The sequence below is a fragment of the Chiloscyllium plagiosum genome, unplaced genomic scaffold, assembly GCF_037043375.1.
Source record: "Chiloscyllium plagiosum isolate Xiang-an unplaced genomic scaffold, Cpla_swu_hap1 HiC_scaffold_13, whole genome shotgun sequence".
Lineage (NCBI taxonomy): Eukaryota > Metazoa > Chordata > Chondrichthyes > Orectolobiformes > Hemiscylliidae > Chiloscyllium > Chiloscyllium plagiosum.
Window position 1 is genome coordinate 69,595,967 of NW_028270151.1, and position 267,833 is coordinate 69,863,799.

General features: G+C 41.9%; 3 protein-coding genes across 11 annotated transcripts; 1 reads left to right on the plus strand and 2 right to left on the minus strand.

The window, feature by feature from the left end:
• Positions 1-26,194: 26,194 nt before the first annotated feature.
• Positions 26,195-174,020, minus strand: LOC122555809 (beta-galactoside alpha-2,6-sialyltransferase 1-like). 6 transcript variants are annotated; one of them, XM_087993724.1, is made up of 8 exons: positions 173,899-174,020; positions 156,391-156,532; positions 78,258-78,390; positions 58,662-59,544; positions 45,711-45,808; positions 41,394-41,495; positions 35,717-35,891; positions 26,195-30,884 (listed from the first exon to the last, which is right to left on the minus strand). In XM_087993724.1, exons 4-8 carry the CDS (start codon positions 59,491-59,493, stop codon positions 30,640-30,642), a joined length of 1,452 nt encoding a protein of 483 aa, XP_087849850.1. In that variant the 5' UTR covers positions 59,494-59,544; positions 78,258-78,390; positions 156,391-156,532; positions 173,899-174,020; the 3' UTR covers positions 26,195-30,639. The 6 variants fall into 6 exon arrangements, with proteins under 6 accessions (XP_087849850.1, XP_087849851.1, XP_087849852.1 ...); XM_087993725.1 differs by lacking the exon at positions 173,899-174,020 and adding an exon at positions 160,738-160,754; XM_087993726.1 differs by lacking the exon at positions 156,391-156,532 and having other exon boundaries at positions 173,899-173,989.
• Positions 174,021-174,281: 261 nt separating this feature from the next.
• On the plus strand, positions 174,282-201,588 carry LOC122555807 (adiponectin-like). Of its 4 annotated transcripts, XM_087993731.1 has the most exons (4): positions 177,002-179,959; positions 185,804-185,807; positions 190,080-190,416; positions 200,468-201,588. In XM_087993731.1, the coding sequence occupies exons 1-4, from the start codon at positions 179,865-179,867 to the stop codon at positions 200,986-200,988; spliced, it is 957 nt and encodes a 318-aa protein (XP_087849857.1). In that variant the 5' UTR covers positions 177,002-179,864; the 3' UTR covers positions 200,989-201,588. The 4 variants fall into 4 exon arrangements, with proteins under 4 accessions (XP_087849855.1, XP_087849857.1, XP_043557904.1 ...); XM_087993729.1 differs by lacking the exons at positions 177,002-179,959; positions 185,804-185,807 and adding an exon at positions 174,282-174,302; XM_043701969.2 differs by lacking the exon at positions 185,804-185,807 and having other exon boundaries at positions 178,048-179,971.
• An 18,818-nt stretch (positions 201,589-220,406) lies between these two features.
• LOC122556288 (uncharacterized) lies at positions 220,407-238,432 on the minus strand. The gene is given in 5 exon segments (XM_087993258.1): positions 220,407-223,380; positions 223,465-224,315; positions 229,790-229,941; positions 234,039-234,083; positions 238,360-238,432. Coding segments are annotated over 5 exon segments (4,095 nt in total).
• Between the last annotated feature and the right edge of the window lie 29,401 nt (positions 238,433-267,833).

Sequence of the window (267,833 nt, forward strand, 5' to 3'; positions counted from 1 at the left end):
AAACAGACCAAATACTTAACTTCAGAAGCAATCATCCCAACACCCACAAACGGAGCTGCATTAAGATAGTATTTCAATGAGCTACATTGCACTGCAGCACCTAAGAACTACAAAAAGCAGAAGAAAAATATCTATCCATCGTTTTCAAGATAAACAGGTACCCAATAAACACAGGAGAAAGTGAGGACTGCAGATGCTGGAGATCAGAGCTGAAAAATGTGTTGCTGGAAAAGCGCAGCCGGTCGGACAGCATCAAAGGAGCAGGAGAATCGACGTTTCGGGAATAAGCCCTTCTTCAGGAATGAGGAGGGTGTGCCAAGCGGACTGAGATAAAAGGTAGGGAGGAGAGACTTGGGGGAGGGGTGTTGGGAATACGATAGGTGGAAGGAGGTTAAGGTGAGGGTGATAGGCCGGAGAGGGGGTGGGGGCGGAGAGGTCGGGAAGAAGATTGCAGGTCAAGAAGGCGGTGCTGAGTCCGAGGGTTGGGACTGAGATGAGGTGGGGGGAGGAGGGGTAATGAAAAAGCTGGAGAAATCTGCATTCATCCCTTGTAGTTGGAGGATTCCTAGGCGGAAGATGAGGCGCTCTTCCTCCAGGCATCATGTTGCCATGGTCTGGCGATGGAGGAGGGCATGGACCTGCATGTCCTTGGCGGAGTGGGAGGGGGAGCCATGTTTGTGGATTTTGGGCAGGAGGTAGAAACGGGCTGTGCGAGGTTGTGGGACTATGAGGTTGGAGGCGGTGGTTGGGAGATCCCCTGCCCCAACTGCCCCGGCCGACCTATTGTCTCAGCCTGCTCCTGCCCCACCGAACTCATCTCTGCATACCTCGACACGGTCCTGTCCCCCTTAGTCCAAGAACTCCCCACCTACGTTCGGGACACCACCCACGCCCTCCACCTCCTCCATGATTTTCGCTTCCCCGGCCCCCAATGCCTTACCTTCACCTTGAACATTCAGTCCCTATATACTTCCATCCCCCATCACGAAGGCCTCCAAGCCCTCCGCTTCTTCCTCTCCCGCCAACCCAACCAGTACCCTTCCACTGACACCCTCCTTCGACTGACTGAACTGGTCCTCACTCTTAACAACTTCTCCTTCCAATCCTCCCACTTCCTCCAAACCAAAGGAGTCGCAATGGACACCCGCATGGGCCCCAGCTATGCCTGCCTCTTCATCGGATATGTGGGACAGTCCATCTTCCGCAGCTACACTGGCACCACCCTCCATCTTTTCCTCCGCTACATCGATGATTGTATCAGCGCTACCTCGTGCTCCCACAAGGAGGTTCAACAGTTCATCCACTTTACTAACACCTTCCACCCCGACCTCAAATTTACCTGGACCATCTCAGACTCCTCCCTCCCCTTCCTAGACCTCTCCATTTCTATCTCGGACAACCGACTCAACACAGACATTTACTATAAACCGACTGACTCGCACAGCCACCTAGATTACACCTCCTCCCACCCTGCCCCCTGTAAAAACGCCATCCAATATTTCTAATTCCTTCACCTCACTGCATCTGCTCCCAGGAGGACCAATTCCAATACCAAACAACCCAGATGGCCTCCTTCTTCAAAGACCGCAATTTCCCCTCAGACGTGGTTGATGATGCTCTCCACCGCATCTCCTCCACTTCCCACTCCTCCCCACTTGAACCCCGCCCCTCTAATCACCACAGGACAGAACTCCACTGATCCTTACCTACCACCCCACCAACTTCCAGATACAACGTATCATCGTCCGTCATTTCCGCCACCTCCAAACAGACCCTACCACCAAGGATATATTTCCCTCCTCTCCCCTATTAGCGTTCCGGAATGACCACACCCTCCGCGACTCCCTCGTTAGGTCCACACCCCCCACCAACCCAACCTCCACTCCCGGCACCTTCCCCTGCAACCGCAAGAAATGCAAAACTTGCGCCAACACCTCCCCCCTCACTTCCGTCCAAGGCCCCAAGGGATCCTTCCATATCCATCACAAATTCACCTGCACCTCCACACACATCATTTACTGCATCCGCTGCATCCGATGTGGCCTCCTATACATTGGGGAGACAGGCCACCTACTTGCGGAACGTTTCAGAGAACACCTCTGGGACACCCGCACCAACCAACCCAACCGCCCCGTGGCTGAACACTTTAACTCCCCCTCCCACTCCGCCAAGGACATGCAGGTCCTTGCCCTCCTCCATCGCCAGACCATGGCAACATGACGCCTGGAGGAAGAGTACCTCATTCTCCGCCTAAGAACCCTCCAACTACAAGGGATGAATGCAGATTTCTCCAGCTTTCTCATTTCCCCCCCTCCCCCCACCTCATCTCAGTCCCAACCCTCGAACTCAGCACCGCCTTCTTGACCTGCAATCTTCTTCCCGACCTCTCCCCCCCCCCACCCCCTCTCCGGCCTATCACCCTCACCTTAACCTCCTTCCACCTATCGCATTCCCAATGCCCCTCCCCCAAGTCCCTCCTCCCTACCTTTTATCTTAGCCTGCTTGGCACTCCCTCCTCATTCCTGAAGAAGGGCTTATTCCCGAAACGTCGATTCTCCTGCTCCTTGGATGCTGTCACACCTTCTGCGCTTTTCCAGTAACACATTTTTCAACCTAATAAACACAATCCGCCGATTCCTCAGAAACAAACCCAAACAAGCAGACACAATGCACCCAAAAATTATAGCCACATTACCTTACATCAAAGACATATCAGAAATGACTTCTCGACTACTCAGACCTCTTAGCATCATGGTAGCCTACAAATTTACCAACACACTCAAACAGTGACTAATCAGCCTAAAGGATCCATTAGATACCACCAGCAAAACTAAAGTCATTCACAAAATATCATGCAAGAACTTTAAAAAACACTACCATCAGACAAGCTAGCAAGAAACTTACCACCAGAATAAATGAACACCAACATGACCCACTATCACTAATTTCTATACATACAGACAAAGAAGGACACCACTTTAACTGGGACAACACACACACCCTAGGACAGGTGATACAAAGACATGCATGAGAATTCTTAGAGACATGGCATTCTAACCAGAACTCCATCAATAAACACATCAATTAAGATTCTATCTGCTTTCCCTTGAGAAAAAGAACTGGAAATGACATCACCCACCTTAAGAAACCAAGACCTATAGATAGAGAGGCGGGTCATACCACCAGTGCTTCACCAGAGACCCTCACTGATGATGTTACCTTGTCATCGTGATGAAATGTCTGAAAACAAACCTTCAAGCTCAGCAAGATAACTTCCATATGTAGAAGCACAAAGCTGTAATGCAGTTCTCACTCAGGACATTGCAGTATTAAAGAGGCAAATTTGAGATGTTGTCTATTTAGATGCATCTTATAAGTTACTTCTGACATGTGATTTCATAATAGTGAATAGAGTTCTGTGACCTTTCAATTCTTGATGAAGACAGGCAGAGAGTTTAGGCCATATGATCCACACCAGAAATAAGGTTTATGGTTTTATGGCTCAAGCTAATGTCAAGTTTCAACAGGCCCATATACAGTATGTTTATTTCAAACGTTAACGTTTCAGGAATTAACAGTTATTGTGGAGACTCTCGTGGCTCCTTTAGTTAAAGAATGTTGACAAGCTTTGGAATTTGAGAATACTTAGCTGGATCAGATGGGACATCTGGAACTATATTAAATCACTGGAAGTTAACATTATCTAGGTTTCATTGATGCCAAATCATCAGTAAAAACGTATACTGTTGATAGATTGATACAAGAGAAAAGAAATCGTACAATGATTGGCAGGTCAAAAATGACATAACTTTCTGATTAAAATTAATGCTCACCTTAATTAAACCAATTAGATATTGGACACACAGATATTAGCCAATCTGAGATTGATCATGTGCTGTGCATGTATTGGCAAGTCAATTAGTGTTCAGGATGTTGCCCATTGTGCGCAGGGAGTAGCTGCTAGCAAGGATTTACAAATGATGGTACTCAGTGATTTGGTGCACGATGAAGAGGGACTGAAGACATCAAGAGAACCCCAATGAGCAGAACAGAGCAAGAGATGTGTATGCAGTGAACCAGTGGCACAATCTAGTGTCCTGATGTTAACTGACTGAAAAACCAATGTTTTAATTGTCTATCTGTTTGTTACGATGAACTTAATAAATTCTGTGAAAATATACCTTTACCTGGAATGGGTTTTTAATTAATCAGGATTAATTTGGATTGGCTGTCTCATTCTGTGTCTATAATTGTAATTGACTTGGGTCTTACAATTAAAGTGACCCAAAATTCCTACATTTAGCCATAACATCCAACTTTGATTTGATCGAACTGAACAATGTTTTTTGGTTTTACCCAATTTCTCTCTTTTACACATTGACAGATCCTGGACATGTCATTCTTCATGGAAGTTCACCGCCACATATGTGTAACATTGCTCCAATTGAAAATGATCCCATGGACCAGTGTCACTGAATTGTGAGCCTAACTGAAATGAGTCATAAATCAAGTGAAGGAAGATAAGCAGAAGTTTTGTAAATTTGATTCTGCAAATGCTGCTAAATCTATTCAAATGTGGCATAAGAACATTTGTGGGAATGAGAGAGACTCACGTTTGGTATGTTGCCTCCCAGGTACAAGGGTACGTGATGTCTCTGATTGTGTTTTCCGGGTCCTGGAGGGGGAGGGGGAGCAGCCCGAAGTCGTGGTCCATATTGGCACCAACGACATAGGTAGGAGGAGTGCCGAGGATGTTAGACAGGCTTTCAGGGAGCTAGGTTGGAAGCTCAGAGTTAGAACAAACAGAGTTGTTGTCTCTGGTTTGTTACCCGTGCCACGTGATAGAGATTCGAGGAATAGGGAAAGAGAACACTTAAATGCGTGGCTACAGGGATGGTGCAGGAGGGAGGGATTCCGGTTTTTGGATAACTGGGGTTCTTTCTGGGGACGGTGGGACCTCTATAAACAGGATGGTCTACACCTGAACCTGAGGGGCACCAGTATCCTTGGGGGGAGGTTTGCTAGTGCTCTTGGGGGGGGTTTAAACTAACTCTGCAGGGGCATGGGAACCCAGATTGTAGCTTCAGGGTGCAGGGCCTGGAGTGTAGGGAGGTTAGGAACATGGCATCAATTTCCAAGGAGGGTGCCTGTAAACAGGAAAGTGGCTTGAAGTGTGTATACTTCAATGCAAGAAGTATACGAAATAAGGTAGGTGAACTTGCAGCGTGGGTTGGTACCTGGGACTTCAATGTTGTGGCTATTACGGAGACATGGCTAGAACAGGGACAGGATTGGCTGTTGCAGGTTCCAGGATTTAAATGTTTTAGTAGGGTCAGAGGTGGGGGTAAAAGAGGGGGAGGTGTGGCATTGCTTGTCAAAGATAGTATTACAGTGGTGGAAAGGACGATGGATGAGGACTTGCCATCTGAGGTAGTTTGGGCTGAGGTTAGGAATAGGAAAGGTGAGGTCACCCTGTTAGGAGTCTTTTACAGGCCTCCTAATAGTCCTAGAATCATTGAAGAAAGGATAGGGAAGGTGATTCAGGAGATGAGTGACAGTAATAGGGTGGTTGTTATGGGGGACTTTAACTTTCCTGATATTGATTGGGAAAGCTATAGCTCAAGTTCGTTAGATGGGACAGTGTTTGTTCAATGTGTGCAGGAGAGTTTCCTGACACAATATGTAGACAGGCCAACAAGAGGTGAGGCCATACTGGATTTGGTTCTGGGTAACGAACCAGGCCAGGTGTTAGAATTAGAGGTAGGTGAGCACTTTGGGGATAGTGACCATAATTCGGTGATTTTTACTCTCGTGATGGAGAGGGATAAGTGTGTACTACAGGGCAAGAGTTATAGCTGGGGTCAGGGAAATTATGATGCGGTGAGGCATGACTTAGGATGTGTGGCTTGGAAAAGTAGACTCCAAGGCAAGAGTGTAAATGATATGTGGAGCTTGTTCAAGGAGCAACTATTGAGTGTCCTTGATAATTATGTACCTGTCAGGCAGGGAGGAAAGGGTCGTGCGAGGGAGCCGTGGTTTAATAAGGAATTGGAATCCCTTGTTAAATGGAAGCGGGCAGCCTATCTCAAGATGAGACGTGAAGGTTCAATTGGGGCGATTGAGAGTTATAGGGTAGCCAGGAAGGACCTGAAGAGAGAGCTAAGAGCAGCAAGGAGGGGACATGAAAGGTCCTTAGTCGGTAGGATTAGGGAAAACCCTAAGGCTTTCTATAGGTATGTTAGGAATAAAAGAATGACTAGGGTAGGAATAGGTCCAGTCAAGGATAGTAGTGGGAAATTGCGTGTGGAGGCGGAAGAGATTGGGGAGACACTGAATGATTACTTTTCTTCAGTATTTACTCAGGAACAGGGCATTGTCGTCGATGTGAATACTGAGTCACAAATAAGTAGAATGGATGGCTTTGAGGTATGTAGAGAAGAGGTGTTGGAAATCCTGGAAAAGGTGAAAATAGATAAGTCCCCTGGGCCTGATGGCATTTATCCTAGGATTCTCTGGGAAGCAAGGGAGGAGATTGCAGAGCCATTGGCCTTGATTTTTATGTCCTCTTTGTCTACTGGAGTAGTGCCAGAAGACTGGAGGATAGCAAATATGGTTCCCTTGTTCAAAAAGGGGAGTAGGGATAACCCTAGTAACTATAGGCCGGTGAGTCTCACTTCTGTTGTGGGCAAAGTCTTAGAGAGAATTGTAAGGGATAGGATTTATGCACATCTGGATAGGAATAATGTGATCAAGGATAGTCAGCATGGTTTTGTGAAGGGCAGGTCATGCCCCACAAACCTTATTGAATTCTTTGAAAAGGTGACGAAGGAGGTTGATGAGGGGAAAGCGGTAGATGTGGTATATATGGATTTTAGTAAGGTGTTTGATAAGGTTCCCCATGGTAGGCTACTGCAGAAAATACGGAGATATGGCATTGAGGGTGAGTTGGAGGTTTGGATTAGGAATTGGCTGGATGGAAGAAGACAGAGGGTAGTAGTTGATGGCAAAGTTTCTTCATGGAGTGCCGTCACTAGCGGTGTTCCGCAAGGATCTGTTTTGGGACCAATGCTGTTTGTCATTTTTATAAATGACCTGGAAGAGGGGTTAGAAGGTTGGGTGAGCAAGTTTGCGGATGATACGAAAGTCGGAGGAGTTGTTGACAGTGAGGAAGGATGTGGCAGGTTACAGCAGGATATAGAGAAGCTGCAGAGCTGGGCAGAAAGGTGGCAAATGGAATTCAATGTAGCTAAGTGTGAGGTGATTCACTTTGGGAAGAATAACAAAAAGATGGGGTACTGGGCTAATGGTCGGATACTTGGTAGTGTGGATGAGCAGAGGGATCTTGGTGTCCATGTACACAGATCTCTGAAAGTTGCCACCCAGGTAAATAGTGCGGTGAGGAAGGCATATGGCGTACTGGCTTTTATTGGTAGAGGAATTGAGTTCCGGAGTCCTGAGGTCATGATGCAGTTGTATAAGACTCTGGTGCGGCCGCATCTGGAATATTGTGTGCAGTTTTGGTCGCCATACTATAGGAAGGATGTGGAGGCACTGGAACGGGTGCAGAGGAGGTTTACCAGGATGTTGCCTGGTATGGAAGGAAGATCGTATGAGGAAAGACTGAGACACTTGGGGCTGTTTTCATTAGAGAAAAGAAGGTTTAGGGGTGACTTGATTGAGGTGTACAAGATGATTAGGGGGTTAGATAGGGTTGACAGTGTGAACCTTTTCCCGCGTATGGAGTCGGGTATTACAAGGGGGCATAGCTTTAAATTAAGGGGGGGTAGATATAGGACTGAAGTTAGGGGTAGGTTCTTCACTCAGCGAGTCGTAAGTTCATGGAATGCCCTGCCAGTAGCAGTGGTGGACTCTCCCTCTTTATGGGCATTTAAGCGGGCATTGGATAGGTATATGGAGGATAGTGGGTTAGTATAGGTTAGGTGGGCTTGGATCAGCGCAACATCGAGGGCCAAAGGGCCTGTACTGCGCTGTATTCTTCTATGTTCTAAGAACATCATCTGTACTTTAGTCTCAGTGAGCCAGAGCTTTAAGTGTTTTATCTTTAGGCTGCCAAAGTGAGAGATGCCTGGAATTTTTTATTTTGAAAAGGAGTTTCTTAAAGGGCACTTGGAATTTAAGAAAATACTCAGTGTAGGAAACAATTAGGACAAGCAAACAGCAGAGCCTCAACCTAAGAAATTGCTTGCACTTATTTACAAAGAAGTCACATGTCTGGTTTATAACTGTCAGCAGCTTTGGGTTGCTGAAAAATGTCAAGTAGGGTGTAGACTGCTAACAGAGAAACCACACAATTTGTCTTTTCCCACTTTTTAAGAATCTAGTAAGAGTTGAAAATTTGATATGGTAATTTTTCGGAAACCACTAGAAAAACCCTTCTCAATATCTCCTCAATATACTGCTTCTAAAAAGCTGCAGTGATAACAGCTTATGTGTCTAGCGATCTATCTGTATCAAACCGAAAGCCAGCTTTATTAACTTCTCTTTTCCTTCAAGAATGAACAACTATTTGACCATTCTTAAGTTGGTTGCTGCAGAGAGTTTTATTTTCTTTAACCATTATGTGTGCAAGTATTAGATTTAGAATGTTTAGTATTTATAGTCTGGTTTTAATCAGCCTCGCATATTTGTTAAATAAATTGTTTTTAAATCACTAATTTTATTGTTTAAGAAAGGAACCTAGTTCATGGTTTTTTTCTATTTTGAAGGTGAGAATAAGAAGTAGATAAAGCATATAATAGGCCATATCTGTAACTGGATAAAACATTTAAATCAACGTTGTGATCAGTGATGTAGTGAAACTAGGGGAAGACAATGCGCTCCTTCAATCTCTGTTGTAACATATCATTTGAGGTTTGAGTGGGATAATCCAAAACCAGAAACATGTAATTAAAGGTAACACAATTATAATTAAAGAACAAAACGAAAGATACCAGATTTCTTGATCGTTAGAGCAAGGCTTAGAGTGCTGAAATAGCTACTTCTTGATGCGAGTGAGTTTGGGCAGCAGCTTGATATAGATGATAACTCTTTGAAGGAATTATCCACTGCACAGCTGTTGACTATGGCAGAGCACTTGTAGTTAGACATTAGGCCTAAAGCTAGGAAGCCTGTAATTGGAGACAAGAGCCCAGAAAATTGAAGACTGAAGTGAGAGAGCCAAAAGGAAGAGTAGAATCAGAAGATAATCTTACACAGTCACTAATTCACTAGTTGTGGGTGGCACGGTGGCACAGTGGTTAGCACTGATACCTCACAGCACCAGAGACCCGGGTTCAATTCCTCCCTCAGGCAACTGTCTGTGCGGAGTTTGCACATTCTCCCCATGTCTGCGTGGGCTTCCTCTGGGTTTCCTCCCACAGTCCAAAAAAATGTGCAGATTAGGTGAATTGGCCAGACTAACTTGCCCAGAGTGTTCAGAGATGTGTAACCTAGGGCATTAATTGGGGTAAATATAGAGCAATAGGGTAGTGGAATGGGTCTGGATGGGTTACTCTTCGGAGGGTTGGTGTGGACATGTTGGGCCGAAGGGCATGTTTCCACACTGCAAGTAATCTAATCTAAAAAAAAAATTCAGTCGGAAAGGAAGCAGTTCAAGCTTAACTTTCCGATGAAAAACGCGAGAGCTAGAGAAAGCCTTGGAGAAAAGGGAAAGAAGTTTTTTCAGACAGAGAGGAAAAGGGATAAGAGAAGAGCTGGGAGGAGAATTGCAAAAGGAAGGAGGCAGGAGATACAAAAGTAATACTGGTCTTTAAAAAAAGACTGTGATGAAAATTCAAATAAGGGAAGATTTGAATTCAACCCAGTAACCAATGGGAAGATGTTTCATCCTTTGCAAGCCCTCCAGCAGCTTGAAGAAAGGATGTAGAAACAGTTTTCATTAAAACAAAATCATTGCTCAACAGATAAGGAAAACAAAATAAAAACTGGACACTGCACATGTAATGCAGGCTGATTGGCAGGACTCACAAAGTTTATGGCAAGCTTTCTGTGGAGGCTTTAATAGATACTGCAAAAGAAAGTTTTCTTGATGCTTACAAATTGATCCAAGAAGCTTTTAGGGAATATTTTTAGAACTTTTGGAAATGACCTGAGCAGACTTGTGTAGATTTTGGGAGGTTAAATAAATTAACTATGTCGGATGCAGACACCGGAGGCAGAGGCTGGTTATGAGACCTTTAGGAAATTAATTCTATGAGAGGAATTTAAAAATGAACTTCCTCCATTACTAAGAACATATACAGAGAACCAAAATGGTTTCAACAGTGAGTCAGGCAGCTGACATTGCTGATTATGAACTTGCTTACAAATCCAATTTCTCTATCAGCCCCAGAAAAAAAAACAAGAACGATAATAATTTGGGGGGGGTACAAGAAAGGCAAATGGACAGGAATAAGAAGGGGGAAAACTGATAATACCCATGGAGTTCCAGAAAAGAAGGGGCAGAGGTTGGCACAAAGTTTAACTGTGTCACTTTGCACCAACATTGTTTTATTACCTTTCTCACTCTTGGTAAATAGACATACGTGACGCTCAATAAATGGTTGCATTCATTTATGCTACAACATATTAAAAAGTAACAAGAACTTTTCGTTTCAACATTATTGCTGATGAACATAAAAGATCTCAGCCTTCATGTTGAAAAACAAAATTATTAAGAACTTTAAATCTAGTACACATCCATTACACATCTCTCTTTCACAGAGATCACACAGTTGGAAATATTGAGCCTCATTATACACATGGACGTGTTGCCTTATGAAAACATATTATCAGAATTGATCCAGTGGAGTGATAATGAGGAGGTGAGAAAGCTTGTGGCCTTACATGTGACACATTTACTACAGGATATGTGGGAAAGTGCTTGACCACGGTTGGAGGGGGGTACATTTGTTCAGAAGAATTAAGGACATCTGTTCTTAGTGTCAATGGATTGGTGCAAATAAGGTGATTTGTTCACTTGTGGAATCTGCAGCAGTACCTCCTTCTCACCCTGGGGGCTGGAGGCACGCATATTTCACAGTTGGATGTCGGATAACTAAATTTCTGGTTTATATCAAAGACTCTTAACATAACTCATACTCAATAGGAAAAAAACTTGTAATTGAATAAGCTGAGTGGATATGCACATAATATAACAATCCTGAATCATTTTCAGGTATTCCACACTGAACAAATTTGAATTTATGAAGCTCAGCTTCCTCATGATTAGATTAGATTCCCTACTGTGTGGAAACAGGCCCTTCGGCCAACAAGTCCACACCGACCCTCCGAAGAGTAACCCATCCAGACCCATTTCCCTCTGACTAATGCACCTAGCACTATGGGCAATTTAGCATGGCCAATTCACCTGACCTGCACATCTTTGGACTGTGGGAGGAAACTGGAGCACCCAGAGGAAACCCGGGCAGACACGGGGAGAATGTGCAAACTCCACACAGACGGTCACCCGAGGCTAGAATCAAACCTAGGTCCCTGGTGCTGTGAGGCTGCAGTGCTAACCATGGAGCCACCATGTTCTGGAATGTGAACGTCTCATTACCCTTACAGGCTGGGAAAACACGAAGGCTGAAACTGACACAGCACAAATGTTGGAAGATGTTTGTGTGAGTGAGAGAGAGAAAATATTCTTCTGTAAATTGTTCACTGACCGAAGAGTTCAAGGGACATAGAGAGAGAGAAAGAGAGAGAGACAGACAGACAGGACAGAAGCTGGTAGAAAGGTTAACTCTGGATTGCCATGGATGGAACGATTTGGAGGAGTCAGTGTTGGACTGGGGTCTACAAAGTTAAAAATCACACAACACCAGGTTATAGTCCAACAGGTTTAATTGGAAGCACTAGCTTTCGGAGCGCTGATCCTTCATCAGATGGTTGTGGAGGACACAATTGTAAGACACAGACTTTATAGCAAAAGTTTATAGTGTGATGTAACTGAAATTATATGTTGAAAAAGACCTGGATTGTTTGTTAAATCTCTCATCCTTTAGAGTAACCCTGGTGGTTTCAGTTCTGTCATATGTAAATTGCAAAACTTCCTTTTAAAAGTTACATTCTCAAGTGAACTTTAACAATTGGTGTCATGTTGGCCCAGATAATGTATTGGAAGTGTGAGCTCCCCTGTGTGAGACTGTCTGTGCCACAATGGTCAGACTGATTTTAATCTAAAAAACGATTTACAGAATCTTACATGGATTCATGCAGTTTTCGAGCAAAGTAAAACGCAATTCTGCAAGTACAAATTCACTCCGCAAACTTACATGTGTATGTGTGCATGACGGTGTGTGTGTGTGAGGGGGTGTTATGAGTGTGTGTATGTGTGTGTGAGTGTAAGTGTAAAGGGGTATAAGTCTGTGAGAGGGTGTGTGTGGGAGTGTATGTGTGAGCACATGAGGGTCTGCTTGAGTGTGTGTGTCTGTTGGAGAGTGTGCGTCGGAGTGTGTGCGCGCGCGTATGTGTGTTTGTGTGTGTGTCTGTCTGTGTGTGTCCATCTGTCTATGTGTGTGTGTTTGTAGTGCAATGGGGTCCCCTGTAGTGTGACATGAATTCAAGGTCCCGGTTGAGGCCATTCTCATGGATGCCCAACTTGGCTATCAGCCTCTGCTCGACAACTTTTCATTGTTGCCTGTCCCGAAGTCCGCCTTGGAGGACAGTCACCCGAAGGCCGGAGGTCGAATGTCCCAGACCACTGAAGTGTTCTCAGACCAGGAGTGAACACTGATTGTTGTTTGGCATGCATTCATCTGTTGCTGTAGCCTCTGCTTGGTCTCGCCAATGTACCATGCCTCAGGGCATCCTTGCCTGCAGCATTTGAGATAGACAACGTTGGCTGAGTCACATGAGTACCTGCCACATGTAATGGTGGTATCCGTGTTGACATTCTGACACATCTTGCAGTGTCTACCATGATAAGGTTATATGGTATTGTCCTGAAAGCCAGGCAGTTAGCTACGAACAATGATCTGTTTGGTGATTGTTTAAAGGCGAGAAGTGGAGGTGTGGGGAAGGTCTTGGCAAGGTGCTCATCCTCATTGATAATGTGTTGCAGGCTGCGAAGAACATGGCGTAGTTTTTCAGATCCTGAACAGATGAGGAGGAATGTGACGGGCACTTGCAAGTACTCAGGGATGCCCTCATAAAAACGGGGTATGATGCTCAACACATCGACATTCCAACGTGCCACAGCGAGGAACCGTAATGACCTCCTCAGGAGACAGACACGTGCTGCAACTGACAGGGTACCCTTCATTGTTCAGTACTTCCCAGGAGCCGAGAAACGACGCCATGTTCTTCGCAGTCTGCAACACATTATCAATGGGATGAGCACCTCGCCAAGACCTTCACCACATCTCCACTGCCCGCCTTTAACAATCAAACTTCACTGTTCGCAGCAAACTGCCCGGCTTTCAGGACAACACCATTCAACCTTGTCACGGTAGACACTGCAAGACATTTCAGTGTCGACACAGATACCACCATTACATGTGGAGACACCTCCCACCATGTACGTGGCAGGTATTCATGCGACTCAGCCAATGTTGTCTATCTTATACAACTCAGACCTTCGGGTGACCGTCCTCCAAGGCAGACTTTGGGACAGGCAGCAACAAAAAGTTGCTGAGCAGATGCTGATAACCAAGTTCAGTACCCATGGTGATGGCCTCAACCAGGACCTTTGGTTCATGTCACACTACAGGTGACCCCATTGCACTATACATAAACACAGACAGATGGACACTCACAGACAGATACACACACAGTCAGACAGACAGACACCACACAAACACTCCTATACACACACATACTCTCTCCTTCATACACACACATACTCTCTCCTTCACACACACTCAGACACACACACTGTCCTACAGACAAAAAACTCATGCAGACCCTCTCTCATACACACACATATGCTCCCACACACACCCTCTCACAGACTTATACCCCTTTACACACACACACACACACACACACATATACACTCATATCCATTCCCCCCCTCCCCACCCCCCACCAACACACACACCTTCATGGCACACATACACATATAAGTTTGTGGGGTGAATGTGCACTTGCAAAATTACATCTTACTTTGCTCAAAAACTGCATGAATCCATGTAAGATTCTGTAAATCAATTTTTTAGATTAGAATCAGTCTGACTATTGTGGCACAGAGAGCCTCACACAGGGAAGCTCACACCTCCAATACATTAGCTGGACTGATATGACATCAATTGTTAATGTAACTTTTAAAAGGAAGTTTTGCAATTTACATATGACAGAACTGAAACCAATATGGTCATTCTAAAGGATGAGAGACTTAACAAACAATCCAGGTATTTTTTAATATATAATTTCAGTTACATTATACTGTAAACTTTTGCTATAAATTCTGTGTCTTACTATCTTATTCTCCACAACTACCTGATGAAGGAGAAATGCTCTGAAAGCCAATGCTTCCAAATAAACCTGTCGGACTATAACCTGTATTGTGTGATTTTTAACATGGATTGAATGTGTGTTGTTCCCTGGATCTCGAGATCTGGGAATGTTATGAATTTAATTTGCATTTTGGGAATCTAAGATAATTTTAAAAGAAAAAACCATTTTATAGGCCAATGATACTGGACATGTTAGCTGAGTGAGGTTACCTTATGACCTTTTCCACATCATTTTGACTAGTCTCTCATTATGACATACTAGCCAAAGCAATTGGCCATTCGACCTGGCTTAATCCAGGGTTCCCACTTTGATGTGCATGTAGCTTAATTAATCGAGTGTACTCAGATCTGTCAATGAGTTTCTCTTCCTTTGCAAACTTTTGCCATTTTATTGTTGCTTATCTGATTAAGGACATGTGGCGTTTTTGTAATTTTAATACCAATTTCTGTATAAAGACAGCTTGCTTGCAGCAATAAGGGGAGTAACCTGAGAGAGCTCTTAGGGGTAAGAGCTGGTACTGCTACTCTGCTAATGGATTTAGAACCTTAGCTCAAGCCTGGCTTGTAAGTATCTATGTTATAATGTAACCTTGATGCCATGTAATAACTTAAACTTAACTGTCTGAAAGAGTCTTATATTCTAGATTGCCGCAGAGTACGCTCTCTGGGACAAACCAAGAGAGACTAACAGGTTGAGTCCATTAGGGATTCCCTGAGCCATCTCAAATAGAAACTTTAACAGAGGTCTTCTTACCCTTCAATTGATTACTTTTATCATCCCACAGGCCAAGCTCTCAATTCTGCTGCAAAGTCAAAAGACAGAGAATTGAGGCTATTCATTCCTCCACAAGACAGCTCAAGAGGCATTAAAGTTTTCTGCATCACTTAACAGCTGACAAAGGATAAAGAGACAAGAGCCAATTATGTGATTCTTTTCATAATCCGACAATTCACTGCTGGGGAATAGATGATCAGTATTGAGTTAGTCACTTCCAACATTTTGCTTTCATGTTAAAACTTGATTTAAGACCTTAGCACAACACTTTTTTTCCCCAAGATTCGGAGATGCCGGTGTTGGACTGGGGTGTACAAAGTTAAAAATCACAGAACACCAGGTTATAGTCAAACAGGTTTAATTGGAAGCACACTAGCTTTCGGAGCGTCGCTCCTTCATCAGGTGGTAGTGAAGGGCTCAATCCTAACACAGAATTTATAGCAAAAATTTATAGTGCGATGTTACTGAAATTATACATTGAAAAATTAATTGTCTGTTAAGCCTTTCATTTGTTGGAATACCATGACAGTTTCACTTCTTTCATGTGTAAATCACAAAACCTTTTTTTTTAAAAAGTTGCATTCTCAGGTTAGCTGTTAACAATAGTGATAGCTAGACATATTGTCTAGACTAAAAGGCAGAGATGCTGTGAACATTCAAGTAAGTATAAAATGGATGTGTGCTAAGTGAGCAAACTAAAAGCCCCGAGATGCATCCTGCTTTGATACAGGAGATAAACACCAGTCCCCGTTTACAAAATGGTCTGGCAGGAGCAGTGAAAGGTGTCGGTGTGCTTCAAAATACAGCAATGGAGTGGATAACCGTATTCCAAGTTAGTGTGAAGTGTGCCATTTTGATGTGGTGTGTCTTGTGCATGTCCAATGCCAACCTCTGTGGATCAGGATGTGCGGGCAGTTACTGCCCATGGAGCATATCATCTGAGACATTGGTGACTGCTGGGCACAATGAAGGCCTGGAGTAACCAGTAGTGAGCCATATCAGGAATTGTCACCATCTAGCTTCTTCCTGCTGCACGTAAGAATAGAAAATTGCATATATATGAGGTTTCATTGCATATTAATGAGATGGATATGCACTCCAAAGAGGCTTGTCAATGCTCGCTACCAAGATGGTTATCTCACCAATCAAACTTTGGCGAAAAAGTCAGACTCTATTCTCAATGTCGGCAATCTCATTTTTCTGATCTTGCTATATTCTCCCAACTGACTCCTTATTGTTCAGGCGCTGGGAAGATTCCATCAATTATCATCTTTTTTCATTTATGCGACGAGGCGGGGGGGGAGGGTTAGGAAGAGAAGGAGGGATCTAAATCAAAATGGCGTTGGAAAAGGAAGCAATTGTCTTGGACACAATAGTAAAGTTAAAGGCTCAGTTAAGCATTGCTAGTCTCATAGGAAACTCAAACAGTGCCAGGTGGAACTTGGTGTCCCTAACTGTGAGGTATCTGTTTGATTAGAATTAGTGTATGAATCGGAAAAGGCTGAGAAAGAAAGAAGGATTTAGGGATAGAGATTCTGTCAATTTTGGGATTAGGTTTGGCATAGACTGGTTGGACCAAAGGATGTGTTTCCGTGCTTTATAACTATTAAAAGAAGTAACTGGCTGAGGCCATCTAGGAAACTAATATATTGCTGCGTTTTATAGCAAAATCTGTAAATAAATAAATGTCCGTATGTAGCACTGACTTAATATAAGCCCTTAGTAATACTCCAGTTGGAGTCCTATGTGAAATATCAAACTCACAGAGACCATTTTAAGACAATAGAGAAAATGCACTAAGATTCACTTAGTGTGAGGTAATACAATCACAAAGAAAACCAATATTTTATTCGAACAGGGAAGAATTGGGGGTAGCTGGAAATGTGTTGCTGGAAAAGCGCAGCAGGTCAGGCAGCATCCAGGGAACAGGAGAATCGACATACCCGAAACGTCGATTCTCCTGTTCCCTGGATGCTGCCTGACCTGCTGCGCTTTTCCAGCAACACATTTCCAGCTCTGATCTCCAGCATCTGCAGACCTCACTTTCTCCTCAAAGAATTGGGGGTAGTTTGATAGAGCTGTTTACAAATTGCCAAGAGATGATTCAGATTTTTAGCAGCGATAATGTGGTGTATAGAATGAGAGGCCATTGAAAATAAAATGCAAAATGTAGGAAAAATATAATAGCGGAAACCTTTACATGTAGAGACGTTCCAAGGCTGTTGAATTTTAATTTGATTTCTTATTGTCACATGTACCTAGGCACAGTGAAAACTTTTGCTTGGGGCAATACAGGCAGATCATACCATACAAAGATCATAAGATGATTGAACAGGGTGACGAATATAAAGTTATGGCCGCAGAGATGGCCCACAAAAAACAAGATCAAAAGTAGATTTGAAATTTGAGAAGTCCATTCAGAAGTCTGATAACAATGGGAAAGAAGCTGTTCTTGCAAATGTTTGGTAAATATGTTTAAGCTTTTGTATCTTCTGCCAGATGGAAGATTTTGGAAGAGATTTTAATAGGGGTGGGAAGGGTGGGAGGGGTCTTTGATGTTGGCTGTCTTTCCGAGGCAGCGAGAAGTGTAAATGGAGTCAATGAATGGAAGGAATTTCCGGGAATTAATGATTGAAGCAGAGCTTAAAAGAACATTCAAACTAAAGCAAAATGCTGCAGATGCTGGAAATCAGAAACAAACACAGAAAATGCTTAAGAAACTCAGTAGGTCTGGCAGGATCTGTGGAGAGAGAAACAGTTAATAATGTTCAATAGGACTGTTCTTCAGAACTGAAGTTTCTCCTGAATTTTTGGTTAATAAAATAATGTTTATGTATAAGTTAGATAGGAACTAGAAAGGATATGGAAAAAAGATGGATTAGGCCAGTAACATATGGAAGATGAATAATAACATGGATTGCGTGAGGTGAACAGTCAGTTTCTGCTTTGTAACTTTTATGCATATAAAAGCAACTATAAATGGAAGGCAATCTATGACGAGTTCATAGTGTTTTCAGGACAGTTTCTTAGACCAACATGTTCAAGAGTCAACCAACGAGTACATTATAGAGGGACTAATAATGTCTAATATGACAGGATAATGGCTTAATATTAAAAATGCTCCTAGATGGTGGAAACTGTAATATGATTGAATTTGACTTTCAGATTGAGGGAGAGGATCAATTACCTATATTTTAGTTTTAAATAAGGGCTATTATGAGGTCATTAAGACAAATCTGGCTGAAGTAATCTGGGAAACCAAGTTACTCAGCTCTTAAACTCTTCACAGCCTTGATTAAAAGATAGACAATAGAGCAGAATCCCAGAAGTGAGGAGACAGGTGGAAAGGACGATGGATGAGGACTTGCCATCTGAGGTAGTTTGGGCTGAGGTTAGGAATAGGAAAGGTGAGGTCACCCTGTTAGGAGTCTTTTACAGGCCTCCTAATAGTCCTAGAATCATTGAAGAAAGGATAGGGAAGGTGATTCAGGAGATGAGTGACAGTAATAGGGTGGTTATTATGGGGGACTTTAACTTTCCTGATATTGATTGGGAAAGCTATAGCTCAAGTTCGTTAGATGGGTCAGTGTTTGTTCAATGTGTGCAGGAGAGTTTCCTGACACAATATGTAGACAGGCCAACAAGAGGTGAGGCCATACTGGATTTGGTTCTGGGTAACGAACCAGGCCAGGTGTTAGAATTAGAGGTAGGTGAGCACTTTGGGGATAGTGACCATAATTCGGTGATTTTTACTCTCGTGATGGAGAGGGATAAGTGTGTACTACAGGGCAAGAGTTATAGCTGGGGTCAGGGAAATTATGATGCTGTGAGGCATGACTTAGGATGTGTGGCTTGGAAAAGTAGACTCCAAGGCAAGAGTGTAAATGATATGTGGAGCTTGTTCAAGGAGCAACTATTGAGTGTCCTTGATAATTATGTACCTGTCAGGCAGGGAGGAAAGGGTCGTGCGAGGGAGCCGTGGTTTAATAAGGAATTGGAATCCCTTGTTAAATGGAAGAGGGCGGCCTATCTCAAGATGAGACGTGAAGGTTCAATTGGGGCGATTGAGAGTTATAGGGTAGCCAGGAAGGACCTGAAGAGAGAGCTAAGAGCAGCAAGGAGGGGACATGAAAGGTCCTTAGTCGGTAGGATTAGGGAAAACCCTAAGGCTTTCTATAGGTATGTTAGGAATAAAAGAATGACTAGGGTAGGAATAGGTCCAGTCAAGGATAGTAGTGGGAAGTTGCGTGTGGAGGCGGAAGAGATTGGGGAGACACTGAATGAATACTTTTCTTCAGTATTTACTCAGGAACAGGGCATTGTCGTCGATGTGAATACTGAGTCACAAATAAGTAGAATGGATGGCTTTGAGGTATGTAGAGAAGAGGTGTTGGAAATCCTGGAAAAGGTGAAAATAGATAAGTCCCCTGGGCCTGATGGCATTTATCCTAGGATTCTCTGGGAAGCAAGGGAGGAGATTGCAGAGCCATTGGCCTTGATTTTTATGTCCTCTTTGTCTACTGGAGTAGTGCCAGAAGACTGGAAGATAGCAAATGTGGTTCCCTTGTTCAAAAAGGGGAGTAGGGATAACCCTAGTAACTATAGGCCGGTGAGTCTCACTTCTGTTGTGGGCAAAGTCTTAGAGAGAATTGTAAGGGATAGGATTTATGCACATCTGGATAGGAATAATGTGATCAAGGATAGTCAGCATGGTTTTGTGAAGGGCAGGTCGTGCCTCACAAACCTTATTGAATTCTTTGAAAAGGTGACGAAGGAGGTTGATGAGGGGAAAGCGGTAGATGTGGTATATATGGATTTTAGTAAGGTGTTTGATAAGGTTCCCCATGGTAGGCTACTGCAGAAAATACGGAGATATGGCATTGAGGGTGAGTTGGAGGTTTGGATTAGGAATTGGCTGGATGGAAGAAGACAGAGGGTAGTAGTTGATGGCAAAGTTTCTTCATGGAGTGCCGTCACTAGCGGTGTTCCGCAAGGATCTGTTTTGGGACCATTGCTGTTTGTCATTTTTATAAATGACCTGGAAGAGGGGTTAGAAGGTTGGGTGAGCAAGTTTGCGGATGATACGAAAGTCGGAGGAGTTGTTGACAGTGAGGAAGGATGTGGCAGGTTACAGCAGGATATAGAGAAGCTGCAGAGCTGGGCAGAAAGGTGGCAAATGGAATTCAATGTAGCTAAGTGTGAGGTGATTCACTTTGGGAAGAATAACAAAAAGATGGGGTACTGGGCTAATGGTCGCATACTTGGTAGTGTGGATGAGCAGAGGGATCTTGGTGTCCATGTACACAGATCTCTGAAAGTTGCCACCCAGGTAAATAGTGCGGTGAGGAAGGCATATGGCGTACTGGCTTTTATTGGTAGAGGAATTGAGTTCCGGAGTCCTGAGGTCATGATGCAGTTGTATAAGACTCTGGTGCGGCCGCATCTGGAATATTGTGTGCAGTTTTGGTCGCCATACTATAGGAAGGATGTGGAGGCACTGGAACGGGTGCAGAGGAGGTTTACCAGGATGTTGCCTGGTATGGAAGGAAGATCGTATGAGGAAAGACTGAGACACTTGGGGCTGTTTTCACTAGAGAAAAGAAGGTTTAGGGGTGACTTGATTGAGGTGTACAAGATGATTAGGGGGTTAGATAGGGTTGACAGTGTGAACCTTTTCCCGCGTATGGAGTCGGGTATTACAAGGGGGCATAGCTTTAAATTAAGGGGGGGTACATATAGGACTGAAGTTAGGGGTAGGTTCTTCACTCAGCGAGTCGTAAGTTCATGGAATGCCCTGCCAGTAGCAGTGGTGGACTCTCCCTCTTTATGGGCATTTAAGCGGGCATTGGATAGGTATATGGAGGATAGTGGGTTAGTATAGGTTAGGTGGGCTTGGATCGGCGCAACATCGAGGGCCAAAGGGCCTGTACTGCGCTGTATTCTTCTATGTTCTATGTTCTATGTATCTGCCCCTGACATCAAGGCTGCATTTGGCTGAGTGTGACATCAAGGAACCCTAGCAAAAACAGAGTCAAAGGGATTCGGGGAAAACTTTCTACTGGTTAGAGTAACAGCTAGCACAAACGAGGTTGTTTGAAGTCAGTCATCTCTGCTCCAGGATATCTCCACAGAAGTTTCTCAGGATAGTGTCCTAGGGTCAACCATCTTCAGCTGCTTTATCAAGAACCTCCCCTCCATCATAATATCAGAAGTGAGGATGTTCAATGATGATTGCACAACATTCAGCAGAGTTCACAACTCCTCCAATACTGAAGCATCCAATGTCCAAATGCAGGAAGTCCTGGACAATATCCAAGCTTGTCCTGAGAAGTCGGAAGTAATATTCATGCCACATATGGGCTTCAGTAAAGCCTTTGATAAGGTTCCACGTGGTAGGCTGTTGGAGAAAATGCAGAGGTATGGGATTGAGGGTGGTTTAGAAGTTTGGATTAAAACTGGCTTTCTGAAAGAAGGTAGCGAGTGGTGGTTGATGGAAAATATTCAGCCTGGAGTCCGGTTACTAATGGTGTGCCACAAGGATCTGTTTTGGAACCACTGCTGTTTGTCATTTTTATAAATGACTTAGATGCAGGCATAGGTGGATGGATTAGTAAATTTGCAGATGACACTAAAGTCAGTGGAGTAGTGGACAGTTTGGAAGAATGTTACAGGTTGCAGGGGGACTTGGATAAACTGCAGAATTGGGCTGAGAGGTGGCAAGTGGAGTTCAATGCAGCTAAATGTGAGGTGATGCACTTTGGGAAGAATAACAGGAAGACAAAGTACTGGGTTAAAGGAAAGATTCTTGGTAGTGTGGATGTGCAGAGGGATTTTAGAGTCTATGTACATAGATCCCTGAAAATTGCCACCCTGGTTGAGAGTGCTGTTAAGAAGGCATATGGTGTGTTAGGTTTCATAGGTAGAGGGATTGAGTTCCAAAGCCACAATATACAAAACTGCAACTATACAAAACACTGGTGCGGCCACACTTGGAATATTGTGTCGCCATATTTCGGGAAGGATGTGGAAGCATTTGAAAAAGTGCAGAGGAGATTTACCAGGATGTTGCCTGGTCTGGAGGGAAGGTCTTATGAGGAAAGATTGAGAGACTTGGGTCCGTTCTCATTGGAAAGAAGAAGGCTAAGAGGGGATTTGATAGAGATATACAAGATAATCAGACAATTAGATAGGGCAGAAAGTGAAAGCCTTTTTCCTAGGATGATGACATCAGCTTGTACAAAGGGACATAACTACAAATTAAGGGGTGATAGATTTAAGACAGATGTCAGAGCCAGGTTCTTTACGCTGAGAGTGGTAAGGGCATGGAATACCCTACCTGTCAACGTCGTCAACTCAGCTACATTAGGGAGATTTAAACAATCCTTGAATAAGCACATGGATGATGATGGGATAGTGTAGGGGGACGAGTTGAGAATAGTTCACAGGTCAGCGCAACATTGAGGGCTGAAGGGCCTGTTCTGCGCTGTATTGTTCTATGTTCCAGACATTGACCATCTGCAACAAGAGAAAATCTAACCAAAGAGTAAACCAACATTTATACTGTATGAGAGTTGGCTGGGTAAGTGGACTCAGATTGGTAAAGGTATTGCCATGGACAATACACCCTTTAACACTAATTGACAATTAAGAGCCAAGCTTGTTTAAATTTGGGTTGTCTCTAATTAGTCAGGGTATTACCCTGAGAAATGGACCAATGAATGGCTGTCACTGTTGAGTTCAAACAAATGCAATGTGTGTACATGTTCTTCCTGTCCTGTCAGGGAACAGGACATTGTGCTGCTGTTCCATTCCAGAATCACATCTAAAGTTCGACAGTGTTTGGTGAGTTTTGCAAGGACATGGCCTGGTTGGGTATGGTTAGTATTTTACTTGTTACAGACAGATGAAGGGATATACTGTTTGAAAAGATCGACCAACTTTTGTGATATATGACCTATGTACCTAGCATCACAGCAGTACTGAAAATCAAACACCACATTAATCACTTGTGTATAGGCAGGAAATCTGTTTGGCAATATCTCATTAGTAGCGAACATCATTTGTGTTGCGACTCCCTAGTGGCAGCATGAAACAGCTAGCTTCAACCTTCAACTGTTACTCAAACATTGAAGTCACCTCACCCTTTCAAGAACAAATGAAGCCAGCCATTCACTGATTCATTTCTCAGGTTAATGTCTGACGAGTGACAGCCAGCCTGCCTGGCTAAAAACGTGTTCCCTACAATACTCGAGACTGCACTTATCATCCATTTTTAGTTGCGCTCTGCAGCTGCTTCAGAGTCAACCAAGCTTAGTGGGGATGGCATCATCTACCTTCTTTTGGGGTACCAGCCCACAAATCAGGAAATTGGATTCAGTTTTACAATCTGCCTCTGCAAACAGCTATCGGGGAGCACCAGGTTCAATGTTGCACAGTGGATTACAATGCTTTGCTGTGGATCTTACCAATGAAGCCTGCACTTCCAAACTGCTTTTCTTCAAACACTAAGCCTGTAGCTGAAGTAACAGCACAAAACTTTAATTATTAGTCATATGGTTCAATGCCAAAGTAACAATGTGCGTAATAGCTTCTGATGCAGCCTGAATGCTTAAGATGCCATTAGGAATGGATCTCTCCGGGAACAAATTCGTCCTTGAGCAATGGCCTGATTTAGATGGCCCCAGTCACAAACTATGCTGTTTTTCAAGCTCCACTTGTGAAGTAAGTGACATATTTTCCCCTACTAGTTTTCAAGCTGTCAAAGATTGATTAAAATGTTATGTCAAGCTTGAAACTTCACAATTTGGATCAGTTACAAGGCTGCGGCTGATGGTTGCAACCAATCAAGAGGTGCATTGCCGAGAGACCAGGCTGTTGTCAGTTTGTAGAGTGTCAAGTATGTTGCAGTAATGACTTCAGGATTTCAGACAGGTTCATGGCCGTGTCAATGGGAATATTTCATTAGCTAGTTGCTGGCTATGCTCTTTAAGGAGCATGTATTCCTACTAAGATCAGGGAAGTTCACTATGGTCAAAACAGGAAGCCAGCTGAACTGCTTTGGCCACAATATCCCAGTAATAGTCCTACAATTTTTTGGAGGTGGCTATCTACAATGTTTATGTAGAAGATAGTAACACAAAGTGAGTAGTAGTACACTACTGTTTAGCTTACCAGCAATGAGTGCTGAGTGTATCGATTGTGTTTTCCCATCAGTTTCTCTATGAGATTTACTTCCAAATGGAGCTAGATTCTGCTGTTGTGGAAGTGTTTTTGGTAGATCAATGTACTGTCAAGAATGATGCCAAAATATTTTGGCATTTATTCATTAGTGAATAATTGGCCGCAGGATTGAACATACAGTTCTTCTCTGACCTTTAGATTGTTCAGGTGGAAGAACTAAACAACGATCTTGGTTGTATTTAGTAAAATTTCAATTTTCTAAAATAGGCTTCCAAAGGCTATCAATCGTCAGTGTGCATTATCTTTTTGAAGACAGGAACCATCATCGTTAATTTCATAGAATCCCTCAGTGTGAAAGCAGGCCATTCAGCCCATCCAATCCCCACCAACCTTCTGAACAGCAGCCAAATCTCCCTTTCCACCGTCGCCCCCTCCGTAATCTTGCAGTCCCCATAGCTATAACCCACCTAGCTTGCACATTCCCCATAGCCTACATAACAAGCTTGCACATCCCTGGAAACTACAGGGCAATTTAGCATGGCCAATCCACCTAACCTGCACATCATTGGTCTGTTGGGAGGAAACCGCAGCACCCGGAAGAAATGAGGAAGAATGTGCAAACTACACAGAGATAGTCACCCGAGGCTTAAATCAAACCCAGCTTCCTGGCACTGTGAGGGAGCAGCGCTAGCCACTGAGCCACCATGCCATCCTGACTTATCTTACATCTATGATAGTGTTGCACCCAGACATTCAACTGAAACTCTTCATTCACCTGTGTGAAAACCTTACAATTCATCAACACCATGATCAGCCATTGATAGCTCCATGTGCACCCTGGAGTTCAAATCAGCAGTACAACCTAATCAGCAATTGGTTCACACAGGTGTCAGGTCTTCCTGATGGCTCTTTAACGTGTGCACTAATGACCTCCCTCCCACAAAGTCTTTGCATATGCTCATCAGCTTGGAAGGAGACTTAGGACGTCCAAAAATCTCACTGAAACATGAAAAAAGAAATGCATTGATAAATAATCTAGTTGCTGTCTTACTGGTTTAACTTGAATTGAGGAGAAGAGCCTTTGATCAAAGCAAAGGTTTCGAGGGATATGGGTCAGAAGCTGGCAGGTGGGCCTAGTTTAGTTTGGGAACGTGGTCAGTGTAGGTTGGTTAGACAGAAGGATCTGTTTCCTTGCTGCATGGCTCTATGACAAGGGTAAGAAATAGAAGTTGATTTAAAAACCAGAAAATAAACTGACAACTCCCTACAGACTGTACAGAATTTGGGGAATGAATAGACAAGTAAATATTACACGTGTGGGTCCTCTTTAAGAAATCATAGATTTAACTGCCTTTAGAAGATAACTAACTCATGGAACTTTGGAAAATAACACGTGATTACGTCATGTGAAAATAAAAACATTTATGAACAAATATTGAGTCAATGGAAGGGGAGGAGAGTGCATAAGACTTTTTAAACATCTCTCAAGTGATATTATGAACTTTGTTTCTGACTTTGAAACAACTCCTGGGTTGAGATTTCATTGAACTCCCAATGTATTAGGATTTCTTGATTAAAACATGTCTTTTGCAGAGCCCTACCCCAATTCCTTCTTTGCAAAGTGCTTCTTTTCAGGTTAATGGTTGAATATCATAAGAACTCTGCATTTGTGTGGTCAAATAGTAGTTTGGAAGGTTTCATGAATATTGTAGACCATACGAAAAATCAATATCAACTAAAATATTTCATTAAATAACATTAATTAATTAATCACATCCAGTAATTTCTGAAATCTTTTTATTTAATAGCATCTGAAAAAATGTTTGCAGATGAAAAAATCTGGCTGATTATTTCACATTCAGTTTAGCTCCTCATTAAAACAACAGCTGTATATAGTCAAGCTACTCAACTAAAGATGAATTCGGTTTTTTAAAATAGTCCATAAACTAGTAATTTACTTTCTTTGACTACTATAAGCTTCACTACTAGCAAAATAAATCACAGTTTGAGATTCAAAGTCCCTACCAAAATGAATTGCTAACCCAATATCTGTCCAATAATTTTCAATGTTTCTTGAATGACAGGTAGCAACACAGGATGTAAATTGTTTAGAAATACTACTCAGGTTGCTCATCATACAGATCTGATCTTAAAATAACATTAATGAATATCTTTCACTGAGATTAAGTTACAGGTTGAAAACACAACAGGCCATAACAGACAAATAGATCTGATGGTTTACATTTCTTTGATTATTCCTAGATGTACAAATAGCAGATTGAAAATTAAATTTAAATTAACACAAAATCTTTTTGAGGCTATGTATTCATTTGCAACTACGAAATTTTGCTGTTTGAATCTCCAATATAATTCTTAGAACACAGATTACAGACTACACAAAAGCAAATTTTCATAACCTTTGATTTTTTAAAAGACTTTTGTGCTGTTGGCTGTGGAGATAGAGACTATAATAATGTAAAACATGTGACAAATGACAGTACGTAAAATGCTCAGTGGTCAAATTCTCATTGTTTTTGGCAAACATTCAGTCATTGCAAATTGAATAGAAGTTGATTTTTTCTTTCAAAAAGTCTTTTCTTTAGCTCAGGTGAAAGCTTAAATGGGTAATGGTAGATTTTTTTTGAATTCCATCAAATTTCTCTCCAATGAATCCAAAAAGTCCATATGCTAAGAATATGAAACTCACCTCAAGGAGCAATTGAGACATACTGTAGATGCATTTAAGAGGAGGTTGGGCAAAGACAAGAAAGGGAAGTGACAAGGAGGTTATGTTTATTGGGTTAGATGAAGAGGAATGGGAGGAGGTTCATGTACAGTATAAAAAAACTTCTCAGCTGTTTCACGCAAAACTTTCAATTTGTTTCTTTAAAGTGCAACTGGATATTTATGAATACCTTTAAAGTGGACCTGCAGATTTAATGGCCTATTTGTATGCTGTACATTCTTCACAGTTCACATTTCAAGTTTGAGATTAAATATGTACAAGGTCTTTCATACATTATAACATGGATACATATAATTCATTACAACAATAGAATCACTTTCACACCCATTTAATGGTATATCCAGAAATACCTATCCCAAAATCTATCCCACATCATTTCAAACAATTTTTGAAATAATGTTTTAGTCCCACAGACAATATGCACACAACATACACAAATTCATGTAGGTTTATGGACAATTATAATTAAAATATACTGTGGATTCTGGAAATCTGAAAAGGAAACAATGTGCTGGAGAAACTCAGTAGGACCTGTGGAGGAAGCGACAGAATTAATGTTTCAAGTCCAATATGATTCCTCTTCTCAACTTCTCCTGAAGAAGTCATATTGAACTTAACATTAACCCTGTTTTCTCTTGCTCATCTGAAGAGTTGAGTCACACTCAATGTTAACTCTGTTTCTATGTCTCCACAGATAATGCCAGAGATACTCAGCAGGTCTGGCACTTTCTTTTTGTAGCTTTTTGGACTAATTCTTCTAGATAGCACGAGGTTTTGTGAGCTCTATGGAAGGTGGTTGGTTTTCTATGTTGTTCCATTGGTGCACTGTACTTCTATTTAGCATTTCATCACACACGGTGAACTGAGAAAATCTTTGTCCTCCTACCCGGAACTACACCTCTGGAGAAACTGTTTTCAGGTACATCAAACAAAAATAGGACTAAAAATGAGGGGAAGAAATTTTAAATGAACATCAAGAGATATGACTGTTCGGGCTTATGCACTGGAGTCAGATTGCAAGCTGACAGTTAATCACATTTCCATACAACCTTTATTCCACAACTTGGGAGTATGCGAAAGCTTTTAAATATTTCTATAATACTTAAATTCAGTATGGATACACAATTCCTGTAGATTTTTTTTCTTCTGTGCTTTCAGAATAATTTATGAAAAAGAAAAATTGTACTTCTGAAAAATGAGACAAGCTGTCAAAGTTACATATCTTGCACTAGTCTGGACGAATGTAAGAATGCCAAATTCTAAAGGCAGAGTAAACATAACTGCTTGAGAAGAAGATGTGTTGCTGGAAAAGCACAGGTAAGGCAGCATCCGAGGAGCAAGCGAATTGACTGTTCGGGCATAAGCCCTTCATCAAGAATGATGCCTGAAATATCAATTCTCCTGTTCCTTGGATGCTGCCTGACCTGCTGTGCTTTTCCAGCACCACACTCTCGACTCTGATCTCCAGCATTTGCAGTCATCACTTTCTCCTGCATGAGAAGAGGGTATGTATTGGTTGGCAAATTAATTCTGATGGGCTGAGGTGTTGCTATAGTAAATACATTAGGGAACTACAGTCATCCATTCTTTTCTTTAAATCTAAAACGGGGCAATTGGTGAATGGGTTCCTTTTCTCCTGCTAAAGATGGGTCATTATATACGAATATACGTGTGCTTGCTAGCTAGGAGCTACGTGATCAGTTAAGCTTACAATGTGACTCGTGCTGAACAATCAAAAGTGTGCCAAGAATTATATTATTAACTCATTTAAGATTGAGTTGAGCTTGCAAGAGCTGAACAATTGCAAGATAACAGTTAGCATTAGGCCAAAAAAGATATTCCACCAATCACATTGAGTACAGTAGTCTCCCCTGTAACCGTGGGAGATACATTCAAAGACTGGCCATGCTAAATTGCCCATAGTGTTAGGTGAAGGGGTAAATGTAGGGGAATGGGTCTGGGTGGGTTGCGCTTCGGTGGGTTGGTGTGGAGTTGTTGGGCCGAAGGGCCTGTTTCCACACTGTAAGTAATCTAATCTAATCTAGAAGCCTAAAACCCTGGATAGGAGCAAACCCATTCATTTAAATGGGAAACCTACCTTCACGGTGGCCTCTTGGTCCCTGGTTCTGGAAGGTTACCAATAATACGTTTGGACTGCAGTAAACTATGGGTAACTGAAACCGTGTAAAATGATTCCACAGAAACAGGGGTCACCCTGTAACGTGGTAACTAAGTTACAGAGGAACCTTGATTATCTGAACGAGATGGGCGGGCACTATTTCGTTTCGATAACTGATTATTCAGATAATCAATTTTACTTTAAACAGCATGCTGATTTAACACTGCGCTTACCGGAGAATTTGTTTAAATCTATAATTTTAACAAAGTAAGCACAACAGGACACAGATTTCACATGATGAGCAAAATAAGCAATGATAACACGAGGAAACTTTTTAAAAATGCAGCAGTCATTAGCATTTGGCAAGGAGTGGTGAAGACAGCCGTAAACAAGGTCCCGAACAGCTTCTACGATTGCAAGAGCATTTGTCCGTTTCTGGGAACTGTCTCGCAAAAGAACTATAGAAGCACCGTTTCGCACATGCGCTTACGTTCTCAGCCAGTTTTTCTATGAATGGCCCAGTAAAGTGACGGGAATACTGTAAAACAGTTACTGTTGCAAAGGGCTGTGTACCAACCCTTACCTAAAATATATCCAGTCGCTGATGCTTGAGCTGCTTGTGTTTCTTTGTTTTTGCCAGTGTTTTCACATGTTCTTCAGTACAGGTAAATCGAATACACTTACCTCTTTGATGTAATATTTTTGGGGGACCTTGAAATCTTCTTCGGATAATCCAAAATTTGGATAATCAATATTCGGAGAATCGAGGTTCCTCTGTACAGGGCAGTTGCAATGCCAGTACATAGACCATACAGCTCAGTGACTTGCCTTTTAGCACTTGGGAGAGTACTGACTATACTTAACTAGTCAATGCTTGCACAACACAGAACATAATGTATAACAGCAGAAGTGATTCCACAATTACTCAAATACAAAGGCCATTTGATAGTCCACACACATTACAGTATCAGCATTATTGGTATTCTGTTAACTTCAGGACTTGGCCTCAACAAATCCACACTGGCTTTCCTTAATGAGCTGGCAATTTCCAAAGTCATTTTTTATTTTGTCCAGAATTATTATTTCTAGAGGCTTTCCCAAGGCAAACTGGACTGAGGTTGCTGGGCATGGTACACTCTTTACGGACAATGGTGCAACATTTACACTTTTCTGCCATGTATTCCAGTGGTTCCAAACACTGAAGACTGGAAAATGATGGTAAGTGCTTAGATTCAATAAAGATTTACTGCAAATTAAAGATGAGAGACAAAAAGAAAAATCAAAATGATAATAATTAGTAAACTGTTATGGAGGTTCACAGGATGATAAATCAAGCAGTGACAGCTTGTATTTTTTCTGCCTAAGGACACTTGAAGGTTCGGAATCCAGGTAACGTAACTTTGCCTTGCATATAGATCTCCTCATCCGACCCTTGATTTATACGTTTCACCAAGTTCTTCTCAAACATTAGGGGGTGGTAGGCACCCATTGTACAGGCTTGGTCCTGAAACTTTTCATAGTAATGACAGAGATCTGTTTGTCGTCTTGAGGGTATAAATTCATAAACATCCGTTTGATTGCAAATGGTCATCATTAACAGAATACCTGTGAGTGAGGGGGAAAAAAAGACATTATCTAATGGTGAGTGGGTAAGAGGAAGAAAGCAACAGATGAGGATACGTTCCAAGGAAAATTAGGGTACATTATAGAGCATATAACTATGGAGAAGTTCTACCTTCTCTCATGTTGTGTGGATGCAGGTTTTAAATCTGACTTCTTTCTCACAGGTGGAATGTCTTACTTAATGAGTGTCCTAATAGAATCCCCTGACTACCCTATCACACCAAAGGAAATCTTGCTAGGTTTTTTTTGATACTTAACCACTTTAAGGCAACGTGGTAGCTCTGTGGTTAGCATTGCTGCCTCACAGCATCAGGGAACCACCCCTGGGTGGCTGTCTGTGTAGAGTTTGCACAATATTCCAATTTCAGTCCTCCCACAGTCTAAAGATATGTAGGTTAGATTGATTGGCCATGCTGAATTGCCCCTAGTATCCAGAGATGAGCAGGCTAGGGGGATTAGCCATTGGGAATGCAGGATCACAGGGATGGGGTGTGTCTGGATGGGATGCTGTTTGGAGGGTTAGTGTGTACTCCATGGGCTGCTTCCACACTGTAAGGATTCTGTGAAATTCTATTTTTCTAATCGAGCCATTCAGAGATATTATTACACAGCTCGGGAACATAGGGGTCTTGAACCCCAGCCCCTCGGTCCAGGGATAGAGTCACTATCTCTGCACCACAAGGGGCCAATGGATCAGTATTTTCAATAAAATACACTGATGCATGTCTTCACTGACTGGGCAGTAATCTGATGGAGTCCTTTGATTTTGTGGACAGAATTTTCTTTGTTTTTGGGCCATCCAAAATCACAATAAAACAACATCCAATAACATACTTGCAACAGAACACAAGCAACAATTGATCACATTGCCAAAAACAATCTCCTCGCTGTCGTGTTTGACGCAGCAGAGAGGATGACCTTTGTGTAGTGAGTGATGATTGCACAGAATTGCCTGCATTCTGCTGTAAATGACAGAGCAACTCTTACCTCAGCATTACCTAGATGGTTCACTAATACAGTATACACAGGAAACTGAAACATGCAGCAGGCTACATTATTTAAATATTCACTGTGACTCAAGCATGAAAATAAATAATCTACAAAACGCTTCAGTATTTGCCACTGAAAAGTGACAAGTCCTTCTTCCCTCAGCTGACTGCATCGATTGCTACGATTCTTTGATACTCAATAATAAAATGTGCAAATAACCACATGAATCTTCTGTGCTGGCAACAACTTATTTCAGAGACATGATACTCTGTGAGCCACTGGGGAAACCATTCACAAGGCACCTGGAGCAATGTGTTTCATTGGCAAAATAATCAGCAAAAAAAGTTTTAAATTCAGTCAACTTTTCATTCATGTTTGCTAACTGGAAGAAATAAATACTGATCACCCCAAAAGGTGTGTAGGTTACTGAAATCAAAAGGCCAACAAGCCACCATTTTCATACAAAACTTAGCCTTTGGAATCAATTTGACTTCAAGGTTGAACTTGGAAGATGTGACTCCCCACTGCGGCATGGGTGGTGGAAGGTAAGAAACCTTCCAACAATAAACCACAGCAATAATATACAATAGTGATGACCTTACCTAGTTGACAGTGGGACTTCCACTCCTCAGGGACAAAAAGTCCTGGCCTCGAGAGTGACCAATCAGAATGACTACGGACTGAGCAGGTCACTGAATGTGGTAATGGCCACTGGTAGGACTACAGGTGAGTCCCTGGAAGATCATAGATACTGGATTTAAAGGTAATCCACTGTTTCCGGACAGTGTTCCACAGAGAGTGCATCAGCAAATTCTAGAGGAAGTCGGGAAGCACAAAGGTGGTGGGGGGGGCGTGGGTATGATGTATCTCCAATGGATCAGCCCCGCCCCATCTCTAAAGGATGGGCCCTCCCTTCCTTTGTGCTTTTTACTGAGTAGGAAAAAAATAGCAGACTGGCCACTTGCATTCCATCTTCCCCCATCCAAAGTAGTAGGGCGGCTGAGGTGGAAAAAGGCCCTGAAGTGGCCTTTTTTATAATATCTGTTCTTTCACAAGATCTCGGTGTTGCTGACTATGCCAGCATTCATTCCCCATCTCTATTGGCCCTTGAGAAGATGGTAGCAAGCTACCTTCTTGAATTGTTGCAGTCTATGTGGTGTAGATAGATGCAGACAGGCACACTGTGACGTTGATGTGTTACGTTCCTCAACAGGCGTAAAGGTAAGTGGACTGGTTGATGCCTTACTCTCCCACTCAGTGCAATATTGGAGTCAGCTGGTTAAGAGGACAATGAGCTACTATCTCTGATGCCTCTGCCTTAAATTATTTACAAGGCTGGCATACATCAGGACCTGGAGACTTGTTAACCTACAGCTTCATCAGTTTACTTAGTACCACTTCCTTTGTGACATAATTTCACTAAGCTAGTTTGGAGAAGTTTTGTAGCTCAGGTTGAGGTTTGGGATGTTGGTTTGCTTGCTGAGCTGGAAGGTTCGTTTTCGGATGTTTTGTCACCATAATAGATAACATCATCAGGAGCCTCCAGTTGAAACACTGGTGTTAATGACCCACTTTCTATTTATGTGTTTAGGTTTCCTTGGGTTGGTGATGTCAGTTCCTGAGGTGATTCATTTCTTGTTCTTTTTCTCAAAGAGTGGTAAATATTTGTTGATAGAGTTCCAGTTGGAATGCCAGGGTTCTAGGACTTCTCATGCATGTCTCTGTTCAGCTTGTCCTAGGGTGGATGTATTGTCCCAGTCGAAGTGGTATCCTTCCTCATCTGTATGTAAGGATACTAGTGAGAGTGGGTCTTGCCTTTTTGTGGCTCGGTGGTGTTCATGTATCCTGGTGGCTAGTTTTCTAGCTACCAGAATACATGAAGATCAACGAGCCACAAACATTAGCCACCAGGATAGCCCAATTCTCTCAGTGACGCTGACTGCCCATCACAGAGTCCGCATCATGCCTGATCCCCTCAGTGACACTGACTGCCCATCACAAGGTCCTCATCATGCCTGATCCCCTCAGTGATACTGACTGCCCATCACAGAGTCCTCATCATGCCCGATCCTCTCAGTGACGCTAACTGCACATCACAGGGTCCTCAACATGCCCGATCCCCTCAGTGATACTAACTGCCCATCACAAGGTCCTCATCATGCCTGATCCCCTCAGTGATACTGACTGCCCATCACAGAGTCCTCATCATGCCCGATCTCTCAGTGACGCTAACTGCACATCACAGGGTCCTCAACATGCCCGATCCCCTCAGTGATACTAACTGCCCATCACAGGGTCCTCATCACGCCCGATCCCCTCAGTGATACTAACTGCCCATCACAAGGTCCTCATCATGCCTGATCCCCTCAGTGATACTGACTGCCCATCACAGAGTCCTCAACATGCCCAATCTCTCAGTGACGCTAACTGCACATCACAGGGTCCTCATCATGCCTGATCCCCTCAGGATACTGACTGCCCATCACAGAGTCCTCATCACGCCCAATCCCCTCAGTGATACTAACTGCACATCACAGTGTGCTCATCATGCCCGATCCCCTCAGTGATACTGACTGCCCATCACAGGGTCCTCATCATGCCCAATCCTCAATGATGCTGACTGCCTATCACAGCATCCGCATCATGCCTGACCCTCTCAGTGATACTGACTGCCCATCACAGGGTCCTCATCATGCCCGATCGTCTCAGTGATACTGACTGCCCATCACAGAGTCCTCATCATGCCCGATCCCCTCAGTGAGGCTGACTGCCCATCACAAGGTCCTCATCATGCCCAGCCCCCTCAGTGAGGCTGACTGCCCATCACAGGGTCATCATCATGTCCGATCCTCTCAGTGATGCTGACTGCCTATCACAGGGTCCTCATCATGCCTGATCCTCTGTGATACTGACTGCCCATCACAGGGTCCTCATCATGCCCGATCGTCTCAGTGATACTGACTGCCCATCACAGAGTCCTCATCATGCCCGATCCCCTCAGTGAGGCTGACTGCCCATCACAAGGTCCTCATCATGCCCAGCCCCCTCAGTGAGGCTGACTGCCCATCACAGGGTCCTCATCATGCCTGATCCTCTCACTGATACTGACTGCCCATCACAGGGTCCTCATCATGCCTGATCCTCTGTGATACTGACTGCCCATCATAGGGTCCTCATCATGCCCGATCCTCTCAGTGATACTGACTGCCCATCACAGGGTCCTCACCTCATCTTTGTTCTCTCTTTGCATGTCTTTCTCACGTGTGCATGTCGAAGTCATGGTTATTTATGACCAATCCATCAAAATCTCACAACTCTTCACCGTTCTGTTACCTCATATGTGTTGCTATTTAATTGGGAATTGCCATATTAAAATGCTGTTGTTATTGTTGAGACTGTCAGTTTGCAATATTTATAGCTCCTTTCACAATGAAACCTGACAGAGTATTAACACAGAAGTAAAGACCACCAAACTAAGTCACATGACATGTTATATTGCTACCTGTACACATATTAAAAGTATATATACTGAGGAACCTCGATTATCTGGCATTCAATTATCCAAATATTGGATTATCCAGCAAGATCCAGATGCTCGGCTAAACTATGTTATTCGGCATTCGATTATCCGGAATTCAATTAACTGAATGGAATACACCCCGCCTGTGTCCTTCGGATAATCGAGTTTCCTCTGTATATGTAATGTACAGTGGAAAATAAAAATTATATCATTTCATACAATAGCAGAGCACAGAACAAGGGAAGCTCTCTTAATGAATACAATTGCATTAGTGAAGCACCAATGCTGCATACTGTTCACTCACCCATCATCCCAGAGGAGGGAGGGTTGCGCTGAATATCTTCAGCTGTGTTCTCTTGCATGATGTTCCAAAGCTGCCATTCCATCTTGGGGTTTATAATATAGAAGGGCTGGTCTGGATTCATTTGACGATATTTTTTGTAATTCTCAAAGAAGTTATAGTCTGGATGTCTAAACCACTGAGAGAAGAAAAGTAAATACAGAAATGCTGAAAACCATGATGCAGGCTGGGATTTGTTAATTTCACCTTGCCTTAAAAAAATTGCTAGAATATTTAAAAATGCTTGTTGCCATTCTGAGTAAAGTCATTGAAATCCTGCTTGATATGAGCGTTCTCAGATAATGAAGTCAGTCAGGTGGACTTCATGAAATATGAGTTCCCTGATTGGGGCTGTTAATCTGGTCCAATCAGGGAGCCCTGGCTGACAGATAAACATGGGAGTATCAGGGGTTCCCATTATAAAGCCAAATTAAGTAAGCCACTACTTAAACTTCACTGAAACAGAAATATGATTGACACTTTAAGCAGCCCAATAACACAAACATTTTGTAACAATGCGATGGATGAATAACTTGCAAGTTGTTAGTATTTTCATTATAAATCAGTACTTTCTAATCCTGCATTGCATAGTAAAAATGGTGCATGCATGAATATTCATCTGTGAGAGATCTTAATGCTAACATTAATAATAAAGGCGTGAATCAGGTGCCAGTAACAATCCACCTTCAGCTGAACAGAGGAGACGTATAATTCCACTCCGTCTCTGTACTGCAGACTCAAAACTTGAAGAATGATACACAGGTCCATAATGCAGAAATATGCTGATAAACAATGTAGGTAAAACCCAATTCTACTTGTAACCATACCTAATATCGCGAAGAAGGTGATGAGAAAAATAACCCATATTGGAATTTAAATTTACAGAATAGTCTCAACAATAGTTTTACTCAGGCATACCCATCATAAAGAGGTAGTTAAAACATACAAATTAGGAGCAAGAGTCTGCTCTGTCATTTAATCAGATTATAGCTGCTTAATCCACATTCCTACCTACCTCAGTAATTTTACCAACTTGATGAGCAAGAATCCATTCATTGTAGTCGTAAAAAAAATTCAAAGTATCTGCTTCACTGTATTTTCAAAAAGAGTTCCAAAAATCCACAATCCTCCATGAGAAAAAATGTCTCCTCATCTTCCTTCTGAAATGCCTGTCCCTTATGTTTAAACAGTGACCCCGATTTCTACATTCTCCCATAAGAGGAAAGATCCTTTCCACCTCCACCTATTGAAGACTCCTCAGAATCTTGAATGTTTGAATCAAGTCACTTCTCACTCTTCTAAACTCCGGGGCTAGCCTCTCCAACCTTCCCATTCTCTTTTATTCATTCAATGAGCATCACTGGCTGGACCCACATTTATTGCCTATCTTTATTAGCCCTTGAGAAGGTGACGGTGAGCTACTTTCATGAATCACCACAGTCCACTTGCTTGATTGGGCATCAATTCTCATAGGGATGGAGTTTGACCCAGTGACTCTGAAGGAACAGCAATATATTTCCAAGTCGGGATGGTGAATGGTTTGAAGAAGAATTTGCAGGTGGTATTGCCCTTGTACTTCTGTATTTTCCATTGGTTCTCAAGAGAAAAGCTTGCGAGTTACAATTCATAAGCCACAAAACTGCTCAGGAGAATGGTTTTTATTGAATACAACTTTCAGGTGTTGAGGACACCTGGATTCTAACAGTTGGCTATCTTATACTTAAGACAGCAACTGGGGCTTGAGAATCATGGACTGTAGGAACTGCTGTATTAATGACTTGGCCAAATCTCTGACTTCATTACTTCCACTGAATTTCTGACAAACATACCACAAAATGCCCATTTAAATGTTTTTGTTTCATCAGGTTGCCAAGCAATATCATTCCTGTTAGCTGTGGTTTCTCATGAAAGAATGTTTTTTCCCAATTGTTCCTTTGCTTTGAATCTTTGATCAACCACATCAGTGTTCGAGCTATTAGGCTGGAAATGTTTTTTCTTTGATCATATTACTGAAAGGTTCCTACTACCAATTAATCCAGAGATGAATTGCAGAAGTTACCACCGATCTTTTGTTCTGAACATGTTTGATTTCATTTTATGCAGAAAATTGGAAGGGTATCTTTTCTTTGCTTCTGTTGTTGTGCAAATAATATTATTTCCTCAGATCTTTGTGAAAATCTTTTGTTTATGATGATAACACAATGGGCTAAATGACATTTACAGTGCTCTGATTCTATGATTCAGTAGCTGTGATTGTCACTACCTTATTGTGTACATTTTTGTCATTCATAACAGATCACATCTAATTTCCACACTTACTTGTTTTGGGCATTGAGGCTGGTCCATGCAGACACAATAGCCTTTTAAGGATTGAACATTCCTCTTTTCTAACTATTATGGTGGAATGTTTTATTTGAGATCCAGTAACATGAAGTAGTTTTATAATGTGATGAGCCAGCTCATAATTAATGAATTTACTGCAAGGGAAATATTAATGCCTGCATTGTTCTGTAATGATGCCTTTATATTGGAAGAAAACAACAAATTCATTTCACCTTTCATTCAAACGCAAGTTTGACAATAATATGCATGTTTAAATTTTGACTTCTATTCCTTCAAAATTAAATAGCAATACAATACTAATACTAACAGGAGTTGCTACTGCCCATAAGAATTCAAGTTGTTTCTGAGTTTCACCATAACTTAGCAGAACTAAAAGTTATGTTGCCACAGTACTCATTTGGAATATGTTACAAAGTATAAAGACTGGCTCAGAGTCCTTGTCAGATTCCTTCACCACTCGATGGCTTTGTTCAACACCTTTACAGCTGTTGTTGATAGTGGGAGAGGAATTAGGGTATACTATGCACTTACCATAAGAGGCAAGTGCTTATGCCTTACCCTGTTTTTTTAAGTTTCAACATGGAAAATAACATTTGAATTATCTTCACTACAGTAAGTTAGCATCAAGACATGGTAGGGCAAGGCAGGATGTACCTACCCTGTTCTGTGAATGTTCGGATATTACCAATCATAAAACACGACCAAATTGTAGGTACAAATGGATGTTAGTTATTGTGATCTGTAATTTGTAAAGCCTCCTTAATGGGGAATGATGGCTTCAGAAATCTCTCTTAATTAGTCAGCAGACTTGTCACAGAAGCATGGGCTTCAAACAGAACACACTGTTCGATACTTTTAAAACTTGGAAAACAATACAGTTGCATTTAATAGAAACACATATACATTTTTAAATATCTACTTTCTAATAACATAGCAGCTCAGAGGACAAAAGATGACCATCAAATAGAATATTCTGGAATAATGTTGAATTATATATTAAGTTCCCTTTTACAGGTATGGAAGCAAGCTGATCCGTATATTATCATGGTTTCAGAACTGCTCAAGAAAGCAACTGAAAAACACTGAATGAAGAATATGAGAGGTATTTGTTAGATTGTTTGTTTGATTTTTATTGGTGTAGAGTCATAGAGTAATAAAGGATGGAAAGAGGCCCTTCACCCCATTGTGACTGGGCCAGTCACCATGCGCCTTTTGAATCCCATTTCCTACTACTTGGCCCATATCCTTGAATCCCATGACATTCCAAGTGTATATATAAATGCTTTTTAAATGTTGTAATGGTTCTAGCCCACAACACCCTTTTAGGCAGTGGGTTCCAGATACCCTGTACTGTTTGGGTGAAAAAAAACTGTATCCGTGCATATTGACATACGATTGTAATAGTCTCAACGCTGAGTCCACACTCATTGGAGATGAGAATGAGCAGTGGCTTCACTGAAACATAAGATTCTGAGACAGCTAGGCAAGATGGCTACTGAAAGAATGTTTCCCCTGGAAATAGAGGGTATAGTTTTAAAAATGATGAGCCCCCATTTAAGATGGAGATGAGAAGGATTTTCTTCTGAGTGGTGTTAATCATTGAATTTTCTACCCAAGAGACCAGTAGGGAGATTGAGTCATGAGAAATATTCAAGATTCAGTGTGAAAGATTTTTTGATCTATGAGGAAGTCGAGGGTTATTGGCCCAGGAGGGAGTGAGAACGAAGGAGAGTGGAGTTACAACCACAGTTTTGATCATACTGTCATACTGAATGAGCACGGAGGCTAAAGGGATAATGTGAACCACTCCTATTCCTATTTCTTATGTTCTCATTTCAAGCACAGTTCCAATGCAAAATTAAATGAGGAACACAAAGCACATCTGCTCATGAATAGAACTCTTTCACTGTTCAGGCCTTCGAGGCATACACAAGAAGTGATATTGCTGATCCACAAGCAAGATCCAAGATATGATTGTATCCTGGATTTGTGGCAGAGTTCAACCCAGCCCTCGATGAGGTGACAGATGAACAGAATGAATCAGGATGAATCTAGATCTGAGTTAGCAGAAATCCATGAAGCCAATTTATTACAATGTTCCATTGACAAGAATTGAGCCAAAAGAAATCCCTACTAAGACAGAAATGGACAATTTCTCTGACCACAATACTTTAGAGGGGAACCCTTCAAGGTTGTTAAAATGTACTAGTGATGTCTTTGAACTATTAGAAGTAACTTGATACAAACACTGACTATAATAAGATGTTACCTTATTTAAAATCCACAATCCTTAAATCTCATCTTTTCCATCAAATTGAAAATAAGTTTAGGACCAAGTTTCTTCCAAAAGATCCAGTGTGGGGCCTGCAGTTGCAAAATATCCTTTTGGAAGGTTCTGGATGTGTTTCTTGCCTATTGCTGGTCTGTTATTAATATAACTGTGGGCACTTAGGTATTTCTGCCTGCTGATTAACAGCAACAGTCGGTCACATGGACTGAATATCACGCTAGACAAGAGCAGACCTCGGTCACCAGCTCCTCCTCATCTCACATCTTTGGGCTAGACCTGAGACGCCAACATATCATTCAGTCCTTGGAGAATTGTGGTGTAAATTCTACCACCATGTTTGTTGAGGTACCTCTGCACATGGAATGTCACTCCTGACCACTTCAATAATAATTACTGCAAGTCTGCACACACGCCAGTTGGAAGGGCCCTGGAAATCCCAGAGCAATGTTGCGAGGGAAAGGACCTGACAACATTAGTTTATGCTACCATTTCCTATTCACTGCACATGGAACTGGCTTCGAGTTCACCAAATAGGAAGATATGAGAGTATTGTGAAAAAGGACATTATACCTTTTACTTCTAAAGTTAATTTGCACTAGAAACGCAATTTTTCCTCTTTTCATTTCTAAATCATTCTAGCGTATAGTTGACGAGGCAGTGACAGCCCTCGAACGTCTTGCTTGTACAGCCAGTCTCAATGACTATACCCAGACTGAGAGTGCAATCAGGCTCTGTCTGCCTCTGGACATCATTGCTGGCAAGCTTAATGCTGTCCGTACTGAACATCCAAATTGCTGCCAGCAAGAATCACAACATCAAGGATTTTGGCTGATTTTAAATTTAATACATCGTCCTGTAATTTTTGTCAGGATATGTCTTATCCCATTCCAAATCAACATTTAGGTCTTGGCTACGTACATTACCTTGTAAGCAGAGTATGCAAGTCAAATGTTTTGAAATTCCTCCCAAAGGTAAAAATATACCAATGCAGGTTAAACAAAATCATACCTCAGTAAGATTAGCTGAATATGGCGATGGATCCCACACTAATAAGGTGCCTGTTCTGTATAAAGTATTATCATGAAACTTGAGCTCTTGCCTGGAGAGGACCTGAGAGGAAAGGTTCTTGTTTAGCATGTGTCAAATGTATCGATAAAATCTTTCTCTATCAATGAGGGAGGAGCAGAATAGATTGTTATATATTCAATAAACACACTGAGCTTATCACTTTTAATACAGCAGACAAACTCCACACTGCTTGACAAAAGAAATCTTTAAATAATCATCACCACATTAAAACATTTATCATTTTTCTTTGGGAAGTTTGTGAAGAGAGTCCTATATCTCCACCATAAAGAAATAACGCATTTTTGAAATAAGGACTTATCAGAATACACAGTGCAACTAAACCTTATTCTTTATTGCAATAAAATGGAAATTAAAGCTGTATAATGGGGCACCACAGCTATCAAAGCAATTTTAAATCTACAAATTTACACAACAGAAGATTATTATAAAACAATTCAAATCCATCAATTTATATTGTTGTAGCAGAAAGCTATTGTATATGTTATTGCTGCTAGCTGTCTGCCATGTATAAGTTATTGTATATGTTATTACTGGTAGCTGCCTGTCATGTATATGTTATTGTATATGTTATTGCTGCTAGCTGTCTGTCATGTATGTTATTGTATATGTTATTGCTGCAAGCTGTCTGCCATGTGTAAGTTATTGTATATGTTATTGCTGCTAGCTGTCTGCCATGTATTAGTTATTTTATATGTTACTACTGCTAGCTGTCTGCCATTTATAAGTTATTGTATATGTTATTGCTGCTAGCTGTCTGCCATGTGTATGTTACTGTGTACATTATTGCTGCTAACTGTCTGCCATGTGTATGTTATTATATAGGTAGGTGCTGCTAGCTGTCTGCCATGTGTAAGTTATTTTATATGATAGTGCTGTCGGCCATGTGTAAGTTATTATATATGCTATTACTGGTAGCTGCCTGTCATGTGTATGTTATTTTATATGTTACTGCTGCTAGCTGTCTGCCATGTGTACGTTATTGTATACGTTATTACTGGAAGCTGTCTGTCATGTGTATGTTATTTTATATGTTAGTGCTGGCTGACATGTGTAAGTTATTGTATAAGTTAGTGCTGCTAGCTGTCTGCCATGTGTAAGTTATTGTATATGTTATTGCTGCTAGCTGTCTGCCATGCATAAGTTATTGTGCATGTTACTGCTGCTAGCTGACTGCCATGTGTAAGTTAATGTATATGTTATTGCTGCTAGCTGTCTGCCATGTGTAAGTTATTGTGTATGTTATTGCTGCTAGCTGTCTGCCATGTGTAAGTTAATGCGTATGTTATTGCTGCTAGCTGTCTGCCATGTGTAAGTTATTGTATATGTTACTGCTACTAGCTGTCTGCCATGTGTAAGTTATTGTGTATGTTACTGCTGCTGGCTGTCTGCCATGTGTAAGTTATTGTGTATGTTATTGCTGCTAGCTGTCTGCCATGTTTATGTTATTGTGTATGTTACTGCTGCTAGCTGTCTGCCTGTGTAAGTTATTGTATATGTTATTGCTGCCTGCCATGTGTATGTTATTGTATATGTTATTGCTGCTAGCTGTCTGCCTGTGTAAGTTATTGTATATGTCATTGTTGTCTGCCATGTGTATGTTATTGTGTATGTTACTGCTGCTAGCATCTGCCATGTGTAAGTTATTGTATATGTCATTGTTGTCTGCCATGTGTATGTTATTGTGTATGTTACTGCTGCTAGCATCTGCCATGTGTAAGTTATTGTATATGTTATTGCTGTCTGCCATGTGTATGTTATTGTTTAATTTAGTGCTGCTAGCTGTCTGCCATGTATAAGTTATTTTATATGATAGTGCTGTCTGACATGTGTTATTGTATAATTTAGTGCTGCTGCCTGTCTGCCATGTGTAAGTTATTGTGTATGTTATTGCTGTCTGCCATGTGTATGTTATTGTTTAATTTAGTGCTGCTAGCTGTCTGCCATGTATAAGTTATTTTATATGTTAGTGCTGTCTGACATATGTTATTGTATAAGTTAGTGCTGCTAGCTGTCTGCCATGTGTAAGTTATTGTGTATGTTATTGCTGTTAGCTGTCTGCCATGTGTAAGTTAATGCGTATGTTATTGCTGCTAGCTGTCTGCCATGTTTATGTTATTGTGTACGTTACTGCTGCTAGCTGTCTGCCTGTGTAAGTTATTGTATATGTTATTGCTGCTAGCTGTCTGCCATGTGTAAGTTATTGTGTATGTTATTGCTGCTAGCTGTCTGCCATGTTTATGTTATTGTGTACGTTACTGCTGCTAGCTGTCTGCCTGTGTAAGTTATTGTATATGTTATTGCCGTCTGCCATGTGTATGTTATTGTATATGTTACTGCTGCTAGCTGTCTGCCATGTGTAAGTTAATGTATATGTTATTGCTGCTAGCTTTCTGCCATGTGTAAGTTATTGTGTATGTTATTGCTGCTAGCTGTCTGCCATGTGTAAATTGACAGAAGTGCTCTGCAGAAATGTCAGCTCTTGACAGAAACCCTTAGCTTTGTAACTTTACACCCTCCAGTTTTAACGGGGATAGGAGTCAACGTTCTGGAAGCTGTGGTAGACATTCATGCTTCACCTGCCTTCACAAACTATTTCATTTTGTAATCCACCCATCAGTAGCAAGGTGCCTTTAATGAACATCTTTTTTGGCTGATTGTGTGTGAGAAAAGTAACACCATCGTGAACAGCAAATGCTATTCTCAGCCAGATCGGCAATGGAAAAAATCGCTTTTTAAGGTACTGACTTCCCATGGTTATTTATAACCTTTGACTCTCTTGTAGATCATGTAGACGGGTGCTAAAGGGAGGCAGTGGAGGAAAAAAAAACGTTTGTTTCCCCTGTGGGGTACTTTTAATAGAATCTCTGAACTTTTTTTCCCCTTGCTCTTGTAACCACTGATGGCCAAATGAGGGAAGGAACAGTAGTGTTCTAACCCTGACCCCTTGAGCATGTCGCTGCTGCTGTTCACATACCAGACTGGGGGTCCTAGAAAGTCAGGTACCAGTGGCTACTCAAGTATTATCACCAGGAATGCAATCAAGTGAAAGAAATCAACTTAGCTTGCATTTTGGAGCGAGGTGAACTCACTTAGTTGCAATCACAGTCAACGCCTCAGGATCAATAGTCCCAGTGCAGTGCCATTACATTATTAGCAGCCACATATCCTTCATGAGCCAAAATGCGACAGAGGATGTAAGAATACTAATCTGTAGATTTTGAAAGACTCATTCTTTGAAGAGGTAATGAAAGAGATCCTAAGTGGGGATTATCTGGAGATGATAAAGCTAGAGACTTGATTTCACCTGCAGTTCTGTAGTCAACTTCCCTTCCCATGCATCACTGTTGCCTTACTGCAACCACACATGTTCTTCTTCAGTCATTATATGGATAATAACCTGATTTAATCTCGTCATTATCACTACTTTTCTATCATTTTTTTGTCTGGCTTGGTCACCTACATGGCTTGGAGGATTATACCAGCATCTTAGCTGTGGAAATGCCATCTGAAGATACACCACAACTCATTCTTACCATTCCATCTATTGGTTCAGTGATACGCACCCCATAGGATTTAACCTGTCTCTTCTAAATGAATCTGTAAGATTTGTTTTGTTGGTTCATGGGATGCGAGTATTGCCTGAAAGGACAGAACTTGAGTAGTTCCTGGTGAACCACCTCAGTGAATGTTTGTGGTTCATATGCTGAAGTACTCCCTCTTTATGGAAGGAGTTGCACATGCAGTTTCATGGAGTACTTTAGACTCACTGTTAAATTTTGTTAGGAGCCTTGAAATATCCATTCTCCAGTGTATATTATCTTCTGCCAATTTATTCTGTCCATGCTTCCAAATGAGAGGCTAAGCCACAGCTCATCCCACAGCATTGTCAATGCAACTCATGAACCCTCATCCAAGAGGTGCATAAGCTGGAGCAACAGGTTAACTTATGGGAAGAGGTGTCCTCCTTATGGGAATCTGCCTCATATGTGCTCACTTCCTCCATTCCAGCAGCTGCAGAAAATAAACTGCCATTTTCTCACTGTAATGTGACACATCACAGCAGTCAGGTGCCACTTTTTTAGGCAATCCATTTGTGACTTTCTTTTGCAGCTGTCATTCTGGTGACACTGACCATTGAGGATCTTTTGTAATTGTGTAAAATAAAATTGTAACGTACCACATTGCTGTTGAACCCTAGAATTCTTTCACATTGCAGTCAACCTTGTTTGATGTTACCTGTGAATTAACTATCCGAATTGTTGTGCGTCTCCCCACATCAGATTCAAATCCTATGGTAGGTGCCCCATTGAACCTCAGAACAGCGTCATGGGCATCTGATAATAAGAGAAAGTGACAAGTAGATTCCAAATGTTTATTTCTGATTAGACGTTTGATCACTGAATTATTAATGTGCAATCCACAGGAAGGATGTATCAGGAGTGAAGTTGTGTGCAGTTCAATAAATGATTCAACGCTACAGCTGATCTAATAACATGTGCATTGAAATATTAAAGAAATTACAAGGCATAGCATTATGAGTGCGATTATTTGCCAAATCTCGGCAAGCAATAATCCAGCCTGTACACACCTTCAAAACAAATTGCATCTTTAGAATATATTGTTTCTGTAACTAAGAGATTGAATGGATTGTCAGAGGTTTAGATTATAATGCAGTCTCTGAAGATCATTTGTGGCCTACTCCCATCTTCCTGTGAATCCTGGCAGGCTGACCTTCTGTCTGTTTTGGGAATATATTCATGCCCTACATAGATTGCTGGAGCTGAACGTCAATAATTATCCAATATATAATCTTGCTTTCCAAGAAGTGAATGCACTGGAAAGTTCTTAAAAAGGGTTGTCCCAACCTCCACAGTGTGAGTGAAAGATCTATTTGGGAGCTTCCCATGGTAGACTGACCAAAAGCACAAAGGTATAAGCATGTTAGTGCATTTCTCCCTCCTATGCAAAGTGTGCTGCAACATTCCTGAATTATCTTTCAGGAATCCAATAACACTGAGTTGGGCTATTTAGGATTTGATTACATTTATTCCTTATTCCTCAGAATCCACTGCCATACTTGTGTGCATTTGAGAGAGACAATAAGGGAAATGCGAATCCCCATTATTCATCGTGGAAAAAAGCAAAAATGTAGAGAGCCAAGAAATGACAACAACTTTTACTTAGTGCCATTAAGATATGAAAGTGTCCCAACGTTTCACAGGACAGCAATCTAAATTTACAAAGGATGGCCTAAAGGAAAAGTGAAGGCAGACTGCAAGAAAGATTTCTGTGAGAAATAAACAGTAAATAAGGGGCTGACACTACAGCATGAGAATAAGAGTGAGAGAACAAGAAATTAAGAGGAAGAAAGAGAAGAAATGAAAGAAAAGAATATGAGGAAGGAAAGGATCAATGAGAGAAAATGAGATAGACAGATAGATGAGGACATGCAGATAAAGATGCCCGAAATCAGCTGTGGAAATAAGGTGATTAAAAATATCTGGCAAACGCTGTGCTAAACTTTAAAGAAAAATACCACTGTATTATCTAAAGTGGTGTGGGAAGATATAAGAAGTAAATCAATATGCTCATTCAAATTAAAGGAATATCCAGGAAAAGGTTTACAAACATAAGGACTCCCACCAGCTTTGTGCTGCAATTCTGGTGCCTAGAAAATTGGGCACTCCCAACAATAACAGAGCTGTATAAATCGAGGAGTGTTCAGAATGTGCAAGAATGGTAGAAGAGACAAGAATAGTTCATTTGGTAAATATCTGTTCACCTCTCTTTCAGTTGTCTTTCAACAAACGTTCCCTGCTAAATATCTGTCCAGTTAATCCTTGGCTGCTGTTACCTTGAATGACCTATTTCGATATATTCAATCAGCTGCATTGTTACATGTAAACTGAGCGAATGGGTTACATCCAGAAATGATCTGGTTGCATTTGGATTTAGCTCATTCCTTCGAAAGACCAAGAATTGGGCACGTAGTTAGGTCTGATATTCTGCTACAATTAGTGGCCAACAGAATACTTTCCTGGAAATCTATACGTTCATATCATCTTAGATTCAGGATACTATTGATGGTGATGATAATCCCACTGTGTAGAATATTTATCTATGCCTGAAAAACATTTTGCATATCTTACATGAAAGCAAAGTAAGTCTAATGTTTATTTCTTACCTTGCAAGCTGGGTAATATTGGACATTTATGAAAACTGATCACCAGAAACTACTCTCTTGTATCTATTTGAATACTATCCCTGCAGTTCCCCAACATACCAAGATGCCTAAATCATTTCTTTGCCAACTATAATTAAGTAATTCAAAATGACACAGGGCTGAAAAAATTAAATTTGTCCAAACCTGCATGAATCAAAAGACTGATATACTCATTATAGTAAGGTATACTTAATATTACATATCCAGTAGAAGAAGCTTTATAAGAAGATTGCAAAATCCTCCTTTTAATATAAAGTAGTGCAAAATTTTGATTTACTCCTTCGAGTGGACGCATATTCTTCCTGATATTTCTTGCGTGCTTTGACTCCCAGAAGGCCCAAGCTACGGATTTGGATAATATTTTATATCTGTGAGTTTAAATTGATTCTGAGCAAACAATTTCAAGAATGACTAAGTCACCTGCTTCTGGTTAGCCAAGCAAGAACAGTGTGTGAAAGCTTTCCAAACACTAAAAGCTTGTGCTGTGTTTTATGATCATGTTTCCTAATCTCCAATTGCACCTACTGAGAGTTCAAAAGAGTGAATCACCTGATGGAGAGCGGGGTCACACAACACACAGAGAACGCTAGTCAATATATTTCAACCAGGTTGGCTTGTTATGAGTCTGAGTACCTGAATCTGTAACTCTGAAAGGAGTGGCATTTCTGGAGAGAGAAGGTTACTTATCCATGTGACAAAACTGAGGTCGATTTTCAGCTTGCCTCACAGCGTAAAATTGTTGGGTTCTTTTACTCTCGAGATGTTTACACACGATGCAACTGCAACACACCAACTTCTGTGAACAAGTAACCAAATTTATTAAGCACACTACAATAAAAGTTTTCTGAAGGAGGCTTTGACACACACCTCACAGAGCTTACAGGGTCGTGGCAAAAGCTGTCTCAGAACAAAGGAAATGATCTTTCCTTTATACAAAACTCTCGACATCACAGTTAGTACAGCCTACAAGACAACCACCAGCCATCCTCTCATAGTCACATGCCACCCAAGATACAATGCAGTGACCATCTCACCTCCAGAAACAACGTAATGCAAATCATCCCTTAATGGTGAAATCTGTTGCAAATTTTTTTGTGTAACTATTGGGGAGTAGTCAAATTCCAACTGTAATATCCTTATTGATTTCTGGATGAAAATGTAAATCATCACTGAATGGTCAATTTTGTTGCAAATTTTTTTTTGTAACTTATAGGGGAGTAGTCAAATTCCAACTGTATTGTTCTTTTTGATTTCTGGATGAAAATGTAAATCATCCCTGAAAGGCAAGGAAATGGCCGTGTAAACTTCCCACATTCCACCTATAAGACAAAAACACACCACCTTACCCCTGGGGCATTCAATTTCTTGCAGGTCAGCCAAGTAAATTAACTCTTTAATATCTCAATCAGTTAAAAAAAAATGATACTAAGTGGCTCATTGCTTGAGTAGAAGACACAAATGTTAGACAGGCTAGCACAAGTTGCAGCTAGCTTGTGTCACTGACCATCAGCCGACACTTCTCAAAGTGGTGGTACTCTTTGGGCTGGAGCATATAGGTGCTGGAAATCATAGCGCCTAGTGTCAGATTCTAGGAATTAAACTGACACTGCATGGCAGAAGCTGGACTCCAAGCCTCTCAGACAGCAATAGAAGCCTCCGTGCAGGAGATGGAGAGGAAGTGAGAATTCCTCCATCCACATAGGATCAGAAACCTCTCCAGAAAAACTCAAATAGCATTTGGAGCATAAAACCATCAGGGTTAATGGTGATACTAACAAAGGTTTAGTGGCCTCTTGTAGTCAAGGTCAGTTAAAATGCTACTTTAAATGTCACTTACTGCCAACGACACTTTACATATTGTGTCATGCACCCAACCCCCCAGGACTCACTGACCAAGATTTTCAGCTCATCATGTCTTGAATTTCACAGTTTGCTCACGTTGACAGACTTGGCATTGTTGCAAGTCTCACCTTTACTCACAACAACCAGAACCTCCACTCCAAACAAACTGCAGGACAAGGAACCACACAGCTGATGGTGGAAGTAGGTAATCGGTAGGGACAAGCCAGCCTGGAGACCCTCACCCCTCTGAGGAAACCATGCTCAACATCACTAGCGAAACCATAACTGAGGCTATAACTACCAGCAAGACTGAAAGGATTGAGTGTGATGGAGGTGCATTGCTATCGAATCCTCCTTCTCATATCCTATTTCTCCTGTATCTCAGATTCCCTTGCTGCAGATGGTGGAAGCATGTCCCTTTTGTGTTTCCACACTTATATCATTGAAAGTCTACTCTTTACAACAGCCATTTTTAAAAGCAGTAATGCAACAGCATGAAAGCAAGAGAAAGAAGAGACAGATGATGAAACCTTATCACTCACTCTCATGTTTGCAGCCACATATTGAAATAGAGGGTAGCACAGAGACTGACTGAACTAGATTTTCTCTATCATGCAGGAATCTCAACACAACAGAGCTCCTAACTAAGCAGATACATCTCCATAAAAAGTCCCCTCCCTGCATATTTTGAGCATTGGTTAAAAGATGCTTGACTAAGTTTACAAATAGCAGACTTAGCTGGAACACCTTTCTTTAAGTTGAGAGGTACTATTCCTTGGTCGGGCTGAGGTAAGAAAAGGGATCCCTGAAATCTTGGTTGGATCTCCTTATCAAGCTGAAGGACAAGGCAGATAACACATCCAGCATCAGGAGCAGGAGCCAATGCTCTGATGAGAACACTTCATGTCAGAAGTAAGATCAAGGGATGGCCTTATTGAAAAATATAAGATGCTTAGACAGTGTGAAAGGGTACATATGGCAAGGTTGTTTCCCCTACTGGGACAGTCTAGGACTAGAAGGCATCATTTCACAGTAAGGAGTTATCCAGTTAAGACACAGATGAGAATGATTCTTTTCTATTTGAGGGTAGTGTGTTTGTGGAACTCTTTAACGCAAAAAGCTCTCAATGCTGGGTCATTAAGCATATATAAGGCTGAGATAGATTCTAATCAGTCGGGAAATCAATGGTTATGGGAATAAGGCAGGACAGCAGAGTTGCGGATTATCAGATCAGTTATGATCTCACTTAATGAGCTTGATGGGCCAAATGGTGTAGTTTTGCTCTTACGTCTTGTGATCTTCTAGTCTTATCACATGCAACACAACTGCCTGACAATATTACTAAGTTTAACCTACAGCTGAAAGCTGACAGAATTTCCACAAACTCAGGCAGGGACCGAAAGGCAATCAGCAACCAATACCAAAGAGGTTGATGATCCCTTTTACAAGCAGTAGTGGGGCATTCTTGCTGCTGCTTAACATATTTTGGCTGGCAGAAACCCTGGTTTATCAGGCATTATTTGGGATTTCCATTGATTCGTGTAACTTCAGGACAATCAGAAGAATCCCTCAGAAACATCCCAGCAAATGTTTCTCACCAAAACACTGGAGTACTCATTGATTGAAGGGACTATGATTGGTAACGATAGTGAAGAGAAATGAAGCATCCAACACAGTGGAAAAGAAATTGTTTGTTTTCTTTTTTGCCATATGAAAACATAGAAAGGACTGATGCTCTTCATTTAACTTCTTCTCTGTCGCAAAAAAAGTTTAGTACTGAGAAAACCCTGAGGCATCTTTTTAAGGCTGTCAGCATAAGAGTGAGTTAATTAATTCATTTCAGACTAACAGTTTTTGAAAGAGACTGAGGACTTTAAATAAACGTATTAATGAAAGTACTTAAAGGCATGGAAAGGCCAACTTGCAGGGTGAACTGTACAAATGCGAGTAAGTCGTCAAAATTTTAAAGGGCTGCTCCATCAATGTTTGTTTTTCACAAAAGGGGCGGCACGGTGGCTCAGTGGTTAGCACTGCTGCCTCACAGTGCCAGAGACATGGGTTCGATTCTTGCCTCAGGCGACTGTCTGTGTGGAGTTTGCACATTCTCCCCGTGTCTGCGTGGGTTCTCTCCAGGTGCCCCGGTTCCCTCCCACAGTCCAAAGATGTGCAGGTCAGGTGAATTGGCTATGCTAAATTGCCCATAGCGTTAGATGCATTAGTTAGGGATAAATATAGGGATGGGGAATGGGTGTGGATGGGTTACTCTTCAGAGGGTTGGTGTGGACTTGTTGGGCTGAAGACATATTTCCATGCTGTGGGAAATCTAATCTAATCAATATAGTGGAAAGTCTACAGAATGTAAATCAGAAACAATCTGAACTAGGCAAAGAGTCCGTTCCAGCAGGTTGCTGTTCATGTGGTGACAATGAAGAACTAGCCCCATGTTTGTTAAAGTCACCACAACTAAATTGTTAGTCAACTGTCCTCCCGCAAGCTGGAGTGATTTGGCATGTTGCAGAGCATCCCAAATGTGATGAGCAAGAGTACGACAGTAAAATATCCAAGGGTATTAAAACCACCAACTTACGTATGCTAACAAATCTCTTGCATTAGCTATCACTCCCAGTGATCAAATTCACTGCACTTTCAGCAATCTTTTTGCTTGCTAAAACTACACTTCCATGTGACACAAATAAACACAGCTAAAGCAAGACAAATCATTTTGTTTATAAAAAAAGCAAGAATTAATCTGACAAATGAAATTACAAGGCTAGAACAGGAGATCGAAAGGTGCAAAGGATAGTAGGGTTCAGCTCTAATGGTTACTTTTGAATATGGAATATGGCAGCATTTTGAGTACAGCATTTAAATCAATGTCAGTTGCAAGGATTTATAGTCTGCCTAACTTTCAACTACAGTGAAATCAAATATTCAGCTTGTGTCTGGATCCACCGGGTAAATGTATTCACAAATAATGAATTCCACCTAACATTTCCCAATCATGAGATAACTGTAATGTAACATGTACTAGGAGTAAGTGAGTTGTCCGCTGGAATCTCTTTTCATTGAACACACTGTCAAACAATGTCTAGAAGTGTGTACAGCACGGGTTAGACAGGATGCATGAGATTTAATGAAGAATCTTTGGCAGTGATGGTGCTCAATGTCTAATGGGGTGTAATCTGAGCATGGTGAGAACTGCAGCTGGGAGCACTTTTAGCCTCGGAGTCCAAATGGCTAGAACTACTCCTGCTCCACCTGCACAAGTTAGGAAGGATTCCTGACTCTTACTGGATGTCAATTTGCATGAAAACAAAACATTAATGGCATGAGTTATTTCCTTATAATGAACAAAACCATGAGGTAATGAAATAAAGGTATTATACTAAAACCAGACCAATACATTGCCATGCTCACAAGTTGTTCATAGAAGTATTAACCAGAAGGAATTTTTCTCCAGTTGGCAAATAGAAAGGTTTTTTTTGTCCATTTTTAGGCAGCTTCAAAGGTGGAAAGAATTTGGGTCATCCATCAGGAAATTGTGAGCAACTTTCTCTGTCTGAATAAAAATAGACTTTAATGTCTCAGTATACTTGCTCATTTGCAATACTTTCTATTTTAATGTGTCAATATATGCCATGGTGTATGGTGCTACCAAGCCAACCTTTACATTTTTGCCACTTGATTGGATGTAAACATGGTCTTTCAGCCAAAGAGCTTTTCTTTGATTAAACATCTTATCCCAGCAAATAGACACTGCAGACCAGAAAGCAAATGTTGTACACAAACATACAGATTAGGTTCAGGAGTAGATCTTTCAGGACCTCAGTCTGCTCAACCCTTCAGTGACATTAAGGTTCTTCTGAATGCGGCCTCAGCTCCACATTTCTTGCCTAAGCCAGATGACTGAGTCAAGAGTCTGACTTAAAAATATTCGATAACTGGCTCCACTGCTGTCTTGGAAAGATGCTTCCAAACTCTGCCAATACTCTGAGAGAAAAACCTCTTCCTTATCCCTGTGGTAAATGGAACACTCCTTATTTGTAAACCATGTCACCAGGATTTAGTCTCTCCCACAAGGGGGAGACATCATTTCTGCACCAACCCTGTTAAGCCCTTTTAGGACCTTATACGTCCAAATAAGTACACCACTTATTCATCTAAATGTAAATGTATATAGGTCCAGCCTGTCCAGACTTTCCTCAAAAGCCTGTGAGCTGTCCAAACTATTGTGTTACCCAATACCATAAACTTGTATCTTGCACAGTTACTTGTGATATGGCACCTTGTCAAATGCCCTCTAATTCTAAACACAGCACATCCATGTCTTCCATATTACTTGTTATTTACAGCTCATTCTGTTCAAACGCATGCTCCGTTACAGCAAATTCACTCTAACACGATTGACGAATTGGGAATATGGTTTCTAAAGCATAGACTTTGAAAACATGTATTGGCTGTCACGCAATTACATCACCAACACTTTAAGCACTGTTTCTAAAGCGCAATTTTTCAATAATGTGGGTTTGCTCAAGAACGCAACCATCGTGTTATAGAAGAACTACCTATATTTGAAAACTCCATCATGTAAATCAAGCATGATTACTTTTCCACAAGACTATATTGACTCAGCATGAAGGCACTGCGATTTTCTAAGTGCCTCACTATATCCTCTTCCATATAAGAAATACAGGGGAACCTTGATTATCCGAATGAGATGGGCGGGTACTACTTCGTTCAGATAATTGATTATTCGGTAAATCGATTCAATGCTTCGGCTCTGGGGCTCAGAGTATTCTATTAAGTCTGGTCCCCATTCAGGAGACTAGCAGCAGCACAACGCGCATGAGCCCTCGCTCCCCCCACCCTGCACCCCCCACCCCGTGCGCCCCCGACATCAACCCCCGCTCGCTCCAACACCACTCCCAGCCGCCCCCAACACTACCCCCGCACGCCCCAGCCCCTTCTCTGGGGCAGATGGACTGGACACCAGCAACAAGACTGCTGCTGCTGCTACTGCCTTTGGGATGGATGTGAGTCTCCAAATAGCGCGCGTGGGTGCACACACAAACACCTTTTTACTGTAACGTTTTGACAGGTTCCACTTCTGCCCTGTACAGGACAATGTTAGAGAAATTATCTGGGGAAGGGGGGTTTTAGGGTACACGCCTGTGTAGAACTCCAGGAAAAGTGTGGGCGGGGGGGGTCAGAAGTCAGTCATTTAGAGACAAAGCCTGCACTCCCATCAGTCCAGGAATGTTCTCAGCAGCACTTTTTAATCAGTGTGAACAAAAACTGCGATCAGTGTTGGGCACACGTCATTGATGTAATGTTTCTGTCAGGACCTCGAGATGTCCTTCGGATAATCCAATTTTCGGATAATTGGTATTTGGATCATCGAGGTTCCTCTGTATAACATTTAACAATGACACAGACGCGAGGCTAACTGGTCTACAGTTTCCTGATTACTGCCTCAACTTCACGCACCCCCTGCCCACTTTGAATAAAGGAATCACAATGGCTTTTTTCCAATTTGATGGGACCTTTTCAAAACTCAGGGAATTTTGGAAAATTAAAGCAGTACATTTACTATTTCAATAGTCACTCCTTTTTAGAGCTTGGAATGAAGTCCATCAGCAGCTGGGGCCACATCAGCAATTATTCTAATAGTTTTCTCTGTACCTTTTTCTTGGTGAATGTAATTATTTTAAATCCCTTCCTCTTTGTCATCTCCTTGTCTACAATTATTACTGGGACATCAATCCCTTACAGTTTGTTTACATGTAAAATATCTGTTCACTCCATCTGCCATTTCCCTACTTCCCATTATTATCTCTACTGCCCTATCTCTAAATTGAGTTTCCTAGTTTACTTCAGCCAGCTCTATCTTCATGCTCTCATAATTGTCCTTACTTATGTTTAAAACATTAGTCTCATACCCATTCTTATGTCCCACATACCTGAATGTGATATTTTAATCATATTATGATCACCGCTACCGAGGGGCACCTTTACTATGAGCCAATAATCCTGTCATGTTGCACATTAACAGGTCTAGTATAACCTACTCTTTCGTTAGCTCAAGAACATGATCACTAAAAAACTATTCTGTCAACACACATGGGACTCATCATCCAGACTACCTTTGTCAATCTGATTTATCCAATCTATATGTAGATTAAAATCACTCAGGATTATCATCAGATCGTTATCATTATTTCTTCCTGTACACCCTGTCCTAATGCATGGTGACTGTTAGCAGGCCTATATACTACTCTCAAAGGCAAATTCCTACCTTTATTCTTTGTCATCATGACCCAAACTGATTTTACAGAACTAAGGCTCTCTCTCTCTATTGTGCAAATGTCATCCTTAATTAACTATGCTATCCCTCCTTTTTTTTTCCCAGCTTCCTATCTTGCCTAAACATCACGTACCCTAAAATATTCAGATTCCAGTCTTTGTTATCTTGCAGCCATACATCTGTGATGGCATCCAGATCAAATATCTTTGTACACTCTGTGCTTTTCTTATCATCACTTCTCTCATTGCTGCATGGCTTCCTTGCCTTGTTGTCTCTATCACATATAAACAAAGCATCCTAGACATTTTTTAATAAAGAGAGAGAGAGACTCAAAAGTTAAGCTAGTTTAAACAGAACAAATAGAGAATGTATGGAGCAAGCTGATTTCACTGAAAACTGGAAAATTAAATTTTATGATTTTACAAGTTCAGAAAAGCCACATCTCATACAGCTTGATCTTAATTTTGCTCGCAAAAATCGGTAGGGTAAACAGTGCACAAATTGTGCAAGTCAAACAGCATCTAATAAAGAGGTCAGCTATTTTAGTGGCTAATATTGTTGAAATTTAATATTTTAATAAGGGGATCAAAAGAGTCTGAGAGTGACACCAAATCCATATAACTAGTGTAGTCTCTCTCTCTCCCCCCATACACCCCCTCCCACCCCACACACTCTCGTGCTGGCACCGACGTACCTGCCCTGCTGTTCCATTTCATCCTCTGACTCACTGCACATTTTAACAAGAAACCTTTCCTCTTCCTTTCAGGCATTAAGGAACACCAGCTGCAACAACTCAACTGATACCCACGCACCTCTGGAATCTTCCTCCACTCCCCTTCAGTTTGACTCCATCCCTTGTCCCAACCCCAGCCCATGTTGTTTATTCATTATCCCTCTGAACTTTCACCCTCTGATGCTACATGTTCTGCAACTCATCAAAAATCATAGATTGATCCCTCTGCGTCCCTACCTCCATGAATTTTGGGCTAGAGAAGACACTGATTTTTACTTCACTTGTCTTCACCTCCATGCCCATTTCTTTGGACAGGAGTCCTCTCCCTGTTCCACAGATGCCTTCACCCGCCTCCAACACTCTCCTTCCACCTGGACCCCTCCCTCTGGCCTTTTACCTGTACTCAACCTATTCAACAAGAACTGAATTGGTAGACTTAATTTCTCTCCCCACTTCACTCATTCCACCCCATCTCCACAAGAACTGATTGCACTCTGTGCTCCCAGATCCAATCCTGACTTTGTAATCAAACCTGTTGACAAGGATGGGGTTGTTGTAATATGATATACTGACATCTACCTTGAGAAAGCAGCTCCCTGATTCCACCTCCTATCTTCCCCTGGACTATGACCACATCATCAAGCATCAGGCCATTGTGTCAGAAACATCATCTCATCTGGGATCTCCCTGTGACAGCCTCCAAGCTGACAGTCTCCCAACCCCATAAAGCTCGCTTCTACATTCTCCCCAAAATCCACAAACAAGACTGTCCAGGCAGACCCAATGATTTGGCCTGCTCCTGTCCCATAGAACTCACTTCGTCTTATCGGGACTCTGTGTAATCCCTTTACACGCCGGTTCCCCCCATCAGGATAGTCTCAGGGCTTTCCACACCTTCCTGGTCAGCCCGTTCCCATCCACCACCACCCTCTCCACCAGGCCGAGCTCATCCTCCCTTTCAAAACTTCTCTCACTTTCTTCAGGTCAAAGGGTTGGCCATGGGTACCTACATAGCCCCCAGTTATTGCCTGTCTCTTTGTGGGGTACATGGAACACTCCTTGTTCCAGTCCTATTCCAGCCCTCACCCACACTCTTTCTCCAGTACCTCATTTTGTGCTGCCTCCCCCTTTCATCTGGAATTGGAAAAGTTTCTCAACTTCAATTCCAATTTCCACCCTGCCCTCACCTTCACCTGGCTCATCTTTGAATCCTCCCTTCCCTTCCTCAACATCTGTTTCTATTTCTGGGAACAGGCTGGCCACCAAAAAACATTACGAACCCAATGACTCCCACAGTTACCTGGATTAAACATCCTCTCACTTTCAGTTTCTGCTTCAGTTTCCCACATCCTCACTTCTCTATACTCTCCTGCTTATTGTAAATTCCCTTGCTTCTTTAACCCTCCCCAAATGCATTACTTCAGACTTCTCCAGATTGAATTCCAATTGCCATGTTTCCACCCACTCATGACAGACATGGTTTATCAAAACTAATGATATCATCACGTAACTGACAGCAACCCTCTTCACTATCAACAACTCAGCCAACTTTTGTGTCATTTACAAATGTCCCAATCATGCGGCTCTCATTTTTGTCTAGATCATTGATAAATACCAGAAACAACAAGGCACAGAGACCTGAGCCCTGTGGAGTACCACTACAAATCACTTTTCATTCACAAAAGTAATGTGTTAGGATTCACTAGCATTGGTAGGACCTTGAACCCACAAAGACAAGCCTAGACAGTAAAGCTGCAGAATGCTGTTTGACCTGAGGAGTTCTGGCTTCAAATTCAAATCTTCCTTATCATTACTGATCTGAAAATATTAATGGATTATCGTGTTATGGTTTCCCATCCCATTAAATACTCATGAGCGAGAAAAACATTGTCTATTTTTGTTAAAAAACAGTCATTTTGTCTACAATGTCAAACAGTTGTTAATCTGCAGATGTGCAAAGTTAAATATTATCTTCACAGAATGGCAATCAATCAGTCTTCACAATTTATTATTCTAGTCGGAGAGAAAAATTCACAAAGCATTACCAGTGAATCTTGACAATCAGAGGATTTGTGTTAGACTCACCTATTTCACCTCCAAGCCTCGAATGGAGGATAGAGCCAGCTGATGCCACAACAGCACAAGTATTGAATGGGCCAAGTGCTTGGGTAAGGTTCTTGTTTGGAATGTATTTTTGCCAGTCAGGGGTTGTGAAGGACTCATCTCCAAATTCAATGGATGCTACTTGGACTCTCTGTTTCAATTCACATAACAGTTCTTTGCTGCTGAGTTTCTTCAAATTTCTTGTTCCGGTGAAGTTCACAGCATATTTATTCATAGCGGCATAATTGTTTTTGACGTTCTGTAGACGTCGGTTGAGATTGTTTGAAGTGCTGTCTTCATTCCAAATCATCCATGAATTCCATTGCTTATTATGCAGGAGCTTTTTCTTTGTGGGTTTCGATGCTACATTGAAAATTATTGTTGTTGCCTTTAGTTGCTGAATTCTGGATAAATGTCTGGCACTTACAGATGGGTGCAGAAGATTCTTTGAATTGATTGTTCCTTGAAACTGGATTTCTGATTTGCTGAGCCCTTTTTCCATGCTGCTCTTCAAGATAATTCCAGAAGAATTTTGATCTTTCTGTTTTGCCTCAATAGATGTCCAAAATGAATCTTGGATGAGATAGTCATGACTTGGCCCATCTACATCATCTTTCCCTCGCAGTATATCCTGTACACTGAAGTGAAGTGAGTTATATTGGAGCCTCTCAGACTCTGTGCCGTTAAATCTCTTTTTGAGCAATAGGTTTCCTTTCCGAAAGCATACCTTATAGAATACCGTGGAGAGGCAGAGGATTGTGATACTTGTAGCGTAGAATTTTCTCTTCAGAGTCCCAAGTCTGCGTCGAGCCATATTAATCTGCAGATATGTTCAACCTATCACTTGTCAGATAGTGTAGAAAATCTGCAAAACAAGTCACATACTTAAGTTTCCCTCTACTCATTTTAGTTGCTAATCTTAAGAAGCCCAGATTGTTGATTTTATCTTATAACTGGTTGTCTGAAAGCTATACTTAGGAACAAGTGAAACATGTATCACACCAGCATCAAGAGCGTTAATGAAGTTAGCAATTAATGGGCAACTGTTTGTGGTATCAGCTTAGTTCAAATGACAGCATACTTCTGAGTTATAAATGTTTTGGATAAATTATTAACACAGGCGAAAGAGAAACAGAAAAAGCAAAATTGATAATTTTGAAGAAAAGCAACTTTCTTTAATAATCTCTATTTCCCCAAAAGAACAAAGTGGTCAAAAATTCTACTGTTGAGGGATGCTTAATGTTAAGGTATAAAAGTTTCCATTTCAAATAAATTTCTTGTTGGGATACGGTGGTAATATCCCCGGATGAGTAATCTGAAGGCTCGGGCAAATGGTTCAAAATTCACCATGGAATTTAAATACAGCTAGTACATCTGCAGTTAAAAGCTACTCTTAGTAATAGTTACCATGAAACTACCTTGATTGTTGCACAATCCCATCGGGTTTGTCAGGAGAATTGAAACTATTTGGCCCACTTGTGACTCCAAGCGCACAGCAATGAGGCTATTAACTGCCCTCTGAGGTGGTTCTGTGCACAGCTCAAGGACAATTAGGGATTGGGAACAACTGCTGGCTTTGTCAGTAAAGCCCACTTCCCTGGAAATAATGAAGAACAAGATTCCACACAAAAGCCTCTCTCTAAAATTAGAATGACAGAGAGGAATTTCACCAAGCTGGAGATTTGAAGAAAACGTACTGATGCTTAAAAAGAAAAATACCTGAATGAAACTTCAAAAGCAGAATTTTAAAAAAACTTTAGCAAATGTTATGAGAGTACTGATAAATGTGAATATATCACTAACAGATGACTACCCTACATATTTCTTCCAAATGTAAACCACTTCATAGAATTGGTGCTCTGGAAAATAAAAGGGTTCAACCATGTCTCTGGAATCATATTTCTTCTGGGGGTAATCTGCTGAACACCACTATCTTTTTCTGATTACATGCATCTTTATGACCTATTTGTGTTCCTCCACCCTGGAGAAAGACTGTTCCCTTTCACTGTTTTCAAGTGAAACATTAGTTTGTCAATTCAAAGATTACAACAGCATTATTGTTATACACGACAGTTTTTTTTTAATTCACTCATGAGATATGGGTCTTGCTAGACCAGCATCTATTGTCCATCCCTAATTGCCCTTGAGAAGGCAGAGGAAAGCTGCCTGGATTCACTGCAGTTCAAGTGCCGTACGTAGATTTTGTTTGGATTTGATCAGGGCAGAGAATGAACTGTGAGTTAAAATCTCTTAGGACACATATTGTTGATGTCAGTCGAGGGTTTAGCACCACCTCATATACCACAGACCTACTTCTAACACCTATCCATTTAATTTACTTCTTTCCTCAGGATTCGAGCAAACGTGGAAAGAGGGACAAACTTTGTTTTCCCTGTAAATTAACTAACATTTAAATATTTTCCTATTTATCCTTCAGAACTATCATTGCTTTTAATTCCCTGGAAATTCCCTTCCTCTCCAATATCCTTTCTAGTCACGATCCTGATGCAATGAATTCTGTATGTTCTTTTTACTGGATTACCATCTATAAAAAGTCAGTTCTCACCATTCAAGAGGTTCCACCTCACTGTTAATAATTACTTTTTCACAGATTTACTTGAAAAAGACCCTAAAATTCTTCCTGTTTTATCAAGTTTTTTCTCTAGCTCTCTCCTAGCATGCATTAGCCTACTCAATAATTTTTCCTATTTTCTCATAATCTCTCATTCCGAATCCAAATTAGTTTTCTTCATTATTAAGTGATCTCCAATTTGCATATGGCATTAAGTAAACACCAGCAATTCTTCTGTAGCTCCCTTTGTTTAAAGAAAACTCGATGTCAACTTTAGTCAACTGTTTCCATTTTATATTATTATTCAAAAATGTTTGAGTTCCTTTTACTTTACCAGCTATTTTCTCTATCGTACTCCTTCGCCTCTTATGTCCTTCCTTTAAATTTAACTCTGTATGCTCTGAATTCTGAGTAGTTTTCAATTATATTCTGAATGCTCCTTCTTCTGTTTTACTTTAATTTCTACATCCAGAATGGGTTGGGATATCTGGTCGGCATGGACGAGTTGGACCGAAGGGTCTGTTTTCGTGCTGTACACCTCTATAACTCTATGATCTGTCTCATTCTTGGACACATGCATCTCCATCAAGGAAGGGCACCTCAGCACCTCACTTTACCGCAAACCCACAGATAACCTCATGATGCTGCACTTCTCCAGCTTCCACCCTAAACATATTAAAACAGCCATCCCCTATGGACAGGCCCTACACATACACAGGATATGTACAGGTAAGGAGGAACGTGACATACACCTGAAGGTGTTGAAGGACGCCCTCATAAGAACAGGGTACAATGCTCAACTCATTGATCACCAGTTCCGATGTGCCACAGTGGGAAACTGTAATGACCCCCTCAGGAAAGAGACACAGAATGCAACCAATAGGGTACACTCCATTGTCCAGTACTTCCTGGGAGTGGAGAAACTACGCCATGTTCTTTGCAGCCTGCAACACATTATCGATGAGGATGAGCACCTCACCAAGACCTTCCCTGTGCCTCCACTTCTCACCTTTAAACAACCGCCAAATCTTTAACAGACCATTATTCGCAGCAAACTGCCCAGCCTTCAGGACAACATCAACCACAACACTGTACAGCCCTGTCATGGCAACCACTGCAAGACATGTCAGAGTGTCGACATGGATACCCCCACTACACATGGGGACACAACCCACCATGTATACGACAGGTACTCATGTGACTCGGCCAACGCAGTCTATCATACCCTGCAGGCAAGAATGCCCACTACACTATACACTCACATATACACACAAGCAGACATACACACTCTTACATACTCTCACATAGACCCTCTCTCATACTTACGCTCTCTCTCAGACACACACATACATCCCCACACTCACATCCACGCACACACTCTCTCACAGGCTTATACCCTGTCACACTCAAGCAGACACTCTACCAAGCTCACACATACAAACACGCACACACTCTCATGTGCACTCACGCTCACACTCTCTCTGTCTTACATGCACACACACACATCTATGGAATGAATTTGCATTTGCAGAATTGTATTTTCAGACACTTTCGATTTTTATTCAAAAAGCACACAACCTGCAGGCAGTCAATGCAGACAGTCAATCCATATAACCCTTTATAATTTCCTACTTTGGAAACAGAACTAGTCTGACTCAAGAGTGGGATACAGACAGACTCTAACCTCACACCTTTAATACACTGTCTGAGCTGAGATGTCACTTTTTTTTATAAAACCTTAAGTTATCTCGAAAATGCAACTTCGAAGAAGTTGTGGGATTTACATATTAATGCACTAAAACCTGCAACCCATTCTAAAAGATGAAAGACTTTGAGCAGTCTAGGTTTGTTCAATATATTATTTTAATTGCATGACACTGTGATCTTTTGCTATAGATTCTGTGTCTTATGATTCTGCCTCACTAGTTACCTGATGAAGGAGCAGCGCTCTGAAAGCTCGTGCTTCCAAATAAACCTGTAGGATTATAACCTGATGTTGTTTGATTTTTAGCTCTTTGAAAAGGCCATCCTGATCTCATGCTCATATTTCTGTTGGTGGCCTGCTGCAATGATCCAGTGAAGCCAGGTTGGAGGAAAAGTATCTAATTTTCTGCTGAAGCACTTTACAGCCTTGAGGACTCAACACTGAGTTCAACAATTTCAGACCATGACCTCTGTCCTCCATTTTGCCTAATTCCTTCCACCCCATGTCCAGTCTTCTTGGCTTTGTTTACCACAGAGCTGAGCTATATTCTACTGTCAGGTTCACCAGCTCTTCTACATTCTGTCTGATGTGAAAAGTCTTCTTCATCTTTGCAAGATAATGAAAGAATATCTTTTTATCTGGACAAGTTACAAGTTACTGGGCCTCGTTGAGCTCTGTATTCACATTGCTGCTTTACAAGCAGATGGGGAGGACAGATGGCCCTGGGATGTATGCGTAGAGTGGGATTAAGCTGGCAATAGCGAGTGGACTGGTTTGTACAATTGTGATCCAGCGGTGGCCACCAAATGTTATCAGCCTGATACAGCTCTCTGATTGGTTTCTGGAGGTGCATGATAGAGTGGCAAAAGATTTTCCAGGTTTGAAGAAGCAAAGTTTTATCTTTATCTCGGGCCTGAAGGTAGTCAATTATTTTCTCCTACCATTTGCCAAAAGGTGCCGCCTCTAACCAGCAACTGTGAAACTAAACAATGATTGTCTATCTTCAGCAAGGAAATGAGACTCTGGAAGGAAGGAGTTTGGAGAATACAACATAGAACAGTAGGAGGGACAGGATCAGGCCCTTCAGCCCACCATGTCTGCACTGACCATGATGCCATTCTCAATTAATCCCATCTGCCTGTACATGGTTCATATCATTCTATTCCCCGTCTGTTCATGTCTCAGAAAGTCTTGGGAAGGTGAAGGAATACTTCATCTAAGTCCATAGATGGATGCTAATGAACTGTTTTTGCCTCTTACACTTTTTTTTGGTCTGTGTCTGTTGAGGCTTTAAAAAGGGGTTAAGAGTTTTAACTAATACAGTCATTTGTTGATAGTTCATTTGTGATTAGAATTTACTTATTTGTAATAAATAGTACTTGTTGTTAAATACATGAACCTGGTTAACGTTTTCATAAAATCCCTACAGTATAGGTAAAGAGCATCCCACTCCCTCCACCCCACCGTAACCCCAAGTTTACCATGGCTAATCCACCTAGCCTGGACACTATGGGGCAGGTTAGCATGACCAGTCCCCATCTAACCTGCATGTCTTTGGACTGTGGGAGGAAACCGGAGCACCCAGACAAAACCTACACAGTCATGGAGCGAATTTGCAAACTCCACACAGTCACTCGAATTTATGTACATTGATTACATCGTTAACTTTTATGCTGTCCCTGGGAATAGTGGGTCTTGAGAATCAATGTCATTTCCCAAATGGGTCACAACACTTTTCTCATAGCTCCCCAAGAGAAAGAAGTCCTTCAAATCCTAATGCATTGCCTACCTCTTCCAGTGAGAGTGTTTCACATGGCAATGGAGATCCCAGCCAAGGGAGGATGCTATCAGACAAGGTCACTGTCCCTGAAAATCATACCTGGGGACTTCAATTGCAACCCACAAAACGTTGGGTCCATGCTTTGCTGGGTGATGGAAATCCTATTAATAATGTACGTTGTCAATGATGTGAGACAATAAAAAGGTGCCCCGATGGAAAACCAGCATTCCTTTCTGATGAAGATACTCATTTCAATAACCCTGGCAGCACCCCAGCAGCATACTGCATTTCAGCAAATGCAAAAGCAGTGTGAATGAATGCCTATTTATAGATGCACACATAAAGAAACAACTATGCCACCTCCACGCGTTCAAAAGCTCTCTGTCTTCCATACATGTGATCAAACTGCACGCACAAACTCAACCAATCAGCTATTTGTGTGCTACTGTACCTGAACAACACTATGCATACCTGCAACCACAGGTTCCTGAGGTGGGCAGGGAGCATGACTACAGGTCTTGCTTCTGGTAAAAAGACGCTAATACTTGGTAATGAATGCATTGTTCACACTGGAGCACCATTTTGAAATAACCAAGTAAGGTCTAACCAATATGTCTTTAGGTCTCAGCAATGCCCTGACATGTGTACATCTGAGGTGGACACAGCCTGTTGACCTCTATAACCTGGTGACCTCTATAACCTGCTGACCATGATGATTACACTGGGTATCCTTCAGGGACTCAGGGTCTGAAGGCTGCAGCCTGCTGAGATGCTCCTGCAGAGACAGGCTTCACCCTCATCAGTCAGACCGACTGCTGCAGGCATTGGGGTCACCAGAAGAGCACAGCTAGAGGAGCAGGACACCTTTGGCATGCCCTTAGATGAAGCTTCCAAGCTGCCTGGCTGGCGCTCTTCCTCCCTCTGGATGTCTGATGTCGCCTTGAGGTGGAGGAACCTCTGAAGGGAGGTGCAGGTGCCTCAGCCTACTTCTGCCTCACCATCAAGGCTGTGCATCAAAGGGTGTGGGTTCATGCAGCAGCCACCAAATGCTCTGCTAAACCCAGCTCTCCAAGCTGCTTGCCACCCTCTCCATGCTGCCAATCCGATGCTCACACGCCATAGCCATGTAAATAGCTAGGACCTGGACAGCCTCATCCATTTTCACTCTCATCGATACTTGTGCAGCCTCTCCCTGACGTTCAGCTGCCTTCCCTGCGGATACCAGATGTCACCTACAGCCAAGGACAGAAGGAACAACCAAATGCAGCTCAGCAGGTACCTGTCCCCAGCAGAGCTCTGAATGTCAGAGACCTCAGACTTTGCTGCCTCCATCACTGTGGAGTCAAAGGTGTGGCACTGGAAAAGCACAGCAGGTCAGGCAGCATCCGAAGAGCAGGAGAATCGACGTTTCAAGCTCCTCGGACGCTGCCTGTCCTGCTGTGGTTTTCCAGCACCACGCTTTTGACTCTGATGTTTGATATCTGCTGAAATCACTTTCTGCATCACTGTGGATGCAGGTCAGTGGTATGCTCACAGACTGTGAACCTGAAACTGCTACTGATAGCGATCTCATCAAGGTGAATGTCTCGGAGGTGAGGCTGCAGCTGCTCACCAGAACTGCGCATCCTCTGAGCAATCAGAGAGAAATCGTGCTGTTGCTGCTGTGTGCAAACTGTGGTGTCTTCTACTTCCTCCTCTTCTGGTTTCCCTCAGTTCATGTAATGGAGAAAACATTAACTGCAAAATGTGCACAGTCCCTTATGTAAACAAGTTTCTGGCACTGTCTGTACAGACTGCAGGCTCCCTCATTGCTTCCTGGGAGATACGTGTCTATCTGCATGGGCACATTTACTGCCATCCTCTGTCAGCTCTGCAGACTGCCTTTGTGAAGGGGTGAGGATATGTACATCTGGTATTCCATCACCGGTCTGGGCTGTCTCCCTGTTGCTGTAGGCAATCTTGACACACAGACAAAAGAGAGAGAAGAATTCAGTGTAATCGCAATGGGTGCACGTGTTTTTTGAGCGTGCTTAGCCAAACCAGGTCGTGAGCTTCCCCAGTTAGAGATTAGCTGCAGCATTGTTGTCCAACTGTTAGACAAGGAGGCAGGTGTCAGGCACTGACTGCACACACCCCATGTGGTGCTGAGGCAACAGGCAATCATGCTTTCTGACATCACCTTATAAAGGCACCATTAGACTGAGACATCCTCTCATGCAGTGAATAGACAGAGCCATGTAGCTTTACAAAGTGCAGGAGGTGGTTCACCCTGTCCCTGCACTGGGCTCCAAATCTTCTCTGAAGCCTACAGGCACTGACCTGGGCTGTTACCTCAATGTAACAAGCCGAAGTGTGATGGGGAGTGCGCTTCGGGAGCTTTCTGCTGTTATCCCTGAGAAAGAGAAACTCCTGTCTTACCTCTAATGACTTGTTGCTACAATGAGAAGATGGGATGGAAAGGGGGCACTTTCTGCTCATTTTAAGACATTTCCAAGGCTGGAGTGTGAACGAAACAGGCTCCAGTGATGCTGCAGGCATCGATGACTGAAGGGCTTCTAAATGTGGTATTCAGAACTTCAGTCGCAGAAAGTACCAGCAAAGAAAAGAATGTCTTTCCCCACTCCCATACGTATCACTATTCAAATCCCAAAACAACCCACTCGTATGCATGGGTAATGAATTGAAAACCACATCAATGCATAAGAAACTCTGACCCAGCCCTGAACAAAGTGACAATCTCTAATTAGGCAGTCTTACCAAGCAAAGGCTTAAATAATGGAAGACTGCACCCACTATTTCAGAAGGAAGAGTCTCCCGTTTAATATGGTAATGAGGAAAAATTTCTCTCAGAGTCAATAACCTTTCGAATTTTCTTTCCCAGACGCCTTGGATTAATGAACTTTATGTAAGACTGCATCAGAGAGTTTCATGAACTGTAGGGAAGTCAAGAACACTGGGGAACAGGATGAAAAGGACAAGATCAGGTCAGCTATAATATTATGCAATGGCAGATCAGGCCTGAGGTGTCAGAAGGCCTTTTACTGCTGGTAAATTTTGAGTTCTTACTCAATAATAAATGAAAGCAATTAAGATATCACAGATTATAATTTTTTGTATGAAATTAAAGTTTGAAATCTAGAAAGAAAATGAAAGATGCAATCGTGCATGATTTTCCAATTAATATTGGTGCATCTGCACACTGTCAGAAACACTCAGTTTGACTTCATCAAGAACCAAGCAGTATGGGAGATCTACAAGTGGAAACAACTTCAATGTTCCCCTCCCCCATTGTGACTGTAGCAAATCAACATTCTCAGATGTGGTTCAAAAACATTTCAAAGCTTTCAACAGAAAAACATCCACTTCAAAAAAATCCCAGACACCTTGCCAGAGGCATAAAGGAAGTACATACGGATCCAAATTAGACATGAGGAAACAGGAGCCAGGATTGTCTGTTTTGGGGTCAGATTTGAACAGGGTGAGCCTTGAATTGTTATGTGTACTGGATTCCTGTTCACTTACTGTCAGTCAGGGTGGGACTGGCAATGGATCTCACTGAGATTCTTCACAGACTCCCCATCACTGACACTGCTGCTTATCCTGAGGGAGGAATTTCTTCTATGTCCCAAAACATTCTACAGCACCACAGGGAAATTGAGATGTCATATTAGCCGGAGGCCTGGCAGGACATCATCAATCCCAACATGGATTCAATGCTGGAGGCCATGAAGTAGAGGTAGCAGGTCCTGTTCCCAAAGGAGCAGAAGGAGGCCATTGTGTCGTACAGCAATGTTCAGCATCATTGATTATTTACAAGATGAAGGAGATAGATAGAATTGTTCGGGCTAAAGGAATCAAAGGGCATGCAGAGAAAGTGAATCAGAGTACTGAAACTGAATGATCAGCCACAATCATGTTGAATGGCAGGTCTCTAGGGCTGAATGGACCACTCCTGCCTCCACTTCCTCCTCCTCCTCCTCCTCACTCACCCCTTGCTGCATTGATCAGCTGTCTCACCACCCACAAGTTTCACACCTCTCTGAAGGGCCAGGCTATAGAAAGTGCAGCAGACCAGAGCAATGATTGAGACTCTTGAAGGACAGTATTCAAAGGTGCCATCCAAATGACGCAGACACTGGAATTGCATCTTCTGAAGCCTGATGACCCATTCAGTGCTCTTCCTACTCATCAAGTAGCACTGGTTTTATCATCTCAGTGCCACTTGGGTCGGAAACACCTTTTCAAACGATTTGGCCCTGGCTCTTTAGGACTCATCTACACAATTTAGGGGCTAAAGTGAATATCGGAGACTTGGTGGATTGGAAGAGGATGAAGGAGTTATGGCAGCTACCAGGAAGGCAAGTGTATACCCAAAGAAAGCTCTTGTTGTATTTGCACAGCAGTTTGAGGTTGAGGGAGTGGAAGCCTTTCCTATTAATAGAATTCACTGAGGGGTCACTGAGTGCTCTGATGGTTGGAGTGGAGGATGATCTCCCCACTGGGGGGAGCCACAATGGTGGCAAAACCTGGTGCCCTTGCAGCTGCGACAGTTCAGTGATTGTGAATGCGATATGTTGGGCAGCTTGGCAAAAGGGGCATCTGTGACCCAGGGAATGCAAATCAGTCGGTTTGATGCAGCAAATTCTGCAGCTGAATCTTGAAAGGTTCCAGTGACAAAGAAATTCAAGGCTGAAGTTGACACAGGCAGGACATAATGACGCTCAGTGGTTTGATGTTGACACTGATCAGGGCACGGATGCTGTGACTGTCTGCCGACAGAGTCAGTCGCATTCAGCAACAATTCACAGTTGTGAGCCATCCACAGTGGAGTGGAATGAGAATAGGAGTGGATCTCATATCGGGTTTTGTTGAATTGTGGGAGACTGAGCAATGCACTGCACTGGGCTGCTGCTTATTCCAGTAACAAACAGACGCCTGGCAAAACTCATCATACTGAAGCTTCAAAAGGATATTACTGCAGCCACCAACAAAGTGATACCATTCTTTCGAAATGGAGCTAGCCAATTGTCACCATTACGGCACAATGAAGTTTTGAAAATGTTGTGATCACATGAACAGCAAACAAAGTCAAAATCTACCCTCGTGTGTTATTCAGTGCTTTGAAAGACAGCCTTACAGGAAGTATACAGCATCAAAAACATAGCCTAAGCTAAAAGATACAACAGAAGTAACTACTTCAAATAATATGACATATACTTGATAATTAATTATTGTTATGGACTAGGCCAGACCACTCAAAACATTCTTAAGCAGGCAGCCCCAGACCACAACTTTGCAATTTGTTTCAATAAGTGTACAGTGAAAATTACCTGGATTAAGTTGGCTAGGTTGACTACTAGATTTTGAAACTCACAAAACTTTATTCACTAAATTACACAATGAAACACAAAGGACAGAATAAAGAACCCCACACAGAACTCAAACTATCCAACTAGACTTTATTATACTGTTCCGAATATACACAACAGTCCCAATAAGCAAACTCCCTTTAAAAACCAGTATAAAAAGGACACATGCTTACAGGCTGAAGTTGAAGGCAGAGAAGAGGGAGAGTTTCCTCACAGCTCCCTGTTGAACTTCCCAGTTCAAGACTGAACTAAAACTGCTCAGCTCAGCTAGAGAGATGACCGCTCCCCTCTTTTTGTGCGGGTCACTTCTAAAGCATGAGCACTTTGATCTATATATAAACAAAAGGCCTCTCAAAATCTTTTTCATCTCTGTACCAAACCAGTCTGATCAGAGTCCACCTGGTTTATTACCCCTCTGAACAAAATCAAGGACAGAGTCTCCTTGTGCCAAGGAACAGCTTTTAGGAAAAAAGGGACTAGCTTTGTGACACCTCCCGCCTTAAAAAAAAGAACCATCAATACTAATATATGGCTTCATTTTTAACCCTTCAAAACCCGGCTAGTAGTCTAAATACATGTATACACTATATTAACTATAAATATGCAAACATGCCCAGTCACAAGCAAATTCAGGGCACAGCATACTCACCACCGACCGACCCCGTATCTCATTCGAGTCTCGATAACGCATCGGCAATCACGTTTTTGTGACCTGCCACCTGCACAATTGCCAAATGGAATGGCTGCAACAACAAACTCCATCTAAACAGTCGGGCATTTTTGTCCTTAAATTTCTCCTCAAATGTCAATGGGTTGTGAAAAATCCAGTTTATACGATTGTCTCAGATGCATGGCTGGTAATATAAACACTGAAATGTTGTAATGCCAATACCAAGCTTAAAGTCTCTTTCTCCACCATTCAATATTTCTGAATAAGAACGTTCAACTTCCTGGAAAAATACCCAATGGGTCTTTCCATTCCTTTGTCATCCTCCTGCTGGAACACCGCACCAACACCACATCACTGGCATCGATAGCCTCCTTGAAAGACTTCAAGGTGTGGCTAATACTAGGGCAGTGGCTAACACAGTTTTTAGGCTGTCAAATGCCTTTTGACAGTCTGCTGTCCACTGAAACTTCTTGCCCTTTAACAATTCAGTGAGTGGAACAGCCACACTTCTAAAGTTCAGCACAAACTTTCGTTGAGATCGACTCAACCCCAGGAACCGTAGTACTGCCTTTTTTGCCGACAGTGTGGGAAACTCTGCAATTACTTTTGTTTTTGCCTCCCATGGGGCCATTTGTCCATGTCCAATAACATAGCCCAGGAAGGTGACTTTGGCAATTTCACTTTTAGCTAAATTTACCACCAAGCCTGCCTTCCGAAGTCAATCGAACAAGTCCGATAAATGCTGTAAATGTTCCTTCCATGAGTGACTAAAAGTTAGCAGGTCATCAATATACACCACACAGTTGGGTAATCTGGCAATGACCGTATTGGTTAATCTCTGAAATGTGGCTGGAGCATTTTTCAAACTAAATGGCATGACGTTGAACTGATATAGTCCATTTGGCATTACAAAAGCTGAAATTGCCTTTGCTCTCTCTGTCAGAGGTACTTACCAGTAACCTCTGAACAAGTCCAACTTAGAAATGTAAGCTGCTTGTCCCACTTTTTCGACACAGTCCTCCAACCATGGAATTTGATATGCATCAGTCTTTCGAACGGTGTTGACTTAACGATAGTCCAGTTGGGTACCATCTGGCTTTGGCACTATGACTGTGGGTGAACTCCAGTCACTGTTATTCACTTGTATTATGCCATTTTGGAGCATGTGCTCTATCTCCTTCTGAACCTGTGCCAACTTCAGAGGGTTATGCCTATAAGGATGTTGCTTAATCAGAACAGCATCTCCTATATCTATATTATGCACAATTAGGTTAGTACTTCCCAGTTTGTTTCCGCATATCTCCCCATGTGACAGTAATAACTCCTTCAGGTAATTTCGATTTGCTTGTGGAAGGTAACTCAATAATTAATCCCAATCTTTGACAACCTGCTCATTGCCCACTTTAATTTGAGGAATGTCCAATTCAGAATCCTCTGAACTTGGTTCTTCCTTCTGTGCTGTAATCATTAACACCTTCTCCTCTTGCTTTCCTTCCCTCTCAAAATACCTTTGAGCATATTCACATGACACACTCTGAGATTTCTTCCAGTTTGGAGTCCTTATCAAGTAGTTCACCTCACTCAATTTCTTCTCAATTTGATAAGATCCACTAAACCTTGTTTTTTAAGGCTCACCTATCACTGGAAGTAACACCAATACCTTATCCCCCATTGCAAAATTGCACATTTGTGATTTCTTCTCCGCTTCCTGTTTCATTGTATGTTGTGATACTTTTAAATGCAGTCTAGCCAACTCTCTGGCTCTATTTAATAATTCTCTAAAATTTGACATGGTGTCCAAATGGGTGGTTTCTGAATTCTAAATTATTAATTTCCCCTTAATCAGTTTTAACAGTCCTCTTACTTTATCCCCAAAAATTAATTCAAATGGACTGAATTTGATTGACTCATTTCGGTGCATCTCTGATCACAAAAAGTACAAACAAAATTCCCTTATCCCAATCATCTGGATAATCCTGACCATAAACCCTTAACATGGTATTCAGTGTTTAATGCCATCTCTCTAGCACGCTTTGCAATTCCAGATAGTACGCAATAGATTTGAATTGCTTGATTCCGAGGTATCCACGACCTCCTTGAATAGTTTGGATTTGAAGTTTGATTCTTGATCTGACTGGATCTCTATTGGTAGTCCATATCTAGTAAAAATTTAAGTACTTATTCTACAACCCTTTTAGCTGTGATGTTGCATAATGGGATTGCATTGTAGAGCTAGTCGACACACCCATTATTGTTAATAAATACTTACTCCCACTTTTTCATAGAGGTAGGGGACCTACACAATCAATCACGACTCTTGTGGAAAGTTCCTTAAATGCTGGAATAGGGTTTAACGGTGCAGGTTTTATTACTGCCTGTGACTTTCTGATTAGCTGACATGTATGACACGTCTGGCAAAATTCAACTACATCTTTGTGTAGTCCAGGCCAGTAAAAATGATTTTGTATTTTAGCCTGTGTTTTCCTTACCCCAAATGACCTCCAAGCGGTAGCTCATGCGCCACTCACAGCACCTCCTTTCTATACTCTACTGGCAAAACAATTTGATGAATCTCTGCCCATCTCTCACCTGCTTGAATGTGGGATACTCTCCATTTCCTCGTTACGACATCATTTGTTAAGTAACAATACATAGGAATGCATTCACTTTTTTTCTCTGTATATGCTTCTTGATATAATCGTTTTAACTCCTCATCTTTCTGCTTTAATTCAATCAGCATAGTAGAGTTAAGGTTTACCAACTTGCTCCTTCTCTGTTCCACTTATCTGATCAAAGGAAGTCTCAGATAACACTGTGTCAGCTTCCTTATCTGTGCCTTTTGATCTCTCCAGCTTCAGTTTGTGCCTCTGTGATCTTGTGATCACACAATCAGGGAAATTCCTGGATAAACATTCTCCATGTCTTCAGTTGCCTGCATCTCCACTGGCTTTTGAACTAGAGTAGGCAGCACACCTGCCAGTGAATCAGTTATATAATTTGAAAGGTCAAATTATATTCCTGGAGCTGAGAGTTTATCCAGTACTCCCACCACAAATGCTCCTCTCTTCTCTGGACTCTCTAGCCTCACTTTACATAAGTGAGCACTTTTTGTCTCATCATGAATTTCTGTTACCAGTACCTTTTCCAGCAATAGTCCCTCACTATCTCCTCATCCTTCAGCATTACAGACTGAGAGGATCCTGTGTCCCTTAACATTGTAACCTCCTTACCCACTGCTCCTGGCCTATATCAATAAACTATACCCTTGCATGTATATTTTTTAAGCAGATTTGGCACTTCCTTCTTATTAAATCTCTGATCATCGTGTACACTCTGAGGTAGTTGTCTAACTTTCCTTGTGCTTTTTATTATTAGTCCAACAAAACTCCCAGACTTGTCTGGTTTTCCTACATCTGGCTTTCTCCTCGCCCACCAACATGTGATTTTGTGTGACCCACTTTATTACAATGAAAACACCAGATCTTTTTAACTTCTTTGTCTGTTTCATTTTTATCCTGTGGTAAGATATCCTTATGATCTTCACTGAGATCTACCTTTCCCTTTCCACATGAGGATTTCTCTTTGCCCCTATTTCTCTCCCTCATGGACTGAAATTGATTCTGGAAGCTAAACCGGGTTTTATGAACCAGCTCATAATCACCAACCACGTCAGCTGCTAACCTTGCTGTTCTAACGCTCTGCTCCTCCACATGAGTTTGTACTACCTTCCTCACTAAGCCTACCCTCAGCCATTACCTCCAGTTTTTAAGCTTACTTTCCTCTTTAAGTATCAGTTTTTGAAGTTCAAAAGCTCTCTCTTTTTCTTTATCTGTTCTCTCTTTTACCCTCTCTTCAGCTTTGTATCATTACTCAAACTGTTTCATTCCTGCTGCCCTTGCCTTATCTCTTGCCTCTCACTCTAGCTGCTTCATTTTCGATTGAATTCTTGCCATCTCGATAGATTCTGATGGTTTCTCCAGCAAGTTTAAATGCTGAGGCACTGCTGTAATTATTTCCTCACAGAAGCAGGCAGCTCCAATTCCAGCTTGTCTGCCAATTCCTGCAGCTTGGTCGGATTCACTTTTTGCAATTTTCCAAAGTCACTGCATCCACATTCAGAAAATGTTTAGTGACTGTAAGATCCATTACTATCCCAAGCTTTGTCTACCCAACCAAACCAACACCCAAAATAAAGACACTAGCACCTACCACTCGCTGTTTAAAATCCCACAAAGAGCCCCCAATCTGTTATGGACGAGGACAGACCACTCAAAACATTCTTAAGCAGGCAGCCCCAGACCAAAAATTTGCAATTTGTTTCGGTAAGTAGACAGTGAAAATTTCCCGTTAGCTAGGTTGACTACGAGATTTTAAAACATATAAAAATTTATTCACAAAATTACTCAATGAAACACAAAGAACAGAATAAAGAATCCCTACAGAACTCAACCTATCCAACTAGACTAAATTATGCTGTTCCGAATATACAAACAGTCCCAATAAGCAAACTCCCTTTAAAACCCAGTATAAATGGGACACATGCTTACAGGCTGAAGTTTTTTTTTAGATTAGATTACATTACATTACAGTGTAGAAACAGGCCCTTCGGCCCAACAAGTCCACACCGACCCGCCGAAGTGAAACCCACCCATACCCCCACATTTACCCCTTACCTAACACTACGGGCAATTTAGCATGGCCAATTCACCTGACCCTGCACATCTTTTTGGACTGTGGGAGGAAACCGGAGCACCCGGAGGAAACCCACGCAGACACGGGGAGAACGTGCAAACTCCACACAGTCAGTCGCCTGAGGCGGGAATTGAACCCGGATCTCAGGCGCTGTGAGGCAGCAGTGCTAACCACTGTGCCACCGTGCCGCCCATAAAGTTGAAGGTAGAAAAGAGAGAGAATTTCCACACTGCTCAGCACAGCTCAGCTAGAGTGCTGACCACTCCCCTCTCTTTATACAAGTCACTTAGAGTCATAGAGATGTACAGCACAGAAACAGACCCTTCAGTCCAACTTGTCCATGCCAACCAGATATCCCAAACCAATCTATTCCCTCCTTCCAGCACCTGGCCTATATCCCTCCAAACGCTTCCTATTCATATACCCATCCAAATGCCTTTTAAATGTTGCAATTGTACCAGCCTCCACCACTTCCTCTGGCAGCTCATTCCATACATGTACCACTCTCTGCATGAAAAAGGTTTTTTATATCTTTTCCCTCTCACCCTAAACTTATGTCCTCTAGTTCTGGACTCCCCACCCCAGGGAAAAGACTTTGTCTATTTATCCTATCCATGTCCTCATAATTTTATAAACCTCTATAAGGTCATCTCTCAGCCTCCGACGCTCCAGGGAAAACAGCCCCACCTATTCAACCTCTCCCTGTAGCTCAAATCCTCCAATCCTGGCAACATCCTTGTAAAGCTTTTCTGAGCCCTTTCAAGTTTCATAACATCCTTCTGATTGGAAGGAGACCAGAATTGCACTTCTAAAGCATGACCACTTTGGTCTGAAGTCTCATCTGTTTACATATACACAAAAGGCATCTCAAAATCCTTTTCATCTCTGTACCAAACTAGCCCAGTTTATTACCCCTCTGAAAAAAATCAAGGACAGAATCTCCTTGAGCCAACGAACAGCTTTTAGGAAAAAAGGACGAGCTTTGTGACATTATGGCTTGTCAAATTTAACAGTAACATTACAGTCCTTTCTGGATTCTGAATTCTCAAATTAATTTGAATTGTCAGCCAAAGTACTACAATCTTGTTTGTAATAACACCACTTGGTAATTACAAAATCCATAATCTCTTCAAAATAATTCATTCATTCAACCAGAATGCGATATCTTACCTATGAGATTTTATGGTATTTTATCAATGGAAATGCAACAATGGTGAGCAGAATTTTATTTCTTCACCTTATCCAGGAGCATAATAATCCATGAAATTCTAACCAACGTTATATGTGCTTTGATACACTCTTGTTTCATTTGATACAAATACTTGAACTGATGGATTGAAAGGCTTTAATGAGTTCACATACTGACTTATCAGAAAACATATATGAAATACAGTTCTGATGAAAAGTACCAACAAAACATTAATTCAGTTCTCTTCATTCAGTTGTAAACTACAATGTGGATCTCCAGTACTTGTTCTGTTACATGAAATGTAGTCTCTGTAGTAGATGGTGCATTATTTTGTATTTATTCCTTCCTTCACTGTTGATCAGCAAAGTTTCCAGGGTGTCTGGTTCACTCACACTGACGAGGTGAGTTGATTATAAGTGGTTTTATTAAGATCCATGGTTTGATACCTTGTTTTCACCTGATTAATGGGCAGTTTCTGAACTCTGGTCTTTTATTTTTCTTTATTGAAGAACTTACTTTGGTTTCTTAGCCTTTGAATGGGCATCATGGCCCACTCTAATAATTTGATTTGATTTACTATTGACACACGTACCAATGAACAATGAAAAGTTTTGTTTTGCCTGCAGTACACGCAGATCGGAATGTGCAGAAGGTGAGCGCGTGATTCTCAGAATTATTTCTGATATCCTCATGATGAACTTAGTTCTACATGTAAGAAATTGATTTATAGAAACTGAATCAATCTGAAACAAATAAAGTGGAAATATGGTATATACAGTTGATGAACTTTTGATTTCAAAAAGCACTTTGGAAAAACAAGCTTCTTTTATTTTAATTATCCTATCAATGCTCCCCCTCATTCTTTTCCATTATCCTTTCTTTTTATTTCCTACACTTTAAATTGTTAACTAGAATTTAACTTTGTGCAGTCTACATTGTTCTCCATTCCCTTTATTTCTGAAAATAAAAATTAAAACTATGCATTTTCATGGCATCTTCTCCCACTCTTTGATCTTGTAACTGTAACTGTTGTTTATACCCCCTTGGGGACTCCCAAAAAGGTCTTTACCTCTCGTCATTCACCTTGGGTATTTCCTTTTAGCTAACTGCTCTATCACCCTTTCTCTCTCCCCACCTTGCCATGAGACTGCCACATTGACCTTGTCTTGAACTCTGGGACTTCGATACATGGATTCGCTTGAGAATGCCATTACAGATACTGCTGCCACCTGCACTACTGGGCTTACAGAGATACAGTGAATTTTGCATTTGCAGTCATTAAGTATGAGTCATTCTGACCACCCTTTTAGTCAAAGATGGAATTTGCCTGTAGGAAACCAATCTATTTGCTTTTGGTTATAACAGGCAGTTAGCTTCAGACCTTTAAAAATGTTGCTTTTATTTCCCATTTCCCATTTCTACCACCACAAACGTAAATTTAAAAAGTGCTAAAACATGAATTCTCCATTCATCCTAATGCTGCCTCTGCTCACTTTTCTACTCACTGGCTAATCTCACTGAATTTTTATGAGGACTATCCTATTTTCCCTTTTTGCAGTATGGAAGAACAGAGGCATTTAAGACAATGTAAAAGGACTTACACACAAAACGGGACAATTTGGCATCCCTGGAACATGCTCCAACTTGAATAATGGCATCAAATATTTGTCTGCAACCTGAGATTAGTCTTCAACTTCGACAATATCTGAAGTTTAGGGACTCCAAAGCCAAAACCTGAAAGAAGAAATAACACTGAATACTTAAATGCAGCAATAGGTAGAATCACACATCAACTTATATACATAGTGAGTCATTTTAGAATGTACTGCAGTACTTAGTTACTCATTCAATGCAACATTCCTGCACGAGAAAAAAGCAACTTTTTTGACAGCTACTGAACACTATCAACAAGTTAGTCATCAGGAAATCTAATGCATACAGATGAAAATCTGATTGCTACAGTTTTCTATCGTGCACATAACTTAAAATATTTTATTTTTATATTTTATTTCTTGAATTTTATCTTTGGAATTAATTGTATTCTGTTCTGTGAGGCAGTGCAATGGGATGGGTAGATGATGTCCACACTATGAGAGACTGGGAGTAAGGAGACGGTATCCTGGACTCCAAATCCCACACAGAGGGCCTGCCACTGAATGGATACTTCCTGAAATAACCACACAGAGGCCAGTATCCTGTCACCGAACCACCCTTTACTTACTTGGGCAACCACACGTTCTCGGGTCAATGAATTCAATACACGGAGTGACACCGAACAATTCTTCCGCCGCCTTCGCCTCCGTGCCTTCTTCTTCAATCAAGACTCTCGCCCACCCTCTGACGACCCCTTCTCCCACCTCCAACACACCCCGTCCACCTGGACACCCCGTGCTGGCCTCCTACCTGCCCTCGACCTCTTCATAGCAAACTGCCGCCGCGATATTAACCGCTACCTGAACTCCCACACTCCCCCCACCCACTCCAACCTCTCACCCTCGGAACGCGCAGCCCTCCACTCCCTCCGTTCCAACCCCAACCTCACCATCAAACCAGCTGACAAGGGAGGCGCAGTAGTAGTTTGGCGCACTGACCTTTACACCGCTGAGGCCAAACGCCAGCTCGCAGATACCTCCTCCTACCGTCCCCTTGACCATGACCCCACCCCCCACCACCAAACCATCATCTCCCAGACCGTCCATAACCTCATCACCTCAGGGGACCTCCCATCCACCGCCTCCAACCTCATAGTCCCACAACCCCGAACCACCCGTTTCTACCTCCTGCCCAAAATCCACAAACCTGACTGCCCCGGACGACCCATCGTCTCAGCCTGCTCCTGCCCAACCGAACTCATCTCGGCATACCTCGACACGGTCCTGTCCCCATTAGTCCAAGAACTCCCCACCTACGTTCGTGACACCACCCACGCCCTCCACCTCCTCCAGGATTTCCGCTTCCCCGGTCCCCAACGCCTCATCTTCACCATGGACATCCAGTCCCTGTACACCTCCATCCCCCATCACGAAGGACTCAAAGCACTCCGCTTCTTCCTTTCCCGCCGTACCACCCAGTACCCTTCCACCGACACCCTCCTTCGACTGACCGAACTGGTCCTCACCCTGAACAACTTTTCTTTCCAATCCTCCCACTTTCTCCAAACAAAAGGAATAGCCATGGGCACCCGCATGGGCCCCAGCTATGCCTGCCTCTTCGTAGGGTATGTGGAACAATCCATCTTCCGCAACTACACTGGCCCCACCCCCCATCTTTTTCTTCGCTACATTGATGACTGTATCGGCGCTACCTCGTGCTCCCACGAGGAGGTTGAACAGTTCATCCACTACACCAACACCTTCCACCCCGACCTCAAATTCACCTGGACAGTCTCGGACTCCTCCCTCCCCTTCCTAGACCTTTCTGTTTCTATCTCAGGCGACCGAATCAACACGGACATCTACTACAAACCTACCGACTCCCACAGCTACCTGGACTACACCTCCTCCCATCCTGCCCCCTGTAAAAACGCCATCCCATTCTCCCAATTCCTTCGTCTCCGCCGCATCTGCTCCCAGGAGGACCAGTTCAAAATACGTACAACACAGATGGCCTCCTTCTTCAAGGACCGCAATTTCCCCCCCGACGTGGTCGACGGTGCCATCCACCGCATCTCCTCCACTTCCCGCTCCTCCGCCCTTGAGCCCCGCCCCTCCAACCGCCACCAGGACAGAACCCCACTGGTCCTCACCTACCACCCCACCAATCTCCATGTACAGCGCATCATCCGCCGTCACTTCCGCCACCTCCAAACAGACCCCAGCACCAAGGATATATTTCCCTCCCCTCCCCTATCAGCTTTCCGTAGAGACCACTCCCTCCGCGACTCCCTTGTCAGATCCACACCCCCCACCGACCCAACCACCACTCCCGGCACCTTCCCTTGCAACCGCAGGAGGTGCAACACTTGCGCCCACACCTCCCCCCTCACTTCTCTCCAAGGCCCCAAGGGAAACTTCCATATCCGCCACAGATTCACCTGCACCTCCACCCACATCATCTACTGCATCCGCTGCAGCCGGTGTGGCCTCCTCTATATTGGGGAGACAGGCCGCCTACTTGCGGAGCGATTCAGGGAGCACCTCTGGGCCACCCGGACGAACCAACCCAACCAACCTGTGGCACAGCATTTCAACTCCCCCTCCCACTCCACCGAGGATATGCAGATCATTGGACTCATCCACCGCCAAACCACAACAACCCGACGGTCGGAGGAGGAGCGTCTTATCTTCCGACTGGGAACCCTCCAACCGCAGGGGATGAACTTGGACTTCACCAGTTTCTTCATCCCCCCTCCCCCCACCTTGTCTCAGCCGGATCCTTCCAGCCCGGCACCGCCTTCCTGACCTGCAGTCTTCTTCTTGACCTCTCCGCCTCCACCCTACTCCGACCTATCACCCTCACCTTGACCTCTTTCCACCTATCACATTTCCAACTCCCCTCCTCCAAGTCCCTCCTCCCTACCTTTTATCTTCTCCTGCTGAACACTCTCTGCTCATTCCTGAAGAAGGGCCTGTGCCCGAAACGTCGAATCTCCTGTTCCCTGGATGCTGCCTGACCTGCTGTGCTGTTCCAGCAATAAAGTTTCAACTTTGATCTCCAGCATCTGCAGACCTCACTTTCTCCTTACTTGGGCACAGTACACTGGCTGTGCCCAGCCAGCACAGAGTGAGAACTGAGATTTTAATCTCCAGTTTATTTTTGGTTTATTCGTGGTTATGCAAAATACAATACAATAGTAACAATACATAAGAAAAATAGAGACACAACCATTGCGTGCCCAAAATCTCAAATAACACGACATAAAACATATATCAAATTTTCACACAAGTCACTGTCCTTTTAAAAGGTAACACCCAATGACAGAAATCCAGAAAAGAGACCCCAAGGGCAAAGTTTACAGCAAGCAAAAGGCCGCAATATACAGTTACAAACACTCTATACATCACCCACACCCAGGCACGAAAGAAAATAGTCTACAAAACACAACATAGCTGAAAACAGCATTCAACAATGAAAAACCCTGATTACATAACTCAACTTCCCCCACACATCCAGGTCCCCGGGTACCCTACACACCTCTTGACACCAGTCCACACTGCATACTGATCAGACCATCCTTGGCTAGCTTTCCTGCAGGACCGTCGTTGGTCTTTCAGTCTTTCACCATCCTGCGTACTGACCAACCCTCCCCCGGCCCACTTTCCTCTGGGTTGGTCGGATGCCACTCAGCTCCCATTCACCCTGCGTATTGACCGACCCTGCCCCCGGCCTGCTTTTCTCTGGACGGGTCATCGGCCACCCAGCTCCCAGTCACCCTGCGTACTGACCAACCCTCCCCCAGTCCGCTTTTCTCTGGGTGGGTCGTAAGCCACCCAGCTCCCAGTCACCCCATGTACTGACTGACCATCCGCCGGCCCACTTTCCTACAACCATAAGAAATAGGTGAGGGAGTAAGGCCATTCAGCCCATCGAGGCCACTCCGCCATTCAATCATGGCTGATGGGCATTTCAACTCCACTTACCTGCACTCTCCCTGTAGCCCTTAATTCTTTGCAAGATTAAGAATTTATCAATCTCTGCCTTCAAGACATTTTACATCCTGGCCTCCACTGCACTCCGTGGCAATGATTTCCACAGGCCCATCACTCTCTGACTGAAGACATGTCTCCTCATTTCTGTTCTAGATTGACCCCCTATAATTCTAAGGCTGTGCCCATGAGTCCTTGTCTCCCCACCTAACGGAAACAATTTCCCAGCGTCCACTCTTTCTAAGGCATGCATTATCTTGTAAGTTTCTATTAGATCTCCCCTCAATCTTCTAAACACTAACGAATACAATCCCAGGATGCTCATCCTCATCGTATGATAGGCCTACCATTCCAGGGATCATCCGTGTAAATCTCCGCTGGACACGCTCCAGTGCCAGTATGTCCTTCCTGAGGGGTGGGGCCCAAAACTGGACAAAGTATTCTAAATGGGGCCTAACTAGGCTTTATAAAGTCTCTGTAGCACATTGCTACTTTTCATTCCAACCCTCTTGAGATAAATGACAACATTACATTTGCGTTCTGAACAACGGACTCAACCTGCAAATCAACCTTTAGAGAATCCTGCACTAGCACTCCCAGATCCATTTATATTTTGGCTTTATGAATTTTCTCACTGTTTAGAAAATAGTCAATGCCTGTGTTTTTTTTCCAAAGTGCAAGACCTCGCATTTGCTCACACTGAAAGTCATCAGCCATTTCTTGGACCACTGTCCTAAACTGTCTAAATCTTTCTGCAGCCTCCCCACCTCCTCAGTACTACCTGCCTGCCCACCTAACTTCGTATCATCAGCAAACTTCACCAAAATGCCCCCAGTCCCTTCGCCCAGATCTTTAATATATAAAGTGAACAGCTGCAGCCCCAACACTGAACCCTGCGGGACACGACTTGTGGAGAGAACTTTTATCCCAATTCTCTGCCTTCTGTCAGACAGCCAATCCTGAATACATGATTGGAACACCATGGACCCTCACCTTACTCAGCAGCCTCCCGTGAGGTACCTTATCAAAGTTATTTTGTAAGTCTAAGTAGATAACATCCACTGCATTGCCCTGGTCTAACCTACTTGTTACCTCTTCAAAGAATTCTAACAGGTTTGTCAGGCATGATCTCCCCTTATTAAATCCATGCTGACTTGTTCTAATCCGACCCTGCACTTCCAAGAATTTAGAAATCTCATCCTTAACGATGGATTCTAAATTTTACCTACAACCGAGGTTAAGCTAATCAGCCTATAATTTTCCATCTTTTGTTTTGATCCTTTCTTGAACAAGGGGGTTACAACAGTGATTTTCCAATCATCTGGGACTTTCCCTGACTCCAGTGATTTTTGAAACATTATAACCAATGCCTCCACTAGTTCTTCAGCCATCTCCTGTAGAACTCTAGAATGGAGCCCATCTGGACCAGGCCTTTTAGCTTTTTAAGTACTTTCTTGTTTGTAATGGCTACCATACTCAACTCTGCCCCTTGACTCTCCTTAATTGTTGGAATATTTATCATGTCTTCCACTGTGAAGACTGACACAAAGTATTTATTAAGTTCTTCAGCTATTTCCTTATCTCCCATCACTAGCCTTCCAGCATCAGTTTGGAGTGGCCCAATGTCTACTTTTGCCTCTCGTTTGTTTCTTATGATTTGAAAGAAACTTTTACTATCATTTCTAATATTGCTGGCTAGCTTACCTTCATATTTGATCTTCTTCTTCCTTATTTCTCTCTTTGTTATCCTCTGTTTGTTTTTGTAGTCTTCCCAATCTTCTGATTTCCCAGTGCTCTTGGCCACTTTATAGGCTCTCTCTTTTTCTATGATACATTTCTTGACTTCCTTTGTCAGCCATAGTTGTCTAATCCCCACCCAGGGTAATCTTTCTTTTCTTTGGAATGAATTAGTTGTCAGCCTTCTGGTCTTCGGTCACCCTGCATACTGACTAACCCTCCCCCAGGCCTGTTTTTTTTTAAGATAACCTCAGCAGTAGTGCTTATTTTTTCCCAGCATCCATGTGATGTGTGTGCAGGTGCAAGACACAGTGGAAGACAACTGGTGTACAAATCTTCATTCATTTTCCACCACCAGGAAGAAAGGAAACACCACTGACAAGCAATGATCAAGATTAGAGTCAAGTTTAGAGTGGTGCTGGAAAAGCACAGCAGGTCAGGCAGCATCCGAGGGGCAGGAAAATCGACATTTCGGGCAAAGCCCTTCATTAGGAATAATGATGCCTAGGGCCTAGTGATGATGCCTTTCACCTAGTGACATCAATGTCCTTCTAATCAAAGGGCGATGCTGCGTGATCAAAAAAGTGAAGGGGAGGGCAGTAATTCAATCAAAATAGAGTTGGAGGGGGAAGTGAAGCACACCACTCCCTGCAGTGCCCACCTCTCCCTGCCCACTTTTATTTTTTGTTTTAACTCCCTTACCCTGTCCTGTCTCTTGTTATGGACTAGGCCTGGCACCCTCAAAATATTTTAAGAAGGCAGCCTTAACCCTAAAGTTTTCTTATTTTAAGGGTAGATGTGAGGTGGATATTCCAGGAGAGATGCAGCTGGTTAAACCACGCGGCTTTAAGTAAAACAGAATTTATTTAAACACTACAGTTGAACCACGAACAAAAGAAAACAGAATTTAGAATAACTTTACTGGAAAACGTAACTGACCTGACGCATCAACTCAACACCAGTAACATCCCATAAACACATCCCTTGACAAAAAAGTAAATTCATACACAGGTTCTTACAGGCAGGAGGGATTCCAGGCCCACTTTTTGTTCAGCCAGGGCTTTCCTGATTGGCCCAGGTTAACAACCCCAATCAACAACCTTGTAGTCAATGAGGACACCCTGGTTCCAATTACTACATTTTCCAAACCATTCATAATGCTCCCCAAGTGGATTTGAACGCTGCTCCATTAATTCCCCATCCAACTGGCTCATGGCTGCTCAGTCACAAGCTCAGTATCCTGCTTAGGCCATGGGCCCATTTCTTCGGAACTTCCTTGCAACTTAAGTAAACATTCAATGAAACCTAGCACCAAGGCCATACTCCAGCTCCTGCTCCATACATGGCTCCAGTCCACCTCCAGGTAGGCATGAGTTGATGCCACACATGCACTGTAGATACCAAAGCTAAACACATTAGAATATCTGAAATGCAAAACAAATGCCATGCTGGGAGGAAATGATAAGGAGGGCTGGTCAATGAGGTGAGAAGATGTGGGTTGATGACCCAGTAACATATTCGATGGTTTTTAGATTAGATTACTTACAGTGTGGAAACAGGCCCTTCAGCCCAACAAGTCCACACCGCCCCGCCGAAGCACAACCCACCCATACCCCTACATTTACCCCTTACCTAACACTACGGGCAATTTAGCATGGCCAATTCACCTAACCTGCACATCTTTGGACTGTGGGAGGAAACCGGAGCACCCGGAGGAAACCCACGCAGACACGGGGAGAACGTGCAAACTCCACACAGTCAGTCGCCTGAGGCAGGAATTGTTGTTCATTCTGACCTCTTTTCATAAACCAAACAGGGCATGGTCTTCCTGCAACCACAAGGCAAGGTTTAACTGAAGGGAACACAAGGTGTATTTTGCATATTATGTTTAAATGACTTACGTAGAATCCATGGGCAACACTTTCAAGAATGTCCTAATCTATACCTCTTCATACATGCATGCCTTTATGACACATGCACAGACAATCACTGACAATGTCCCACACAAAATCATCACCATTGCCAGGTTTTGTATTGTCCCACAACACAGAGGTATAGAATCAGGAAAGAGTTAGCCTGTGTGTCCTCAACTCTGACTCTGCTTCCCATGACATCTCATAGTATCAGGTCAAACATGGTCAATATAACTTCCTGCTGTTTACCACCTTCAGCCTCCCCCCTCAGGGAATGGCACAATTCTACTCCATGTTGAGCACCAGTTGAAGGATCAGCAAGGATGGCAAGGGCACAGAATATAGTCTGGTTGGGGGGGGGCAGGACAGGGGGATTTCAATGGTCAAAACCAAGGGTGGCCCAGTAGCACTTCCACTGGCTGAACCCGAAAGGATATTGTTGGTAGACTGGATCTGCAGTAGGTGGGAAGGGAACCAAAAAGAGGGAAAGTCTACTTTCCTTCATCCTCACCAATCTGCCTGTCACAGGGAGGTGGGGGTAATACATCAGAGCACAAGAGAAAGCTGAAGCAGTTGATTCCATCTTCAGCCGTTGGGGCTGAGTGGATGGTCCACTTTGGCCTCCTCCTGAAGTCCCCTGGTACTGGTTTTCAAACAAATCAATTTATGTCTCGTGCTATCAAGAAATACCCAGGCACTGGATACTGCAAAGGCTATGGGCCCTCTCAGCATTCCAGCAATAGAGCTACAGACTTATGCGCCAGAACTAGGCATGACCCTAGCCAAGCTCTTCCAGTTCAGGTACAAGAATCATCCATCCAGTAATGTGGAAAACAGGTCTGACCTGTACATAACAAGGACAAATCGGACCCAACCCATTTGAGCTTTAACAGTCTATCTCAGGCATCAGAAAAGTAGGGGAAAGTATGATTGACAATGCCATCAGCAGGGAGAAAGTGAGGACTGCAGATGCTGGAGATCAGAGTCGAGAGTGTGATGCTGAATAAGCACAGCAGGTCAGGCAACATCCAAGGAGCACGAGAATCGATATTTCAGGCAAAGGCCTTTCATCAGGAATGAGGCTTGTGGACCGGGGCGGAAAGATAAATGGGAGGGGCTTGGGGAAGGTATCTGAGAATGTGATAGGTAGATGAAGGTGGGGTGGGGTAAAGGTGACGGGTTAGGGAGGAGGGTGCAGCAGATAGGTGGGAAGGAAGATGGACAGGTCAAGAGGGTGATGCCGAGTTGGAGGCTTGGGACTGGGACAAGGTGGGGGGGAGGGAGAGGAAATGAGGAAACTGGTGAAATCCACATTTATCCCGTGTGGTTGGAGGGTCCCAAGGTGTAGGATGAGGTATTCTTCCTCCAGGTATCAGGTGGAAAGTATTTGGTGATGGAGGAGGCCCAGAACCTGCATGTCCTTGGTGGAGTGGGAGAAAGAGTTACAGTGTTCAGTCACGGGTAGTGGGATTGGCACTTGCTCAACAACAATCTGCTCACTGACACTCTGTTTTGCCAGGGCCACTCAACTCTTGACCTCATTACAGCCTGGATCCAAATAGGGACAAATATGCTGCATTCAAGAGGTGTGGTGAGAGTGGCAGCCCTGGACATCAAGGCTGCATTTGACGAGTAAGGCACCAAGGAACCCAAACAAAACTGAAATCAATGAGCATCAGGGGAGCTGGAGTTGTTGCTAACACAAAGAAAGGTAGCTGTAGAGGTCTGTATCAATTCTGAGTCCCAGAACTCAGGTGTTCTTCAGGGTGATGTCCTCAGTGCAGCCAGGTTAAGTTGTTTCAATCATAATTGATGAGGACTAATATACTGGCAGGAAGATTTGTTAGAGCTGTTTGGGAAGATTTAAACTATTAAGGGGGCGGGGGGGGGGGGGGGGGGGGAGGCGGGAGTGGGGGGGAGAGTGGAACCAAGGGAGAGAGAGAGGAAAGAGATCTATCTGAGACTGGTACAGTTAAGAGAAGAAGCAAGTCAAACAGTCAGGGCAGGCAGGGACAAAGCAAGAAACAAGGTAGGATTGATAAATTAAACTGCATTTATTTCAATGCAAGGGGCCTAGCAGGGAAGGCAGATGAACTCAGGGCATGGTTCGGAACATGGGACTGGCATATCACAGCAATTACAGAAACATAGCTCAGGGATGGGCAGGACTGGCAGCTTAATGTTCCAGGATACAAATGCTACAGGAAGGACAGAAAGGGAGGCAAGAGAGGAGGGGGAGTGGCGTTTTTGATTAGGGATAGCATTACAGCTGTGCTGAGGGAAGATATTCCCGGAAATACATCCAGGGAAGTTATTTGGGTTGAACTGAGAAATAAAAAAAGGGTGATCACCTTATTGGGATTGTATTATAGACCCAATAGTCAGCAGGAAATGGAGAAACAAATTTGTAAGGAGATCTCAATTATCTTTAAGAATAATAGGCTAGTTGTAGTAGGGGATTTTAACTTTCCAAATATAGACTGAGACTGTCATAGTGTTAATGGCTTAGATAGATAGGAATGTGTTAAGTCTGTACATGAAAACTTTCTGATTCAATATGTGGATGTACCTACTACAGAAAAACTTAATGTGCTCTAGGGAAAAAAGGCAGGGCAAATGACTGAAATGTCAGTGGGGGAGCACTTTGGGACAAGCAACCATAATTCTACTAATTTTAAAATAGTGATGGAAAAGGACAGACCAGATCTAAAAGTTGAAGTTCTAAATTGGGGGAAGGCTAATTTGCACGTTATTAGGCAAGAACTTTCAAAAGCTGATTGGGGGCAGATGTTCGCAGGTAAAGGGACGGTTGGAAAATGGGAAACTTTCAGAAATGAGATCACAAGAATCCAGAGAAAGTATATTCGTATTAGGGTAAAAGGAAAGACCGGTAGGTATAGGGAATGCTGGATGACTAAAGACATTGAAAGTTTAGTTAAGAAAAAGAAGGAAGAATATGTCAGGTAGAGACAGGATAGATTGAGTGAATCCTTAGGGGAGTATAAAGGAAGTAGGAGTATACTTAAGAGGGAGATCAGGAGGTCAAAAAGGCGATATGAGATAGCTTTGGCAAATTGGGTTAAGGAGAATCCAAAGGGTTTTTACAAACATATTAAGGACAAAAGGGTAACTAGGTAGAGAATAGGGCCCCTCAAAGATCAGCAAGGCGGCCTTTGTGTGGAGTTGCAGGAGATGGGGGAGATACTAAACAAGTGTTTTGCATCATTGTTTGCTGTGGAAAAGGACATGGAAGACAGAATGTGGGGAAGTAGATGGGGTGACATCTTGAAAAATGCACATATTACAGAGGAGGAAGTGCTGGATGTCTTAAAACACATAAAAGTGGATAAATCCCCTGGACCTGATCAGGTGTACCTGAGACCTCTACGAGAAGGGAGGGAAGTGATTGCTGGGCCTCTTACTGAGATATTTGTATCATCGATAGTCACAGGTGAGGTGCCAGAAGACTGGAGGGCAAACGTGGTGCCACTGTTTAAGAAGGGTGGTAAGGACATTCCAGGGAACTATAGACCAGAGCCTGACGTCAGGGTGGGCAGGTTGTTGGAGGGAATCCTGAGGGACAGGATGTACATGTATTTGGAAAGGCAAGGACTGATTAGGGATAGTCAACTCTGTTTTGTGCAGGAGAAATCATGTCTCACAAACTTGATTGAGTTTTTTGAAAAACAACAGAGGATTGATGAGGGCAGCATGGTGGACATTATCGATATGGACTTCAGTAAGGCTTTCGACAAGGTTCCCCATGGGAGACTGGTTAGCAACGTTAGGTCTCACGGAATACAGGGAGAACTAGCCATTTGGATACAGAACTGGCTCAAATGTAAAAAGCAGAGGATGGTGGTAGAGGGTTGTTTTTCAGATAGGAGGCCTGTGGCCTGTGGAGTGCCACAACGATCGGTGCAGGGTCCACTACTTTTCGTCATTTGTATAAGTAATTTGGATGTGAGCAGAAGAGGTACAGTTAGTAAGTTTGCAGATGACACCAAAATTGTAGGTGTAGTCGATAGCGAAGAAGGTTACCTCAGATTACAATGGGATCTTGATCAGATGGGCCAATGGACTGAGGAGTGGCAGATGGGAGTTTAATTCAGATAAATGTGAGGTGCTGAATTTTGGGAAAGAAAATCTTAGCAGGACTTATACACTTAATGGTAAGGTCCTAGGGATTGTTGCTGAACAAAGAGACCTTGCAGTGGAGGTTCATAGCTCCTTGAAAGTGGAGTCACTGGTAGATAGGATAGTGAAGAAGGTGTGTGGTATGCTTTCCTTTATTGGTCAGAGTATTGAGTACAGGAGTTGGGAGGTCATGTTGCGACTGTACAGGACATTGTTCGGCCACTGTTGGAATATTGCATGCAATTCTGTTATCCTTCCTATCGGAAGGATGTTGTGAAACTTGAAAGGGTTCAAAAAAGATTTACAAGGATGTTGCCAGAGTTGGAGGATTTGAGCTATAGGGAGAGATTTAATAGGCTGGGGCTTTTTTCCCAGGAGTGGTGGAGGCTAAGGGGTTACCTTATAGAGATTTATAAAATCATGAGGGACACGGATAGGATAATTAGACAAAGTCTCTTCCCTGGGGTAGGGGAGTCCAGAACTGGAGGGCATAGGTTTAGGCTGAGAGGGGAAAGACATAAAAGAGACTGAAGGGGCAATGTTTCCACGCAGAGGGCAGTACGTATATGGAATGAGCTGCCAGGGGAAGTGATGGGGGCTAGTACAGTTGCAACATTTAAAAGGCATTTGGATGGGTATATGAATAGGAAGGGTTTGGAGGGATATGGGCCGGGTGCTGGCAGGTGGGACTGGATTGGGTTGGGATATCTGGTCGGCATGGACGGGTTGTTTCCGTGCTGTATATCTCCATGACTCTATGATAAACTGAATCCAAGTTCTTGAAACAACTAATGTGGAATTTGACTTTGTGTTTTCTGGATTAATATTCCAATCCTCTGGATTACCATTCCAGTAATATCATCACAAGCTTACATTACCCAAGAAACTTAAAATCTTCAGCATCTACCCTGAGAGGGTAAATAGCTCAGAAAAAGACATTTAATTACTGCTCCCAAAGAAGTCTCCTCTATACTGGTGAGACCAAATACTGGGTGACCACCTTGCAGAACACCTCCATTGTGCCCACAAGAATGCCACAAACTATCAGGTCACTCGCCATTTAACTAACACATCTTGCTCTCAGGCTAACATTTCTGTCCTACGCCCACTGCAATATTCCTGTGAAGCCCAACATAAGCTGGAGAAACAATCCCTAATTTTCTGCTGAGGCACTTTACAGTTTTCAGAACTCAACATTGAGTGTGACAACTTCAGACCAAGAACTCTGTTGTCCATTTTGATTACTCTCCTCTCAACCATCTCCCTCATGCTCTAGTCTCTTACTGACTAGGGTTTGCTCTCAGCAGAGCTGACCTATTTTCTATCATGTAAACACCTCTTCCACATCTATATCTCCATTAGCACATCCTCTGCCTTTTGGTCTGGGGCACCTGACCCATCTGTTCCACTTGCTCCCTCTCCCTCCTTTTCCTACAGTAGACCCCCATTTTTCTAGTGCCCTTAAATTCAGAGGTCGTATTGGACTCCAAACATTAACTTTGTTTCTCCACAGGTGCTGCTAGACCTGCCTCAGAACTTCTTTTGCATTTTAGTGCCCCAGTATCCCCAGTACTTTGTATTTATTTTGCAAAGATTTCTATCCTGTCAGCTCGGAGTCACAGGATTATAAGTCCATATGGAAATCACATGGGAATATTATGAGACCGTCGGTCAAAGTCTTCTGTCTCTTTCACCTACTTCATTAAAATAGCCATTCAAGGTCAGTAACATTCTCTTCAGTTGTCAGTAAAACATCTGCTACAAATGTATTGCTCATTTCCTTGTACTGCCATTTCGTTAAGTGTTATGGAGATTGCTTTCAGCACTGTCTTCCAGCTGAATTTTATTGCAGTGGTAAAGAATCAATGTTGAGAGATCCGACAGTGCAAGGAGCAGAGCTCCCACTGACACATTTAGCCATTTTGCTTCCAGCCCTAGTACTTCTATCAAATATTTGTGCCTCTTTCACATGTACTTCTTCAATCCTATTTGAAGAAAACCAAATAACACAATATGATTGAGGCGAAATCTTGGAATATCGCAGAGGTCTGAGCAATGTGGGCTATGGTGGATTTGTGGCAGAATCATATCAGAGGTCATGCAATATGTTAAACAGAATGGTTTGCATTTTGTTATTTGTCAGCAGCTTGTGATATGCAAAACCTACAAATAGCAATTGATATTTTACCCACAGTCTCTTTGATATTGTATATATGCCCTCATGACGTAATCACTGATCACTCCAAGAGCTTTTTATATTTTTGAAACAATTTTGCATGCAAAATGCAAATATGATTACTTCTTATTGGAGACACATCCTATTTTAAATAAATGTGATTTGGGAGACTAATCATAAAATGAAATAGTGCAAGGTTCTCTCTAAGGAGTAGTTTAAGAAACATTTTAACAGAGAATATTTAGGTGGAGTGGCACATAAGAGACTAGAATTGAAGGGGTGCAGTCATCCTGAAGCATGATAGGGCTGGAAATATAACATAGATGGAAAGAGGTCAGGAGGGATTTGAAATCAAAGTTAAAAATTACAAAATAGTGACACTGCCTAACCAGGAATAAGTTACAATTAAAATCAGGACTGGAGTGACTAATTTTAGATTAGATTAGATTAGATTACTTACAGTGTGGAAACAGGCCCTTCGGCCCAACAAGTCCACACCAACCCGCCGCAATCCACCCAGACCCATTCACCTACATTTATTCCTTCACCTAACACTATGGGCAATTTAGCATGGCCAATTCACCTAATCTGCACATTTTTGGATTGTGGGAGGAAACCGGAGGACCCGGAGGAAACCCACGTAGACGCGGGGAGAATGTGTAAACTCCACACAGTGGAATTTCTCTTTCCTCACATCAGCAGATAGCTTGGCCAGACAATTCATTAGATGGAGTTACTTATCCTTATGACAGCTCCTTATCTTTGTTCTGAAAGGAAATAAAAAGAGGAAAAATGTTCAAGGTTCAAAACTGGTGCTGATTTTCATTTCTCAGCTAAATGCAGGATCTACAACACAGAGCCATCATGACAGACGACTCAGACTTTTTTGCTTTGTTCACTCAGTCTACTTCCTTTTCTCAGAATTACACATTGAAAAACATGCACCAAGATGAAAGACTGATCAGTGTTCTTTCACTTCTGACATCAAGCTTGTTAAATTCTAGGTCTGACTAATGTAACCCCATCCTGTTTGTAATGATAGGGCATTCTGCAAGAAATCTCTTGGAAGAGAAATACACTTAGGCTGCAGGCAATCTTATGATCGTGGAGAAACTTCAAGGATTTCTCATTTCACAAGGGAAGAACTAGAGAGGTTATAAAATCATGAAGGGCATAGATAAGATCTTTTCCCTCGAGCAGGGGAGTTAAAAAATGGAGGATATAGATTTAAGTTGACAGGGGACAGGGCCAGAATTTAAAAGGAACTGAAGGGGCACAGTGGGGGGTGCTGTAAATGGAGTGAATTGCCAGAGGAAGCAGTAGATACAGGTACAGTTACAACATTTAAAAGACATTTGGACAGTAACATGAACAGGAAAGGTTTAGAGGGATATAGGCCAAATGCAGACAAATGGGACTAGTTTAGTTTGGGAAATCTGGTCAGCATGGACAAGTTGGACCAAAGGGTCTGTTTCCATGCTGTCTGACTTTATGACTCATGAGAAATCTTGCTAAGGTTGGTCAGCAGGCAGAGGGATGTCCTAGTGCCAGCCAGCTACAGGAAGAAACCCAGACGAACTGCAAGGCAACAATGGTTGTGTGTGTCAGTGCCTGGTACATTGCCTAGGACATGGTAGCAACGTAGGAAAATCTTTAAGAGCTTAGTACTATTCATCATCGCTCTTTGTAGACCTACATGTGTTCCTGACCTGGAAACACCTGCAATCTTTCAAATCACTTTGTGGCCCCACCCTCCATGTCTCTGTAATCTCAACCAACGATACAACTCTCCAAAATGTCTGTCACCCATCCTTTTGGGAAAATGCTGACTTTAATTGTCCCATGATTGGGGATTGTGCACAGGCTGGATGTCCTGAATTTCCCTTCTTATGTCTTCCTTCCATTCTATCTTCCTGTCCACCCCTAATAGGCCAATTCAACTTACCTTTTTGACTTTCCCAAATATCCCCTAGTGTGGTTAAACATCAGATTTTGTTGCTACAGCTGCTCTGAAGTGCTCTGAGATAGTACTGTGTTAAAGCTTCTATCTAAATGCAAGTTGTTGATGCTATTTGACACATCACTTTCTGTACAAAATTGCATAATCTGAAAGCTTTCCAGTCACAAATATTTCCTTTCCCAATTACAGGCGCTTTGTTCCTTTCATTGAAGCAAGCTTCACTGTCTCCTTTTCTCCTCCACTTCAACACACACTACATCTTCTACTTCCGTCAATTCCTTATTGTATTTGTTGTTTGGTTTGGTGACATTGCACTTGTATCATTAGACATTCAAAGGATCAAACCCCATTCCACAGATTTGAGTACATAATCAAGATGGACATTTCAGTGCAAAAGGGACTAGCCATGCTAAATTGCCCCGTAGTGACCAGGGATGTGCTGGCTAGGTAGATGGGGAGTTACAGGGATAGGGTGAGGTGCTCGCTGGCTTGGTCTGTGCAAATTAGAAGGCAAATGGCCTCTTTCCACAATGAATTAAAAACACAAGAAACTGGAGCAGGAGCTTGCCAAGCTGCTCCACGATGCAACATAATCATGGCTGATCTTGAGCATTACCTAAATTCTCTCACTTACTCCCCATATCATTGAATTCACAAAGATGGGAAACATTTGTCTATCCCAGTATTTGATGTAGTCAATGATGGATATTCCACAAGCCACCATCACAGAGGTTTCCATGAAGTCACAACCTTTCAAGTCATAGAGATGGATGGTCATCTTGCTGCGTGATAGAACATAGCCTGAAGTGACTTTGCTGGTTTCTGGACATTCAGTGTGACGTATGAATTTCTATGTATGACTATGTCAGGCTACTGGTCAACTAGTCTGTGGGACAGCTCTTCCAATTTTGGGGCGACTCCCAGATGTTCAACTTTACAGGGTTGGATTTGCCATTGATGTTTTCATTACCTATATCACGGCTAGGTAGTCCATTCAGTTTAATTCCTTTAAATTTTGTAGCAATTTGATATGACTGGGTGGCTTGCTAGCCCATTAAGAGTTAATCACAATGGTGTGCTACGAGAGTCACACTGGGTAAGAAAGGCAAGCTTCCTTTCCTCAAGGAAGGATGTAAACCAGATAGGCTTGTACTGACAGCCGACAATGGTTTCCTACTTTTAATTCCAGTTTATTAAGATAGAGTAAATTCCAGCAGCTGCCATGACGGGAATTGAGCCCGATATCCATTTAACCTTCCCCTGTATTACTCGTGTTGTGTCACTGCCACTATGCACCTCTTCCTCAACTAACTTAAATTGTACAGCTCTGCAAATTTGCCATCAATTGCCGTGTAAAATGTATGGAAGCAAACACTTAAAATCTTCCACTTATGTGTTCAACAGATGACATTATCATCACAAATAGTCCAAAACTTTTTCTGTTTTACAAAAAAATCCTAAAAGCCAATGTGCGGCTTGAAATGGGGAAGGAAAAGATTTCACTTGAAATCGAGATTGAACAAGTTGTTGGAGTCACGACAGTAATCTTAATTCAGGTCTGAAACTAATTTGAGCATTGGAATGATGGTATGTTATTGCAGCTTAATTCATTACTTGAGAATGGAAAAATACACTCAAAGCTACTACGCAAAGGTCATATGTACAACGCAGTGATAAAGTTGAATACATTTCTGAAACGTATATCGACATAGTGATTTGCAACATAACACGACCATTATATCCTAAGTGTCCAGTTATCAGATTCTTCACAACAAATTCTAACATTTTTCCTGACAGCAAACTGGCAATCAGCAGGTCTTCATTTTTCCATCTTCTGAAAATAATGGGGTTACGTTTGGTGCTTTCCCGTCTGCAGCAACCTGTCCAGAATCTATAATATTTTGAAAAATAATCATCAATGCAACCATTATCTCTATAACCACTTCCTTCAACACTCGAGATGTAGCTCTTCTGGTCCAGGGAATTCATCAACCTTCATTCCATTATTAGTAATATTATCATTAATAACATTAATTTTTTACAGTTCCTCAGTTTCACAAGTGCCTTGGGCCTGATTAACTTTCTCTACTGATGTCAGTGCCAATGGGCCTTCAGTTCCTTCCATGCTTTGAGCCATGTGTTTTATTGTCTAACCTGTTTGATCTTATGCCAATTGGCGCAAGGGTCACATAACAATCCAGAGATGAATATCTTGATATTATGCATTTTAATTTGCAAGCTAACGCCTCAAATGTTTTAGCAGAACACCTTTCCAACTTGTACCTGTGTCATTCAATTCCACATGGACCACACAACTGGATTTTCCCCTTCTCACTCCAAGTTCCTCTGCGGCCATTACAGTTGTTCTAGCATGGACAGGCACCTTAAACTTCAAAATTCCTGATGGCAACTGCAGGTACCAGTAACTAACTCTCTGACTGTACTGTCCCCTATCACGACCATACTTCTCTTTAGTTACCCCCCACTTCACTGGTATCCTTCCCCACAGTGCCCCATAGTCAGTTTGTTCATCCTCCTTCCAGTCCCTCTCACCATTCACCACAAGTCACAAGGCCAGGGGCTGAGGCTCCTCCTTCAAGTCACACTGGCTCCCATATCTCCTGATTCTTGGTCACACACTCCTCATCTGACTTTTGACCAACTCTGAAGTCCTGCCTAATCTGAGTGGTGTGCTGACTCCTGGAACAAAGTGTCCAGGTATCTCCCCAGTCCCAGGACGTCCTGCAATGTCACACAACTCAGACTCCCAATTAGCAGCTTTCAGGTGAATTTGCAGAAGCTGAATGGAGCGTTTGTTCAGGATTGCAGTTAATTCCACAGATTCCCACATGCTGTTGTCATGGCACACCCAGCCATTTTCCCTCAGATTTATTGATTTACATAGTGATTTTATTAATTTACAATGTTAAAAGAAATAAAGGTTAGAACAGAAACTTGCCTAACTTGGAGACAAAAGAAAGACTCACCAACTGTTAGAAAAAAGTAGTAAATGGAGACCTCTTCCCCAAACCTTGCACCAAACTCGCACATGATCCAAATTCCCTTCTAACTCACAATCAGACATAGCCTCCTAACCACAAGCCCTCACCATCATTAATTTTGAACTCCAGTAAAATACCCACTGCGAGAACCCAAAAACAAAAGTGCAACATTGTCCTTCTGAAAGTAAGTCTGAATGAATTTGCATTGTATATTTGTTGCAAGATCTAATTCACAATACCCACTGGGGCCACGAGTCTGCCTGAATGATGCTCATTGATGTTGTCATTGTGATTAACAGTCTTGAGGGTTGAATGGCAGCTTGTGTTATTCAAAATGCAAGGAAAATAAGGATCAGAATTTGGCAACAACAGGCCACTAAGTCAAAATGACAATAATTCTTGTCCCTCCGAGCCACCATGCTCTGGGTTCAAGTTTCATTCCAGGATCTGATTGCGAGTGAAGAACATTCACAGCATGGTACATGACCCTACAGAATAGGGAAACAGGCTGAAGTGGCTGAATTGTCTAGTGCTGTTCCTATTTCTTATGTTTTTACGTGGTTACTAATCCATTCTATATAACAGGCGAAAGTTGGTACTGCAGATGCTGGAGATGAGAGTCAAGATTAGAGTGGTGCTTGAAAAGCACAGCAAGTCAGAGAGCATCCGAGGAGCAGCAAAATCGATGTTTCGGGCAAAAGCCACAGAGCTGTCGATTTTCCTGCTCCTCGAAAGCTGTCTAACCTGCTGTGCTTTTCCAGCACCACTCTAATCTTTCTATATACCACACCATCCTCTAGGGTGAAGTTACAAAGCAAACAAAAGAACAAAAGGAAAGCACTCTACCAAGTATTATAAACAAAACCCCAGTGAATATTGTAATTATTAGACAGGCAGTCATTCATGAGAAATAAGGGGTCCGCAATAAGATGGCTCACAAAAGGGAAAAATGTTGTTTAACATGAACTGTTGAATTATAGATGTGGAACCAGGAAACTTTAGACATGCCTTTTTCTTGCAGCCATGCCCATTAAAAATAACAGCAGGAAATTTATTTGGACTTGAGTGGTTACATAAACTGTCCTGTAATTTCTGAAGTAGCATACAGGGCGTAGCTCCCTCAGCTAAGTAAAAGAACAAAACTAAACCATAACGCTTCAACGATACAAAGCTTTGGCACATCTAAAGTTAGAGCACTCGATTCCACTTTAGCCACCCACACCCATGGCCATCAGCCAGCAGTAGTGGAAGTGGAGACAGAAGCTGCCAGATGGGTGAGGGAAGCCAAGCGGATTGCAATACAGGTGTGGGTGAGAAGGAGGCTGCAAAGGAGGGTTTTCAGAGAAAAGGAAAAATACACATAAAGAAATGGGATAGGTGCAGGAGTAGGTCCATTCAGCCCTTTGAGCCTTCTCCGCCATTCAGTAAGGTCATGACTGATCTGTTTGCGTATCAAATCCCACAGTCCCATTTAGCCCTGGTAGCTTTTGATTTCTTTGTCAAACAAGATTTGTTTACTTGTGCCTTCAAAATATTTACCAACCCAGCCCACCATTTTCTGAGGCAGAGAGTTCCAAAGTGGTACAGGACACTGGTTTAGGCCAATTTTGGAATATAGTGTGCAATTCTTGTCTCCCTCCTATAGGAAGGGTGCTGTCAAAACTTCAAAGGGTTCAAAAAAGGCTTCCAAGAATGTTGCTGAAAATGTGTTGCTGGAAAAGCGCAGCAGGTTTCCTGAAGAAGGGCTTATGCCCGAAACGTCGATTCTTCTGTTCCTTGGATGCTGCCTGATCTGCTGCGCTTTTCCAGCAACACATTTTCAGCTCTGATCTCCAGCATCTGCAGTCCTCACTTTCTCCTTCCAAGAATGTTGCCAGGGTTGAGCTATAGGGAGAGGCTGAAAAGCCTGGGGCTGTTTTCCCTGGAGCGTCGGAGGCTGAGGGGTGATCTTATAGAGTTTATAAAATCACGAGGGGTATGGATAGGTTAAATAGATAAGGTCTTTTCCTGGGGTGGGGGAGTCAAGAATGAGAGGGCATAGGTTTAGGTTGTGAGAGGAAAGATTTAAAAGGGACCTAAGGGGCAACATTTTCACGCAAAGGGTGGTACGTGTATGGAATGAGCTGCCAGAGGAACTGGTGGAGGCTGGTACAAATACAACATTTAAAAGACATCTGGAAGGGTATATGAATAGGAAGGGTTTGGAGGGATGTGGGCCAAGTTCTGGCAAATGGGACTTGATTAACTTAGGATATGTGGTCAGCATGGACACGTTGGACCGAAGTTTTCGTGCGGTACATCTCTATGACTTTATGATATAATGTCTGTGAGAGAAAAAAATTCTCCTCATCTCTGTTCTAAAATGGAATTTACATTTTTAAACTATGCCGCCTAATTCTGGACAGATCCACAAGAGAAAGCATCCCTTCTACCTTCAACCTGTCAACACCATTCAGGATTTTATATAACACAATCAAATCACGCTACTCTCTTCTAAATTCCTTTGGAAACAAGTCCAACCTGCACAACCAATCCCCATTAGACAATCCTCTCATTCTAGGTCCCAATATAGTAAACCCCTTCTGCCTCCAACACATTTACATCCTTGTAAAGGCAGGGTCTCATCAAAGCTCAGTATAAATTGGAGGTGTAGTGGACAGCAAAGAGGGTTACCTCAGATTACAACAGGATCTGGACCAGATGGGCCATTGGACTGAGAAGTGGAAGATGGAGTTTAATTCAGATAAGTGTGAGATGCTGCATTTTGGGAAAGAAAATCTTAGCAGGACTTATACACTTAATGGTAAGGTCCTAGGGAGTGTTGCTGAATAAAGAGACCTTGGAGTGCAGGTTCATAGCTCTTTGAAAGTGGAGTCGCAGGTAGATAGGATAGTGAAGAAGGCGTTTGGTATGCTTTCTTTTATTGGTCAGAGTATTGAGTACAGGAGTTGGGAGGTCATGTTACGGCTGAAAAGGACATTGGTTAGGCTACTGTTGGAATATTGCGTGCAATTCTGGTCTCCTTCCTATCGGAAAGATGTTGCAAAACTTGAAAGGGTTCAGAAAAGATTTACAAGGATGTTGTCAGGGTTGGAGGATTTGAGCTATAGGGACAGGCTTGGGCTGTTTTCCCTGGAGTTTCAGAGTCTGAGGGGTGATCTTACAGAGGTTTACAAAATTATGAGGGGGCATGGATACGATAAATAGGCAAAGTCTTTTCCCTGGGCTCGGGGAGTCCAGAACTAGAGGGCACACGTTTAGGCTGAGAGGGGAAGGATATAAAAGAGAGCTCGGGGCAACGTTTTCACACAGAGGGTGGTACGTGTATGGAATGACCTGCCAGACGAAGTGGTGGTACAATTGCAACATTTAAGAGGCATTTGGATGGGTATATGAATTGGAAGCTGAAAATGTGTTGCTGGAAAAGCGCAGTAGGTCAGGCAGCATCCAGGGAACAGGAGAATCGACGTTTCGGGCATAAGCCCTTCTTCAGGAATGAGGAAAGTTTGTCCAGTAGGCTAAGATAAAAGGTAGGGAGGAGGGACTTGGGGGAGGGGCGTCAGAAATGTGATAGGTGGAAAGAGGTCAAGGTGAGGGTGATAGGTCAGACTGGGGTGGGGGCGGAGAGGTCAGGAAGAAGATTGCAGGTTAGGAAGGCGGTGCTGAGTTCGATGAATTTGACTGAGACAAGGTGGGGAGAGGGGAAATGAGGAAACTGGTGAAATCCGAGTTCATCCATTGTAGTTGGAGGGTTCCTAGGCGGAAGATGAGGCGCTCTTCCTCCAACCGTCATGTTGTTGTGGTCTGGCGATGGAGGAGTCCAAAGACCTGCATATCCTTGGTGGAGTGGGAGGGGGAGTTGAAGTGTTGAGCCACAGGGTGGTTGGGTTGGTTGGTCCGGGTGTCCCAGAGGTGTTCTCTGAAACGCTCCGCAAGAAGGCGGCCTGTCTCCCTAATATAGAGGAGGCCACATCGGGTGCAGAGGATGCAATAGATGATGTGTGTGGAGGTGCAGGTGAATCTGTGGCGGATATGGAAGTGTCCCTTTGGGCCTTGGAGGGAGGTGAGGGGGGAGGTGTGGGCGCAAGTCTTGCACCTCCTGCGGTTGCAGGGGAAGGTGCCGGGAGTGGAGGTTGGGTTGGTGGGGGGTGTGGATCTGACGAGGGACTCACGGAGGGAGTGGTCTTTACGGAATGCTGATAGGGGAGGGGAGGGAAATATATCCTTGGTGGTGGGGTCCGTTTGGAGGCGGCGGAAATGACGGTGGATGATGCGCTGTACATGGAGATTGGTGGGGTGGTAGGTGAGGACCAGTGGGGTTCTGTCCTGGTGGCGGTTGGAGGGGCGGGGCTCAAGGGCGGAGGAGCAGGAAGTGGAAGAGATGCGGTGGAGGGCATCGTCGACCACGTCGGGGGGGAAATCGCGGTCCTTGAAGAAGGAGGCCATCTGGTTCTCTTGGTACAAGCATATTCAGAAAGGAATAGATAACAAGTAATAAAAAGAATGGGGTAAAATAAGCTGGAAATGTCATTAACTTGAATATATTTTAAAAGCAACAAACTATTCCTGATGGTGAAATAGCCTGATTGATATGTTTTCACTGTCACCCTGTGCAAACTGAACAGTGAGCCCAGCTCAACTTTCAAGGTGACACAAATCTGGAGTAGAAAATCAGAGACTCTGCCCAAATTTCCTGGAATGCGGAAATCAACAGAAAGGAAAATTACTCCAGGCAACTAACTCAGCTCAGCCCATGAGTACTTTTGCTGAAATCCCAGAAAGAAAAATAGGAATAAAAGTTAGCAATGATGCATATTGTTCTGAACCATTTTGTAGACCTGATAATGGTACTTTAGTATGCCCAGTATGTTCATTTCTGAGTCTTACTGATTCCCTACTGTTCTCTGTGGGATTGAGAGAGGGGACCGCAGGGTCCCTTTGCAAATTAAAAGAACATGCTAATCTGTTTCACAGTAAACTACTGCTGTTTTTGAACCAGTAAAGACAGCATCTCTAGAACTGCAATTAGCAAATATTTACAAAATCTTTTAGATTAGATTAGATTACTTTACAGTGTGGAAACAGGCCCTTCGGCCCAACAAGTACACACCGACCCGCCGAAGTGCACCCACCCAGACCCATTCCCCTACATTTACCCCTGCACCTAACACTACAGGCAATTTAGCGTGGCCAATTCACCTAATCTGCACATTTTTGGAGTGTGGGAGGAAACCGGAGCACCCGGAGGAAACCCACGCAGACACGGGGAGAACGTGCAAACTCCACACAGTCAGTTGCCTGAGGCGGGAATTGAACCCGGGTCTCTGGCGCTGTGAGACAGCAGTGCTAACCACTGTGCCACCGTGCCGCCCATAACTAGGAGTATTTGCAATATATTCATAACCCACACAAATTTCCCTCAATTTCCCTCTGCATTTTTTTCTTGTTAATGTAACATTTCACACATAGACTAACAAAATACTTTCCAAATTGGCGCACTGAAAGTGAAATACTTCATTCCATACCTGGCATACTTCAGAAGACTGCATTTGGCTTCATGCATGATTCCTGTCATTGAACCTGTTCAATTCTCCAGATGGTCTAAGTCTAATGGAATCTCTATAATTACATCCTCAGACACTGTTATGCCATGGGACGACCAACTAACTAATTAGAAACAGGAGACAAAATAGCTTGCAGAAGGTTCCTTTTATAATATGTGATACCCATAAATCACCAGCTCCACAGAGGGGTTGATTATAAGGGGGAGGGAAGGAGTCCAGAGAGGAAATGACCGGGAAAATTACAGATGTAAGTAAAATCAATTGGTAATGGCAAATTTCCTTTACAGCACTAAAAGTTTTTTGTTTCTATCTTACAGCACAGGATGGAAGCTTAATCAAAGTGAGACCTGCTCTTAAAACTGCTGCAGAAAACTCGAGTGAATGGAACCTAAATCTGCATGCAGACAAAGCATGCCAGTGTTTACACAACACTGTTGACTTGCAAATGTAAAAGCTCAAGGACAACCTTGAGGATGTTTGCTCTGCTGCACAAAAAGATGTGAAATTAGATGCAAACAGAAAATGCGCAGACACAGACCATCTCTGTTCAATGCAATAATCACATTACAGCTTTTTTCCACTTCAATTCTTCAGGATAATAACTCACCGTCAGCTAATTATATGTTAACTGATGACCTGTTTTTATATTTTCAACTTCTAAATTTCACCAAGAAAAACATATGTTGTAAAGCATGCAAATTCTGGAATTATTAATTTCATGTTACAACATCTCCACAGTATTACAGACGAAAATGCACACATAGTTTTAACTCAATGTTGTTATTCCAAATGTCTTTCTGGCACATTCAGAAGAATGCCATTAATGTAATATATGCTACAATGCATCTCTCAGTTCACACTGCCTATTGCAATCATGCTAAATCGTGAGTATCTCATCAATAATCCCATGATCACTTAAGAAAATGGCCTTAGAAATACTGGATGCATTGTTTAGACTCTGGAAGAGATCCTACACATTGGAGGGTAGGTAATGTAACTCTGCTATTTAAAAAGGGAATTATAGATCAGCAAGTCTGACATTGATAGTGGCAAAAACACAAGAGTCCATGATCAAGTATTTTTAAAGCGGAACATCTAAAAAAAAAGAGATAGAATCAGACACAATCAGTGTAAATTTACAAATTCATGTGTGACAAATCTGTTACTGTCTCGAACAAACCCCCTGCAAATATATCAAGGAGATAGCATGCACCATAACTTTTTCTTCTTTAAAAGCAGGTGTATGGTGCTGTTTTCTAAATGTATTTTGATTGGTTACACTATTTAGCTTTAAGCAAAACACACTTTATTCTTACTCTACAGTTAAAATACAAACAAAAGAAAAAAAGAACATGGGCAGCACGGTGGCTCAGTGGTTAGCACTGCTGCCTCACAGCGCCAGGAACCCAGGTTCAATTCCCACCTCGGGCGACTGTCTGTGTGGAGTTTGCACATTCTCCCCGTGTCTGTGTGGGTTTCCTCTGAGTGCTCTGGTTTCCTCCCACAGTCCAAAGATGTGCAGGTTAGATGAATTGGACGTGCTAAATTGCCCGTAGTGTTAGATGTATTAGTCAGGGGTGAATGTAGGGGAATGGGTCTGGGTGGGTTACTCTTTGGAGAGTCGGTGTGGACTTGTTGGGCTGAAGGGCCTGTATCCACACTGTAGGGAATTTAATCTAATCTAATCCACTTTAACTCGATTGGCAAATTTAACAGAATAGTAGATTATTATGTTTGGATTAAGTGCTTCAAGGTGTTAGTACTGACTCACATCATCTCCAGCCTATCAAATTGCCTTGATCCTTAGCAACTCACCTAGTGGCACAACAGGTCCACAGCAGATACCATCGACCAAGCTCTACACTCATCCCTAGAACATGTGGATAAGAAGGATACCTATGTCAGGCTCCTACTTGCTGACCACAATTCTGCCTTCAACACCATAATTCCAAACAAACTCATCTCTAAACTCCGAAGACCTAGGTCTCAGATCTCGCGCCCCCCCTCCGTAACTGAATCCTCGACTTCCTGACTCATAGACTGCAATCAGTAAGAATTGGCGTAACACCTCCTCCACCATTATCCGCTGTACCAGTGCCCCACAAAGCTGCATACTCAGACCCAACTGTACCTATTATACACTCACGACTGTGTTGCTAAACTCTGCTCCAACTCCATTTACAAGTTTGCTGATGACATCGCTGTTGTGGGTTGGATCTCAAACTATGACGAGACAGTACAGGAAAGAGATTGAGTGCTTAATGGCATGGAGTACAGACAACAATCTCTCCATCAACATTAGCAAAAGAAAGGAGTTGGTCATTGACTTCAGGAAGCGAAGTGGAGGGTGCACCCCTGTCTGCATCAATGGTGCTGTGGAGAGATGGTACAGAGTGTCAAGTTCCTGGGAATGATGATCAACAACAATCTGTCCTGGTCCACCCACATTGAAGCGACAGTCAACCAAGCACAACAGCATCTCTACTTCCTCAGGAGGCTAAAGAAATTCAGCACATTCACAAGAACTCTGACCAACTTTTACAGATGCATCATTGAAAGCATCCTATCTGGATGCATCACAGCATGGCATGGCAACTGCTCTGTCCAAGACCACAAGAAAATACAGAGAGTGACTCCACCATTTCAGGCTGCTTCTATTGTTTTAACTTTAGAAGAAAGCCCCAAGGTCTCACAAGCTGTTTACTTTATTCACTTGGAATAGGCTGGTCTATGCCTCTGTGTCAACCTCTCTTCATTAAAAAGGACCAAATACACCTCTTAAATTCATAATATTGTCACAAATCTACTGGAATCTTTCAAAGATGCAAATAGAAGTGACCAGGGGAAGCCCGTGGATGTGGTTTATTTGGACTTTCAAAAGGATTTCAACATCCAAGATTTCCATCCATTTCTAGTTGGCAAATAATGACTACTGGGATACTGCAGGGACAATTGGAATTGATACTAGGACCCAGCTATTCACAATATATGATTTAGATGAGTGAACTAAACGTAATATCTCAAAATTTGCACGTGACATAAAGCTGGGTTAACTGTGAGGAAAATGCAGAGATGTTTCAGATGATTTGGATAGGCTGAGTGAGCGAGCAAATAAATGGCAGATTTAATATTATGAGGATAAATGTGAAGTTATTCAGTTTGGTAGCAAAAGTCAAAAGGCAGATTACTTCGCTAGTTGGAAATTGAGAGAGGGGAATGTTTAATGAGATCTGGGTGCCTTCATGTACGAGTTGCTGGAAATAACTGTGCAGGTGCAGCAGGTAGAAAAGAAGGTAAATTCTAAGTTGGCCTTCACTGTAGCAGGATTCCAAAACAAGAACAAGGATGTTTGCTGCAATTATTCAGGGCATTGATGTGGCTACATCTAGAATACTATGTGCGATTTTGGTTTCTTTGTCTGAGGAAGGAATGCTCTGAGGAATGAATGCTGGAATGCAGCGAAGGCTTACCAAGTTGATTCCTGGGGTGGCAGGACTGACATGTGAGGAGAGATTGAGTCCATTACAATTGTAGTCTCTGGAGTTTGGAAGAAGGAGGGTGGGGATTTCACAGAAGCCTATAAAATTCTGACCGGACTCAACAAGTTAGTTGCAGGAAGCATGTTCCTCAAGACGGGGAGTCCAGAACCAGTCATCATTTAAGGATAAGGGGTAAACCTTTTGGGATTGAGGTGAGGAGAATATTCTTCACCCAGAGGGTGGTGAGCCTTAAATTCACTAACACAGACATACATTAAGGCCAAAACATTATGCTTTTGCAAGAAGGAGCTAGATATAGCTAAAGGGATCAAGTTATATGTGGGCAAGGTGGGATTTGTATATCAAGCTTGATGCATCAGCCATGATCATATTAAATGGTGGACCAGGCTCGAAGGGTCAAAAGGCCTACTCCTGCTTCTATCTTCTTTGTTATAATAACAACTGCTTTATGAGCTCACAGATGCTGGTTAAAAGTTGCAAAGATTCTGATATACGACCCTTTCATCTGCAGGAAAAAAGGAACTTGCCCAGACATTGTACCCTTCCTAATAAACTAAAGCAGAGTTGACTTGGCTCTTCTGAATTGAGCAAAAACTTGGGGCAACTGATGCCTGGTGCATTTGTAATGTTAAAATATTAAATGGGACTATCTCTCTCAACATTAATGTAATATTAAAGGATCAAACTGCACTGTCTTCGGGTGGGGACGAAAGCCATGAAAGAGTGTGGATGACTATCTAATGTTATTTACACTTTATTTAGACATTATTCCCCTGCTATTGTCAAGTTAAACAATCAATTCAATCTCTTCCATTCAGCAAAGCTTTCTGGCCAGAGGTATGTCTTGGGGAAGCACTGAGCCAGGAAATCGTCTGCATAACGATTCCTCAGGATTAGGGCATTAGCATTTACACTACCTCCAAGCATGATCTCATCCTGCCATCGTAGCTGGGGGTCATGTGACTGTGAGTAATTGGGGATTGTCTTGAGTGGCATGTGACTGTGGGGGGAGTGGCCAAAGTATCTGTAAGCATTGCAACTGACCTGTATAAAGAGGATGTGTTTTCTTTGTTGAGTCTCTCACTTTGACTCAACCTCAGGAGAAAAGAACCTAACATATTCTCAACAGGAATATCTTGATCAATTATTGCCAACTAATCAACGCCCCTTTTCTCACACAGTATCAACTGTTATTCACTTCAAAATTTGGTTCAGTCACATCTGTCCTGATGAATACAAGATGAAAAGGTTCAAAAGCATTTCTTTCTTTTTCAGAAATTGTGGAGATTATTTGATAACTTGGCTACTGGTTACGTGAGTTCTACAGTACACCTATGGTTAACCAGAGATATTGTGGAATTTTAAACAATTAAAGGTTAGAGTATGAGTGACATTGTTGTCATTTCACCCAAAACAGCAACAGAGGTGATATAAAGAACCCAAGTCAGGTGGGGATTCTGCCCAGCACTGCTGCAAGTGCCAAAGTGTGGATCAAAAACAAAAATTGCTGGAAAAGCTCAAATGGCTGACAGCAACTGCAGAGAGAAACCAGAGTTAATGTTTTGGGTCCAGTGATCCTTCCTCAGAACGCCACCCAACCCAAAACATTACTCCTCATTTCTCTCCACACATTCTACCAGACCTGCTGAGCGTTTCCAGCAATTGCTGTTTTTGTTTGTGATTTACAGCATTTGCAGTTTGTTTGGTTTTTCTACAGATTGTGGAGGTTGGGTATGGACAGAAACGGGTGAGAATGAATACATCCATCACAGTTAGCCAGTTGGGTTAATCATTAAATGTTAATTGGACATGACAATGAGCAATCAAAGACAAATGGAAAAGTACTGGCTAAATGCAAAAACAGCTTGTTTTGGCTGGAAAAACTGTACTGACCTTGGAGGTAATGGTTGCAGGTGGGAGCTTGGGAATGATTATTTTATGCAGTTAAGATGGAGCTACCTGGAGATGTTTTTCAATTTGTTCTCTACACAATGGATTGTTTGTAAAAGTACTGAAAGTATAGCAAAATGGTGATACAGCACATTGCCAGAACAGTAAATCAGAAACCTTATACCAGTCCTTGGATTCTTAGCATTGGCCTGGGATTCATGAGAGCTGGGCCATGAATTCTGCGACAGAGCTCCAATTGTCAGCCATTGCCAAAGGCTGGGGCAGTTTCCCCTGGAGCGTTGGAGGCTGAGGGGTGACCTTGTAGAGGTTTACAAAATAATGAGGGGCATGGATAGGATAAATAGACAAAGTCTCTTCCCTGGGGTGGGGAGTCCAGACCTAGAGGGTATAGGTTTAAGGTGAGAGGGGATAGATATAAAAGGGACCGAAGGGGAAACTTTTTCACGCAGAGTGTGGTGCGTATATAGAATGAGCTGCCAGAGGAAGTGGTGGAGGCTGGTTCAATTGCAACATTTAAAAGGCATCTGGATGGGTATATGAATAGGAAGGGTTTGGAGGGATATGGGCCAAGTGCTGGCAGGTGGGACTAGATTGGGCAGGGATATCTGGTCGGCATGGACGGGTTGGACCGAAGGGTCTGTTTCCGTGCTGTATATCTCTATGACTCTAAGATGGCTTTTTAATATATTTTTAGAATGTTTATTCTATCATTCAACGATAAGAAATACCATCAGCAGTGGAACATTTTAGCTTCCTATTTATCATATATTCTCAAAGGTTTCCATTCTTACAATATTGTGTTTCAAAGGAAATCATGGTGAAGAAATCTTTTCTCATGGTCAATACCATTCCTCTTCCCAAACCATTCCCAATCTCATGCACAGGTTCATAGATAATATTTAGCTATTCACTACAGACATAACGTAATTGGTCAACACATGCTCAAGTACATAATTCCTTAATTTCCTGTCTTCCAGCAGCAGCTACTCAGCAGAAATGTGTGCACCTGTGCTCAGTTGGGATCACTCTGCTCCTGACCTCATTACAATCTTGGTCCAAACATAAATAAAAGAACTGATTCCTATTGCTGGCTTGAAATGTTCATCAAGAGTCAAGAATGTGCTGCTGGAAAAGCACAGGTCAGGCAGCATCTGAGGAGCAGGAAAATCAACGTTTTAGACAAAAGCCCTTCATCATGCCTGATGAAGGGCTTTTGCCTGAAACATTGATTTTCCTGCTCCTCACATGCTGCCTGACCTGCTGTGCTTCTCCAGAACCACACTCTCGACTCTCATCTCCAAAATCTATAGTCCTCACTTTCGCCTGAAAATGTTCATCAAGGCTACATCTGACCGAGTATTATCAAGCAGTAAAGCTTAAGTCAATGAGAGTGACAGAGAAAGTCGCAGATACAGTCAGGTAGGAACTCCAGGTAAGGTAGGAAAGGGAGGCAGATAGTGCAGGAGTCTCCTGTGGCTAACCCCATCTCAAACCTAACCCCATCTCAAACAAGTAGGCCGTTTTGGAAAGGGTGTGATGGACTCTCAGGGGAATATGGCACAATCAGCCAAGTTTCCGGTATCAAGAATGGCTCTAATGTAATGAGGGGTACGTCAGGTTCCAAGGGATGATTGTGATAGTGGACTCTGTAGTCAGGAGCACAGACAGACATGTCTGCGGTCGGCAGCAAGAAATTAGAATCGTGTGTTGCCTCCGTGGTGCCAGGATCAAGGATATCTCGGAGAGGGTGCAAAGTGTTCTCAAATGGGAGAGGGGCCAGCAGGAGGTCATTGTACACATTGGAACTAATGACATAGGAAGGGAAAAGGATAAGATTCTGAAGGGAGAATATAGAGAGTTAGGCAGGATGATAAAAAAGACATCCTTGACAGTAGTAATATCTGGATTACTCCTGGTGCTACGACGTAGTGAGGGTAAGAATAGGAGGATAGAGGCTGTTGAATGCAGGACTGCGGAGCTGGTACAGGGAGAAGGGTTCATATTTCTGGATTATTGGAATCTCTTCTGGGGTAAAAGTGACGTGTACAAAAAGGACAGATTGCATCTGAATTGGAAGGGGACTAATATACTGGCAGGGAGATTTGCTCAAGCTGCTCAGGAGGATTTAAACGAGTAAGGTGGGAAGTGGTGGGACCCAGGGAGATAGTGAGGAAAGAGATCAGTCTGAGACTGGTACAATTGAGAAAAGGAACAAGTCGAAAAGTCAGGGGAGGCAGGAACAAAGCAGAGAACGAGGTAGACTGATATAGCTCAGGGATGGACAGGGCTGGCAGCTTAATGTTCCAGGATGAGATTGCTATAGGAAGAACAGAAAGGGGGTCAAGAGAGGAGGGAGAGTGGCAGTTTTGATAAGGGATAGCATTACAGTTGTACTGAGGGAGGAAATACATCCAAGGAATTATTTGGGTGGAACTGAGAAATAAGAAAGGGATGATCACCTTATTGGGATTATATTATAGACCCCCTAATAGTCAGAGGGAAATTGAAAACAAATTTGTAAGTAGACTTCAGTTATTTTTAAGAATAATAGGATGGTTATGGTGGGGGGATTTTAACTTTCCAAACATAGACTGGGACTGCCATAGTGTTAAGGGTTTAGTTGGAGAGGAATTTGTTAAGTGTGTACAAGAAAAGTTTCTGATTCAGTATGTGGATGGACCTGCGAGAGATGGTGCAAAACTTTATCCAGTCTGGAAAATAAGGCAGGGCAGGTGACTGAGATGTCAGTGGGGAAGCACTTTTGGGCCAGCGACCATAATTCTATTCGTTTTAAATTAGTGATAGAAAAGGATAGACCGGATTTAAAATTTGATGTTCTAAACTGGAGGAAGGCTAATTTTGATAGTTTTAGGCAAGAACTTTCTAACGTTGCTTGGGGGGCGGAGGTTCGCAGGTAAAGGGACGGCTGGAAAATAGGAAACCTAACAAGCGTCCAGAGACAGTATATTCCTGTTAGGGTGAAGGGCAAGGCTGGTAGGTATAGAGAATGCTGGATGACTAAAGAAATTGAGGGTTTGGTTAATACGTCAGGTATAGACAACAGAGATTGAGTGAATCCTTAGAAGAGCATAAATGCAGTAGGAGCATACTTAAGAGGGAAATCAGGAGGGCAAAAAGGGGGACATGAGATAGCTTTGGCAAATAGGGTAAAGGAGAATCCAAAGGGATTTTATAAATACATTAAGGACAAAAGAGTAACTAAGGAGAGAACAGGGCCTCTCAAACATCAACAAGGCAGTCTATGTGTGGAACTGCAGGAGATGGGGGAGATACTAAATGAGTATTCTGCATGAGTTTACTGTGGAGAAGGAATGTGGGAAATAGATGGTGACATCTTGAAAAATGCCCATATTATAGAGGAAGAGTGATGGAAGTCTCAAAACACTGAAAGGTGAAGAAGTAACAAAGAGGGTTGATGAGGGCAGAGCAGTGGACGTTATCTATATGGACTTCAGTGAGGCGTTCAACAAGGTTCCTCATGGTAGACTGATTAGCAAGGTTAGATCTCATGGTATACAGAGAGAACTAGCCATTTGGATACAGAACTGGCTCCAAGGTAGAAGATAGAGGGTGGTGGTGGAGGGTGCTTTTCAGACTGGAGGCCTGTGACCAGTGGAGTACCACAAGGATCGGTACTGGGTCCACTGATTTTTGTCATTTCTGTAAATGATGTGGATGTGAACACAGGAGGTATACTTCATAAGTTTGCAGATGACACCAAAATTGGAGGTATAATGGACAGTGAAGAAGGCTACTTGATCAGATGGGCCAATGAGCTGAGGAGTGGCAGCTGGAGTTTAATTTTGAGAAATGTAAGGTGCTGCATTTTGGAAAGGCAAATCAGAGCAGGACTTATACACTTAATGGAAGGTCCTGGGGAGTGTTGCTGAACAAAGAAACCTTGGAGTGTAGGTTCATAGTTCCTTCAAAGTAGAGTCTCAGGTAGATAGGGTAGTGAAGAAGGCATTTGGTATGCTTTCCTTTATTGGTCAGAGCATTGAGTATAGGAGTTGGGAGGTCATGTTGCAGCTGTACAGGACATTGGTTAGGCCACTTTTGGAATATTGTGTGCAATTCTGGTCTCTCCTCTATAAGAAGGATTTTGTGAAACTTGAAAGGGTTCAGACAAGATCTACAAGGATGTTGCCAATGTTAGAGGATTTGATCTACACAGAAAGGCTGAATAGTCTGCGGCTGATGGGTGACTTTATAGAGGTTAATATAATCATGAGGGACAGGGATAGGGTAAATAGACAAGGTCTTTTCCCTGGGGTGGGGAGGTCCAGAACTAGAGGGAATTGGTTTAAGATGATAGGGGAAAAATTTAAAGGGGACCTAAGGGACATCTTTTTCACGCAGAGGGTAGTGCATGCCCATATGGGCATCATCCTGCTTCAGTTAGTGAGTGGTAAGTAATATTTGTTCAACACAGTGTCAGGTATTGCTCAGCTCCAACAAGTGGAAATCTCACCATCTAACCTTAACACTGAATGGCAATACCATCACTGTTTTTACCAGTAACCACATCCTTCAGATTACCACTAGCCAGACTTTTAACTGGGCCAACCATTGAAACAGAGTGGTTACAGCAGCAGGTTACAGGCTGATTTTGATTTGATTTGATTTATTGTAGTCATGTGTACCTACATACAGTTAAAAGCTTTGTTTGCGAGCAGTACAGGCAGATCATAGCAAACACCTTATGCTTAGACAGGGTGAGGCATACAAGTGAAAATTGCTTTTTTATTGTTCATAAGACACAGGTGTCATTTGCAAGGCTAATATTAATTTTCTGTCTCTGATTTCCATTGAGAGGTGGTGACACTGCACAGGAGGTGCGTGAAGCAAGATCAACATTATTTAAAGTTAGATTCCATCATCAGTCTAATAACAACAGGGAAGAAACTGTTCTTAAACCTGCCGGTGCGTGTTCAAGTTTCTGTATCTTCTGCCTGATGGAAGAATTTGTAAGAGAGCATTAGCAGGGTGGGAGGGGTCTTTGATGATGTTGGCAGCCTTTCTGCAGCAGCAAGAAGTGTAAATGGAGTCCACAGATGGGAGGTTGGCTTCGTGATGGTCTGGGCTGTGCACACAACTTTCTGTAGTTTCTTGTGGTCCTTGGCAGAACAGTTGCTGTACCAGGCCATTATGCACCCAGACTGTATGCTTTCCAGAGTGCATCTGTAAAAGCTTACAGACATGCTGAATTTCCTGAGCTACCTGAGGAAAAAGAGGTGTTGTGGTGCCTTCATGACTGTAACATCTAAATAGGAAGTCCAGGACAGGTTGTCAGTTATCGTCACTCCTTGGAACTTGACGCTCTCCATCCTCTCAACCTCCGTCCTGTTGATATAGATGGGTGCATGTTTTCCTCTTTTCTTTTGTTCTTTTGTTTCGCCAACATTGAGAGAGAAATTGTTAACATTGCAACATGACACCAAGCCCTCTATCTTCTTTCTGTATTCTGACTCATCGGTGTTTGATAGGCTGGAGATTCTGTAGTGAGAAATTCACTTGCTGATTTCTCAAAGCCTGTGCACTATTAAAAGGTATACGTCAGGAGTGTGATGGAATATTCTCCACTTGCCTGACTGAATGCAACTCCAACAATGCTCAAGAAGCTCAACATCATCCAGGGCAAAGTATGTATTTGACTGACCCCTTATCAACCACTTTAAAACATTCATTTCTTCTAACAGGGGCACACAGTGGTAGCAGAATGCACTATCCATAGGATGTACTGTGGAACTTGTGAAGGTTTGTTCGAAAGCACCTTCCAAACCCAGAATGACAATGGAGTGGGGACATGGATTACATGCAAGTTCCCCTCTCAATCACATACCATTCTGCCTTCAAATCATATCAGTTCCTTCGCTATGAATGGACGAAAACCTGAAACTCCCTCCCTAACACCACCATGGATGGCACCTATGTCAAGCATTGCAGCAATTCAAGAAGGCAACTCATCACCACCTCTCAATGGAAATCAGAGACAGAAAATTAATATTAGCCTTGCAAATGACACCTGTGTCTTATGAACAATAAAAAAGCAATTTTCACATATGATCAGATCTTGGATTAATTCTTAGACTATAGAGTATTCTTAATAAAGAGTAACATATCAGGAAAGTGCAAGCAAATGTGTTTGCTATGCAGCATACAAGCTATCTAGTCACAAAATAGGGGCAAGGCAGTTTCAGTTAGGCTCCCAGAAACAGTTTCATAAATTGACACACATAATACACTAATAGCATGAAAACTGAAAATCTGGAGTAAAAGCAAAACGTATGCCAAAAGCTAATGGTTAGTTGGCATTTGAATGAAAAGACGAGGCTATTGTATTGAAGAGAGCTTAATATGAGAACTAAACCTGATGTTCTGGCATCAACCATTTTATGTCTTACTACTGAATTGTTTCTGCAGCACTATCAGGTTTTTACTGTGAACATAACCTCAAAAGACCCCTGCAGTCTACATATAGAAGAGACTTTATAACATCAATATGAGATGTATTTGAACACAAAGTTCAAATTTACCAATTGATGCCTACTCACATGTTCAAATCTTCCAAAACAGTAGCCTTGAATTAAGCATGGGTCATTCATTTTTTAAGACACCTGTACCAGTTGTTTTTTTTTAAGGCAGTTCTTTTAAGGACAGTTATATTTATCAATCATTCTAATGTTGAAGGTCACTGAACAAACTAAAAGCTAGCTTAGTTGCATGAGTTTTGCATTCACTCACTGAGGCAACATTTGCTCTGCTAGAATTTGCTGCCCATCCCTAATTTCCCTTGAAAGATAATGGCAGTCCACTTGGTACTGGTACATCTACATTGCTGTTAAGGAGGGAGTTCCAGGATTTTGATGCAGTGACAGTGAAGGAACAGTGATATAATTCTAAGTCAAAATGACTGCAGCTTGGAGAGCACATGCACTTGATGGTGTTCCCATGTATCAGCTGCCCATGTCCTTCTAGGTAGACAATGTTCTTGCATTCCATTTTGTAATGCAGCATCATAAAATAATTCAAAAACAGATAGGGGCCTCTGAGGTCATTCAGCCCATCCAAACTCCCTTCAAGAACAACGGAGCTGATCCCACTGCCGAGGAGCCCTGCAAATCTTCTCAATCTGCCTTCACCACCTTTCAGGCAAAACGACCAAGAGCATAACCACCTTCTGTGTAACATGCTTGCCTTTTTCTTCTTTGGTCAATCACTTTCAGTCTATGTCTGTATTCTTTAATTTCTGACTCTCTGCCAATGGGAAGAGTTTCTACCTGCCCAGTTTTTAATCAACATGGCAATGACAGACACAGAAATTTCTACCTTTACTTATTTCTATCTGTAAAATAGCTACCGATTTAGAATTGAGACTATTCCTGATTTAGTTAGTTTTAAATTAGAAGACAGGAATTAACTACCTACAGACTAGCTGTATCCTATCTCCTACTTTTCCAAGTACACTTTTTTATGAGTAACAAATGGAAACAACATTATAATTTTCAGTCTTTGTCAAACAGGTGAATGTGAAATACTGTTACTTTCTTTCCTACACCTTCCTGGTTTAGTAAGATTACAGTCTTAAAGTAAAACATTTAAGGATGACATTAAAAGGTACGAAAAAGTTACATTAGTAATTTTACTGATCGATAGTGAAAAAGGCATTTGTTAACCTCTATTTGCAGTTGAAACCTCATTTTTAATGTTAGAAATTTCAAATACACCATTAACCTATAATATTCATCAATTCCCTTATTAACAATTCAATAATCTCCATAAATTAATACCTTTTTCATGTCAGTACTCACACATACTCTTCATATATAGTACTTTACAATTTTTGAGAAGATTTGTAGCTCAGGTTGAGGTTCTGGTTTTAAGTTTGTTCACTGAGTTGGAAGGTTTGTTTTCAGACGTTTCGTCGCCATACGATGTAACATCATCAATAAGCCTCTGGTGAAGTGCTGTTGTGTCCTGCTTTCTATTTAGGTATCTTGGTTTCTAAAGGCGGATGATATCATTTCCAGTTCTTTTTCTCACAGGCTGGTAAATGGGGTCCAAATTGATGTGTTTGTTGATGGAGTTCCAGTTAGAATGCCAGGCCTCTAGGAATTCTCATGCATGTTTCTGTTTAGCTTATCCTAGGATGGATGTGTTGTCCCAGTCAAAGTGGTGTCCTTCTTCGTCTGCAATACTAGTGAGAGTGGTTCATGTCTTTTGGTGGCTAGTTGGTGTTTGTGTATCCTGGTGGCTAGTTTTCTGCCTGTTTGTCTGATATAGTGTTTGTTACAGTCCTTGCATGATATTTTGTAAATGACATTCAATTTGCTGGTTGTTTGTATTGATTCCTTTAGATTGATTAGTCACTGGTTAAGTGTGTGGAGGTTTGTGGGCTACCATGATGGCAAGGGGTCTGAGTAGTCTGGAAGTTACCTCAGAGATGTTTTTGTGTAAGGTAATGTGGCTAGAGTTTCTGGGCACATTGTGTCTGTTTGTTTGGGTTTGTTGGTGAGAAATGGGTGGACTGTGTTTATTGGGTTCCTGTTCTTCTTGAATACGCTGTATAGGTATTTTTCTTCTGCTGTTCAGAGTTCCTGGGTGCTGCAGTGTTGTGGCTCATTGAAATAAAGTCCTCATGCAGCTCCATTTGTGGATGTTGGGATGATTGCTTCTGTAGTTAAGTATTTGGTCTGTGTGTGTTGTTTTCCATAGGCGCTGGTTTGAAGTTCTCCATTAACTGTTTGTTCTACTGTGACATCTAGGAATGGGAGTCTGTTGTTATTCTCCCCCTCTTTTAAGAATTTTAGGCCTATCAGGGTATTGTTGATGGTGTTGTAGGTTCCCTCTAATTTGTTCCGTTTTGTGATGACAAAGGTGTCATCCACATAGCGGACCCAACGTTTGGGTTGGATAGTTGGGAGGCTGCTTACTCCGGTCTCTGCATTACTGCTTCTGCTAGGAACCATGATATTGGTGATCACATTGGTGTTCCATTAATTTGTTTGTCGGTCTTCTTATTGAATGCAAAGTGGGTAGTGAGGCACAGGTCTACTAGCTTGAGGGTGTTGTCTTTGCTGATGAAGTTGGTCCTGTCTGGTGTTTGTGTCCTTGATTCTTCTAGTAGTGTAGTCAGTGTTTCTTTGGCCAGGTCAATGTTAATTGATGTGAGCAGAGCTGTAAGGTCAAAGGAGACCATTATTTTATCCTCTTCTAAAATTGTGTCTTTGATGGTGTTCAGGAATTCTTGGGTGGAGTGAATGGAGTGGCATGAATTTTCTCCTTGGTATTTTAGTTACCAGTGGAATCCCTTGGCTAGTCTGTATTTCAGTACTTCACACTTACGTACATTACACTGCTGTATCACACCCACATCCTCCAATTTGAACACAGCCAGCTATTAAATCATGACAGAATCACCCAAATGTATCATTTGAACCTCACTGATAAATCTCCCTCTCTGGTGCAAAATGAGGTGCTGAATGACCAGAGGTAGCAAAAGGGATTGTAAGGGACAGACACACCCTCATGGTCAAGGTGATATTGGTATTCATTATTGATTCTGTGGTCAATGAATCATAACCAATAATCATGGCAAGTGGTCAATGAAATCATCGAAGGTATTGATTCATATCCACTAACTCTCTTTTTCTCATCCCACTTCCCATTCATGCCGCAATCACCTCTCAATTTGTAAGCTGTAGATTTTGTAAGCATGCACCTCTTACCAAATCTCTCACATTACACCACAATGTCTTTTAACTTTTTAATAGCCAAGAGGTGCAACTTGATCAGGCAGTGGAGGAACAGGAAGAGAGGAATGATAAAAAGATGCAATCACTTGACTGCCTTTGCAGCTACCAGCACAAATACTGATGTGACTTATATCTTAAAGTACAGTGTAGAGACATGATCTGCACATAGTTAGACACGAGATACAAGTGGCCTGCAGTCAAAGAAATGGTCAAGAATAACATACGTGATGGTCAGTGACAGATCAAATATAAGATACATGGTACTGCTGAAGACTGAAGAATTTGGGGTGCTGTTGCCTCTCTTGCTCCTCCTTATTCTCCTGTTTTTCAGCTGCTCAACCAACAGGTCATGTTAAGGGCCATGTCCTTACGTTGATGGTGACGTAGGGCATCTTGCAGTAGACCATCAGCTATCTTGTGCTGTGTGCTGCAGGATTCCTCCAAGGCAGATCAAGTAGTGGAACTGCTGTTTAGGCAGACCCATTGGCTTCTAGATCATATTTCCCATAGAAGCAAGGCATTCACATGGCAAGCTTCCCATGGGTAAGTGTTTACAAACCACAGCATTGGCCAGCTTCTGATTTATGTTGGTGGTTCAATTGCATCTGGTACAGCAAACTGCTAAAATCTGAAGACATTATGTCTGTTGCCAAGGTAACAATGCATCAGCTTCCATTATGTGCTGCATATGATCACACATCGACTGATCAGTGAAGGAACAGTTTATCTTTTGATTCCCTACATGGCAGAATTAGCATCTAGTGCCCATTCAACAGTGTGAGTGTAATCAATGAAGCCCTGCACAATGAGCAAACTCTGGTGTTGGGTACACTTGGAAAGGGGAAATGAAATGTAATTAGCTCTCTTTCAATACAAAGCTTCAGTAATGTCTGTAACACAACAATCAACAGTGATCTGCGAGATATTGTTAATATCTCCAACTCCAGCCAGGAAGGAGCCAGACACGTAAATGTTCACAGTTATTGTCACCCTCATAATAACTAGCAATACTGTCCTTTCCCAAAGCTAAGTTTGTAGTCATTGCTGCAGTTGTAGTTGTAGCAGATGGCAAATTTCAGTAAGAACAGTCATCGATTTAAAGCCTGGAATCAGATCCTTTGGTCTAACTCATCCTTCAATGTTAGAAATGTACCCACTTCCACCACTTCCTCTGACAGTTCATTTCACACACGCACCACCCTCTGCATGGCAAAAGTTGTCCCTCGGGTCATTTTTAAATCCCCTCTCATCTTCAACCTACACCTTTTCGTTTTGGACTCCCCTACCCTGGGAAAAAGATCTTGGCTATTCACCTTATCCATGTCCCTTATGTTTACCGACACACAGGTACATCTCACACATTATCCCTTGTTAAGATTCAGGTAGGAGAGTTGAGAACTCTGAAAACTCTCCTTCATCACTCTGGTATAGTCTGCACAGCCTCTGTTCATTCCCTACGTTATCCTGTAACCTGTAGGGGAAGACTTAATACTGCACCTTATCTGGGACTAACGTTAACAATCACACAACACCAGGTTATAGTCCAACTGGCACTGTCTACCACACCACTGTCTGGAGACCACAGCAAATTAAAATAACTTACGGAAGCATCAAGTGCTTCTACATTCATTTCAAACTGAAACAGCTCTGGGGCAGGGGTTGCATAGTGTATGTTCAGGTGTTTGCTGAAGTGACAGCTTTGGCTGGGGTGAAGCCCCAAAATGACAATACTGCATGGCAAATCCCTGATGATCTACCACCCTCAATTTTCCAGCAGAAACATTGGTCTCTGAGCATCAACAAACCTGCTTTCATACCCATTCCTTTTAACATAGTATACACGTAAACATGCTCACATAAATAAAGTGTTAACGTCACATTCCTCGGAAGTGTACCCATAAGGTTTTAAGAAGATTTGGGTTTTTTTAATGTAGACTCAGGCAGGATGAATACCTTATGCAGGGCTACGCCCGCTCTCATTCTAGTAACAAACTTTATTTCAGCTTACTGCACTTCTATAACGACTAGTACTTGAGAATAAAGTAGAAAAGGTAGATAAATGAGTGATTTGATTTTTATTCAAAGCTCGGAAGCGCCTATATGTAGGACTGTATAATTATTATCCCATTGAGATACAAGATTCAGACTGTTTACCATGGTATAATGATTATGATTATCTTCTTGCTATAGCTAACGGGTTTGCGCTGGTAGTTTGTGGTGCTTTGCAGCTAAACCGGGAAAAGCCAATGATATCTGGATGAGCTCAGTCAGCATGCGTGGGTAATGGATCAGTGCAGTAGTTAGCAACGGAACTAAGATGCAAGCAGTCGAGGTCAATTTGTTCCTGGAAACCAGATTTTCGGCCATTTCACGTTCTTTTTTTAAATCGCATTAGGTTGATTCTCAGTGTACATTTTCTTTCTCTTAAGGGAACAGAACATAGATTGAATGCTTCCCTTTTAAAAATGGCACTCGGGAAGGTCCTGCGCAGCAACTGAACAAAGAAAACGCCGGTTAGTCCCAGAGGAAACAAAATAAAGACAAAAATGAGAAATTAAGCAAACGATGAGGCCTGGTTTTTATTTGTGGGTATGTATGCAAAGTTACAAAGCACAACTGATCAGATGAGCTATTTTAATACATTGGTGCAATCTGAATGGGTATAATATGCCGCTTTCTTTTTTAAAAAAAATACGCAGAATTTATGACCTTAATCCAGACAGTTTTCATTCACATCGTTCACAGTCTGGACACCTGGGCAATCGAACAGTGTGAAACCAGACAGATTCAGAAGCAAAAACACTGACAAGCACTTACTTGAGAAACTGCTTCTCCATGTATCTCTGAAGATTGCTTCTAAAGTATTGTATACTCACTATCATTCTGCAAGTGACAATACAAATGCAGAATTAGTGTTTAAACTCAAAAGATCGGAACTTCCCAAGGCCAGACCGTAACCAGTTCCACCGCTCGCTTTGGGGAAGATTTAACGTCAGACCAGAGCAACAAAGAGGAGGAGAATGCGGGGGAGGGGGGTGGGGGTGAGGGAGGAACAGGGGGAAGAGACTCTGCGTTTCTCGTCCAGCTATTCTTTGAAAAGAATGAAGTGGGTGGGAAGGCAAAATTTGGTGGAACAGTTGCATTAAAGGTCGATCAACAGAGGGAACATTTTTGATCTAATGTTACTTTCACAAGTTTAAGTCACCAGCTTTTGTTTTAAGTAAAGGGAACATGGGACTTTCATTTCGCTCCGGTTATTGCTTTTCAGATTAGCCCTCAATTGTGTGCGTTTGGAACACACATTTAGCTTTTTTTCCCCCTCCTCTTCTGAAGGCACATGCAACTCCTATAATTCAGCCAAGTGAACAAAGTAGCTAGCTACCTGACAAATAAACTTATTGCATTATAGCCTGTAGGGATGCTAAAAAAGAAATTCAGAAAACGTGAGCCTTTCCCATTGTAGCAGGTTATTTTAGGTCACCTTGCCAAAATGTGACACTAATGTTTCTTCAGTGTTTGTGATTTCACATTTGGCAAAACCCTCTGTCAAAGACCTGAGCTCCCACTCAAAACTCTCAACAAAACTACTAAAGATCTGCAGACGCTGGAAATCTGACATAAAAACATAGCAGCAACATTTGTTCTGAAGAAAGGTCGCTGGACCCAAAATGTTACCCACCCACAGATACTACCGCCAGGGCTAGTGAATTTCTCCAGCAATTTCTGTTTTATTGTCCCATTTAAACTTCCTGTTTCAAAACGTTAGTCTCGCATTCAGTCTTTATTGCCAGTTTCTGACATTTTGTTGTTCACAGCTGGAAAAGAGAGCAAAACGTTTGGAAATACATTGCTTCTGCAATCAGAAATCACCTCATCCCCAATCTTAACATAAGTCTTCAAAGTTGATGGGAAAGTAATAGACAGAAGCTCATTAGTATCTTAATCATCGTTGTTAAAACATATATTTAAAATATCATCTTTATAATTCTGTGGATTGGTGGTCAATTGTGATTATTACGCACAATCTGGGCAATCCCTATGGGAGGAATATCAGGACATTAGAAAGGGTGCCTTGAAGATGTATCAAAATGATACCAGGGATAATAACAATGCTGCAGAGCAAGTACAGAAACCAAGATTAGGTCCTTAGAATACAGAAGGTTAAGAGGAAATGCATATTAAATTAAAACTCAGACAGCAGGTGAAGGAAAACTGCTTCTGTGGCAGGACATTAACCGAGGAAAGACAGTTCAGGTGACTGATAAAAGACCTGAAAGTGAGTATTGGGAAGTCTTTAAAAACTAGCAGAGAATAACTAACAAAGCAGTAAGGGTAGAATGTGAAATATGAGAGTGGGTGAGCTAGTAATATAAAAGAAGACTGCAAGAGTACTTTATACGATATATAACAGGCAAGAGTGGACATTGGATTGCTGGAAAATTCAGCTGGAGAAGTAGTAATAGGGAACAAAGAACTAGCAGAGGAGCTGAATAGTTACTTTGCTTCATGATGGAAGATACCAGCAACACACCAGAAATTCAAGAGTGTTGGTGGGGGAGCGAGGTAAGACTAGTGGCCATCGGTAAGGAAAAGATGCTTGAGAAGGTGGAAAGTCTAAAGGCAGATCAATCACCCAGACCAGTTGGACTATACCCCAGCATTCTGAAGGAGACAGCTGAGGAGATTGTGGAGGCATTGGTGGTGACCATTCAGCAATTACTGGAGTCAGGGAGCATCCAAGAGTACTGGGAAATAGTTAATGTAACCCTTCCGTTTAAGAAGGGAGGGAGGCAGAAAACTGGAATTCCAGACGTGAGTTGAGAATGACTGCTTTTCATATCATTTGACTGAGTGTGGCTTCAAGGATCTCTAACAAAACTGGAAAAGGGGAAAACTCTCTACTAGTTGGAGTCATACCTGGCACAAAGAAATCACCTCAGCTCCAGGATACTGCTGGTGTTCCTGCGTGGAGTGCCGTTGGTCTAACCATTTTCAGCAGCTTCATCAATAATCTTCCCTCCACCATAAGGTCAGAAGTGGGGACATTCGCTCATGATTGCACAATGTTCAGAACCATCTACAACTCCTCAGGTACTGAAGAAGACCATTTCAAATGCAGCAAGACCTGGGCAATATCCAGGTTTGGGATGACAAGTGGCAACTAACATTTGCTCCATACAAATGCCAGTGACCATACAAACCAGAGGCAATCTAACCATCAATCCTTGACATTCAATGGCATCGCCATCACTGAATCCCACACTATCAACATCCTGGAGGGCTAACATTGAGCACAAACTCAAATGGATTAATCATGTAAGTACTGTATCAACAGAAGCAGGTCAGAGGCTAGGAATCTTGCAGCGAGTAACTCACCTCCGGACTCCCCAAAGCCTGTCCATTATCTACAAGATTTTCGCTTCCCTGGTCCCCAACGCCTTATCTTCACCATGGACATCCAGTCCCTGTACATCTCCATCCCCTATCACGAAGGACTTAAACCACTTGCTTCTTCCTTTCCTGCCATACCAACCAGTACCCTTCCACTGACACCCTCCTTCGACTGACTGAACTGGTCCTCACCCTGAACAACTTCTCTTTCCAATCCTCCCACTTCCTCCAAACCAAAGGAGTAGCCATGGGCACCTGCATGGGCCCCAGCTATGCCTGCCTCTTCATAGGATATGTGGAACAGTCCATCTTCCGCAGCTACACTGGCACCACTCCCCACCTTTTCCTCCGCTACATCAATGACTGTATCGGCGCTGCCTCATGCTCCCACGAGGAGGTTGAACAATTCATCCACTTTACCAACACCTTCCACCCTGACCTCAAATTCACCTGGACCGTCTCAGACTCCTCCCTCCCCTTCCTAGACCTTTCTATTTCTATCTCGGGTGACCGAATCAACACGGACATTTACTCTCAACCGACTGACTCCCACAGCTACCTAGACTACAGCTCCTCCCACCCTGCCCCCTGTAAAAACGCCATCCCATATTCCCAATTCCTTCATCTCCGCCGCATCTGCTCCCAGGAGGACCAGTTCCAAAACCGTACAACCCAGATGGCCTCCTTCTTCAAGGACCGCCATTTCCCGCCAGATGTAGTCGACGATGCCCTCCACCGCATCTCTTCCACTTCCCGCTCCTCCGCCCTTGAGCCCCGCCCCTCCAACCGCCACCAGGACAGAACCCCACTGGTCCTCACCTACCACCCCACCAACCTCCATGTACAACGTATCACTCGCCGTCATTTTGCCACCTCCAAACGGACCCCACCACCAGGGATATATTTCCCTCCCCTCCCCTATTAGCGTTCCAAAAAGACCACTCCCTCTGTGACTCCCTCGTCAGGTCCACACCCCCACCAACCCAACCTCTACTCCCGGCACCTTCCCCTGCAACCGCAAGAAATGCAAAACTTGCGCCACACCTCCCCCCTTACTTCCATCCAAGGCCCCAAGGGACCCTTCCATATCCACCACAAATTCACCTGCACCTCCACACACATCATCTATTGCATCCGCTGCACCCGATGTGGCCTCCTCTATATTGGGGAGACAGGCCGCCAACTTGCAGAACCTTTCAGAGAACACCTCTGGGACACCCGGACCAACCAACCCAACCACCCCGTAGCCCAACACTTTAACTCCCCCTCCCACTCCACCAAGGACATGCAGGTCCTTGGACTCCTCCATCGCCAGACCATGGCAACACGACGGTTGGAGGAAGAGCGCCTCATCTTCTGCCGGGGAACCCTCCAACCACAAGGGATGAACTCAGATTTCTCCAGTTTCCTCATTTCCCCTCCCCCCACCTTGTCTCAGTCAAATCCCTCGAACTCAGCACCACCTTCCTAACCTGCAATCTTCTTCATGACCTCTCCGCCCCCACCCGCACTCCGGCCTATCACCCTCACCTTGACCTCCCTCAACCTATCGCATTTCCAACGCCCCTCCCCCAAGTCCCTCCTCCCTACCTTTTATCTTAGCCTGCTGGACACACTTTCCTCATTCCTGAAGAAGGGCTTATGCCCGAAACGTCGATTCTCCTGTTCCTTGGATGCTGCCTGACCTGCTGCGCTTTTCCAGCAGCACATTTTCAGCTCTGATCTCCAGCATCTGCAGCCCTCACTTTCTCCTCCCATTATCTACAAGACACAAGTCAGGACTATGGATAGAATATTCTCCACTTGCCTGGTTGAGTGCAGCTCCAATAACATTCAAGAACTTAACACCATCCAGGCAGCCACTTTGATATGCACCACATCCACAAACATGCTGTACTTCCACCACTAATACACAGTAATAGCTGTGTGTTCTGTCTACAAGATGCACTTCAGAAATTCACCAAGGCTCGCTTTACATATAGTACTTTTCAAACACATGAACACTTCCAAGTAGAAGGACAAGAACAGCAGATTTATGGAACACCATAACCTGCAAGGTTTCCTCTAAGTCCCTCAATATTCAGAAATATATTTTTGCTCCAACTGTATTGCTGGGTCAAATTCCTGGAATTCCCTCTCTAAAAGCATTGTGGGTCTACTATACCAAAAGGACTGCAGTGGTTCAAGATAGTAGCTCACTGTCACTTGCTCAAAGACAACAAGGGATAGGTAATAAATGTTGCTCCAGCAAGTGACAGCCATATCCCATGAATGAATACCAAAGACAGAACTAGCACTTTTTTCCACACATAATGACAAATTGATCCAGCCAATGGCTCCCACATCTCATGAATGAATAAAAAAAACTCAAGAATGGATTGATTCAGAAAGCAGCACGTACTTAGATCTTGGCTTTCAAGAGTTTGTTCTTCTACTGTTTTTCTTCTGCAGTGAAGACTTGGAACAATGTGAGCCCATAATCCTTTTTTGTCCTTTGAGCAAAAAGTCTCTGGTAGTTTTAGAAGTTTGGATTCACCGTTACTTACATTCACAGAAGCATGTTTTGCCTGTTTGTCTTTAGTAAAGTTGCAATATTGAAGCTTTAGTTCAATTCCTCAGGAAGTATGTTTAAGGCTGTCCCAAGTCTCTGTCTACATGTGTTTCTTAGACAGGGTATGTTCCCTTCACTGGTGAAATTCCAAAGAAAAATCCAAAGATAGTGATCTCTTCTACATAAAACATTTAGTGAGGCTGTGGAACTTCACATTGACTAAATGTCACACCAATGACAAATGAATGAATGCAAGATTAAGTGCCATTATCTGAATGTTGCTGTCTGATTTGCACTTCATTTCCATTTACTTTGAAAAAAACATGTTGTTGGTTGCTTCACTATTGACATGCATTAACAGGCACACAGATGTTTGAGAAAGCTTCTGTGGTTGGTTCGGATGCAAAATGGACACGTATCAGCTCAAGTATTATTTTCATAATGTGGTAGAGGTTAATTACTGTCACTTTGATTCTGAAATTAACTGTTAACTATAAGTGGAGTCACATTCCTTCAAGAGATAACAATGTTGGTTTTAAAAAATTTCCCCAATTTGCATAGCTAATAATTTGTTTTCCGATCCAATTTCACGGCCTTGGTTTCATGATAATTATTCCCATGTAAAAGCACCTTGCCAAGTAGCTCTTTCAATGTCTTTCATGTCACGGCAATTTTTTCTGTTAAACTGAAGTTCACTAAAGTAATGCAATACTTAAAAGCTGTCACACAAAACAATTTTAGGATTGTTTTAGGATTACCATCTGGATGTCACTAAACCCTCCTTGTTTTTCCTGTTAAATGGAAATGATCCACACTGGTTGAGGATGCACAGACCTAAGGGCACTGACTTCATTTGAGAAGACAACACTGGCAAGGATCACCACAATCAAGCATAAGGAAAGAAAATATGAAGCATTGGGCCTTTCTTCAGCTGAGGACTGGTAGCCTGATACCCTCATTCTTTCTGATACCTCATTCTTTTTACTCATACTTGCATGCACAATAATATAGCTCAAGGACTTTGTTATGCAGACATTGTTTCCACCAGTATCCTAATATCACTTCCTCTTTGATGTCTGTGGGCATGCTACCAAAAGAAAAGTTTGTTTCTGCATCTGCCACAAGTTGCAGTATATATGAAGCATCCAGAGACAAGTATGGATAAATGTGTACCACAAAAAATGCTGCGAACCTGGGGCCATTCATCAATAGGATAAAATCAGCTTACTTTCTCACACTGCTGCTATCCAGAAGATTCTGCTAAATAATTCAATGGCATGTTAGATATATTTGTGAACTGAAAATCAACTTATGCTGTCAAAGTCCACTGTGACAGCAGTGATTGGAGGTGTAATGTTTAAACACAATGGCGATGTTGCCTGCCGTAAATAGTTATGCCTCAGTAATTAAAGTTATGTACAACTCTATTTTAAAAAACAAACTGGAAGAACTGTGACTTTTGCCTGCTAAAACAAATCCTGTGAAGGCATATCTCTTCCCCGGGTTGTTGTGCCTGGATTTATAGGGTCTAGACAGAAGGTAGAAAATTATCAGACTGGAAGAAATCAGATTAGTCCTGACAAGTTATTCCCCAACTGCCACATCGAAGCTCAATAAACTTTTAGATCCTATTATTAGTCCTGTAGTAACAACTTCATGGCAAGAACTGTGGGTCACTGAACAAATTCTGTGACTGACAGTAACGAAGTCAGTGAAAGGAACTACTCACCATTACACTATCTGTGCTGAATTATCACTCCTTACCCAGAGAAGCTTTTACTAATTTAGTCAGAGTTGTGTTCTGACTCCATTCTGGAGACTTGAACTGGAATTTGGATTGGCATTCATTTCAGTCAAGAGGGAGATGCCTGTTGCTGTCAGTTGGATCATTATGTATTTACAGGCACAGGTTTTGTCCCGGAAAAGTTTCAAGGGTCATATTGCTGCCCCTCCTCACACTGTTGCTGGTTTCATTGTACACCCTTGTGCAAATGACTGCCAAAAACATTCAAGAAGTGGCTGGTGCAGAAGGTGTCAATGTGGTTCACTCTTCATTTGCAGTCTGTACAGCTATCATAACTATTAGAATCTCAATAGAAGTGCATTGTTACTTTATAACTAGTCAATAAGTTTGCTTCTTCTAGCTTGGAAACCAGAATCAATCATCATTAAAAACAAATCAACTGCTTCCCATAAGGAATTAAACCTGTCACCCAGTCTGACCTCCAAATCTAACTAAGTTGTTGGCTCATAATTCCTTCCAGGGCAGTTAGGGCTTGTGAGCAAATGCTGGCTTTGCTTGCAACACTCAAATCCCCTAAACTAATGTGTAAAAAACTGAAATACCTGCAACTGTCTCACTGGGATATCTCTCTGCATTTGAATTCCTCCTTTTCAGTAGAAATTGCTCACAGCTTCTTCATTTGACATGTCAGAACCATATTGAAGTTGTCACTTATTTAAGGATTAAGTAAACTCTGGGCAATGTCTAGATTAATGTTCATTGTTCTTCAGTCTTTGGTATATCACTGAAACCAAACAGCCTCATGGGCTGTTCACAGGATGAAAACAGCTGAAACCCTGGCACCATTAATGCTATAAATACTCATATAACAATTAAGTTTCTAAGATGAAATCTTTAGTCAAAAAATAGGAAGCCAGTTTTTACATCAGTAGTATCTTGGAGGGGATAATATTCACCCTATACTACCATCTCACTATCACTGTGTAGGCTCAGGTTAAAAGTGAATTTGTTTTTAAGTATTGCTATTTTATGGCGCAAGCTAATGTGAACTTAGGCTAACACATGAGTGTTAACACATTAAGAAACATTTGGGCAGGTACATGGATGGGATAGGTATGGAGGGATATGGACCAAATGCAGGCAAATGAGACTAGATTGATTGTGAAAACTGGGCGGCATGGACAAGTTGTGCCAAAAGGCTTGTTTTCACACTGTAAACATCTATGATACTATGACTCCATGAGTGAATGTTTTCATGTTAAAGACAGCAATGTTTTGAATTGATTTAATTATGTAACTTTGAATGTATGAAAGGTCTATGGGTATTTAGTCAGTATATGGTCAGTGCATTGAGTATAGGAGTTGGGAGGTCATGTTGCAGGTGTACAGGACATCGGTTCAGCCACTTTTGGAATACTGTGTGCAATTCTGGTCTCCCTCCTTATATGAAGGATATTGTGAAACTTGAAAGGGTTAAGAAAATATTTACAAGGATGTTGCCAGGGTTGGAGGATTTGAGCTTTTGGGAGAAGTTGAATAGGCAAGGGCTATTTTCCCTGGAGCTTCGGAAGCTGAGCTTTTAGAGGTTTATAAAACCATGAGGGGCATGAATAGGTTAAATAAACAAGTTCTTTTCCCTGGGATGGGGGAGTCAAAACTAGAGGGCATAGTTTATGGTGAGAGAGGAGAGATATAAAAGGGACCTAAGGGGCAATGTTTTCACACAGAGGGTGGCGTGTATATGGAATGAGTTGCCAGAGGAAGTGACGGAGACTAGTACAATTGCAACATTTAAAAGGCAACTGAATGGGTATATGAATAGGAAGGGTTTGGATGGATATGGGCCAAGTACTGGAAAATGGTTCCAGATTAAGTTGGATGTATGGTCAGCATGGACGATTTGGAGTGAAGAGTTGGTTTCCATGCTGTATAGCTCTCTGACTATATGAAATTGTGTGTATATATATAAATTGGGTCCTACAGTAAATTTTATAGTTCTGTAGTTGTTTTGGCATTGTCAGATGTATGGATTGCAGTAAAATGACTATTATTTAATGAAGTCAAACAGGAATTGGGCAGACACTACCTAACCAATTTCTCTAGTCACCCAGCATTCCTTACACCTACCAGCCTTGTCCTTTACCCTAACAGGAACATACTGTCTCTGGACTCTCATTATCTGATTTTTGAAGTTTTCCACTTTACTTGCAAATATCTGCCCCCCAATCAAATTTTGAATGTTCCTGCCTAATACCATCAAAATTGACCTTCATCCAATTTTGAACTTGAACTTTTAGATCAGGTCTATCCTTTTCCATTACTACTTCAAACCTAATAGAATTATGAACACTGGCCCCAAAGTGCTCCCCCTTTGACAACTCAGTTACTTGCCCAGCCTTATTTTCCAAGGTCAGGTTTTGCTCCTTCTCTAGTAGGCATATCCACATACAATAAGAAAATTTTCTTGTGCACACTTAACAAATTCCTCTCTGTCCAAGCCCTTAAAACTATAGCAGTCCCAATCTATATTTGGAAAGTTAAAATCCCCTACCGTTACCCCACTATTATCTTTTTTTACAGATAACTGAGATCTCCTTACAAATTTGCTTCTCAGTTTCCTGTTGGCTACTGGAAGCATCAAAGACAAATGTTACCTATGCTATTTTAAACCATTTCACTTAATTTTTTAAAGAGTACAGAAAAGAAAGCTACTTAGCAATAGAGCATGGACTGAACATGTCCTTAATTCCATATAAATGACTCTGTTCCTCACCTTCAGAATCAAACAAGTTGTCCCAACCTGCATTTTGAATGACAGAATCACGTGGTTCTTTAATGTCATCTTCATTAGCAATTATCATTAACCATATCATTCCACAATAAACATCTTCTATGCTTTCAAATGCATTGGATGTCCTATTGCTTGAATGATTTGACAACAATCTACATTCTGATATCATCCCCAGGACTTTACACCTCATTCATATTGGATTGCTGATATCACAGCCTTAAGTATTGCCTCCCTTGGAGAATGTCCTCCTTTCCTTGATCATTCAGTCATTCCATATTTTTCTTGTGGTATCTTTGAAGGGCTTTGTTTGGAGAGACATTGCAATAGTTGCACAAGAGTGGTTACACCACGAGTAATCACAACAATATCACTGTCTTGTGATCCAACTTCAACAATAGATCATTGAGGTGCAATCTGAACATTGCATAGATGAGAAGACATTGTGTCTACACAAGCCCTCTGATCAGAATCTGCAAACTTTCCTCAACTATATTTTCAAGTCACATTCACCCATTCATCTGATATGATGAATGTGGATGACCACTTCGTTTTTGGAATTACTGTATTGGAGAGTTTTTGTCTTGAATTTCATTATTGGCTTACAATTTGTCCTGTTGGGGACATACACAACAGTACAAATGGTGAATCTACTCTTTTCATGGCCAGTTGACTTTAGTAGCAGTTGGCTTTTGCAAGTCAGTTAAAATCCTTTCATCCAGTCTTTTTTTGAGGGCAGCAATCAGAATGTAAGAATTCTTCTGTATCTTTGCTCCTTTTTGACAAGCTCATTAGCTAGCTGGCTTCTACCACTCAAAGCAGAGAGTTGTTCTTTACCTGTGATTTTTGAACTGTGATCTTAATAACATAGTTATGCTCAAACCCAAGCTAGTCCATGTGATAAAGTATGAAATAAGTAATAGCTAAAAAGAACCTTCATATTTACAAGACTCCATTTTGTATTAATAAATTGACTTTTAAAAAAGGCTAAGTTAGGTGACCCTGAGAATGAATGAATCCTGGCACAGATTAACAGCTGTCCTGTTTCTCAGACAACTGCCATAACAAGTTGCTATGAATCCATGACCCAATGACCAGGACCAGATAGTTTCCTATCTACTGATGTACATCGCCTGGAATAGTTGGTTTGTTTGGCATGTGTGAAAGAATCCTAGTAGAATTAGCAGCTTCATTTCTTATCTCATTCTCATACATTTACGCAAACAATGGAAAACATCAGCAGCTTTGTTTAACAATACTAAATTTATTAGTTATCTAATTAATAAAGAAACATTATATGGTGAGAAATAGAGAAAATAAGATAGTGGTGCATTCTAAAGGTATAAATGATACTGTCTCTTTACTATGTCATAGAGTCATAGAGTCATAGAGATGTACAGCATGGGAAACAGACCCTTCGGTCCAACTTGTTATGTTTCAGAGATCAGTTAATAGCATATTCAGGGTCATCTCTGATTGATACCCTGGATTTTTATCGATTGATCTCTCACTGGCTTAACTACAACAAAAGTGTGCTATTTTGCAACCTATGAGTGGTCCGAGAATTTTTGAGTCGATGCATGCATGTACCTCAGTTCATCAGCACACCTTGTTTTATGAGCACATCTTGTTGGACTAAACATTTTCCACTAGCACACAGAGACCAGGGCTACAGTTGGTTTTTATCCTTTTGTATGAATCTTCCTGGAAGGGCAAAACACAAAAAAAAATGTCTGTGAGAGCTAGCTTTCTGCTCAGATGGGGAAGACCCCTTCATTATCTGTCCCAGTTATGTCACTCTCTTTTGCTCTCTCTGCTTGAAATTTCCCTGACCCTTTACAGGTGTAACATCCCATCAGTTCCATACAAAACTTTGCCAAAAATATTCTATTCATGTCTGAGTCTTTTTTTTCTGGAGTAATCCTATTTTAAAATACACATTTTGAAATTAAAATTTAAAATACCCATCATACTTTAAGTCTGAGATCTGTTGTTATGACAATTTCTACTATTCCTTCTTGATACCATCTTGCTATATCAGGGAGCAGGATTGGCTGGAATGCAGTATGGGCTTGTACAATAGTAGCACCAACATATGTTGATGTATACAGATGTGAAGAGCTGAAAAGCCACCTTCAATGATGTGTTGTTCCCAGTTTCTATCAAGTAGTTTGCGCTAAGGTGAGTCTGACTTCAGTGGACCTTTCAGCTAAAAGTCAGGGTCAAACTTTGTAGAAGATCAATTATTACCGGTGTACCAATGGCAGGCCCTGAAGCATTAAGTTCACTTGACTTAATACTACTTCTAGAAACTTATCAAGGAATGCTCGTCTCATTCATATGGAGTGACTTTTTTTTGTTTTATCAGAACCTTAAATGCATGGAAAGTACATACTTCTGTCTTCTTGCTTGCACTTTGCAAAAACCAAGCTCATTGTTTATTAACTAACCTCTATCTCCTTGTGGTTGTCACAAGACAGTTTGACACTTAGGCACAAAATGTGGCTTTGTAAATTTAAATGTAAAATGTAGGCTGTGTGAATTTTTTTAATCTTTTGTAACTTTTAATCCAGTAGAATCAGACGATAGCGCTTTCAGCTAAAGGAAGTAACTAGCATATTATTAATCAAAGACTGTTTTTTTCCAGTCAGAGTTCTGAATCCGAGAGTAGCAAACTAAAAGAACAGATAAAAGTCAACTTAGGTCTTAGATGTTTTGCAGAATTGCACTGCAAATTGTCTTAAATCTTGACTTTAAATCTTGCTTTCACCACTCCACTTCTCTTCACTCACACAGCGGGTAAACATTTCCTGTTAAAGAAAGTTTTACTAAAAATGTGCATGAATGCAGTTTTTTTTGCTTTTGCTGCAACATTTAAATTAAATTTATAAACAATTAGCCTTCATTCAATACAGGGAATTGTATTAATACAGATTGCTGGAAGGCTTTGAAATAAGGCTATCTTTCCTCGGGCTCGCATTTATTTTTCTAAAATCTAACAGCATGGAAGTCCAAGTTAGGTCAGCCTGGAGATCAAGTTGATTTATATCTTCTGTTCATTCTTCAGCTGTTATGCTTGCTGAGACTCACTCCAGTCGACAGTGTGTTTGTGCATCTTTCTCCTCATTCCCTCTCTTCCACAACCCTCACAGTCCACACCTTGGCTTCAAAGGTTTCTTAATAATTTACCTCCTCCTTAATATTCCCTCACTTCTATCTCCAGCCCTTTAACATTTAAAGGCAAAATGCAATGGATTGGAAATCTGAAGAGGAGAATGGTGGTCTAACAGCATCTCTGGAAAGTGAGGTGGAATTAATGTTTCAAGTCCGGTATGGCTGAGGTTCTGAAGAAGAATCATACTGCACACAAAACATTTAGTTGAGCTGAGTTTCTCAAGCGTTCTCTTTGTTTGTTTCCTTAGCATTTAATTTGATTGGCAATGCATTGGTTTATAAAGAATGACACAAATGCACATTATTGTGGTTATTTCCTTCTCGCTTTCTGTTCAGTTTTTATCTTTTTGACTTGAATTCCAATGTCACTCCGTCCTTTTATTTCAAAGACAAGTTTATCTTAAAAGGGTTTACTATGGTCTAATGTGTTATATAGCTATTGATATTGCTCTGTATTGTAGTAATGTTAATCCCTTGCATTTATTTACTGTGTTGGAATGTATGGTTCAATATTTTTGGAGTGAGCAATGAACTTTTTGAACTAATAATATTGCACCAATTATTAGCTTCAGAATAAAAGTCATTTGCAAAATGAGGAAGCTTAACTAAAATATGCCACTGCAGGTAAGCGCCTAAGTTTGAGAGGAGTGTAATTATTGTCATTGTGGAAGAAGCATTAACTACTCTTGCAAAGATCAAACATCTGGGCAAAAATTATCCATTTGAATGTTATTTCCAGTTGCATAAACTGGACACTTAACAAATCAATGGTACTTGACGTCAACTTCTAAAATTCTTATTGATTACAGAAATCTTATTGTAGGTAAAATACCACAAATTCCCTTTAAGTCGGCTACTTTTCTGAAAAAAAAATCTCACAGACAATCAAATACTGAAGTAATGATTTAAAATTTGCTGCATGCAGCAATCGAAGTAAAACCCCTCATGTAAGCAAGTAAAGCCTCACAACCCAACTTGTCTATTGTCCGAATAATGGTGGAATTTAGCTTTAATTCCAATCAACAGTGTCTGTCTCTGCAAGTGTCCCGCGTTCGATCCTTGTGCAGTGGTGGTCCTTAAAGTTCTGCTGAAGGAGAATTCTGGGGGTGCTGGATTCATACAGTTTTTTTCATCCTTCAAGTTAATGGTGTGACAGTATTAATGATCCTTTAGATTCTTTCATCTAAATTATTCATTAGTCCTCTGAAACCATGAAGTCTGAAGCTTGCCTTCTCCTAAGAAGTAGTCTATTCATTCCGCATTTCATTTGGCCTTAAAAATCTGTTTGAAGACACAGCCTTCCTGTGATTAACTCCTTAAAATCTTCTACAGTGCAATCAGTTGTCTTTGTGGCACAAAGCAGCTACTTATCAGATGTCAAAATAGTTGGTTCATGTCACTTTGACTCTTTTATTTTCCCAATCGTAGAGTCATAGAGATGTACAGCACAGAAACAGACCCTTCGGTCCATGCCAACCAGATATCGTAACCCAATCTAGTCCACCTGCCAACACCTGGCCTATATCCCTCCAAATCCTTCCTATTCATATACCCATCCAGATGGCGTTTAAATGTTGCAATTGTACCAGCCTCCACCACTCCCTCTGGCATTCATTTCACACAAACATCACCCTCCACATGAAAATGTTGCCGCTTAGATCTCTTTTATATCTTTCCCCTCAACCTAAACCTTTTTCTCTCTAGTTCTGGACTTTAGCAATGTACCTTTTCTGATGAAAACATGGAAGCAGCCTATTACTTGTTGTAAAGTTTCCTAAACTTGCAATCTAATTGGTTGACGGCAGGCATGAATCTGGTTGGTAACTGGTAGGAAGGGTCAGTTGTGGAATGGAAGGGAGGAGGCCAGGCTGGAAAGGAATTTGGGGAATGGGTGGGAAGGTTATTTGAAATTGGTGAGAGAGTTGGGGGAAGGGGGTAATGGCCATAACAGTCTGGACAAGAGAGATCACAGAGTGGACATTTCTAAATGACCTGAAGTTTACAAGGTCACTCCACCTGACAAAGGAGCAGTGCCCCAAAAGCTTGTGATGTCAAATAAATCTGTTGGGTGAATTTGAAGTTTTCAAAGGCTAATGAGGAAAGAATTTTAGAAATCATTTTATAAGCTAATGAAGGCACGGTTGAGGATTTTTGCAACAATGGGTAAGTAATAGAGATTAAAGTAGACAGTATTCTGAAAGTGAAGGAACGGACACTTTGTTGCATACCAAATTTGCAATCAGTTACAATATTACTAAATTAGGGTTATCTGATAAGTAGCAACTTGATAATTTAGAAAGATGACGTCAAATGGTGTCAAAAGTCCTTCCTCATCCAAAGTCATATTTTGATTTTGTAACCTTGCATCTTCTGAAAAAATTACTTCAAAAAAGATCATATTTTCTCACTTTCTCAAGATAAAGAGAGATAGGCGAGGACAGAAATTGTCAAAGATACAGTAGCTTAATGGTTATGCTATAGGAGTTACACCTTATGCCCATAAAAGCTATCATGTGTTGTCAAAATCCAATCAGTTTAATAATGCCCTGGAAGGAGCCTGCCAACCCAGCTCAGCTTGAACTAAAACAAAGCAAAAATTGCTGGAGAAACTCAGCAGATCTGTCAGTATCTGTGGAAAGAAAGCAGAGTTAACATTTGGAGTCTGGTGACTCTTCATCAAAACTGAGGTAATTTTGAAATTAGCTCCCCACAATGAGCTTAAAGCTTAATGCCAACAATTCAAATGAGCAGATATCTACAGAACCTGTGGCAAAATTAAAAGCAATGAATTAAATCAACCTAAAATACTTCTTCCAAATTAGGGCCTAGGTCAATTAGATCCATAATCAATGATTGGTTTTATCATGGGTCCAATGCAAAATCCAGCAAGTATAATTTAGAAACCAAATGTAACATGTTCACAAAATATGATTGTTCCCTTTGAAAGCTGTCAACCCAAAGTAAATGTGAAGGTTTATACGCTGATGACATCACAATCCCCTTACATGATCAAACTTGCTGTTGAAATGAAAAGTGTGGCACTGGAAAAGCACAACAGGTCAGGCAGTATCCAAGTAGAAGGAGAGTTGATGTTTCAGGCACAAGCCCTTCATCAGGAATGTTGATGAAGGGCTTATGCCCAAAACGTCGACTCTCCTTCTACTGGATGCTGCCTGACCTGTTGTGGTTTTCTAGTGCCACACTTTTCAACTCTGAATATCCAACATCTGCAGTCCTCACTTGCTGTTGAAATGTTCTACTCAGGTCGAATCCTGAGGCTATTAAAAATGGTGGTTGGGATCTGGAGACAGAAATTTCCCCACCACTTCTAACAGGGGGAAGATGAAGGGTATGAATCAAATATAATCAAAACCTGAACTCAAGTGGACATTGAAAATTAGTCCTAAAATCAAACAGGCCCCATTTTCACTGTTTCAAAGACTATATTACATAGAGTGGCAGTCAAGAATTGATGGAGCAGATGCAAATGGATAATATCTGCTAAGTCTTGTGGTCTGAAGTTATTTAAATTCTCAGCCCTGACTACTACAGCTGTCATTTAGAATTTAAAAAAATACCTTGGCTGGAATACATTAAGTGACAAGCCATCCTGTAAAGCTTAGACAGAAAAAAAACATCTGTTTCTGCAGTTCCACTGGTATTATTTGCCGACAATCCCAAAGAGCTATTCTTACAACTGAACCCATTGCGAAAATTTGACTCAAAACAAAAGCTCAAAAAGTACTTGCCTCAGCAGGGGGATCATGTTTGATGAACAGCTTTAGGAGGCTGTTATGAGGTTAACTGTCTTTAATATGGTTTCTGAATAGGAGTTGTTTTTAGAAGATTGGCCACTTGACAGGACTTAAAGTATTTGAATGGGTTTTATGAATGAGACGTTTATTTCTGCATAATGACTATGTGAATGAAAGTTCTCAGATTGTTAGTTTATTTTCCCATCTCTATATGGATCCTGAGGTGTGCCCATAGTCCATACTGGCTCAATGTTTACAGAAATACCATAGGCATATGAGGTGGCATATGGACATCTGAGGACATGGTGGGCAGATGGGAGTGTGAGGGTGATAAAGTCCCAGAGAAACAAGGTCTCTTATCCGACCCCCTTAGTTGTGGCAGGCTGGTCTCAATGCCAACCCCATCTTCCCAAGTGAAAATGGCACTGACATGCCCCTTTTATATCAAAATGATTCGACTGAGTCCAGAAATTTCCCAATTCAGGCTATCTGTCTTGTAGTGAAAGTCCAGCCCCCAGCTGCTTTTCATTGACCATTCTTCACAAAGGATTAGTACGTCTGAAGGGTTCAAAAGAATCAATGATTGAAATGAGAAAGATATAACTAAAATAATGCTTTATAGCATGTGCAATCAAAAATATGTGTCCTCTGGATGTTGCAAATATTAATGAGCACTACTGCAGTTGTAATATCATACACGGCAGAATAAAAGATTAATGTTAATAGCATCAATAAATTAACAGCAACTTATATTTAGATTCTAAGGGAGCTGAGGTGAGCTGAAAATCACTGTTTGTTCATGTTCAGCTGAACATTGTCAGTTGACCTGTAAAAACAAACAAAGCCTGTGAACTCTGACCTTTGATTATAAACCAACTGAGACCCCGCAGGTTTCAGGAGGCAAAGTGGCACTTCATTCCTAATTCATCAGGAGTGTAAACTGTTAAATATTAGATCTCAGTATGGATGAAAAGGAAAAATCTCAGATCTCTCCCATGGATTGTGATATTATTAGTCAAGTCTGCCGCTGTCGATAGAGTCTGCTGCTGTACTGTCTGCAAACCCACTGTAGAGGTTCCCAGAAATATTCACCTGCATTCTTACAAGACACACAGTATCACAAAACTTTAAATCAAACAAGGAAATTAGTAAACAAGAGCTCATTATTTTTTTACTTTGATGACTTAGTGCTACATTGACCAAGCAAATAGTACTAGGATACATGCAATGGATAACATAAAAAGAACATTGAAAGGAAGTTATATCGCGATGATTTAACTATATCAATAGAATTTGTCCCTAGGCCAGCCCATGGCATTTTATGCACAATCAGGGATGGTAGCTCCTTTCATTGAAATTATGGATATACACAACTCTAAAACACCTTCCACCACTTCAGTAAGTGTTATGACCCCACATTAATCACTGCAGCTCTCCCATACCATTCCTCTCAATTATTCATTCTCACTTTGTGCAATTGGTGTACAATGCTCATGAAAGGAAAGCCACTAAACATGGCTTGGCAAACAAAAACATCTTCCCACTTCTCAAGGAAGCCATAACTCTTGAGAGAATGTGGTCAGGCAGTTTGATCTACACCGACACTCTTGCTCTTGCATCTTGTGAAGGAACGCAACAACCTCCTCTGATTAAAACCATTCAGAGGAAAGGTGACTCAACCTGAAACATTAACGTTGACTTCTCTCCACAGATGCTGCCAAACCTGTTGAGCATCTCCAACAATTTCTGTTTTCATTTCTAACCTCCTCTGTTTTTATGTTTTCTTCATTTGAAGGGTTAGGGTTAAGGTTTACGATTTAAGTTTAGGGTTAGGGTAGTGTTTAGGGTTAGGGTTAGGGTTTAAGGGTTAGTGTTTAAGGTTAGAGTTTAGAGTTAGTGTTAAGGTTTCGGGTTAAGGTTTATGGTTTAGGGTGTAGGGTTAGGGTTTAGGGTTAGGGTTTAGGGGTTTGGGTTAGGGTTTAGGGTTAGGGTTTAGGGTTAGGGTAGTGTTTAGGGTTAGGATTAGGGTTTAAGGGTTAGGGTTTAAGGTTAGAGTTTAGGGTTAGTGTTAAGGTTTCGGGTTAAGGGTTAGGGTTTATGGTTTAGGGTTAGGGTAGTGTTTAGGGTTAAGGTTTATGATTTGAGGGTTAGGGTTTAGGGTTTAGGGATTTTGGTTAGGGTTTAGGGTTAGGGTCATGTTTCTGATTAGGGTTAGGGTTTATGGTTTAGGGTTAGGGTTTAAGGTTTAGGATTAGAGTTAGTGTTTAAATTTTGGGATTATGGTTTTACGTTAAGGTTTAGGGTTTAAGTTTAGGGTTTAGGGTTAGGGTTAATTTTAGATTAGTTTTTAGGTTTAGCATTTAGGGTTAAGGTTTAGGTTTAAAGTTAGTGTCCGGGTTAGTGTTTAGATTATGGTTTAGGGTTTAGGTTTAGGGTTTAGGGTTACAGTTAAGTTTTAGTGTTTAAGGTTTAAGTTTTAGGGTTTGGGTTTAGGGTTAGTGTTAAGATTTAGGGTAGGTTTAGGTTTATGGTTTAGGTTCAAGGTTAAGGTTTAGGATTAATGTTTAGGGTTTGGGTTAAGGTTTAGGTTAGGGTTTAGGGTTAGGCTTAGGGTTGAGCGTTAGGGTTTAGGGTTTACGGTTAATGTTTAGGTTTAAGGCTTAGGTTAGGGTTTCAGTAAGGGATTAGTATTAAGGGTTATTTATTCTTTGCTTCCACTTACCTTTCCTGCAGCAGCAAGTGGTGGAGGAGGAAGTTAATGATCATGATGATGAGGGTGAAAAGATTGAGGAGGACAGGCCTCACAGCAATCATAGTAACATGGTACTGTTTTCCCTGAGGAGAGTAACTCATGCCAAATTTCCAGCCTCACTCCACAAAGGTGGAATATGGGCGATGTCATGAGGCCACTGAAGATCAACTTTCAGCCATAAAGCCAACAGCAGCACCAAGTTAGAAACAGATATCATATGGCCATCAGCCATTTCTATCTTAAGATCCTGGCATCAACATAAAGAGCTCCTGTGATCCAAACTTTTAGTAACACTGAGGAATAGATGATAGAAAGGCATATGCAGGCAATTGGATGCAATAGGAATTGCTTACAATGACAGCGATATAATAAACTACACTAACAAAGCGCTTTTTCATGAATGGAGATTATAAAGGAGAAATTTCTAGAGAAACTCAGCTGATCTGGCAGTATCTGTGGAGAGAAAGCAGAACCAACCTTTCTGGTCTAGTGACCCTTCTTCAGAACTCAAGCTTGGATTGATTGGTTCTGATGATACAGGAAACCCCTTGGTTGCATGCAGTCAAGCTTTGCCACAGATCTTTGAGGGTAGTGGTCACCTTGAAAGCCGGAGGGGGCAGCACGGTGGCTCAGTGGTTAGCACTGCTGCCTCACAGCGCCAGGGGCCCAGGTTCGATTCCAGCCTGAGGCGACTGTTTGTGTGGAGTTTGCACATTCTCCCCATGTCTGTGTGGGTTTCCTTCGGGTGCTCCGGTTTCCTCCCACAGTCCAAAGATGTGCAGGTCAGGTGAATTGGCCATTCTAGATTGCCCATTGTGTTAGATGCATTAGTCAGAGGGAAATGAGTCTGGGTGGCTTACTCTTCAGAGGGTCGGTGTGGACTTGTTGGGCCGAATGGCCTGTTTCCACACTGTAGAGAATCTAATCTAATCTATGCAAAGGCAGTCTGAATCGATGTGTACATCTGTTTCAGGACCTAGTTGACCACGACGGGGTTTGTTCCCCTTTTGTAAAGGGGACACTTATCTCCTCAAAGAAATTGGACATGAACTTATTTGTTTTTTGTCTTTCTTCTCCAATCTATGCATCAAAGATTGATTTTCTAAGCATCCTATTAACCTATATCACTGAACATAAAACCTACCCAAACGAGAAAACCTACCCAAATGATAGAACCATGGAATGGAATCTTAGACAGGTCTGAATAAATATGGGCCACGGCAAGAAATGTGGCAGAACCTGGCCAGAGATTCAACAAGGCCTATTTTAATACAAACATTAAATATGGGGAAAAGAAATCTCAGCAGATCTGGCAGCAGCTCCTGAGAGAGAAGCAGAGTCAACATTTTGACTCCAATGGTCCTTTGTCAGAATGGCAAATAGCTGGGGATGGGTGGTATTTATGTCAATGACATGTGTGTGTGTGTGTGCGCGCGCGCGCGTATGTGTGTGTGTATGTGTGCGCCTGTGAGTGAGAGTATGTTTGTGTGAGTGTATGTGTGTGCGTGTGAGTGAGAGTGTATGTGTATATGTGTGTGTGTGTGTGTGGAGTGAACAGAGTAAATTGAAATGATGCCTGAACTGAGAGAGAGAGAGAAGGGATAGGCAAACAAAGAGATTGCTAACAATAAGCCAAGAGAGAGGTAATTGCTAGGAGCATGCAAACAAGAAGCGTAAATGGTTAAAAATGGGTTCATGGAGGGCCCCCCTGGACTTTCAAATTGGCACAAACTAATTATGGAATGTATTCCCCTTGACTTCCTTACAAATATGGTGCACCGAAAGACCGAATTATTTTATAAAATATGGCAGCCCTTTTTGAATTACATAAATACAGATATTTCGGCTATCCTAACAAGGGCTTTTATTTAATTGAGATTACAAACCTGGCTGGTCCGCGGCCCCTCGGGGGAGGAATTCCGCACGAATACGGGTTTTATCATATCTGATGCTAACACATCCCGAGCATGTAAGAGACTTAAATATACACCCTGGTTAGTTGTAGGTTAGATTAGTAGATAGTTGAGTTTTGTTTGTTTGTTTTTTTTTCTTTTCGGTTTTTTTTTGTGTTGTTTTGCTTTTTTTTGTCAAATTTTGGCTATTGTATATTTGAGCTAATTGTATATCAATGTTTATATCTGAGAGTTTTGTTTATTTTTGTAAACTTGTAAAAATGTTAAATTTCTAATAAAAATATCTATATAAAAAAAAAATGGGTTCATTGTGCAGAGAGCAATCCATACACAACAGGATCTACATAGTAACTGTAATAACTTCAGGAACCTCATCCTGGACCTGGTTGTAACATTAGCTTGAAACCAGTGGGATACTTCATTTGTTTTGTTGGAAAACCCATTTTGCTTTATTACTTATCACACAGGGTTAGCTCATATCCTAAACACCCAAGCATCTTCACAACACAGCCTACATCAACTTCTCATTCCCTTCCACTCAGTTATTTATAAAACATGCAATTATGGGGTGGTAAATTGTGGCAGACTAATAATGTCAGTATAACACATTGTCACTGAAAAGGGGGTAGGGTCAAATTATATGTGGACTAGCTGCAAAAATATTATTTTTGGTGCCAGAAAAATTGCTTTGTTTTCTACGTCAATTGACTATATACCTCAATCTATGGCTGTTACATTCTTGAGAATCTTAATTGCAAGTATGCTACAAACTGGATTAAAACTGTAAATATCCTACCAATTAAACTAAAGAACAATTCTGCAGAAACCAATTTCCCTAAGATTTATGATCCAGATGAATTATTCAATTTGCTAAATTTGCATGAGTGCAGAAAAACATTCATCAAGGGAACAGTTTAAATGGAAGAAATTCCTCAGAGACCCCTTATACATGAAAATAAATTACACGTAGTGTCCCACTGGTGCTAAGATTGTCAAGGTTAAAAGACAGATTTGTCCTCAATTTGTCAATGTGAAGAATTGGTATCTCCTCTTGAAAAATTAACAATATGAAAGCAGAGCCTGAGGCAACCTGGCTAGTTTGCTTAGAGTGATGCAGGCAAGGAAATGCAGCTTAGAAATTACAAAGTATTGAGTGCAAAATTATATTTGAACAGCTTGAAATGTTCATATTTAAACATTTGGAGTCAATAGGGCACATTAACATTGAATGGTGCATGATAATCCAGCAGAAATTAACTTTTGAGTAATTTCTTGCCCTATTTGAAAATTGTTACTTTGAGGTAGCTATCAGACAAAGTCAGGATTCAGCAAAATTCTCTCAATCTTAACACTTATCCTGACTTGCACACCCATGTCATTGTGAAAATTATTTTCTGACAATGATATTGCCTTAATAACACAGTAAAATCTTTTCAAGTTATAGAAATCTTGCTTTAAGTTTGACTTGTCAAAATTCATTGAATATTTCTATAATCAAATTACAGTCAAGACTGCCAACTCGCATTTTCACCTTGAAAATCAACAGTCACACAAGAACAGAAAGGTGTGAGCAAAAGTGCAGCTTGACCCAATTCCTACCTATCATTGAGTGAGAATTGGCTGCTTCCTGACTTACCATCACCCCCTCTGCCAAAAAAAAGTCAAGACTTGAGTGAACGTTATCCACCAAGTCACTGACTCAAGTTGGGTTGCAAAACCTGCCATTTTCTTTTACTTCTGCTGTAGCCTGGTCTTCTTAACAGCTAAGTACCATGAACCCATACAATCTAATTTCATCATACCAAACTCACTGCCATACAACTCCAACCAGTAATGAGGACAGTCTCACGAATTCTGAGATCAACTCGCATTTGGTGCTTGTCAAATAGCAGCCCATCTTCTGTACTATGAGATACAGCAATCCACTGTGAAATTACTCTTGCAGGAAACCCCCGAGCCCTCTTGATGCACAGAGATCTCCAAGTCTCTTCAACTGGGCACATTGCTCAAATAAACCCCTTTGGATAAAAACAATGAATAAGTGCAATTCCATGACACTGATGAAACCTGGAGGCAAATTCAGAAAGGAAACACTCGTAGAAAGAAGGCAAATGATGCTCTCCACTCTGCTGGAATTTTTGCTACTATTTTCTCTCCAATACATCACACTCACACTATCTTTGCCAACTCTCACTACTGACCACAACATGGTCATTCTAAAAGATGAGAGGCTTAACAAACAATCCAGGTCTGTTTCAATATATAATTTCAGTTACACCACACTGTAAACTTTTGCTATAAATTCTGTGTCTTACAACCTTATACTCCACAACTACCTGTTGAAGGAGCGGCGCTCCGAAAGCTAGTGTTTCCAAATAAACCTGTTGGATTATAACCTGGTGTTGTGTGATTTTTAACTGCTGACCACAACATTTTTCCTCACTTGGCATCACTCACTACAATCCTCAAAATCACTTGCCCTGCCTGCCCCCTGTACTGTCTACTCACTCACTCACCCTCCTGATGCTGCTTGCTGTGTTCTTCCATCCTCCTGCCTGCCTACTTTGGATTCCAGCATCTGCAGTTTTTTTGTCTCTACTCACTCACTTGGGACATCTTCCCACCTGCATCAAAAGCAACACTCACTTTCATCTCCCTTAATACTTGCCTCGCTCTCATACCAGGAGGGAAATGACCTACAATAGTGCAGAAAGACTCAAGACTGGTGGTGGGCTGTTCAACATTTAGCTTCTCACCCCTTATGTGGAGAGGATTCAGACTCTGACTGCTTTGAACAACTGGGAGAAAGTGAGAACTGCAGATCAGAGTCAAAAAGTCTTGTTCTGGAAAAGCACAGTTGGTCAGGTAGCATTCCTGATGAAGAGCTTATGATCGAAACATCGATTCTCCTGCTCCTTGGATTCTGCCATTGAGTTCTCCAGTTTCAACCAACACCTCATCGTCCAGCTGGGCAGCCTACAGCCCAAAGGACTCAACATTGAGTTCTCCAATTTCAAATAACTTCCCTCCCCTCCCCCTCCCTTCCACTCAACCCTGACACCAACCGGATTCATTCCTCCCATTGACCAACCAAGTCATTCCCTCTACCTGTCTTCACCTATGCCCACTTCACCACCCTGCCCGCACCTCCCCTTTTCTGTGCAGCTAGCCCCACACCCAACCCCAGTCCAGAAGAAGGGCCACACCTGAAACGTCGACTTCTCCACCTCCTTATGCTGCCTGGCTTGCTGTGTTCTTCCAGCATCCTGCCTGTCACCTTTGGATTCTAGCACCTGCAGTTTTTTTTGTCTCTAAGAAAGCTGGTAGCTGTTACAGTCAATGATAGCAATCTAACCGCAAGGATCTGGATATTTGTCATAAGCAGTTTAATATTGACACATAGTTTTAACGAAACTCTAAATTCAGATACAGAGTTTTTCTAAACAGTGGGGAAAAGAATGTTCTCTGTTACCTGCCAGGTACAGTACTGCTAGTAGCTGTTGAACAGACTGATTCCATGGACAGTTAAGGAAACTAGAAACTTAGCTCTGGCAAGGCTTGATGAAGAAATCACTGCATTAGCCTTTCTGCTGGAAGTTGGTTATGGAACTCACAGAAGACTGAAGAAAGTAACTTTCAACTTACACCTCACTGAAACAGGGAAAAGGCATCTTGTCAAAGCAGGGGGTAACTTTGAACTGATTTCTGTATGGAGGATAATTCTGTGGACAGTACAGCACAATATATAAATGTGGCAAGGAGTTATGGTCACATTGAAAAGCAAATAAGGGATATCTTTTCCGAAGTTTAGAGAATTAGTTTGTTATAGTAAAAGTCTTAAAATCTTATCATGTGACTCATTTAAATTGGTCACTGGGATTTCAAAACACTTATGAAAAATTTTTGGTCTATACAAAGAATTGTAACAAAGGCATTTTGTTAAAAGCCTTTCTCCCCCTATAGGGAAACTTCCAATATACCACAGGAACCCCTACCATTCCCTGCAGGCTGGAACATTTGAAATTCAAAGCACTCCTACAAATCAGGCAGAGTCAGTAGAAATCAATTTGCAATTAACCTGCCAGTGACCCTTTTAATAGCACTACAGCAAATGCAAGTTCAGATACACAAGAGGGAGATGGCATGGGGCAGGGTGACACTAGGCACATGGACACACAAGATGGCCGCTGAGCCATAAGTTGGCCACTTGACACACAAGATGGCTGCAGGGCCATAATATGGAGAGAGACAGCACAGCAAACACAGATACTGCCTGGGGCCACCAGAATGCCAGCAAAATGCACTCACAACCTAGTTGATTAGTTTAAGGCGGGTGGGGGAGAGAATGCACATGAGCAGTGTATATTGGCCGCCGAAGTGTCTGGGTCCAGCCAACACCTTTGATAGAATGCTAACTGTTTGATACAGATCAATACAGAGTACTAATAGCCAGGGCTGCAGCAATCGTCCTTCTCAGGAAGAGCGATTAGCGCCCATTACTATAGCAACGGACTTCCACGCAGTTGAAACTAGCAATGTCTGCGCTGAAACTAACAACAACCATGCTGAAATTAACAAAGGCTGTGCTGGAACTGACAATGACTGCACCAAAACTATTAACGATTCTGCAATGTTTACAATAAACAAACCGTGTTACAAAGACAATAATTTCACCACTGACCTATTATATTACAAAACATATAAAAGTATCTTGACATGTGCTCCGGGCTGAGAGGAGACTCGCAGCTGACCACTGTGGTGTTGGTGTCTTTCTCTCCCCAGAGCACCGGTTTTTCCTTGTACAATAAACTCTGTCATTGAACCCCCAACTCTGAGTCCGAGGCTGGTGATTTTCCCCACAACCAGGGTAAGAGAGCAAACTAGTTAGAATAGCCAGGTCTGTAATGGCAGGACTAGCACAGAATCATTGTTGCATGCTCACTGAAACATGCATATTCTGGGCGAACCTTGCTAACACCTGCACAAAATATCCTGATCAAAATGGCATTCAACACAGGCTGCGATGGAAGTTAGTACAATTGGCATGGGTGCTGTTTTACTACCCAAATGTCTCCACAGTGCAAAACGTATTATTAAAATTCACACAGTTTTTTTTGTCATTTTTGGTTGAAACTATGAGCTGAGAATTGAAAGTGGCCTTTGGGCTGTGAGTAGAAGTTTGTTCTTTCGTAAAAAAAAAGGGAGAAGAAACAAACTGATATTTGTTGAAAGGATGTGGCCTGGAAACCAGTTGTAGGCTGATTTGTGTTCAACTTTGCAGGCATTTGAACCTTGCAATCAATTTTGTTCAAGTGTTGACAGATTTTAGATTTAGATTAAATTAGATTACATTACAGTGTGGAAACAGGCCCTTCGGCCCAACAAGTCCACACCGACCCGCCGAAGCGTAACCCACCCATACCCCTACATTTACCCCTTCACCTAACACTACGGGCAATTTTAGCATGGCCAATTCACCTGACCTGCACATCTTTGGACTGTGGGAGGAAACCGGAGCACCCGGAAGAGACCCACGCAGACACGGGGAGAACGTGCAAACTCCACACAGTCAGTTGCCTGAGGCGGGAATTGAACCCGGGTCTCTGGCACTGTGAGGCAGCAGTGCTAACCACTGTGCCACCGTGCTGCCCACTGTTTGGATATTAACAGGCGCCATCATAGGGAGGCTGGTGTTAACCAATTCAACAAGGAGAATGTTGAAAAAAGAGAAAGTGAACCCAAAGTTTGAATTGGGGGTTTTGAACTGTTTTTTGTCAGAAGGCTGTGGATGCCAAAGCTATAGGGAGGCGATTTGATTGCTCTCTGGGTATCCTCCCATTATCAATGTGTTGAAAGTTTGCAGAATAGAATCTCAGCTGTAAGAATTAACTGAATAATCCTCAGAGCCTACTGAAAGCTACTTGAGTTGACCAATATCAGAAATCAAGCAAGATATGTTTCCACAGACCTGTGTTAAGTGCTTCCGTGAACTGGCCAGTTACATCTCCTTTATTTTTCATTAATTTATCCCTTAACTGTGTCTGGGTATGTGGGAGTGTTGGTTAGAATCAAAAATGATTGGTTTAAATTGTAGATATTAATTAGATTACTTTTTTTTAAACTTTGCTCTGTTAAAGCTACTGTATTAATAATAAATTGTTAATTCTTTTGTTTCAGTATAAAGTTGGTTTCTGCAAGCGGTTTTTCACAATGTCTAATTAGGAACCATTCAGGACAATTTTGAGGGTCATTGAATTCTTTAATTTGATTGTGTTGCAAATACAGCCATGAGGTGAGGTGCCAGTGTTGGACTGGAGTGGACAAAGTCAAAAGTCACATGATACCGGGTTATTTGAAATAAATCTGTTGGACTATAACCTGGTTTCGTGTGACTTCTGACTTTGCAAATAGAGGAAGGCTGGTTTGATTTGGCTGCCTGTCTTCATGTAATAACACCATGTCACTGATTTTTATTCCTTTATTTACCTGTCTACAAACTTATGATGCCTTCATTGTTTTCTAAGCCAAATATTTCTTTTTTATTAAAAGACCATCTTTGAATTCCACGTTTGGCTACTTGCCACTAACTCTCGAAATTGTTTCAGTGACACATAAAACTCTAACCCCTGCATAGTGTGAACTGTCACACGTTTCAGGTTGAACATTAACATTAGCACAGTGCCGCATGATCAGTCAAGCATATCTCAGGCACAAACAGAACGCACAATGTTCTAATGTCTTCACAGCATTTTCCATGAATGTTTTAAGAAGTCAGAATACATTCTAATTTCTACTCTCCACTCAGACTCCAAGGAATAGAGTTATAACAACCATTGCGAGTCTACAAAATAACGTTAAGAAAATTTCAAATACAAGACTTCATTCATCCTACATCAATACATTACAGAATTATATGTTCCACTTGAGTTACTGAAAAGCAAAAACACCACCTAATAGAGTAGCTGTACCCAACTGTTGAATAAAAGGTATTAGTCTGGATCTTCCATTCAGCCATCATGCTTATGGAAGTATGACCTAATATCCCTGACTCCTACTAATGAGTGTAAGTTCCAGACCCCGGACAATTTTTCCAAAGGTGATGTGTAATTTTCCAGTCAGGATAACTAGCTTCTGCCAGCCAATCTGCCTGGTAATGAGAGGCCTCAGAGCCTTATGCTGCAGCATTAATGTGACTCAGTGCTGCTGTTCCAGAGGAGAGAAAAAGGTTTAAAACGATCACCTACCCCATTCACCCCATTGCTTAATGAGGTAATTCAATCATACATAGCATTTCAACTTCCTCATCTCCAACTAATACATCGCAACAGCACACTCTTTAAGCCATCAACAATGAGAAAGATATAGAATCACAGAACAGTTACAGCAAAGATCGCCTTTATGTGCATCATGTTTATGTCGGCTTCCTAAAAAGGCAACTCACCTAGTCCTACTCGTGTTACTTTCTTTACAGTTCTGGAAAGATTTTCTGTTTGGATATTTATACAATTCTCTTTTGACGGCCTCAGGTGGAGCTGCCTCCACAACACTCTTGCCATCATCTATTTTCTATAAATCTCAGTGATGTGCTCCCCTCATAAGGGAGGCTGCAGGAACTAAACAAAGTTTGAGAGGTGCATCTACTTCCATCAAATCCCCTGGGAATGGCATTACTGATTGTTAACAAAAGGCCCATTACTGTGGATGTGGTCAGCACAGAGGCTGAATCCACTGAAGATCACAGAATCTCTGCAGTGTGGAAACAGGCCATTCAGCCCTTCGGGTCCACACCAACCCTCTAAAGACCACCCCATTTCTCATGGCTAACCTACATAGCCTGCAGATCCCTGGATACTATAGACAATTTAGTGAGGCCAATCCACCTAACCTGCACACCTTTGGACTTTGGGAAGAAAGTCACGCCGATATGTGGAGAATGTGCAAACTCTACACAGACAGCCGCCTGAGGGTGGAATCAAACCCAGGACTATTGCACTGTGAGGCAGCAGTGCTAACCACTGAGCCATCATGCCGACCCTTTTGATAAGGAAAAATAGGGTTGATAGCTTCCTCACACCTAATCCTCCTCATATCATACTTCCTCCGCATACAATAATCTTTTCAAGTTGCAGATGATGTTCTTGCCAATCACTATAATCTTACCCTTTGTATCTCTTTATTCCCCTTCAGATGCTCAAGAACTGAACCTTAGTCAGGAAGGAGATGGTGAGGCACACTGTTATTGATCTCACACCTACAATAATTAGCTCAGGTACCGACATTGTGACTACCTTGCAGCATTCGATAGAGCCCAGATCTGTACTTGTAGGGGAGCAACACTAGATCCAAATACACAGCAACAATGGCAGGAACAAGGTTAGAGTAGATGCCAGCTCAACAGAGGGCACAATTGGAGAGAAGCTCTGCTGGAGTAGACTCAGGTGAGAATTTCGATGGGACAGCCGAGAGGAAATGGTTGACAAGTTGACATACTGAACTGGTTGCTCGATGAAAGCCTGGCTATATTCAATGTCTGGTAAATTCATGTTGTGCACAGAAGTTAGAATCAATCCTTTGTGGCATGGATCTGATGGTCAAGTCCATTCAAGATACTCCTGAATGCAGCCCAGTACAGCACCTGATGACTGATGCATTAGTTTCCAGTGCAGCACATGCAGCTTGCACCAAATTCCTACGTGCTGTAGCAGACGGTCAGGTTAAATCTAAACTGCTGCCCGAATGGCTTTAGATCCTGGTGTTCAGGGAACTTGCACAGTGTCTCAGTAGGCCAGCTCAGACAGGTTATTAAGATTGCTGAAGCGCTCCCTGGAGGACTTCGCAGTGGTGCATAATCCTTCTATTAGAATTATTTATCCTAATGGTGAATGATCCAGCATAATGATCCCATTGCTGCCACCCTGACGATCACCCAGATTGTGATATGATCTGAAACTGGACCTTCAAAGACCAGAACTGCTCAAAGACATTCTCCACAGCCAACTGCCATCTCTCCCACTGAAAGTTAGCAGCCTCCCAACAATCATGCCTTAGTCACTGGAGCAGCATTGTGAAAGAACACTTGGAAAGGCAAATGCAAGTGAAGGAACTGAGCTATGAGGAAATTCCTATCCAATTACTTTAATCTTATACACAATATTTAATTTAGAATGTATGCCCTCTAGTTCTGGACTCCCCCATCCCAGAGAAAAGATCTTGTCTGTTTACCCTATCCATGCCCCTCATGATTTTATAAAGGAGGAGAAAGTGAGGTCTGCAGATGCTGGAGATCAAAGTTGAAACTTTATTGCTGGAACAGCACAGCAGGTCAGGCAGCATCCAGGGAACAGGAGATTCGACGTTTCGGGCACAGGCCCTTCTTCAGGAATGAGCAGAGAGTGTTCAGCAGGAGAAGATAAAAGGTAGGGAGGAGGGACTTGGAGGAGGGGAGTTGGAAATGTGATAGGTGGAAAGAGGTCAAGGTGAGGGTGATAGGTCGGAGTAGGATGGAGGCGGAGAGGTCAAGAAGAAGACTGCAGGTCAGGAAGGCGGTGCCGGGCTGGAGGGATCCGGCTGAGACAAGGTGGGGGGAGGGGGGATGAAGAAACTGGTGAAGTCCAAGTTCATCCCCTGCGGTTGGAGGGTTCCCAGTCGGAAGATAAGACGCTCCTCCTCCGACCGTCGGGTTGTTGTGGTTTGGCGGTGGATGAGTCCAATGACCTGCATATCCTCGGTGGAGTGGGAGGGGGAGTTGAAATGCTGTGCCACAGGTTGGTTGGGTTGGTTCGTCCGGGTGGCCCAGAGGTGCTCTCTGAATCGCTCCGCAAGTAGGCGGCCTGTCTCCCCAATATAGAGGAGGCCACACCGGCTGCAGCGGATGCAGTAGATGATGTGGGTGGAGGTGCAGGTGAATCTGTGGCGGATATGGAAGTTTCCCTTGGGGCCTTGGAGAGAAGTGAGGGGGGAGGTGTGGGCGCAAGTGTTGCACCTCCTGTGGTTGCAAGGGAAGGTGCCGGGAGTGGAGGTTGGGTCGGTGGGGGGTGTGGATCTGACAAGGGAGTCGCGGAGGGAGTGGTCTCTACGGAAAGCTGATAGGGGAGGGGAGGGAAATATATCCTTGGTGCTGGGGTCTGTTTGGAGGTGGCGGAAGTGACGGCGGATGATGCGCTGTACATGGAGATTGGTGGGGTGGTAGGTGAGGACCAGTGGGGTTCTGTCCTGGTGGCGGTTGGAGGGGCGGGGCTCAAGGGCGGAGGAGCGGGAAGTGGAGGAGATGCAGTGGAGGGCACCGTCGACCACGTCGGGGGGGAAATTACGGTCCTTGAAGAAGGAGGCCATCTGTGTTGTACGTATTTTGAACTGGTCCTCCTGGGAGCAGATGCGGCGGAGACGAAGGAATTGGGAGAATGGGATGGCGTTTTTACAGGGGGCAGGATGGGAGGAGGTGTGGTCCAGGTAGCTGTGGGAGTCGGTTGGTTTGTAGTAGATGTCCGTGTTGATTCGGTCGCCTGAGATAGAAACAGAAAGGTCTAGGAAGGGGAGGGAGGAGTCCGAGACTGTCCAGGTGAATTTGAGGTCGGGGTGGAAGGTGTTAGTGTAGTGGATGAACTGTTCAACCTCCTCGTGGGAGCACGAGGTAGCGCCGATACAGTCATCAATGTAGCGAAGAAAAAGATGGGGGGTGGGGCCAGTGTAGTTGCGGAAGATGGATTATTCCACATACCCTACGAAGAGGCAGGCATAGCTGGGGCCCATGCGGGTGCCCATGGCTACTCCTTTTGTTTGGAGAAAGTGGGAGGATTGATTTTATAAACCTCTATAATGTCACCCCTCAGCCTCCGACGCTCCAGGGAAAACAGTCTCAGCCTCTGACGCTCCAGCCTATTCAGTCTCTCCCTGGAGCTCAAATACTCCAACCCTGGCAACATCCTTGTAAATCTTTTCTGAACCTTTTCAAGTTTCACAACATCCTTCAGATAGGAGGGAGACCAAAATTGCGTGCAATATTCCAAAAGTGGCCTAACCAATGTATTTAATCATGTTTAGTTTCAAGCAAACTTATGCTTAAATATAATTAGGTTGTGGAAGACTTGAACTGACCAAAATGTGCTTAACAGCTGCCATACCATCCTGTGTAGACAGTTGAAACTTGAAACAATTATGGCCAGCAATGCCTAAAATACATGTATATGTGTTGGAAAGTATGGACATGTATGGAACTGTAACAACTATCAGAGATTATAAATATGTAGTACTGTAGGTAGTCATTGATTTCTTTTAACCATGCTGACGAGAGAGGGCTCCTCATGTCACTGAATCATAGAACTATTGAGGCCTTTCAGCCCATCTTACCTGCACCCGTTCTTCAAATGAGTAATGAGAGCATCATTACTTTGTGCCAATCTCCTGTTTTTTCTCCACGTACTTGTACTTTATTTCTATTTTAATATTCAGCTATTGCCCATCTTGAATATCTCAACTGAACCAGCTTCCACCACGCTTCCAGCCTGTGCATTCCAAACCCTAACTACTCACTGAGCAAAAAAAACGTTTTTCTCACGTCATCCTTGCTTCATTTGCACATCAGTTCAAATCCATGCTCTCTCATCTTGTTCCTTTAAGAGCAGGAACAACCTCTCCTTACCTACTCTATCCAGCCCGCTCATGATTTTGAAAACCAAATCTCCTTTCAGCCTTCTTCTCACCAAGGCGAAGATTTCCAACTTCTTCAATCTCTCTACTTGATGATAATTCATGATCATTTGTTGGAGGTTAAGAGGAGGAATTGATTTAAGCATGGAGCAATATTGTCTGCAATTTCACTTTTTATTGCACTTGGCAGTCCTTTTAAGATTGTAACATTGATTTACGCTAGCCAGTTTGTTCCCTGCATTGTGCATTCCAGTTTGCTAAGTGGCTGCATGCCCACTGTTGTCTGTTTACCTCTGACAATAAAATCATTTGCAAGCTTGGATTGGGCATTTTCAACACGCCATTGAGTACTGGTAACACCAGCATTGCAGATTACCTGCTTCTCAGATTGATTTTAGAAATGAAAATGGATAGATGCAACCTAGAAGGAAATTGGCAGGGACAACAATGGCAGAGCTGGTATCAAATCAGCCACATTGCTCGTGACTGGCATCATGCTCTGCAAACTTTCAGTGCACATGGATTTCATGTGCACTAACCCACACACTAAGATGTCATTTAGCATGCTTCATGACAGAGATGTGTGACGTGATTTCTGCTGAAAATAACTTTGTCCACTTATTTCAAGCAATACAGTGATAGATATCCTTTATAGGCGTTAGAGCCACAATATCAACAAGATAGGCTTTTACTCACATCGAAAAATATCCAGCCTTAAACATACACTCTAACTATGAGACATTTGGGCCATGAATTTACTTAAAAAGAAAAGGTCTAAATGAACTAGAACCATAATGTCTGTATCTACACCGACCTGTAAATACCAATCTTACTTAAAATAGTAGAATTCATTGCATTTTATGTCAAAACAAATCCTGCAGCTTGTCAGCAGACATTTCAAAAGGCAAAACAGAGGTAACTGCTTTAATGCTTGTGAAAGCATTCCCATGGGAATATACCTTCATTTCATTGTGTGGTTGATCTATATCCTTTACCTCTGTCAGCCTTCTTTTTTTAAAAATTAATCTGCAGTTGATGAGGTCTCCTTATAGACCGCAGAAGAAAATTGTTGCATTATACAAGAAAAGTGAAGCAGATGTGCTTCACTGTCATCAGTCAATGCGATCTTCGCTGGAGTTCACAAGCTCACTCACAATGGCTGACACGGGAATATTCTCTTTGTATAACAATTGCAGCCTTTATTGCGCCAGTGCTTTGATTTTCATTTCCTGCGAACTGAGGCTAGTGCAAGATCATTTTGTCATCAAATAAGTAGTCTTGTCTGTTTACTTCTGACAATAAAATCATTTGCAAGCTTGAATTGGGCATTTTCAACACTCCATTGAGTACTGGTAACACCAGCATTGCGGATTACCTGCTTCTCAGATTAATTTTAGAAATGAAAATTGATAGATGCAACATGAAATAATCATCTCAAATCAGCAGCTTTATGCCTGGGGCATGTTGAAATACTACATCCTATTTGGTAGCCATGGTGGTACCCTGCTATGCTCAAGACAAAAAATTATCGATCATTCTGGTACAGTCAATTTAAATAAGCTACATATCAAATCTTGTGGAAGCTGCTATCAGACGCAGAACTTGTAACTTACTGAAAAGTAACAGAGGCCAATGCTACTGCCAGTAATTTTACCAGCAACCTATTCAAAATTTCACAGCAGCTTCATTTTTAGGTATACTATTGTGTAAGTGGGGGTCATTAGAGAATTCCTATTTTGACTCAAAGCTCTCAGAATCCCCATGGCAACAGGTGCTCAACAGGTTTACAGCTCTGGTCAATTCTCTAATGCTAGCCTTGGCTTAAACGGTAAGAACAGACCAACATTCTTTCCCCGATCTCTTCACGCAGTAACCCAAGGTGGAATCTGTGCATCTGTAGATGTCAAACAACACATGTATAATTTTGAATTTTGTGGGTTCTTATCCTCTCATTGCTACTTTAATTGAAAGGCTTACAACACCTATACACGAGGGACAGCTCCTTGGAAAATAAGTGGAGCATTACTGACATGCTTAAAGCCATACCTTGCATGAATGATTTTCTCAGGAAAAAGGTGTTTTAAAAAAAAACTGGGATGTAATCTTTTGGCTCTCACTTTCATGCCTCACGCATGCAGAATGGTGTTTAGGTGGAATACCATTGACGCTGAGGGAGATGTCAGGCCCAGCTTACTTCACTGACTTCAGAAAAACAGGAATGTTACAATGTACTTTTTTTCTCTGATTGCCAATATAAATTTGCAAGTTTTAATAGTTTTGCCATTACACATCCTTTTGCATCTAAATTACATTACATCAGTTAATGGCAGTAATGTCACAGCAAAACATAACATTGAACAGCTAATTGGAGTTAGTCAAATTTAAATTGAACTCTGTTTTGCAATGTGCCAACATTTCTGAACTCATTAACTAAAGCCTTTGTTAACCTCACTTAATTTGGTTGTACAAAGTACAATATGAACTGAACAGAGCTGAGGCAGGAGGGGGACTGGGATACAGAACAATCCTTTCTCAATTTTTACCATCCATTAACTGGTGTTTTTGCATTAATACACATATTGTGTTGCACCTCTGTAAATGAACAATCAAATGGTCCTTATGTGTCAAAGTTGGCAACATCTGGTAAGTACTTAAAACAAGATTTGCTTAAAGGGGAAAAGGAAACATTCTATGTTGTAATATATATTTCACTTTATGATCTTAATGCCTGTGGAACGTAAGTGAAAGAACTAACTTACCTTGTATTAAAGTGTGTCAGCCATTGTTGCAGAGATCTCATGCTTTTCTCTTTTGCGATCTGACATGTTCAGTTCCAATTGCTGCTAGGGTACATCAGCAGGCACCAAACTCAGTCACAGACCACGAGATTTCTGCTTTCTTCTTCAATTCAAGAAGACACAATAAAGAATCATAGTCTCCTGTGAACTGATTGGTGTGATAAACTTTGTCAATGAACTCCTCCCACCACCCAACCCCCTCCCCCTCCCCCCCCCCCCCCCCCCCCCCCACCACTCCTTCCTCATGCCTCCAGCTATCTGCATCACAAGGTCTACAGCAGAAGATTTTTTCTGTATTGCACAACACATTTGCTGTCACATTGCTTTTGTTGCTCAGTTTGCGTCTCTTTTGCAGATCAGACCAGCTGGGCAGAAGTTCCACATATTTCAAATACACTAGGTACAACATTGGAAGCAAATTACTGATGAGACATTTAACAAGGCTTAAATAAGTTAAAAGAAATCTGATTTTAAAATGTATAATCTGATCTCTCTTTCCCAATTTTCATTGTAGTCTCAGTATCTTATTTGGGTTCTCAAACTTGAAAATCAATGGGCCAGAATTGTTGTGAAAGTGACAGTGATTTTTAAGATGCATGTCATTGCAAATCGGGAAGAGATACCCCAAGAATTCAAGGTTATCAGAAATTACTGAACAATTATAATCACAATATTGGGCAGCACACCATCAATTTCCTTCTGAGTTTCAAAATATTGTTGCAACACCACATTTATTCCCAATGAAACTCACTGTAGAAGATAGGGACTGACAATTAATAGCACAAGTACCTAATGAGGAGGTTTATGCTTCTGCAATGCTGCTTACCCTCAGAGGCCCAGAAAAGGGAACAGTTGAAACCAAGGTCTCACTCCTTCAGGCCCCAAATTGCTTCTGCAGTTCCTTAAACTGCAAACTTTTGTTTTAGAAAAGGATGTTACATTACCTTTGTCCCTTTTTCTCTGTCTCTTTTAGTCTGTCAAAAATCACACAACACCGAGATAAAGTCCAACAGGTTTATTTGGAAACACAAGCTTGTGTCTCGGGCACCTCCACATCTTTTAATCTGATCTCTCTTTCCCAATTTTCATTGTAGTCTCAGTATCTTATTTGGTCGAATTCACCATATTTTCTTCTTTGTTATGTTTTTTTCCCTCAATCTCTAAATCTCATTGGTTAAACTGAGACTGTTAGTCCCAGCATTCTGTCAAGCCCAAGATGCCCCATTACAAAGCAATTTACTCCTCTTTCCAGCAATTCACAGCATTGTTTAAACTGAATGGTGAGAAACTAATCTACCTAACTAACTGATCTGCGTTATTGGCACAACTTAGAACGATGTTCATCATCTATAGTTATTATCAAATAAACTACCAAAGAAGTAGGGAAGTTTAATAAACAGCTCTTTCCAAATAAACCTTCATACATGCTCTACAATGAAATTACTGTCAGCACAGGACAAGAAGTTGACAATGCCCATGATGTAAGGCTGCCTGTGAGACGTCTTGCTGACCAGAATCAGAGTCTGTGCACAGGAAGTCCTCAATGCTGACCACAGTGCCTTGAGGCAATTAATCAGGAAGAACATGGAAAAACACCAAGGAAAAAATAAACTACAAGATTGCAGATAAACCAGCAGAAGTCATATAACAAAATCGGTCAAGATTGTGCCAACTCAGTTCATCTGTACTACCCGCAGAATAGACTGCCACTCAAGAATCAGCCTTTACAACCATAAAAGATGATGTTCCATGCAGAAGAGACATTCAGGGGAGCAAACAATCATCACTGAGACAGACAGATGCCCAGTGCACCAGGACAGTGGATGAAGACAGTCAGTTAACTTAAACCTATACAATGCTTAAGATATAGAGATTGCAAAAGGCTTTGTGTGAAAGCAATTCTATTTCTGCACAATGCCATCTAGTCTGTCAAATCTTTTTTGGGTATTTAAAATGTAAAGAAAATGCTATGTGAAATTATTCACATAGTAAAAGTCATTTTAGTAGCTTTCTCAAGTAACCATTGGCATGCGGGAATCTGGAGGTTGACTGTGGGTCAGCTTTTCACTGTATAGGGGACATCCCATCCATTTGATCTGTATCTCATTCCAATCTATCATGTCTCTACTAGAAGTGATTAGCTAGTGGTGAGCTCGATTAGGAGCCAAAGCTGATTTTTCCCTTCTTTGTTTAAGAGTCAAGAAAAGAGTCAAAGGGTCTTCACCCATAACTCAGTGAAGAGCGTGATTCTAACTTGGGAACTTTGGATCTATATAGCTTTATTCTGTAACAGACAGTGTCTTTATCAAAGAACCATAAGAAAAAAAATTAGTCTGTGACACTTGAACATTTTAATTGTTTAAGATTAGATTCCCTACAGTATAGAAACAGGCCCTTCAGCCCAACAAGTCCACACCGACCCTCCAAAGAGTAACCCACCCAGACCTATTCCCCTACCCAATGTTTACCCCTGACTAATACACCTATGGGCACCTTAGTGTGGCTAATTTGCCTGACTTACATCTTTGGATGGTTGGAGGAAACCCACACAGACACAAGGGGAACGTGCAAACTCCACACAGATAATCGCCCGAGGTGGGAATCAAACCTGGGTCCCTGGGGCTGTGAGGCAGCAGTACTAACCAGTGAGCCACCATAGCACTCAAGGATTGCTTTTCTTTACCGAGAAAGTGAAATAGAAGGACAAAGTAAAGAGAAAAAGAAATCAGAGGAAAAAAGAAAGCGAGAAAACAGAAAAAAGATGAGTGAGAAAGAGAAAGAAAAAAGGAACATAGAGAAATGTGGGAACAAAGGAAACATGATAAAAGAGTGAGAGTAAGAGAAGAGGAAGAAAGAAATAGCATGTGAGGGAAGGTTAGGGCAAAATAAAAACAGCCAGCAGCCCTGCTCATTCTGAAACAATAGTTCCTGAAAATTCACAAACTCATTAACCATTTAAATAGGCAAAGGCATCAGGTTAGATGGGAAAACCCACCAAAGACAGATACTGACAAATAAATTCCTCTTTCAAGATACTTATATCAAAGGTTTTGTGCACATTCTCTGACATAGAATTATCCCATCTGAAAGAGAACAATTGCTCAGGTCTTTCAACTCTGATTAGCATATACCTGGCTTTATATAATTTTGAAAAAAAGTTGTTCTACATTCCAATAAGCTGAAGGTTTGACTGCAAAAGGCATATTTTCTTTGCACCGAAGTTGTGATTTCCTGTTAGTTAATTATTCTCCATTTGACTTGTCTTCTTTCAAACCAAATAAAACATTAAAAAGAGGCCATCTGTTTCCTGTTGTTTAACTGGAGCACCTTTTTACAAAAAAAAGTTAAGAACTCAGGCAGAAATCAATTTTTCATATTCTACAGCATGTTATTAAACACCAATTGTTTTAAATTCTCAAATTATTTCCCTGTGCCACTGATGTAACATAAGAAATCATTGTATTAAGAGGGAAGTCAGAGAGACCATATACTATTTATCACAGCAACAATTTTTTTCAACTTTTCTTGTCTGATGGAAGCACATGTATTGAAGTGCAGGAATTGAAAAAAATCTGCACTAATTGCAAACATTTGTTATGACCTGACCAGACAATTTAAATTATTTTATGGAAAACAGATCAATTGGGAAACCTAGTGGCAGGAAATGGTCAAGGGCTATTTTAAATGTCAACTCAAATGAAAGATTGCCTGAAGAAGCAACCTCCCCCACCACACTTATTGGTTTTTGAAAAGAAAACATCTGGTAGAAATATGGGCCGTGGGTTCTCCATGAACATATTTGCATCTCATCACCACTTTGTGAAGATATAAGGTTAAGACAAAGATCTGAGGTAAACTTGAAAGGAGGTGACACTTTACAGGCATTGGTTTCAACTGCTAAAGGTAATTTCTCCTTTCAAGCAAACAAATAGACAAGACCAATGAAACACTTCTTGACAATTAGTGACTGCTGACAAAATTTGGGGCATTTATGGTGTTGAAATCTGTAGTTTCAAAGAACAGAGATGCTCATTTGAGAGAAAGTTTAAGAAAAAAAGATATTCTGCAGACTTTCATGTGCTAAATTTAATGAATTGTAAAGGGAGCAAGCTATAATAATGTGAAGAATTCCAGATTCGATATTGAAATGTGGAATCAACACAATTTTCTATTCACTTCATGTTAATAACAGAACTCACCTAGTATTGTAAGGTTAAATGGTATTTACCAGATAGCCTTAATGTATTTCTGCTGATTAACTTTGTGGAAGTTGAGGAGTCAGGGAGCAGAGAAGATAAGCAAGATTACCTTTGGGTCAAGGTGGCCTTAAGTTGATACAGTTGACAACTGGAACTCAAAGTCAATTCAACGCTCTGTGATAGATTCAGTAACAAGACATGAAATCAGGCAAGTCCAGAATATTCTATTAATGATTTATCAGCTTAGTCTGGTACAAATACATGGATTTGGATGTTAGCAGTTGCATTTTAATGCTGACATATATTTTGAGATTCCAAAATAATCAAGGCCATCAACCTGAACTCATGCTTATAACACTGAATGGCCAGAAATCCAACTATAGGATTTGGACATGTATCCCAGTACCTTATTGACCGTGCACTTTAATTTCTGATGTTGAATAAAATACAAATTAGCTAGCAAATTTTCTAATGCAGCTGATAAAACGTGCTTCTTGATAAGTTTCTGAAGAATTAATCGATCACGGAAAATATCAAATTCCGATAATAACCCCTAAACATGTTATAAACATGAATGGAAAACCAGTACGTTTCCTTTTGCAATTGCGCACCATACATTAAAGATTCTGAAAATTATCAACAAACCTATTTGTACTGAAATAACTCAGTGCAAAGTACAAATAACAAGAACATTATATATACTGACTACAGATAACAAAAAAACAGTAGGAGTAGGCCAAGGTCAATAGTACATAAGACATAGGAGCAGAAATAGACCATTCAGCTCATTTAAGTCTGCTCTGCTGTTCAATGAGATCTTGGCTGATCTGATATTATTCAACTTGAATTTTCTGTGTTATCCCCCAAAACATTATTCCCTTACTTATTAAAAATGTCTATCTCTGTCCTAAATAAATGTAATGACAGCCACGATTACTCTGCAGTAATCACTACACTCTGTGGGGGGAAAAAATCCTCACCTGAAAGGGTGACTCCTTACTCTGAGATTATGTCTTCTGGTCCTAGACTCTCATGCAGGGGAAACAGCCTCTCCTCATCTAACCTGTCAAAACCCCTAAGAATCGTGTATGTTTCAATAAGGTTGCCTTTCTTTCTAAATTCCAATGAGTGCAACCAAACCTACTCAAACTCACGTCATAAAGAAAATCCCTCCATGCCCAGGACATATTTTTCATTACAAAAAGGGAACTAAAACTGTTCCAGTATTTCAGCTGGGCCCACCTAGTGTCTTGTATAGTTTTAACAAGAGCTCCCTATTTTTATATTCCATTTCCTTTGAAATAAATGCTAACATCCCATTTGCTTTCTCTATTACCTGCTGATCTTGGATGTTATCTTTTTATGATTCCTTCACAAGGATTCCCAAGTTCTACCAGGATGTGGCTTTCAACATTCTCCGTTTAAATAATATTTAACTCCTCTACTTTTGCTGAAAAAGTGCACAATCTCACATATTCCATCTGCCAATTCACTTGTCTATGTCCCTTTATGAACACTATGTGCCATTTAGTATGGCTAATTCACATCCAGTAAGTTTATGTCCATTGATTTCTTGCAGTTAGCTGGTTCGACCAAATTTCCTTTTGCAAGAACTAGGATGCAATTTAAGCTGCAGCAACCTAATTCATGAAGACTGGGAATTAGTTCAGCTCTCTGGTGAATCACACGATTCTTTCTGGAACTCAGATTTTGATAGACGTCAAGAGTACAGTCAGGTTGGAAGTAAGCCTGGAGCTACATTGTTGCTTAGTGTGTCAAGGTTGAAAGTAGACTGAGGAAAGAATGCAAAGTTGTTCAATTGAAGTTATTCAATAACCATGAGTTTCAGCCACATAGCTGGGACTGAAGAGTGAGTCCCTTTAGTTATCAGGATGTCTTTTATATACCTGCTTGAGTACTACTAAATACACTGCAAATTGGAGGAACAACATCTCGTCTTCTGCCTGGGCGGCCTACAGCCCAGAGGACTCAACATTGAGTTCTCCAATTTCGAAGAGCCTCCCTTCCCATCCCCCAACACCCTTCCCAGCTCCTCCCCCTCCCTCCCATTCCTTCCAGCCACCAACCGGATTCATTCCTCCCATTGATCAACCAGGTTGCACCCTCTGCCTGTCTTCACCTATCCTGTCACCTATCATCTTTCACCACCCTGTTCCCGCCACCCCATTTATCTGCAGCTCACCCAACACCCACCACCCCAGTCCTGAAGGAGGATTACAACCGAAATGTCGACTTCTCCAGCTCCTAAAGCTGCCTGGCTTGCTGTGTTTTCCCAGACTCCTGCCTGTCTATTTTGAATACTACTGGAAGTCTATGATGTGACTGTGTTATGTCTCACAAAAGTAAGGCAGCATGATGCAGAGATGCCCCTTTGCAAAATAACCTGAGATACGAAGGTGGGAGGAAGAATTGCAAAACCTGCATGTGGCATAAGCATTGAGGAAAGCATGCTGGTATCAAAATATAAAATTTGAAGGCATAATTGGAGCATAGCACAATCTTAATAAATCCCTCTTTAAGTGCAGGAAGAAAAGGTAGAAATTGTATTGAGGACCAGGACGGAAGATGGGGGTCTAAATGTGACCATACTGACACCCATTGAGGTGGTGATCCTGGACTTGGCTGTCAATGATCAGAGCCAAGCAACAAGTCCAGCTGAGATTGAGGATGGCCCTGCAGTGATGAGATTCCAATGGCACATTTCCATAATTACAGCAAACAGTTCTGAAGGAGCTGGGGAAGAGACAATCCATCAAACTGGGGACATTTATGGTTTGTGACTTTGAAAGCTTGCAAACACCAGGGAGAAAGGTGTGCCTCAAGATTAAAGAGAGTAAGGTTCCAATCATTCCAATGCTTGCGATGATGAAATGGTTCTCAGTACAACCAGCTCAGAGGTTAGAGAAGGCCCTAATTTTCCTTCGTGTTTTTCACACAAGTGAGACGGGACAGGACATCTCACCTCAGAGGGTGCAGTGTCACATCTTTGCTTCACATCTAGCACCAGCATAGTTACACCTCTCTGGCTGTGTTCCCTCTAATCTTTTTTCTTCCTGCATAGAGTTCTGAGGTCTATGTGGAGCAACATATTCCAGAAAGGGAAGACATACAACAGCGTGACATTCTATACACGCAACAATTCAGCTGCATGGCTTACTAGGAATGATGCTCATTGGACATAGGTGACTTGGCTGTAAGGAATATACTTCTTGTCAAGAACACAACACGGTTGCACAAACAGCTGTTGGAGACTGAGATGGAGCATATCTTTGGCAGTCAGCCGTATGCTGGAGGTGACCTACATGCTGAGCCCCAGCCTGTTGAAGAGAGTCAACTCTAGCCTGAATATTGGATGAGTCCATCCAGGCTGGGCGTACAGCAATGATGTTTCTTCAGAACGTGTGACCTCTTTTATTGAGAGAACGTTGACCATCATGGAGGACAAAATTCAGAAGCTGACTGATATAACAATAGAAATGTGTTCTTATCTGTACTCCATTTCTTGGTATATGAGCTGTGGAGCCCTAATGGGGCAGTGCTCAATGATGTAGAGAGCATTTCCTTTTTATTTGCTGGAAGAATTGCTTAAATCAGAGGGGAATTATATGAAAAGCACAATACTCAAGTGTCAACAAGCTCCATTGCTAAACTCAGGCACAGTGAAATTTGCAGAATTTATCATTGCCTTTTCAGCAGTCCATGTAGAAAAAAGCAGAATTCTAACTGGCTGTGTTTCTCATGAACCCAACGTACTATAGCATGGGGGAAATTTTATCCTGATCAATTGTAGTCTTAAGTATCTTATTTGATCATTTTTTTAAAAAACAGGTAGGGTCCTGTTTGCCTGTCTACTGCATTACAGAAGACTGGTGTCATGACTTTAAGTTCCCAATCTGACAAATCACACCATATTTATTGCATTGGCAGAACTACTGCAGTTCTGCATTTAGTAAGCAATATTTAGCCAGATGAATTTGTGGAAGTTAATAAATTTATTGATCTTATGCCTTCTTCATTCAGGAACACGGGTCAATTGTACAACAAAGATAACTCAATAGGAATTTAGCATTGAGCCTGGGACCCTCCACACCTAAAAGATTAACTTGCCTCTAATAAGCCATTTAGCTAGCTTTCCCCTTATGTTCCAAATGTTACTTTATGCATAACATAATCTCTTTGTAAATATGAGCAGTATGTCATTGCACTATTCATCATGCCATTAAACAGCTGAGTTGCAGGTGCCTTGTTAACTTAGGGATTGTTCCTCAAACAATGATTCACTCTATATACCCTTCTGGACATGATTATTCACAATAACAGACTATCAACAAGTGTTAACACACAATGAGGAATGTTGCATTGCAAGGACACAAAGTTAAATTATAACAATTGAATAGTAGCTATTTGAGCCAACTAAAAAAAGGTAGTGTCAAACAATCATCCAACAGTCATATCATGTTTCATCAAGCCAAATCAATTACTTCAGCAATTCTGATTATGTAACACCTGACCAAATGTTTATGAATTCTTTTTACAAGAGTAGGTCAAGCAGCAGTTGGATAAGCTTTACCTGTTTGCAGACAAGTATACTTCAAGATATTTGAATTTATTTTTTCATTGACTAAACGCAAAAAGTATTTACCAGTGATTGTAGAGATTTCAGAAAGCTCTGTATCCTTTACTGCAGAAAGACGTAGTAATGCAGTGATAGCATGCAGAAGGCAGGAGAAGGAGGAAATCAAAGAGGTATAATGTGAAAAGTAAATAAAATTCACAGAGATTAAATAAAACTCCATGGTCCAACTCCTGCCTTACTGATGTAATCTTCTCAGAAAGCTCCACACAATAGTGTCATTCTTGCACATCCCTCACATTCAACATCTCACCATTGGAGAACATGTCTTCATTCTCCATAACACCCTCCTCTGTGATCAGACTTTAGTCACCTGTCTTGCTGTCTCTTTCTTATGCTCAGTGTCAACCAATACGAATTATGCTTCCATTAAACATCTTACATCAAAACATTATATAAAATTTTAATAAGTTTTTTTAAAATCATGCGTCTGGAGATTTGTTTTTTTTTTAGCTGGGCAAAGTTAATCTTTATTTGCCTCTGATAAGGCAGTTGTGAAGTATCTTCTTGAATCGTTCCTGCCAATCTGACATAAATACACCCACAGAGCTGTTAGGGAGGGAGTGTCAAGATTTTTATTTAGCGAAGGTAAGGGAATGGTGATTTATTTCCTATCAGGATGGTGAATGTGAAATGCAGTCACTTATATCCAACTACAGTTTTACTTGCAGGCTTGCTTAATTCTTCAGTTATCAAATCCTAAGGAATCTTATTGTATTTAGTCTAACTAACACCTCTGTTTTGTCTCTTTCTCATCAAAAGAGATGATAAGCACTTGCTATCGCCCACTTTAAAACAAAGATGATACATAATGCAACTTCAAATTTATCATCCTAATTGTTATCCTGATATCAATGACACAACATCAAATCTTTGAAAGTGTTGAGTGTTGATTTTTACTTTGCGATCCTTAATTGATTCTGCTGTTAATTACAATATGGAGACTTGGAGGTGGTATGCACTTTCTGCCTGTAAACCTTACTTCCAGTTTCACATTTTGAGTCAAACATTTTATGATAATATCTAACATTGAAGCTGCAAATATGAATGTATGTGATGAAAATCTATGTGTAAACATTTATAAGGGCAATCTGAATAGAAACAATTCCTTGTCAAAACGCAGTTGCAGCTACAAACCAGTAGATGATACTGTGGCAAGAGATTCTCAAACCCCCCATATTTTTTCAGTAATTATTTTCCAATTCAATAAGTTTTTGAAATCTAATTTGAGGGGCTTTCTCCCAAACAACATGACAAAAGGAATCCCATTCACATTTGCATTTCATCCCTCCCATCTATTGCTTAATTTTTCCAATGTTGTGCCCATGTTCCCACTTTAAAGATAATACTTGCCATTGCTCAAGAAGTGACACCCATTGTCATGGGGCGAGCATGTGACACAGTGATTAAAATGCCATCCACACTACTGAACAAACACAGCCTGTTTTCCAGTAATCAGCTCATTAGGAGCAGACAGCCAAATGTAGGAGAGTTTATTGGTGAATCATAGGCCTCTTAACATTAGATGGTAACAGTTTTTTTTAATATGCTTGTTGCAAGTGGGGGGTCATGGGATGAGGGGAATTCTTGGAAGTCAACCAATCTTCCCCATTTCAATGTCTTGTTGGAACAGAGGCCATGGAAAGCTCCTACACACAACCAAGCAGGCAAGCAGGTCATCCTGGTGAGGAAACTTGCCATCATTCTTGCCTGTTAGTGAGATAGGTGTTTGGGTATAAGGTGAGTTGAGGCTCTGAAGTAGACATTAATTGATCACTTAAGTGCTGTCATTGGGAGCGGCAAAGAAGATCACCATGGAACTGGTCACCCAGAACCTAATACATGACATAGCAAGAAAGAGATATGTTTCTCTTCAGGGCCAGCTTTCCCTATTATTTCCCCTTTTTGCCACCTCTTGGGACATCTGCAGGAAGAGGAAAGCTGTGTCATTGTATTCCATTGCTGCTCATCTAACACACCATTTCTTGCTAATTAAAATGAATGCATGATATCACCAGAGCTGGCGAGTGCAAACGTTGAAAACCATACCCATGGAGTGCAATATAATACACCCAAAAGTCGTTACTTAATTGCCCAAATAAAACAGGAGCCAAATAATAGAAACATAATTTTGTACAGCTGAGATACAAATTAGGAGCGCCTGTTATCTGTCAACCACCTCCACCAATAACATTGGATTCCTGCTCGTCCTGTTCTTGCTGCTAACAATGATTCCAAACACACATTCTACCTTTTATCTCAGCTATCAGACTGCAGGACCATATCTCACATGCCCTGCTTTTCACAAAATCTACACTGACAAAGTCCATGGCCTCCTGACGTAAAGCACCAGCAACTCTAATGCAATGCTGCAATTTTCAAAATTTCCCCTGCGCTAGTAAAACTCAACTCCATTTTATGATGTTGTAAAACCCCATAACTACCTTTCAGTCTGGGTTATATGCTCATATTCTGGAGTTGGGTTTGGCCCCATGACTTACTGATTCAAACACAAAAGTATTGAGCCATTGGATGTAGACTTTGTCATCCACGCATAACTACAAGAATAACCGAAAGTTAGCAATTCAAAGTTTACATGAAAAAATGAACAGATTAAAAATTTGAGGACACTACACTGTCACGTGTCTATTTTTTCACATGTTTTTAACAGAAATGTTTCATGTGTTTTGAAACAGAGCACATTTGTGCTAATCTTCTTAAAAGCCTCTGGGATTATAGATAGCCGTATCTATTGAGAGATCTGTTTTCGTGCCAAATTCTAGACTGTGAAAATGATGAGTTCAATATTAATGCTTGGCACCCATATTGTGTCATGGTTGTTGCTAAGTGATCGGGTGCTGTGATGAGTGAAGATAATACACAAAGTCAAACTGAGATACAGACATGAGCATTGTAGCTCATTCGTGAGCAAGAGTGTTTTTGACTTTAATAGCTCGCATTGAATTGGCTATGCAAGATTTTGGAGAAGTGGTTGAAACATGATTAATATCTTTAGGAGTCAGAAAATGAGTCACTTGTGAGTCAAGTCCTGTAAATCAGTCCGTCAGCAAGAATGGAATGAATTTAAAAGAATCCAGCACTTAAAAGCTCAAAAGCCATAAAATCACCGTACATAATCAGCAATTTTATAAAATGGCCAAACTGTGCCTCCCAGCATTATCCTGAAACTTGCAAACCTTAGACACATAAAGTGACTCTTTTAATAGTAGTGCAGAGACAGCTAACAAAGTCAATCCAGTCAAATGATTCGTCTTAAACATTGAACTATTGTGGTTAAACTACTTGGAACCAAAGGTAATATCTACTGGCTAACACCATTTATGGAGCCAATGAGTTTGAATGCACCATCATATTCCTTGGAAATGCTCGTGATATGATAACCAGAATCCTCCCCTACCTTCATATGTTAATGGATAACCACAGACCAGAAATGAAATTGTTACAGTGGGTCAGAAAGTACAAATTTGTGCAGGAGGTTACACTTGCCATTTTCATGATATAATTTTTTAATATAGTTTTAAGAAATGTATATTTAGTGTTCCATGTACAGCAGATAGCAGGAAGGTCTGTAACAGACAGCAGTGAAAGCATTGCAAAGTGTTGAGTTTCTCAGAAGTTAAGTTTAAGAATTGGAATGGATGTATTAAAACCCAACAGCTAAGCTAAATGGACCCCTAGCTGAAACATCCCTATCTTAGAAGCAGCAATTTCCTTCAAGCAGTAACAGTATGAGTGCAGCTTACAAGTCACTGGAATGGTGTGTTGGAGTGTTTGTCTGATTTAGCTTAACAGGAGCAAAACACCAACATTTTTAAGTTATCAGTCGATTAGATTAGATTCCCTACAGTGTGGAAACAGGCCCTTTGACCCAACCAGTCCACACTGACTCCCTATAGAGTAATCCACCCAGACGCATTTCCCTCTGACTAATGCACCTAACATTATGGGCAATTTAGCATGGTCAATTCACCTAACCTGCACATCTTTGGATTATAGGAGGAAACCCGCACAGATACAGAGAGGATGTGTAAACTCCACACAGATAGTCACCCAAGGTGGGAATCGAACTTGGGGTCCTGGCACTGTGAGGCAACAGTGCTAGCCACTGAGCCACCATGCAAAGTCATCAACACGGATCAAACATAAGAGGAGCAGGATATAGATGTTTGAAGGTTCATCAATATTACAATAAATTACTAAATAACAGTTGTGAGCCCCCTAGCTATCTTCATGACACATCTGAAGAACTGTCTCAATTCCTGAGAACGAGGAGTATAAGAGGGCAGATTCTCCCACCAACAGAGCGATGTTGGGAAGGATGTAAATGTTAATTCCCGAAAGGTCAGGATAGATAAAAAATACAAAAATTGGAAACTGACACCCATCCACATTGAACATGCCCACTCCTCATTCTAACAGAGCTGGGATGACAGATTGCTGAATAACCTCCTCTCCAGAATCAAGTCCCTGATTTATTTCTTTGAATAGAGCAAAATTTCTGAGAAACTGTACACTTCTTTTTGGTTTACTGCTGACCAAGAGGGTATCCTCTGGCAGCTGAGGGGAGGTGGGAAAATGTGTGTGCTTGTGAAAGATCTGAAGAGAAGCAAAACTAAATAAAATGAAGACTAGATGAAACAGAGAATTGCCAGATTTTTGAGGTGACACTAGAGGATTTATTCTGGGAGGGATAAAGAAGGTAAAGGAGTAATTGAAATACAAAATAGGTGTTAATGATAGGTGTTGATAGAAGAAAATAAGTTAGCAAAGTCATGTGAACAAGACATGGAAAGAGAGGGAAAGAGTGGTAATCAAAATGGAGGACAATGTGTCATGCTGTGAATTGCCGAACTCAATGTTGCGATCTGGAGGCTGTAAACTGCCTTAAGGAGAAAATGAGGTGCTGTTACTCCAGCTTGCATTAGGCTTTGTTGGATAGAAGCAAGCCCAGGATGGAAATGATACCAAGGGAGCAAGATAGTGTCTTGAAATGTCAAGTGATGGGAAGTTCAGGGTCCTTCATATGGACAGGGTGGAGGCATTCTGTAAAGTAGTCATCCAGTCTGCATTTGATCTTGCCAATGTAAAGGAGACTGCAATGTAAGCAGCAAATTTCATAGACTAGATTGAAAGATGTATAAATAATATGCTATGTCACCTGAAAGGTATGTCTGGGGATTGACATTGACCACAGGATGAAGCTTATATAAAGGCAAGTGTTACACTTTCTGCATGGGAAGGTGTCTTGGTGGGGTGAGGAAGTATTTGATGGAGGAATGGACCAGGATGGTACAGAGGCATTTTTTAGGGATTTCAGGTGTTGGAGAAGGAATGCTGTCTGCAAAATGTGGCACAGTGGTTAGCACTGCTGCCTCACAGCGCCAGAGACCTGGGTTCAATTCCCGACTCAGGCGACTGACTGTGAGGAGTTTGCACATTCTCCCCGTGTCTGCGTGGGTTTCCTCCGGGTGCTCCGGTTTCCTCCCACAGTCCAAAGATGTGCAGGTCAGGTGAATTGGCCATACTAAATTGCCCGTAGTGTTAGGTAAGGGGTAAATGTAAGGGTATGGGTGGGTTGCGCTTTGGCGGGGCGGTGTGGACTTGTTGGACCGAAGGGCCTGTTTCCACACTGTAAGTAATCTAATCTAATCTAAAAAAAAATGCTGACAGTAGAAGGAGAGAGCGTGTGTTTGTTGGTAGCATCCTGCTGGAGATGGCAGAAATGGCAGAGGATGCTCCTTTGAATACACAAACTATGAAGAACCCTATCATTGCTCTGGGAGAGAGCGGGTTGAGTGAGGGCAGAAGTGCAGGAAATGCGTTGGACTCAACCGAGCCCTGGGAACAATGGGATATCAAACTTTAGTTGAGGAAAAAGGAGAATATGTCAGCGGCACCCTGGTGAAGGTGGCGTCATTGGAACAGGGAAACTAGGACAGTTACTAAGATCCAAACTGGCTCCCTGAATGTCTGGGAAGCTTGCGCAACTTTATTATTAAATTATGGAAAGTTACAGACTGTCCAATTGACTGTGTGCTGCCTGGCTGTGAACAGAGAACAATGTAAATGCCACTCTGTTGGCCTGACAACCAAGTCTTGTACAACATGTAATAAAAGCTTTGCACTGTTGGTGCACAAAGCAGATCTAATATACAACCCACACCTGCAGACCATGAGCTCTCTCTGATACTAAAAGTGCATAGAGTTTGCGTTGGAGTAGATTCTGGCTGGACAGGGGATAAGGGGGTTGAAGGCCTCCTAATGGTATCAGAGGTTGGGGATGTGAGGAGTGAGTGGAAGAATCAAAGGCTGGTTGGGATCAGGCGAGTGTTCCCAGGCTCCATGTTGGGATTAGAGACCTTGAGCAAAAGGTCAAACCCAGCTGTTAATTTTAAACAGTAAAACTCCCCAATCTGCCTCCCTATTGTATTACAGTTCTGAAAGTACTACCAGATACAAAATTATGCACGAGAGAGATATCCGGTCATTTGCAAATTTTGTTTTCTTGTCTTTGATAACATAAAAAGCATAAAAGAACAGGGGTCGGCCATTAAACCCCTCAAGCCTGTTCTGCCATTCACTATGATTATGACTGATCATCTAATTCATGTTCTTGTTCCCACTTTCTCTGCATACCATTTGATCCCTTTCACCCAAAGAACTATATGTAACTCTTTCTTGAAAACAGTGTAATGGTCTCATCCTCTTTTTATGGCAAAAAATTCCACAGGTTCACTGGATGAAGAAATGTTTCCTCATCTTAGTCCCTAATGGCCTACCTTGTATCCTTAGACTGTGACTCCTGGTTCTAGCCTCCCAATCATCAGGTACATCTTTCCAGCATTTACCTTGTCTGGTTCTGTTAGAACTTTATAGGTTATTATGAAATTTACCCTCATTCATCTAAACTCAGTGAATATTGCCCTAATTAATCCAATCGCTCTTCATATGTCAGTGCTACCATCCCAGAATCAGTCTGGATAAATCTTATTGAACTCTTTCCATGGACAAACATTTTTTTCTCAGATAAGGAGAGCACAATTGAAAACAATACTCGAGGTGTAGTTTCACCAAGGCCCTGTACAATTGCAGCAAGGCATCCTTGCTCCTGTACTTACATTCTTTCACTATTTAGGCCAATACTCCATTTGTCTGAAGTAAAAACTGAAAGAACTTTGGATGCTGTAAATCAGAAACAAAAACAAGAATTGCTGGAAAAGCTCAGCAGGACCGGCAGCATCAATAGAGAGAAATGAGAGTTAATGTTTCAGGTTCAGTGACCCTTCCTCAGAATTCAAATTTGTCCTATTTACTTCCTGCATGCTTACTTTCAACAGCTGGTGTATGAAGACACTCAGACCTCGTTGCACTTCCCCCTTTCCTAATCTATCCCTGTTCAAAGATAGTAGTCTGCCTTCCTGTTATTGCTGCCAAAGTAGATAACCTCAAAGTTGGCATAGTGGCTCAGTGGTTAGCACTGCTGCCTCACAGCACCGGACTCTCGGGTTTGAGTCCTACCTCAGGCAACTGTCTAGTTTGGACATTCTCCCTGTGTCTGTGTAAGTTTCTTTTGGGTGCTCTGGTTTCCTCTTGCAGTCCAAAGATGAGCAGGTTAGGTGAATTGGCTATGCTAAATTGCCCATAGTGTTATGTGCATTTGACAGGGGTAAATATAGGGTAGTGGAATGGGTCTGGGTGGGTTACTCTTCAGAGGGTCAGTGTAGATTTGTTGGGCTGAAGGGCCTGCTTCTATACTGTAGGAAATCTAATCTAATTTCTGCACATTATACTTCATCTACCAATCATTTGGCACTCATTCAACTTGAAATCACATTGAAATATTTCTGTATCCTCCTTATAGGTCACCCTTTCAGCCAACAATAAAATCAAAATACATACCGGATCCAGAAAAGAAGGCAAACTATGCATTATTACTAATCACATGCATAAAATTGGTTAGCTGTACGTTAATGATTAGCAAAGAAAGAATACAGCTTCTGTTATGAACACAATTAACAACTAAGCATTTCAGTGACACGTTTTATATACCGTCAATAAATGTTACTGAGGCACCTACAATACATAGTGAGGCAGAGACTGCACATTAAATGGTGTCAACAAAATGGAAGCAAATTGAATTGTGCTTGCTTTTAAATCTTCCCACACTGAGCACAGACTAAAAAGCTTCCATTAACTATAAAGACTAGAAATCTTCCCTGATCCTACTCGTTCATCAGCTGCCTTCCCCATACTTCCTTCATAATGTGGTATATAATGCACTGCTCCTGATGTTAAAGCAGGACAGCCTCTTGATTGGCACCTTTTATTCTCTCCCACTCGTCTCTTGCTCCATGGGACCATGGTATCAACCTAAATCCAATTTTAAATCAAAGAAGTGAATTTTAAAGAATTGACATACCTGCCTTGCAGTTAGATTGCATACAACATAATATAAAATAGTAAATATGTTTAAAAGTTAAAGGCTTTGGAGCACACCTATTAATGCCCTTTCATCCTGAAAATTCCAGGGACTATATGAAAATACTCATTACTGCAAGACAATTGGTTGTCAGTAACCCAAACATATTAACATACCTTTGAGTTTTTTCTCTCTCTCTTTAACATGCACATAGCCACACACACGTTGCATCAGTCAACCTTAAGGAGGGAGAAACTCATTAGCTGAGAGCAAGATTGACTAGCACACAGGATAGCGGGGCAGAAATGGTTACGCAAATTTTGGCAATAATGTTCAGACAAGAAAGAATGAAACAAGCAGCTGTGTGGAACAGGAAGTAGCTGCAGCATAAATAACATCTAAGCCTGTTTTTAATATATAAGACACAATGTTTGCAAACGTCAGCTCTGTTGGACGTTTATCTTTGGCGACGACATTTGCCACCTCAACCACACCCCCACCACCAAACATAACACTTGCAGCGCACATACACTCGATAATACAGCAGCAGGAAGGATGCCTCATTAAAAGGGATGGTCAGGTTAGTTGGTATTGAATTTTACCCGACTCTTGCAAAGAAGTAGTATCTGGTATTTTCCAACATTGTTTAATGTTGTGAGGTCTTCAGCGGGTGGGTTGGCAGGTGTTATGGGATTTCAAGAACTTGCTTCCCAAGCTCGGTAGGAGGCATGTACCCTGAGCTGGCAGGGAGAAGGAGTAAGAAGCACGGTTATAGTCAGCGGAGACTTGGCCTGAGGGAGTCAAAGGCCGAGTGAGTATAGCAAAGAATTTGTCTCCCACGTTCGGGGCAGAGAGGAAAAAAGGAGCTTTAACTGATCTTTAATGCAAGACTTAAACTCTTCAGAGCAAGAGACAAGTGGGAGAGGATAAAAGATGTTAGTCAAGAGGCTGTCGTGCTTTAACGTCAGAAGCAGTGACATTACAAATCACAATATGAAGGTAGTGTGGGGAAAGCAACTGATCAATGAGTAAGACTAGATAAGATTACTAGTCTTTATAGTTAAAGGGAACTTTTCAGTCGATGCTTAGTTCTCCAGTCTTTCACTTCTCTTTTTTTCTTAAAATAGTTTTAGTATACATTTGGTACAATTTTATTTAAGAAATTACAATAAATTGTATCGATCAGGGAAACTAGAGTGATTAAGTATAGCAGTAATGGCAGGATGGGTGATGTGCTATTACTGCAGTATGTGAGAGCTACTGTACATCAAGGTGATCCACAGAGAACATGCCTGTATAGTTATGGTTTGCAGTTTGAGGATCCAAGCTCAGGAGCTGGAGTCAGAGCTGCAAACATTGTGCCACATCAGGGAAGGAGAAAGTGACCTAGTCATTTTACTCCTGGAGTAAACTTTCCCCATTCCTGAAGAAGGGCTTATGCCCGAAACGTCGATTCTCCTGTTCCCTGGATGCTGCCTGACCTGCTGCGCTTTTCCAGCAACACATTTCCAGCTCTGATCTCCAGCATCTGTAGATCTCACTTTCTCCTCAAAGATTTTACTCCTGGAGCCCATCACACCCTTTAAAAACATGTAATTCAAATGTGGCCTGCGATCAAGGAAAGGAGGGTGTTTCTACAGGTGAGGCAGGTGTGAGGACCTGGCAGCAGGCTTCTGTATGAGGAGCCCTGGCCTCTGTACTGGTTGTATCACAGCAGGTAATGAAGGTTAGCAAGAGTCAGATTGATCTACTAGTTGCATGCATGGAACGCAATGAAAAAGATAAACTCTAGAAAGATGGTGCCTGTGACAGAATGAAGAAGGGGAAAACCAGTTATGGGTCATGAAGGATGTACTTCACCGGATCACGGGGGTTGTGGGAAGGGTAGCATCCAGCACGTTAACACCCTGATGAGGGCCCATGGATAAGTTGTCTATATCAAGATTGCAAACATCTTATTCCTGATATTCATTCACATTTCAGTATGTCCATGCCTGATGTTTGACCAAATTAACCCAGCAGCTAAATGACCATTGCTGAGGTTTCAAGGAGGAGGAGAAGAAGAAATGCCTAGTGACAGGACTGAGGCAAAGGGGGCTGCAGCTGTGGATGAAGAGGCAGCATCTGAATAGGTAACCAGGGTCTTCAGCACCTTCGAGCAGGGTCCTGGCTTTTGCCTGAAACGTCGATTTTGCTGAAGCTCCTCGATGCTGCCTGAATTGCTGTGCTCTTCCAGCACCATTGATCCAGAATCTGGTTTCCAGCATCTGCAGTCATTGTTTTTACCTCACTGAAGACATTACATCTACCTGCAGATGAGGGAAGCGAGTGCCAGAGACATCTTCACATGTCTGGGGAAGTTGTGACCTACATCTGCCACCTCCAGGTGGCAGAGCTGCAGGATGGTGCAATGCCAATGGTCCTGAAGATCAGAGGCATCGAATTTCTGAGTCACCAACTCCCTTCAAGCTTCTACCAGGGAAATGTGTGGCATCTCCCAATCAGCCGCCCACAAGTACAATTGGGGATTCACCGATTTGTCCTTCAAAGGAACCAGACAGTTAATGTGCCCAAAACATTCAATTTACAGTCGGTCAGTTATTTGCTACTAATTGTTCATTAATACATTCCCTTGGCACCAATACAGCTGTTTGGTTTCCTAGCTACAGCATCAGTATGGAGTTTTACAGAATTACATGAGGGCTGTGCTTATATGACATCGAGTTCAGCTTACCACAGCTATCCATCTGTTACAGAGGTTAGATAGGTTTAACTGCACTGATTGACACATGAAATCTAATCATTTAGGTTTTGCTTTCCAAAGGTCATGTTCCTCTCAGAGGGCAGCAGGCAATAACACCCACCGTGCATTTTCTCCTGCTGCACGTGATGTGCACGTGAGCATGTAAAGTGATCAACACCATGCCAAATTGTCTACAGGAAAACATAAATAGCCAATACCCTTAACATATTGAAAGTGACCATAGAGCTGTGGTACGCAGTGCAATATTGGTTTCAAGTGTTAAGTTGTCCAAAAGCTTAACACACCACGCACCTGATGTGATTTTAGTGTTGTTGGTCTTCCGACGCTACATTTTAGTGGCACCAGGGCAGCTGCAGTTAGTTTGAGGAAGCTTGCTGACTGCTTTAGTAGCTTGCCTCAGATGATTTTAGTGAGTGAGTATTTTCTGATGGTATGGGACTTGGAGGGCACCAGCCTGTTGGGTGACAATTGTATAGCTCCAGGTTCCTGGCAGAGGGACAGGTTCAATGTGTGCCATGTCTGGGTATTCTGAGATGACAATCCTTGAGTGCTTGTCTGTTGCTCTTCCTACCTTTCAGTTGACGATGGCACCACCATCACCCCTTGAGGGTATGTTGTGCCCAGAGATGGATCAGGGTCCTTTGGTCCCTTCTTGCTGAGCTTTGAATGAGCTTGAGAATTGGTATAAAGGCCCCTGCATATATCCATAAGATAGTGATGGTTCTGCTGGACCTGGCTCTCCACACAGTCATGTATTTGCAATAAGGAGCTATGACATGAGACAGGACTTGGACAGATCCCTCTGCCCTTCACTTCAGTCTGCACTTGATCTCTGGCACCTCTACCAGATGGTCTCCTGCTTGTCTCTGCATCTCCACCAACTCATTAATATCCAAGTCCAGAGGCTGATGACCTACACTAGGCTCTGCCTATTCTCCAGCAGTCCTTAAAGTATCAGTGAATGTCAACTGTTCCTTTCTATTCTAGTTGTGGGTCCTTGTCAGTGCAGTGCTCACCAGAACATGACCCCAAGCCTCCTTTAGATAGATTCTCCACCATGGAGAATGTCTCTAAACAGGTTGAGGGTGGCAAGAAAGGCCTTGTCATACCATCCTCTGAGATTCATATCTGCTCCTCTTCAAAAGAAAAAGAATTGAAAAATAAAATGGAACAGTGTGGAAACAGGCCAGTGAATGTGATTTTGAGTTCTAAGTTACTTATCATTTAATTCTCCAGGCCCATTCTGACCTCAGCCCCCTACTGTTTTAATTGAGTTCAACAAAAATACTTACTCATGAATAGATGCTCACTCACATTTGGCTTCAGTTTCACCAGACCAACTTAGCTCTTGACCTCATTGCACCATTGGTTCAAACAAGGACAAAAAAAGCTGAGTTCCAGAAGTGAGGGGTCAGGAACAGTTGATATCAAGGCTGATTTTCATTCAACGTGGCAGCATGGAACTCTGGCAAAATTACAGTAAATGGGAATCAGAGGAGAACTCTATGCTGTTTGGGGTCATACTATACAGAGGAAGGTGGTGATGGTTATTAGAGATCATTTCAGCTTCAGGATATTTCTGCTGGACTTCTTCAAGGAAGTATCTCGGCCTTAAACATTTTTAGTTGCTTCATTATTGACCTTTTCTCCAATATAAAGTCAGAAATGATGTTTCTGGATAATTGGATAATTTCCAGCACCACTCGCGACTCTACAAACCTATATTCAAATACAGCAAGACCCAGACAATATCCAGTGTTGGATTGACAAGTGGCATTCATGCAACACAAGTGTCAGGCAATGACCATCTCTGACAAGAGAGAATCTAACCATTGTCCTTTGGCATTATCACCACTCTCAACATCCTGAGGGTTACTACTGACCAGAAACTGAACTGGGCTAGCCATATAAATACTGTGGCCACAAGAGGAGGTAACAGGCTAAGTATCCTGGTGGCTAAGTATCCTGCAATCACCTCCTGACTGCACAAAGCCTGTCCAAGACACAAATCATGAATGTGGTGGAGTAGTTCCAATTTTCCTGGTCAAGTACAGCTCCACCAACATTCAAAAAGTTTAAGACCATCCAGGTCAAAGCAGCCTGCTTGATTGGCACCACATTGACAAACATTCACTCCCTCCACCGCTGATGCACATTAGTAGCAGTGTACACCTCAGAAATTCACCAAACTTCCTTTGACGGCATCCTACCATTTGAAAGGACAAGGCCAGCAGGTACATGGAAACACCATCACCTACAAGTTCATTTCTGAGGCACTCACTCATCATATCCCTTCAGTGTTGCTGGTTCAAATCCCAGAACTTCCTCCCTAAAGGCATTATGGTTCTACCTACACCAGATGGACTGCAGTGGTTCAGAAGGCAATTTTGCCCCCACACCTTCTGGATGAGCAATAAATACTGGCTCAGCCAGAGACACCAACCTCCCCAAATTAATTTTTTAAATGCTCTGACTGATTATTTTGTAATTTTCTAAATGTCCTGTTATTACCTCCTTAATGATAGATTCCAGCAAATAACAGTTGTTAGGCAAACTGGCCACACAGTCCCTGCTCTTTGATTCAGTACTTTCCTGAATAAAAGAGTTGAATTATTTCTAAAGCTTCCAATATTTTCTCAAGAAATGATCACCTTTCAAATGTGAGTTCTGATACTGTCTCTGCCTCTGCATTGAGCAAACCTTCACCCTCTCCCCTTACCCTCTCTCTTCTGTCCTTGCTAATAACAGGAAATAGATACCTTCCAATCACAATACATAATATGAACCAATCTACAAAAATATGTCTACAAAAAACAAACTTTTTAAGAATTTGAACAGAGCTGAAATCAATCTTTATAAATAAGCCATGCTTCTGTTCCGCAGAGAGTTCCTATTTTTATTTCTCAGCTGTAGAACCTCCATCTCTGAGCTGGTTCGACCTTATGTGGTAGATATAAATATAATTTTAAGATCTCATATCTAAATATAGTGGTGTAATGTGTCAGGCACTGTAACAACCAATAATGGTAAAAGGTTGGGTTTATTAGTGATGTTCTTGCTCCAAAAACCTTAACATTCACAAGTATTAAACTTGAAGTACAATCAAAATATTCACAGCAATACATTATTTTCTATAATGCTTTTAAAGTCAAAAGCTGCTGTGCAGTTGATTTACAAAACATTACTCGAGTGAACTTCATTCTGTCCAATTTGACAGCAATTTGGAAAACAAGTTTTTAAGAGTATTCTAGATGATGTATTTTAAATACTTTGCTAGCTTTCTCAGGCCTTCTGCCTATTAAAAAAAGAGACACAATTAATAGTGATCAAATTATCAGCTGCCAAATAGGATCTTAGTTCAGAGTGACAGACAATTCCATGTGGAGAAGCACTAGGGCAGCCAGATCATGTAACGTCAGCCTTGAATGCATTGCAAGGAGTCAACTCCGAGTGAAAGGAAAGGAAAGGACAACGTGAACTTACGGGTAACATTCAGCTTTTATGTCATTTTTTAAATGTCTCTATCCTGGGAAAATGTTTTGTGTTTTCATGAGAAAAATTGATTGAAATTGTAATACTTGCTCTGCATGGTTACTGAAATTATTATAATCTACAGCATTCACAGATATGTTAGTTAAACTTGCACCTTTTATACACTGTATAGAATAATCTATCTGTAAAACATTGCAAAATTTATCTTTTATAAATTTCAAACATTATAATTCTGCACTGTCAATTTGTCAGACAATTTCATCAATAAGAAAGGCACAATTGGTAATCTGTGGCATTGCATCACATCTGTTGAAATATCTGTGGAAAGTTTATTACACACTGTTAAATTAAAGTAAATGTAAGAGCAATTTTTTTGAGTTAATTGGAGGTTGGCTAATTGCTAATACATATTCTGGACTAAAGTATTCACTTCAGTAGCATTTGTCTATTATTAGTCAAGATTCAATTACACAAGGAACGTTTGGTGTCTGCAAGATTCACTTGTGAGAAGAATTTGAACACTTTAATTGAGAGAAAAAGTGCAAAATGAAGACATGTAAGAGATCTGCCAGTACTGTTTGCAATGTATTAACATTTTGGGATTGGTTGATACTTGCTACTTCTTAAGGTTGATTGTACAGTAAGAGAATGTAGCCAGAATAACTGAGAGGTTATTCAGCTTGGGAATCACCCAGGATAGCCTTACACTTTCATTAATGCAGAGGGAGATCAAATGGAATTGATTTCCAACTAGTGAAAGAAGCTTTGCATTTGGAAAACTGATGTCTGGAGAGTTTACATCACATGCATATCTTTTGACACAAATATTAAATTTAATTAAAAGCTGAAATGATTGCGAGAAGAATGTAATGTAGGCAATGTCAACTGATCAGAGATTTTTGCACAGTTTACCCAGCAGCCACTGGATAGGCAGTTAAATTTACTCTTGGGATTTTGCCAGTCCACTGGAGATGGAGTAGGATGCAGGAGTGGTTGGAAAATGGCTGCACAAGGACTTGGAAAGGAAGCTTATCCTATTTACTCTGCCACAATATATTCCCAAAGGCATAAATGGCAACAGTGGGGGATTTCCACTCACTCAAGGCAGGGCAGCCAATTAACATAATTTAAAGGCCAAGCCATAGCCATTTATCCCACTGGCATTTTGCCAGCAGTGGCACATTGCCTTACTCTGTGGAGAGGCCCCTAGCTACATGGATTTGGCCTGCTGGTTGCTTCCTAGAGTGGAGGAAGAAAGCTGAGTTTATAAAGGTTCCATGTCTCAAGGAAGGAAGCCCTTGGGAGCAACAGCCTCCTCTGCAGCTCTCCTGCTCTGATGTCACCCCTGAACGGGGTTACCTACTCAAACACTGGAGCCTCAATGTGGAGGTAACCTGTCCTTCTGCCTGCAGCATCAACAGTGGCCACCACTATTGGTTTTGTTGCTGAGTTTATAGAGCTGCTGGTCCAGACAGTTAACTATCCTCAATGGGATAAGGGTCCTGGCTGCTGCCAAGAAGATTGCCACCACATTCCCAGTGCCAGGAACATTGTCACATACTCTTGGTGTCAGTGGATCACTATACTTCCAATGCCAGGTAGATTGCCGATCTGCTCACAGTGCCCAATCCTACTGTCTCTTCTAGGGGCTCAAGATGCACATTGAGTCTGGGCACTGGGGGATTATTTTGTGGTAGTAAACTCTCGCTCATGCCTTCAGCTTTACTGATCATGTGAGAAAGGCACCCAGCAGTTATTAACCTGATTCTTCTCTGATGTTAGCATTGCAGGCTTAGATTAAATCAACTTGGCCTGATTGCAATCCTAACCATGAGCCTGAGAAGGGAGAGGTCCACTAACCCCACCCTTGATTTGTCTGAGTACCAGGGACTTCATTTTAACCACTGTTTTCTTGCCTTGCAACATTACAACCAGCTGCTAGGTCCTGCTGGCTCTGAGCAGGTTACTGGCTAGGAGCATGTGAACGAGCTCCCAAAAGTAAAATTAATCTGGCTTCATAATACCAGGTGGCTTTGGTAGGAGGGATGCAACACCATATGCCCTGTTCTCTTCATGTCACACATGGGAGTGCCACCACCAGCCAATTCCCCTTCAAGCCACTCACCATCCTGACTTGGAAATGTATCGTTGTTCCTTCACTGCCGGTGGGTTAAAATCCTGAATTCCCTCCCTAATGCGCATTGTGGGTCAATCCATAGCACAGACACTGCAGCGGCTCAAGGCAGCAGTTGACCACCACCTTCTCAAGGGTAATTAGGGCTGGCAATAAGTGCTGGCCCAGCCAGTAATGCCCATGTGTGAATATATGTTTATATATACTTTTAAAAATCGGAGTTTAATCTATTGCTGGAATTTTATTAAAACAAAAGTTGGTGGAGTTCATTTACCGTTGGATTTCTGGTAGTTTTTATAAACAGGTGGCCTTCTGATATTACTCCATATCATTAGTTGTGTTAATGCTGATACGAAGATTAAATACGTCTATTAGCTGTAGTGCCTGGCATTCAACTTTTCGTTAAGCAATCTTCCCAAGGGCCCCTCTATCTTTATCTACATTCCGTACTCTGCTCCACATTGTTGGCAGCAATTTTACATTCTTCCTTGCTCCGACTTGGCAATGACACTGGCACAACGGATTAAACCATCCTCAATGGATTCGGGACAGTGTAGGCTTGCCTCCTGAATTAGGAGTTGAGACTTCAAGTCCTCAATCAGGAGTTTTAATCACCACTTAGATTGAGAAAATTATCAATATTGATGCAGTGTTGAAAGCCCATTCTTTTGATATAACATTAAACTAATCAATGTAACATTAATGAATCAATGTAACAATTCCAAGATAGCATACAAATCAGAGCAGCAAGTTCACTTTGAGATTGAAGCAACATTCCTACCACAACTAGGGGCAATGAAAATGACAGTTAACTAGGTGTTTAATTGATTGCAGTATGTAAAATACTAACTCTATTTCCTTACAGAATAACCAATCAGTACAATTAAAACAGTCCTGATATTTACCAAGGTGGGTTTTGGAATAGTGTGAGGGGTTAAACCCAATGGTTCTACTCACCAGAAGATAGAGAATGAGAAGGCATAGACTGAAAATAGTATGCAAAAGAAGCAAAAACAATGTGGGAAAATTAGTTTTTCACACAGTGTGTAATTAGAATGCACTGCTTAGAAACATGATGGAGGCAGATTTAAGCAAGGAATTCAAGAGGCTGTTAGATGACAATTTACATAGAACCATATGAAGGGTTATGTGGAGGAAGCAGGAACATGGAATCAAGTCACAATGCTCATTCAAAGAGCTGGTGCAGTCACAATGGGCTGAATGATCTCCTTCTGCATTGTAACAATTCCATGAAGGATGGATTGCTCAGATGCCATGAAGATTTCACCCCACGGATGTCCTTTTTTTCAGATTCACTGCCCAAATGTGAACAGATTTTCTCCAGAAACGTTCACGTTATGAATCAGTTGGGTTTGGAGTTGAGAGTCACCATTGTAGCTATCGGGGAGGCAAGGGTGAATACAACATGTTTAAGGGTGGTTCAGCATTGAACACGATGGCTGGAGATTCATGAGGTAGCAGAGAGATTCACTGGAGGCTTGGAGACTGGGAGAGAGGGGAGTAGAATTGATGATCATGGTGGTATTGTGAAAGAAGGGCATTAGTGACCGTGGTGGGGCAGAATCAGGAGTCTGGGGAAAGGGAGAGGGACACCAATAAGAGATTGAGTGATCACAGTGAGATGGAGGATTGTGAAAGTGTAGGTGGTGTTCAATGTTTTTGTTCTACTGACCCCTGAGGAAACACTTCTGTTTCTCCTGGTGTACAAACTGTGCTACAAAGGCATTTAGCTAATGAATTTAGCCCTTCTTGAATATGATAGGTTTCCTGAGCCTTGGGAAACTGGGCTAGTAATTAAAAAGATACAGCCAAAGGAAGACATTGTTATGGACCAGGCCATACCTCCTCAAAACATTTCAAGGTATCCCAGATCCTAACTTTTCTAGTTATTTTAAGCAGGCGTAAGTGGATATTCCATGAGTGATGCTGTTGGCCCAATCACTCAGTTTTCAACAAAATAGAATTTGTTTATACAAGAACAAAAAATAACAGAATGTAGAATAACATGACTTATCTGAAAACCCAAAAGTCTCTATTGCAACTTAATGATGCTGTTCCAAATATTTAAACATCCCCATAAACATCCCCCCCGCCCAAAAAAAAGGTAAAAACAAACACAGGTTTTTATAGGAGAGATGTCAGAGAGAGACAGGATCAGCATGGAACTGCTTCTTTGGGTCCCCAGCAGCTTTTCTGGGTTCCCAGCTAAGACTTAACCAGCAGCTATTAAAAAAAACAGCTTGCTAAAACCAAACCAAACCAAACCCTGAACTGGGGGAACTGGTCACTTCCCTTTCATTGTACATGTGTTTTAAAAAAACTCTTGAAAGCTTTCTCAAGTAGATAGTTTCAGATATATTGGAACCTCTACCTTTCTGACCCCTCTGAAAAATATCTAACAACAACATAACCTCGTTATAGGAGTAGCATTGTCACAATGTGCAGCATCATTCAAAGGTTTTATTGATTAAACTGACTCCAGATATGGATTGATCAGTTCCCACATCTCAGCTCTCTTAAAGCAAGAGGGATGGACTGGAGGTGTTAGGTTGCTTGTTTCTGATTTTTCACCTTTAAGTTTCTGATTTTTCACCACAAACGCATCCATTTTCTGGTGTTAAAATTATCCTTATTGCATATCAAGAGATATTTTAAACAGTTATGAGAACCTGCTACATTACCACAAGCCTTTCTTTTGGCTTATTTAGTGTTCAATTAAAGCTTCCTCAGCATATTTTAATAATTCTCCGCCCCTGTTTTGTTTTCTATTGAATTGTTTTCTGATGATAGTTTCAGAACACATCTTTTCCTATGTAAAAGAGGCAAGATTTGCATTTATATTGTAACTTGCATGAATTCAGAGAATTTCAAAGCACAATATATAGCTAATGAAGTACTTCAGCAGTGTAGTTTCTGTTGCTAGATCAGAAATGTGGCAGTCAATTTGCATACAATAACGGTAAGATCATGTTTTTGTGTTGCCAACAGAGAGATAAATATTGACCAGGGCACTTGGAATAACTCACCTGTTCTTCAAAACGGTAGCACAAGAACTTTTATGTCAATCCGAGAGGGTAGCATGGACCTCTGTTTAGTGTGAACATGAACGACAGCCTCTTATTCAGTGCAGCACTCCCTCAATACTGCTCTGTTGTGATCATACCTTGCACTGCAACTTGAACGCACAGCCTTCTGACTATGTCATACAGCATGGAAACAGATCCGAAAGTGCAAAGTGAGCTATAGGTGATACCAAAATCTTTAAACTTTAAAATGTGTGGCCACTAACTTCTGATACTGTGTATCCGGTCCAAACTTCCTCAATTGATCTCCTGTTGATGAACTGGTAATGATACGTGTATGCAATTCAATAGAATGTTCCTCTTCTATACCATCACCAGTTGTCTCTCTCTAATAAAAGAGCAACCCTGTGGTCCAGTAGGACTATGGTGATTTTATTTAGTCAATGGTCTAAGAGTCACCTCCTAAGCTTGAGGCAGTTATGGTACTGTAGACTGTAGACTGGGATTTTCCTCTTCAGTGCCAATTTTCCCTTGTGTGCAGTAAGGTGGGATTTCAAGTAAGTGTCCAACCTACTGATGATCCTGAAGGATTACCCTGAATAGTTCTTAATTAAATGCTTTAGGTGGGCCCCCAGCAATGGAGGAAGCCTTGTGAATGCAAAATCAACTTTCTGTCATACAAGAACTTAAAGAAGGGGCACTGAACTTCAGTGTGGCATGTTGACAGGGAAGTGGAATTCAAATGCCCCTTTGTTATTGAACAATTACCTATTGATTGGTAACTGACTGCTCTAGCAATGTCACTGGTATCCTGTTATAGATTTTTAACATATTGACTTTACATCCACCAATTTTGGTTCCCTACTATATATGACAAGACTTTTCAGACATACACGACAAAGTGCTTTATTAATTTTGTGTTTCGTAGAATCATTCTTTATGCTTGGCAGTACAAGTGACAGAAAGTGTGACGCATAAATCACTTGCTCACACTATTGACACATAATGGCACATTAATTTAGTTAGCACATTTAACCAGGGTGAAAATGGGCAGAAATGTTTTAAACAATTTTCCACAACCGCCCATCAGAATCCCATTAGGAGCTCCACTGGTCTTCAGAGGAAAATTCCACCTCACTCATTCCACTGAATATCTTATAGACTTTATGAAACATTCTCACATCAACCAATCAATTAGTCTTTTCTGTTCGGTTTTGTTTTAATAAAGTAGGACAATTCCATTTTTTACCACTGGTACAGTAATAAATATTTGCCTGAATATAAAATAGTCGAAAATTTTTGAAGTGAGTCAGAAATTAAACCTGTTAGCCTCCTAAGTGTACAGGTAAAGTAACCTGTGTCTTGGACTCATTGGACTTACTGACGTCTGAGGATACATTGAGGAGATTAGGTCTTTACTCCATTAGACCATAAGACATAGGAGTGCATGTAGAGCCATTCGGTCCATCGAGTCCACTCTGCCATTTAGTCATTGTTGATGGGCATTTCAACTCCATTTACCCGCCTTGAAGACATTTAACGTCCCGGCCTCCACTGCATTCTGTGGCAATGAATTCCACAGGCCCGCCCGGCCACTCTCTGGCTGAAGAAATGTCTCCTCATTTCCATTCTAAATTGACCCCCTATAATTCTAAGGCAATGCCTCACGGGTCCTGGTCTCCCCACCTAATGGAAACAACTTCCCAGCGTCCACCTTTTCTAAGCCATGCTTTACCTTGTAAGTTTCTATTAGATCTCCCCTCAACTTTCTAAACTCTAATGAATTCACAACTTTACAGTTGTGAAGAATGAAAAATGATCTCATTGAAATTTACAAAATTCTTATAAATGTATTCTAGGGTGGATGTAGATTGAATGTTTCCCTAACTGAGTGGTGTAGATCCAGGGAATATGATCTTGGAATAAGGATAAGCCATTGAAGGCGGAGATTAGGAGAAATATTTTTCACTCAGAGGATATTCTCTACCCCAGAGGGTTGTGGAAGCTCAATCACTGAGCTGGTTCAAGACAGAGGTTGTTAGGCTTCTGTTCACAGATGTCATGAAGAGGTATAGAGACAGTCTGGGAATATTGCACTGAGGAATGATCAGCCATGATCTAACTGAGTGACATAGCATGCACAACAGGTTGAATGGCCTCTTCCAATCCTATGTTTCTATTTCTTGTTTCTGAATTATAAACAGTCCCATTGCCAATTCACTAATAATGTAGCAAGCACACAGAATGCTGGAAAAATTCAGCAAGTCTGCAGTATCTGTGGAGAGAGAAACAGAGTTAACATTTTCAGTTCTAAAAGAAAGTCTGTTCTGAAGAATAATCATATCAAATTTGAAACATTAACCACAGATGCTGCCAGTCCTGAGTTTCTCCAGCATTCTCTGTGCTTTTGTCAAATTTTCAGCATCCGCAATATTTGTCTTCAATCAAAATGTACATCCTTAAAGACATTTAACCATTTCATTTAAACAGGACTAATCAACATTTATTTAGCAAGAATAATCCACATAATTTGACTCACTGAATGAGAAAAGGAGGTGAAGAAGTCAACGTGTCAGGAAGACTTCTCCACCTTCTGATATTGGCAGGCTTGCTGTGTTCCTCCAGCCTCCTGTTGTCTACTTTGAATTTCAACATCTGCAGTATTTTTGTCTTTAACATTATTGTCAAGTCAGCAAAAACATTAATTTGCATGCAGTCATTTCATTTGTATTTTCATATCCCTTCATGGCCTTGAACAGGAAAATGATGGCAGGGAGTGAGGATGCAGACAGCTCAATCTCCTTCTCCCGCTGCCTGCAAGAACAGGCTAGTTAGTAGCTCATCCATTAAAAAGAGCTCCAATTCTGCAGGTCACACACTAGGAAGGACAAGAAGGCATTGGAGATGATACAGAAGAGATGGATGTACAGACAGCTCTTCTATAACACAATGGTTGCATTCTTATGCAACCCTATGTTATAAAATATCATGCTTTAGAAACAGCACTTAAAGTGTTGGCGATGTAACCATGTTACAGCCAACACACGTTTTAAAAGTTTGCACTTTAGAAACAGCATCTCTAATTCATCAATCACATCACAGCAAATTCCCATTGACGAAATGTGCGTTATAGCAGAATGACCTGTGCCAGAATGTCTGAGGGATGAGAGATTGCAGTTACATGGATAAGCTGGAGAAATTGGGTTTGTCTTTTGAGAACAGACAAGCTTTAGAAGAGGTGTTTAAAATCATAAAGAGTTTACAAAGAGTAAAAAGGACCAACCTGTTTCCAATGCATGAAGTGCCAACAATCAGAGAGTAGTGATTTATGGTGATTGGCAAAAGAACTAAGATGGCATGAGGAATTTCTTTTTTATGCAACAAATGCACAGGATTTGGAAGGTACTGCCTGACAGGCTGGTGAGAACAAGTTCTAATAACAGTGTTCAAAAAGGGAATCAAATAAATATTTGAAGGCAAAAGCTTTCAACTTTACAAAAAAGATGTAGAAAAGAGCCAGAAAGTCGGACTAACTGCATGATATTTTGAAAGTGTTCATAGGCCTGAATGATCTTCTGTGCTTTGTTGTTTGTTGATTCTAAAAAAGATTTTGCAGACTGACTGCGATATAAATCTTCTTTGCAAATCAGCATTGATTTATATTTTTCTTTATAGTTTCCTTCAAGACAGTGTGTTCTATTACCGAGAATGTCAATAACTTACATTAAGTGAAAAATCACACAACACCAGGTTATAGACCAACAGGTTTAATTGGAAGCACTCTAGCTTTCGGAGCGACGCACCTTCATCAGGTGATTGTGAAGGGCTCGATCGTAACACAGAATTTATAGCAAAAATTTGCAGGGTGATGTAACTGAAATTATACATTGAAAAATTGATTGTCTGTTAAGCCTTTCATCTGTTAGAATACAGTGATAGTTTCACTTCTTTCATGTGTAAATCACAAAACCCTTTTTTTTAAAGTTGCATTCTCGGGTTAGCTGTTAACAATGGTGATAGCTAGACAATGTGTTGAAGGTGTTAACCCCCTGTGTTCTCTGTCTATGCCATGATGTTTAGATTGATTCTAATCTAAAAAGTGAGATAACAGAGTTTTACATAAATTCATGCAGTTTTTGAGCTCAGAGTTCTACATGAATGTATGCAGATTTTGAGCAAAGTGCAATGTAACTCTGCAAGTACAAATTCACCACACAAAATATATGTGTGCATGTGGTTCTTTGTCTGTCTTTGTGCGTGTGTCTGTCTGGGGTGGGGGTTGTGAGTGTGAGAAAGTGTGTGTGTGTGTAGTGAGTGCAGAGTGTCTTAAGTCTGTGAGGGGGTGTATGTGTGAGTGCGGGAGTGTGTGTGTGTCTATAAGGGTGTGTGTGGGTGTCTGTGTGCACGTCTGTGTGTATCTGTGTCCGTGTGTATGTGAGTGTGTGTGTGTGTGTAAGAATATCTGTGTGTGTGTGTAGTGCAATGGTGATCATCTGTAATGTGACATGAACCCAAGATCCCGGTTGAGGCCCTCCCTATGGGTATCGAACTTAGCTATCAGCTATCCCGAAGTCCACCTTGGAGGATGGTCACCCGAAGGTCCAAAGCTGAATGTCCTGGACCACTGAAGTGTTCCCCAACTGGGAGGGAACCCTCCTGTCTGTTGATTGTTGTGCGGTGCCCATTCATCCGTTGTCGTAGCCTTTGCTCGGTTTCCCCAATGTACCATGCCTCCAGGCATCCTTGCCTGCAACGTATAAGATAGACAACGTTGGCTGAGTCACATGAGTACCTGCCATGTACAAGGTGGGAGGTGTTCCCACGTGTAATGACCTGGTGTTGTGTGATTTTTAACTTTGTACACCCCAGTCCAACACCGGCATCTCCAAATCATCACATTAAGTGTTTATGTATCTTCTGTAGGTAACTTGGATCAGAGCTTCATCATTCACAGTGAAAATGTTATTTAAACAACTCTTCTGGCTGGTGGCTTTGGTTGGGCTCGGGCACTTTGATGAAACAACTGTGGAACCGGATGACACCGAAGCTGAACTTATCACTGAGACAAGCGAAGTTGAACCTATCACTGAAATAAGCGAACCTGAAGCTCCAGAAACCACTCCACAAGAATCGCCCAAAATAATTCATGGCTGCCCAAACTGGATGGCAGGAATACCTGGCAGTCCTGGACATAATGGCTTTCCTGGTAAACCAGGCAGAGATGGTCGTGATGGTGCAAAAGGAGAAAAAGGGGAAACAGGTAAAATGCAATACTTCAAAATGGATTTTAATAACCTGTTGATATTACTGGAAATCGGCATTGCAAAAACATTTGAAAAACTGATAAGAATTATTTTATTCTGTTTCAGGTTTTGCACTGAGAATTATTTTGCATTTGCATTGTAGTTCCATTTAATCTTGAAATCTGTACATTTTGGTTTTTGAATTAATTGCACAGAGTGTGGCTTGATCTTACCACTTCTGCAGTGCCAAGTTAGAAGTTTGCTTCTTCAATGTAACAGACATGTAAGTCACTGAGTGGGTAATGTGGGTTACCCCAATGGATTATTTTCATGCTTCCTATTGATGAGTCTTTAGTGATGGAATTCATCCTCTGTGAATTAAACCTTCATGCCCCAGTCTTATTCAGAACATCCAGCACTTTCTCTGTCACAGTAATGACTATGTTGGTGCTAGTCATTGGTATCTATATCATCTAAATGATTTGATTGATTACCGTTCCAATTTCCACATCTCTCCCAAATTTATATGGTTCATTTCTGACTTTCCACACCCTACACTTCTCCCTGTTGCATCATAACCACTCTCCCTTTTGCAATAGTCATCTATTATAATTGCATTAGTTCCTTCTACCCACTTTCCTTAAAGATTACACCCATTGCTCTAAAGATCCCCATTTCTATCACATTTACTCTAAATGCTGTATTTGCCTGTGTGGCTTATTAACACAACAGGTGGAATATCCAACCATTGGCTAATAAGGGGAAAGGTCAATGGTGACAGAAAGAAAGAACAAACATTTTAGATTAGATTAGATTACTTACAGTGTGGAAACAGGTCCTTCGGCCCAACAAGTCCACACCGCCCCGCCGAAGCGCAACCCACCCATACCCTACATTTACCCTGTTCCTAACACTACGGGCAATTTAGCATGGCCAATTCACCTGACCTGCACATCTTTGGACTGTGGGAGGAAACCGGAGCATCCGGAGGAAACCCACGCAGACACGGGGAGAACGTGCAAACTTCACACAGTCTGAGGTAGGAATTGAACCCGGGTCTCTGGCGCTGTGAGGCAGCAGTGCTAACCACTGTGCCACCGTGGTATTTTCCCATATGAACACTGTTGGCACCTTGTAGTATTTACCACTTGTACCAGTATGCTGTATTGGGTTGCTTGAGATAGTTCAGTGCCACCAATCATCAGTTTACCTTGATTTGACTTGGGCCTACCTAGTGATTGGTACATTACTATACAGTATTTGCAGAAGAGGCATTATTCTTGGATAATGTTTATTGAATAATAGCAATAATTACCACTACATTTGGTCAGACATAATTACCAGTTCCTTAAGAAGCTGGAACATGCACATGTATTCCTTCAGATGATTCGGAGTCTGTGTGGGTGGAGGTGAGGAACCACAAAGGCAAAAAAACCATAATGGAAGTTATGTACAGACGTCTGAACAGTGGTCAGGTCCAGGGGTGCAAGATGTACTGGGAAATAGATAGGGCATGTCAGAAAGGCAAGGTCACGGTGACCATGGGGGACTTCAATATGCAGGTGGACTGGGTGAATAATGTTGAGATTAGAGTAGTGCTGGAAAAGCACAGCAGGTCAGGCTGCATCCGAGGAGCAGGAAAATCGATGTTTCAGGCAGGAGACCTTCATCTGTAAAGGATGCTGCCTGACCTGCTGTGCTTTTCCAGCACCACTCTAATCTTGACTCTAATCTCCAGCATCTGCAATCCTCACTTTTGCCTGGGTGAATAATGTTGCTGGTGGATACAAAGAAAGGGAATTCATGGAATGCTTACAGGATGGCATTATAGAACAGCTTATGATGAAGCCCACAAGGGAGCAGGCTATTCTGGACTCAGTGCTATATAATGAGCCAGACGTTATAAAAGGTCTTAAAGTAAGGGAAGACTTAGGACATAGCGATCATAATTTGGTAGAGTTCAGTCTGCAGTTTGAAAGAGAGAAGGCCAAATCAAATGTAATGGTGTTACACTTAAATAAAGATAATTACATGGGCATGAGAGAGGAACTGATGAAAATCGAATGGAATCAGAGCCAAGCAGGGAAGACAGTAGAGCAACAATGGCAGGAGTTTCTGGATGTAATTGAGTATACAGTGCAGAGGTTCATTCCAAAGAAAAGAAAGATTATCTAGGGGAGATTAGACAGTCATGGCTGACAAAGGAAGTCAGGAAATGTATCAAAGATAAAGAGAGAGCCTATAAAGTGGCCTAGAGAACTGGGAAATCAGAAGATTGGGAAGACGACAAAAACAAACAGAGGATAACAAAGAGAGAAATAAAGAAGGAGAGAATCAAATATGAAGATAGATTAGCCAGTAATTTTAGAAATGGTAGTAAAAGTTTCTTTCAATACACAAGGAACAAACAAGAGACAAACATAGACATTGGGCCACTCCAAACTGATGCAAGAAGGCTAGTGCTAGGAGATAAGGAAATAGCTGAAGAACTTAATAAGTACTTTGCATCAGTCTTCACAATGCAAGCCAGGAGTAATATCCCAACAATTAAGGAGAGTCAAGGGGCAGAGTTGAGTACGGTAGCCATTATAAAAGAGAAATTGCTAGAAAAGCTGAAAAGTCTAAAAATTGATAAATATCCTGGCCCAAATGGGCTATATCCTAGAGTTCTGAGAGAGGTGCCTGAGGAAATAGCAAAGGCATTGGTTGTAATTTTTCAAAAATCACTGGAGTCAGGGAAAGTTCCAGATGATTAGAAAATCACTGTTGTAACCCCCTTGTTCAAGAAAGGATCAAAACAAAAGATGGAAAATTATAGGCTGATTGGTCTAACCTCAGTTGTTGGCAAAATTCTAGAATTCAATGTTAAGAATGAGATTTCTAAATTCTTGGAAGTGCAGGGTCAGTTAGAACAAGTCAGCATGGATTTAGTAAGTTAAAAATCACACAACACCAGGTTATAGTCCAACAGGTTTAATTGGAAGCACACTAGCTTTCGGAGCGACGCTCCTTCATCACCTGATGAAGGAGCGTTGCTCCGAAAGCTAGTGTGCTTCCAATTAAGCCTGTTGGACTATAACCTGGTGTTGTGTGATTTTTAACTTTGTACACCCCAGTCCAACACCGGCATCTCCGAATCATGGATTTAGTAAGGAGAGGTCATACCTGACAAACCTGTTAGAATTCTTTGAAGAGGTAACAAGTAGGTTAGATCAGGGAAACCCAATGGATATTAACTATGTAGACATTCAAAAGGCTTTTGATAAGGTGCCTCATGGCAGTTCGAGGTGAGCTACTGGCATGGATTGAGGATTGGATGTCTGACAGAAGGCAGAGAGTTGGGATAAAAAGTTTTTTTTTCAGAATGGCAGCCAGTGACAAGTGGTGTCCCACAGGGTTCAGTGTTGGGGCCACAGCTGTTCACTTTATGTATTAATGATCTGCATGAAGGGACTGGGAGCATTCTGGCAAAGTTCACCAATGATACAAAGTTAAGTGGATAAGCAGGTAGTACTGAGGAGGTGGGGAAGCTGCAGGAAGATTTAGATAGTTTAGGAGAGTGGTCCAGGAAATGGCTGATGAAATTCAACGTGAGCAAATGTGAGGTCTCGCACTTTGGAAAAAAGAATACAGGCATTGACCATTTTCTAAATGGTGAGAAAATTCATAAACCCAATGTACAAAGGGATCTGGGAGTGCTAGTCCAGGATTCTCGAAAGGTTAACTTGCAGGTTGAGTCCATGATTAAGAAAACGAATGTAATGTTGTCGTTTATCTCAAGAGGGTTGAAATATAAAAGCAGTGATGTGCTTCTGAGACTTTATAAAGCTCTAGTAAGGCCCCATTTAGAACATTGTGTCTAATTTTGGGCCCCACCCCTCAGGAAGGACATACTGGCACTGGAGCATGTCCAGCGGAGATTCACAGGATGATCCCTGGAATGGTAGGCCTAACATATGATGAATGGTTGAGGATCCTAGGATTGTATTCATTTGAATTTAGGAGGTTGAGGAGCGATCTAATAGAAACTTACAAGATAATGCATGGCTTAGAAAGGGTGGACATTGGGAAATTGTTTCCATCAGAGAGGGAGACTAGAACCCGTGGGCACTGCCTTCGAATTAGAGGGGGTCAATTTAGAACAGAAATGAGGAGATATTTCTTCAGCCAGAGAGTGGAGGGCCTGTGGAATTCATTGCCATGGAGTGCAGTGGAGGCTGAGATGTTAAATGTCTTCAAGGCAGAGATTGATAAATTCTTGATCTCACAAGGAATTAAGGGCTATGGGGAGAGTGCCAGAAAGTGGCGTTGAAATGCCTATCAGCCATGATTAAATGGTGGAGTGGATTCGATGGGCCAAATGGCTTTACTTCCACTCCTATGTTTTATGGTCTTATGGTCTTCTCAAAGCCAGAATGGGATTCCACATCTCCACCAACAGTAGAATGGGTGGATCCAATGTAACATCAACATTAACCCCTTCAGAATTATCACATTATACAAAAGTAATGTAGACCTAGGTTTTACAGCAGTAATAAAAGCAAAAATCAATATTTATTTTCATTACTTTTCTGAAATCAACAGTAACTTTTGGAACACATATGTGAAGTCAAACAGCAAAGTCTAGACATACACTTTTCCACCGGGTGCCCAATTGAAGACCCCTGTCAACAGTCAATCCAAATCCACTAAACTGATTAGCACTAATCCTTTAATACTGTTAATCTTACCCTCCCCCTCACTGTTTTGATCACACAGCACTGCCCTTTGATGTGAAGGGCAGTGTTTGTCACTGGCCACCCGGGTGTTTTCCTATCTTCCTGGTGGTGGAATTCGAATAAAGATTTGTGAAAAAAAAATACTGTTAATCTTGCTGTTAAAATAAAATCCTTGGAGAAGTTACAACCTGTTGAATGTGGTGTAGTTTGACTTTTAATAGTGTACTGCATTCATAATTACAGCTGAGCAGCCCAGAGGCACTAAAAGTCTAATTTATATATTTGTCAAATATCAAACTTCCATATTATGATAGCAATCCCACATACTCTTAAAATAATTAATTACTTTAATCATATGTATATAGTTCAAACTTCATTTCACTCTGCAAAATATCAAACAATGAAAAATGCATGTTACTCCCATGTGTGTTGTCTTTGAGAATACTTCAATATGATTAGCTCTTTACTGTTTCAGGACAACACAGTGGCTGGACACCAGCGATCCACTTGGACATGATGCCAAATGGAAACTAGGCAGAAACTAGGCTGATACCCACAACCACAGTCGACAATGTATGCACATTAATCTGGAAATGTGCATGTGGGAGAAAGGGAGGGGAGAGCAGTGGGAAAAAGAGTGGGGTGGGGGGGGGGGGGTGGAGAAGGAAGGGAGAGGGGAGGAGAGATGCCCTGAAAGAGGGGAGAAAGGGAATGGGGAGAAGTGGAGGGGAGAGGTGCAGAGGAAAGCAGGGTAGGAGAGAAGGAGGTTGGAAGATGGAAGAGGAAGGAAGGGGGATGGTGGCAGAAGAGGAGAGGTGGAAGAATGGGAGGTAGTGAGAAAGAGAGGGAAGAAGGGGAAAAAGGGGACATGCAAGGGTTAAGGGAAATAAGGGAGGGCAACAGGGTGAGTCAGAGGTGGATGGAGAGGAGGGCATAAAAGGAAGGTGAAGGGAGGGGAGAAGGGGCAAGGTGGAAGGGGTGAATTGGAAGAGGAAGCAGGAGAGTGAGGAGAGAAGGGGCAGGAAGACAGAGTATGAGGAGAAGGGAATGAAAATCTCCTACGGGAGATCAAAACTCAGTTACTTCAATAAATCTCTCTCTTTGAGTATGATCCATTGCAATGACAACTATCTTCTCCCATTTAAAATAACGAGAGTAGATCTGTGTAAATACATTTTGTCTATAACATGTTTTTGAATTGAACTGCTGATTGTGATTTGCTCCATTAACTTTTCCAGGTAGAAGTTTACTTTTCCTAGACAATGTGATGAAAGGATTTTACGTCTGACACCTCTGCATACCATAAAAATCCTTTTTGATGTTCTACTATGTATAAGAGTGGTGTACAGTTGTGATTGGATTCCTTATAATAGCTGACTCCAAAAAACTTAAATAGATTCTCATACTTTTACTATCATGGCTCACCAGATTATTGCATCGCCTAACATAGCCCTGAGAACTGCTGACCATTAGGTGCCAGGCCTAGTTCTTTTATAGTTTATGCTGAGCTTATTTGGACAGCATCTATTTGTTTCAGTAACCTAGACCTGAAAATACACTTAATTCCAGAACAGGCCTCCTAGTTGCTGTTCAGCAGCACCTCTTGGAAATTGCACATCTATGGCCATGGGTTTGGCTTACTCACCCATCATTAGAACATAGAACATAGAAGATTGCATTGCAGTACAGGCCATTTGGCCCTCGATGTTGCATCAAACTGTGGATCCAACCTGAATCTATCCTACACTATTCCATTTTCATCCATATGTTTATCCAATGACCATTTAAATGCCCTTAAAGTTGGCATGGCTAATGCAGTTGTAGGCAGTGCGTTCCATGCCCCTACTACTCTCTGAATAAAGAAACTACCTCTGACATCAGTCCTATATCTATTACCACTCAATTTAAAGCTATGACCCCTCATGCTAGCAATCACCATCCGAGGAAAAAAGCTCTCACTGTCCACCCTATCTAACCCTCTGATTATCTTATATGTCTTAGTTAAGTTACGTCTCAATTTTGTTCTCTCTAACAAAAACAGCCTCAGGTCCCTCAGCCTTTTCTCATAAGACCTTCCCTCCATACCAGGCAACATCCTAGTAAATCTCCTCTGAACCCTTTCCAAAGCTTCCACATCTTTCCTATAATGCAGTGACCAGAACCGTATGCAATACTCCAAGTGCGGCTGCACCAGAGTTTTGTATAGCTGCAACATGACCTCATGGCTCCGAAACTCAATCCCTCCACCAATAAAAGCTAACACACTGTGTGGGAACTTTCAGGGATCTATGTACATGGACACCAAGATCTCTCTGCTCATCTACACTACCAAGAATCTTACCCTTAGCCTAGTACTCTTTATTTCTGTTGCTCCTTCCAAAGTGAAGCACCTCACACTTTCTAGCATTAAACTCCATTTGCCACCTCTCAGCCCAATTTTGTAGTTTACCTATGTCCTTCTGTAACTTGCAACATCCTTCGGCACTATCCACAACTCAACCAACCTTAGCGTCATCCGCAAATTTACTAACCCATCCTTCTACGTCATCATCCAGGTTATTTATAAAAATTACAAACAACAGTGGCCACAAAACAGATCCTTGCAGTACAACTCTAGTAACTGAATTCCAGGATGAACATTTCCCATTAAACACCACCCTCTGTCTTCTTTCAGCTAGCCAACTTCTGATCCCAAACACTAAATCACCCTCAATCCCAAGCCTCTGTATTTTGTGCAATAGCCTACTGTGGGGAACCTTATCAAACGCCTTACTGAAATCCATATACACCACATCAACCACTTTATCCTCATCTACTTGTTTGGTCACCATCTCAAAGAACTCAATAAGGTTTGTGAGGCACGACCTACCCTTCGCAAAACTGTGCTGGCTATCCCTAATCAACTTAATCGTCTCTAGATGATCATAAATCCTATCATTTATAAATTTTCCAACACTTTACCCACAACCGAAATAAGGCTGACTGGTCTATAATTACCAGGGCTGTCTCTACTCCCCTTCTTGAACAAGGGGACAACATTTGCTATCCGCCAGTCTTCTGGCACTATTCCTGTAGACAATGACAACATAAAGATCAAAGCCAAAGGCTCTGCATTATCCTCCCTGGCTTCCCACACAATCCTAGGATAAATAGGGGACTGACCTATTTTCACACTTTCCAGAATTGCTCACACCTCCCCCTTGCGAACATCAATCCCATCTAGTGGTAGCCTGTGTCTCAGTATTCTCCTCGACAAGATTGTCCTTTTCCAATGTGAATGCTGACAAAAAATATTCATTTAGCTCTTCCCTATCTCCTTGGACTTCTCTCACAACTCCCCACTACTATCCTTGATTGGCCCTAATCTTTCTCTTGTCATTCTTTTATTCCTGATATACCTATAGAATGCCTTAGAGTTTTTCTTGATTCTACCTGCCAATGACTTCTCATATCCCAGCTGGCTCTTCTTAACTCCCTCTTTGGGTCTTTCTTGGCTAACTTGCGAATGTCAAGTGCCTTAACTAAGCCTTCACATCTCATCCTAACATAAGCCACCTTTTTCCTCTTGACAAGAGATTCAACTTCTTTAGTAAACCACAGCTCCCTCACTTGACCATTTTCTCCCTGCCTGACAGATACCTACTTATCAAGGACATGTAGTACCTGTTCCTTGAATAATGTCCACATTTCAGTTGTGCCCATCCCTTGCAGTTTCCTTTCCTATCTTATGCATCCTAAATCTTGCCTAATCACATCATAATTGCCTTTCCCCCAGCAATAACTCTTGCCCTGCATTATATACCTATTCCTTTTCACCGCTGAAGTAAACACAACTGAATTGTGGTCACTATCACCAAAGTGCTCACCTACCTCCAAATCTAACACCTGGCCGGGTTCATTACCCAGTACCAAATTCAATGTGGTCTCGCCTCTTATTGGCATGTCTACATACTGTGTCAGGAAATTATCCTGCGCATATTGCACAAAAATTGACCCATCTAAAGCACTCGAAATATAGTATTTCCAGTCAATGTTTGGAAAGTTAAAGACCCCCATTACAACTACCCTGTCACTCTTGCTCCTATCCAGAATTATCTTTGCTATCCTTTCTTCTCCATCTCTGGAACTGTTTGAAGACCTATAGAAAACTCCCAACAGAGTGAACACTCCTTTACGGTTTCTAATCTCAGCCCACACTACCTTAGTAGACAAGTCTTCAAATGTCCTTTCTGTAACCATAATACTGTCCTTGACTAACAATGTCACATCTCCCCCTGTTTTACTATCTTCTCTGTTTTTACTGAAACATCCAAATCCCGCAACCTGCAACAATCATTTCTGTCCCTGCTCTATCCAGGTCTCCGAAATGGCCACAACATCGAAGTCCCAGGTGCCAACCCATGCTGCAAGTTTACCCACCTTATTCCGGATGCTCCTGGCGTTGAAGTTGACTCACTTCAAACCCCCTTCTTGCTTGCCGGTGAATTCTTGCAACCTTGAAACCAGATTTCTGATCTTACTACTCTCAATCTTCTGGACACTGGAACTACAATTTAGGTTCCCATCCCCCTGCTGAATTAGTTTAAACCCTCCCGAATAGCATCAGCAAATCTTCCCCCCACTCAAGGATGTTGGTACACCTCTGGTTTCAGGTGTAGACCATCCTGTTTGTACAGGTCCCACCTACCTCAGAATCAGCCCCAATCATCCAGGTATCCAAAACCCTCCCTTCTGCACCATCCCTGTAGCCACGTGTTCGACTCTTCTCTCTCCCTATTCCTCACCTCGCTATGTTGTGGTATGGGTAAAAACCAGAGATAACAACTCTGTTTGTTCTAGCACTAAGCTTCCACCCTAGCTCCCTGAATTTCTGCTTTAAATCCCCATCTCTCTTCCTACCTATGTCGTTAGTACCCATATGGACCACAACTTGGAGCTGTTCCCCCTACCCCTCAAAGATCCCAAAAACACAATCCAAGACATTACGAAGCCTGGCACTTGGGAAGCAACACACCAACCGTGAGTCTCTCTAGTTCCCACAGATCCTCTTATCTATCTTCCTAACTATGCAGTCCCCAGTGACTAATGCTCTGCTCCACTTCTCCCTTCCCTTCTGACTAACACTGTGCCAGAGACCTGTACCCCATGATTAACTAACAGACTCTTGTCAAAACGCAACCATATCCCAACCTAACCATCAAGTAGCAGAGATTAAGTAGAGCTGCATAATCACTTGGTAATTTGGTAAAAACATATCACCTTTAATGTAAAAGGAGTTGAAATTAATAGTATGCAACTGCATAAATTGTGGAGCATAGTGGACTTCATTTTACTTTCTCTTTTGTTTTAGGATTGCCAGGAGCAAAGGGTGATGAAGGCCAGCCTGGGGAACCAGGTGTGGATGGAGAACAGGGGCTTCCTGGCCTGCCAGGACACAAAGGAGAAAAGGGAGACAGTGGTTATTATTACCGCTCAGCATTCAGTGTGGGACTGACCACAAGAAATCCTGTCCCAAACATCCCCATCAAATTCTCCAAAATCTTTTACAATGATCAAAAACACTACAACGAAGAGACTGGCAAATTCAGCTGTCCATATTCAGGGGTGTATTTCTTTTCATATCACATTACTGTTTATACTAAGGATGTCAAGGTTGGCCTGTACAAAAACAACAAGGTTATAATTTTTACTTATGATCAATTTCAGAATAATAATGTAGACCAAGCTGGAGGTTCTGTTGCAGTACATTTGGATGAGGGGGATGAAGTGTGGTTACAAGTTTATGGAGACAATACATTTAATGGGATTTATGCTGACAACAATAATGATTCCACGTTTACAGGATTCCTTCTGTATCCAGACTTGCATTAAATAACTTTTATCACAACACTCTGAATCCCATATCAGAACCTGTAAACACATTATGTTAGGTTTGTCACGAATGATGATTTCTTCCAATTACGAGCTGATAACACTAACCAGATAGCAAATAGTAGTTAAACAATTTGCTTGTTATGGATCAGTAATCTCCATAATTATGTTCTATAAACAGTTTTCATATTTCCCTATAAGATTGTCAATGAATAACTGAATAAATCAGACATTTAAATATGTGTTTTTTAATCAGTCAATTCTGTGCATGATGTTACAAACTGAGTTTTAGCTGTGTATCATTAGCACAGTATAAGTGGTAACATGAACTGTAAGGCAGTCACATTTCAGGGATTATTACATATATGTACAGTAAAGATGGAAACTGCAGCTGTATTTCATCTATTAATAGACATCGTTGTAATGTTAACTATGACTAAAAGACATTAAATATTCAAGATGGTCCTGTCTCACACTATGAATTTACCTCAGGATTTCATTTTAATACTTACTGAATTGGTCACGGTCAGTGAACATTTTGAAGTTTTATGAAATAATGAACTGTAATAAAAAATTGTGTTTGTGTTATCCACTACTTTATTCATGTTTCATGTGCCTGATAACTAGTTGCAATGGATCAGGAGATGACTTTGCTACATAGTTTTGCAAATTTATAATATTCCCTTGTTTACAGCTGTTTGATACAAGGAATTTGCTTAACATTAAACAGAAGACTCTGCACAGTCTCTCTGACCTATCACCTTTACCCCTTCCTCCATTCACCTATTGCACTCTCAACAACCTTCTCTCCAGCCTCACCCTCTACTGTTTATCTCTCCAACCCCGAGGCTTCCAGCCTCATTCCTGATGAAGGGCTCCTGCCTGAAACATTGATTTTCCTGCTCCTCGGATGCTGCCTGACCTGCTGTGCTTTTCCAGCACCACTCTAATCTTGACTCTGATCTCCCGCATCTGCAGTCCTCACTTTCGCCATGTTAAGGAAGCAGTGGAGATGAAAGCTGAAATCATTATATTTCCAATATAATAAGCAATCAACAGAGAACAAGTCAAGTCACATTCAGCAAAGGACTCATGGACTGGAAGATAGTAGGCTGATATTAAGGCTTGGGTGAACTTAAGGCGTGGATCGGTACCTGGGACTACGATATTGTGGCCATCACGGAAACGTGGATAGAAGAGGGACAGGAATGGTTGTTGGAGGTTCCTGGTTACAGATGTTTCTGTAAGATTAAGGAGGGTGGTAAAAAAGGAGGGGAGGTGGTGTTGCTAATTGGAAATGGTATAATGGCTGCAGAAAGGCAGTTCGAGGGGGATCTGCCTTTGGAGGTAGCATGGGCTGAAGTCAGAAATAGGAAAGGAGCAGTCACCTTGTTGGGTGTTTACTATAGGCCCCCCAATAGTAGCAGAGATGTGGAGAAACAGATTGGGAAACAGATTTTGGAAAGGTGCACAAACCACAGGGTAGTAGTCATGGGAGATTTCAACTTCCCAAATATTGTTTGGAAGCTCTTTAGATCAAGTAGATTGGATGGGGCGGTGTTTGTGCAGTGTGTCCAGGAAGCTTTTCTAACTCAGTATGTAGATTGTCCGACCAAAGGGGAGGCCATATTGGATTTGGTACTTGGTAACGAACCGGGACAAGTGATGGGCTTGTTAATGGGTGAACATTTTGATGATGGTAACCACAATTCTGTGACTTTCACCTTGGTTCTGGAGAGAGATAGGTGCGTGCAACAGGATAGGTTTTACAATTGGGGGAAGGGTAAATATGATACTGTAAGACAGGATCTGAGGAGCATAAGTTGGGAGCATAGGCTGTCAGGGAAGGATGTCGTGGAAATGTGGAACTTTTTCAAAGAACAGATACGACGTGTCCTTGATATATATGTACCCGTCAAGCAGGAAAGAGATGGTCGTGTGAGGGAACCTTGGTTGACGAGGGAGGTTGAATGTCTTGTAAAGAGGAAGAAGGAGGCTTATATAAGGTTGAGGAAACAAGGTTCAGACAGAGCGTTGGAGGGATACAGGATAGCCAGAAGGGATTAGGAGAGCTAAGAGAGAGCATGAAAAATCTTTGGCAGGTAGGATCAAGGATAACCCCAAGGCATTTTATGCGTATGTGAGAAACATGAGAATGACGAGAACGAGGGTAGGTCCGATCAAGGACAGTAGTGGGAGACTGTGTATTGAGCCGGAAGAGATAGGAGAGGTCTTGAATGAGTACTTTTCTTCAGTCTTTACAAATGAGAGGGACCGTATTGTTGAAGAGGAGAGTGTGAAACGGACTGGTAAGCTAGAAGAGATACTTGTTGGGAAGCAAGATGTGTTGGGCATTTTGAAAACCTTGAGGATAGACAAGTCCCCCGGGCCTGACGGGATATATCCTAGGATTATGTGGGAAGCAAGAGACGAAATTGCAGAGCCGTTGGCAATGATCTTTTCGTCTTCACTGTCAACAGGGATGGTACCAGGGGACTGGAGAGTGGCAAATGTTGTGCCCCTGTTCAAAAAAGGGAATAGGGATAACCCCGGGAATTAAAGGCCAGTTAGTCTTACTTCGGTGGTAGGCAAAGTAATGGAAAGAGTACCGAGGGATAGGATTTATGAGTATCTGGAAAGACAATGCTTGATTAGGGATAGCCAGCACGGATTTGTGAGGGGTAGGTCTTGCCTTACAAGTCTCATTGAATTCTTTGAGGAGGTGACCAAGCATGTGGATGAGGGTAGAGCAGTGGATGTAGTGTACATGGATTTTAGTAAGGCATTTGATAAGGTTCCCCATGGTAGGCTTATGCGGAAAGTCAGGAGGCATGTGATAGAGGGAAATTTGGCCAGTTGGATAGAAAACTGGCTAACCGGTCGAAGTCAGAGAGTGGTGGTAGATGGTAAATATTTAGCTTGGAGCCCAGTTACAAGTGGAGTTCCGCAGGGATCAGTTCTGGTTCCTCTGCTGTTTGTAATTTTTATTAATGACATGGAAGAGGGAGTCAAAGGGTGGGTCAGTAAATTTGCAGATGATACGAAGATTGGTGGAGTTGTGGATAGTGAGGAGGGCTGTTGTCGGCTGCAAAGAGACTTAGATATGATGCAGAGCTGGGCTGAGGAGTGGCAGATGGAGTTCAACCCTGTCAAGTGTGAGGTTGTCCATTTTGGAAGGACAAATAAGAATGCGGAATACAGGGTTAACGGTAGGGTTCTTAGTAAGGTGGAGGAGCAGAGGGATCTTGGGGTATATGTTCATAGATCTTTGAAAGTTGCCACTCAGGTGGATAGAGCTTGTAAGAAGGCCTATGGTGTATTAGCATTCATTAGCAGAGGGATTGAATTCAAGAGTCGTGAAGTGATGTTGCAGCTGTACAGGACCTTGGTTAGGCCACATTTGGAGTTCATCAACTTCACCAACACATTCCACCTGACCTTAAATTTACCTGGACCATCTCTGACACCTCCCTCCCTTTCCTGGACCTCTCCATCTCCATCAGTGACAACCGACTTGACACTGACATTTTCGACAAACCCACCGACTCCCACAGCTACCTGGATTACACCTCTTTCCACCCTACCTCTTGCAAAAATGCCATCCCGTATTCCCAATTCCTCCGCCTCCGCCGTATCTGCTCCCAGGAGGAGCAGTTCCACCATAGAACACACCAGATGGCCTCCTTCTTTAGAGACCACAATTTCCCTTGCCACGTGGTTAAAGATGCCCTCCAACACATCTCGTCCACATCCCGCACCTCCGCCCTCAGACCCAACCCCTCCAACCGCAACAAGGACAGAACGCCCCTGGTGCTCACCTTCCACCCTACCAACCTTCGCATAAACCAAATCATCCGCCGACATTTCCGCCACCTCCAAACAGACCCCACCACCAGGGATATATTTCCCTCCCCACCCCTCTCCGCCTTCCGCAAAGACCGTTCCCTCCGTGACCACCTGGTCAGGTCCACGCCCCCCTACGACCCACCCTCCCATCCTGCCACTTTCCCCTGCCACCGCAGGAACTGTAAAACCTGTGCCCACACCTCCTCCCTCACCTCCATCCAAGGCCCTAAAGGAGCCTTCCACATCCATCAAAGTTTTACCTGCACATCCACTAATATCATTTATTGTATCCGTTGCTCCCGATGCGGTCTCCTCTACATTGGGGAGACTGGGCACCTCCTAGCAGAGCGCTTTAGGGAACATCTCCGAGACACCCGCACCAATCAACCAAATCGCCCCGTGGCTCAACATTTCAACTCCCCCTCCCACTCTGCCGAGGATATGGAGGTGCTGGGCCTCCTCCACCGCCGCTCCCTCACCACCAGACGCATGGAAGAAGAACGCCTCATCTTCCGCCTCGGAACACTTCAACCCCAGGGCATCAATGTGGATTTCAACAGTTTCCTCATTTCCCCTTCCCCCACCTCATCCTAGTTTCTAACCTCCAGCAACATGATCCCCTGACTTGTCCGGACTTGTCCGACCTGCCCAGCTCCTTTTCCAACTATCCACTCCACCCTCTCCTCCCTGACCTATCACCTTCATCTCCTTCCCCACTGACCTATTGTACTCTATGCTACTCTATCCCCACCCCCACCCTCCTCTAGCTTATCTCTCCACGCTTCAGGTTCTCTGCCTTTATTCCTGATGAAGGGCTTTTGCCCGAAACGTCGATTTTGCCTGTCCTCGGATGCTGCCTGAATTGCTGTGCTCTTCCAGCACCACTGATCCACATTTGGAGTACTGTGTGCAGTTCTGGTCGCCTCACTTTAGGAAAGATGTGGAAACTTTGGAGAGGGTGCAGAGAAGATTTACCAGGATGTTGCCTGGAATGGAGAATAGGCCGTACGAGGATAGGTTGAGAGTGCTAGGCCTTTTCTCGTTGGAATGGCGAAGGATGAGGGGTGACTTGATAGAGGTTTATAAGATGATCAGAGGAATAGATAGAGTAGACAGTCAGAAACTTTTTCCCCGGGTAGAACAGAGTGGTACAAGGGGACATAAATTTAAGGTGAAGGGTGGAAGGTATAGGGGGGATGTCAGGGGTAGGTTCTTTACCCATAGAGTGGTGGGGGCATGGAATGCGCTGCCTGTGGGAGTGGCAGAGTCAGAATCATTGGTGACCTTTAAGCGGCAATTGGATAGGTACATGGATGGGTGCTTAAGCTAGGACAAATGTTCGGCACAACATCGTGGGCAGAAGGGCCTGTTCTGTACTGTATTGTTCTATGTTCTATCTATGTTCTATAAACGGCACATTTTTAATGGTATACTTTCTAAGAGATGTTAATCAAATTTTAATAGAATGTACTGAACAAAAATTACATAGATAATCATTTCCTGTAGATTGCTCTGATCTTATGCAGGGGAAACTGGAGGTTTCTAAGCATTTGTAAATCAACAAAGCAATAAATGATCTCAGGATAAGTGAAATATGCCATCAGTTAACACACTTACAGCTTATTTACAGCAACCAGACCTTGTATCTGTCCTTCCAGAACCCCAACTCAGAGAAAGCAAACAATACCAGGAAAGACTGGTTCGTAATTAGGAATGCTTGAAGTTCAAATGTTTTACTCTCCAACAGACAGTGATGAGGTTAACCTTTAGGCTGCCTATCCCTATGCATTCTAACTCCTGATGAGGAAATGTCAGAGCTCTCTCACCATTCTACTGCTGCAACGGAACACTTGCAGGAAAGTACATTTTCTGTTTTTTAAAGGTTGGGGTAAGATATCAAGAAAGCTGCAGTATAGCTCTCATGTAGATTTGTCTTCTTTCCTGGGGAAGTCCACAATTTAAGTTGTTGCTTACAGAAATGATACTCTGACCCAGTTTCCCTTTTTTACTAACATTGCAATGGAAGGCAGAAAAGAAACTGAGGGGGCTTAACCCATTTCTGGGCATCGCCTTAAAGCCAATTCAATTAAACCCATTAGCATCTTCACAGCTATAAGACCTACAAAGCCCAGAAAGACGTCTGTAGGTGAAATCAAGGAGTTGACTCTCAAATTGGAAAAAGGTTTATGAAAAGGAAGTGAAAGAGGTTGTATTTATAAAGCATTTCTCACAATCCCAGGATGATCTAAAGAGCTTTAATGCTAATCAAATAGCTTTGACCTGTATACTCTGTTCTAATGTTGAAAATAAAGTAATCAACATGTTATCAGCAAGATAACACCAACAGTAATGTGTTAAATTACCACTTATATGATGTTGTGTGAGGGATAATGATTTTGAAAATGAAAAACTCCACAGAGGTCAGTATGCTGTCACCAAGTCACCCTTTATTTACACATAGAGAGTCCTTAACAACAACCCAGCTCCCTCAGAGCCAGGTCTCAGACTGACAGAAAATCTCAGACACTCCTGTTCTTCCTTCAAATTTTTTTCGCTATTTTTTTCCCCACACTATCGCCTAATTGTGACAGTGCTTATTTTTTCCCCCAACACCCATGTTACGTGTGTGCAGGTGTAGGACGCAGTGAAGAATAACAAGTGTGTAAATCTTTACTTATATTCCACCACCAGGAAGAAACGAAACACCCAAGTGGCCAGTGACAAGCAGTGCCCTTCTCATCAAAGGGCAATGCTGTGTGAACAAACAGTGAGAGGGAGGGCCGGGATTAAATCAAAATAGAATTGGAGGGGGAAATAATACAATCCACTCCCTGCTGTGCCACCTCTCCCTGAACAGCTCAAGGGTGATGGTAGACACCACGTGCTCCTTCTCCAGGGACACCCAGGCTCTGACATAATCATGGAAGAGGGGCAGGCAATCGGCCCTAATGAAGCCCTCCATGGCCCGCTGCCTGGACCTGTTTATGGCCAGTTTGGCCAGGCCCAGGAGCAGACCTTCGAGGAGGTCCTCTGAGCTACCCTCCCCCTCTGCACCAGGTACCCAAAGATCAGGAGCGTGGGACTGAAGTGCAACGAGAAACAGAGGAGAAGGTTTTTCAGAAAATCAAAAAGGGAGTGCCAGCGCTCACACCCATGGTCCAGCAGGCACTTTAGGTCGTGGGGCAGAGGATCCCGCAGGAAGTACGGGACCTTGGGGCCAATGTGAAATTCCGTCCGGGCAACACTTTTTTTTCCTCTTTGATTTACCCCCACACTACCAACTAACTGCAGTAGTGCTAACACTCCTGTTCTTTTTTTTCAATTTTTTTTCTCTTTTTGTCTTTTACAGGAAAAAAGAGCAGAGTCCTTCACTCACACTGATCCAGCTCCCTCAGAGCCAGCACTTGGAGTGTCATGGAATGTGTAATTCTCCTTTTGTTTTCCTTTTTCTTACTACCCCACATTACCGCCTAACTGCGGTAGTGCTTATTTTTTCCCAGCGCCCATGTTGTGTGAGACGCAGTGAAAGACACAAGGTGCACAAATCTTTACTCAATTTCCACCACCAGGAAGAAACACCCAAGTGGCCAGTGACAAGCAGCGCCCTTCACATCAAAGGACAATGCTGTGTGAACAAACAGTGAGGGGGAGGGCAGGGATTAAATCAAAATAGAATTGGAGGGGGAAATAATGCACTCCACTCCCTGCGTGTTGGTGGACACCACGTGCTCCTTTTTCAGAGACACCCGGGCTCTAACGTAACCGCGGAAGAGGGGCAGGCAGTCGGCCCTAATGACCCCCTCCACAGCCCGCTGCCTGGACCTGTTTATGGCCAGTTTGGCCAGGTCAAGGAGCAGACCCACGAGGAGGTCTTCAGACATGCCCTTCCCCCGGAGATGGCAAATGAGCACCCCAAGGTGTATCCGGGCAGTGGATGAGAGGGAAGAGGTGGACGGTGTGCAACAACAGTTGATACAGGGCCCACCATTTTATGTCCCTAAAAGGGGTAAAACTGAAATTCCGGAGACAGCTCAGGTTGTGGGGCATGGGTTCATGGGGGAAGTACCGGACCTTGGGGCCAATGTGAAATTCCGTCCGGGCAACACTCCTGTTTTTTCCCAGAAAAGCTGATGCCCCTGTTTTTTTTCTCTTTTCTAATTTTTTTTTTCTCTTTTATTAACCCCAAACTACTGCCTAAATGCGGTAGTAATAACACACCTGTTCATTTGTTTCTTTTTTTTTATACCCTCCCCCATTACCGCCTAACTGCAGTAGTGCTTATTTAATCCCCGCACCATGTTGTGTGTGTGCAGGTGTGAGACACAGTGAAAGACACAAAGTGCACGAATCTTTATTCAATTTCTACCACCAGGAAGAAAGGAAATGTAAATGTACCAGGCAGTGACTGGCAGTGTCCTTCACATCCTGTTTATTTTTTCAGTTCTCAGAGTGAACAGGTACCCCTGTTTTATTCCTTCTGCTCAGCCCCACACTACCGCCTGTGATAGTGCTTATTTTTCTTCAGCACCCGAACATTCCTGTTCTCTTTTTTCTTCCTTTGTGTGTGCAGGTGTGAGACACAGTGAAAGACGCAAGGCGTACGAATCTTTATTCAATTACACTCCTATTCTTTTACCCCCAGACTCCCCCCTAACTGTGGTAATGCTTATTACCCCCAGCACCCATGTTGTGTGTGTGCAGGTATGAGACACGATGAAAGACACAAGGTGCAAGAATCTTTATTCAATTACACACCAGTTCTTTTTTTTTTACAGAACCCCTGTCCCACCTGTTTATTTTAAAAATTTTTTTCTTTTACCCCACACTACCACCTAACTGCGGTAGTGCTTATTTATTCCCCCGCGCCCATGTTGTGTGTGTGCAGGTGTGAGACACAGTGAAAGACACAAGGTGCATGAATCTTTATTCAGTTTCCACCACCAGGAAGAAAAGACACACCCGAGTGGCCAGTGACAAGCAATGCCCTTCACACCAAAGGGCAATGCTGTGTGATCAAAACAGTGAAGGGGTGGGCAAGGATTAAATCAAGATAGAGTTGGAGGGGGAAATAATGCACTCCACTCCCTGTGGTGCCCACCTCTCCCTGAACAACTCCAGGATGTTGGTGGACACCGCGTGCTCCTTCTCCAAGGACACCTAGACTCTCACGTAACCGTGGAAGAGGGGCAGGCAGTTGGCCCTAACGACCCCCTCCACGGCCCGCTGCCTGGACCGGTTTATGGCCAGGCCCAGGAACAGACCCACAAGGAGGTCTTCAGACCTGCCCTCCCCCTTCTGTACCGGGTGTCCGAAGATCAGGAGCATGGGACTGAAGTGCAACCAAAAACAGAGAAAGAGGTTTTTGAGGAAATCAAAAAGGGAGTGCAAGCAAAAACACCCAATGTGTACATGGCCCACGGACTCCACAATGCCACAGTACACTCCTGTTCTTATCTGTCAGCCTGGGCTCCCTGATCGGACCAGCTTAACAGCCTTAGTGCACCCAGGGAATCTTGTTATAGTCATTACAGAAAATATCAGGAGAAATAATCAAGGTCTTTTCTCTGGGGTGGAACAGCTCAGGAGTCAAGGGCACATGTTTAGGGTGAGAGGGGAAAAATTTAAAAGGGACCTAAGAGGCAACTTTTTCATGAGTATATGGAATGAGCTGCCAGAGGAAGTGGTGGAGGCTGGTACATTTACAACATTTAAAAGGCATCTGGATAGGTATATGAATAAGAAAGGTCTGAAGGAATATGGGCTGGCAATGGGATGAAATTAGGTTAGGATAAGGATATCTGGTCGGCATGGATGTGTTGGACTGAAGGGTCTGTTTCTGTGCTGTACACCTCCATGACTCATAACTCTGCTACTGTCCTTGGAAAAGCACCAACAAATCTGATACATTCACCTGAAAAGGCAAACAAAGGTTTCCCATCGGATGCAGTTAGCACTACTCCTTTGAAGTGGCAGCTTGGATTACACCTCAGTTTTTGAAGCAGTGCTGGATCCCACCATTGTCTGAATCAGAAATGAGAGTGATACCTTTGCCAACTGTACTGAAATAGTAATATTGTTCACTCAGCTTTACTAAATCCTTAGTGAGATTTTAATGGATATTAGACCTTGTTGGATGTCTGTTAGGTAGTTACCAACAGTTGATGTTTTAAACTGTAAAGTTCTACAGTTTAACAAAGCACCAACTTGATCTTGAAACATTTCACCACCATAATGAGTAAAAGGAATTGAGAAAAATATGGTAATTACAGTCAGCATGTTACTCTCACTGTACATTGAATGATAATTTCAAGCTCACCTCACTGTTCTTCAAATAGAGAGAAAGAAAATGGGAACCTATCCCAGAGCCCATCAGTCAAACATTACATGGTAATTTCCCAAGGCTGACCGGAACGCATCATGTTCAGAATAGTTTGGTTTTATTTGTTGATGCCAAGTGGAATCATGTAGGTCCCAATGGAAAGAAAATAAACAGAACTCAGATAACCCTGAGATCAAGGCTAATTGGATATACTCAGGGACTGCACTGGTATAAAACAATTCTCAATATTGCTGATACTTCCTGCTGTTATTCTGACTCCTCACTTGAAATGTGCCCAATCATAACTGTTTTACATTTCACTTTCAACTACAGGCAGAAAAAGTATACACTGAAAACATTATTAAGCATCTTTCCCAGCATCCTCCTGTGATTTTTTAAAAATCCTTGAACACTCATCACCTAAATGCAACTCTAAATTAGGGATACAATGTATAAAATCTTCAAGGAGAAAGTGAGGACTGCAGATGCTGGAGATCAGAGCTGAAAATGTGTTGCTGGAAAAGCGCAGCAGGTCAGGCAGCATCCAAGTAACAGGAGAATCGACGTTTCGGGCATAAGCCCTTCTTCAGGAATGAGGAAAGTTTGTCCAGCAGGCTAAGATAAAAGGTAGGGAGGAGGGACTTGGGGGAGGGGCGTTGGAGATGCGATAGGTGGAAGGAGGTCAAGGTGAGGGTGATAGGCCGGAGTGGGGTTGGGGCGGAGAGGTCAGGAAGGAGATTGCAGGTTAGGAAGGCGGTGCTGAGTTTGAGGGATTTGACTGAGACAAGGTGGGAGGAGGGGAAATGAGGAAACTGGAGAAGTCTGACACACTTTCCTCATTCCTGAAGAAGAGCTTATGCCCGAAACGTCGATTCTCCTGTTCCTTGGATGCTGCCTGACCTGCTGCGTTTTTCCAGCAACACATTTTCAGCTACAATGTATAAAACCCAATGTTCCAATGGCATGGATTCAAATCGCACTGGAACAGATGGAAGTCTTTAAATTCAATGAATAAATGTGGAATTGAAAATTAGTCTCAGTGATACTGATAATGGAATAATTAGCACACACATAACAAACCCACCTGATTCACCAATGCATTTTGAGGGAGGAAATCTAATGGCAATATCTGTTGGGCCTATAAGTGACTCCAGACCCACAACAAGGTGACGCAGTCCAAACTGTCCTCTCCAATGGCTTAGCAATCCACTCAATCCAATGCACATTAAGGAGTCAACAAACACTGGTCTTCTTATGCCCCACGCCCCAATGCAAATGTTTATAAGATATCATTTCCAACGTAGCTGCTGCTCAAAATCCCAACACAACAAAAACATTTGGAATATATTTTCCATAAACATTGACCCAAGCCCTGTCTTGTTCCTGTCTCACCCTCCTGTCCCTAACTGAATTTCTCAGTTACAGGTGCGGGTGCTTCCCTCCATCATTAAAAGGCCCCTAACAAAGCAAAGGCAAAAATGAAATCACTCAACCTGTGTGCCTGGAATGTCCCGTTCCATTCAGAACAGAATGTGACGGTACGGGAAACGCTTTGTTTCAGTAACACTAACCAACTGTGAGAGTAAACTAAATGTGCAATTCTCTTCGTGCCAAAGCTCAGGTCGCTGGGAAACCTATTTGCGAACTGACTTCAGGAATCCGTGGGAACCCCAGCGAGCAGGAGGGGGCAGCAAACGATGTGAAATGAAGCAATGAGCAGTAGCGGTAAAAGCAGAAGTTGTGGATTAGGGCTGTGTTCCCCTGGTCCGTACCCTTCACTGACGTTGCCTGATCTAATGTGTATTGCTGATCTGCTAGGTTCTTTGCTCAACTTTCTTCCAGCATTCTCACTTTGTGAATGTGACCACCTTCTCCATTGAAGTAAATGACACGCAGGTCCCTCTTCCCTCCACGGACACAGCGACATCTCAAAACTTCATTGATGCAATGCTACACCCAGGTGTTCGGTGTCACATTTCATAGAGAAGTATGTTTATGGACTTCTTGCTCAGTGTTGGCTGCAAATCATGGAGCAGTGCCATCTCTAAAGCAAAAATGACTCCTCTAAACCACCTCTGACTGGTTTTGTGGGAATACAGAATAGAGTTATACCGCCAGTAGGTCATGCCTCAGCGACTGCAAAGGAGCTATGTGTGTCCTGTCTTCAGAATAACTTGCACGGAGCTGGTAGTGCGCTCCCTCTGTCGGCGGGCTGTGACCTTGCCAGGGGTCACCCAGTGCTGTTTGCCGGGGAGCTGGAGAATCAGGTTCGCCTGGTGATTTCACAGCGTTGCTGGCCCACTCTGACTGGCAGCTCCGCCTGCACGGCGCTGTACTTTACCCGCATTTCTGTCTGAAACGCAGACGACATTTGGTCTTTGTTTCACTTTGAGGAGGCGGCAAGACCTTTGGCTCAGCGACACAGTCAAAGACGCATAAAGGATTTCTGAGCCTCATGGAAAGTCCCCTTTCTCCGCTTTCCTTGCTCCGTCTCCTTTTTTCCTCATCTCACTGCCTCCCTTCCCCATCCCTCGTTCTTTCTTTCAGTCTCCTCCTGCCTCCTCTCCCTCCCTCATTCCATTTTTGTTTTCCATTCTCCAGCTCCTGTTTCTCTTCCTCCTCCTTGCCATGTTCCCTGACCATTTTTCTCCCTTTCTGAAATCTTTCTCAGCCTCTGTTCTAAACAGATTCGAATTTGAGCCTGGGTCATCAGTCACCTATTTCACCAGAGGGGTCATTATGACTCAGACTAGTGGAATATAGAAGCACAGAAGGAAGACCATTATGCCTGACATTCTCCTATCTTCCACCACCCCATAAGCTTGTGCGCTTTTTTTTTCACATCGCTATCTATTTCCCTTTTAAATGTCCCATTTAAACCATACTCTCAGGCAGTTCATTACAGACCAATACTACTTTGTGTAAAAAAAATCCCACATTGCTTTTTCCTCCTTTTGGCAAATACCTTAAATCTCTGACCTGTCATTCTCAATCACTTTACAACGAATAGTTTCTTTGGATTTGATTTGATTTATTATTGTCACGTGGGGAAATACCGTGAAAATTACTGTTCTGTGTACTACCCAGGCAAATCTTACATTACCTCAGTACATCAGGGTAATAGAACAGAGTGCAGGATATAGTGTTGCAGCTACAGAGAAGGTGCAGAGAAAGATCAACTCGATGAAGGGCTTTTGCCCGAAACATCGATTTCGCTGCTCGTTGGATGCTGCCTGAGTTGCTGTGCTCTTCCAGCGCCACTGATCCAGAATCTAATATATGAGAGCTGAAAATGTGTTGCTGGAAAAGCGCAGCAGGTCAGGCAGCATCCAAGGAGCAGGAGAATCGACGTTTCGGGCGAAGGGCTTATGCCCGAAATGTCGATTCTCCTGCTCCTTGGATGCTGCCTCACCTGCTGCGCTTTTCCAGCAACACATTTTCAGCTCTGATCTCCAGCATCTGCAGTCCTCACTTTCTCCTCTAATATATGAGAGGTCTGTTCAAAAGTCTGATAACAGCAGGAAAGAGGTTGTTCTTGAATCTGTTGGTATAGAATTGTACAGCATGGAGATGGGTCCTTCAGCTGACTATGTTTTGCCAAACATGACGCCAAGTTAAATCAATCACTTCTACCTGCCCTTAGTCCATATCCCTCAATTTCTTACATACTCATGTGTTTATCTAAAAGTCCCCTAAATGCACCTATCGTATCTGCCTCCGCCACCACTCCGGCAGTGCAGTCCAGACTCCTACCATTCCCAATGTAAAAACCTTGCCCCTCACATCCCCTTTGAACATTCCCCTCTCACCTTAAATGGCCCCTAGTATTAAATATTTTAACTCTGAGAACAAGATTCTGACCCTATCTATGCATCTCATAATTTTAAAGACTTCTATCAAGTCTCCACTCAGCTTCTGACACTCCAGAGAAAACAACCCAAGTTTTTCTAGCCTCTCCTTATAGCTCTACCCTCTAATTCAGGTAGCATCCTGGTAAACCTCTTCTGCACGCTCTCAAAAGCCTTTACATCTTTCCTGTAATGTGGTGACCAGAATTGAATGTAATCCTCTCAGTGTAGCCTGACTGAAGTCTTACAAAGCTGCAATATAACATCCCTACTCTTGGACTCAATTCCCCAACCAATAAAGGCAATATGCCTTCTTTACCACCCTATCTACCTGAATGACCACTTTCAGGGAGCTATGCACTTGAACCTCAAGATCCCTATTTATACATAAATGCTGTTCAGGGTCCTGCCATTAACTGTATACTTTTCTTTAACATCTGATCTCCCAAAAGCAGCACCTCATTCTTACCTGGATGAAAATCTGCCTATAACTGCAACTGATCAATATCCCGCTATATCCTTTGACAAACTTCCACAGTATCCACATCTCCACCCGCCTCAGGCGACTGACTGTGTGGAGTTTGCACGTTCTCCACGTGTCTGCATGGGTTTCCTCCGGGTGCTCCGGTTTCCTCCCACAGTCCAAAAGATGTGCAGGTAAGGTGAGTTGGCCATGCTAAATTGCCCGTAGTGTTAGGTAAGGGGTAAGTGTATGGGTGGGTTGCGCTTCGGCGGGGCGGTGTGGACTTGTTGGGCTGAAGGGCCTGTTTCCATACTGTAAGTAATCTAATCTAATCTAATCCACCGATTTTTATATCATTTGCAAATTTACTCACCCAGCCACCTACATTTTCATCAAAGTCATTTATATATATCACAAACAGCAGAGCTCCCAGTACAGATCCCAGCGGAACACCACTAGTCACAGACATCCAGCCAGAAAGATACCCTTCCAACACCACCCTCTACCTTCAGTGGGCAAGCCAACTCTGAATCCATGCAACCAAGTCACTGTGAGGGTGAGCTTACCCTGAAGGACCTTGTCAAAAGCCTTACTAAAATCTATGTAGACAACATCCACTGCTCTACCTTCATTGATCACCTTGGTCACCCTCTCAAAAAATTTCAATCAAGTTAATAAGACATGATCTCCCTGCACAAAGCCATGCTGACTGTCCCTAATTAGGTCATGCTTTTCGAAATGCACGTAAATCCTATCCTTAAGAATTCTTTCCAATAGCTTCCCAACCACTGTTTTGAAACTCACCGGTCTATAGTTTCCTCGATTATCCCTATTTCCCTTCTTGAATAGCAGAACAACATCAGCTACTCACCAGTCCTCTTGGACTTCTCCAGTGGATAGCAAGGATACAAACATCTTTTTCGAGGCCCCAGCAATCTCCTTTCTTGCCTTTCTCAATAACCTAGAGTAGATACCATCAGACCTGGGAATTAATGCTCTTCAAGAAACCCAACACCACTTTTTTCTTGATCTCAAAATGCCCTAGCATATTAGCATGTTCCACGCTAATCTCACTATTCTCCATATCCTTCTCCTCCTGTGTGAATACCAATGTACTCATTTAGGTTCTCACCCACATTGTCTGCATTCAAGCACAAATTCCCTCCTTTATCCTCAAGTGGTCTTATCATCTCTCTATTTATCCTCTTGTTTAAATATGTTTTCAAACTTTTGTATCTTCTGCCCAATGGAAGAGGGTGGAAGAGAGTATAACAGGTAGATGGATTGAGTGATTAATTATTGCTACATGTCCCAAGATACAGTGCTGTCTTTGTTCAGACATTTCAACTTCAGTAGATTCAGTGAAAAGTGTTGTTTTGCATGCCCTATAGCACATTGTACCATAGAAAATGTGTCAGGGTAGCACAACAGAGTGCAGAATACAGTGTTACAGCCATAGAGAAGGTGCAGAGAAATCAGCATTAACATTTGAGAGGTTTGTTTAAAAGTTTGATAAAAACAGGAAAGAAGCTTTTCTTCAATCTACTTGTACGTGTATTCAAAACTTATATATCTTCTGTCCAACGGAAGAAGGTGGAAGATAGCATAATGCTTCGATCATCTCCACCCCATCACCATTGATGGAGACGGGGGTGTGCCCTCCACTCTGCTTCCTGAAGTCAATGGCCAACTCCTTCATTTTGTCGCCAATGATAGAGAGATTGTTGCCTTTACACCATGCCGCTAAACACTCAGTCTCTTTCCTGTACTCTGTCTCGTCATAGTTTGAGATCTGACCTACAATGGTGGTATCATCAGTAAACTTTTAAGTGCAGTTGATGTGGAATTTAGCCAAACAATTGTGAGTGTATAAGGAATATAATAAGGGATGGAGTATGCAGCCTTGCAGGGCACCAGTGTTGAGGTTAATGGTGGAAGGAGTATTGTTGCCTATTCTTACTGATTATGGGTCAGGCAGTCAAGGATCCAGTCATAGAGGGGGGAGCTGAGACCTAGGTCTCAGAGTTTAGACATGAGTTTGTTTGGAGTTATGGTGTTGAAGACAGAACTGCAGTCAATAAGTAGGAGCCTGAAGTAGGTGTCTTTGTTGTCCAGGTGTTCCAGAACTGTGTTCCACGGGCAGGGAGATGGTGTCTGCTGTAGACCTCTTGTGCGGTAGGCAAATTGCAATGCATCAAGACAGTTTGGTAGGCTAGAGTTGCTGTGAGCCATGACTAACCTCTCGAAGCACTTCATAATTATGGAGGGCAGAGCCACTGGACAGTAGTCATTGAAGCACAGTGCATGGTTTTTCTTTGGCATCTGGATGATGGTGGTCTTCTTGAAGCAGGTGGGGAATTCAGACCATATAAAGGAGAGGTTAAAGATGTCTGTGTATATCCTGCCAGCTTGTCCACACAAGGCCTGAGTGCATGGCTGGGGGAACCCATCCAAGCCAGTCGCTTTCTGTGGATTCACTGTCAAGCAGGCCAGTCTAATGTCTACAGCAGTGACCATGGGTACAACTGCATCTGAGGCTGTTGGGAAAGGTGACCTTCTGGTCAAAGCAAGCACAGGATGCATTGAGCTCATTGGGTAGGGATGTACTGTTACCTGCAAAACTGTTTGACTTCGCTTTATAGCCCCTTATGTCGTGCAGACTTCCCAAGTTTCTTCTAATCTTCTCAGTGCAGATCCCTCATGTTTTGAATATCCCTATTAGGCCTTAGACTTCTCCAAGGAAAACAGCCCTAACGTTTCCAATTTATTCTTCTAACTGAAGTTCCTCATCACTGGAGGTATTGTCATGAATCTTTTCTGCACTTCAAAGCCATGACATCCTTCCTAAACTGGATGCAATACTCCAGGTAAGGATAAACTATCTCATACAAGCTCAACATAAGCTCCTTGCTCTCACATTTTATGCCTATATTATTTTAAGCCTAGAATACTGTATACTTTATTAACTGCTCTTTCAACATTTCCTGCTACTCTTAATGACTTCTAAAAACATGTCTAGGTCCCTCACCCCTGTACATCCTTCACATATGTATCCTTTATCCTGTAGTCTCTCCATGTTCTTCCCATCAAAATGAATCAACTCACATTTCTCTGCATTAAACTTAATTTGCTACTTATCTACCCATTCCACCAACTTGTCTATTTTCTTCTGAATTTCTATATCTTCCTTACAGTTTTCAATGCTTTCACGTTTTCTACATCCACAGACATCAAAGCTGTGCCCTGTACACGAAAGTCTAAGTCAGTAAGGTATCAGGCCAATCATGGGTCCTAATACTGACTGCTAGCAGTTGTCACTGGCTCATTAGAACACTGGCTCATTTGTTTTTACTTAGGTGACTGAAAATATCTCTCACACTATTGAGATCACTAGCTTTAGTTCAAGGGATGAACAGTGGAGCCCTTAATGTATTAGGTATTGGCTTGTTCAGGTAAGCATTTCTGAATAGCAAGCAATTGTATTGTACTAATAACCTAACAATTCTTGTATATGTTTTAATATTTTCAAAATGCAAATCTACATGATGGCAAAAATCATTCATAAAACAGTATTTCATTTTGGTATCAGTCTTTTTCACTTATCCTTCATATTAGATCTATAGAATTTACAGCCCAGGTTTTCTCCAACCTCTCTACTGAGTTTGCTGATTAAACTCCCCTTCTGTTAGCATATTTCACAGTGCTAACTTTTGAATAAACATTGTTACCATATTTCAGAATTTTGATATTCAAAGGGGCTCAGTCACAGCACCAGGGTCCCAGATTCAATTCCAGCCTTGGGCGACTGTCTGTGTGGAGTTTGCACATTCTCCCCGTGTTTGCGTGGGCTTCCTCCCAGTGCTCCGGTTTCCTCCCACAGTTCAAAGATGTGCTGGTCAGATGAATTGGCCATGCTAAATTGCCCATTGTGTTAGCTGCATTAGCCAGAGGGAAATGAGTCTGGGTGGGTTGCTCTTCAGAGGGTCGGTGTGGACTTGTTGGACCGAAGGGCCTGTTTCACGCTGTAGGGAATCTAATCTAATCTAAAACATTAGAATGGTGTAAATTTACATCACGGAAGGTGGTCAGTAAACCAATCAACAATGCTGGCTCTCCAAAAATAGTTTGAATTTGGTCCCTTTTTCTTTCTTTTCTTCTTGTTGTGCACATGCATATTTATTATTAATGATTCACTCACTTATAAAAGCCTGATACTTACAGGACATGACATGCAATAACAACTCTCTGCATTAGACCAACTTTCCAGCCTGAAACATTCAGCTGGCCTTGCTCACGAGAAGAATTTAAGAAGTCTGAAGTAACAAGAAATGTCATGGAAATGATCTGCACAATACAACATAAAGTGTTCAACATAGTTTCCATAATTATTATCGTATGAAATATGTTGATACAACAATGATTAGAGTAAAGGAATTAATCACCCTTTACATTTGGAATAATATTCATTCATTAGCCTTTGAATATATTACAAATGGAAGTCAATGGGTATTTTGGTTAGTGCAAAATGAAACTACACTTTTCTAAGTGAATGTATTTATATCTCATATGAAACAAGATCAATGGAATAAACATGCTTTTTAATTTTCATAATAAGGCTATTCAAATCTTGCTATGTATTAATACATAATTTAGATCTTGTAAGTACAAAGTAAATATATCACAATGATAGATTGGACATTTGATGCCATAGTACATTGTCTAAAACTGAGACAATCATGTTGAAGTCTGCTGCATTCAGAATTCCTGTTAAAAACAATGGGTAGAGACACAAATTCGTGGGAAATGTGTTTGTTTATTTATATACTCAGATCAATATCTTCGATCCATATCTCTCCAATTTTCTATTATTCAAAGGAATACAATAAGAATAAAGTCACCACAATTCCCTTTCCCCAACCAAGGATAAAAGACTAGAGCAGATTTAATTACCTTCTTCCTAGACTTTGGGAGTTCCTTCAGAATCATCTTCAATTTCAGATTTGTGATGAATCTCCTGATCACTTTGATATTGTTCTTCATACCCTGCACTGTAAGGGTTATACATATGATACTGATCATAAGCTGTTGTCGCATCATTAATATCATTTTCATAAGGACATGGTATTTCAAGGTCTGGATCACAGATGATTTCATAACGGCTAGTGTCACGGAAATCCACATCTCTGTCAGTAACAGCAAATCGTTGCATGCGGCATTCAAAGTCACAGTCAGAATCTGGCTCATACAAATCTTCGCTTTCATTGCGACAATTGGAATCATGGTATGGGTCGCAATCTTCTTGGTGTTTTTGGTCATCATCATGAGGTTGAGAAGTATGACAGTCTGGATCGTAGTCAGGGTTACAATTGTGTTCTGACTGACGAGATTCTGTTGCCACTCCACTACAATAAGGGTCATATGGATCACACACTTTTGCATTTGTTTGTTCATAGATCTGGGAGAATTCATTACCACAGTTAGGGTCATTATCGGGGTTACACTCAAACTCCATCTGCTTTTGACAGCTTGAATCATAATTTGGGTCACAATCTTCTGTGGCTCCTCTGTTTTGCACTTCCTCATGAATCTGAGATTGCGAACTGTCACAGTAAGGGTCAACATTAGAATCACAGTTTTCTGTTGCTGTTCTTTCTTGCTGTCTGGCTCGATATAGGGAATAATAACATTCAGGATCTGTGTGTGGATCACAATTCTCTGAGGCTGTTCTCTCCTGTTCCCTAGCCCGATATCGGGAATAACACTCGGGATCTGTGTGTGGATCACAATCCTCTGAGGCTGTTCTTTCTTGTTCCCTATCTCGATATCGGGAATAACATTCGGGATCTGTGTGTGGATCACAATTCTCTGAGGCTGCTCTCTCCTGTTCCCTAGCCCGGTATCGGGAATAACACTCGGGATCAGTGTATGGATCACAATTCTCTGAGGCTGTTCTCTCCTGTTCCCTAGCCTGGTATCGGGAATAACATTCGGGATCTGTGTGTGGATCACAATCCTCTGAGGCTGTTCGTTCTTGTTCCCTATCTCGATATCGGGAATAACACTCGGGATCTGTGTATGGATCACAATTCTCTGAGGCTGTTCTCTCCTGTTCCCTAGCCTGGTATCGGGAATAACATTCTGGATCTGTGTATGGATCACAATTCTCTGAGGCTGTTCTCTCCTGTTCCCTAGCCCGATATCGGGAATAACACTCGGGATCTGTGTATGGGTCACAATCCTCTGAGGCTGTTCTCTCCTGTTCCCTAGCCCGATATCGGGAATAACACTCGGGATCTGTGTATGGGTCACAATTCTCTGAGGCTGTTCTCTCATGTTCCCTAGCCCGATATCGGGAATAACACTCGGGATCTGTGTGTGGATCACAATCCTCTGAGGCTGTTCTCTCCTGTTCCCTAGCCCGATATCGGGAATAACACTCGGGATCTGTGTATGGATCACAATCCTCTGAGGCTGTTCTCTCCTGTTCCCTAGCCCGATATCGGGAATAACACTCAGGGTCTGTGTATGGATCACAATTCTCTGAGGCTGTTGTCTCCTGTTCCCTAGCCCGATATCGGGAATAACACTCGGGATCTGTGTATGGATCACAATCCTCTGAGGCTGTTCTCTCCTGTTCCCTAGCCCGATATCGGGAATAACACTCGGGATCTGTGTATGGATCACAATCCTCTGAGGCTGTTCTCTCCTGTTCCCTAGCCCGATATCGGGAATAACACTCGGGATCTGTGTATGGATCACAATCCTCTGAGGCTGTTCTCTCCTGTTCCCTAGCCCGATATCGGGAATAACACTCGGGATCTGTGTATGGATCACAATCCTCTGAGGCTGTTCTCTCCTGTTCCCTAGCCCGATATCGGGAATAACACTCGGGATCTGTGTATGGATCACAATCCTCTGAGGCTGTTCTCTCCTGTTCCCTAGCCCGATATCGGGAATAACACTCGGGATCTGTGTATGGATCACAATTCTCTGAGGCTGTTCTCTCCTGTTCCCTAGCCCGATATCGGGAATAACACTCGGGATCTGTGTATGGGTCACAATTGTTTGTTGCTCTTCTTCTGTCACAATAAGGGTCATGTTCCGGATCACAGTTTCTGTAGTTTTCAGGAACATGATTACGTTCTTCGTTTCTATGACAGTTGGGGTCATGAGGGTCACAGTTATCATCTGGCTGAGATTCATGAATGGGATAACAGTCGGGGTGGTAATAGAGATCACAATCATAACCTTCCTTTGTCTTCCCTTTGTACATGGATTGTGGCCTCCGACAGTCACGATCGTATTCAGGATCACAGTCACGATCTTGAATACTTTGGTCAATGGATTTTACATTTCGTCTACAGTTGGGGTCACGATAGGGATCACATTTAAATTCACGTCTACCACCATATACAGCCCTATCAGAACTACAGTAAGGGTCATACCTGGGGTCACACTCAGAATCTGATGCAGGCTCATCTTTCGGATGATATGCCAATTGACAGTTATGATCATAATATGGGTCACAGTCATACGGGTGTTTATATGCAGCCAGGGTGGAGTGGCAGTATGGGTCCTTGGCAGTGTCACAGACAGGGTGTGGAGCATGTGCTTCTTTCTTTGTTCTTGGAAAGCAGTTAGGGTCTGAGTATGGATCACATGATTGCTTTAAATAGGCAACCAGTACTTGACAGTGTGGATTGTTTGGATCATATGGATTACAATACTGGTTTACTAACTGAGCGTATTGGGCATAACTATAAGGTTGTTGATTACATTTTGAATCATAACGGGGATCACAGGCATATGCTGATGACGTGTGCTTATAATATGAATCAGGGTCGCAGTTGCGATCTTTATAGGGGTCACATGATTGAACCTTGACTCTGCAGTTGGGGTCTTTGTATGGGTCACACTGCTCTGGTCTGCAGTATGGATCTTTCTGCGGATCACAGGGGTACCTTTCTGCTCTTCCATATGCATCTTTCTGGGTTTCAGAGGGGTATTTATCAGTTCTACAATAAGGATCCTTCTGTGGATCACAGGAGTACCCTGCTGCTCTACAATAAGGATCTTTCTGTGGATCACAGGAGTACCCTGCTGCTCTACAATAAGGATCTTTCTGTGGATCACAGGAGTACTCTGCTGCTCTACAATAAGGATCTTTCTGTGGATCACAGGAGTACCCTGCTGCTCTACAATAAGGATCTTTCTGTGGATCACAGGAGTACCCTGCTGCTCTACAATAAGGATCTTTCTGTGGATCACAGGAGTACCCTGCTGCTCTACAATAAGGATCTTTCTGTGGATCACAAGAATATGCCTCTGCTCTACAATAAGGGTCTTTCTGCGGATCACAAGAATATGCTTCTGCTCTACAATAAGGGTCTTTCTGCGGATCACAAGAATATGCTTCTGCTCTACAATAAGGGTCTTTCTGCGGATCACAAGAATATGCTTCTGCTCTACAATAAGGATCTTTCTGTGGATCACAGGAGTACCCTGCTGCTCTACAATAAGGATCTTTCTGTGGATCACAGGAGTACCCTGCTGCTCTACAATAAGGATCTTTCTGCGGATCACAGGAGTACCCTGCTGCTCTACAATAAGGATCTTTCTGTGGATCACAGGAGTACCCTGCTGCTCTACAATATGGATCTGTGTATGGGTCACATTGCTTCTGAGTGTAGGCTGCTTGCTTGTGGGGAAGAGTTGGCTGACAATCAGGATCTTTTGTTGTGTCACATTCCTCTTCTCGCAGACGCTGCATATATGCTTGATATGCCTGATGGGACTGATCTCTGCTCTTGTCCTGAAGATAGTGTAGATAAACTTTGTCCATTTCATATACCTGGAATCAATACAATTACAATGACAAATAACTGAGGCTGCTGAAGTTTGGTACATTTTAATCCTTTCTAATAACTTAAAACTACTATAAAATAGTTCTTAATTCTTCTCTGACAAATTGCAATTTATAATTTTCTTATTTTTCACTTTATTTTTAATAATGTCTGATGCATTATTCCTCAACTTGGACTTTCAATTGTGTTTCTATTTCTCTGAAGCCAGTAACTGGAAGTAAATGAGAATATTTGTAAAATTGACTTGCCTATTTCACCTTCTCTTTCAATTGTGAAGCTTTTCATCTGGCTGAATTTGGCAGCCCAGCTGAGACTGGGGAACCACTATGTTGCAGTTAGAGTATTCAGCCTGAAGAGGGCCTTCCTATCCATTCTAGGTACGCTTGGAAAGGAGAAGCTTTATGGCGATCCAAATTAAATTTGTAAAGTTTTACAAGGAATTAATGAAGTTAATCCAATCAAATTGTTTGCTAAGATAAAAGACTGAAATAATTAGGAAGATGTCATTCAAAACTAAGAACTAAGAGCAAAAAGCCAAGGTTTCTCATCTCAAAGATCCCTCTCTAGCAGCATCTTGGGTCTACCTACAGCACATGGACTTCAGCGGTTCAAAAAGACAGCTTACCACCACTTTCACAAGGGCAATTAGGGTCAGGCAATAAATGCGAGTTTTGAGAAGACTTGTAGCTCAGGTTGAGGTTCTGGATTTAAGTTTGCTTGCTGAGTTGTAGGTTCGTTTTCAGACATTTCGTCACCCTACTAGGTAACATCATCAGTAAGCCTCCGGTGAAGGAATGTCTTAAATACAAGCCTCCCCTTAATACCCCACTAGCCAAAAGAAGAGCAGAGCAAAGCGGCTGCAGAATGCTCAGACAAATGATTAACGATGCCCAAAACAGACTCTATAAATACAACGAGGAAATTTCACGCCAAAAGATTTTACTCACTAATGCAACGGACCATGAGTGGACAGACAGAGTACAATGAGGCATAGACATTAGACAGCAGCAAACACAGGAAACAAAAATCTAGACCTGCAGAAAAAAATCTAAACAAACTCATACAAAATAGCAACACAGACAACACAGAAGCATGGTTAAGAACCTTATCTGACTGATCCTTAATAGACACCAAAAAAAACGTCTTAGTAAGAGGATTAAGTTATAACTTCTGGAATACGGACAAGAAAGATTTTTTAGCAGCATTAGAAGCAATACTGAAAGAAAATGAACTCACAGAAGAAACTCAGCAAACCATCAGACAGACAGTCGCACCAACATTAAGCAAGAATAAAGAAGGATTCACACTCAGTACACAAGAAAGGAAAGCAGAAGGACTCAAAAAAGATAAAAACATCATTATCCTACCTGCAGACAAAGGATGCTTGACAGTCATTCTAAATCGAAGAGACTACATTGAGAAAGCAAACGCACTGCTTGCAGGTACTGACAATTATCAACAGGTGGCAACAGACCTGATCCCACAACTAGAGAACCGAATGACAGCCTTACTCAAAAACTTCAGAAATCTGGAGAATTAAACAGGACAGACTTCCAAAAAGGAAACAAGATGGATCCAACACACCACGCTTCTATGGATTACCCAAAATTTACAAACCAGGAGCCCCCCCCCCTCAGACCCATAGTCTCACTACCTGGAACATCAACTTACAGATTGGCCAAGGAGCTAAACCAAAGACGAAAACACTTAGTAGGAGACTCACACCACTCCATCCACTCCACCCAGAATTCCTGAACACCATCAAAGACACCAGTATAGAAGAGGATGAAATAATGGTCTCCTTTGACGTAACAGCCCTGTTCACATCCATCAACATCAAACTGGCCAAGGACAACACTGTCTACACTATTAGAAGAACCAAAGACACATACATCAAACACCACCAACTACATGAGCAAGGACAAAATTGTCAAGCTAGTGGACCTATGCCTTCCCACCCACTTCACTTTCAACAACAAAACCTACAAACAAACCAATGGAACACCATGGGATCTCTGATATCAGGGTTCTTATCAGAGACAGTAATGCAGAGACTCGAGCAAACAGCTCTGCCAACCAGCCAACCCAAACTCTGGGTCCGCTACATGGATGACATCTTTGTCATCATGAAATGAAACAAATTAGAGGAAACCTTCAATACCATCTATAATAACTTTACTGGCATAAAATTCACTAAAGAGGAGGAAACAACAACAAACTGCCATTTCTAGATGTTGTAGTACAGCAGAAATCACCTATACAGCATATTCAAAAAGAATGGGTACCCAATGAACACAGTTTGCTGCTTTCTCAGCAACAAACCCAAACAAGCAGACAAAACACACCCCAAAACCCTAGCCACTCTCCGCTACATCTCAGAAATGTCTGTGAGACTACTCAGACCCTTTGGCATCATAGTAGCCCACAAATCCACCAACACACTAAAACAGCAGCAAATTAATTTAAAAGACCCTATATAGACAACAAGTAAAACTAATGTTATTTACAAAATACCTTGCAAGAACTGTAACAAACACTACATTGGACAAACAGGCAGAACACGAGCCACAGGATACATGAACATCAACTAGCCACAAAAAGACATGACCCACTATCACTAGTACCCTTACATACAGATGAGGAAGGACATCACTTCGGCTGGGACAGCACATCCATCCTAGGACAAGCCAAACGGCGATATGCACAAGAATTCCTAGAAGCATGGCATTCCAACTTGAACTCTATCAACTCTGATTTGGACCTCATCTATCACCCTCTGCGATAAAGAAAAAGGAATGACATCACCCACCCAAGGAACCCTAACCACATAAATAGAAAGCAGTACATAACACCAATGCCTCACTGGAGGCTCAGAGATGATGTCACCTAGTATCGTGATGAAACATCTGAAAACGAACCTTGCAGCTCAGCGAGCAAACCAACATTCAAATGCTGGTCTGGCCAGTGACATCCATGTCCCATGAGTGATTAAAAATATTGCAGAATAAATTACCAAGAAGGACCATTAGAAAGTTCAGATCAAATGCATTCAAGAATCAATTAGAAACTAATATGGAGAGAAAAGGAATCGAAATATACGATAAGATGAAACAAAAGGATTTACTTGTTGTCACAGAGGTTAGCAATATTTCTCAAAATGTTATTCTTCAGGTTCACCTGAAGATCATTTCTGTTAAATTACAGGCAAATTCTATACAAAGATTAATTTTGTTTTCTATCAAAAGGTTACCTATGAACTGTCAGTATGGCTTGCATTGGACAAGACAACATGTCAATGAAGTCCATTAAAGTTACTATGTGCATTTAGTTTAAATAGACCTATATGGTCATTTGGCTTAAGGTAATTCACTGGACCAGAATTTTCACAGGCCCCCTTGTGGCATCTGCCATTAGTTTAACTTGTGTCTGTCCCATTCAAGGTAATGCCCAAGTGTTGCTAAAAATGCTGAGAGCAGATAAAAATACAGTAAGAGAAATAAGGCATCTGAGACTTGAGTGACCAATGTATCTCCTTCACCTAAGAAATCTAAGAAGGATTTATTTGTCTTGAAGGAAATACAACATAGTTTTACAAGAATGATAACTTTACCCTGGAAGTCCAGGTATGAGGCGACATTAAACAAATTTGGACCATTTTCTCTAGAACTTAGAAGGCTAAGGAGTGATCTTGAAGTCTTCAATATCTTAACAGGAAAAGACACTGTAGAGAAAGATCAACTATTTTCATTGGTTGGGGATTCTAGAACTAAGGGGCATAGTCTGAGAATGAGGGCCAGACTATTCAGGAGAGATATTAGGAAGCACTTCCACACACAAAGGGAAATCTCTTCCTGCAGTGGATGCAGAATCAGTTATTAGTTGTAAATCCAAAATAGATAAATTTTTGTTCTGCATAGGTATTAATGGATTTGGGCCGAAGGGAGGCATATGGAGTTAGGGTCACAGATCTGACATGATCTCACTGCATGGTGGGACAGGCTTGTGTTCCTACTTGGGTAATAGACACAGAAAGGACTAAGAAAGGAGGAGGAATGTAAGTGGATGAATTCAATGTTTAAATAGGTGCAGCAAGAAATAAAGAGCTCAATATTGTCATATTTGGGCTTGGTGTCAATTTCAATGAGTTTTGTGGATGGTTTCTCTCTATGATACCCAGCAAGATTTCCTGCCATATCATCCCAAACCGACCTCATTAACTATCTACAACATCGCTATGGCGACGGTTTTGCCTGATGATCGCCCAACTCCACTGCTCACTGTAACCGGAAAAACTCACTACTGCTGGAAGATTCTGGAATAGGCTGCCTTCCCCGGCATTGGCATGATTTTTAAAAGCATGTACTGCATAAGGACAAGTGCTATCAGGGTGGAGCTCCTCTGTGTGGTGACTACGTTTGTCCCAGATATGGCAGAGAGGGGCATATTGGCACCTCACTTTGTGGACGGTCCTGATGGACAGGGTGATGCACAGAAAGGTCATTCACTTCCTCCAGAGTAGGTACAGGAGGCCAGGGGGTCTGGGCCCAGGTTGCAGCTAGGTCAGTGCAGTCTCAGCCTTCCGGAGAAAGGCACAGCAGTATAGGAAGAAAGTCAATGACTGTCTTCAATCCACCAGGGTAAGCAAGCCTCCATCCTCTCCCTGCTACCTCACTCTATCTCTGTTTTGGTACCCACTTCCCACCAAGTCTCATACTGCACCACTCTCTGTCTTGCATGTAAGAATTCCACTACTCACTCTCGCTTAGACGGATATCCAATACCATTAACACTGCATGCTGTCTGTGCTACCTACTCCCTCCCTCAGGACAATTCACCACTTTTCCCCCAGTGCCACCAGTACTAACAGTTGTGTTACCTCTTTCATCTTGCTCAATCTCTACTTTTCTCTCATTCCGGAAAAGAACAGCTGCAGTAGAGCAGAAACAACCAGCGTGGGTGGTGTAAGGCCCAACATCTCTGACTCCTGCTACGTTACGAGGAGAGGACTCTGACCCTGACCTCCCCAAGTGGTTGACTAACTGTGCCCAAGACTGATAACGGAGGCTGTCCTTGACTTACTGTCCCAGGACTCTGTGACAGTGGACTGATTCACTTGACATGACTGAGAACTGCTGACAATCATAATAAGCATCTTGATTTGTGTCTGCACTAAACGGCCAGGGGAAACTGTTGTAATGAGAACCTGGCAGCTCTGGCTGAGAGGTCAAAGCACTAAAAGGCAAGGCAGGAATATTGTAAATGTCTGGGTAGGCTGAAGATGAGTGAGCAGTAAAGGAGCAAGTAAGAGCTCTGAAGTTCAGTCTGATCTAATCCATGAGCTGGATGCCTTTCTCTGCACACAAAGCATTCTTACAGGCGCATTTCAATGAGGAATTTGGTGCCAGAGAGATTGGTCAATACATATTTGACATTCTCTTTCACAGAAAGACTTGATACTTACTCCTTCATTAAATCCAATATCGAGAAAATGCTGGTACGCATTCCAGAAATCTGGGTCTTGTTGAAACTGTTTTGTATGTCGTTTAGAGCGTTTCAATTTGCTCAAGAAGTTTGTTGCTTCTTTGGGTTCCACGGTAACTTTCTGTTCATCAACTGGAGGAAACAGAAAATGGTGGAAATGGTTTAAATCCAAGCTGCTAATTTCTCTGTAGGCTTACAGGAGTGAAGAAGGCTGCAATGCTATAGAGGAATTTGAAACATAAGATAAAAATTTATGGTATTGTCAGATAAAGAGCCATCGAAGTTTAGCAAGCATCAGGTCCACACCAGCCATCCAGTCAACTGAACTTGCATCACCATGAATTGGCATTGCATCCATCTCCACAACATTCACTGCCTCCCTTGTTCACTGGCAGAATCACTGTCCCACCTGATGAGACCTATCCCTCAAGAGCAACCATCTGACCTACATGTAATTCCAGACAGCATGCACTCGGCCTTGGCCTTATCCCCAGGATTCAAGGGAATGGATCCCAGACTCTGATAGGACAGCGTGACTGACCATGGCTGACCTCCAGGACTAAAATCAGATAAGTTCCTTGAATGATTGTGAAAGTGCCCCTTGATTGACTACGGTCCCCTTCACTCCTCAAGGGACAGTGTCTCTTTGGCTTTTACACTTGGCCATTTGGTTGAAAAACATGCAGGATGCTTGCTACAGGCTGCTGACACCTGTTGCAAGTGAGATGTTGATATAGTATAGTGCCACATAGTGACATTTGCAACCTCTTATCTGACTGGGAGATGAACTGTTCAGTGCTTTATCATCACAAGCTGCCTGCCTATCCCTTTGCACTAAGAAACACCAAATCATCAAAGTTGGTAGCCTATGACTGAACATTACAGACCCTGTGTGTTAAGGTAGCACTGCAAAGCCCAAAGACGCTGACAGCCCAGAAATTGGCACTGAAGTGTGAACAAAGAAAGCAATATGATATATACAAATTGCTGGCAGCCTCCAAGTATGTGATGAACTGAGTAAGTACTCAGAAAGTAGGCCAAGAGCTGTCAGTTGCATGTCTCCATGTGAGCTCAAAGATATCCTGTGTAGATGCACAAGATGCATGAGAGTCCCTGTACGCAAAATCAGAGCCATAGGGTTCCCTGAGCACCAAGGAATGTGTTGAAGGCCTGAAATGGTAGGAGTTGGTCTAACAGCAGGCATGATGATGTGGGGCAGGTGATGGTGTTCAAATGCTGAGTTGAGTAGACGGAAGTATAGAGGAGGATGGTGGACCATGCAGAGATGTTGTTGTGAAGAAACAGGTGACCATGACAAGTTTTCACTCAGCTGCAGGCATTTGCTGTGACTTTGATATACACTGGAGACTTGTGCTATTTAGTTTCTTGGTGAAAAGATAAAGATTGGATGCAGCTTCTAAATAAGGTAAGTTGGTGCTTTAATAAGATGCAAATACATAGAGATAAGGTAGTCACCATGCATCGACAAGATTCCTCTCAAGGCTTGAGGAGTAAAATTGAGAAAATTATTCTCAACGTCAATAACTTATTCTTACTAAATGCAAATTAAACACAGTCAGTTACTATGATTGAAAAAATGATTTAATTTTAAAAGATACTAATTTAGAGAAATAAGGAAGGCTTCCTGAAGCAATCAATCAAGACAACTAATCCAGCTAATCGTTGAACCATATAAATCAGATTCGATCCTTGTAATAAAGGCAAAATATTGCTGATACTGCAGATCGGGAATAAGATCAGAGCATGCTGGAGAAACTCAGCAGGTCTGGCACCATTTATGGAGAGACAGTTAACGTTTTGAGTCCAATGACTCTTCTTTGGAATTGGAGGGTGCTGGAAAATGATTTTCTTTATACTGTTGACAAGCAGCAGAAGGAGGAAGATGTTGAGTGTGCCCAGACCAAAAGACAAAGGAGTGCTAATGGTTAGAAAGGAGGGCTTGAAAGGCAAAATAAGTGCTAATGGTAGGTGTGAATAATCAAAAACAGGTTAGCTTTGCTGAGAGCAAACCCATACAAACAAGACACTTGAAGGAGGAAGGGATCAAAATGGAGGACAATATTTATGTCCTGAAGTTATTGAACTCAATTTTGAATCTCCAAGTTGTTAAATTTCTAAACATAAAATGAGATGCTGTCCCTCCAATGTCCGTAGGGGTTCACTGAATCCCTGTGTTAGGCCTGGGAGGGAAAGGTTTACATCCTAATCTAACTGCTGGTTGTTGAATGACTACAGCTAGGTTCATGTTCAGCACAACCTGCCAGACTTGGATGTCAATAGATTTTTTTTTGTCTTGGCAGATGTTACATGAAAGTAGACAAGCTTGGCTGTGATTTCACTCCATAGTTAAATAACAAACCCAAAACTGACCTTTCATGAGTACACATGAATATTGGGTGGGTCACCAGAGGAGGCCAGACAACTAGAGACCATATCACAGCAAAAAAAAAACTAGCTTCAGAAGAGGAAATATGCCAGCTGCTAACTTCAGATCTAGAAATCCTGTTTGTTTCTGATTGATCTATGGAATGTGGATATTGCTGATAAGGCTGGCATTTGGTGGCCATTCTGGATTGCACAGAGGGCATTTAACCATTAGCCACATTGCTGCAAGTCTGAAACCACATGTCGACCAGACCAGGTATGGTTTGCAAAATATCTTCCCTAAAGGACATTAGTGACCCATACAGGTTCATATGTCTATCACGGTCACCATTAGGCCAGCTTTTAATTCTGGATTGTTCTTGAATTCAATTCAAATTCCAGCATCTGCCATGGTGGGATTCAGACCATTGTCCCCAGAACACTATCCCAGGGTTCTGGATTACTTAAACCAATGACATTATTACTATGCCATGCCACCCTTCCCTGTTTTAGCCTGGCATTTTACAGCATGTCATTTTTAAAATGAAAACATTCAAGTGCATTGCTAAATCCATCAAATTAACCGTGGCCCATTTAAAATAATGTTACTAATAGTAACAATAATGTTAATTTTAAAAAATCAAAATAAGAAACGGAAAAATAAAAACACAACAAGAGTATAGGAGCTGGGATTTCTTTCTGTACAAGAGCTTGGTAAGGCCACATTTGGAGTACTGAGTGCAGTTCTGGTAACTCTATTATAGAAAGGATATCACTAAAGGAGAAAGTGTGCAGAAAAGATTTACTCGGATGCTGTCTGAACTGGAAAGTTTGAGTTTATAAGGAGAGGTTGGATAGGCTGGGACGTTTTTCATGGGAACATAGGAGACTGAGGGGTGACGTTATAGAGATTTATAAAATCATGACAAACATACATAAGGTAGATAGCCAATAGTTTTTCCCCATGGGGAGGGCATCTAAAACTAGAGAGCATAGTTTAAGATGAGAGGCGAGAGATACAGAAGAGTCCAGAGGGGCAATTTTTTCACAGAGAGGGTGGTGAGTATCTGGAACTGACTGCCATAGGTAGTAGTGAAAGTGAATACAATTTTGTCATTTAAGAACCTTTCAGACAGGGATGGGATAGGTGTGGAGGGATATGGACCAGACGCAGGCAAATTGTGAAAACTGGGTGACATGGGCAGGTTGGGCCGAAGGGCCTGTTTCCATGCTGTAGGCCTCTATGACCCCATGACTCTACCATAAAAGTTAAATGCATATCGATTTTTCTTTAGATTTTATTGCTGCCCATCCCTGAAGACAATTACTCAGGTTAAAGGGCTGATTTTTGGTTACTACCATTCTTCAACTACCTTAACCAAGAATGATTGCTTTTCACGTTTGTGCTCAGAGGTTATCAGCAGCTATTTGGCCTTCAATGGGAGGGTGCAGTGGAAGGGGAGGAGTGGCTTATGGATAGGAGTACTGCAGAAGGATGACATGTACTAAATTTATTTCCAGCACGAGTTACGTGATATTGAACAGGTGCAGGAATCCTGGTCAACATTTTCCTCTGTGAGTGTATAGAGGTAATTATATTGTTCTTCAGCAATGATGGGCTAACTGCTTACAGAACAGAGATCAAACCTGAGACCCACCTGCTCGAAATAGTTTAATACTACATCAGCAACGCAGCTACTGACTTCATCATCTGGGAGACCTCCCTGACCTGCTGTTTTTAAGTTGGTTTTACGATAATGAAATCAAACTGATCTCCCCTCAGTAATTGCCGTCTGAGCAGATGGTTCTTGCCGGGTTCAAATAGCATACAGTGGGCTACTTACCATCCCCTTTAAAGAGCTGGCGCAGCACGTTAGCCTCCAGCATGTCTGAAAGAGAACAGCAACAAGGTTAAACCAGATGTGACAGACTGAAAGAACAAGAGAAAATCCACTACCTGCTCAACAGGATGTTGTGCGGACACAGTGGGATCCTCATGTTTCTGTGCTACAGGTGGTATTTTAGATGAGTATCCTCAAACACTTCAACTTTTTAGTCCCAGGGGTTAGCCAGCAGGAGTTAGTTGTTAATGTCACTAACTGGGTATCTGAGTCTAAAACTACAAAGCTAATCCAATTTGCCTAAGGTGATGCAGAAATAAAATCTTACACAGCCACCTAGTTTTGCATGTTTCTTCCAGATTTCTATTTTAAAAGGTTGCTTAACAACACTCATAATGTTTTAAAATAATTTAAAGTTAATTCTCAAGACAGTGCAGACAAACTCTTATCAATTACCATTTATGGCTTACTCACAAGTTTACAGGTTCAGTCTTCAAAATAGTACCATCATTTGGTTTGATTTAACTGTAACGATATGCATATTTCTTGTACCATAAAACCAAAAATTATACTTGCTGGAAATTTTCAGTGTTGCAAAGTACAGGTACTTAAATGCAACTTGAGCAATGAATGACACAATGTGCAGTACCAGTCAAAATCTTGGAGCTCATTGCAGAATTGATACCACTACCAAATTTTTTGTTCCCTATAACCCTGTGATTTTTTAAAATGTATATATCCAATTGTATTTATAAATGACTAATGATTCTGCTTCCGCTACTACTTCAAGTCATGCATTTCTGATCATAATAACCCAATGTTTATTAAAAAAAATCATCTAATTTCTTCTCTTGTTCTTTAGACAATTATCTTAAATCTATGGCCACTGGTTACCCATCCTCCCCCTAGAAGAATCAGCTTCTGTTTGCAGGAACTGTCAAAACTATTAGAACTGCCAAATCAAAATCAAGATCTAAACTAATGCAGTTTTCACATTCGATTTATTGCAGTGGGAGTACATTCAAGAGACATATTACAGCAATTCTGAAAAGCAATTCTCAAGAGCAACTAGGGATGGACAATAAATGCTGGCATCGCTGGTCATGCCCACATTCTCAAAATTAATAAGAATAAAATTATTAGGAGTTCAATTTAAAGGTGTAATTTAATATAGAATCTTTAGCAAAGTTACTGGCTTCTCTGGGTCATCTTAATATTGAGAATGAATTATAGAACACTCTTGAGCATGTCCGAATGAATTTATTTATATTCACATATAACACAGACTTATTCCATTATTTTCTCTCCATGTTACATAGCGAAGGCATTAAAATGGCAGCTGCATACATCAGGCATTGTAACCAGTGACTTGAAGACAGATAACAACATGGAGGACTTGTACTATAATGCTTTATTGCAACAATTTGGCAGTTTCTTAGCAACGCAAATTATATTTTGGAATATATTTGTTGCCATTATTTATGGATAATTTACAGAACTGCATTTGTTCCATTTCAGAAAAAGACATTCTGGATTTTACAATTATCCCATGCTTAATTCTAATCATAGAGTCATAGAGTCCTACAGCACAGACACAGGCCCTTTGACCCAACCTGGTCCATGCTGACCAAAATGTCCATCCACGATCACCCAAAATGTCTCCTGCACTTGGCCCATATCCTTCTAAACCTTTCTTATCCTTGTATTTATCCAAATGCCTTTTAAATGTTGTTAATGTAACCACCTCAACCACTTCCGCTGGCAGCTCATTCCATATGTGTACCACACTCTGTGTAAAAAGTTGCCCTCAGGTTCCCTTTAATTCTCTCCCTTCCAACCTTAAACTGATGCCCTCTACTCCTTGATTCCCCAACTGGAAGAAAAAGAGACTGCATTCACCATATCCATGCCTCTCAGGATCTTAAACACTTCTATAAGATGCCCCCTCAGTCCTCTACACTCTAAAGAAAAGTGTCCTATCTTGTCCAACCTCTCCCTTTAACTCAGATCATTCAATCCTGGAAACATTGTTGTAAATTTTCTCTGCACTCTTCCCAGTTTAATAACATCCATCCTATAACAAGATGACCAAAACTGAACACAATACTCCAAGTGCAGTCTCACCAACATCCTGTACAACTACAATATAACATCCCAACTTCTGATGAAGGCCAGTGCGCCAAAAGACTCCTTCATTGCCTTGTCTATGTGCGACTCCACTTTCAGAGAACCATGCACCTGAACTCCAAGGTCCCTCTATTCCACTACACTCCTTAAGGGCCTATCATTCACCATGAAACTCCTACCTTGATTTGACTTTCCAAAATGCAAAACCTCACACTTATCTGTATTAAACTCCATTTGCCATTTCTTGGCCCACTTCCCCTGCTGATCAAGGTCCTGCTGCAATTTCTGATAATCTTCCTCACGATCCACGATACCACCTATTTTAGTGTCATCTGCAAACCTACTAATCATGCCTTATACATTCTCATCAAAATCATTGATATAGGTAACAAACAGCAACAGGCCCAGCACCAACCTCTGAGGCACTCCACTAGTCACAGGCCTCCAGTCCAATTGGCATCCTTCCACTATTACCCTCTGCTTTCTACCATCAAGTCAATAGTGTCTCCAATTTGCCAGCTCCCCCTGGATTCCAAGCGATCTAACCTTCCAGACCAGCCTACCATGTGGAACCTTATCAAAGGCCTTACAGAAATCCATATAGACTAGGTCAACCGCCCTGCTATCGTCAACCTCCTCAGTCACTTCACCAAAGAACTCTAACAAATTTGGCTGGCAAATCAAAATGGAGCCAGAATCAATGGCCGTGCAATCAGGAACTCATTCCTGTATGACTTGAATTACCAATTTTCTCTCCTCTTTTTACAAAAAGTATTAGACATTCAACTATTCCCATGAACAATGGGACAAAGAATCTTTGTTGCAATCTTTTATATCATTCTTTTCACCAAATGTGTGTTCCTAGCATTTTAACTTCCTGCTTTCCACAGAAGCATTGATGAAACTTCATTTTACATACCCTACCGATTATTTGCACTGATCTACTTATATTATATCTGATAGGCACATGAATCTCCACAATGAGTTATTATAATCGCGAGCCTAACATGGCAAGATACTAAAGGACTGTCATGGTCCCTTCAAAAGAAAATAAAATACCATAAGTTAAATAAACTAATAATTTTTTTTGTTCATTTCCCTGTAGCTGGACAATGATCTATTCCTGTAGAGGCCTAAGAACTGTAGTCATTGTCTTTATTCAGACAAGAATGAGTGCATGACATGGAATGTGGTGAGTATGTGGGGACTATGACAGAAGGGAAAAATTAATCTATTCAATGAGGTAGGATGATTTGTCTTTATATTTTCAAACTCTTCAAAAAATTGATCAAATGTAAAAACTGCATTTTTTAGATTTTGATTTTGATTTTTCAGTCCTAATAGTTGTAACAGTTCCTGCAAACAGGGAGGATGAGTAACCAGTGGTCATAGGTTTAAGATAATCATCTAAAGAACAAGAAAGGAAAGTAGATTTTTTTTTCACAAACAGTGGGTCGTTATAATCAGAAATGCATGACTTGAAGTAGCAGTGGAAGCAGAATCATTAGCCATTTATAAAATTCAATTGGATATATACATTTTTTAAAAATCATAGGGTTATAGGGAGCAAAAACAAAAGTACTGGTATCAATTGGACAGTTCTTTCAAATAGCCAACAATAAACTTTATTTATATCAAAGAGTAAATGTAAAAAGTAGGTTTGTGATATTCAGGGCATGTATATCTGTCAGAATGTTTGCTCTTTATACTAAATAAGTACAATTTTAAAACTCACAAATTCAGTAAGTCTAGTTTAAGCATCTACTGTCCAAAATCCCATATAAAAATAGACTGTCTATGAAAGAATATTCTTGTGAGGTTAGATCAAGACTAGCAATATAAAGCTGCAGAAAATCCAGGAACAAGTAGAAGATTTCTTGTAATCTTATTCATTGATTGGGATCTATTTTTAATAAAATAGCCCAATATTGTACAAGAATATTGTAATCAAAATGGATTATTGAAAGTCTATTTGTATGCTAATACTCTATTTTATTTGAAAACCAACATAACTTTGCATACAATAGTATTACCATATTTTTTCATTTAATATATATCAACTAGCTTCGAAACTGGAACAGCTTGGATCATTAGCCAGATGTGGTACAGATGTGTGGTATTTAATCACCATGAATGCAAGAAGAAAATAGAAAATCTCTCATAAAACGTCAGCTGTAGTTAAAATAATTTCACTCACCAGGCAAGAACAAGACGGTTAGAAGCACAGTAGCCAGGATCAAAGAGAGTATGTTCACCTTTGTGCAGTCCATGATAACCTATATTTTAACACCTGTGTATACTGTGGAAAAACATAATAAAAGATGTGTTTAACTGCTCCTTGTGATGTTGAGCAAAAATTGATTACACATTTCCATGTACAATCTGGGATTAATAACGTCCCTTCTACCAACATGCTGGAAAATTATAGACCGAGTATAGGCTTGTTAGAAAAGGAGATGGTCATAAGTTCTATTCCTTTTCCACAGGCCAACTCTATTTTCTCTGCATCTCCACTAATATCTCTCCTGAAATAAGTTTGACTGAACCATCCACTTCAATGAAATATGTTGCCAGTGATGGTCAAAATTCTTTTGCTTGGAGGAAACTGTACAATCTGGTTCCCTTCTCATTACTCAATTTAAACCTTTTCCCTTGTTGTGCACAGTCGTCACTTCAGTGAGGTATTAAGTTGAATTCTATGGCAATATTGACAAAACCAATGTACATTGAAGAAAACAAGCCCTACGTCTTAAAATGCTCCTCATAGTTTCAAACTCTTGCAGCTGGACATATCTCTGTTGAATAAGAGAGAATGTGCTCGAGAAGCTCAGCATGCCTTGCAGCATCTGTGTAGACAAAAAGAGTTAACATTTCAAATCCATGATTCTGTATACCTGCTATAATTTTCCAATAATTAAGCATAGAAATCACAGAGAGTATATTTTGAGAGTCTGGTGGTTCAATGAGAAGCATCCCTGCCTCTGAACCAGAAGCTCTGAGCTAAAGGACTTGATGGCCAAGAAAGATGCTGTCACAATGAAAAATATAAAGGATTGCAGAGGCTGGAAATCTGAAACAAAAACACAAATTGCTGGAGAAACTCAGCAGCATTTTTTTAGAATCCCTATAGTGTAGAAACAGACCCTTCTGCCCAACAAGTCCACACCGACCCTCTGAAGAGTAACTCACCCAGACCTATTCCCCTACTCTATATTTACCACTGGCTAATGCACCTAGCCTATACATCCCTGAACACTATAGGCAATTTAGCATGGCCAATTCCCCTAACCTGCACATCTTTGGGCTGTGGGAGCACCCAGTGGAAACCCACGCAGACACGGGGAGAATGTGCAAACTCCACACAGAGGAGTTCCCAAGACTGGAATCGAACCCAGGTCCCTGACGCTGACAAAGCTGAGTCAATATTTTGCATCCAGTGACCCTTCTTCAGAACTGTCATAACAAGTTGGGAATCAACTTATAAGTCCTTTCAATTGTAAAGTATCTCCAAATTCTTTCAATACTTGCTAATAGCAGGTGGTATGAGTGACAAGAAATCTTGGTCGGCCGTGTGAAGGAAGGAAATTGGACCTTGTTGTATCATTACCCCAAGTTCCAGCTTATAACACACTTGTAAAAGTGTATGTTGCAGCAGCCAATTGAACTCTTCAATGATGAGGGGCACTTGGAGTTTCATTCCCTCTCTGGTTGGGGTGAATTTGGGTCCTGCCTCCTTGTCCTGCTGAAGATCATGGTGCTGTGCATCACCTTTAGACAGAGGACTAAAGAAGAAGATATTCTGTGTGCAGAAAATGTGTTGCTGGAAAAGCACAACAGGTCAGGCAGCATCCAAGGAGCAGGAGAATTGACGTTTCGGGCATGAGCCCTTCTTCAGGATTCCTGAAGAAGGGCTCATGCCCAAAACGTCGATTCTCCTGCTCCTTGGATGCTGCCTAACCTGCTGCGCTTTTCCAGCAACACATTTTCAGCTCTGATCTCCAGCATCTGCAGTCCTCACTTTCTCCTAGCATATACTGTGTGCAGTCTATTTTAAGTGGATATCCAATAAAGGAGCAAGATGAACAGACCAATTACAGCAGTCCAAATATAGTGCCCGCTACCACCTTTTCAAGGGCTGCCAAGGAAGGGCAATGAATGCTTGCCTTGCCAATGGTGCCTATGTCTGAAAATGAATAGAGAAGAACTACAGGGGAGCTGGTGAGACTATTTTTGTTTTACTGGATTAGTCCAGTGACTGATCTTAATGAATCACATAAGTGTACACTTGGTTTGCTACCAGCTGAACAACATTAATGTGTGAATAAATAGCATACACACACCAATAAACTCACACTCTTCTCTCAAATGTCACCTTTTCTACTTCGTTAATGATAACCCAGGAATTTAGACTAAGCAATGCATCAATCATACAGTGCTACACAAGAGTGAATGATCAGATTTTACTTGAATATATATTGGAAAATTATAACATGTACACAGATATATACTCAATATACTTTTACAAATGTTCTTTCCTTCTCTAGTATAGAATTGATTGCTTGCTGGACTGTTATTTACCAAAATGGCAGTTCTATGTGATTCAACAGTGACTAACAATAGCAATTCTGTGTAAAAAGTCATCGCAGTTAAGTCCAATCCACACACTCCCAGCAAGAGCCACTGGACAGCATCAGGAATGTCAAACTTTCTTTACAAAATCATAGGACACCAAGGCTAATTGTAGCATAGCCAGTGCTGTTGCCACCATGACCAGCAAATTCAGAGCAATGTATGTGTCCAACATTGAATCTTTTTGATTTGTATGCCTCAGTAGCTCAGCAGAATTATTTAGGAGAAAGTGAGGACTGCAGATGCTGGAGACCAGAGTTGAAAAATATGGTGCTGGAAAAACACAGCAGGCCAGGCAGCGTCCGAGGAGCAGGAGAATCGACGTTTCGGGCATAAGCCCTTCTTCAGGAATGAGGCTGGTGCGCCAAACAGGCTGAGATAAAAGGTGGGGGGGAGGGAATTTGGGGGAAGGGCACTGGGAATACGATAGATGGAAAGAGGTGTGGGTGATAGGCCGGAGAGGGGGTGGGGTTGGAGAGGTCGGGAAGAAGATTGCAGGTCAAGAGGACGGTGTTGAATCTGGGGGTTGGGACTGAGATAAGGTGGGGGGGAAGGGGAAATGAGGAAGCTAGAGAAATCTACATTCATCCCGTGTGGTTGGAAGGTTCCTAGGCGGAAGATGAGGCGCTCTTCCTCCAGGCGTTGTGTGGTCAGGGTCTGGCAATGGAGAAGGCCAAGGACCTGAATGTCCTTGGCGGAGTGGGAGGGGGAGTTAAAGGTTCAGCCATGGGATGGTTGGGTTGGTTGGTGCGGATGTCCCAGAGGTGTTCCCTGAAACGTTCCGAGAGTAGGCGGCCTGTCTCCCCAATGTAGGGGAGACCACATCAGGTGCAGCGGATACAATAAATGATGTGTGTGGAGGTGCAGGTGAATTTGCGACAGTGAATTTGCGAATTTCCATCACAAATTCACCTGCACCTCCACACACATTATTTACTGCATCCGCTGCACCCGATGTGGCCTCCTCTACATTGGGGAGGCAGGCCGCCTACTTGCGGAACGTTTCAGGGAACACCTCTGGGATACCCGCACCAACCAACCCAACCACCCCGTGGCTGAACACTTTAACTCCCCCTCCCACTCCGCCAAGGACATGCAGGTCCTTGGCCTCCTCCATCACCAGACCATGGCAACATGACACCTGGAGGAAGAGCGCCTCATCTTCCACCTGGGAACCCTCCAACCACACGGGAGGAATGTAGATTTCTCCATCTTCCTCCTTTCCCCTCCCCCCACCTTATCTCAGTCCCAACTCCCGGATTCAGCACCGCCCTCTTGACCTGCAATCTTCTTCCCGAATTCTCCGCCCCCCCCCCACCCCCTCTCCGGCCTATCACCCTCACCCTCACCTCCTTCCACCTATCGTATTCCCAGCGCCCCTCCCCCAAATTCCCTCCTCCCTACCTTTAATCTCAGCCTGTTTGGCACACCAGCCTCATTCCTGAAGAAGGGCTTATGCCCGAAACGTCGATTCTTCTGCTCCTCGGATGCTGCCTGGCCTGCAGTGTTTTTCCAGCACCACATTTTTCAACAGCAGAATTATTTACCAAGTCCTCATGAAATCTAAAATTTAATAAGATGTTAGTACTATATTAATGCAAGCCACAACCAACAAATCGTGACTATCCAGTCCATTTGATTAGAGCCCTCCAATCCTGGCACATCTAGTTGTAAAAGATGGCAGACTATTAAAAGCTTAACATGACAAGGCAGTCGCATGAACATCTAAATCCTTTACAATGGTAAAGTCCAACATACAAGCGCAAAGGAAAAAGTTGGATTGTTTGCAAGTGTTTTCAGCCAGAAATTCCCAGTGAATGATCAGCTCAATCTATTCCCAAAGTCTGCAGATTCACCGATGCTGATCTTCAATCAGTTTGATTTCCTTCCCACATTGTCAAGAACCAGTTAAGTAGTCTTGCTACAGTGAAGGCGAGGGGCCATGATAATATTGCACAGGTAGGACAAATACAAGGAAAAATCAATTCCAGCCAATTGCTACTTCATCAGGCTATTCTCCACCCTCACAAAAGTTTGAAAAATATCATTAATGATGCTGTCAAGCAGCACTCAATAAAGCCCAGTTTGGATTCCATCAGGCTCCAAATCTCATTACGGCCTTAATCCAAACATGCACAAAAGAGCTGAATTTCACAGCTGAAGTCAAAATAACAACTCCTAACATCAACTCAGCATTTGACTCATGGTGTCGTCAGGACCCTGGGTAAAATTTAAGTAAATAGGTATTGAAGGAAAGCTCTCCACCAGTTGGAGCCATTCCTAGTACCAAAGGAAGTGGCTTGTGGTTTTGGAGACCAGTCACCTCAGCCCCGGGACATTGCTACAGGAGTTCCTCAGCAAAGTGTCTGAGCCTCAAACATCTTTAGCTGCTCCATCAATGACGTTCCTTCCGTGATAATGTCAGAAGTGGGGAAATGTTCACTGATGTATGTATAGTGATCATTTGCAATTCCTCATTTAATAAAAAAGTATTTGCTCACATGTAAAAAAACCCAAGCAATATTCAGGCTTGGATAGATAACTGTGAAGTAACTTCATAATGTAGAAGTAGGTGGCAATGACAATCTCCAGCAAAGGAAAGTCTAACAAGTTTCCATTGCCATCAATGGCATCACTATTGTCAAATCCTTACTATCAATATCCTGAGTGTCAGCATTGTCAGTCCTAACTGGACAAGCTGTGCTAACATCGTGGGTACAAGAACAGGCTACAGACTGGAAATTCAATAGTACTTGATTCACCCTCATGACTTTTTCAAAGCCTGTTCACCATACACAAGACATAAGTAAAGAGTATGATGAAATACTCTCCACTTGCCTGGTGAATGCAGCTTCAACGCCATTCAAGAAGCTCAAAGTAATTTGTAACACTGGAACCCTCTTGATTGGCACACCATTCACCACTTTAAATACTCCTAACTTCCACAACTGGCTATCTACAAGGTGCACTACAGCAACACACACCTCTTTGACAGTACGTCTTACTTAGCACAGCAGCAGACCCTTAGGAATGCCACAAATTGACCCTGTAGTCATACTGACTCGGAAATATATTGCTGTTCTTTACTCAGTTTTAAGGCAAAATTCTCTGGCATAATATCTTTCATCACACAGACTGTCGCAGTTTCAAAAAAATGGCTCACTATCATCTGCTCATGGACAATCAGGGCTAAGTAATAAATGATAATATTCACAACAACATCCACAAATAAATCTACAATTCAGTATTTTATAAGGATTATGTAAATAGTACGTATTTCAGTTCAAGACTTGTGGCAAGTGTTAATCTAGCTGCAGGGGCTTCTCAGAACAAACTGGAAACTACAGAAACTTTGATCATGCATGACTCAGAAGATGCTGTTTTATAGAGCACTAAAACGGTAAGGAGGTCTGGTAATGAGCCTGAAGACGGCTGAACAAAATGTGTGCCAAATGAATCCATAAAAGCGCGAGACACAAATCTGCGACAGCAAACTGTTTAAATATGATATACTGTCTTCTTTTACTTAGAGCCATATGAATAATTCAACGTACAATGAATATTCAGTTATTGTGAAGCCGGCAAAATATTCCCCTACCTACCAAAAGGAGCCTTTCAGACTTCATTAATTATAAGATGAAAGGAACATACAGTAGGAAGGAAACTGTTGAACAATGTGATGGAGTAGTAACACTTAAGCCTGATTATCAAAACCTGTACAAAATTTAATGCGATGTTTTTCATTATATATTTGTAGATATCCAAGGGATAGTTCACACTTTCTTTGATTAAGTTAACACTTTTACAACTTGATCTTATCCAACCTCCACATTTAACATATTCTGCTGCGGCTAAGGTTGCAAAAAGAAAGATCTTTAAGAATTTCAATTTGTGCTGCCATTAAAGTAATTACGTTTTCTTTTCTGTAGTCAATGAGAAGAGTAATTCACACATCATTTTAATCATGGCATATGTCTCACATCTCAAAGCATTGGGAATTGAGTTACATGTGTGTCAACCACTTCGGTGCAAAGGCTTTAAAAGCAGCTCATCAAATCTTGATGTTTTGATGATTTATATGGGAACATAGGGCTTAAGAGCAGCAGTAAGCCATTCGGCCCTTTAATTCTGTTCTGCTATTTAATAAGAACACGTCTGATCTGGCTCTGGTCCAATTTGTACCGTCCATAAGTCCTGACTCCCTTGGCAATCAAAAATCTAACTCAGCATTGAATAAATTCAATAGCCCTCCCTGCACTACTTTCTGCAAAACAGAATTTCACAAACTAGCAACCCTCTTAAAGATGAAAAACACATCTGACTTAAATGGGAAGGATCATGGTGGCTCAGTGGTCAGCACTGCTACCTCACAGCACCAGGGACCCAGGTTTGATTCCAGCCTCAGGCAAGTATCCGTGTGGAGTTTGCACATTTTCCCCGTGTCTGCATGGGTTTCCTCCGGGATGCTCCGGTTTCCTCCCACAGTCCAAGGATGTGCAGCTCAGGTGAATTGGCCATGCTAAATTGCCCGTAATGTTAGGTGCATTCGTCAGGGGTAAATATAGGGAATGGGTCTGGGTGGGTTGCTCTTCGGAGGGTTCGATGTGGACTTGTTGGGCTGAAGGGCCTGTTTCCACACTGTAGGGAATCTAATCTAATCTTTAATTATGTCCTCCAGGTTAACCCAACAGAGGAAATATCTTCCCGGCATTCATCCTATCAAATCGCTTCAGGATATTATATGTTTCAATAAGATCACCGATCATACTTGTCATTAGTCACTGGAATAATGTGCTCGAATTCAAGCCCCAATATTTCTGGAATTGTATGAAAATTTGATTAAAGCACCAAAGTGGCTTAATTCTCCCTGTCTAATTCAGGAGAAAAAAAAATGCACACCAGGTTATTTGTATCCCATTAAGAAGAAAATAATTATTTCTCATAATCAGCTGTTTTGAATCAATAGCAAGAAGCAGACCAGTTGAATTATTAATATATAACTCTGATCTAAACACTACTCCTTTTTAAAATTCCCATACACATGCAAACAGACAGGCAAATGCAAGACATAAATATTATGGATGGGAAAGGACCAAAAACAAAATTGGAGAAACACAGTTCTGGCAACAGTCTACATCATGCAACTTGATAAGTTCTTTTGATTGCTTTTCATTTCCTTTGACTCTTTATTGGTGACACACCTATTCTCAGTCTTAACCAGGACAGTCTGGTTAGGAATTGTCCATTTCAGAGTCTCTGAAAGTGTATTACCCTTTCTCCTTTTGCTGGGGAATTTGCAGACAGAGCAACTCACAGAAGGCATCTTATGGAGGGTAGCTAGCTGCTTGGGATTTTATTTTTCACATGGATAAGAAGAAAGAAAAATGGATGTTTTCTGTTTGTAGGTGAAATGTTTCTGCCGTGTTATCCACAAGACTACAACCACTTGCTCAGTAACCAATTAAGTGGTTGCTACTATGCTGATCCTTCCTGATCCTATACTAACTAGACACTCTCAAAAAAGCCAACTAAAAGACAGTCTGTAGGCAGAATTGCCCTGAAAATCTGCAGGCAGAGCCAATTTACTTGGAATTCTCCCACCCTCAAATAAGGCAACAATGTATATATAAGTCAGACTGTATTCTAAAAATTATTTTTAAAAATGTAGGTAACTTCTTACACAGATTCCTTGGTTTAAATCAGTATCTCTAACTTTTTTTGAACTGTGTAAAATAAAGGGTAAAGTGGTTGTCTATACTCCATTGGGTACAAACCCAACCTCATCAACCATTTTACGTGAGAGGTCATTCCATAATCCCTAAGTATTTTAAGAATGATTGAACTGTGTTAATCCCCATTTTCAATCTTAATATTTTCTCAAAGATTAAGGAATGACTCATTAGAATTAACTGTAAAGTCATTGCTACATTGAGATTTTGTGAACCAGAAGTGAAAATTATATTCCTGTGGGGTACAAAAAGAACTTATACAGATGCCTGATTTCCTCAGAATTCGGCAGAAAGTTTTTGCAGTTTTGTACAAAACAATTTATAGTGTTGGTTATAGCACTGTTCCTTTATGAGAAGCTGATAAGAACATAAGATGTAGGAGCAGAAATAGGGCATTCAGTCCATCAAGTCTGCTCCACCATTCAATGAGATCATGCTGATCTGATTATCCTCAACTCCAATTTTCTTCATTTTCCTAATAATACTTATCCCTTATCCATTACAAACCTGTTTACCTATCTCAGCCTTGAATATACTTAATGACTCAGCCTCTATAGTCCTCTGTGGTAAAGGTTCTGCAGAATCATTACTTTCTTAGAGAAGAAATTTCTCCTCATCTGCATTGAGATAGGGTGGCATGGTAGTTCAGTGGTCAGCACTGAACCAGGGACCTGGGTTCGTTTCCAGCTTCAGGCGACTGTCTGTGTGGAGATTGCACATTCTTCCCGTATTGACATGGGTTTCTTCTGGCCACTCTGGTTTTCTCCCACAATGCAAAGATGTGTAGGTTGGATGGATTCTTTGTCTTATGAGGAGACGTTGCGTAATGTAGGTCTGTACTCATTGGAATTTCGAAGATTGAGAAGCAACCTTACTGAAGCATACAAGATCCTTAAGGGTCATAACAGAATAGATGTGGTAACGTTGTTTTCCCATGTGGGAGAGTTTAGAACCAGAGGTTATGTTAGTAATCAGTCATTCATTTAAAACAGACTATAGAACCCCTACAATGTGGAAGCAGGCCATTTGACCCTTCGAGTGCACTCCGACCCTCTGAAAAGCTTTCCACCAGACCCACCCCCTCCCCTGTAACCTTACATTTTCTATGGCTAATCCACTTAGCGTACACATCGGGGAGGGGGTGGGTCTGGTGGAAAGCTTTTCAGAGGGTCGGAGTGCACTCGAAGGGTCAAATGGCCTGCTTCCACATTGTAGGGGTTCTATAGTCTGTTTTAAATGAATGACTGATTACTAACATAATCTCTGGTTCTAAACTCTCCCACATGGGAAAACAACGTTACCACATCTATTCTGTTATGACCCTTAAGGATCTTGTATGTTTCAGTAAGGTTGCTTCTCAATCTTCGAAACTCCAACGAGTACAGACCTACATTACGCAACTTCTCCTCATAAGACAAACCCTCTATATCTAGGATCTACCTCGTCAATCTGCACTGTCATACCTCCAATGCAAGGATATTTTTCCTTAGATAAGGGGACCAAACTGGTCACAGTAATCCAGGTGTGGTGCCTTGTATACTTTTAGCAAGACCCCTCATTCATAGAGTCATAGAGTCACAGAGATGTACAGCATGGAAACAGATGCTTCAGTCCAAACCGTCCATGCCATCCCAACCCAATCTAGTCCCAAATGCCAGCACCCAGCCCATATCCCTCTAAACCCCTCCTATTCATGCCTCTTAAATGTTGCAATCGTACCAGCCTCCACCACATCCTCTGGCAGCTCATTCCATACACGTACCACCCTCTGTGTGAAGAAGTTTCCCCTTAGGTCTCTTTTATATCTTTCCCCTCTCACCCGAAACCTATGCCCTCTAGTTCTCGACTCCCTGACCCCAGGGAAAAGACTTTGTCTATTTATCCTATCCATGCCCCTCATAACTTTGTAAACTCTATAAGGTCACTCCTCAGCCTCCGACGCTCCAGGGAAAACAGCCCCAGCCTGTTCAGTCTCTCTCTGTAGCTCAGATCCTCCAACCCTGGCAACATCCTTGTAAATCTTTTCTGAACCCTTTCAAGTTTCACAACACCTTTCCGATAGGAAGGAGACCAGAATTGCACACAATATTCCAACAGTGGCCTAACCAATGTCCTGTACAGCCGCAACATGACCTCCCAACACCTGTACTCAGTACTCTGACCAATAAAGGAAAGCATACCAAACGCCTTCTTCACTATCCTATCTACCTGCGACTCTACTTTCAAGGAGCTATGAACCTGCATTGCAAGGTCTCTTTATTCAGCAACAGTCCCTAGGACCTTACCATTAAGTGTATAATTCCTGCTAAGATTTGCTTTCCCAAAATACAGCACCTCGCATTTATCTGAATTAAACTCCATCTGCCACTTCTCAGCCCATTAGCCCATCTGGTCCAGATCCTGTTGTAATCTGAGGTAACCCTCTTCGCTGTCCACTACACCTCCAATTTTGGTGTCATCTGCAAACTTACTAAGTGTACCTCTTATGCTCGCATCCAAATCATTTATGTAAATGACAAAAAGTAGAGGACCCAGCACCGATCCTTGTGGCACTCCACTGGTCACAGGCCTCCAGTCTGAAAAACAACCCTCCACCACCACCCTCTGTCTTCTACATTTGAGCCAGTTCTGTATCCAAATGGCTAGTTCTCCCTGTATTCCATGAGATGTAATCTTGCTAATCAGTCTCCCATGGGGAACCTTGTTGAACGCCTTATTGAAGTCCATATAGAGCACATCTACTGGTCTGCCTTCATCAATCTTCTTTGTAACTTCTTCAAAAAACTCAATCAAGTTTGTGAGACATGATTTCCCACGCACAAAGCCATGTTGACTATCCCGAATCAGTCCTTGCCTTTCCAAATACATGTACACCCTGTCCCTCAGGATTCCCTCCAACAACTTGCCCATCACTGAAGTCAAGCTCACTGGTATATAGTTCCCTGGCTTGTCTTTACCGCCCTTCTTAAACAGTGGCACCATGTTTGCCAACCTCCAGTCTTCTGGCACCTCATCTGTGACTATTGATGATACAAATATCTCAGCAAGAGGCCCAGCAATCACTTCTCTAGCTTCCCACAGAGTTCTCGGGTACACCTGATCAGGTCCTGGGGATTTATCCACCTTTAACCATTTCAAGACATCCAGCACTTCCTCCTCTGTAATCTGGACATTTTGCAAGATGTCACCATCTATTTCCCTACAGTCTATATCTTACATATCCAGTCTATATCTTCCATAAATACTGATGCAAAATATTCATTTAGTATCTCCCCCATTTTCTGTGGCTCCATACAAAGGCCGCCATGCTGATCTTTGAGGGGCCCTATTCTCTCCCTAGTTACCCTTTTGTCCTTAATATATTTGTAAAAACCCTTTGGATTCTCCTTAATTCTATTTGCCAAAGCTATCTCATGTTCCCGTTTTGCCCTCCTGATTTCCCTCTTAAGTATACTCCTACTTCCTTTATACTCTTCTAAGGATTCACTTGATCTATCCTGTCTATACCTGACATAGGCTACCTTCTTTTTCTTAACCAAACCTCAATTTCTTTAGTCATCCAGCATTCCCTATACCTACCAGCCTTCCCTTTCACCCTGACAGGGATATACTTTCTCTGGATTCTTGTTATCTCATTTCTGAAGGCTTCCCATTTTCCAGCTGTCCCTTTACCTGCAAACATCTGCCTCCAATCAGCTTTCGAAAGTTCTTGCCTAATACTGTCAAAATTGGCCTTTCTCCAGTTTAGAACTTCAACTTTTAGATCTGGTCTATCCTTTTCCATCACTATTTTAAAACGAATAGTATTATGGTCGCTGGCCCCAAAGTGCTCTCCCACTGACACCTCAGTCACCTGCCCTGCCTTATTTCCCAAGAGTAGGTCAAGTTTTGCACCTTCTCTAGTAGGTACATCCACATACTGAATCAGAAAATCTTCTTGTACACACTTAAGAAATTCCTCTCCATCTAAACCTTTAACACTATGGCAGTCCCAGTCGATGTTTAGAAAGTTAAAATCCCCTACCATAACCACCCTATTATTCTTAGAGATAGCTGAGATCTCCTTACAAGTTTGTTTCTCAATTTCCCTCTGACTATTGGGGGTCTATAATACAATCCCAATAAGGTGATCATCCCTTTCTTATTTCTCAGTTCCACCCAAATAACTTCCCTGGATGTATTTCCAGGAATATCCTCCCTCAGCACAGCTATAATGCTATCCCTTATCAAAAACGCCACTCCCCCTCCTCTCTTGCCTCCCTTTCTATCCTTCCTGTAGCATTTGTATCCTGGAACATTAAGCTGCCAGTCCTGCCCATCCCTGAGTCATGTTTCTGTAATTGCTATGATATCCCAGTCCCATGTTCCTAACCATGCCCTGAGTTCATCTGCCTTCCCTGTTAGGCCTCTTGCATTGAAATAAATGCAGTTTAATTTATTAGTCCTACCTTGTCCCGGCCTGCCCTGACTGTTTGACTCACTTCTGTTCTCAGCTATACCCGTCTCAGATCGATCTCTTTCCTCACTATCTCCCTGGGTCCCACCCCCCCACCTTACTAGTTTAAATCCTCCCAAGCAGTTCTAGCAAATTTCCCTGCCAGTATATTAGTCCCCTTTCAATTTAGGTGCAATCCATCCTTCTTGTACAGGTCACTTCAACCCCAAAGAGATTCCAATAATCCAAAAATGTGAATCCTTCTTCCATACACCAGCTCCTCAGCCATGCATTCATCTGCTCTATCCTTCTATTCCTGCCCTCACTAGCTCGTAGCACTGGGAGTAATCCAGATATTACTACCCTTGAGGACCTCCTTTTTAATTTTCTGCCTAACTCTCTGTAATCTCCCTTCAGAGTCTCAACCTTTTCCCTTCCAATGTTGTTGGTTTCAATGTGGACAATGACCTCCTGCTGGCCCCCTCCCCCTTGAGAATACTCTGCACCATCTCCGAAACATCCTTGATCCTGGCACCAGGGAAACAACACACCATTCTCCTTTTTCTCTGCTGGCCACAGAAACGTCTGTCTGTACCTCTGACTATGGAATTCCCGAACACAATTGATCTCTTGGAAGCCGACGTACCCCTCGTTGCATTAGAGCCAGTCTTAATACCAGAAACGTGGCTGTTCGTACTACGTTCCCCTGAGAATCCATCACCCCCTACATTTTCCAAAACAGCATACCTGTTTGAAATGGGTATATCCACAAAAGACTCCAGCCCTAGGTGCCGACCTCTCTCACCCTTCCTGGAGTTAACCCATCTATGTGACTGTATCTGAGACTTCCCCCCTTCATATAACTGCCATCCATTACGTACTGTTGCTGTTGCAAATTCCCCATTGCTTCTATCTGTCTCTCCAAACGATCCATTCAATCTGATAAGTTTCGCATCCAACAGCATTTATGGCAGATATAATCTGCAGTAACCCTTAAACTCTCTTTAAACTCCCACATCTGACAAGAAGTACATATCACTGCAAAGGCCATTTTTGCTCCTTCACAATCTACAGACCCAGAAATTAACACCGTCTTATTCCTCTACAAACACTGCCCCAGGTTAAGTTAATCGCTATGGCTTATATTTTAAGTTTAATCAAGAGACTTATCTCCAAAAATATATAATCAAGAAAGAATCCACTGTACCCACTACTGCAGCCTTTCTCTTGGACAGACTTAAAACAACCATTAACTTATCTGATTCTGTGCTGTGAACTTCGCCCAACAGTTCCTCCAAGATTAGTTGTGAATTTCACTGTTTGTTAATTTTCCCAGATACACTCCGATGTCCAGCGATACACAAATTCAAACAGCAAAGGCAGTAACTGTGCAGGTTCTCTCTCTCTCACCTGCACTGTCCTCACCATCCTTTTGAAACAAAGGCTAGCAATCCATTTGCTGTCCACTATCACTTGCTGAAATTGTATGCTAACGTTTCACTATTTATGCATAAAGATTCCCAAATCCCTGAGTGCTATAGCTTTCGGCAGTCTTTCTCCTCTTAAATAATACTCAGCTCCTCTGTTCTTCCTGATTAGATGGTACCTGTTTGATCCAGGTCTTGGGGCTGCTGCACCTACTAAGTGCCCACTGGCAGAATCACCAGCCTTACCTAGGTATTACCAGCAGAAAGCTCATCAGTCTCAAAACAGATTAGGATTGACCAACTGGCCGGTGATCAGGAAGGGAATAAGAAAGATCTGCTCTGGGCTCCAGTTTGGATATGGAACTAGAAGGAGCACTACTGTTCCTCCAAACTTCACATTTCAGCAGAATCTTTTGATAACTTTTGTTTGTGCGGGCAGCCTCCAGCCATCCCTTTAAGAGGAAGGACTGACTTGGCAGCTTTGTGACTGAGAAAACTGACCACGGCAAGTATAACGAATATTGTGCTTAATTATACACTCACGATTCGATTTGACAAAGCAGTTTAAATTAGACCTTAGACAGACTAAGCATCTGATTTGCATTGTCAATGTCTATTTCAAGCTGGGGGGGGGCGCACAATGGGTAAACAGAGGGCACTCTCACCAACATGATGTGGCACACTCTTGGCATGTAATGAGTTTGCATACATTGTATTGGCCCCTTCAGAGAAAGATAGGGATTATGCAATCAAATTTCTTAGCTAGATTCTAGAAAGTTTGGATGAAAGATACTTAGCAGTGTATTAGTGTTTGTGTGGAGTATCTACACGGAAGAGTTTGAAAGCAGCCCACATTCTGACACTGCAGTGCCTGATGTTTGTAGCTGTTCACCAGTAAAATGTCAGCTAGCATCACTGAATGGTGTGAGGCTTTGCTCGATCACTCAGTATTTGGATTATGTGAACGTTAGCAGTGAATCAAAATATTCAAAGTGGTTGCATTTGTCTCAGATGACAATGGTGAATCTGTGCCTTTATTATGCTGAACTTTGATTGCAAAACTTTTACAATCAGATAAATAATCTTAGTGTTACTTGTCACACCACACAGTAGTAATTAATTGTGTCCCATCCACAGCAATGGGGAGCAAAGAACGACAAAAGAGGCAGATAGATATTTCCCTGAAGATCAAGGTGTATTTTTCATATTGCGAGATTGAATCTATTTTTCTTTTGCAACATTTAATAGATGAATTTGAGCTGAACCCAACCACTTCCCTCTTCTGTCTTTGCCGAACAATTGTTCTGGGGGAATTTTCTTGTTCTGACTACTCATGACAAATACTGCGATTGATTCCCAACATGCTAATGCTGCATTATGTTTAGATTTAGAATTTACAGGTGTAAGCATTCTTTACGTTATACTAATCCAATTTCAATATTACATCCTGAGTAAAACAATTCTTTTAAGAAATTGCCCAAATATCCCCTTCTCCTGAAGACACTGACTTTTTGCTGGGATATAGTTCTAGGGTTTTGCTCAAGTGCCTGTTTTTAAATGTGTGAGTGCAGACTGAAGGTATTGGTGAGTTATTCAACTGCAGGAGCACAGCAATTGAGTCTGATGCTGTTCTTATAAGTAGAGTATTGTTTTAAAAGATATGATACTTTAAAATGAAACAAAGAACTGCAAAAAGCAGAAATTGTTGGTGAAACTCAGCAGGTCTGGCAGTATCTGTGGGGAGAAAGCAGAGTTAACGTTTCCAGTCCAGTGATCATTCTTTAGAAGTGATAGCAGCAGTGATAGGAAAAAGTGGTATTTATGCTGAAGACAGGCCTACTCCCAGTTCTCATTATCACTTATGCAGCTTCATTTTTGTCCTGGCCTACTATTAATAATCCCCTCACCTGCCTACCCCATTCATATATCTCTGTCTCTCTCTTTCTAGGTTCTGTCTCCATACACCGCTTACCTCTCTCCCCATTCTCCCCCCACCCCCCTCATCGTCAGCATAAATTTCCTAGCTGATAAATTTCAGTTCTGATAAGGAGTTACCAGATGCGAAATGTTAATTCTGCTTTCTCTTCACAGGTGCTGCCAGACCAGAGTTTCGCCAGTAATTTCTAGGTTTGTTTATGAAACGTTAAAACCTCGTCATTCAGAGACATTTAGATAGTTATTATCACAAAGTTAGCATTCAGATTCAGCAAGAAGTTGGGAATGCCTTTTGGCATTTTGGCCTTTATTACATAGTGATTGGAGTATAGCCAAAGGCAATTGCGCTCCAATTGTACAGGGCTTTGGTGAGACCTCACCACAGTACCATGCACAGTATATAGTCCATATCTGAGGAAGGTCATATTTATATTTGAGGCAGTGCAGCCAAGATTCATTGGAGTGTTTCTTTGGGAAAAGAGAATTGTCCTGAGTTGGTGTTAAATAAATTAAGTTTTTAACTCTTTGAAGTTTAGAAGAATGAGGGTTGATCTCATTGAAACGTAGAAGATTCTGAAAGGACTTGACAGATTTTACACCAAGAGTTTTTAACTTGGGCTGAGGAATCAAGGACACGGAGCCCATTCTCAGGGGAAGACGTTGACTCTTTAGGACTGAGATGAGATATTTCATCATTTTGACGAATATAAAGTTTCAAAATTTTCTACCCCAGGAACTTTGGACATTGTTTTGAAACTATTTAAGGCTGATACACCAATTTGTGGTCTCTCAGCAAATCGAGGCATGTGGGGAGCAGCTGGGAAACAGGAGTAGAGACAGATCAGCCATGATCACATTGAATGCTGGAACAGGCTCAATGGACCAACATAGTCTGCTTCTGCTCCTTGTCAAGTCGCTAATTATATATTCAAGAGTGGGTAAAATGCCAAATTGTAATGGCAGATCTCTGCTGAGACTTTACAGGATTCAACTTCCAGACACCATTAGAAGATACCCTCACAGGACTGCACTCTCTGCAACTGAATGGACCTTGGCTCATTCCTTATGTTCACACACTTTAACAGTGCCTGCATTCTTACAGTGTGAGATGGTAGGACGAATGTGATCTGGAGCATGAAACCATGGTTAATATTTCTGTCCTGCCCTGTATGATATGTGTATTATATACTTTTTTATTTAAGAAAGCTACAACTAAATTGATGCCCTAGTATTTTTTTTTATCTTTTAAAAATTATTAAAAATTGAAACGTCAATTCTGAGATCAGTCTGGTGGAACACAATGCACTGATGCTAAGGGCTTTATCAGGTCCACATGCAGTGTTCAGAGGATAAAGTGAGGACAAGTCTCTACAGCTTTGGAGGACAAGAGGGGAAGAAGAGCAAGCTGGTACTTCTTTCAAGGCACTTGTAGAAGACTGGATGCAAGCCCCCTCTTACTCAGTTGACAAGGGAATGGCACACTGTTCACAGAATTGAGTAGAATGATGTGAAAGAAAACAATAATCTACATTTAGATTTTTTTTAGATTACTTACAGTGTGGAAACAGGCCCTTCGGCCCAACAAGTCCACACCGACCCGCAACCCATTCTCCTGCATTTATCCCTTCACCTAACACTACGGGCAATTTAACATGGCCAATTCACCTAACCTGCACATTTTTGGATTGTGGGAGAAACCAGAGCACCTGGAGGAAACCCATGCAGACATGGGGAGAATGTGCAAACTCCACACAGAGAGTCGCCTGAGGCGGGAATTGAACCCAGGTCTCTGGCGCTGTGATGCAGCAGTGCTAACCACTGTGCCACTTTCATTTATACCTCACATTTAAAGTAATCACAGGAAAATAATCAGATAGAAACTAACAGTGAGCCAAAGGAACAAACAGTAGGATAGCTGACCAAAAATCTGGTTGAAGACATAATTCTTATCAAGTTAAAAAAAAATCAGAGAGTTATAATTCACTTCAAACGAAGCATAAATTATATTTCTCTGTTGTCTCCAGGAGTACAACCTTTTAAAAATCTATCCATTGTGTACTTTAAATGTTTCAAGAATGGCAAAATATACAAAAGTCAGAACATTCCTTTGATCTCAGAATTCTTTGGAGTCTAATTTTTGTAAAATCAGTATTAATACACTTCACAATTAACATTTGAATTGCTTGTTAAAACTCAAAATCAGTGTACTGTTTAATTATATTACAGTTTTCAAATCAACATATACGTTTGAATGGTTGAGATTTTGAACCATATTTTTGCTCTGTAATAGATTGAACTATACACAGTATGTTGAAGGAACAAGTTGCATGTACTTTTCAAGCATTTAATATTGCTTTCAGATCATTTTGCTGATGTATATTATTCATTGATGCAAGTCTTCTGTTAAAGTAAACATGTCCTACTTTTAATGTAAATATTACTTTGACACAGGTTGCAGGTAAACCAGAACACTGCAATAAATCAGTCTTCCCTTTGTACTCCATAACAATATCAGGCACTTGAATGATCTGCTTACACACATCACCCAGCCTTAGCTGTATATTGTTGCATCAACAACTTGCTTCTTTCACTTGCTATCCTCTCACTTTCTCCACTACCTTAATTATAGAATACTGATGTGTGCCCACTGCCATATTCATTCAGACAAGAGAACTTTCTTTTGGTCAGATTGTCCTAAATACTCCAACTAGGAAGAGTAAAGCATAACAGAGGCAGCAGAAATAAATATTGCTTCAATTCCCGGCGAGATGGTTCTCTCTATCTCTGAACAATTTCATGAGAAATGTCATTGTTACAATTCCTTTCAGTATTGTTAGACTGAAAAGGTATAGCAGTGAGGTGAAACTGAGATTTACGGCAATAACAACTAGACAATAGTGTGTGGCTGTGTTTGGGTTAGTCGAATGAATTTCTGCAAAGAATACAAATTTTTGAACCAAGGCAATGGCGTGAATTAAAGGCGCACTATTGAACAGTGAAGTTGGATCAAAATTAAAAACTTTTATTCAATTACCTGAAGTCATTATGTAAAACATCACCTTAGATTAAATGTGTAGGTTGAATTATAACAGATTGAACTGTAAGTCTGTTGAAAGAAGTTTTTTTAGTTTCATGCTTTATGTGAATTTTTGTTTTGCTTGCCTAGTTGAATGAGGAATGACAGCAACAAGTATGACCAATAGCTGCTATGATAATTTACCTTGGTACTTATAAGTATGAAACTCTTTTGTAATACTGCCTTGCTGAATAAAAATGCTAGAATACAACAAAACCATGAGAAAACAAGAATGAAAACTACACAAGTCACTCCACATGAACAGCTACAATAAACAAAATAAATTGATGAGACTTGGTCAACTGGTGCTTATTAAGCTCACTTTATGGGCAGCTTTACATTGGAAACATCTCCCCATTGGGAATTCAATAAGGATTCGGCAAATGCTTTTATTTGGGATCCTGAGCAACAACAAGTATCAGAGACAGGAAACTAATGCCCCATCCGTATGGATTGTAATAAAACGTTCCAGATGCAAGAGTCTGTTCTAATTAAGTACAGCTCTGTGCTATTGATATATTGCAAATTAATCAGCGTGTAACATGAAACCACATTTTCATGTAGTCAAAAAACATAGTCTGAAAATCATGCAAATTGAAGAGAACAATAGTTTTATGAAGCTTTCTTTATTAGAGTTTGTTTACAATAAATAAAACTTGCAAAATTATTATTTTCAGCTCTTCACACTATCTTGGAGATCATTGCAGAAGTATTTGCAGCCTGATACACAGTCTGACTGCCAGCAAGGTGAACATTACTTCCATACTCAATACCATCTTCTACCAGCCAACAGAATGGTCAGTCCTATATTGCAGGAGATTTTAATAAACTTCAATTTGTGAAATGGAGTACATATAATCACAGGCCAAGTGTTTAGGTCCAAAGTAACAGACTTAAAAATGTTTTTTTTGATATTGAATACTTGCAACGTAGATTTATTTTCTCTGAATTCGCTGAGTTACACTGACATTTTAACAGAGGAGATGGTGGGATCTCGCTTTGGATATTTTAATTTGCTTGTGCCCAATTTACGATTCAACATCTTGAAGGTTGGACAAACAGCTCATCCTAACAGAAGGAATCCAACCAATAATTTTGAGGCCCCATAACAAGTGTTTTCAATTAAACAGGTGACATCTGAAATCCAGAGTCTTCCATTTGGGAGACAGTGTGATGAAAACCTCATGCTTCTCCTTTGTATTACAAAATATTTAAGAATGGAGAACTCTAAGTAGCTGCCCAGTAGGCATCCACTCCCAGTTTTAATATCAATAATGGCTAAAACATGCCTATAATAATCTATTAATGGTGAACATTGAACTCCAAAACAACCCAAAGCTGATTAAAGCATGTGACCAGACAGTCTAGCACATTACCTTTTGGGGTATATGAGGCAAGCGCTAAAGGCAACATTGTCATGGCAACAACCACGACCAGGTTAGTTTCAGCTAGGAGGTGGCCCTAATGACTCATTCAGCTCTCACAGGTAACTCTGACTGCCACAACTGAAACTTGCCGCAGATGACATCCCAAACCTAGTGAGTAGTCAAGGAGAAATGGTTGAAAATGTGACCAATTACAAACCTCATCAAACCCATCGTTGCTACTGGGTGGGAATTCATGGCTTGTATCATTGACAGCTGCTAAAATCCCCTGGCATTCCCTCAGAGTATATACAAATGATTGTATGGGCAGAACTGGAAGTGGGCTTTTATCTTCCAACGTTCTTAAGTAAGGTTCTTTTGAGTATCGGTGTCCCACTGAATCTGTCTGGTATCTTCTGAGGCTCCCATCTATATTCAAGCTTCTGAAATTACAGCTTTTCACTTCTGTAGCCTGGTCGGACACAGCACAACCACAGTCACCTGTATCTGATGAAGGTTGCTTTGGTTTCTTTTGCACAGACTTAACCAAGTCATATTGAAAAAAAAACCCTTCGGACTGGTGAGCATAAACAATTATCACAGCAAAGATTTGTATGAATCATCCTATAGAACTAGACATTTTGCAGTCTACACTTTGAAATATAGAAAGTAGGAGTATGCTATTTGGCCCCACAATTTGGTTCTGCCATACAATATGGTAATTGCTAATTGTTCAACTCAGTACCTTGTTTCCTCTTTCTCCCCATACCCTTTGATCCCTTTAGTCCTAAGAACCAAGTGTTGAATTTGCACTTTGAACTGAGTGTCTGATCTATACCAAACTATCATTATTATCATCTAAACTTTCACAAACAATAGACTAGTTCTTGATTATTCAAAAAGATCTTTTCAATTTATATGTTTCCCATCGATAATAATTTAAAATGGTAAATTATGCAGCATACACCACTCAGAGAGCAGGATGTTTGATGACTTTCTTGAACTGGAAAGCTACCAAAGTATTTTGATCATCTTCCTGAAAATTCACTCAATAAAATGCCCTTCAGCAGCCCCACAGCACACCGCTGTTGAAATAGAGTCATCAATTGGTGCAAGACAAGGCTTGGGTATCACCATTCTTTCTTGGCATATCAGGAATAATGAGCCAATCCAATTAATATACCAGAAAATGTAGAATCATCCTTATGCACCACTGACTAATTATTTCACCCCTATTCGGATACTGAAGATTTAAGCACTTCCATGCTGATAAACTTATCATATAAAATGCTGTCATTTTAAAAAAGCATACTACTGCACCAACAGTAAGTCAGTGTAATTTTGTTGAAGATACAATGTCAAATCAAAATCAACTCACCAGTTTCTCATAGGTATCATTACCTATATTTCGTTCCTCAGATGTTCTAGTTTGAATTAGGCAAATCTTCAAACTGCAAGCAGCAACTTCACATTAGAAGACTGTCAAGCTGTCACAGATGACACTTGCTGTTCTGATGGAAATCCTCAGGACCACCTTCAGGCTGTCCTTGCGTTCTTGCAAGCTTTAGGAACTGTGCTGAGTTTAACAGGACTACAGCTCAAGTAGCACCTTTTTAACTCAGAAATAAACAGGCGTCTCACATGGAAGCAGTAGGCAGGAAACTGCAAAATGATTGGACAGTTTACAGGAACCAATAAGCCGAACAGCCAATTAAGATATTAAAGATAGAGTTTCTGGCCTGATAGGCTGTAATTTGTCTTATACAATCAACTAGTTTTGAGAAGAAAAATGTAAAAAGGTAACTAACTCTACAATTCATTACAGAAAAAACCTTAATCAAAAATGCTGCCACAAAGTTAAGTAGTTAGGTGTTTAATGTATACTTTCTATATTTTTATCTGTGTAATAAAGGTCATAAATACAGAAGTAATTTCACTTATGTTATATTAGATGATAACATTCCCATCAAAACAATTTTTGAACAGTGAAAAACAACAGAGGAACACTGAAAATGCTGCTAACTAGTACTTCTAAAGTAGTATCAGCTAAATTCAAGAAGATATAAACACATCGATTTTCAGGAAATAAAATTCAATTATCCAAATCAGTTCATTTTGACCCATCTCAAAAACTTTCTTCAATAGAAATTGAAACCCTATGAATGATTTGATTTTAATGATTACCAGTTATTTTGTCCTCAAACTTTCATTAATACCACATGTGCTCCAATAGCTGGCTACATTCTATAATCCCTAAGAATGGGTACGGTGATATGGGATTAACCCGGCCCATGTTGCTTCCGATGCAGGTGGCATCCCAGATTGAATGCTGTCGGCTAATTAACTTGATTTCAGGTAAATCCAATGCCTACAGTAATGCTGCTGTACTGCACACCTCAGCAGGGAGTGTGAGGTGTGAGCACTAAATAATTTACAGCATTTACACCCAGTTGGATAATTACTGTCTCTCTTCCCCAACATCTTTGTCACTTAATCTGTCCTGTCTTCTATCCTATCTCAGGCCTTCCATTTCTGTTTCTCTCTATTCCCTTTCGACAGCACATAACCCATTATATTTAACTCAAAACATCAGGTCCATGTCTCCCATTGCATAGATACTGTCAGAAAACTGAACAGTTCTACCATGCTCTATTTTTACTGCTTTAATCTAGCCTGCATTACCTAGAGTCTGCCAGCATATTTTAACAAAGAGATGTATTATGTTTGAAGCAAGTGCTGGAAGTTGTCGTGGAGCACATATTGATGTGGAAAAAGGCTGAATAATGACACAGTAAAACAAAGAGAATGTTCCAAGGTTCTCCGAAGTGAAGTGGGAACCATGATGTAGGTGCTGGAAAGAAGGAAAGAAAGACCAGGGGACCAAGAAGGTCTTGCAGAAAATGTATGCAGAGACAGTAATGCCAAATAGCTGTGGTCACTGCCACATATTAACACTTGAGGACATGGTTACAATACATCAAAAGTTAAGAAAGATTGAGGCCAATGAATGCACCTTCAAATACCATATCCCACTGATTGATTAAATCACTGCCATCACACCTACCAGCATTATCTAACAATTACAACTCTTGGCTAACAACAAATACCAATATAACATGCTGGAAATGCTCAGCCAATCTGATAGCATCGGTGGAGAGAAAAATGAATTAATGTTTCAGGTTGATGACATTCCACCAAAACCTACAGACCATTCATATCTTCACCTCATTTGCACGCACCTAGTAACACTGTCATAAACCTCACACATTACAGGCAGCTATTTGAACATGATAGCTATCAACTAAACACCTTACTGATCAAACTGGTGCCAAAAGTGTGGGCTGGCAGGGGACAGGCATGGTTGCTAATTTTTATTGCATTGGAGGTGATGGTGTGTGTCATATCGCTTGATAATTGCTGAGACCATGGCCAGGGCAGAGCTAAAACCAGAGAAAAGAACAGCATTCTCATTCCTAAAGCTTCATCTTACAGCTCACTTCCCCTTCTCCATTCCTTTTCAATTTCTGAACTCAGATGTAACCTTTTGCTTTCAAGGGCCTCATTCCTGATGACGGGTTTTTGCCCAAAATGTTGATTCTCCTGATCCTCGGATGCTGCCTGACCTGCTGTGCCCTTCCAGCATGTCACTCTCAACCCTTTTCTTTTACACCTATCTGCTCCTCAGCACCCCTCAGCACCACCTTAACCTTATAACTTTCTCTTTTGGATATCTGTGTACTGCATACAATGGTAGAAACGCAACAAGGCATTCATGAAGAAGAAATTATGCTTTCACTCAGTTTCACACTCATTGCATCAGATCTGTGCCACTGGCAAACTGATCTCTCTTGGGATGACAGCAATTGTCTTCTAATCACTGCTACACTGACTGGCCAGTCAGATATTGCAGACTGTTCTCACCTACCCTGAGATGCTTCAATGTCAATCAGACCTTCGCGAACCAATTCACCAGTGGGCTTCTACAGAACATTCTGTGTGGCTGCATAGCTTTCATTTACATGCAATGTGCTCATGTTGTGTGTGTGTATCGTTCACTGGTTTTATCAGCCACTATACCAGGGAATAGTCACTGCTGCCACTCAGGCAGTGAAAGTGAGGACTGCAGATGCTGGAGATTAGTGTCGAGAATGTGGTGCTGGAAAAGCACAACAGGTCAGGCAGCATCTGGGGAGCAGGAGAGTTGACGTTTCGGGAAAAAGCTCTGCTGCCAGTCAGCTAACCTCCAGTTTGTAGTGGTAGCTTGGATGTGGAAAGCACAGTGGATTGCTGCAAATTGAAAGCATCGTGACTGTTGCTGGGATATTGGGCTTACCTGATTCCCTGTGCATGCTTACACATCAGATAGATGTTGAGGGACTGTAAATCTTTTTGCTTGCATTTCAAATTAGACATACAGCCTTACTTCATTGGCCTTGTTTGTAATACTCCTTACATTGAAGTATAAACAGCTCAACGGCCTCAATGTCCTTTGCTGGATCCTTTTTGAACCTTGTTTCTTTTGTCTTTCCAAGTCACTGACCACATCACTAACTATTGTTCTATCTCCAATTTCCTGACCTGTACCAGGCATATCAGACAAAGCGTGTACTTTGCTTCCAATCCCCCTATCATACTAATGTAAAATTCAGCAACAGAGCTAGCAAAAGCCCCTGCGAGGTATCTACCCCAGCTCTGCCAAGGTCTCACCTTCCCAGAAACAGTCCCATTGCCTCAAGACTCTAAACTGCTTCCTGGTGCACCATTTCTTCAGCTAAGTATTCATCTAATCTATCCTCTTATTCCTGTTCTTGCTAGCATGTGGCACTGGGAGTAATCCCAACATGACTACTTTTGAAGTCCTGCATTATAATTTATAATTAATTAAACAACCCCTAGCTGTTCAGCCTCCTGCTCAGAATGTCCTGCAGCCACTCCTTGACATCCCTCACCTTAGCACCTGGAAGACAACATACCATCCTGGATTCGCATCTGTGGCCACAGAAGTGCCTGTTTATACCTGTTACTATTATATCCCCTATCACTATGGCCCTGACACTCATTTCCTCCCCTTCTGTGCAGCAGAGCCAGCCATGATGCTGTGAACTTGGCTGATGCTGCTTTCCCTGAGAGGCCAACCCCTCTAACAGCATCCAGAGCGGTATACCTGCTTGCGAAGAGGATGACCACTGGAGACTACTACACTTCCTTCCTGAGCCTTTTATGTTGACTGATGGTCCTCCATTCCCTTTATGCCTGTGTGATCCTCACCCGTGGTATGATCACTTTGCTAAACATGCTGAACACCACGTTTTCAGCATTGCAGATGCTCCACAGTGAGTTCCCTGCTGCTCCAGTTCTGCAGAGCAGTGAGCTAGAAGTTGCATCTGGACATACTTCTTACATGTCATCATCAGGGACACTGGAAGCATCCCTTGTTTCCCATATCATGCAAGAGGAGCATACCACCGGTATGAGGTGTCCTGTCATGACCTGTCTTCAGATTACATTAGTTACTTCCTTTAAGAGAATTTAATTAAGCTAGGGCCCTTCCTTTGTTGCAAACCTTCTATTATAACTAAAGCCCCTACCTTTATTTAAGCTAATATGTTTCAAAACTGTAAGAAAATACACTGCAGGTGTCACTTACCAACTGGCTGTTTCCGCTGGGACCGTGTCACTCTCTGAACTGGTTGGTCTGAGACTGAACATTGAGTCAGCGTCACCCATTCACTGTTTTCACCCCACCCCAATGAACTTTCATTTAGCCAAACAGCACCCACAGAGAGAGTGTGGTAAAATATAGTTTGGGAAATCACGAAGTGAATCAGTTTGGTAAGAAGTGTGGAATTTTATTTAAATGGAGCAAGACTGCAGAAAGCTGCAATCAGAACGATTTGGGGCTATTCATCAATCTCAAAAAACTAGCTGCCAAGTTCAGCAAATGGAAGGCTAGATTGATTTTAGAGGGAATTAAAATGGGATGCCTTGATGAAACTTTCAGGGCATTTGTCTGACCACATTTGGGATACTGTTGAACAGTTTTGGGGACCTTGCAGGCAATCCAAAGGTTCACTAGATTGATCTCAGATATAGAAGGAATTTCTTAGGAAGAAAGGAGGAGTAGGTTAGGCTTGTACTCACTGGGAGTTTATATGAATGGGAGGAGACCATAGAGAAATATATTAGATTCCTAAAGGCCTTGGCAGGGGAAATGCAGAGAGGTTGCTTTCCCTGAGGGAGAGCCTGGGACCAGAGGGCATAATCTCAGAGCAAGAGGTTGCCCATTTGTGAGAGTAATGAGGAGATAGGCCTTCTCTCAGAGAATACTGAACCTATGAAATTCTTTATCCCAGCGTGCTGTCAGGGCGGAGTCATTTAACAGAGTTAAAAATCATGCAACACCAGGTTATAGTCCAACAGATTTATTTGGAAGCACTCGCATTCGGAATGCTGCTCATTCATCAGGTAGCTGTGGAGCAGAATCATAAAACATGGAATTTATAGCAAAAGATTAGTGTCCTGCAACTGAAATGATACTTGAACAAACCTAAGCTGCTGTTGAATCTTTCATCTTTTAGAATTCTGGGTAATCCAGATGGAGGACGGGAAAAATTTCTGGCTGTAAGAGCTGCTCCATTTTTTGAGGTATTTTAGGTGTTGGAGGTGATTTCCTCGAATTCCAGGAGCAGCAATTACTGTTTTATATGCTGTTGCATTGTTTTGGAACTTTGGAATAAAAAAGTCAAAACAACAGCAGTTTAAAAGGGAGAAGGGCAGACAAAGGAAGCACATGGTGAGGACAGTGCAGGAGAGAGAGAGAGAACCTGCACAGTTACTGCCTTTGCTGTTTGAATTTGTGTATCGCTGGACATCGGAGTGCATCTGGGAAAATTAACAAACAGTGAAATTCACAACTAATCTTGGAGGAACTGTTGGGTGAAGTTCACAGCACAGAATCAGATAAGTTAATGATTGTCAAGAGAGTGGGTACAGTGGATTATTTCTTGATTATATGTGTTTGGAGATAAGTCTCTTGATTAAACTTAAAATATAAGCCATAGCGATTAACTTAACCTGGGGCAGTGTTTGTAGAGGAATAAGACAGTGTTATTTTCTGGGTCTGTAGATTGTGAAGGAGCAAAAAAGGCCTTTGCAGTGATATGTACTTCTTGTCAGATGTGGGAGTTTAAAGAGAGTTTAAGGGTTACTGCGGATTATATCTGCCATAAACGCTGTTGGATGCGAATCTTATCAGATCGAGTGGATCGGTTGGAGAGACAGATAGAAGCAATGAGGAATTTGCAACAGCAACAGTATGTGACGGATGGCAGTTATAGAAAGGGGGAAGTCTCAGATACAGTCACATAGATGGGTTAACTTCAGGAAGGGTCAGAGAAGTAGGCAGCTAGAGCAGGAGTCTTTTGTGGATATGCCCATTTCAAACAGGTATGCTGTTTTGGAAAATGGAGGGGGTGATGGATTCTCAGGGGAACATAGCACAAACAGACATTCTCGAGATAACTTGTTTTTTTATCAAAAAAAGGAGACATCTCAGCTCAGACAATGTATTAAAGGTGTGAGGTTCAAGTCTGTCTGTATTCCACTCTTGAGTCAGACTGGTTCAATTTCCAAAGTAGGAATTTATAAAATATTACGTGGACTGACTGCCAGCAGGTTGTGTGCTTTTTCAGCAAAATAGAACGTATCTGCAAACATAACTCTGCAAATGCAAATGCACCGCATAGACACATATGTGTGTGTGTGCATGTGAGTGTGTTCATTTGAGTGTCAGCAAGTGTAACAGTGTGTGTTTGCATGTTTGGTAAAGTGTATAAGCCTGTGAGACATATAAGCCGGTGAGAGTAAGTAAGTGTGTACGTAAGTGTGTGTCACACTACAGATGACCCCACTACACTACACACTCTCTCACACACACTCACATATATCTGATGAAGGAGCAGCCCACAACCACCTGATGAAGGAGCAGTGCTCCAAAAGCTAGTGCTTCCAAATAACTATAACCTGGCATTGTGTGATTTTTAACTTTGTCCATCCCAGTCCAACACTGGCTTCTCCACATCATTTAACAGATATTTAATCACTAAGAGGATCAAGGTTACAGGGAAAAGGCAGGAATGTGGAGATGAGGTTTATCAGCCATGATTTCACTGAATGATAGAGCAGACTTGATGGGCCAAATGGCACACTTTTTGCTCCTCATCATATAATATTATAGAAATAAACAGTCTTACCACAGCTGATTCCTCTGTAACATTAACTTAATTTTACATACAATTCTTTTGATGTGGAACATTTAAGATACTCCAAGGGCAGTATATAAATGAGTTTTGCTTATATTTAGTGGCTGATTCAGAAGGGAATTTGGTGAATGACTGGACCAGAATAACTATAGGCAGTCGCCAGGTTGTGAACAAGTTCTGTTCTGGAGACCTGTCTGCAAACTGATTTCTACACAAGTCAGAACACAATGTAAGACAATGTAAAACAGCTACTTCTAAGTACAGGAAATGTCTGTATGTCTGCTCTTTAAAATTACAACCATGCATGGGACATGTTCAGAAGTACAAGCATTTGTTCATAAATTAGAAATCCCTGTGCATGTCCTCTCAAGAAAGGCATGTGAAAGAAGTTGAGGGCGATTTAGTCAAATCAGAGAAAAATTTATAAAACACAGAAAGCTGATGTGATTTCAAACCTCCATCATGGCACTTCACTCAATCATATTGAAAAACGATAAATGAAATTCAAATGTTAAGCTATTTATAGAATTAGGAATTGCTCTGTTAAAGCAGTCCACTAACTAAAACATGTCTGTAATAATATCAAAGCCAACTAGTTATTTCATTGGGATCATATAATCAGTACTGCTATCATAGAAACAAGCAGCAATAGGCCATTCAGCCCCTCATGCATGCTCCACCAATTAATATATGATCATGGCTGATCCTCTATCTCAGTCATAATCCACCACTTTTACTCCACAGAGATTAATGCCTTTAATATTGAAAAACATTATCACTCTCTTTTGTGAATATATTCAGTGACTTGGCCTTTT

Coding starts and splice junctions, on each gene's coding strand:
- LOC122555807 (XM_087993731.1), top strand. CDS start 179,865: ATGTGGAGAAGCACTAGGGCAGCCAGATCATGTAACGTCAGCCTTGAA. Junction 190,417..200,467: donor AGGAGAAAAAGGGGAAACAG/GTAAAATGCAAT, acceptor CTTTTGTTTTAG/GATTGCCAGGAGCAAAGGGT.
- LOC122555809 (XM_087993724.1), bottom strand. CDS start 59,493: ATGGCTCGACGCAGACTTGGGACTCTGAAGAGAAAATTCTACGCTACA. Junction 45,809..58,661: donor GAGGCTTGGAGGTGAAATAG/GTGAGTCTAACA, acceptor TCTTATTATCAG/ATGCCCATGACGCTGTTCTG. Junction 35,892..41,393: donor ATTCAGCTAATCTTACTGAG/GTATGATTTTGT, acceptor TTCTTCTCTCAG/TGGTTTAGACATCCAGACTA.